The sequence below is a fragment of the Zalophus californianus genome, chromosome 16 (assembly GCF_009762305.2).
Source record: "Zalophus californianus isolate mZalCal1 chromosome 16, mZalCal1.pri.v2, whole genome shotgun sequence".
Taxonomy (NCBI): domain Eukaryota; kingdom Metazoa; phylum Chordata; class Mammalia; order Carnivora; family Otariidae; genus Zalophus; species Zalophus californianus.
This window is the reverse complement of record NC_045610.1, coordinates 2,965,060-3,236,325: the sequence shown is the minus strand read 5'-3', so window position 1 is coordinate 3,236,325 and position 271,266 is coordinate 2,965,060. Positions and strand designations below refer to the sequence as shown.

At 53.5% G+C, this 271,266-nt stretch overlaps 16 protein-coding genes and 19 non-coding genes across 61 annotated transcripts; 22 read left to right on the top strand and 13 right to left on the bottom strand.

The window, feature by feature from the left end:
- Positions 1-5,137: 5,137 nt before the first annotated feature.
- On the top strand, positions 5,138-10,516 carry RPL26 (ribosomal protein L26). Its single transcript, XM_027567599.2, has 4 exons — positions 5,138-5,272; positions 6,176-6,348; positions 7,499-7,639; positions 10,345-10,516. Exons 2-4 carry the CDS (start codon positions 6,181-6,183, stop codon positions 10,471-10,473), a joined length of 438 nt encoding a protein of 145 aa, XP_027423400.1. The 5' UTR covers positions 5,138-5,272; positions 6,176-6,180; the 3' UTR covers positions 10,474-10,516.
- A 1,094-nt stretch (positions 10,517-11,610) lies between these two features.
- On the top strand, positions 11,611-21,096 carry KRBA2 (KRAB-A domain containing 2). 2 transcript variants are annotated; one of them, XM_027567919.2, is made up of 3 exons: positions 11,611-12,377; positions 13,708-14,462; positions 15,291-21,096. In XM_027567919.2, the coding sequence occupies exons 2-3, from the start codon at positions 14,442-14,444 to the stop codon at positions 16,524-16,526; spliced, it is 1,257 nt and encodes a 418-aa protein (XP_027423720.1). In that variant the 5' UTR covers positions 11,611-12,377; positions 13,708-14,441; the 3' UTR covers positions 16,527-21,096. The 2 variants fall into 2 exon arrangements, with proteins under 2 accessions (XP_027423720.1, XP_027423719.1); XM_027567918.2 differs by having other exon boundaries at positions 11,611-12,706.
- Positions 21,097-35,443: 14,347 nt separating this feature from the next.
- On the bottom strand, positions 35,444-41,564 carry ODF4 (outer dense fiber of sperm tails 4). Its single transcript, XM_027567656.1, has 5 exons — positions 41,525-41,564; positions 40,627-40,837; positions 36,403-36,576; positions 35,988-36,122; positions 35,444-35,796 (listed from the first exon to the last, which is right to left on the bottom strand). The coding sequence occupies exons 2-5, from the start codon at positions 40,787-40,789 to the stop codon at positions 35,612-35,614; spliced, it is 657 nt and encodes a 218-aa protein (XP_027423457.1). The 5' UTR covers positions 40,790-40,837; positions 41,525-41,564; the 3' UTR covers positions 35,444-35,611.
- A 5,691-nt stretch (positions 41,565-47,255) lies between these two features.
- ARHGEF15 (Rho guanine nucleotide exchange factor 15) lies at positions 47,256-58,920 on the bottom strand. Of its 4 annotated transcripts, XR_003515397.2 has the most exons (17): positions 58,809-58,920; positions 56,294-56,946; positions 55,443-55,775; positions 55,179-55,233; positions 54,361-54,419; positions 54,045-54,256; positions 53,762-53,922; positions 53,475-53,627; positions 53,255-53,384; positions 51,908-51,982; positions 51,696-51,788; positions 51,440-51,600; positions 51,188-51,340; positions 50,946-51,028; positions 50,730-50,834; positions 49,644-49,861; positions 47,256-48,986 (listed from the first exon to the last, which is right to left on the bottom strand). XR_003515397.2 is itself a non-coding variant. In XM_027568454.2 (16 exons), the coding sequence occupies exons 2-16, from the start codon at positions 56,895-56,897 to the stop codon at positions 49,710-49,712; spliced, it is 2,529 nt and encodes an 842-aa protein (XP_027424255.2). In that variant the 5' UTR covers positions 56,898-56,946; positions 58,809-58,920; the 3' UTR covers positions 47,257-49,709. The 4 variants fall into 4 exon arrangements, 3 of the variants coding, with proteins under 3 accessions (XP_027424255.2, XP_027424256.2, XP_027424257.2); XM_027568454.2 differs by having other exon boundaries at positions 47,257-49,861; XM_027568455.2 differs by lacking the exon at positions 58,809-58,920 and adding an exon at positions 58,284-58,329 and having other exon boundaries at positions 47,257-49,861.
- Positions 58,921-71,219: 12,299 nt separating this feature from the next.
- SLC25A35 (solute carrier family 25 member 35) lies at positions 71,220-87,958 on the top strand. Of its 4 annotated transcripts, none has more exons than XM_035724613.1 (6): positions 71,220-72,173; positions 72,992-73,057; positions 73,370-73,522; positions 73,861-73,995; positions 74,166-74,263; positions 74,410-74,585. In XM_035724613.1, the coding sequence occupies exons 1-6, from the start codon at positions 71,799-71,801 to the stop codon at positions 74,549-74,551; spliced, it is 969 nt and encodes a 322-aa protein (XP_035580506.1). In that variant the 5' UTR covers positions 71,220-71,798; the 3' UTR covers positions 74,552-74,585. The 4 variants fall into 4 exon arrangements, with proteins under 4 accessions (XP_035580506.1, XP_027480548.1, XP_027480546.1 ...); XM_027624746.2 differs by lacking the exon at positions 74,410-74,585 and having other exon boundaries at positions 71,227-71,370; positions 71,592-72,173; positions 74,166-74,374; XM_027624747.2 differs by lacking the exons at positions 74,166-74,263; positions 74,410-74,585 and adding an exon at positions 86,949-87,958.
- On the bottom strand, positions 74,361-76,225 carry RANGRF (RAN guanine nucleotide release factor). Of its 2 annotated transcripts, none has more exons than XM_027624749.2 (5): positions 76,052-76,225; positions 75,849-75,965; positions 75,461-75,596; positions 75,258-75,343; positions 74,361-75,032 (listed from the first exon to the last, which is right to left on the bottom strand). In XM_027624749.2, the coding sequence occupies exons 1-5, from the start codon at positions 76,150-76,152 to the stop codon at positions 74,909-74,911; spliced, it is 564 nt and encodes a 187-aa protein (XP_027480550.1). In that variant the 5' UTR covers positions 76,153-76,225; the 3' UTR covers positions 74,361-74,908. The 2 variants fall into 2 exon arrangements, with proteins under 2 accessions (XP_027480550.1, XP_027480549.1); XM_027624748.2 differs by having other exon boundaries at positions 74,747-75,032; positions 75,440-75,596; positions 76,052-76,219.
- PFAS (phosphoribosylformylglycinamidine synthase) lies at positions 87,943-105,025 on the bottom strand. The gene is made up of 28 exons (XM_027624742.2): positions 104,951-105,025; positions 102,207-102,385; positions 101,993-102,128; positions 101,230-101,335; positions 100,673-100,862; positions 100,456-100,561; positions 99,956-100,096; positions 99,737-99,861; positions 99,282-99,410; positions 98,470-98,601; positions 98,210-98,338; positions 94,605-94,678; positions 94,337-94,493; positions 93,992-94,053; positions 93,694-93,855; positions 93,293-93,418; positions 93,016-93,147; positions 92,582-92,812; positions 92,258-92,438; positions 91,826-91,909; positions 91,479-91,634; positions 91,141-91,260; positions 90,715-90,860; positions 90,376-90,583; positions 90,124-90,215; positions 89,925-90,039; positions 88,769-89,092; positions 87,943-88,660 (listed from the first exon to the last, which is right to left on the bottom strand). Exons 2-28 carry the CDS (start codon positions 102,346-102,348, stop codon positions 88,350-88,352), a joined length of 4,017 nt encoding a protein of 1,338 aa, XP_027480543.2. The 5' UTR covers positions 102,349-102,385; positions 104,951-105,025; the 3' UTR covers positions 87,943-88,349.
- A 5,238-nt stretch (positions 105,026-110,263) lies between these two features.
- CTC1 (CST telomere replication complex component 1) lies at positions 110,264-130,443 on the top strand. The gene is made up of 23 exons (XM_027624744.1): positions 110,264-110,380; positions 113,893-114,056; positions 118,798-119,035; positions 119,178-119,389; positions 119,722-119,869; positions 122,330-122,614; positions 122,728-122,856; positions 123,400-123,632; positions 123,754-123,931; positions 124,021-124,221; positions 124,725-124,851; positions 125,404-125,518; positions 125,658-125,982; positions 126,084-126,173; positions 126,413-126,606; positions 127,676-127,764; positions 127,862-128,036; positions 128,320-128,397; positions 128,839-128,983; positions 129,074-129,138; positions 129,376-129,541; positions 129,672-129,798; positions 129,960-130,443. The coding sequence occupies exons 1-23, from the start codon at positions 110,348-110,350 to the stop codon at positions 130,094-130,096; spliced, it is 3,654 nt and encodes a 1,217-aa protein (XP_027480545.1). The 5' UTR covers positions 110,264-110,347; the 3' UTR covers positions 130,097-130,443.
- Positions 130,444-131,096: 653 nt separating this feature from the next.
- TRNAI-AAU lies at positions 131,097-131,170 on the top strand. The gene has a single exon. It is a non-coding gene; the product is annotated as a tRNA-Ile (tRNA).
- A 403-nt stretch (positions 131,171-131,573) lies between these two features.
- TRNAS-AGA lies at positions 131,574-131,655 on the top strand. The gene has a single exon. It is a non-coding gene; the product is annotated as a tRNA-Ser (tRNA).
- Positions 131,656-131,952: 297 nt separating this feature from the next.
- On the top strand, positions 131,953-132,026 carry TRNAT-AGU. The gene has a single exon. It is a non-coding gene; the product is annotated as a tRNA-Thr (tRNA).
- Positions 132,027-135,280: 3,254 nt separating this feature from the next.
- Positions 135,281-135,352, top strand: TRNAP-CGG. Its single transcript has one exon. It is a non-coding gene; the product is annotated as a tRNA-Pro (tRNA).
- Positions 135,353-135,855: 503 nt separating this feature from the next.
- TRNAD-GUC lies at positions 135,856-135,927 on the top strand. The gene has a single exon. It is a non-coding gene; the product is annotated as a tRNA-Asp (tRNA).
- Positions 135,928-136,432: 505 nt separating this feature from the next.
- On the bottom strand, positions 136,433-136,504 carry TRNAG-UCC. Its single transcript has one exon. It is a non-coding gene; the product is annotated as a tRNA-Gly (tRNA).
- A 563-nt stretch (positions 136,505-137,067) lies between these two features.
- On the top strand, positions 137,068-137,139 carry TRNAW-CCA. Its single transcript has one exon. It is a non-coding gene; the product is annotated as a tRNA-Trp (tRNA).
- A 7,792-nt stretch (positions 137,140-144,931) lies between these two features.
- Positions 144,932-150,528, top strand: AURKB (aurora kinase B). 6 transcript variants are annotated; one of them, XM_035724647.1, is made up of 9 exons: positions 144,932-145,009; positions 145,310-145,405; positions 146,998-147,100; positions 147,215-147,269; positions 147,494-147,685; positions 147,974-148,112; positions 148,223-148,371; positions 149,147-149,321; positions 149,446-150,528. In XM_035724647.1, the coding sequence occupies exons 2-9, from the start codon at positions 145,358-145,360 to the stop codon at positions 149,617-149,619; spliced, it is 1,035 nt and encodes a 344-aa protein (XP_035580540.1). In that variant the 5' UTR covers positions 144,932-145,009; positions 145,310-145,357; the 3' UTR covers positions 149,620-150,528. The 6 variants fall into 6 exon arrangements, with proteins under 6 accessions (XP_035580540.1, XP_035580543.1, XP_035580541.1 ...); XM_035724650.1 differs by having other exon boundaries at positions 146,933-147,100; XM_035724648.1 differs by having other exon boundaries at positions 144,956-145,009; positions 145,333-145,405.
- An 8,780-nt stretch (positions 150,529-159,308) lies between these two features.
- On the top strand, positions 159,309-162,018 carry BORCS6 (BLOC-1 related complex subunit 6). The gene has a single exon (XM_027626071.2). The coding sequence runs from the start codon at positions 160,241-160,243 to the stop codon at positions 161,306-161,308; it is 1,068 nt and encodes a 355-aa protein (XP_027481872.1). The 5' UTR covers positions 159,309-160,240; the 3' UTR covers positions 161,309-162,018.
- Positions 162,019-162,711: 693 nt separating this feature from the next.
- TRNAI-AAU lies at positions 162,712-162,785 on the bottom strand. Its single transcript has one exon. It is a non-coding gene; the product is annotated as a tRNA-Ile (tRNA).
- Positions 162,786-163,165: 380 nt separating this feature from the next.
- Positions 163,166-163,239, bottom strand: TRNAT-AGU. The gene has a single exon. It is a non-coding gene; the product is annotated as a tRNA-Thr (tRNA).
- A 238-nt stretch (positions 163,240-163,477) lies between these two features.
- TRNAS-GCU lies at positions 163,478-163,559 on the bottom strand. The gene has a single exon. It is a non-coding gene; the product is annotated as a tRNA-Ser (tRNA).
- A 404-nt stretch (positions 163,560-163,963) lies between these two features.
- TRNAW-CCA lies at positions 163,964-164,035 on the bottom strand. Its single transcript has one exon. It is a non-coding gene; the product is annotated as a tRNA-Trp (tRNA).
- Positions 164,036-171,485: 7,450 nt separating this feature from the next.
- On the top strand, positions 171,486-178,381 carry TMEM107 (transmembrane protein 107). Of its 3 annotated transcripts, XR_004819670.1 has the most exons (7): positions 171,486-171,717; positions 171,901-171,968; positions 172,074-172,174; positions 172,913-173,009; positions 173,263-173,465; positions 175,126-175,256; positions 178,058-178,381. XR_004819670.1 is itself a non-coding variant. In XM_027624768.2 (5 exons), exons 1-5 carry the CDS (start codon positions 171,631-171,633, stop codon positions 173,330-173,332), a joined length of 423 nt encoding a protein of 140 aa, XP_027480569.1. In that variant the 5' UTR covers positions 171,486-171,630; the 3' UTR covers positions 173,333-174,310. The 3 variants fall into 3 exon arrangements, 1 of the variants encoding a protein (XP_027480569.1); XR_003525142.1 differs by lacking the exon at positions 175,126-175,256; XM_027624768.2 differs by lacking the exons at positions 175,126-175,256; positions 178,058-178,381 and having other exon boundaries at positions 173,263-174,310.
- LOC113908352 lies at positions 174,170-174,306 on the top strand. The gene has a single exon (XR_003515429.2). It is a non-coding gene; the product is annotated as a U8 small nucleolar RNA (small nucleolar RNA).
- Positions 178,382-186,419: 8,038 nt separating the features above from the next.
- VAMP2 (vesicle associated membrane protein 2) lies at positions 186,420-190,250 on the top strand. The gene is made up of 5 exons (XM_027624769.2): positions 186,420-186,541; positions 187,039-187,159; positions 187,626-187,784; positions 187,889-187,940; positions 188,533-190,250. Coding segments are annotated over exons 1-5 (351 nt in total). The 5' UTR covers positions 186,420-186,539; the 3' UTR covers positions 188,550-190,250.
- Positions 190,251-191,849: 1,599 nt separating this feature from the next.
- PER1 (period circadian regulator 1) lies at positions 191,850-206,962 on the top strand. 9 transcript variants are annotated; one of them, XM_027624764.2, is made up of 24 exons: positions 195,831-195,984; positions 197,395-197,814; positions 197,931-198,029; positions 198,128-198,282; positions 198,376-198,497; positions 198,591-198,792; positions 198,930-198,981; positions 199,118-199,260; positions 199,706-199,784; positions 199,864-199,970; positions 200,152-200,305; positions 200,395-200,503; positions 200,588-200,719; positions 200,922-201,027; positions 201,130-201,301; positions 201,390-201,517; positions 201,710-201,886; positions 202,454-202,696; positions 203,154-203,336; positions 203,610-204,220; positions 204,662-204,848; positions 205,069-205,258; positions 205,546-205,696; positions 206,095-206,962. In XM_027624764.2, exons 2-24 carry the CDS (start codon positions 197,540-197,542, stop codon positions 206,362-206,364), a joined length of 4,047 nt encoding a protein of 1,348 aa, XP_027480565.1. In that variant the 5' UTR covers positions 195,831-195,984; positions 197,395-197,539; the 3' UTR covers positions 206,365-206,962. The 9 variants fall into 9 exon arrangements, 8 of the variants coding, with proteins under 8 accessions (XP_027480562.1, XP_027480564.1, XP_027480563.1 ...); XM_027624761.2 differs by lacking the exon at positions 195,831-195,984 and adding an exon at positions 191,850-191,972 and having other exon boundaries at positions 200,922-201,301; XM_027624763.2 differs by lacking the exon at positions 195,831-195,984 and adding an exon at positions 193,319-193,340 and having other exon boundaries at positions 200,922-201,301.
- A 582-nt stretch (positions 206,963-207,544) lies between these two features.
- On the top strand, positions 207,545-207,618 carry TRNAT-AGU. The gene has a single exon. It is a non-coding gene; the product is annotated as a tRNA-Thr (tRNA).
- Positions 207,619-208,062: 444 nt separating this feature from the next.
- TRNAS-CGA lies at positions 208,063-208,144 on the top strand. Its single transcript has one exon. It is a non-coding gene; the product is annotated as a tRNA-Ser (tRNA).
- A 6,559-nt stretch (positions 208,145-214,703) lies between these two features.
- On the top strand, positions 214,704-219,231 carry HES7 (hes family bHLH transcription factor 7). 2 transcript variants are annotated; one of them, XM_027626561.2, is made up of 5 exons: positions 214,704-215,206; positions 215,574-215,640; positions 217,659-217,754; positions 218,344-218,431; positions 218,753-219,231. In XM_027626561.2, the coding sequence occupies exons 1-5, from the start codon at positions 215,145-215,147 to the stop codon at positions 219,229-219,231; spliced, it is 792 nt and encodes a 263-aa protein (XP_027482362.1). In that variant the 5' UTR covers positions 214,704-215,144. The 2 variants fall into 2 exon arrangements, with proteins under 2 accessions (XP_027482362.1, XP_027482363.1); XM_027626562.1 differs by lacking the exons at positions 214,704-215,206; positions 215,574-215,640 and adding an exon at positions 216,674-216,715.
- Positions 214,890-214,960, bottom strand: TRNAG-GCC. Its single transcript has one exon. It is a non-coding gene; the product is annotated as a tRNA-Gly (tRNA).
- A 585-nt stretch (positions 219,232-219,816) lies between the features above and the next one.
- TRNAR-UCU lies at positions 219,817-219,903 on the bottom strand. The gene is given in 2 exon segments: positions 219,817-219,852; positions 219,867-219,903. It is a non-coding gene; the product is annotated as a tRNA-Arg (tRNA).
- A 489-nt stretch (positions 219,904-220,392) lies between these two features.
- On the top strand, positions 220,393-220,474 carry TRNAL-UAG. The gene has a single exon. It is a non-coding gene; the product is annotated as a tRNA-Leu (tRNA).
- A 441-nt stretch (positions 220,475-220,915) lies between these two features.
- TRNAQ-CUG lies at positions 220,916-220,987 on the bottom strand. Its single transcript has one exon. It is a non-coding gene; the product is annotated as a tRNA-Gln (tRNA).
- Positions 220,988-221,553: 566 nt separating this feature from the next.
- TRNAK-UUU lies at positions 221,554-221,626 on the bottom strand. Its single transcript has one exon. It is a non-coding gene; the product is annotated as a tRNA-Lys (tRNA).
- Positions 221,627-221,881: 255 nt separating this feature from the next.
- On the top strand, positions 221,882-241,616 carry ALOXE3 (arachidonate lipoxygenase 3). 3 transcript variants are annotated; one of them, XM_027626040.2, is made up of 15 exons: positions 221,882-222,963; positions 223,580-223,784; positions 224,655-224,736; positions 225,031-225,150; positions 225,319-225,444; positions 227,955-228,058; positions 228,370-228,542; positions 229,258-229,401; positions 229,479-229,682; positions 229,780-229,866; positions 230,330-230,499; positions 231,067-231,188; positions 234,944-235,044; positions 235,632-235,802; positions 240,757-241,616. In XM_027626040.2, exons 1-15 carry the CDS (start codon positions 222,817-222,819, stop codon positions 240,934-240,936), a joined length of 2,136 nt encoding a protein of 711 aa, XP_027481841.1. In that variant the 5' UTR covers positions 221,882-222,816; the 3' UTR covers positions 240,937-241,616. The 3 variants fall into 3 exon arrangements, with proteins under 3 accessions (XP_027481841.1, XP_027481840.1, XP_027481842.1); XM_027626039.2 differs by having other exon boundaries at positions 235,542-235,802; XM_027626041.2 differs by lacking the exons at positions 231,067-231,188; positions 240,757-241,616 and having other exon boundaries at positions 235,542-235,724.
- Positions 241,617-247,277: 5,661 nt separating this feature from the next.
- On the top strand, positions 247,278-259,013 carry ALOX12B (arachidonate 12-lipoxygenase, 12R type). Its single transcript, XM_027567680.1, has 15 exons — positions 247,278-247,424; positions 249,400-249,604; positions 252,315-252,396; positions 252,509-252,595; positions 252,694-252,816; positions 253,048-253,151; positions 253,460-253,632; positions 253,864-254,007; positions 255,047-255,250; positions 255,473-255,559; positions 255,856-256,025; positions 256,249-256,370; positions 258,209-258,309; positions 258,466-258,636; positions 258,834-259,013. Exons 1-15 carry the CDS (start codon positions 247,278-247,280, stop codon positions 259,011-259,013), a joined length of 2,100 nt encoding a protein of 699 aa, XP_027423481.1.
- The last annotated feature ends 12,253 nt before the right edge of the window (positions 259,014-271,266 follow it).

Below are 271,266 nucleotides of genomic sequence, written 5' to 3'. Positions count from 1 at the left end.
GAAGGGAAATTTGACCTTTGCTATCAAAATTTCCACTTTGACTCAGCAAGTCCTGTCCCAGAAATGTATCCTGTGGAGAGATTCGCTTATACCCCCGTAGAACGTCTCCAGTGGCCAATGGGATCAACGTGGTGCGGAACAGTGTTGAAGGGGGGGCGGATAAGAATTCACATTCCTATGTGCTTATTTATGCATCAAGAAATTGGGAAGTTCATGCAAAAGACTAATAACAGCGATTAACTGGGCAAGGGGATGAGAAGCTGATGGAACAGGAAGGCGGTGATTTTCCCTTTCCCTTTGATACTTTTTTTAAAATTCATCTGAGAGAGAGAGAGAGTGCTAGAGCATTAGTGGGGAGGTCAGAGAGGGAGGGAGAAGCAGGTTCTCCACTGAGCAGGGAGCCCAACATGGAGCTCGATCCCAGGACCCCGGGATCATGACCCGAGCTGAAGGCAGGTGCTTAACCCACTGAGCCACCCAGAAGCCCCTCCTTTCGATACTTTTTGAAACAAGCAAACGTACTACTTATTCAAAAATTAAATTGAAGGGGCTCCTGGGTGGCTCAGGCGATTAAGTGTCTGCCTTCGACTCAGGTGATGATCTCAGGGTCCTTGGATTGAGTCCCACATCGGGCTCCCCGCTCAGCAGGGTGTCTTCCTTTCACTCTCCCTCTGCGCTCTCTCGCTCTCTCTCAAATAAATAAATAAAATCTTTTTAAAAAATCAAACTGAAAAATGCTATTAGATGCTAAAGATATCTTCGGTGTAATACCTGTTGCCCCGTGAGGCCCTGGCCCCAAGAACATTCTAGAGCTGCCTGACTACCTGTCCTGCAGCCTGAGAGTGTCAGCTCCTGGCTCAGTGGGGCTGGTTTGTCTGGTTAGAGGTGTGACATCTTCTGCTGAACAGGCACACCAGGAAGGAAGGTAAAAAGCCTAATATTTGACTCAGTGTTTCTTAGTTCCTCTGGACTTCTTTGGGCCGGATCATTCGGTGTGCTTGTTTTGATTTTTCTCTACCCTTCCTTTCCTTCGTCAAGTAAAAGCTTTTGCTGTAAGCAACCCCCCTGAGGTCAGGGCACCACAGGAAGATACCATTAGATAAAGAGAGAGATAGACAGATGGATGGATGCCTGGGATTAAACATAAACTGTTCCTCTTCTCTTCCTCCCCTTGTCCAAGGGCATCCCCCTACACACACACACACACACACACTTTGCTACCTCCCCTCACAGTAACATTTTTTTTAAAAAGATTTATTTATTTATTTGTCAGAGAGAGAGAGCACAAGCAGGGGGAGTGGCAGGCAGAGGCAGAGGGAGAAGCAGATTTCCTGCTGAGCAGGGAGCCCGATGCGGGACTCGATCCCAGGATCCTGGGATCATGACCCGAGCCGAAGGCAGATGTCCAACCAAGTGAGCCACCCAGGCGCCCCACTGTGGCGCAAAACAATCTGGTGCCATCTTCACTTTCCCTCCTCCTTTTACCGGGTACAAACTAATTCTCAACACAAACTCTTGGTAGATCCAGCAGGTGGTGCTGGTGCAGACCTCTGGGCCTTTGGGTGGCTCTCTGCCTGGAAAACTAACTCCTCCCTAGCTTTCCAGAAGCAGTTCAAGGGGTACCCATGAAGATTTCCTCACGCCCAACCTCAGTCAGAACTGACCCATCCCATCATCTTCCCAGGGACGCTCTGTTATGCCTATTTGTTCACAGGGCCATTTCTTCCTTCTGGACACTGCGCTCCTTGAGGGGAGGCTAGATCTGACTGATCTTTGTGTCGCAGTGCCTGGCTTAGGATTTGGTAAAGAGTTAAGAGTTGGAGAAATATTTGAAGAATGCCTGAGTGAAGGCAAGCAAGCAGGAAGGAAGGAAGGAATAAATGGGGTGGTTTGGTGTCTAGGAAAAAAAGGTGAGTGCAAGGGACTTAGGTGTGGAATCTGGATAGGTGGCTTTTCTTAGGGCTTCACAAAGACCAGCCTCGAAACAACCCCAAAGAGTCCGTTTAAAAGGACCTTTTTCAAATCATGTAAGAGGCATGTCAGGAAGAGACATGGAGCGGCCAGGCTAGGTGGCCAGAGGGTCACATGGGGCGGAGCCAAGACATTTTATGCAGGTAAACAGACTCCACAATGAGGCTACCCGTAATTTGCATCTGTGTGTACAGTTTGTACCCTGGCAATCTTCACACCATATAAAGTGGTTGCGCTATCCAAATGGTGGCCTGGAGGTTTAATTTCAGTGACTCAGTGTTGCATGGGGGGGGGGGCGGGGTGTGGAGCTAAGGAGGCCTCCTGAGGGAAGGGCGACAGCAGAGAATGATGGGCAGGATAGGGAACAGAGAAGGCCTTTGTGGGAAGAGGGGAGGGTTGGGGAGCCCTGAAGAAGAGGGGGTTAATAGGTGCCTGGCTGGCTCAGTCGGGAGAGCACTTGACACTCGATCTCAGGGTTGTGAGTTCGAGCCCCACGTTGGGTGTAGAGATTACTTAAATAAATAAAACTTTAAAAAAAGAAAAAGAAGGGCACCTGCGTGGCTCAGTCGTTAGGCGTCTGCCTTCGGCCCAGGTCATGATCCCAGGGTCCCGGGATCGAGCCCCGCATCAGGCTCCCTGCTCGGCGGGAAGCCTGCTTCTCCCTCTCCCATTCCCCCTGCTTGTGTTCCCTCTCTCGCTGTGTCTCTCTCTGTCAAATAAATAAATAAAATCTTTAAAAAAATTTTAAAAATAAAATAAAAAATAAAAAAAGAGAGAAAAGAGGAGGTTGGGGGAACCCAAGAACAAGAAGAGAGAAGACCAGAGAGGAAGCCAAGGTAGGAAGGCAGGAGTGTTCAGCGGCTCCCTGTAACTTTCAGCAACCCAGTCAGATTCAGCTCATCCCAGATCCCCGTGGGCTTTTCCCTGGAGGCTCCTCTCTCCGGCCACAAGGACCTGGCTCCTGCTGCCACCACATCAAGCTGCTTCACACCTCCAAGACTCCCCTCCAGCGATTCCCACTGCCGCCTCATGGAGCTAATTTTAATCTTCTTCCAAAGTCGGCCAATGTTGATCTCACCCCAGAAGTCTTCCCTGACCCCAGAGCTCTCTCTTATTCCTACAGCACAGAAGCACCAAGGGTGGGGCGCCTGGGTGGCTTGGTTGGTTGAGCGGCCACCTCTTGGTTTTGGCTCAGGTCATGATCTCAGGGTGATGAGATGGAGCCCAGCAATGGGCTCAGCATGGAGCCTGCTTAAAATTCTCTCCCTCCCTCTTCCTCTGCCTCTCCCTCTGAGCTCTCTCTCTAAAAGAAAAAAGAAAGAAAGAAAGAAAGAAAGAAAGAAAGAAAGAAAGAAAGAAAGAAAGAAAGAAAGAAAGAAAGAAAGAAAGAAAGAAAGAAAGAAAGAAGGAAGGAAGGAAGGAAGGAAGGAAGGAAGGAAGGAAGGAAGGAAGGAAGGAAGGAAGGAAGGAAGGAAGGAAGGAAGGAAAAGAAAGAAAGAAGAAGCACCAAGGGCAAGGCTCATCAAGCACTTTTCCTGGGGGTCCCCTGATTGTCAGTTTCGCTGCTTATCTCTCCTCTTAGACAATGAGCTTCCTGGAGGCAGAAGCTTTGACTAATTTCACTTTGCAACTCCAGTGTCCAGATTGGGGATGGCTTGCAAAAGATGCTGCATAAACATTTATTGGAAAGAATTACAGGGGAGCCAGGGCCACTCAGTCCTAGAGCATGTGGCTCTTGATCTCAGGGTTGTTAGTCTGAGCCCCACGTTGGGTGTAGAGTTTACTTAAAAAAAAAAAAATTAAAAAAAAAAGAATTGCAGTAGAGGTACTCTCACTGAATTTTTTTTAGATTTTATTTATTTATTTGAGAGAGAGAGAGCACGAGCAGGGTGAGGGGCAGAGGGAGAAGCCGACTCCCCCTTGAGCAGGGAGCCCCATGTGGGGCTTGATTCTGGGACTCAGGATCATGACCTGAGCCAAACGCAGACGCTTAACCAACTGAACCACGCAGGTGCCCCTCACTGAATTTTTCAATTAAGAATAAAATCTAGGGCTCTTTACAGCATATTTAAAACACAACTTTTTTAAATCATGAAAACCCATTATGATCTACTGGCTCTACTCTGGCTCCTCAAGGACATGGTTTCTCACTCTTTGACTTGACCCAATGGAGACCTAGAAATTGGGACCATATACAGAAGGGACTGGGAAAAGCCTGCATGGGTCCATCTATAACCTAAGGGTTCTACATAACTTGCACGAGTTCTTCTCACTTCTCTGTGGCTCAATAACCCCATCTGTATAATGGGAACAATAATACTGTACCAGCATCACAAGGCTATTTGGAGTAAAGGAGTAAACAACCGTAAAGTGGGTAGAAGAGTGTCCCCAGGACTCAGCAAGCTCACTACATCTTACGAATTATCATGAAATGTGTCTTCCGTTAGTATGACACCGCATCATTCATTCAATGACAATGCATTTATTCATTCGACAGAAAAGGATCCCCCACCAGGTGCGCGGCCGGGCAAACTGCAGGAGCTCCCCCCCCTCCCCCGCAGCCTGCCCCAGCATCCGTTTGCAGGGGAGCGCACCCCGTCCCCCGCCCCGCTTCCATCAGACCCTGAACCGAAGGACAGCGGGCAGTCACATTCAGAAAGGGGCACAGCTCTCCGCTTGCAAAGGCCTCCTTCCCAGTGTGGTCTCGGGCCGGCACCCTGGGCATCACCTGCGAGCTCGTTAGAAACGCAGGTGCGGACCTCCTGACGCGGGGCAGGGACTGATCGCGGGGCGGGGCGGCAGCCGGCGCCCGGCTGAAGCTCATCGAAAGACCGGCGCCCTCGATACGCCAGCGCCACGAGCCGTGTCTGCCGAGCCGAGGTGACCGGCGGCCGCAGGCCCGGCGTCACCTGGCGGCCGCTAGTAAAACCTGCCCTTTCCCGGCGAATGGGGCACCCGCTCCCTCGCCACGCCCTCACCACCGGGACAGTCACATCCTGAACAGACCCCGCCACCAGCCCAGGAACAACCCCTCCCGGAGCACCCAGCGGCGGAACCCAGATCTCCCAAGGGAGGCACCAGGCCCTAGAAAAGGCAGTTTTGCAGTTCCTTGCAGTTCCCCTCCATGCCGCGAGGGGACACTAGTCATCAATTTCTTTCCCAGTTTCCTCTTCTCGTTCAAACCCCGCGCCTCTCTCGCGCCAAGAGATGATCGGTCTCGCGAGATCTCTAGTCAACTTACAGAACCGGAAGTAGCGTGTGGCCCTCTTCCTTCTTGCGGCCATCGCTGAAGCGGCGCCGGGTGAGTTTTGGCCGTGCCGGCGCGAGAAATCCACGGCCATCCGTTCGGGGGCGCGATGTCTTTTGACCCCAGGGGCCCGATACTCTCCCGGTGGACGAATAGCACCCAGGGAGAGGGGCCAGGATGGTCTCGACCTGTTATCCCGCAAGCTTGAGGGCCGCCGAGCCCGGGAAGGGAGGAGGAAAGGGGGTTTGGGAACTCGGCATCGGCTTCTGGAGGGGAAGGGTTCTGTGGGGATGGAGACAAGTCTGTCTAGACGGCGTAGTTTCTTAAAGAATGGCCTCGAAATAACTTCCTGGTAAAGCCAGGGAACTTGGAGGCCGTGGTCGCCGGGAGAAGGCAGCCCTTCCCAGGCTTGGGGACGAAGGAGCCGATGCATTTTGTAGGGAGCTGAATGTGCTCACACCCGAGTCCGTAGCGTCTTGACGTTGGTTGGTCTTTGCAAAGCGTGATGTTCTGAGTAACAGTTGTGGGTCTGTTTTGCTTTCACGCATCGGAATTGAGAGCGCCGTTTTTCTTATTTCAAGAGTTTGGAGGGTGTGAACTGAAGCAAGTGTGTTACTGATGGAGAATTTTTTTTTTAAAGATTTTTTATTTATTAGCGCAAGCAGTGGGGGCGGCAGGCAGAGAGGGAGAGGGAGAAGCAGACTCCCCGCTGAGCAGGGAGCCCTACGCAGGACCCTGGGATCATGCCCTGAGCCGAAGCCTGACTCTTGAGGGACTGAGCCACCCCGGGGCCCGGGAATTCTTTATTCCATAAATAACAGAAAACATCCCGGTAGAACATGACCGTGTCCGTGGGCTTTCCAACCTCTCAAGGTGAAAGTTGCTGTTACCTGTTTGGAAACCGGACGAGATTGTGATCATTTAAGGGTTGACATGTCTTTTTACATTTATCTTTAGCCAAAATGAAGTTTAATCCCTTTGTGACTTCGGACCGGAGCAAGAACCGAAAACGGCATTTCAATGCACCTTCCCACATTCGCAGGAAGATCATGTCTTCCCCTCTTTCTAAAGAGCTGAGACAGAAGTACAACGTTCGATCCATGCCCATCCGAAAGGATGATGAAGTGCAGGTCGGTACCATGTTCGGGTCATCTTGGCGGATGTCCCGCCCACCGGACCTGGAAGAGGGATTTCATTCTGGGAATGATGCACCTGAGACGTTGCTCCCAGAACAGGAGTGCAAAAAGGGAACTAAAGAATCAAACAGGAAAAAAGTATCGATTGTCCCAAGCATCGGAATGGGGACCTAATAACCAGAAGAAGAGAGATGGTTCAGAACCAGCACGTTACTTTGTGATGAGCTTTTTCTCGGTGTGGTTGGTCACCAAAGATGTATTTGAGGACAAAGTCACTGAGTTCTGTCTGAATCAAAATCCAGATACGGAAGCCCTAACCGAACCATCATTTTATATGGTGGTTTTATGTTTACCAGTAAATAACTTGTCATATTAAGTGAAAATCTCTGTATGTGTTTTCCTAGCTGTAGCCCGCAGCTGTTGATTCCAAGATTGAGGCAAGTCTCTAAAGCAGCTTGCCTGGCCCTAGTATTATTTGATGAGGTTAACACCCATTTAAATAGAAAACCAGTCCCCAGATAGTGGTGTGGCTTGGCAACAACCATTGGTTGCCATTGTACTGGTGGCAGATTTGCCAGTGGATTTGGGAGGTGGTCTCCTCTTGTTGTCAAGATCTCTTAATGTGAGAAAATCTGCAGCTGGAAAGAGGCATCCATGCAGAAGCACTTTTGGTTGCTTCCCGACAAACGGAGGATCACTAGCACTCTGGGGTAGGAAACTTAGACTTTGGGAAAGAATGGTTCCCGTACATACTTGCTATTGCCCTCTCTGGCACTGGGTTGGACACGTTAACGGGTTGTGGATTTAATCTTGGGGCCTCTTGCTTCCTTTGAGATGGAGTAAAGTTCCTTGTTGTCAACCTGCTACAAAAAGCCAAAGTGGGCTCTTGACCTTTTTTACCAAGCCCACAGCTGCTTGTGGGCCGTGAGTTGATGGATGCGCTGTCCATCACTGGATTTATACGGGGACATGGTTAATTTGCAGGTTAAAGCTAGAGGGAATTATTGGCATGTTTCCATTAGCCATTAAGTCTTTCAAAATTGAAAGGACTTCTGTATCTGATAGAGGGAAGGATGTGATTTGTAGCTTTCCAGGTTCCCAAGGCTAATCTTAATATTTCTGTTATTTTTGAACTTATATTTAGGTTGTGCGAGGACACTACAAAGGTCAGCAGATTGGCAAAGTAGTCCAGGTTTACAGGAAGAAGTACGTCATCTACATCGAACGAGTGCAGCGAGAGAAGGCAAACGGCACAACCGTCCACGTGGGCATTCACCCGAGCAAGGTAGGTGTTTTGAGAATGCTCGCGAAAAGAGAAGGCTATTACAGGAAGTGTTGGCAAATGGGATTGCTTGTTTGCAGGGCCATGTTACCTTTTTCTCAAAAGCTACCGTGAACAAATCTTAACATCCAGGAAATAGGGTGATTTTTCTATTAAATAGAGCCGATAGCCTTTTCACTTTTAGTATTAAAGCCAAGTAAGCAGGGCGTCTGGGTGGCTCAGTCAGTTAAGTGTCCGACTCTTGGTTTTGGCTCAGGTCATGAGATCGAGCCCTCCTTTGGGGCTCCCCACTCAGCACAGTATGATTGAGATTCACTTTCCCTCTGCCCCCTCCCACTGGTGTCTCGCTTCTGCCCTCTTTCTGGCTCTTCCCCCCCCCCCCCCGCCAAATAAATAAGTAAATCTTAAAAAGATAAAGCCAAGTAATCAGTGTGGCAGCTTTACAACCCTGCAAAGTATTAATGGGGAAAAACACTAAAGCCCAGAAACTAAGATCTTCTCATGGATAGTGGTAGTGTTTGAACCAGGATAGAAAAATCTGGTCTGTTTCCCATAGTACCTACCTGTTTGGGACTTGGATATGAATTCTCTGATACTTCAGTCTCTAATTTCTCTCTTCCAATTTTTAAAAGATCTTATGCTGCCATAAATCTGTTTTTTCCAAAGTATGGGAAAGCTGAAGGATTGGTGTGGCAAAATTCCTGCCTCTCTCTCACCTGGAATTCACTAGTAATATTTTCCCTACCCCCAGTGGATTACAAGCATCATGACACTTCCCTCTAATTCCTTTAGTATGTGTCTCCTGAGAGCAAGGACTTTGCCGATTTCCAGCCTTCGCCAGTCCTATGTGTGAAACACCGGTAGATCAGCTGTTGTCCGGGTCACCAATCCGGTGATAGATGCTTAGTCTTTCCAAGGTAGCTCAGCATAGGACGTAACAGTTTTCTTCGCTGTGGCTCAATGATCGTCTTCATCTCTTTATTTCAGTCTAGGGACTTCAGGCCTCTAAAGGCAGAGGACTCCAACCCAGACCTCAAAACCCAGTTGCCTGTTTTGGATTTCTGATTGATAACCTCAAACCTAATGTGTTCAGACTTCTGATTTTGTCCACGGTTTGCCACCATCACGGTGTATGGCAGCTCTATCCTCCCATTTGCTCAGGACAAAAATGCCATTTATTGTTTTTATCTCCACCCCCCATTGGCTGGTGCACGTTATACCCAGAATCCCATCTGTTCCCATCAGTGTGGCCTACAAGGCCTTCCTTGACCCCCTCACCAGCCACTTGTAGACGGCCCCACTTTGTGACCTAGTCTGCTGGCCATTTCACGCCTCCCACAGCCATGCGGCTACTCACTGTGTCTGCTGTTAGCGTCACCTGGCCACTTGACAGAATTCCAGATTCTGTTCCCAGCTGTACTGGGGGCAGGATCCAGGGATCTGTTTTTAACAAGCTCTCCGGTTGATTCTTAGACTCAACTTGAAAAACACACACCTATAAAGCTTTTTTTTTTTTTTTTTTTTTTTAAGTTCTCCTGCCTCTGGACCTTTGTGCTTGCTGTACCTTTACCAAAACAATTCTTCACTTTCTTCAGATGTTCACCTTTTCAGGTGTTTGTCTTTTTTGTTTTCTGTTAATGAAATATATTTGACCTAATGTGTAAATTCAAGGTGTGTAAGATGTTAGTTTTGTAGATTTGTATATAAAAGGATTGGCATTGTAGCGATAATTAGCGCTTCTAACATACTACGTAACTATTTTTAGTAGTTGGAGTAACGAAGTTCTAGTCTCAGCAAGTTTGATGATTACGATACAATATTGTGTATGACTGCTGCACATTATATCTGTAGGACTCAACTTAGGATTTGTAAGTTTATACCCTTAACATCTGTCCTGTCCCCCATCCGTTACTGACCATTTTATTCTTGTCACAAGTTCGACTTTTTACAGTTCCACACGTCCCCAACATCATACAGTACTGACGTCTGATGTCTCTCACTATAACATGCTCAAGGTTTCAGGTGTCCGCATGTGGCCTTGTCTGTAGGGCCTTTTTTAGTCACCCTGTAGGACTTAGCCCCTGCTCGCCAGCTCTCCTCCCCCGTGTTGCCCTGTTTTTCTGTGTATCAGAGCCTGATGTATATCCAGTTACTTTGTTTTCTCTGTCCCCATACTGAAGTACAGGCTTGGCAGTGGGTTGGCTCCCTCTCCCTGGGTGGCTCAGTCATTGAGCGTCTGCCTTCGGCTCAGGTCATGATCCCAGGGTCCTGGGATCAAGCCCCGCATCGGGCTCCCTGCTCCGCGGGAAGCCTGCTTCTCCCTCTCCCACTCCCCCTGCTTCTGTTCCCTCTCTTGCTGTGTCTCTCTTTGCCAAACAAATAAAATCTTTAAAAATAAGTACAGGCTCCATGATGGCAGAGATTTTCTCTTTTGGTCGTTATGCTGTGTTCTCAGACCTGGTTTAGTGCCCTTTTCCCCTGTTCCTCACCTTCCTTCGTAAGACGTAAATCTACCATCATCTGGAGACCTTTGACAATTAAATTGGTCACAACAAGATCTGTACTGTGGTTTTGTGGGTCGAAGCTACATTTACATTACAACTTGATTCTCAAGTAATAGTAGAAACAATGTGTATGACTTGGTTAGCTTGTGAAGCTAACCAAGCTGGTAACTGTATAAAGCTTAGAAGTGTTTTGTTTTTCTGCAGGTGGTTATCACCAGACTAAAACTGGACAAAGACCGCAAAAAGATCCTTGAACGTAAAGCCAAATCTCGCCAAGTAGGAAAGGAAAAGGGCAAATATAAGGAAGAAACAATTGAGAAGATGCAGGAGTAAAATAATCTTATATGTGACTTGAAATAAAAACTGTTAAAATGAAGAGCCTTTGCTTTCTGTGCAGTGCTTGGGGAATACCACCTCCCTTACAGTGGATGGGTTTTCGGGGAGGTAGGTGGCATTTGCTCCCTGGAGGCAGGCTGCCCGGTCCTGTGGCTTGATTCTGCTAAAGAAAAATCCTGTTTAAGTAGAGTGGGTTTTTCCATTTGGGCACCAGCTCTTTAATCATCGAAAGTAACAAAATTCTGACACTGGGACAGATAGTGGGGTTTTCCTCATTTTTACAGCAGGCGGTATTAGGGGGACACACGGCTCACTGAGAAGGCCCAGATAAAAAGCCCTGTGGGCTACTGCCTTGAACCTGCTGTGTTGGGCGACGACTATGTAGGTGTGCATATGGCGTACTCCCACGGTTTTTTGCGTCAAAGGGACATTGTGTAGAAGCGAGGAGCTGCTGTGATTGGCAGTAGCGCCTGGACCACTGTCCCCAGCTGTTCTGCACCGTCTTGCGTGCGCTGATGCTGCTCGGAGGGGTGCCATCACGCCAAAATCTCAGAGCGGAAATGCTTAGGTTGCAGTTTGAAGTAGGAAACGTTCATCTGAAACGTAGTTCTCGGGGCTCCCGGGACTCCGTAAAGAGGTGGCCGTAGTTGGGACTCGTTTTGGGTGAGGCTTCCATTTTTTTTTTTTTTTTAAAGATTCTATTTATAGGGAGAGAGAGCACAAGCAGGGGGAGCGGCAGGCAGAGGGAGAAGAAGGCTCCTCGTTGAGCAGGGAGCCCGATGTGTGGGACTCGATCCCAGGACCCCGAGATCACGAGCCAAAGGCAGACGCTTAACGGACTGAGCCACCCAGGCGTTCCAGAGGCAGAGAGACGCCCGCAGCTTACTTTCCTGACCTTCCAGGCTGCAGGCTTTGCAACAACGTGGGGAAAGTCACCGGTTCCGCCGCGGGGGGCCGGGGTCAGTGGCTCCCTCTGCGCAGGCCTGCCGCAGGTACCCCCAGCCCCAGCGACCGCCAAACGACAGGCGGCGCAGGACTCTCGCGGGACCCCGTCCGGAGCGTGGAAAGGATGCCGGGAGGCCCGCGGCGTCGGGGGCGGGGCTTCCGGCCGGCGCAGAGCGGCTTCCGGTGCGAGCGCCGGCGCCGGCGGGACGTGTGGCGGCGGCTGGGTGCGGGCCAGCGGGCCAGCGGAGGGGTGGGAGGGGAAGGCCCCCGACGCATCCCCCTCACCGCCCGGGCCTCCCTCGTCCCTCTGCCGACCGGCCTGGGTTCGAGGACCGCCGGCCCTCCCCGCCTCTCCCCGGCCTCGCTCATTGGTTCAGCCCCGAACTGGGCGCCCTCGCGGAGGGGTGGGGGCGCACCGAGCCCGCGGGGGTGCAGGGAGGAAGGCCACGCACGCGGGGAAGGCGGCTCCCGCAGCAGGTCTCCAGGAGCGGGCGAGGTGTCTGCCGGGAGGTGCGGGGAAGCTCTGCTAAGTGCTTCATCTGTGTTATCCCCGCGTCTGCATCAGGAAACCAGTTCCTCGCCCGGTTGTGGCTGAGGAAGCTGACGCCCTAGTAATTCTGCCCTCCCCGTGCGCGGCCTCGCTGCTGCACCTGTGCGCGAAGTGTCTGCCTAACGTCCTCTGAGCATCTCTTGCCTCGGCTCTGAATCCCTTGGCCCTCTGAGGGAATCCCGCCCGGTAGATGGCTCAGCCCCTACCTGCTAGGTTGTGTACACCTGAACCAGTCGACTACAAATGCAAAATAAAGTGCTCCAGAGCCTGGGCTTTCCAGAGGACGGAGAGGTGGCAATTGGAGTCGCTGAATGCATCAGGAAGGCGGCTGAGTTGAGCTGGGCGGGACTCGCAAGATCGATGAAAGGACCTTCCAGGTCTGGGATGCCAAAGCAAAGACTCCCAGGTGGGTGAGGAAGGGAGATGGCTCCAGTTTGCTCTAACCAAGGTCGTTTATCAGTTACCCCACCGTCACAGATCGCACCAGGAAGTTCAACACAGTTCTTTCATGCTGCTCTGGAACAGGTGTTGAAAACCTAGATAACCGCAGGGATGGGCAGATAAGGCGGACAAGTTAGGGCGCTTGGGGACGCTGGGAAACAGGAGAGTGCAAGCTCTTCTAACCAGAGCTGCAACCTGCCAAGCAGCAAAGCTCCCAGGGTGGCCAGATGGTCCCAAAATCCAAGAAGATCGGTCAAGATTCTTCTATGAAATCCCCGCCATCTGAACATATAGGTAAATCATTCTCATTCTTCAAAAAACGAACACTGATGGACTAACCAAAATAGGTCTGTTAGCTAACTGTGGCTTTACCCGGCACAGTATAAGGACCGTATCTCATATTAAAGACTGAGATTTTGCATCTTTTGATAATAAATTATTTCCAGCCTGTCTTCATTCTTTTATAGGATGGAGATGAAGCTTTTCCTTCCTTTGCAGTCCCTCTCTCTCTCTCTCTCTCTCTCATAAGTCTTAAAAAATCAATAAATAATTGTGACTAGGAGATGAAACAATTTACTGCAGAACTTCTCAGAGCCTTTATTTTTTAAAATATTTTTATTTATTTGACAGCATACAAGCAGGGGGAGTGGCAGGCAGAGGGAGAAGCAGGCTTCCCGCTGAGCACGGAGCCCAGTGTGGGGCTCAATCCCAGGACCCTGGGATCATGATCTGAGCCGAAGGCAGTTGCTTAACCAACTGAGCCACCCGGGTGCCCTCAGAGCCTTTATTTTTTTTAAAGATTTCTTTATTTGAGAGACAGAAGGCACTCACGAGCAGAGGGAGAGAATCTCAAGCAGACTCTGTGCTGATGTGGAGCCACACGTGGGGCTCCATCCCCAGGACCCTGAGATCATGACCTGAGCTCAAAACCAGAGTCAGACACTTAACCAGCTGAGCCACCCAGGTACCCCCTCAGAGCCTTTAAAATGTCTGTTTACACTGAGGATCCTGAGCTCAGACTTAAACATTGCAAACGTTCTGTTTCTTCAACACTAAAATGTATGTTTTCCAAGATAGTTAATTTGGATGTGTTCATTTAATGTAGGTTCTCTGCTTTTTCCCCTCAAAAGAAAGTCATCAGAAAGTCAGTGGTTTTATAGTCAGCAGGTCTTAGAATCCAGTGATGCTGAGCACAGGTGTTTGAAGCCTTTTTAATGGAGAACCTTCAGGACCTCAGCTTAACCAAGACTCTTGCTCAGAGCTTTGAAACCTTCTCATCTTTCTCTGCTTTTCAGGATTCTGCCCTGCCCCTCGGCTCTGCATCTGATGGCTGGGATTCCAGGGATCTTGTTTTCCCCCGATTGTTGTTATTCCTGTTGTCATCATGTGAACTCTTTCCCCGGCCGCATCACCATCCTACAACCTGGAGTGGTCCTAAGGAATCTCAAGATTGGAATTCTCCAGTCTTGGTGGAGTGTGGACCATCTAGCATACCTCTTTTTTGGCATGATAATCTCCTGACAAATCTCTCTGCACATAGGTGCAGTTTTTCCATTTCTGGAAACAGACCCTGCTATCTCTATTCAGGGCCATCAAGCCTGTGCTGGAAGGTTTCTCCCAGTCTTGGAATACTCAAGTTCACTTGGACTCTCTGCTTTGTTCTGGAAGTGTGTGGGCCTCAGCTCAGGCCGTGTCAAAACAGACCTCCCAGGAGGGCAGAACTTGTTTTTCTCACCCACAAAGCTGGACTCATCTGTTTGGATAGGAGACCATTTCCTTACTTCTCTTACCTTCTTTGTAATATTCACATGACTCACATTCCAAGTCATTTATGCTGGCATGCCTTCATTCCTGGTACTCTCCACTGTCTCTCCCCCCGACCTGCTGCGGCCGCTCCTTAGCCCACGCCCCAGGAATGGTCCCTGTGGTAGCAGCTGGTGTCATTTCAAGAGGTAGCGACATTTGAGGAGATGACCAAAGATTGGAAGTGTTTGAAAGGTCTGCTGCAGGGACACAATGCTGGACAGTTATGAGAACGTGGTCCCTCAGGGTAAGGACTCAGAATCTTCATTCACTAACCCTGTGTACTGTCAAAAGGAGAAAACTATCATTCAAAAATTTCCCACTACTTTCTCCTTGATTCTCCTAAAATGAGGGCAGACTCTTCAACCACAAGAAATTAATTATGTTGGGGGCTCCTGGGTGGCTCAGTAAGTTAAGCAGCTGCCTTCGGCTTGGGTCATGACCTCAGGGTCCTGGGATCGAGTCCCGTATCAGGCTCCCTGCTCAGTGGGGAGCCTGCTTCTCCCTCTCCCCCTGCTCATGAGCTCTCTCTCTCACTCACTCTTTCTCTCAAATAAATAAAATCTTTAAAAAAAATTTTTTTTAATTATGTTGGCTTTTTAGGCTTCCTAACTTCAAGTTCAGAGTTTGCTCTTATCATGTGGTGCCTTCCAGCAACATTCTCCCATTTATATTATTTTAAAAGTTACTGAGGGAGGATATTTGTCTACTGCCTTAAGCATTTCCATGTATCCTCTCTCCTGTTCAATTAATAAATAAAGACCAGTTAATTAGGTTTCACTTTATGAGCTAACAGTTTCATTTATTCTGTTTGCCTGAAGTCTAAAATTACTACATATTTCTATATATGTCTTACTTAAAATTCTTTTGACCTGCTCTGGTTTTGAGCGATCTTAGTTGGCTTTCTAGTTGCTTTATTCTGTTATTGCTTTATACTATGTTATCTTTCTTCTGTGTGGGAGTCTTCAAAAATCAGATGGAAGAATGAGGAACTTCGGAGGGAAAGTCTCCTAGAGGGAATATCGGCGATTTTAACTCTGTTTTCTCTCTCCCTTTCCTTGGCTCCTTCTTACAGTTCTCCTTGATGCCCCAGAAAGCTGGAAATAACCCCCCTGGTGTTTCCACTACAAGTGATCTGGAAATGGAGATACATAACATGAGAGAAAAGTTTCTTAAAAGCGTGACAAAGTTAGTAGAAAGCAAAAGTTACAATAGCAAGGTATTTTCCAAAGAAAAGTACTTTCAAACAATAAAGGAAGTCAAAGAAGCTAAGGAAAAGGGGAAGAAGTCCTCGCGTGACTACCGCCGTGCAGCAAAATATGACGTGATCTCTGTGCAAGGCACAGAGAAACTAATAGAGGCGACCCATGGAGAACGGGATCGAATTCGGTATTATGTGCATAAGGAAGAGTTGTTTGATATTCTCCATGATACGCATCTCAATATTGGGCATGGCGGGCGGACACGCATGCTCAAGGAGCTACAAGGAAAATATGGGAATGTCACCAAAGAGGTCATTGTCTTGTATCTGACGCTCTGTGAACAGTGCCACCAGAAGAACCCGGTACCCAAGAAAGGTCTTGCCCCCAGGCCCATGGCTTTTAAGGACACTGACTCCAGATGCCAAGTTGAAGTACTTGACATGCAGTCAAATGCCGATGGTGAGTTCAAGTTTATTTTATATTACCAGGACCACTTGACCAAGTTTATTATTTTACGGCCGTTAAAAACAAAGCAGGCCCATGAGGTGGTCAGTGTCCTATTGGACGTTTTCACGATTCTTGGTACACCTAGTGTGTTAGACTCTGGCAGTGGCGTGGAGTTCACAAACCAGGTTGTTCATGAGCTTAATGAGGTATGGCCGGACCTAAAGATTGTCCGTGGTAAGCAGCAGCCTGGCCAGGGCCCAGGCTCCCTGGAGCAAGCCAGCCGTGACGTCAAGAACATGATAAATGCCTGGATGCAGAGTAACTGCTCACGTCGCTGGGCCGAAGGCCTGAGATTCATGCAGATGGTGAGGAATCAGCTGTTTGACATGTCCTTGCAGCGAAGTCCATACGAAGCAATGTTTGGTTTTAAGGCTAAACTCGGGCTGTATTCCTCAGACTTACCCCAGGAAACCGTGGCTGTCTTACAAACAGAGGAGGACCTGGAAATTGCCGAAGAACAGCTAGAAAGTAGCCTTTGGATCAGGCAGGAAGAAAGGGCTGAGGTTGGAGCAGACAAATCTGATATGGATGAGGACCTCAATCCCACCGCTCCGGAAGCTGCAGAGCCCAGCACCTCACAGGGGGCCCTCTTCTGCTGGTGACCAGGCCATCTGGGAAATGCTGCCAGATTCCCTGGGGAAAGGAACATGAAGGCTGGACTCTCCCATCGGTCAAATTGTCCATGGCAGTCCTTGCTCAAAGGGGAGAAACGGGTCGGGTCCTTGACCTGGGGCCACCATGACAAACGACCACAACCTTGGCAGCCTAGAGCAACAGGAATTTATGGGGCCAAAAGTTCAGAATCAGTGCTCCTTCTGGGGGCCCTGAGGAAGAATCCATTCCATGCCTCTCTCCTTTCTCTGGTGGTTGCTGGCAATCCTTGGCTTGTACAAGTCCAGTCTCTGCCTCGTCTTTCTGTGGGTCTCCACCTGGCCTTCTCCCCTCTGTCTCAGTGTGTGTTCTCCTTTTCCATCTCTTAGAGGACACCATTGGATACCAAATCCATCTCATTGAGTTTAAGGCCCACCCCAGTCAAGGATGATCTCATCTTGAGAGCTTCCCCTTAACTATATTTGCAGACCCTTTTTCCAAGTGAGGTCAGATTCGCAGGTATTGGGGGTTTGGCCCTGGGCATATCTTTCTGAGGGACAGAGTTCTACCAACTACAGTCAGAAGAGGAGTATATTTGCCTGCAGAACATGAACTGATGGGGTCTCAAGTGTATAGAGCTGGTGGTGGTGCCCTCCATATATGCATTCCTTCTCCTGCCAAATCCTGCTCCTCAGGCAATATCCCAAAAATTGGGAGCATCAGAGGAAAAGATGTAGATGAAGGACAAGTAACAAGAAAAGAGATTGGTCCAGCATACCCTGGAGACTGGCCACCTCGGCACCTGCACTCTGTTTCCCGCTTCAAGAAAAACCATAGGTGCCATCCCTGCTCTCAGAATGGCATGCTTAGGGAATGGTGTGACCTGCCTGGAACATATTTTAAAAGTTGGCCAGAATTAAGACATGGCTGGGATTTAGGTCTGAGTCTGCCAGTTGTCTCTGCCTCAAGAATAGAAAAGCATGTCTTTCTGGAAGAGGTCAGTACATTCCAGGAAATGACCAGTCACCAGGGACTCTGGAGCAAGGGGCAAACATGGGCCAGAGGTCCCTGCTCCGGCCAGAGAAGACTAGAGCAAGGGCCAGTCTGGGTCATGGTTCAGGGTAAGGAGAACTGACCTGGCTGAGGAGAAGGATAATGCCCTGGATCTGTGTACTCCTGTGTTCCCACGGCCTAGACGAATGCCTAGCCCGTCGGAGGTGTTCAGTAAGGATTTGTCATGGGAACGAATGGTTCTGCAGAGATGGGCACAGGAAGGAGAGGGGTCTGGTCTTTTTTCCCCCATGCACCCTTCCCGCATATCCTGGAGCCATCCAAAGCTCATACTGATGGCCCCTCAAGCCGGTTTCCTCCTCCATAAGGGGCAGGACCTACCCCTACCTACAGAGGGGGAGACACTGCCTGCTTCACAGGGTTATGAAGGGCTTTGTCTAAACACTGAAGTTCTACCACGTGAGTTGTCCTTGCTACCAGTGGGGCCCGTCCCCCACGTGAAAGTTGAAGGCCTCTGCCCTTCCTTTGCTGGTTAAACTGTGTTACAGGGAGGCTACATGATTATTATTAGGAAGGAGGTGATCGCACCTTCCACCTTGTTCTGGGGGCCACGATCTTGCTCCATCCTTGGCCGGGACCTCACTCTGCATTGCTCCTTTGTCACCTGGCAGGGTCTCTCGGAGGCCTGGCTCGACTGTTGTTACCCACCCTCATGCTGACCTCCCACCTCATGGTTGCCGGGCAAACCAGGAACTGCATCATGGACCATGCGGGTGAGCGGTGAGATGAAGCACAGCATCTCCGCCTTCCCCGGGGAGGGGCTACAGATAACCCAGGTTTCCTGAGCTGCTGCATCGCCACTCTTCCTTCCCCTTTTATTTCGTAATATTGGTGGTGGGAGAGAGTTAGAGGTGGACACCGAGACCTGGCGTGGCCTTACTCTGCGTTTCAGTATCTGGAACAGAGGCTACTGGGGCACCACCAGATGCTCTCAGGGTGCAGATGTGGTTTGTGTGTGAAACTTAAAACAGTCACCACCATCACTCTCAAAACGAGATTGCATATACACCTCTTGAAAACTTGGAAAACCTGGCCACACCAGGCCCACGTCTTTGCATCGCAACGAAGGCCTGGAGCTCACTGGTAGCCCCCAGGGGGCAGTCTGCGCATGTCCTCCAGGCGGCCACCTTCTGGCCACGCAGAATCCGTGCAAGTGCATTTCTGTGGCCCGTTGCTGAAGAAAGGCACCGTGAGGGCACCTGGGTGGCTCAGTTGGTTGGGCGACTGCCTTCGGCTCAGGTCATGATCCTGGAGTCCCGGGATCGAGTCCCACATCAGGCTCCCTGCTCGGCAGGGAGTCTGCTTCTCCCTGTGACCCTCTTCCCTCTCGAGCTCTCTATCTCTCATTCTCTCTCTCTCAAGTAAATAAATAAATAAAACCTTTAAAAAAAAAAAAAAAAAAGGCACCGTGAAGTCATAATATGAACCAAGGCCAGAAACTGACCTCTGTTACCTTTAAGAATTTATGATGAGGGTGCCTGGGTGGCTCAGTTGGTTAAGCGACTGCCTTCGGCTCAGGTCATGGTCCTGGAGTCCCGGGATCGAGTCCCGCATCGGGCTCCTTGCTCAGCAGGGAGTCTGCTTCTCCCTCTGACCCTCTTCCCTCTCGTGCTATCTCTCATTCTCTCTCTCTCAAATAAATAAAATCTTTAAAAAAAAATTTATGATGAAAGTGGCATTCCACATCAGCAGGAGGGGTGGTATTAGTCAGTTAATGGTGCTAGATCAGTTAGCTGTCCATCAGGGAACACGAAGTCTGATTCCTAAAGAAGAAATGGAACTATAAAAATATTGGGGGAAAATGGGGGGATTGTCATGATCTTGGAATGGAGAAAGACTTCCTAAGCACCACATGAAATTCAAAAGCCATAAAAGAAAAGGCTGATATACTTGCCCTCGTGAAAATTTTCAAATATCTATGGGAAATACTGCTGTTTAAAAAGTGAACAAAGATAAGTAACATTGGGAGAAAATATTTTCAACATCTAAAACATCCTAGTTTTTAAAAAGGATGCTTACGAATGAATAATGAGAAGAACAGCCAATAGAGAGCAAACAGAGGCTAACCACAGAAGAAAAACGGGTAGTCAATGCTTCACGTGCCTGCGTGCAGCTGTGGGTGATCGAAGAACCCTGGGCTTGTCATCAGAGCAGGGCTCTCTGTGTCAATGAAGCCGACTCAAGTTAGAAAATCTTAATGTTCTCCATTGTGCATGTAGGAGAAGAGACACGGGCCTTGTAGTCCTGTCTTGATTGAACAAACCTTCCTGATAAGGAGGTACAGTGATTGCTACGTTATTTTCAAAAGACAGCTGTATTAGTTTCCTGGGGCTGCCCCCAATAAACTGGGGGTCCGAAAGAACAGAAATGTATTGTGTCACAGTCTGGAAGCCAGAAGTCTGAGATCAAGGTGTCTGCAGGGTTGGCTCCTTGCCAGGGCACTGGGGAGACTTCCATGCCTCTCATAGCTTCTGGTAGCCTCAGGTGTCCGTGGGCTTGCAGATGACATTCTCTCCATGCATTTGCATCTGTGTGTGTGTGTGTATGTGTGTGTGTGTGTGTGTGTGTGTGTGTGTGTGTGTCTGTTTGTCTGTCTGTCTGAATCCGTGTCCAAGGGCCTCCTTCTAAGAAGGACCCCATCATGTTGGATTAGGGCCCACCCTAGTGATGTCATTTCAGCTTGATCGTCTGCATCCTCATTTGGCAATAAGGTCACATTCAGAAGTACTGGGAGGTATGCCTTCAACATCTTTTTTGGGGGGGTGGAGGTGGGGGATACAGTTCAACCCAGAGCAGCAAGCAATCAGAACGACAGTTTATTTTCAGAGGTAATTTTTATGCTGTGTAGCAACAATTTCTAAAGTCTTGGGAGACTTAACAAAATCCCAAATAACACTTGCAAGAGCAGATTATATTAACAGAAAACAAAAAAAAAAAAAATTGGTAGCAGTTACAAACGTTCGTGCAAATCTTCGTTTTACTCAGAAGCAAACTGATGTTAAGGAAGATCTTAATACCTTGTCCTACTGGATCATTTGGCTTAGTTTTTTGATGTGGAATGACATCTACCCCCACATCTGTCAGAGCGGGAGTGTTGCCACATCTATCCGAGACTCCCTTTGTGACTTATTGAAGACTTGTATTTTTAGGGCTAATCTCTAGAATTCTGTTAGGAGGCCCATGGAGTTCAATTTTACTAGAATACAATGGAGAGCGGGCTAACAAAGACTTTGCTCAACAGTGAGGGAAGGAGTCTGTAGACTCTTCCACGGACCTCAAGCACTGCCTCTTGCATGCGCACACCTGTAACCTTGACCATCCCCTGAACTCCAAGCTCATCTTCGAGAGGGAGCTGATGATAACTCCAACTTCAGGTGGTGACTGTACCTGGTACTACCATGGTGACCACCGAGTAAGGTATAGAATTGTTGAATCCATATGTCGTACACCCGAAACTAATGTAGCATTGTATGTTGATGATGCTTCGATTAAAAACATTTGTTGAGTAATAATCCCCACCTCCCAGAGCTGTGATGAGGTTTATGGGAGGGGGGGCGTATGTATGGGTGCTGATCAGTGCCCGGCCCTTGCACCCCAGTCCCTCTGCCTATTCTCACACACAGCATTGTGCTCAGCCACAGCCGGCCCCGGTGTGCTGGGTCAGGACATGCTTAAGCCCTTCAAGGTTGAATGCACCGCTGCCATTCGCCTACCCTCGGAGTTCAGAAGTGCAGTGGAAAGAGCTACTCTGGTCCTCAAATACACTTCTGCTTTTTTGTGTGGGTTTATAGGGGATTTTGGGGGGTGGTTTTCTTGTTTGTTTTTGGCGGTAAGAACATCTGACATGAGATCTACCCTCTTATCAAATTTTTAAGTATACAATACAGTATTGTTAACTATAGGCAAAAATGTACAGATGTCTAGAATTTAGTCATCTTGCATAACTGAAACTTTACACCCACTGAATAGCAGTCCCCCATTTCCCCTCCCTCTGATCCCTGGCAACCACCATTCCACTTTCTGCTTCTCTGTGTTTGGGTATTTTGGATTCCTCATAGGAGCAGAATCCTGCAGTATTTGTCCCATGTGAATGGTTTATTCACATAATGCCCTCAAGGTTCATCCACATGGTCACATGTAGCAGGGTTTCCTTCTTTTTTGAGGCTGAATAAACCATTGTGGGCACATAGTACATTTTCTTTATCCACCCATCTATCAATGGGGTATGTGAGTAGCTTCCACGCCTTGGCTCTTGTGAATAATGCTGCAGTGAACATAGGAGTGCAAATATCTTTTCGAGATCCTGATTTCAACTTGGGTAAATGTGTAGGAGTGGGGTTGTTGGATTATATGATATATCTATATTGAATTTTTTTTTAGGAACCTCCATACTAGTTTCCATAGTGGCTGCACAATATTGCATTTCCCCCAACAGTATGCCAGAGTTCCTGTTTCCCCACATCCTCACCAACACTTGTTACCTTTTGGGTCTTATTGATAACATTCCTAACAGGTGTGACGTGGTATCTCACTGTGGTTTTCATTTACATTTCCCTGATGACTAATGATGTTGAACATCTTGTCATGTACCTGTTGACCATTTGTATGTCTTCTTTGGAGAAATGTCTATTCAAGTCCTTGGCCTATTTTTAAATTGGGCTATTTGGGTTTTTTGGTGGTGGTGGGGGTTGTTTTTGTTTGTTTGTTTGTTTGCATTGAGTTGAAGGAACTCCTTATATTTTTTGGATATCAACCCTTTATCACTTAAATGGTTTGCAAATATTTCCTCCCATTCTATAGTTTGCCTTTTCACTGTGTCCTTCACTGTGCAGACCCTTTTTAGTTTGATGTAGTCCCACTTGTCTCTTTTTGCTTTTGTTATCTGTGCTTTTGGTGTCATACCCAAGAAATCACTGCCAAGACCAATGTCATGAAGCTTTTCTCCTGTGTGTTCTTCTAGGAGCGTTAGAGTTCCAGGTCTGAACATTTATGTATTTAATCTATTTACTTCTGCTGTTAACAGAGGGGGGAGAAGCTTATTTTCTAGCAAGGTATTCCAATCCTCATGTGACAGTGCTTGAAACACTAGAAAGAGCTACACAGATGCTAATGGTACATGCTATGAGTTACCCTCCCAAAGGTCACCAGGGTACCCCCACTTCCTAGCCCATGGCTCCTGCTCAATCCTAATCCATCTTGACTTCTTTGGGATGTTAAATCCACATCAACTCTCATCCCATCTTCTTTTTTGTTTCCATGAAATGGAAATCTAGTGGGTTTTGTCCTACTTAGGACCACTCATTCTTTCCTCCCTCGCTGCTACTCTCCCCCACTCCACTGAGATGCTGTGTTCTGAGAACCTGGTTTTATTGTTCCCCTTTTCCTCATCCTCAACCATTTTTTTCTAGTCTGTGTCAAATGAAAGACTTGCATGTGTAGAACTCCCTCAACCCCTTCCCCAGCTCCAGTCTTCACACTACTTATGGTCTTCTCAGGGCCAGTAATCATCCCAGACATGCTGGAAAAGATGAACTGAGGCACATTAGCATTTGGAAGAGCCTGTTGGCACAAACATCGATTTGAATTGAGCAATGTCGACCCCAAAGTGGTTAGGAGTGCTCACCTGACAGGAGCTGGGGCGAGGTTTTTGCAGGAAGTCACTGAAGCAAAGCAAGGCAATTATTTGATTGGTTATCACTTAAGCAGTCACCTTATTTAAGAAAGCCTAGTTGGCTGCTTGTGATGGATTGTTCTTAAGTTTCACTTGCTTTGTACATCCGAAGTCTGGCCTAAGTTTTGGTTTGCTTATGTAGACTACCACAGTGTTAGTGCCTCCCCAGTCTAATGGCCTCCTTGTTTGAATACTTTAATGATACCCTCTGTGTTCCCAAATTCTATTAATGGCACCACGGGGTCACCTAAGGCACTAACCTCAGTCATCCTCAATAACTCATTCTTCCTCACTGGCTGCAGGCAATCATTGGCAGATGATGTCATTCCCTACCAGCGGCAGGTTATGTTTTCCAAGCATGGATGTGACCTCTATCTATAATGCATGCCCTTTTAGACCTTCATCAAGAGATGGGTTTTGTCATCTCGAACCTAGATAGACCTGCATTCCTGCCTTGACCAACAGAGTACAGAAGGAGCCGTGATATTTGTCTTTGGAGATTAAGTCACAAAAATACCACCTCACTGTTTTTGGAATGCTCATTCTTGGAACCCAACTACCATGCTGTCAGGAAACCTAAGTTTTCCCTGGAGCAACTCACTTGGAAAGGAACCAATGCCTCCAGCCCTCAGCTCTTCACCAACAGCCAGAACCAACTTGCCAACCATGTGAGTAAGCCATCTTGGAAAGCGCACCCTCCAGCTCCCAGTTGATCTTCCCCAGATGATGCTGTATACAACAGAGATAAGCCCTGGCCAAATCACAGATTCATGTGAAAAATACATGGTTGTAGTTTTAAGCTATTAAGTTTGCGGGTGGTTTGTTATGCAATAACAGATAACTGATACCCTAACTCTGAAATGTCTCTTATATCTATTACCATGTCTCCATTTCCCTAAGTCAGGCTCCCGTTATCTTGCTTAAATTGGGAGACAATCTGCCTCATGAATCTGTGGAAGCAAAGCTCTGCTCACAATAATAGTAAGCACCACTGAATGCCGATTTATCTTCAATGCTAAGGTGCTTTGAATTTATTCTGTTATTTATTCCTTACAATCCTATAAAGTGGTTTGAAGCTGAAGAAATAAGTTTAAGTAACAAAGCAACTTGACTTAATTTCTCTCTTTTACAGAGGAGGAAATGTTGCTTGGAAAGGGCATCTAGCCCAAGATTCAAACCCAAGTCTTTCTAAGTCCAAGGTCAGCTCTTAACAACCACCTTTCTTGCCCACGAATTTCTAGTGGTGCCTGTTGCTCATGGGAAAATGCATTAACCCTGACTCCAAACTTGATATGCAAGTTGGCACACAGTGTGGTACTGACTCGTGCACGATGAGCAGCTTCAGTTCTGTGTGTGGCCTCAGGACTCGGCATGTGAATTTTTCCATTGCACTTGCATTAGGGAGAGAGTCAGGCCATCAGCCAATCTAGGCTCTCTTGCCAGAGTCACTTATACTTGCCAAGACTTGGTTCCCTCAACCAAAACCAGATGATTGAACCAGCCCATCTGAGAGTGCTCTTCCTGCTCTCTGTGTAATGTGGAAACTGTCCTCTTGTACTTTCGCACTTCCTAGGACCCCCACGCCGAAACTCCCCATCAGGGCTCATGTCCCCGCTTCCAAGAAGGTGAGAGAAGATGGGAGACTCAGAGAATGATGCTTTAGTGAAAGTTCTCCATCTACCACTTTATCAGAACTAGCTTTATGTTCTGGAATAAAATCTGCTTTTCTGCAGCTCTAGGAGAAGAAGGGACATTTTTCTTCTGATATTTCTGAGATGCTGTTCCCAGTGGTTTTGTGAAGCTAAGCATTGGAGTGCTCTTGAGTTAGCACCAAGAGGAGCAAGGGAAGGTGCTCGAGAACCTGACTTACACACTTGCTTCCCAGTTATGTTACATGCCTTTTAGACATGAGAGCAACAGACCATTAAAGCACGGTTTGCCAACGCCAGGTTCAGTCACCATGCAGGCTAATTACCTCGACCCAGTTACCTTAACCTTTTCCAGTTCCGTGGCTTTGGGTTGTAGTATTTGAAGGGGGTGTTGAGGAGTTTGTTTTTAAATGCTATTTATACATCTTTCTGCTTGACTTGTGGGCATCTTACAGAAATTGATTTAAAACCTGAGGTACTTTTAAATAGGAAAGAGCAAGAGTCCTCCCCAGGACTCTTGTTCAAAAAGTTAACCAATGGCAGAATCGGTTTGTCCCTGGAATCTTCTTCTGAATTTTGTCCAGAATTCTATCCCTTTGAATTTATTGAAACGTGGTTTCTCTTTTAGTTCCTGGTTCCTTTTATTGTTTTTATCTTGGCGCTAATCTTTGTTTACCCAGGTTCTGACATTTTTACCCCAGAATTAATTACCCCAGATGGTCTGCTCTCCTGTGTTTTCCAAGCAAACAAAGTGGGCAGGAAATAAGAGTTTCCTGAGCAAATTGGCCTTCCGTTTTAGTATGAGACTTTGCCTTTCAGAAGCTTGCTTATTTTATGTCTACTTTTTCTATTTATAATTGATTACCGATTTTTTTCATTTGGATCTAATTAGATTTTACCTTTTCCCATCTAAAATGTAGTCCTAATATTTTGCCTTTCACTTCCCTGAGTCTCCTTCGTAGAATCCACTGTTCTGTTTCATTTGAACTGTGACATCCTTTTTGTTGACCAGCTCCTTGCTCAGAATAGCTTCTCCACATCTGGAACTTTGGCCTCGGATTTCTTCTCACTTTTAGGCACTTCCCTTGACAGGACCATGTGCGTGAGCAGCAGATGAGCTCTTGTGAGCCTTGCCTCTTGGCATTTTGCACAGATAGGTCCCTCCTAACTTTGGTGAGTCATCCAACAACCAGATGTTTGCTTCTCTTCCCGCTCCGCTCCACCTCAGCCCCGAGCGTACTGTTCCCTGAAGGACAGCTCCTCTCTTTCTGCCATTCTGCAAGGCAGGAATCCTGGAAATGGCCACCTTAAGTGCAGGGACCAGTAGGATCTTCCCTCCGCACATAACCCAGGTTACCAGTAATAACCCAGTCCCAGAACACTGCCCCTCCACCTGAACCGGGGTTGGGCCAGGCTAGACACCTGAGAGCTGCCCCTCCCGTTGCAGTCACTTTCTGTGTCCGGATGAGAGCCTCCCCGAAATCTGTCATCAGGCTTGGCTTTTCCTCTTCCATCTCTCCTCACACCCCCGCTTCTCTGACCCCTCACTTCCATCCATTCATTCAATGTCCATAGACACCAGCTGTGTGCCAGGCGTGCTGGTCTGCGGAGGCACCACCAAGCCACCGATCATGGTAGTGTGCTATTTACTGACACAGGGACAAAGCAAAGACTTCTCAGTCAGTACCGGGGGGGCTCCGTGAAGGCCCCGCACAAAGGCCACTGAAGCTGAGTGTTGAAAGAGGATTTGCGGCTCACCCGTGGACATTCTCCATTCTGCCTACTTTGTATCAGAGGACTTCTTGCAAGGGAGATAAGCTTGGCAGGATCATTGGCAGAAAACCCTAGCAGACACCACCTTAACCCAGTGATCAAATTAACATCCCCAGCATTTGTACGACCCAACGTTTCTGTGACGTTTCTACCCAAAATGCGTTACGTGAATCTAATTATGAAGAAACAAGAGATAAACCCAGATTGAGGGCCACCCTACCAAACTGCTAGCCTGCGCTCTTCAAAAAGGTCCAAGGTGTGAAAGACAAAGACTGAAGGAAATAAAAGAAAGACGAAGGAACTGTCCCAGTTAAAGTAGGCTAAAAAGACATGACAACTGAATGCAGTGCATGATCCATAACTTTCTCTTGTCATATTGGACATCGCTAGGACAATTGGCAAAATCTGATTATTGCCTGCAGATTACAGTGTTGTTTTATTCAATGTTAATTTCCTGATCTTGAGAATTATACTGTGGGACTGACCCAGCCAGGTGCCCCAGCAGTTAAGTCAATTTAGAAAATGATAATAAAACTGCAGAGAATTAAGATATTAGATCAAAGATACAAAGAATGTAAATTCTTTGGGGAATTTCTTTCTTTTCTTTTCTTTCTGTGAAAGAATACATTTCTTTCACAGGGCGCCTGGCTGGCTCAGTCGGTGGAGCCCACAACTCTTGATCTCAGGGGTCGTGGGTTCAAGCTCCACCTTGGGCATAGAGATTACTTAAAAATAAAACCTTTGTTCAAAAGTTTCTTTAGTTATTCTGACATCATACATGAATTGATATCTCTTGTGCAATATCAGCAGTTTCTTCAAGCCTTGCCATCCGATCGTCATTTGAACCGAGGTGTGAAATCCCAGCTCTGTGGGATTTGCAGTTGTCTTTGTGAGGGGAGCAGCTTTGGCTTCACTGTGTCTTTCTTTTTTTTTTTTTTTTTAAGATTTTATTTATTTGACGCAGAGAGACACAGTGAGAGAGGGAACACAAGCAGGGGGAGTGGGAGAGGGAGAAGTAGGCTTCCCGCTGAGCAGGGAGCCCGATGCGGGGCTTGATCCCAGGACCCCGGGATCATGACCTGAGCCGAAGGCAGATGCCCAACCGACTGAGCCACTAGGCTCTGTGTCTTTCTCTTTCCCTTCAGCCAAAGGGGTTGTGCCAATGAAGAACCCTAAAATCTTAAAATCCAACAGTCTTGTAACAACCAAGCTAAACTCTCACTCAAACCACATCGCGTAGTCTTCACGGGCCACCGTAACAAAATCCCGCAGACTGGGGGCTTAAACAGCAGACATTTATTTACTCACAGTGCTGGAGGCTGGACGTCCAAGGTCAAGGCACCCACCAGTTGGGTTTCTGGTGGAAGCTGTCTTCCTGGCCATCAGGCAACTGCCGTCTGGCCCTGCCCTTCCAAGGCCTTTCCTTGGTGCGTGTGTGCAGCGATGGAAAGAGGAAGCAGCTCTTTGGCATCTCTTCTTATAAAGACAATAATTCTATCCGCTCAGTCCCCACTGGTATGGGGACATTTAACCTTAATTACTTCCCCAAAGCCCCATATCCAGATACAGCCACACTGGGGTGAGGGCTTCAATATGTGAATTTGGACAGGGGGGGACACAATTCAGTCCATAGCACTACATATCCATCAAGGGTCAGCAATGGGCTCAGCTCCACGTCTCCTCATTCTAGCGTCCAGGGTGACAGATCAGCCACCATCTTGACTGAGGCAGAGGCAATGAGATCGCTAGAGGGTTTCCCACTGGCAGTTAAAGGCTCTGGTCCAGAAGTAGAAGTGTGTCTTGCAATCTGTTGGCCAGAACGAGTCACATGACCCCATCCCATCACAGGGGAGCCAGAAGGTGCCATCTTAGCATATCCCCAGAAGGCAAAGAGCTAGAGATATTTGGTGAACAGCATTAATGGCCACCATAGGAAAATAAGTGGCTACTACTGAATCCAGCAGACTCTTTGGCTTAAAGTCACATATATGAGATTGATTCACAGCAACAGTATTCATAATAGCCAAAAGGTGGAAACAACCCACTCTCCATCAATGGATGAATGGATAAACAAAATGAGATATACCCATACAATGGAATGTTATTCGGCCTCTAGAAAAATGGAGTTCTTGTGGTGCCTGGGTGGCGTAGCCGGTTAAACATCTCACTCTTGATTTCAGCTCGTCATGATCTCAGGGTCATGATCTCAGTGTCATGAGCCCCAGGTCAGGCTGTGCGCTCAGCTTGGAGTCTGCTTGTCCCTCTCCCTCCCCGTTCTGCCCCACCCCCCGCTTGCTCTCTCTTCCTCCCTCTCTCTCCCTCCCTCTCTCTCCCTCCCTCTCGCTCTCCCTCTCTAATAAATAAAATCTTTTTTAAAAATGTGTATATACACACTAAATTCTACCCCTGAAACTAATAATACACTATATTGAAGTAAATTAAATTTAAATTTAAAAAATTTTTAAATGTGTATATACATAACAACAGAGCTTCAAAATGCTTAAGGCAAAAATTGACAGAACCGAAGGGAGAAGCAAATAAATCTACAATAATAATAAATTAATAAATAATAAATCTAGAGATCTTAACTCCCTTCTCAAAAATTGATAGAACAAGTAGCCTCCCCCAAAAAATCAGTACAGATATAGATTTAAATAACACCATCAACCAACTTGGCTTAATTGACACTTAACCAACACTGTATCCAGCAACAGCAGAATACACATTCTTTCTAAATGCACATAAAGCAAGTCTCAATTAATTTAAAAAGATGATCATACAAAGTATATTATTTGACCATGACGGTTATTAAAATAGAAATCAATAGTAAGACGTCGAGAAAATCCCCCAGTATTTGAAAATCAAACAACACACTTCTAAATAACCCATGGATCAAAGGGAAAAAAAAAATCACAAGGGAAATTAGAAAATATTTTGTACTGAGTAATATAAACACAATATATCAAAATTTGTGGGATGCAGGGAAACCAGGGCTTAAAGAGAATTATTGATTAGTTCTTATAAGAAATTCATATTTATATATTTTTAACAAAAAAAGATGTAAAATCAATAATCTATGCTTCTATTTTAAGAGACTAGAAAAAGTAAGTAGTAAAAAGTGGGGAAAAAAATAGCAGAACGTCTGGCCCAGGCCAGGATGGAATAGACGATTTCTTATACGGCTTAAACACTGATCATTAAATATAAAGCAAATACAAGAAGACTCTGAAAGGTGGAGTCAAGAAAGTCTGGCTAGGGATCTTGGATCCTAAGAACAACACTGCAATGAACTTGGCAGGTTTTCTTTTTGCCTCAGAGTATCACAGACTGGGTGGTGGCCAAACCAGCAACTTGGAAATGCCAATGGGAGCAAACCAAAAAAGAGAGAGATAGAGAGAAGGTCTGCTCTCTTTAGCCAAAGGACCAGGAAAGAGGCAACCTAGCAAGACAGAAAACTTGTAGAAAATGCCTGCCTTATTCCAGCCAAACACTACGGGGAAAACCATGGCCCCTCTGCCATCCTCCTCAGCAGAGGCTGAGTTGGGGAGCCTGGACTTCCACCCTTAACAGGCTCTCCTACCACCCCCCTCCCCCACCTCTAGCCGGGGTGGTAGCAGACAAGACCTAGTGGGCAACCGAGACTTAAATTCTAACCAGGTGGTAACAACCCCCCATACACATACACACAGTAAGAGTGGAGGCTGCATGGGAATCCTGGACTTCCACCCTATCCCCTGGTAATGGGGTAGCTCTTCTCCTCCTGATGTATAACTTTTGACACCAGATCATTGAAGATTGTAGCTCTCTCCTCTTTCTTGTAGATTTTTTGCTCTTGAACGTTCCAATTGCTATGTCATGAGGACCCTTAAGCAGTCCTTTGGTCCACATGACTAGAAATTTAGGCCTCCAGCAAACAGTCATATAGAGTGAGTCTCCTAGGAAGGAGACAAGAGTAGCTCTTGCCGACAATTTGACTGCAAATTCATGAGGGATGCTGAGCTGGAACTAACCAGCTATGCAGCTCTCACATTTTTGACCTTAATCAGCCATGATTAAGCCATGTTTGTCTAGTGGAGTGAACCTGAGTAAGAGTCTCGAGAGGCCACAGAGTGTTTCACAGAATACGACTGGCAGAGACACCACCAGCATGGTCTGCAAATGATAGAAACAATACAAAAAGAAAAGAAAGGCCTTTGGACCCCAAAATTCTACTAGGAAGATGTAGGCTGGGAAAGTCATACAGCTGCAAACAGAGGCTGTCTTTTGTGGAAATGAAGGATGATTCAGAAGGTAGTACCAAAGGCCTCGCAGGTGGAGCTGTGGAGAATATAAAAATGCCAATAGGCACAGGAGATGCATCTTGGGGAAATGTGTTAGGAAAATCCAAATCAAAACCACAACGAGATACCATTTCACATCTACCAAGATGGCAAGAATCAAAAAGATGGACAATAAAAGTGTTAGCCAGGCTGTGGAGAGAGTGGAACCCTCACACATTACTGGTGGGAAGGTAAAGTGGTACATCTGCTTTGAGAAACATTCTGGAAGTTCCTCAAGAAGTTTAACAGAGAGTTACCATGTGACCCAGTGACTCCACTCCTAGTTATATACCCTGGAGAGCTGAAAACATATGTATGAAAACTTGGACAGAAATCTTCATAACAGGAGTGCCTGGGTGGTTCAGTCGTAAAGCATCTGCGTTTGGCTCAGGTCATGGTCCCAGGGTCCTGGGATCGAGCCCCATGTCAGGTTCCCTGCTCAGCAGGAAGCCTGCTTCTCCCTGTCCCTCTGCCTGCTCCCCCAACTTGTGCTCTCTCTCTCTCTCTCTCTGGCAAATAAATAAATAAAAATCTTTAAAAAAAGAGAGAGAGATCTTCATAACAGCATTATTCATAATAGCCCAAAGGTGGAAGAAACCCAAATGTCCATGCACTTACAAATGGATTGTTAAAATATGGCATATCCATACAATGAGATATTATTCAGCCATAAAATGGAATGAAGTACCAATACATTTTACAACATGAATGAACCTTGAAAACATGATGCTAAGAAAAGAAGCCAGACACAAAAAGCTGTATTTGTATGATTCCATTTATATGAAATGGCCAGAATAAGCAAATGCATAGAAACAGAAAGTAGACTAGTAGTGTCCAAAGACTGAAGGGAATGGGGAATGGAGAATAATTAGAGCACTGAAGTGTTCCAGAATTGGAGAGTGGTGATGGTTGTACATTGTGAATATACTAAAATCACTGGATTAGGTACTCTAAAATGGTAAATTTTATGGCATGCGTGTTATATCAAAAACAAACAAACAAAAAACAACAACAACCATGGAGACTTACACCTGGACAGAAATAGGACTGAGTCTTAATCAAGGAAATTTCAACATTTTCCCAGGTGGATTTCAAAACTGCTATGGACCAGTGACTCCTGTGTCCCTCTCATTCCTCCCCCACCCCAGCTGTCGTTATTGAATTATAATTAACATACAGTGTGATATCAGTTTAAAGTGTACAACATCATGATTCAACAATTCTATACATTGCTCAGTGTTCATTATACATCATTGTCGCCCTTTTTAAGCAGTAACGTCTGTAATGATTATCCCTTGACTGTCCCGCCATTGTTTTCTGGATATGTCGGGGATGGTCACGAGTCTCTGTAGTTCACAGGTATTCAGATTGAGAGCAACTGTATTTAAAGCACTACATCCAAAGAGCCTCATCTGCACCTGGATCTAATTTAGGTGGTGTATTACTTTGCTAAGGTTGCCATAACAAAGTACCATAGACTAGGCGGTTTAAACAACAGAAATTTATTTTCTCACATTTCTAGAGGCTAGAAGTCCAAGATCAAGTGTAATAGGTTTGGTTTCTTTTGAAACCTCTCTTACCTCGCTTGCAGATGAGCATCTTCTCTCGTGGTTTTCCTGTGTGCATGCACATACCTGGTGCTTTTTGTGTTCCTAATCTTTTCTCATAAGGACACCACTCAGGTTAGACAAAGGCCCATCACCCATCTTAACGTAATCACCTCTTAAAGACCCTATCTCCAAATAGTTACATTCTGGGGTACTAAGGGTTAGATCCTCAACATATCAATTTGGGGGAGACAAAATTCAGCCCATAACAGATGGCAAGTGTATCATAAATCCTTAAAACTTCATATTTGCCTGATGTGTCAACATCCCCACAACTAGGCTGTGAGCACTTCACCAGGTGAGCAGGTGCACCAGTGTGATGAGGCTGGTTCCTGCCACAAGTTCTCCTTCTTGCCCTCCCCTGACTATAACCTAGTAACATTCAAACGCACTAATGAAATTCCCTCATACGTTTTGTTTGTTTGGTTGGTTGGTTAAATATTTTTATTTATTCATTTGACAGAGAGAGACACAGCGAGAGAGGAACACAAGCAGGGGGAGTGGGAAAGGGAAAAGCAGGCTTCCCGCCGAGGAGGGAGCCCCACTTGGGGCTCGATCCCAGGACCCTGGGATCATGACCTGAGCCGAAGGCAGATGCTCAATGACTGAGCCACCCAGGTGCCCCGAAATTTCCTCATACGTTTGCTTGTGTGCCCCACCCTGACCCCAATAAAGGCACTTGGCCGTGAGTCCTCACTCTCTCAGCGCCCCGTCTGCGGGGTTGAGGCTGCTCTCTGGGCACTCGTCCTATGTGGTCTCCATGTGGAATATCATGCCTCCCTCTTCTAGGACTTGTGGATATAATGAATCCTCACTTTTGTATACCTCTCTGAATGCAATTTCCACAGCTTTATTGGAATAACCCTTAACGACCCCACGGGGACTTAGTTCCTCACAACACAGTAGAATTTTGAGCTTTTAGCTGATTGATGCTCTACTGGGATGAGGATTTTCAGGGCCTTGAGAGAGGTGTATATTGTATGTGTGAAGAATGTAAATAATTTGTGACCAGAAGGTAGAATGTGGTGGTTTTAAAATAAATCCACAGGGCACCTGGGTGGCTCAGTTGGTTAAGCAACTGCCTTCTGCTCAGGTCATGATCCTGGAGTCCCAGAATCGAGTGCATCGGGCTCCCTGCTCAGCAGGGAGTCTGCTTCTCCCTCTGACCCTCCCCCCTCTCATGTTCTCTATCTCCTTCTCTCTCTCAAATAAATAAAAAAAATCTTTAAAAAAATTTAAAAAATAAAATATATCCACAGAGTCTTGATATTCTTCCCCTCAAGAAGTGAAACTTAATTCCCCTCCTGCCTAGCCCCTGTAGGCATTTGAGTTTATGACTTACTCTAAATTACAAAATCTCTTTCTCCGGTTATATGTATATATATAGTAGAGGTCATGACATCCCTCTGTTTGATGTCCCTTCCCCAAGGATGATTAATTCAATAGGTTCTTCAATAGATCCTTGCTACCAGGGGGAAGGAGTCCAAGGGGGACCATGAGCAGGGATTTGTGGAATGCCTGTTCTGCCCAAATTTCAAGCCTATGTATTCGATTCTTTGCTCAGAATATCTGCTTGGAACTAAGTTAGGAATCCCACTACTGCTGGTCAGGTATGATAAAAATAAGAATCTTAAAAGAGCTTCAAAACCAAATAGAAATCAGTCATATATATTAGGTTGAACCATATGAAATCACCAGCATTTAACTGCTAAAAAGGCAGTATCATATGTTTCAACCTAATAATATATATAGTTTAACTTATCCAATCCGCTCATAATTTGTCCCTTCCCTCCTCTAGCTGGCTGGCATGATGGCTCCATCTGCAGAGATATGACAAAGAGCAGTCACAGCTGCTCTCTTGGGTGGCCAGCCTTTCTGTGCAGGATGTCTGAATCCCGATAGTCATTGCCGGTGCTACCCAAGGCAGGTGCTGCACGTGTTCATTGAACTTGGGTTATAACCCAAAGGTGCAATCTGTCTCTTGAGCTTAGGGCCCGACTCTAAGGTTTTCCTCCTTGTCATATTTTCTTCCTGCTGTTACAGGATGGAGAACATGGGAGGCTTGGGTGGAGAGCAATAGCAACCAGGGAGTAGAGGTGGTGGTAGTGGAGGTGGTAGTGATAGTGTAAGGCAGATGTGCTAACCACTACACCATGGAACCGGTGGTAGTGATGGTGGAGGTGAAGATGGTGGTGGAGGTGTGATGGAGGTGGAGGTGGTGCTGGGGGTACCCAGGCACAGGGCTCTAGGACTTCTCAGTCACCTGCTCTGGACACAGAAAGTAGGACTGCTGCCCAATGCACACAGGACAGCCGCACCCCAGGTAACCTGCCTCTTACCTTGGGCCTGTTTGCTCTTGGGCTGTTCACTCTGAATAAACCAACTCACTCCTAAGTGATCTCTCTCCCCTGATCACTTCCCTTTACCTACTAACAACTGTTGGGATCGTAACACACGTGGGCACACCTACTACGGTCTGGTTGCACCTGCTGTACCTACCTGGTCTTCAGAGACTGCCTTTCTTTAGCTGGGTTGGGACTATCATGAGCTCCTTTGAAGGTACCCCCTGGCTCTAGAAAATGGTCCTTAGTTTCTCCCCAAACATATCTTCCTGGGTACTTCTCCCTCTTCCTTTCTTTGGGGGTGGGGTAAGGGTTTGGTGGGTGGTGGGTGAACAAAACTCCCATGTGCTATGGGAGAGATTGGGCACTTCTGGGAACCAAAGGGTGCCAAAAGTCTCCTGAGGAGGAACAATTGGGAAACAAAGTTGTTCTTTGTCCCTCCCTCTCCTCCTTCAAGTTGTTGTCTTGTCTCAACAACAGCCAGACATGATAAACAAGAGACCATTTATTCCCCATCACCCAAACAGTAAGCAAGCAGGAACAGGAGGAGAAGTAATATCCTCCCTCTCTAACTCCTTGCAGTGATGAAGGCCACCCGCCCCCCAAGGCTGTGAGAAAGGATGAGGACAGGGATGCAGATGAATGGGCAGGATTTCCGACAAGGTTACGGAGATGCCTTCTTTTGCTCAGGATCCGGGACTTCCCTCTGGGTGACAGAGGCATGTGAGACAAGCGGCTTCTTCAGCAAGTTTGGTAGCAGGCTGGAGCGGTTGCTGCAGAACTCGGTGCCACAGGAACGGTTCATAATCACCCTCCAGAAGTGTTGGTGGTTGAAGTAGCAGAGGGCTGCTGGAAAAGCACAAAGGGATGGGGCAGAGGAAATTTGGAGAACCAGAAGAAAGTGGCCAGCGAGGTGAGGCCAAAGGGAAGATAAATCCCTAAGAACATGTCCTTGGGGGTTACCAGCCCCCCTCCCTGCACACTTCCTCTGCCCCGAGCCACCCATGTCCCCTCCTGCCCAGGACCCTCAGGCCACTCACCACAGGTGACATAGAGGACAAACACCAGCCAGCCTGTGAAATAGCTCCAGCCGATGGGGACTGATAAATTCTTCTTCAACTCAAAGATCCAGAGGTTAATAGGGAACAACATCAGGGTGAAGAAAATAAGGATGACTAGGAGACAGGGACGGGAGAGATCTTATTCTTACCTGAGGACCCCACAGAGATTCTCCCTCATCTGCTGGGATACAGCCACAAACCACGATCAACCCCTCCAACCCCACCTCTCCAGGGAAGAGGAAACGGTGGAGCTCAGTTCTCAAGGACCACCAGTTTCGTTCAGCCACCACCCACCAAACCCCTACCCCACCCCCAAGGAAAGGAAGAGGAAAAAGTACCCAAGAAGATGTGTTTTGGGAGAAACTTAGGACCATTTTCTAGAGCCAGGGGGTACCTTCAAAGAAGCTCATGATAGTCCCAACCCAGCTAAAGAAGGGCAGGCTCTGAAGACCAGGTAGGTACGGCAGGTGCAACCAGATGGTGAAGATAAGGCCCAGCACCAGCGCCAGCCAGAAAGTTATCATGGCCACCCCGAAGATTGGGTGATTTGTCCACAGCTTAAAACTATCTGGAGAAAATGAGAAAACGGGACGAACTTAGGATTCACAAAGGAGAAAAAGTATATCATAGAATGACATGAGAAAAGGTTAACTAAAGAAATGCACATTTCTAAAAAAGATTTATCTATTTGAGAGAGAGAGAGAGAACTTGCAGGGGGAGGGGCAGAGGGACTGAGAGAGAAAAACCAGCAGACTCCTCACTGAGCACGGGGGACCCAATGCAGGGCTCGATCTCACGACCCTGAGATCAGGACCCGAGCCGAGATCAAGAGCCAGACGCTTAACCGACTGAGCCATCCAAGTGCCCCAGAAGTGCACCTGTGAGATTACAATGAAGTATCACTTTCACTCATTAAATAAGCAAGGATTGATATGGAGATTGTTTGATAATCCCAACCATACGAAAATGAAAAACAGAGGACTTGGAGTGTGATTCTCAAAAGAAGAAATACAGAAGTCCCATATACACATGAAGCTCAATACAAAGAATTGCCAAGTAAATGTGATTTGTTAACCTATCAAATCAGCAAAGATCAAGACAAAATTGATGACACCTGGTATAGGAAAGGATTTAGAGAGAAGAGGTGCTCTCACACATTACCACAGGTCAGCATTTCCGATGAGTGACCTGGCACAAAATATCAGAAATAATGTAAAAGGTTAAGACCCTTTGACTTGGCAATGCTTCTTGGAATTTATGGTAAGGAAATAATCCAAGAGCAGCACTAAGTCTGTGTGCAGGGATCTTCTCTGCACAGACACCTATATGTCCAAGGAGAGATTTGTTAAATGTATTGGACCCATTCGTTGGATTATTATGTGTTCATTAAAAAATGACATGGGAGGGGGACGCCTGGGTGGCTCATTCGTTAAGCGTCTCCCTTAGGCTCAGGTCATGATCCCGGGGTCCTGGGATCGAGGCCTGCGTCGGGCTCCTTGCTCAGCAGGGGAGTCTGCTTCTCCCTCTCTCACTCCCCCTGCTTGTGTTCCCTCTCTCACTGTCTCTCTCTCTCTCTGTCAAACAAGTAAAATCTTTTTTAAAAAAAATGATATGGGGCACCTGCGGGGCACAGTCGATTAAGCATCCGACGCTTGGTTTTGGCTCAGGTCATGATCTCAGGGTTGTGAGATTGAGCCTCGTGTCAGGCTCCGCACTCAGCAGGGAGTCTACTTGAGATTCTCTCTCCCTCTCCCTCTGCCCCGCCCCCTGACTCTCTCTCTCTCAAATAAGTAAATCTCTTTTATTTATTTGAGAGAGAGAGAGACAGCGAGAGAGGAAACACAAGCAGGGGGAGTGGGAGAGGGAGAAGCAGAGTCCCCGCTTAGCAGGGAGCCTGATGTGGAGCTCGATCCCAGGACCCCGGGATCATGACCTGAGCCACAAGCAGATGCTTAACAACTGAACCACCAGGCACCTCTAAATAAACCTTTTTTAAAAATGATATGATAGATGTTTCTCTCCAAACAGAAGATGTCACGAAAGAAACGAGGAACCAGGATTAGGGGGCTCCCTTCGCTGTGTCATCTTTTTTTTATTTTATTTTATTTTATTTATTTATCTATTTATTTATTTATTTATTTGACAAAGAGAGACACAGTGAACGAGGGAACACAAGCAGGGGGAGTGGGAGAGGGAGAAGCAGACTCCCCTGCTGAGCAAGGAGCCCGACGCGGGGCTCGATCCCAGGACCCCGGGATCATGACCTGAGCTGAAGGCAGACGCTTAACGACTGAGCCACCCAGGCGTCCCCCATGTCACCTTTCATTTTGCTTCCATTTCCACTCCATTCACATACTACCTAATCAAATAAATCTTAAATATTCATGATATTATAGAAATATTAAGGACAGGAATAAATACCTAGAACTGCAGAGGGGAGTTTGCAACACAGAGCATGGAGAATTGTGGTTTTAAAAATATAAATATATACATTTATCAAAATACAAATAAATATGTTTATTTGTATATGTGTATTTGTATTTATAGATATCTCATACACACACACACCCACCCACCCACACACACACACACAAGAGACTGGAAGTAAATCCATTGGCAATGCCAACTGTGATTATATCTATATAAGCAAATTTTAGGTCAGTTTTATTTTCTTTCTTAAACGTTCCGCATTTCCCACAGTAACTAACTATGCAACTAACTTTTTTTATCAGAAAAAATTATCTATTTATATATTTAGAATTAACAGTTGTTGCCAACAAAGATACAATAAAACCAGCCTTCTTGTGCATTGTTAGTGGAAAGGTAAATTGCTCTCACACTTTTTGAAAGCAACATGGAACATTTTATGAAGAACCTTAAAATATTTAACTCCTCCATCCAGTAAAGCCACTTTGGGAAATCAATACCAAAGAATTAATACTAAACACAGAAAAAAAAAAGTCATTAACAAATTTTGTTTCTCCTTCTTTTTGCAAATATGACATTGAAAAATAAATTTTACCAAGAATAGAAAAATAGAATTCAAGTAAAAGATGACAATCTATTTAGTTGATATATATATCTATTAACTTATAATAGGGAAACAGTTACTGCATCTCATAAAGATAAATTTCCTTAGAGATTTTTAAATTTTTTATAAGATTTTATTTATTTATTTATTTGAGAGAGTGAGCAAGAGAGAGAACATGAGTGGGGAGAGGAGCAGAGGGAAGAGGGAGAAGCACGCTCCCCGCTGAGCAGGGAGCCCAACGTGGGGCTCATGGGGCTCGATCCCAGGACCCTGGGAACATGACCCGAGCCAAGGCAGACCCCTAACCGGCTGAGCCACCCAGGCGCCCCTAAATTGTTTTTAAATAATCTCTACAACCAGCATGGGGCTCAAACTCACAACCCCGAGATCAAGAGTCACACCCTCTGCCTTACTAAGCTGGCCTGGCACCCCAAAGATAAATTTTTAAACAATATAAATTGAATACTTAAAATATTTTAAAAGATATAAGGTTATTTATGAAGAATAAGTACAGCTGTGTAAAAACCGTTCAAAACTTGTTAAAAAAAATTTTTTTTTAAAGCCTAGCAGAAACTTGAGTGCTTGGGGCTGGTCTTTGAGGAGCTCCGTTAGAGCAAGGCAGGTGCCTCCGTGAGTCTTGGAGCTAGACACGCCTGTATTAGAATTCTAAACCTGCTCTCTTTGTAGGTGAAAAACAGTCAAATGTTGACCCTCAGCAAGGTACTTTATCTGAGTCTCAACGTTGTCATCTGTACAGGAAGGGTGATCACCCCTATTCCTTAGGGTTGGTTGAGGATCTATTGAGCAAATAGAATAAGTATGCAATAAATGATAGCTTTTTTTCCCCAAATTTATTGCGAGAAAGATGCATTTCTCTCATAATGGAAGAAACAAGAGCCGCGTAACTTTTATTTTTATTATTATCTTTTTACTGTTAACCAGAGTGAAGACACGGAATGGGGATCACGGAGATAGAAGGTTCTGGTTTCGCACAAGAGCTGAGCAAGGAGGCCCGACGCTGGGAGGTGCGGGAGAGCATGGAGTACTGAGTTCAGGAACTGGCCATGAAGGGGCCGTGAGAGGCTGGGAAAGAAGGAAGGAGGAAACCAGACCCGAAAACCCAGAGCGGGCCCAGAAAAGCAAGGCCTGAGGCAGAAGGGAGGAGAAGGGGCTGGGACCAGGGCCGGGGAGGGAGAGCGACCTGGGGGCTCCTCCTGAAACTGGAAGCTTGAGGTACACAAGCCTAGAGGAAGACAATCCCCACCTCGCTGGGGCTCTTCTCCCCATAGAACAGGGGGAGTTGTGTGATTAAGGAGTGATTCACCGGCACTGAGAGTCCTCGCCCCTCGCAGCCTTGTTATAGCCACAGACCAGGCCCTGAGTCTTCGCAAAAGCAATGGTCTGAGTCAGGCAAAGCAGTTTGGACAGAATGGATGGGGGCAGGAAGACCGGTCCTCGGTGGTCTCCTCCAGTGAAGCCCTCCTGCAGACCAGATCACTGGGGATGACCCGAAGGAGGGGACAAGGGCACGGAGTGACCAAGGCAGACTGGAGCCCTGGGGTGGGAGGGGGGCGGGGAGGGTCTCACCATTCCAATTTTCTGAGTTGGAACAGCTCTTGGATTTGCAGATCCGCAGGGGCCCCATGGACATGATGTGAGTGGCCGTGTAGATTCTGGTGCTGACATTGGTGGGCCAGCGCTGGTAGAAGCGGCTTCGAGAGAGGCACAGCCATTTCTTGGAGAAGACCATGACCAGCAGCAGGGCAAAGGCAACCAGGCTGAGCTCTGAGGCCAGGACCTGCGCTATCCAGCGGGAGCTGTGTGTAATTCTCCACCACAGGGGCAACATGGAGACCTTCCGGGGCTCTGAGCTGTAATCCCTGAGCGCCTCACGGCTACTTCTGGGCTCAGACAGTGAGTTCTTTACCCACTCTTCTTGTTCCAGACTTCCCTCTGGCCCATCCTGCTTCTCAGCACCCGACTTCCTTTCCAAGTGTCTGGTGCTCATCCCTTCCTCCCCCTGACCCCGGGAACTCATCCCTAAAGTCCCCTGCCCCCATCTTGAGCACCCCCTGCCTCCCCCTCTCCCCTCCACCCCATCTCCCCCTTCTCTTGCTGGGCTCAGTCGTCCCTCATCTTCTAAATATTTCTATCCAGCAGAGCACCTGGCGCCACAGCAGGGCCTGGGGTCTGGGAAAGAACAACCCATTCAGTAGGACAGGGCCCCTAACTGCCACGGAATATTCCTGAGGGGTGGGGGAGGGGCCCACCGTGGCAGCCCCACTCCTAAGAGCTGTGGTTTCTGAGGGTGTCCCCTTCTCTTCCTAGGTCCTCTCCCCTGACCTCACCCCCAAATGCTGACAGATGGAGCAGGAGGGAGAAGATGCTTGTCCCCAGGGAAACAGCCTCCCTCTGTTGTGCTTTGGAAATGTCTTCTTCTCACGGCTTCGCCTACCCGCTTCCCCTCCCTCCCACCTCCACTCACTTCCGGTGGACAGTTGCCATTCCCTTCCCTCTTCTCTGTACTTCCCTTCTTTTTCCCCTCAGCACCGGAAGGGGAAGGACATAGGATAAGGCGGGGGGGGGGGGGGGGGGGGGCGGGGGAGGCGGGTGTCACACAACCTGAAATCTTTCTTTTTTTTAAGATTTTATTTTTTTGAGTAATCTCTATACCCAACGTGGGGCTTGAACCCACACAGTGCCGAGATCAAGAGTCGTGTGCTCTACCGACTGAGCCAGCCAGGTGCCCCACAAGCTGAATTTTTTTTTTCTAACCTCCCTTTTAAGTTACAGGAAAATAGATCTGAGTCACCTGGGGCAGCCTGATTATAGCGGCTTCTGGGAGGAGAGACCCTGGGAATTCTCCTGAGGAAAAAGCCTCTCGGATTTGGGATGTGAGTTTGAATCCCACCAGAGTTGGTTTACTCTGTGGAGGCGGTGATACGTGTGGTTAAGGACACAGGCTTTCAGGGCGCCTGGGTGGCTCAGTCGGTTAAGTGTCTGCCTTCGGCTCAGGTCATGGTCCCAGGGTCCTGGGATCGAGCCCCGCATCGGGCTCCCTGCTCGGCGGGAAACCTGCTTCTCCCTCTCCCACTCCCCCTGCTTGTGTTCCCTCTCTCGCTCTGTCTCTGTCAAATAAATAAAATCTTAAAAAAAATTCTTATGATCCCATGAATGTATCAGATATGGTTTTTCAAAAGGTAATCAAAAATCATCTAAGAAAGGAAATGCAATCTTAGTGATTCCTAGGTCTGCAATGAGGGCTATTTATGTAGTCACAATATACAAGGTAAACACTGTTAATTGAGTTTCAACTTTTAGAGTCAACAGATGGACAACGCATGGAAGACTTAACTATGTCTACAAGAGTAAACATAGCTGTTATCAGCCTATATGCTGTCCACGTAAACGTTTAGAAGAGGTAAACGGGCAGATGGAAGGAGAAGAGGGCTGAAGGAAGGGTGGCGGGGGGGGGGGTACCTGACAACAGGGTCTCCACAGAAGGCTGTGCAGGATGTGCACTGCACAAGAGCCCACGGCCGGGGGGTGGGGTGAGTGAGTGAGAACTGAGGTCCAGTCTGCATTCTGCTCAATAAGGGACACCCCTCTAAGGGGTGGAAGAGGCGCTTTGTTCGATATCTCATAAAGGTGCAAGCGCCCCCCAAGACAACCACCCCAACATCTATTCAGAGGGGCTGCCTTTTAACCACAAGTTCGGAGGCACCAGGGTGCCTTACAGGCTAGCCGCGGTCCCGGCCAACAACGTGACTGCATATCAGTGGAAGTTCTCTGGTTGCAAGCACCAACGCAGACTGACTAAGTTAGGCAAAAAGGAATGTCTTGGGGCAATAGTGAGTGAACGCAGACTCAGACAGGAAGCCGAACGTCCACTCCAGGAGCCAGGGGAGCACGGGGGAATCCTCTGCAGGAACTGGCCCCCCTGCTCACTGCTTCCCCACAGTGTACCCCACCAACCTCCTGCATCCTTGTCTATTCGCGATCGGGATTCCAAATCTCAGAGTCTGCCTGGCCTCAACTGGGTCACCTGTCCACCTCTGGGTGGGAAGGTGGATGCCCTGACCGACAGCCCACCAGAGCCACACGGACTTGGAGAGGGACAGTTCCCCAAAAGAAAGGAAGCTGAGCAGTCAAAAAAAAATGATAATGTGGGGGCACCTGGCTGGCTCAGTCAGGGGAGTTCTCAACTCTTGATCTTGGGGTTGTGAGTTTGAGCCCCGCATTGGGTATAGAGATTACTTATTTTAAGATTTTATTTATTCATGAGAGACCGGGGAGGGGGGGAAGGCAGAGGCAGAGGGAGAAGCAAGCTCCCCACTGAGCAGGGAGCCCAACGTGAGGCTCGATCCCAGGACCCTGGGATCACCACCTGAGCCCAAGGCAGACGTTTAGCCAATTGAGCCACCCAGGTGCCCTGGGCATAGAGATTACTTAAAAAAATAAAATAAAAAATAAAAATAGTGGTAACTCGCCGGCACATGGACAGAGTGGAAGCCAGAATGGAGTGCAAGGCTGGGAGCTTTCCGAAAAGGAAAGTGCTCACTGTCCCACCTGACGGCGTGGACGCCTGGACATCCCTATGGGACAATAGCCTCTCAGTGACCAAGGGCAGGGCCGACCTGGAGAATGTGGACCCAGACTCAACAAAGGCTTATTTGTCACTCCTCAACGGTCCACAGGGACTTGCTCTGCTGCCTGCACAACACCCAGAAACAGCCCTACCCCAGGCGGGCTCACCCTGTTACACACACACCAGTGCGCATCTCCTTTGCAGTGAGCTCCCAGGCCCCTGACGTTGCCAGAATATGTCAACGGCCAAAGTCCATGAGCAGCTGCGAGATGGCTTCCCTTTTGTGCCTGTGAAAGTCATTGTTGGTTATTCTTCAAACTCTAGTGTGTACTAAGGACCCGGGCATCCCATTACAACGCAGAGGTCACACTTCTAACAAGTTTCTAGCTGGTGCCTGTGCGATGGTCTGATGATAACATGCTGAGGAAATCTGGGTTGCCGGGCTGCCTTCCCCAAAATGTCCCTTGACCTGCAGAGTTTGGATACATGGGGAAACAATGGTGTCCCACTTGCTTGGTTCTGCCTCTACCGAAACTCCATTGCCTTGTATATACCAACTGAACAAATAGAAAAACACTGTGCTTAAAACAAACCAAGATGTAACTGCAAAATTAAGAATTCCTGCTCTTTGAAAAAAACACAGTTACCAGAATGAAAAGGCAAGCCACTGAATGGGAGAAAATATTTTCAAATCACATATCTGATAAAGGACATATATCCAGAATATATAAAGAACTCTCAAAATGCAGTAATGAGAAAATAAACCACCCAGTTTTTTCAAAAGCTGAGAGTTTTGAAGAGAAACATCACCAAAGAAGATATGCAAATGGCCAATAAACATTTGAAAATATACTGAGAATCATTAGTTATGAGAGAATCAGAAATTAAAACCACAAGGAGGGGTTCCTGGGTGGCTCAGCTGGTTAAGCGCCTGCCTTTGGCTCAGGTTATAATCCCAGAGTCCTAGGATTGAGCCTTGCATGAGGTCCCCTGCTCAAAGGGGAGTCTGCTCGGGATTTTCTTTCTCCCTTCCCCTCTGCCGCTCCCCCTGCTTGTGCGCTCTCTCTCTCTCTCTCAAATAAATAAATAAAATCTTAAAAAAAAAATTAGAAACAACCCAAATGTCCCTCCACTAAGAAATGGACAAACTCTGATATATCCATACAACGAAATATTACTCAACAATAAAAAATAATTAAGTACATGGATGAATCCCAAATACATTAAGCTAAGTGAAAGAAGCCAGATTTGAAAGGCTACCTATTGTACGATTCCATTTATATGACATTATAGAAAAGGCAAAACTACAGGGGACAGAAAACAGATAAGGGGTTGCCAGAGGCTGGAATTGAGGAAGAGGTTCACCACAAAGGGGCACAGGGGAATTTACAGGGGTGATGGAAGTCTTTCATTTCTCAGTTGTGGTGGTAGTTACATGACTATATACATTTGTCAAAAATCTCTGAACTTTACACTGAAAAGGGTGAATTTCTCTGTATGTAATCTGCACCTTAAAAATATACACTAATGGGGCGCCTGGGTGGCTCAGTCGTTAGGCATCTGCCTTCGGCTCAGGTCATGATCCCAGGGTCCTGAGATCGAGCCCCGCATCAGGCTCCCCGCTCGGTGGGAAGCCTGCTTCTCCCTCTCCCACTCCCGCTGCTTGTGTTTCCCTCTCTCCTGCCTCTTTCTCTGTCAAATGAATAAATATGCCTGGGTGGCTCAGATGGTTAAGCGTCTGCCTTCAGCTCAGGTCATGATCCCAGGGTCCTGGGATGGAGCCCCGCATCGGGCTCCCTGCCCCTTGGGGAGCCTGCTTCTCCCTCTGCCTCCCTCACTCTCTCTGTCTGTCTCTCATGAATAAATAAATTTTAAAAATCTTAAAAAAATAAAACATAAATATATATATACTTTAATAATGTATAGAAGTGTTGAATCACTGTCTTGTACACCTGAAACTCTGTATGTTAACTAAAATGGAATTAAAATTTAAATAAATAAGAAAACTGCAATATATATTTTATATATTGTACTTTACATATTATACATTTACATATATACGTATATAAAATATAGTTTTTAAAAGGAGGAGAAAAAAAGATTATATTTTACAAATAGAAAAAAGGTGACTTCTGTGTTCTCCGGAGGGCGAGTTGCATAATTCCCATCAAGATTTATGTTGGTTCTTCGCAGAAGGAAGAGTGGGGCAGAGAGTCGTGCCCAAGAGCTCCATCGTGATGAAGGAGGGGCTGATATGTCGAGCTTCTGCCAAGGCCCGGAACCACAGTGGGAGATGGAGACAGAGCGGGGGCGCGAGCGGGGCGGTCGGTGGCGACGGCCCGGGAGCCCGGGGAGCAGGTGCCCCGCACGCGCCCGCAGCCTGCGCCTCAACCTCTCAGGGGCTCCTCGGCGGGGGCGGGCGCCGCGAACCCCGAGCCGGAACCCGGCCGCAGGATGCTACAGGGCCCAGAGGCGGGAAGCCGTCCTAGCGCCGCAGGTGCGGGTCCGCGCGGAGAGCGGGGCGGAGCCGGGCGCGGAGGGGGCGGGGCCGCGATGGGGCGGGGCCCGGACTGGGGGCGGGGCCAATCACTGAGCTCGAAGGCCCGAGGGGCCCGGCCACGCCCCTGAGGGTGCGGGCCTTCCGGGCGCAGGCGAAGGGCGAGTTCGGGCCCCTCTGCGCTCCCTAGGCCTGGCCAGAGGCGCTCTGAGGCCGCTGGGTGGGGAGTCCCAATCCAAACTGGGCGTGCTGGGGGGCGAGGTCATGGGCTCGCCAGACCGGCGGAGGAGCGGTCGGAGGACACGGCGTCCTGCACCGGATGGGGGTGCCTGCCTGGTGCACTGGCCAACCCTGATAGCAGGAACCATCACCATCACATACCCCTGTACCTGAAGAGAGGGAGCCCTGCGAAGAAGAAGGGAGGAGAGAGAGACAAGCTTTCGGGGGTGCACAGCCAGCCAGGCTGAAGGGCTCTGGAAAGGATCCCAGGGAGGTGGGAGGGCCCAGCGGCGCTAGGAGAGAGGGGAGAGCTAGCGAGCAGGCTGTGGGGAGAAAGGGGGACAGCTCCTCTCATCCACCTGTTGCTTGTGGTCATGGCTGTACCCCCGTCCGCCACGACCGTGTTGACCCGGAGGCCATAGAAGGGCCAGCCCAAAGCCCCGTCAGTGCCCTGTTCTGTCTTCCTGATCGGTCCACTTCCCAAACATGGAGGTCACAAATATGAGGGGCAGGGCTGTAGGTGGAGAAAGGGCTTACTGACTCACGGAGAGAGACTCCCAGCAGGGGCCCATCTTCCCCCACTCTGTCCTCTCCTGCACCTTTCCTACACCTGTGACAATATTTGTTTCTTCCATCCCCCCGGCATGACAGAATGTGAAGGAATGGGGGACATTTGTACCTACTACCCTCACCGCCGCGGGTACCACCTCTACCACCTCCCCGCTATTCTGCCCCCTCTGTCTTCCTTCCCCCGGCCCCATTCCTTCCCCCATCCACTCTCTCTGCGTGCTCGTGCACGGTGGTCCTCATTCCTGCCTTCACCCCTTCCCCCTGTGGCGGTGCCGCGTGCCCCGCCGCCCCCTCCCCCAGCCTGCGGAAGGCAGACCCCTCCAGGACTGCACAGACACGCCCAGGTCACCCCCGAATGGAAAGAAGTCTCTAAGGTAACAGAAACATAACAGCCCCCTTCCCTCCCTGCCTTTTCTGTCCCTTTGGGGACATGTGGCTGCATTTTATGTGTCTTTATGTCCCCAGAACGACTCTTGTCTGCTCTCCATCTCCCCATTATCCTGGCCTCAGGACTTCTGAACTGAAGACTGGAGGCATCCTTAGGGGCAGGAACGGGGGAGGGGGTGAGGAGCCGGGAGGGAATGTATAGAGGGCACCTGTGTAGCTTTGGGGCGGCCTCTGCACCTGTCTGTCTCTCGCAGGATCTCAGAGGAAGAGGGGAGCATAGTGGGGGCCGGGAGGGGCTCTCGCACCACCAGGAAACTTGAAGGGAGCTCCAGCTCCCTCCCATGACCACTACCTCCTCTTCCTGGACTTCAGTCCCCCTGTTGCCACCCCTAGAAGGCTTTGCCCAGACCTCCCCAGGGTTGCTTCCTTCTCGTCATTCCCGGAATGAAGGCTACTTGAGGGCAAGACCCTTGTCTTTTCCAGCTCGGCATCCCCGTGTCCTAGAACAGGGCCTGGCGCCTGGAAGGCACTCGATAAACAGGTGTAGAATTGAATTGCACTGAACAGAGATGCTTGGCTGGTCAATAAAGGACATTTACTGCTGCCTGTCTGTCCTCTCAGTCCTTCTCGCTCGGAGCTTCGTCCCCCGCTGGAGCCCCAGCCCTACCTGGCCCTGGCCCTGCCCTCCTCCCCAGCCCACAGGAACACTCTGCTCCAGCCTCTGCAGACCCACCACCACCTAGACCCCTAGATCCCTCGGGAACTAGGAATGGGCCAACACACTCGGGCCATGCTCCCGGTCTCCAGGCCCCAGTCCCAGCTCAGCTGAACCCAGCTCTCAAAGAACCTCTTTCCAAGCAGCCCCACCACCTTACAAAGCCACATTTGGAAACTACTCTTCCTTGAAGCACGCACTCCCCTCAGTACAGGTCCACCAACATTTATTGAGGGTTTCTCATATGCCAGGCACTGTGCAAAGTCCTGGGTGGCCAAAGGCCAGTCTCTTTCTCCCTCCCGGCCTCCCAGAGTCCTTGCACCTCCCGTGGCCAGTGTGCAGTTGCTTTTCTGGGCCAACTGCCATACGTGAGCTGAAGGGACAGTGTGACGGGCCCAGCTCAGGGAAGGCCTGGTGCCGGGCCTAGGCCCTCGGTCACCACCAACTGTCTGCTCTGCCCTGGCTCCATCCCTCACCCCCTTCTGGTATCCCACCGGGCACTTTCTTCTCTGGAAGGAGATGCTCTGGAGGGCACACACTGGGCCGCCACACTGGCTCTTTGTTCCCTCCCCACCGGTTGGCCCAGTGTTGCCGTGGGAGGTCCAGGATGAAGCCCGGAAAGCCAGAGAGGCTCCCCGGCCGGCCGCGATCCACAGCTCCTGTTTCTTCCCCCAAACCTAGGGCCCAGAGCCAGTGTGAAGCCCGAAGCTGAGGCTGGATGAATGACCAGTTACAGTTCAGATTGGAGGCCAAGGTTGGGGCAAGGAAGCTTCAGGGGGCTTCAGGCCACGGCCACTGGCCATCTTCAGTCCCTCGGGCTCCTCTACCAGGCTGTCTGGCCGATCCCCAGCAGCACCCTCCAGCTGCCATGGACCCCTGGCCCAGAACTCAGGCTTCTCATCCCCCACTCGGGCCTCTGGCTGCCAAGCCACACTGAGGACATCATGTCCGCTGGAGCTCAGATCTCCTGTCTTCTTGGAGAGAATAATAGGAAAAGCAAGGGGTGAGGGAAGAAATGGAGTGCTCAGTCACCTGGGAGGGGGCAGGACCACACACACAGCACGTTCAGCAGGACCCCCTTCCCTGATACCTACAGAGACCTAGGGACACACGCACCGATTCTCTGAGACACACCCTCTGGATTCTTCTAGAAGAGAGGAAGGGGCTTGAGAGGGCACAGGAGGCACCCCAGGAATGGAATCTACCGCTTCCCACCCTCAAAGGGCAGGACGGTCATTGCTATAGAACCAAACAGGGGCCCCACGGGTCTCGGGGGCCCAGACCACCATCTTCTGTGGCTGGATGTCCCTGCTCACTGCTGTTGGCTCTTTTACCCTGGGACTTTATCTCCAGCGCAGCCCTTTTTAAAACTTTATTGACCTAGCTTCTTAGACTTCCTTGGCTGTGAGCGGAGCAGGGATACTCATTGGCCAGCGGCTCAGCCAGCTCAGGACCCATTGGCTGCCCTGCACCAGGCCTCTGTCTCTATTGGCCACCCACTCAAGCCATCCTCATTCTCCTTCGCGGGGGGGGGGGGGGGGAGGGCTCCGACGGCCTTTTCTCATTGGCTGCCTTCTCCTGAAGCTCGGTCCCTATTGGTTGCCAGTAGAGGTAGCGTTTCCACTGACAGCGAATCCAATGGACGGATGAGTTTTGTCCTCTCCGTGCTGAGCTGCCCGACGTCCCAGCCTGCGCTAGGGTGGGGGGGCACTGGGGGGGCCTGAAGAGGGCCCAACAGCCTCGAGGAGCCTCTGGTGCTGGCGAAGGTGCCTCCTCCTTTCGTGTTCCCCTGTGACTTCGCACACCAACTGGGCCGGGAAGGCCCCAGGAAACCCCTTCAGCCAGCCTGGGAAAGAGAGACAGGGGCCCAAGTGGAACCAAGGCAGGGGAGAGGTCAGGAAGGAAAGGAGGTCCCATGGGGTCTAATGCCCGAGGGTCCCAGTGAGTGTGGGGATTAGTGGAGAAGCCTGCAGCGTCAGGAGAAACGACATCAGAGGCGGAGGCCACAGCAGCAACAGAGGATGGGCGTGCCTGCAACGGCCGCTCATCTCCCTCAGAGGGAGAGCCGGAGTTCCTACGGGAACCTAGGAGGACCCCCATGGTCTGGTCCCCATTACCTCTGGGACCTCATCTGCCCCTCTCCCCTTCTTTCATGCCCTCTACCACACTGGCTTCCTTACCATTCCTCAAACACACTGGCCACAGGGCCTTTGCACTGACTCCTGTCTGCGCTCTCGGACACTCTTCCCCCAGACACCACGTGCCTAAGTTCTTCACCTCTGTCAAGTCACTGCTCACACGGTGCCTCCTCACTGAGGGGCACCTCGACCTCCCGATTTTAAATTGTCATCCTACCCAACCCTGGGACTCCTGACCTCCTTGACTCCGTTCCACTTCTGTTTGTCCACAGCACTTAAAACCCTCAGACACGCTGTAGCATTTACTTTTTTTTTTTTTTAAGTGTTCTCTGCACCCAAAGTGGGACTCGAACCCATGACCCTGAGATCAAGGGTCAGATGCTCCAGTCAGGCGCCCCCATATCATTTACTTATTTATATCTTGTTAATTCTTTATTATTTCTCCTCCACTGGATCGCGCGCTCCAGCAGGGCAGGAATCTTTGTGTGTTTGGTTCACAAGGCCTAGGATGGCGAGCAGCCCCTCGGAGGTGCTTAATAAAAATTCACTGAATGAATAACTACAAGAATCTCTCACCTTCGGGGCTCTTGTGTGGGTGCTTGCGGGGAGCCCTGGACTCCAGACTTCGTCCCTCCGTCCTGGCCAGTGCAGAAGGCTCTGAACACAGTTCCTGGGAACAGTCTGGTTGGGGGTGAGTGACATGCGGTGGGATCAAGACTCTTTGTAGCTTCTCCCCCATCTGCCCCTGAAGCCTCGCGTTTCCTTCCCTCCTCCCCTCTGGGGGACACTCACCACAGTCCTCATAGATGGTATCCGGGGAGCAGGGGAGGGGGCCCGGGGTCGGGAAGGCTCCCAGCCAGCGCTGCATGTCTGATCTGGTGGGGACAGAGGGAGGGGTCACGTTTGAACCAGGAGGGTCTTCTGAGGGACAGACAGGGGCTACAGAGGAGCGAGATTGAGGAGGAGGAGGGTGCTGGGCTCTGAGAAGCCGAGTGAGGGTCCCAGGGGTGTTTTCTGAAGGAGACGCAACTCACAGGGACGAAGCTTGCAGGAGCCGGTGGGTGGGGCGGCCCTGGTGGTTGCTCAGAAGGGAGAGGCGGAAAGTCGGGGGTCCAGATGGGTCCGGAACCTGTTGGGCCTGGACCAGGGAGCGATGGGCATAGTCCAGAACTTGTAGCCGCTGCCCGCTGCCCAGGGAAGAGGCAGTTCAGAGGGAGGACAGGGATCCAGCTGGACCCCTCCTCCCTACCCCAGCCTGGGTGCCCTCCCCCGCCCCTGGGACCCACCTCTTGGGCTGAGTGATGAGCAACAGGTCACTGAAGAGCAGCAGACAGAGGGGGGTGAAGCGGGGGCGTGAGGTGAAGAGCACACCCCCCCTCCGGCACCCTAACTCGGTCAGCTCCCCCTGCAACTCCAGGCGCCTGGACCAGGACACCAGGGGCAGGGCCTGTGAGGGAGCAGGGGGAGGTTCCGGCTTGTTGCAGCATGGGGGGGGGGTAGGGGCGGGGGAAGGGAAGGTGGGGGGCAGGACAGGGGGCCAACCTTGACTTTGTGAAAGCGCAGCCTCTGGGTGAGCCGGATCAGCTCCTCGGTCTGCTTCATGCGCCCCACCTCAGCGCTGCAACGCTCAATGATCTGGGGTCAGGGGAGCCATGTCACCCACCCCTACTCCCTTGCACCCCTACCGCTTCTCCCTACCGCCCAGGCCCGCTCTCTCCCCCCCACCCCAACACCACAGCATCCCTCCTGCCCACCTTGCTGACAGCACCCAGGGCTTTCTGCGCATTCTCCTGGCGGCTGGACCCCTCCTCAGTCTGGCGCAGGATATTCTGGGGACAAGGAGGGGCTTCACTTAAGAGGACCCCACCTGGCTTGACAACATGCTTAGTCTGGGTTCACAGGGCTGGGGGACCAACCTCAACGAGGCAGAGAGACGTCACCACTCACTGCACAACCCTGAGCACCTCAAGTGACCTCCCTGAGCCTCAGTTTTCCCCATCTGTCAAATGGGGATAATACCCACCTAGCTTACCAATAGCACTGTCGTGAGGATTCAATGGGGTAAGTAGACATAAAGTGCTCCGCATAGTCCTTGGCACATGGTAAATGCAAATAAGAGGGTTGCTATTGTTTTAACCACTATCAACCACAACTCTTAGCACCAACAATATAGCAGAGTGGTGAAGAGTGCCCGGATTCACATTTTGCCTCTCTCAGTTATTATCCGCATGACCTGGGGCAAGATACGTATCCTCTCCGTGCCTCGGTTTCCCCATCTATAAAGTGGGGCCAATAATAGTTCCTACCCACAGTTGTTGGCAAGGTTCAACAGGTACAAAGCACTTAGAACCATGCCGAGGACGGGGCACTCAGGAGCCCTTTAGCTGCTAAGATTAGTGTTATGACTATTAGGTTGTCTACACTGGGGATACACGAAGCTGAATAGGATATGAAAATGCTGATAACCTAGATGGGGACTCCTCACACCGAGTCACCTGCATTGGGTCACCTGGTTTAGGGAGCAGTTTCTACTTTGCCACAGAAGAGTCTTTCTCAACCTGACCCCACCCCCCACTCCCCACTCTGCCTATCGGTCTGCCGAAGAGCCTTTTTAGACACGTTTTCCCTAAGTGTCCCACCCACCATGACATTTTAATAACACAGATATGTTGCGTGTCTATCGACGAGCCCTCTGGAGTACCACGAAGTACTACTACCATAGCGAAGATTTCTGTATCGCCAAAGAACTAATTTTTGCCTCTTTGGGAGTGACATCACCGCCGCCACCGGGAAGGCACGCAGTGGGGGAGCCCAAAGACCACTCCCCACGTTCCCCCTGAGATTGAGGGAGAGGAGGGGACCTGCCCAAGGTCACTCAGCCAGGTCGTGGCAGAGCTAAGTCTAGAGCTTGTCTCTTTAGCCAGGGGGCGCTTTCCACTGCCCCCAGACTGCTCCCTGAGACACTGCTTAGCTCCACGTAGCTTGGATTGAGAAGCCGGGGCAGGCGGCCCCCGGGAGGAGGGGAGAGTTCCCCAACGGGGCGGGGCGGGGGCAGAGGGGCAGAGAACACCCCTCCCGTGCCCCCCGCCCAGCACAGGCACCTGCAGCAGCATGCGGAGCCGGGTGATGCGCTGAAAAGGCAGCAGCAAGAAGGACGGCAGGGGCAGCCGCTCGCACTTCGGGAGGCTCTGCAGGCGCCGAAGCTCCGCCGAGAAGCGCACGTTCGTGTCCCTGCGGAAGCCGTCCACCTCGAGGCCCTGGACCCCAGCCCTGCTCCCCAGCTTCCTCCCCGACGCGCGGCCCCGCCTCCCGCACACTCACATAAGGCGACTGTAGGTCTCCTCCTGGTATTGCTGGTTCCGCACGTAATCCACATACACCGAGAAGGGCCCCACGGCGTGGTCGTGCACCACGTCACACAGGTCGCTGATGTGGGGGGAAGAGCGCACGCGGGACAGGAGCGTCCCTAGAAACCTGAAAGGGGGTGCAGAGAGCCAGGTCTCCCAGGTGTTCCTGCGAAGAGCTGGACGCTAACTGGGCGCGAGGAAGGGAAGACCTGGGACAAGCAAAAAGCTAAGGATGTGCTGCGAGGACAGGGCCCCACTGACCGCTCGCTGACTCCCTGAACTCGCTGCACATTAGAAAAGAGGGTGTGGTGGTCCCGGGGGGTCAGCGTGTCCCGGAGAGCCTGGCTCAGCACGAAGGTGTCCGTCAGCAGCCGCAGGGAGCGCAGGTAGGAGGCCTCGGATGTCACCACCTCGAACAGGCTCTGAGGAGGAAGAGCTGCGCCGTAGTGGAAAGCCCAGCTCCCCGACCGGCGCAGAACCCAGGTCCCACGCCCCCTCCCCTGTGCCAGCCCTGCCCGAACGCCCCGCCCCACCGCGTGCCCACCTCCTGCATGCGCCTCTCCTGGGGGCTGAGCGTGTCCAGGAGTCCACTGGCTCGCACGGCCGGAAGCTCCTGCCACAGTGTGTTGCGAGGCCCAGGGGGCCGTGCGAAGGTGGGAGCTTCGCCGGGATTCGTGGGGGAGGGACACCCATCCTCGCTGACACCCCAGAGCTCCTCAGACAGCACGGCTGCTCGATAGTTCTGGTACAGGGGCTCTGGGGAGCAGACGGAGCACATCAGGGAAGGCCAGCGCCCCGGGACCCTTCCCCTGGGGCTTGCTGGTCACAGCAGGGAGCCCCCCACATCCAGAGGCCCTCACCATCCTGCAGGGGCAGCTCCCAGTTCTGCTCCTTCAGCTCCTCCAGCCCCTCCTTGTCCCTGTGGAAAGGGATGGAGTGCCCCAGAGCCACCACTGTGACACACCTGGGGGGGGGGGTTGCTATTCACACACTCGTGTAAAGGAGTGCACAACCCGGAGGCAGGTTGTATGCGGGGACCCTGACCAAAGCACACAGACAAAATGACTCAGGCGCCTGCTCCTGGGTGGCTCCCGTCCACTCCTGTGATCTCAAGCCTCTCCCGTTGTCTCACGGACGAGCCATTGTCTGCCATGCCCTGTTTGTGCCTCGGGGACACTCGGGCGTGATCAAGCCCAAGCTCGCTCCTCCCTCTCTGTCCTGTTCAACCAAGCTACACACCCAGGAGAATTCACACCAGCGATAAGCGAATGGGCCTGCCCTTGCTCCTCTCGGGGTGCTGAATCTAAAATGATTGACAAGCCCAGATGACACAGAAGAGGTGTTCCCGGTGCCAAATGGATTTGCGGGCAGTGGCTGCAGAGGGAGGCTCGAGCTGGGGGAAGTCAAAGGGAGCACCTGCCGTGCGCCGGGCTCTTTACCAAGATCACACTCAACAACTCGGTGAGGTAGTTGGCGTGCTTACCCCCACCCACAGATGAGGACACTGAGACCCAGAAAGCCCAAGTGACTCGTCTAAGGTCACGCAGCTGGCAAGAGACAGAGCTGCCTGTGTCTGGAGCCCTAGCCGTTTTTCACCCCACGTTCGGGAAGGTGGGGTTGAGCTGGGCTGATGCTTCGTCTGCTCTGGGGTAGGAGTAAGGGTGCGGGGCTTTGGTACCTGCCCTCCATTGTTGCCGGACGAGTGTTCTGAGGAGCTTCATCAGGATTGTCCCCTGGAGAGAGATTGCCCAGAGTGAAGAGAACAGACCTCCAGAATCCCCAGCCCAGGACTCCTGACTCCAGCCCCAGCAGAGACGCTTACTGGTGGAGGAAACCAAAGCCCCCGGGGCCTGTTGGGGGTGGTAGTCTGTTGGCTTTTAGTCCTCTCTACCTCCACCCCTCCCCTCCCCAGCCCAGAAGCCCGCTCCCCCAGGCCCAGTACCTGCTTGGATGCCATCTTCGGAGGGAGGATCGAGATCTGGCTGGGGGGGGTCCCCGGAGATGGTGGTGTCCTGCCTGACCCAAGTTGGTTTGGGGGCTTTGAGGGGCGGCAGGAGTTTGCGCTCGGCTGTGGAGCGGTAGGATGTAAGGACCACTGGGGGGAGACTGATGCTTGGAGGGCTGGGGCGGGAGCGGGAGGCCCTCAGTGGGGAGGCGCGGCAGAAAACCCTGGGGCCATCCTCATAGCCGCCCACGGGCACCCAGCGGAGCTCGAGGCCAGGCCGGCCTATGTGGCAGACACAAGGGCAGCAAGGAGGGCAGGCCAGGGCAGCATCTGTGGGAGACACGGGAGTCCTAAGGAGGAGGCCCTTGGGGCCTGGCCCCACCCTGCCCAGGCCCCCTCCCTCCCCTGAACCCTTCCAGCAGGGGGACATGGCAGTTCAGCCCCAAGCATCTATCTCCTCCACCTGCCTGTCTTCAGACCCCAACAAATAGGGAAACCAGATTTTCCAAACATGAAATCCATTTTTAAGAACACAGCCTCTGAGGGGCGCCTGGGTGGCTCAGTTGTTAAGCGTCTGCCCTCGGCTCAGGTCAGGATCCCAGGGTCCTGGAATCGAGCCCCGCATCAGGCTCCCTGCTCAGCGGGAAGCCTGCTTCTCCCTCTCCCACTCCCCCTGCTTGTGTTCCCTCTCTAGCTGTCTCTCTCTCTCTGTGTCAAATAAATAAATAAAATCTTAAAAAAAAAAAAAAAAAGAACACAGCCTCTGAAAGCACCCAGTCTTAAAGCACTGAGAACAAAGAAAATGAGTGAGATGGAGCCCACCCCCCGGGGCTTCCCGACGCACTTACCCGGAGTGCCGTTCTCCTGGGACCCACTCCCAGCAAGGTTGCCCTGTGGAGCCTCTCTCTCCCCGTTCACATCCACTGCCCCTTGGGGACTCGGCTCCAGGGCCTCCGCAGCCTGGACCCTGCTTTCAGTCCCCCATTCAAACCTGCCAGCCAGTCTCCGCACAGTGCCTGGGGCCGAGGCAGAACCACCCTGGGCGGGGACCCCAGGTGTGGGGAGCAGGGGCAGAGTGTGTGACCCAGAGGGTTTGGGTGGGGGGACTGGAGACCGGGGAGCAGGTTCTGGGGAGACGGAGCGCCTGGACGCGGGACTGGGGGTGCTGGAAGGCGAGTCTGGGGAAGTTTGGGAGTCGAGGCTGGCTTTAGAAGCTGATGGAGGCAGGAGGGCAGGGGGTTTGAGGGAGGAGGCAGGGGGGTCGCAGTGGATGGGGGTGCACATTGGGGTTGGTGCATCATTGGAGGTGAGGGCAGGTTCTTGTGGAGAAGAGCCATTGTGGTGGGGTCCTGGGGACTGGGCGGCCCGGGGGCGAGAAGGGGGGCGGGGGCGGATGATCCGAGGGGGTTTCTGGGTAGGAGGTGTTGCTGCAGGAAGAGACTGGGCTGACATCTCCCTCTGGGCTCTTCAAAGGAGTGGGGTACTCTGCTGGAGTCATCCCCTGAGGAAGAGGGAGGGAGAAAGAGACCCTTAGTGCCCCCCAGCCCCGTAGGTAGACTGAGGCCTCTGAGCAGAAACTGTTGGCCAGCAAAAGGGGCAGGATGTCAGGGCCAGGAGGGAAGCCTGGTGCCCTCCCTCGGCTTCTTTCTCATCTCCGCTGTCTCCGGTCCTCACCACTCACCCCTCCTCGCCTCCCGGCCTGCATTTCTGTCTTTCGGCTTCTGCTGCCAGAGTCAGGCCAGAGGAGACCGTGAGCTCGGCTTGGGGGCGGCGCCCCGCTGGAGACCCAGGTGTCGGGGGGCGGGTACATGAGAACTGGAAATGTAAGGGACATCGGGCTTGCCCTGTGGTCAGATGCGTCCAGCTGCGGAGCTCTGTGTGCGTGCATGTGTGTGCGTGTGTGCGTGTGTGCGCGTGTGCGTGTGCCATTTGCAGGGCTGCCGTGAGACGTGCTGAGAGCGTCGCGCTCTGAGCAGACAAGCGCGGGCGAGCAGAGGCTGCTGGGCGGGTGCGGGGCGCGAGGTGGGGTGCGCGGGGGCGCGTGTGCGGGGCGCCGTCTGCCGGGGCGGGGGGCGCCTGGGCCGCCGTGTGCGCAGGCGCGCCGCGCGAGCCTGGGGTAGCGAGGGATGCATCACTATTTCCCTGCTCCAGCCGGCCCTCCGCCCCCCATTTCCCAGTTCCTCTCTCCGGACTCTCCCTTTCCGGATTATTTTTAGTCTCCTTTTCCTGCCCTGAGGAGTCCTGGAGCCTCTGACCCCAAGAGACCAGGAGGCCCCGGGCATGGTCTGTCCTGCCCCGTCTCCATCCCTGCCTGCCCGCCCCCCACCTCCAATCTGGTCCCAGAGGCCCCAGGGGCGGCCTGGGTCCCGCCAGGAGGCCCGGTCGGTGGTCGGGAGCCCAGCCTGAAGGTGAGGACCAGTGGGGCCCGGACACCCGCCTCTGGGCTTCACCTCCTCCTGCGGGCAGGCGGCGGCAATCCTGAGCAGGCTGCGGGGCCAGGGCGGTGCCCCCAGACTCCGTACAGGAGTCGGCAGGAGGGAGACTGAGAGCCCTCCAGGCCCCAGACTGGATTCTGGAGAAATGATGCCGGGTGGGGGCTGGGGGCAGTAGCCTGCGAGTCTTAGAGCTCAATGGCCTCTGTGTTCTGGCAGGAAGTTCCTTAGGTGGCCCGGCCTGTGGCCTCACTCGCCCCCCCCCCCGCCCCCCGCCGGCTCCTCCCCAGCCTTGCCCCGCTCAGGGATCCCTTCCCCCTACCCCCAGGTACCTGCGTTTACTTCCTTTCCCCCCACCCACTCGGGCCTCTCGCAGGGACCCAGGTGCTCGGCCCCACGCACTCACCCTTCAGTCCTCTCCCTCTGTCACCTCCCAGGGCTGAGTGAGTAGGGGCAGGAAACAGGAATCGGGATCCTCCTCCCAACCGGACACCCCCCCCCAAACCACACCACACTCCACATGCGCACACTAGGGCTCTGGAAGATGTGAGGGACCCAGGATCCCAAGGGTCCGGAGAAAGGCTGAACCTCAGGCCCCGAGCGTGGGCTGTGCTGTATGCGCACGTTCTGTTTGCACCGCTGTGTAGACTGGGGTCTGGCGGGAGCTGCGGTGACCACGGGGTAGCAGGAGCACAGGGCTGGGGTGGCAGAAGGCCCCCCGGGTCTAGACACCTCTCTGTCAGCTGGGGGATGGTGTGTGTGTCCCCCCACGGCGTGTCTGACCTGCTGTCCCATACCTCACACCATAGCCTGTCCCTTTAGCAGCTAACCTGTCCCCCTGGGTGCGAGCCAGTCCATTATTTCACACCAAGGCACCCCCCCCTCCAGGATTCTGCCCCCCTAACTCTGCGATAGTGCCTCCTGAACTTACCTTTTCTTTCTGGAAGCAGTTTCTACTTTCAGCTGGTCCTGCCGACCCCTTGGAGCGAGGAGTGTGGGGCCAGGTCTCCGAATGTCTGTTCCTGTGTTTCTGGGGCGGGAACCGAGGGCCCAGATTGAGATCTCCACAGAGGAAGCCAGTTCCTCAGCCCCACCCGGCCATTGTGTCAGGCGTCTGTGCATGTGTGTTTGTCGGGGGGAGGGCAGCAGGGCGAGAGGGCCCCGGACCGGGACGGAGATCTGAGACCCGGCTCCTCCAGGTGGGTGCGTGACATTTGTTGGGACCCCCCCTCCTGCTCCTGGTTCTCAGTCCCCCTCTCTCTGGGTCCCAGCCCCTGACTCTCCCTCTCCCACTGGGAGGCTTTGATTTCCATTCAAGATGGATAGTCAGCACCCCTGGGGCTGGGGGGGCAGGGGACCCTCTCACCCCTAATTTGCTCTGTGCTTGAGGAGCTGAGTCCCCAGGGCTGGGGGTGTGCCATAAAAGCAACTGAGGGGGTGAAACGAGCCACACCCCAGCCTGGATGCAGGTTAGTGGGAGGAAGATACAGGGCAGTTTTGAAATCTGGGGGCCTCTGCCCACGCCCAGGTGCCACTCTTTCTAGATCTTCAGGTGCGCGCGCGCGCGCACACACACACACACACACACACACACACACACACACACACACCCAAACAAGACACTGGAAAGAAAAGTCAGAAAACTGGGATAGAAATGTTTGAACCCCTTTCTCCTCCAAGCGAAAGGCAAAATTTTCCCAATGACCAACCTGGCACTACCCGGTCTACCCTCCGCCCTACCCTCTGCTCGCAAGCGCCTTTGCCCTGGCTGCCCGCCGCCTGGAAGCCCACCTCCTGGACGTCCCCATCGGGGAGTCCTTCGTCTCTTCAAGCCCCTGCTCAGAGACCACCTTCTCGTGAGACCTGTCCCACCACTGGAAAATTCCCGGCCGCAGCCCCACACCTCATTCCAGCCCTGTCTTCTTCCCCACGGCAATCATTCCTCATAACATACCAAAATGTTAGGGCGCCAGGGTGGCTCAGTCGGTTAAGTGTCTGACTCTTGGTTTCAACTGGAGTGGTGATCCCAGGGTCATGATGTCAGGGTCGTGATCTCAGGTTCACGGGATTGAGCCCCAGGTAGGGGCTCTGCGCTCAGTGGGGAATCTGCTTCTCTCCCTCTCCCTCTGTCCACCAGCCCCGCCCCCCGCTGCCCGCTCTCTTTCTCACTCTTTCTCAAATGAGTAAAGAAATCTTTTTAAAAAATACCAAAATGCTTACTATTAAATTGATAAATTATGTTTATAGTTCATTAAGTTTTCATGGAAGCTTCTGGGACACCTGTGTGGCTCAGTCGATTAAACGTCTGCCTTGGGCTCAGGTCATGATTCCAGGGTCTCGGGATCGAGTCCTGCATCAGGCTCCTTGCTTGTGCTCTCTCTCCCTCTGACAAAAATAAAAAAAAGTAAGTGTCCTGGTGGCAGGATCCTTATGTTTTGTCCACTGACGTATCCTAAAGTTCTGGAACAGGGTCAGGCATATAATAGGTGCTTAATATTTTAGAAACTGAACCAAATTGCACCGAATTCCCCCTATAGTCCACTAGTCCCGTGACTCTCCTTCCCTACAGACCATTTCCACAACTCTCTTGATCCCGCTGGTTTCACACACACACACACACACACACACACACACACACACACACACACCAGGACCAGAAACCCACCCTCCCAGCCCTCACCTCTAGATCCTTTTGGGATACAATATCTTATTCATTTTGATACTTATAAAAATAACATTAGGGGCGCCTGGGTGGCCCAGTCGGTTGAGCTTCTGCCTTCAGCCCAGGTCATGATTCCGGGGTCCTGGGATCAAGCCCCGTGTCAGGCTCCCTGTTCAGTGGAGAGCCTGCTTCTCCCTCTCCCTCCGACCCTCACCCCTGCCCGTGCTCTCTGTCTCTCAAATAAATAATCTTTTTTATTTTTTTAAAGATTTTATTTATTTATTTGATAGAGAGAGACACAGCGAGAGAGGGAACACAAGCAGGGGGAGCGGGAGAGGGAGCAGCAGGCTTCCCGCGGAGCAGGGAGCCCGACGCAGGCCTCGATCCCAGGACCCCGGGATCATGACCCGAGCCGAAGGCAGACGCTTAACGACTGAGCCACCCAGGAGCCTCACAAATAAATAACCTTTTTTAAAAAATCACAATAAAAAAGATAACCCAAGAGGCACTTGGCTGGCTCAGTCAGTACAGCCTGTGACTCTTGAACTTGGGGTCATGAGTTCAAGTCCCACATTGGGTTTAGAGATTACTTTAAAAACTTTTTCAAAAAAAAAAAAAAGATATCCCCAAAGTGCTGGTTATTAGCTGCAAACATGAGTGGCATTTGGCACCGCGTGACCCTCTGCAGAGGACCGGGGTGAACTGGACCACCCTGGGCTCCCTGTCTTTCCCTTTTCCTCTCTCGGTCCCGGCGGACCCACCTGGAGCCTTCTCATCTGGCTGACTGTTGCTGAGACGTGTCCCCCACTCCCAGAAGCAGGACAGCATGTTTTGGGGGAACGGAAGCTCCCTGGAACTACACTCCAAATGTTCCAACTTTCCCGACAAAGGGGTTCTACTGGGCCCACTGCTCAAAGCAACCGCAAAGACCAAAATCTCGACTTCCCAGAGCTGTAACAATCACCATCTGTTTATTTATATGTATGCCCCATCTCATTCCAAAAGGAAACTGAGCTCTGAAAATCAGATCGTGCGATATACACCAGATTATTTTCACACCACATATTGTATTGTACAAATGCTTTTGCAAAGGTAGCAGGGTTTTAAGTGTAGTCATACAGTCTCCCACCACCCTTGCGAGGCAAAGGCTTTCTATGTTTCCATATTCCAAAGGTACTGGCATAGTTTCAAGTCTGTATTCTGCCACCTTCTCCTAGCATTGCCTTATGACCATTGGTCATGTTGCTTCATAGTCTGTGTCACTCTACCTTTTCCTGGACTATAATATCACATCAGCTAGGTTTTACCATCTTGGTAAGAGCAGTAACAGTCTTCTAGAAAAGGCTTCAACCCCCCAACCCCTCCCCCCCACTGTATCTAGTTCCAGTGGGACAACCAACCACCGCAGCCTCCTTGCGGCCATGGTTTGGTCAATCGCGGGACCCCATTCCTCTGGCCACAGCGACAGGCCCAGGAATGCACGGGTCACCCCAGCCAAGACAGCCTCCTTCCCTGGGCCCCTGGGAAAGAGCCGCTTTCTCTTTCCTCCAAGGTCACAAAGCAGGAACAATGTAAGTCCAGAGCAATCAGACTTGGCCTCCCTTTCACCCCCTGCCCCCCTGCAATGGAGGAAACTAGTCAATAGTGGGAGAAAATGAGCCCCATACCCAAGGGAAGCACAGCCAAGGGACAGAGGGGGCCTGACAACTCATGGGAGTCCCTTGGACGGCCGCATTTCTTGAGCCACTGAATTCCCTTTTGTGCTTGGGCTAGTTTGGAGCTGGGTTTCTGTCAGTTATTGCTGAAAGAATCTTGATGATTACAACCCATTCCCTCATGCAGGAATTGTGGGTAGCTTTCAGGTTTTGCCATTATGATGAAGGCTCCAATGAACATTTTTTTTTTGGTCCAAAACAAAACAAAACGCTTTCAATCTGAAATATGATTAACTAAGTAATCAAGGAGCTTCGATGTGATCGGTTTTGATTCTGCTTGGAGATTCTTTTCTGGAAGGACGCGAGAGCCCTCGGGTCTTATCTCCCAGCTCTTTACCTCCACATCCGGCAGCCGCAACTATTCCTTGAAAATCAGGTAGGGGCTTGGCCAGGCCAAGAGACAAGACATGTGTGCCCATCTGGGAAGACCACAGAAGCACAGATATAGTGGAGAGGAAAGTGGGCCCATCTGGAGAACAGTGAAGGGAAATCGTAGGGGTGCCTACGTGGCTCAGTTGGTTAAGCATCCAACTCTTGACTTGGGCTCAGGTCATGACCTCAGGGTCCTGCGATCGAGCCCCGCGTTTGACTCCCCACTGGGCGTGGACGCTGCTTAAGGTTGGTTTGGGGGTGAGCGTGTGATGCAAGCAGGGCCAAAGCATAATCCAAGCAGGACTTGGGGCCCAACTCACTGAAGAAGGGACTCGACTCTTGCTGGCAGCTTATTTCCAAAGATGACTGCCACAATCCCTCCCATCCCAAATGCCCTTTCGCAGCGTGACTGCCACTCCTCTCATCAAGAGGAAGAGTTTATGTTCCCTCCAATTCCATCTGGGCTGGCCCCCACGACTTGCTTGATCCAGAGAATTGGGGACGAACCGATGCTGTGCGTGTTTGGAGCCTGAAGAGGACTGGCAGCTTCTGCTTTATTCTCTTAGAAGCCAGCTATGGGATGCAGAAATGTGGGTAGACTCCTGGGTGGTGGGAGGCTGTGGAGGGAGAAGCCACTCAGAGAACCAGGATACCAGGATGGCCTAGCCACCAGCCAGGAGGGAGGTCTTAGGACACCTGACAAGGCCATCTTGGCTCCTCCAGCCCATCTGATACCACCCCCGGGGCATCCGCGCCAACTTCTTTCTCTCTCTCTCTCTTTTTTTTTTTTTTTGCTCAAATTCTTGATCCACAGATTCAAGAGCAATGAAATTGTTTGTGTCTCAAGCCGCTCAGTTTGGGGTTAATTCATTATGCAGCCATGGACAAGCAAAGCACGGTCTTTCCGCTGGGGCTGCGAGGCTGGGGGGACACAGGCCCAGAGCTGCTGGTGGCCATCAGTGAGGTGGCCTCAGAATAACACCGGCACAAGGGAGAGGCGGAGAGACACAGATTTGAGTCCCTGATTCCGCTGCCCTGAAATCATAGCTGTGTTTGCACTTCTCAGTTCTGTGAGTCAATAAATTCCCATCTGTAAGCTGCTTTTGGATTGGGTTTCTGTCACTTGTAACCCAAAAAAGGCTCTTACGAGGGGAGAAGAGTTGACAATGAAAGAAATGTTGAGTCCGACTGGTCTCTGAGAGGGCCAAGACCTTGACCTCCAGTGGAATCCTGGGAGGACAAACCCTCCCCGGTATGGGATGAAATCAGAAGCGGGCCCTGAGGGAAGGATTGTCGGCTCTGGGAATCTACACGGGCTCTGATCTCAGTGAGGACCAAGGATTCTGTCCTCACTGCCACCAGGTGGAGTCTGAGACCTTTGGGTACAGGACCTGGCTGCCAAAATGAACCCATCAGCGTCCAGGGCCCCGCCAGCAGAGGTGCAGCAAGAGGAAGAGCCCAGGGCCCTCCACCCCCAGCATCCTCCCTCCCTCCCCTCTCCTTCCACCCCTTCTCTCGTGCACCTGGGGCCCACCTTTGGGTTCTCCCTCCACTCCTCTCAAATTCATCTCAGGACATTTGTACCCAAAAAAGATGATAACAGTTGACAGTAGTCAAGATGACATGGTATTAGCAAAAGAAAAGACCTAAAGAGGGGCGCAGTTGGTTGAGCGTCTGACTCTTGGTTTCGGCCCAGGTTGTGGTCTCAGGGTCCTGGGATCGAGCCCCAAGTCCGCTGAGCGTGGAGCCTGCTTCAGACTGTCTCTCCCTCTCCCTCTGCCCCTCTCACCTCATGTTCTCTCTCTCTCTCTCTCTCTCTCAAATAAGTGAATCTTTAAAAAAAAAAATAGACACAAAGATCAATCAGAGAGAATAGAGAGTCCAGAGATATATTTAACTGATGTTTACCAAAAGAGCAAAGGCAATTTAATGGAGAAACGATAGTCTTCTCAACAAAAGTTGCTGGCACATTTGGACATCCATGTGTAAAAAAAAAAAAAAAAAATCGAGACACAGACCTTACACCATTCACACTCAAAAAAGATCATGGGGGGGAGCCTGGGTGGCTCAGTCATTAAGTATCTGCCTTCGGCTCAGGTCATGATCGCAGGGTTCTGGGATCGAGCCCCGCATCAGGCTCCCTGCCCTGTGGGAAGCCTGCTTCTCCCTCTCCCACTGCCCCTGCTTGTGTTCCCTCTCTCTGGCTGTCTTTCTCTCTGTCAAATAGATGAAATCTTTAAAAAAAAAAAAAAAAAAAAAGATCATGGGGGCGCCTGGGTGGCTCAGTAAGTTAAGCGTCTGCCTTCAGCTCAGGTCATGATCCCAGGGTCCTGGGATAGAGCCCTGCATTGGGCTCCCTGCTTGGTGGGGAGTCTGCTTCTCCCTCTCCCTCTGTTCCTCCCCCCTGCTCATTCTCTCTCTCTCTCTCTCTCTCAAATAAATAAAGTCTTAAAAAAAAAAGACCATTGACCTATAAGTATAATACAAAATGACAAAATTTCTAGAAGAAAATAAAGGACCTAAGCTAGGTGACCTTGGGTTTGGCAATATGTTTTTAGATACAACACCAAAAGCATGGTCCATGAAAGGAAAACAATTGACGTTAAACTTTATTATAATTTAAAACTTCTGCTCTGCGTAAGACACTGTAGGAAAATGGAAAGACAAGTCATAGGCTAGGAGTAAACATTTGCAAGACACATATCTGGTAAAGGGTGATTATCCAAGGTACACAAATAGCTCGTAAGCTCAACAAACCAAAAAAAACCCCAATTTAAAAATGGGGAAAAGATCCAACACCTCACTAAAGAAGATATACGATAGTATAAATTTCCAGCTTGAAGATGAATAAGTTCTGAGGATCTAATGTATAGAATGACAACTATAATTAACCATAATATCGAAAGTTGTTAAGAGGGTAGATCTTAAAGTTATCATCACCACACCCACACGTATACACACACACAAGGTCATTATATGAGGGGATGGAGGTGTTAATGTTATTGTGGTGATCATTTCACAATATATACACATACCAAATCATTAAGTTGTATACCTTAAACGTACATACGTTATATGTCAATAACATTTCAATAAAGCTGAGGGAGGAGATAAACAGATGGCAAGAAGCATATGAAAAGATGCTTGGCAGGATGCCTAAGTGGCTCAGTTGGTTTAGCAACTGCCTTTGGCTCAGATCATGATCCCAGAGTCCTGGGATCAAGTCCCACATCCGCATTGGGCTCCTTGCTCAGCGGGGAGCCTGCTTCTCCCTCTGCCTGCCACTCCCACTGCTCCTGCTCTCTCCCTCACTTGCTCTCTCTCTCTCTGACAAGTAAATAAAATCTTTAGAAAAGAAAAGATGCTTGGCATCATTTGTCATTAGGAAAGTACACATTAAAACAAAAAGAGAGACCACTACACACCCATTAGAATGGCTAGAACCTAAAACACTCACCCTACCAAATGCTGATAAGCTTGTAGAACAACAACTCGCATTCATTGCTGGTGGGAGCGCAAAACAGTACAGCCACTCTGGGAGAGAGTTTGGTGGCTTCTTGCAAAGCTAAACATGGTCTTACCATTTGATGTGGCAATAGTACTCATAAGTATTAACTCAGCTGGGGTTCCTGGGTGGCTCAGTCGCTAAGTGTCTGCCTTTGGCTCCGGTCATGACCCCAGGGTCCTGGGATCGGGCCCCGCATCGGGCCCCGCATCGGGCTCCCTGCTCTGCGGGAAGCCTGCTTCTCCCTCTCCCACTCCCCCTGCTTGTGTTCCCTCTCTCGCTGTGTCTCTCTCTGTCAAATAAATAAATAAAATCTTCAAAAAAAAGTATTAACTCAGCTGCTTTGAAAACCTATGTCTATATAAAAACCTGCACACAAATATTTATAGCAAATATATTTATAATAAATATATTTATTTATCATCAGCAAGCACTGGAAGCAACCAACTTGTCCTTCAGTACATAAATGGATAAACAGATTGGGGCACAACCGCAAAGTGGAAAGTTATTCAGTGACAAAAAGACATGGATGAAGCTTAAATGCACATTGCTAAGTGAAAGAAGCCAGTCTGAAAAGGCCACATACCTATAGGATATTCTAGAAAGGCAAAAATAGCAAGTAGAAAGATGAGATGTTGCCAGGGCGGGTGGAAGAGGTAAAATACAGGGGACTTCTTTAGAATGGGGTGAGACTCCTCTGTGTAATACTGTCCTGCATTTGTCAAAACCCTTACAGCTTTACAGCACAGCCAGTGAACCTTAAATTCTTTTTATTTTATTTTATTTATTTATTTGAGAGAGAGAGAGAGCATGAGAGGGGGGAGGGTCAGAGGGAGAAGCAGACTCCCCGCCCAGCAGGGAGCCCGATGCGGGACTCGATCCCGGGACTCCAGGATCACCTGAGCCGAAGGCGGTCGCCTAACCAACTGAGCCACCCAGGTGCCCCCAGCCAGTGAACCTTAATATGTGCAAGTTTTAAAAAATCATTTAGGATGGCGGGGTTTCGGCTCAGGTCAAAGGTTGTGGGATCGAGCCCCACGTCGGGCTCTGCTCTCAGCAGGGAATCTGCTTGAGGTTCTCTCCCTCTGCTCCTCTCCCCTTTCCTTTCTCTCTCTCTCAAATAAATAAATATTTAACAAGAAAATTTTTTAAAAAATCCCTTAGGAAACCAAGGTCTCCCAGGAAGGAATGCAGAATGTAACCAAATCTAACTGTATTATAAATGTATGATACAACTTTACCAAAGAGGGTGGGCTGGGTGAGGGGGGGAGGTGCTGACCTAAGTAACTTCAGAAATGAGTGGACTCTCTAAGATGACAGACAAAAGGATACTGCAGTTAAGCGTCGTACTGGAGTCTATCAGGTGGATTCCCATGGGGTTATGGGTTCACAGTTCTGAGAAGTCCTACACATGTACACTGGAAGTGAATAATTAAGTAAGTGGGTGGTGATAAGAAGCGTCAGGTTGCTCACTGTTGGAGTAAGAGTTTACAGAGAAGCACAGAGAGGAGGTAAAATGACCCACGTAGCAATGGATTAGAGCTGGAGACATCAGTCTGAACTCATGTTCAGCTTAATGAAGATACAGATGGTTACACACAGAAATACATACACGGGTTACTATACACACATATATTTACTTGCTCTCCCAGCTAAAAGGGTCTCAAAACATTGATATCCCAATGGCGACAAGCACGTCCAGGGTCCAGATTTTGGGTTTTTTTCCCTTTTTTTCTTTTTCTTTTAAAGATTTTTTTTTTTAAGCAATCTCTACAACCAATGTGGGGCCCAGATTTTGGTTTCTAATACCATTCTTCCATAAAAGGAACTAGAGATTCTTGGAGAAATGGCTGATTCTAGCACTGGGGCAGGGAATATACAAAAGAGCCTGGAGCATCTTGTTTTGCCAGAAAATAGGGAAACGCTTTAAAAAAATGTTTTAATTAAAAAAAATTTTTGGGGGTGCCTGGGTGGCTCAGTCGTTAGGCGTCTGCCTTCGGCTCAGGTCATGATCCCAGGGTCCTGGGATCCCCTGGGATCACATCGGGATCCCCGCGCCTGCTTCTCCCTCTCCCACTCCCCCTGCTTGTGTTCCCCCTCTCTCTGTGTCTCTCTCTGTCAAATAAACAAAATCTTAAAAAAAAAATTTTTTTTGATGGCGATGTGTCAAAGAAATACATGAAGCAAGTAAAAGAGCTCCCAGGGCTAAAGCTAGAACACTTGGGGCAACAAAATAAGGTGTGTGTGTATATATATAAAGTATATTGAATTACAACCCATAATATAAAATAAAAATCCATGAGTCCATACTGATAGAAATCAATAGTTGAATAAGCAAATAACCGAGGGAGACAAACTTCCCATAAAGAATTCCAAATAAGTTGTGTAGATACTTCTCCCTCAAGGAGGCGGAGTCTAACTCTCCATTCCCTAAGTGTGGGCTGAGCATAGTGACTTCCTTCCAAAGAGGAGGGTATGGGGGGGCGCCTGGGTGGCTTGAGTTGGCACACATCTGACTCTTGGTTTTGGCTCAGGTCATGATCTCAGGGTCATGAGATGGAGTCCCCCCCCAACTTTGGGCTCCGTGCTCAGTGGGGAATCTGCTTGAGATTCTCTCTCTCCCTCTCCCTTGGACCCTCCCCCCCTCAAATAAATAAATCTTTAAAATACTACTTTAAAAGTAGTCTGTCCGGGCGCTTGGGTGACTCAGTCAGTTGGGCGTCTGCCTTCTGTTCAGGTCATGGAATCGAGCCCCATATCAGGCTGCCTGCTCAGTGGGGAACTTGCTTCTCCCTCTTCTTCTGCCTGCCGCTCTGCCTACTTGTGATCTCTCTCTCTGTCAAATAAATAAAATCTTTAAAAATAAATAAATAAAAGTAGTCTATCTTTAGGACATATAGATATTAAAGATAAAAGTCTCAAGCCAGGGCGCCTGAGTGGCTCAGTTGTTGGGCATCTGCCTTCGGCTCAGGTCATGATCCCAGGGTCCTGGGATGAGCCACGCAGCCGGCTCCCTGCTGGCGGGGGGGTGGGGGGGGGTGGGGGGCCTTCTTCTCCCTCTCCCACTTCCCCTGCTTGTGTTCCCTCTCTTGCTGTCTCTGTCAAATAAATCAAATTAAAAGAAGAAAAAAAAAAGGCTTAAGCCAGGGGTAAGCGGCTGACTCTTGATTTCAGCTCAAGATCCCGGGGTCCTGGGATGGAACCCCGCGTGGGGCTCCCGGCTCAGCCGGGAGTCTGCTTCTCCCTCTCCCTCGACCCCTCCCCCCACTTGTGCTCTTCCAGTGGTTCCAAAACCTAAGCATACACCATAATAACCTGGCGGGTTTGTTAAAACAGTCTGTCACCTCCTGTTTACCTCCTGATTCAGGAAGGCTGGGACAAGACTAGAGAATTTGTATTTCTTCCCCAGGTACTCATGGTGCAGCTGATGCGGCTCCAAGGACCACACTTTGAGAACAACTGCTGTAAACTCTAGGATTAAAATGATTAAAATACTGAGTAAGTGTCATCCCATCCACAAGGTGGAGAAATCTGGGAGCATTCACTGGAAATTTTCAGGGGACTCTTTCAGAGCCCCTCTTGAGAATCTGGGGAGAAACCCCATTGTCTGCTCTACTTTACCCTCCACCCCTCCTGTCTCCGTAATGCTCAATGAGGTAGCAGCAGGAGGAGGGAGAGAGAGAGAGATGACTCAGACCCAGTCCCCGGGGGGAGGGGGGCAACCAAGAACTCCCAGGATAGTGAAAGGAGTCAGAGAGTAAACGATTGCTGATTAAAATGAGAAATGTGGGTAACTGCTTGAGGAGCAAAGCAGGATGGAGATGGCTGAAAGTGGAGAACTTGAGAAAGCTTCAAGGGTCGGGAGAGATAAAGCTCAAGGTGAGGAATGATTTGGGAATCACCAAAAGAAGGGGAAGGGCCATTCCCAGCAGTGGGAACAGGATACACGAGGGCACAGGGGTCTGGCAGCTCTTGACTTTTCTGGAACCCTGATAACTGGGCTCTTGGTATGAGTCCAACACTTTCCCTCAGGTAAGTGCAATAGGTAATTAGCATTCCATTGACAAAGGAAGCTCTGAAACGTTAAGTAACTTGCCTAAGTTCATCCAGCTGGTAAGCAAGTAAACACACACTGGAGCTCCAAAGGCGCTCTGAGTCTAAATCTGGAGCCTGCCTCACACGCAGGCAGGCAGCCTCTGCCTCCTCCTCCCCCCCCCCCCAACCCCCGCCCCAGCTGACATCCCACATCCTGCTTTCTTTCTCCAAGCCTTCTTTCTCCTTCAACCCCTTCCCGGGGTTGCTAGCTTCCCCAGTCTGTTTTCTCAGCTCTCCCGTGATTAACCGTTACTAGACTCATGAGCAAAGACAGCAGTCCAGACTCACAGCGCTCTCTCACCACTAGCTGACAGTGGAAAGCTAAACCCGGGGATCCACCTCCCTGCCTCGCCCCGTCCGCCCTTCTCCTCTGGATTGCCGCGAGGATCAAGAGCTCAGGGCTGTGGCTGAACTCCCACGCCATCCTTCGGGGCCCGCAGCAGCCACACCCCGGCGCTGGGACCTACGAATCCTGCCCCCAGCCTCAGGAGATCCGTCCGGTCCAGCAGGTGTGTGCCCTCCGCACCTGCGGGCGGAGCCGCAGCTTCTGGGCTCACCTGGCGCCAGGGCCGCGGGGGAGCGGATCTGCTGTTTGGCAGTCCCCGTCCGCCGCGAACCCAGACAGGAGGTGAAGGGACGGGCGCCCTCTGCCCGCACCAGGAGCAGCGCCAACCCCGCTCCCTCCTCCGCCCCGTAGGGGACCGCGACCTCCGCCCTCCGCCTCTGCGCCCGTCCCGTAGCCCCGGGCCCAAGCTCTCCTCCCCGCGAGAGATACAAGCTCCGCTCCCGGGGCGCCCCTCCCCGAGCCCCGAGTCTGGGGCGCCGGCGCCGGCGCGCGGAGAGTTAATTCCAACCGCCTCCCGGCGGATTCCGGGGGCCGGGTCGCCGAGAGCACCTCCCATTGGCCGCGGAGCCGGCTCGGCGCTGATTGGCTGGGGCTGCGGGCCCCGGCTCGCCTCGGCTCCCGATTGGGCGCCGCGCTCCGGTGGCTGGAGTGTGGCGGTCCGGCCTCCGCAGGCTGCCCCCGGCGAAGCTGCTGCGGGCTTCGGCGGCCAGCTACCCGGGGACGCTCATCCCTGGCCGGAGTTCCGACTTCCTTCCCCGATACAGACGCCACCGATCTTCTCCCGGATCCTCTTCCTCCGTAACCCGCTGCCTTTCTTTTTCCTTCCTCCCGGCTCCCATCTCCCGAATCCGCGCTTCCCTCCCCTGCTCCGGGGCCCCGGAGCCGACCATCCCCATCATCCACCTGCCATCCTCCTGGCTTCTTGCCCCTCCTTGACCTCAGATCCCGTGACCGACGGAGCCCTGGCATAACCTTCTCACCAGACTCTCCTAAACTTCTTTTCCTTCTCTTTTTGCCAGCTCCTGACTCCCAAATTCCAGCTAACCCTTGACCTCTTGACCTCTGACCCTAACATTCTGGACTCCAGACCTCTAAATTCCTATCTCCTGCAGCGGAAGGCGGGGGGACTGCTGACACGGAGGCCTCCCCCTGAGTTCTGACCCCGTTTCTGAAGCTTGTTTTTACTTTCTTACTCCTGGGCCACTTCCTGTTACTGCTACCCCACCATGGACTTCTTGATGAGTGGCCTGGCAGCCTGCGGGGCCTGTTTGTTCACCAACCCCCTGGAAGTGGTAAAGACCAGGATGCAGTTGCAGGGAGAACTGCAGGCCCCGGGCACCTACCAGCGGCACTACCGAAACGTCTTCCATGCCTTCATCACCATCGGCAAGGTGGATGGCCTGGCTGCCCTGCAGAAGGGACTGGCCCCTGCTCTCTTATACCAGTTCCTGATGAATGGCATCCGCTTGGGCACCTACGGGCTGGCTGAGGCTGGGGGCTACCTGCACACGGCCGAAGGCACCCTCAGCCAACCCCGCAGCGCTGCAGCTGGGGCCCTGGCTGGGGTCATGGGAGCCTACCTGGGGAGCCCCATCTACATGGTGAGAAGAAGGGTCTTGCCTGGGGCCTTCAAGCAGACCCTTGGTGCAGGGTGGGGCCTGGGCCTTCACAACCTGACACTGAGATTGGAAGTAGGTTTGTGTCGGGGACAATGCGGAGTTTGAGTGCCATACATCCGCGGGTGTAGGGTTCAGGAAAAGTCCTGGGCACCACAAAATTAGAATCCCACAGTCTCCTCCTTTGAGTTTTCTGGAATAGGTGAAGGGTCAATAGCCTGAGGCCCAGAGAAGGGAAGGGACCAGCTCAAGGTCACACAGCTTGTTGCTAGGACTAGGTCCCGCTTAGTGCTCCTCCTGGAAGACACTGGGAGGCAGGCAGTTCTAGAAGAGAGGCAGTCTGGTCTCACTCCCAGGGTGCTACATTCAGGGACAGTGACCCCTCCAGAGTCAACCGGCCCCAGGGTTGGTTGGGGAGCCTGGTCACGGTGTTGGCTAGAGATCCAGTCTGGGAATAGGAGCTGATATGAGAGGCTGGACCCCCAAGTGTTGCCTAACGGGGAACGCTCTTAGGAAATGTTGCCATTCTCTAACCTCTCCATCCCCCACCCAACCCCCAAAGGAAGGAGGATATAGGGAGGGTGGGGTGTCTTGCAGTGCTAGGAGATCCATCCCCTGGGACTGGAGCCAAGGGACACAGAGTCCCATGACCAATGTGTTAATGGGAACAACAATAATTATCAGATTAAGAGGATAGTCCTTGCTGAACACCCTAGAGGAAGTATGACGGGGTCAGGCGTTTGGGTCTTTGAGGTAGGAGGCTGGTCACTGGGCCATAGGCTGTGATACTTTCTTGTTCCCAGGTGAAGACACACCTACAGGCACAGGCGGCCTCAGAAATTGCTGTAGGGCATCAGTATAAGCACCAGGTGAGAGTTTTCCAACCCTGCTGGGGTCCCTGCCCATTCTTTCCCATTGCCCCCACCACCTCCCCACCCCAGCTCTCTGCCTGCCCCCGACAGCTGCAACCGAGCCCATCGATCCAGCCCCACCCTGCCCCTTTTCTGGAGCAGTGAGGAAGGGAGCAATGGCGGGTGGTAGACACATTCTGATTCTAAGTCCACACGGAACCAATTGCCCAGACGTGGGTGCCCGTGAAGGACCCATCCCTGGCAGTGTGAGGTGGCAGCCCCGGATGCTGGGGGGACTGAAGCCCACCCCTGTGGTCTTCCCCCTATCAGGGCATGTTTCAGGCGCTAAGCGAGATTGGCCAGAAACATGGTCTGGTGGGGTTGTGGCGTGGGGCCCTGGGCGGCCTGCCCCGAGTTATCATCGGTTCCTCCACCCAGCTGTGCACCTTCTCATCCACCAAGGACTTCATCACGCAGTGGGAGGTACTGCCCCAGGGGAAGGGGTGGGGCCACCCCGGGACTGCGGGCAGGGGGCGGGCAAGCTGTGCTCATGGTCAATGTCAGGGAATGGCAGGAGGGCTTGGGGGTTGCTGACTCTACACCCTCCCCACTCATCCTCCTGTCACTTCCTCCCAGATGGTGCATCTGAGTTCTTGAGCATCCTGCCCTTCCTACTTCACAGTGTTCCCACCCCGTGTCCTAACTGGTGGCATGGAGGCTCCCTGAGTTACCAGCCCTCTCCTCTCTCCCCAGGGCGGGGCCCGTCCTTTCCTAGGGGTCGAATGACTGGCTGACAAACCTCTTCCTCCTTCCACCCTTAGATATTTCCTCCCCAGAGCTGGAAGGTGGCCCTGGTGGCTGCCATGGTGAGTGGCATCGCAGTGGTCCTGGCCATGACACCCTTTGATGTGGTCAGCACGAGGCTCTACAACCAGCCCACCGACGCTCGGGGCAAGGTAAGGGAAGGCTCTGGAGGGCCGGCAGGCAGGGCAGGCCAGGCGGTGGGTGCAAGCGCATGGTGGGCGCAGGTGGGACAGCCTGAAGTGCAGCCCGCTGAGATGAGGCCCCTGGTGGGCTCTGACAAACGCCTTCCCTGTGCTCTCCCTCCCTCTCAACCTGCTCTCAGGGCCTCATGTACCGGGGGATGCTGGACGCTCTGCTGCAGACTGCTCGGACAGAGGGCATTTTTGGCATGTACAAGGGTATAGGCGCCTCCTACTTCCGCCTTGGCCCCCACACCATCCTTTCCCTTTTCTTCTGGGACCGGTTACGCACCCTTTACTACACATACACCAAATGACCACAGCCATTCTTTCACACACCACCGGCTCAGCACTCCTTGGACACTTCTGCCTCCACTCCCATGCCCTGGTGACTTCTGACCAGGTGACCTTTCGTCCCTCCAAGGGGGACAGCCAACTCCACTCCCCGTCTATTTTCTCAGGGTTGAATCACTACAAGGGACAATCTCCCTCCCTTCCTGGGGTGTCACTCTTAAACTTTCCCTTTTAATCCGTCCTCCTGGACACATCACACACACACACACACACACCCCCTCAGGGCTGAACCAGTCACTCCAAAGTATTCCCTCCTTTTATCTGGACCGCCTTGGGTCCCTTCTGATCCTATGCACAAACTTTTAACTCCCCACTCCACGACCAAAGGGAACTGGGGGGACCCAGATGTCTTGTTAGATGCAAAGGCACAGAGATATTATCTTGGTTATAAAGCAAGTTTATTTCTGCAGACAGGAGGTGTCTTATGTTTATGCACAGGGGAGGAATTAGGGGCATATATCCAACCCTTGGTTCCCCTTGAAGAACGGGGTCCCCATGCACTTGAGCAGCTTCACGCAGTGTTTCAGCATCTTTACGGGGGACCAAAGATGTTGGGGTCGTGCAGGGTCAGACTGGTCACCAGCTGTTCAAAGTCACCCAGGCTCCAGGGCGGAAGTGACAGATTTTCAGGGCCAAGAGATAACCTATTGTCAGGGCTTGGGGGTGGGGGGAACAGACGGAGAGAGAACATCATCCAGGCTGCGGGTGGGGAAGTTCCCACTTCCTGTGCCCCTTAGGACCTGAGTATCTGTGACCCCAAACCTCTGGCCCTCTCCCTCTTCCTTGGAGGACCCCACCAGCCAGTCTCCCAGCTCTGCCCCTCCCAGCAGATCCTCCTGGGGACCCAGTCATGAGCCACGCATCCTTTCTGTCCTCCTTACGGGGGATCATTGAAGGTGAGCAGGAGATCAGTCTGGTACCGGGGCAGCCGCAGCAAAGCCTGGTGTGCGGTCACATCCTTTGCTACCTAAAGGGATCAGAGTTGAGATGCTTACCAGACAGCCCCCCCTCCCCCGGCCACTCCCTTCACCCCTCCAGGAATCTCACACTCCCCTGCCCTCACCTGCTGGTTTTCTTTAGCTACCTGCTGCTTGCCAGAGAGGACCCAGGCTTCTTGACAGAAGCTCCTCAGAGCCAGGTTCTCCAAAGGGAGGGGCTGCACACTGTCCACTTGCATGGCCCTAGCCCCCTGCACCCCGCCCACGTCCTCAAAGTGGTACCTAGAGTAGGGGGGGCGGGGTCAGGGAGGGACGTCTCTCACTCCCCCAACACCCCCCCCCCCCCCCCCCCCCCCCCCCCCCCCCCCCGCTCCCCAGCATCTTTGAGTCTCTTAAGCTTCGTTCACTTCCGGTGATAAGGTGTTGCCCTGGGAGTTCTCATGGCCCTGATTAACCGTCCAGCCGCAGGCCCCGCCCACCTCTTCGGCTCCGGCCCTCCCATTGGCCAGCCGCGCGGGCGGCCACCTCCCTCACCGCGCAGCGTCCTCGCCCTGCACGTGGGCCTGCAGCTCCAGAAGTTCCACGACCAGGCTCTGGTCCGTCAGGCGGTGGCAGAAAACTTCCTGATTGTCCGGGACCGGTCGGAGGTCGCTGGAGAGAGGCGAGGCCGACCCCGGCTGAGCCCCGCTTCTGCCCGCATCCCCCCCGGCCGGCCCGCGGCGCCCGCGCCTTCTCACCTCACGTCAAGGGCTCCGGGAGGGAGACTGGCGGAGAAGGCGCCCCCGAACAGCGGGTAGTGTCGCGTGGGCTCCATGGACCTGGCACTAGGTGCGGGCATTAGAGGGAAGTAGAAGAAACCCACGTGTGGCGCGCGGCATCACCTCCGCCGCCTTCGGTCCATCTTAGCTCCCGCCCCTTCAGGCATGGGCCCCGCCCTTGCGGCCGCGCTGGCCAATCGGCGCCTGCGCCGTGGGGGCGGTGCCCAGCGGGGCGGCTCCCGGAAGCCCGGCTCTCCCCGGGGGCGGGACCTGGGGGGCGTCGGCTGCGAGCTCAGATGTCGGGCCTGGGGTTTGGGACGCCCTCTTGCCCGCTAGGTCGCGCCCCCCCAGTCTCCTGTCTTTCAAGGGGCCGCATCTTCTAACACTGTCTCCTGAGACCCTCCCTGGGGGCCCTTGCTCGCGCAAGGAACAGACGCCTAGGTGGGGTCTCCTGAGTCCGGGGAGAATAGTTGGAGGGTCTTGCAGCTCCCTCCTTGGGGCGCCTGGATGGCAGCTAGCTGCAAACCGGACCGCTAATTCCCGGATGCGGGGAATTAGGGGAAGAGTGGGGCCAGGTGTGGGGCCCCGGTTAGGATTCAGGCCTCGTCGCCTTCCTGCATGCGAGACCCAACCCGGGGATTAGGTATTTTTAATCCCTCTCAAATCTTGCCTTGAGAACGCGGTGGGGGGCTGGGGATGGGGACGGGGGGCCGCCGCCACACGCACCTGGAGGAAAAGACGGATTAAACCCTCTGTTGTTTCTCTTTCATAGATTTTTAGAATGTTCTTAAACTTTCTGCTCAGTTATATCCCTCCCAGCTAATTTCTCCATTCATGTTTGATCCCCAGCGCCCAGCAGAGTTAGAACATAACAGACCTATTGTGTATTGTTGAACGATTGAATAAACCCCACCCACGGGGTTCCAAGTGCTGACCCTACTTATAGAATCCAATAATTTCATGACCCTGGGGCCGGGGGACACCTCTAATTTTCGGCCCCTTACCAAAGCTGGAGATACAAAGGCAATTGGGACAAGATCCCTGCCTCACCGGATCCGCTGAGCACACTTTGAGTCTTAAAGGTTGACCCAAAACTCACCAGGGCATCCTAGGGCTGTGTTAGGAGAACATCAGGAGAAAGACTGGGAGCCGAAAGGGCGCGTTTTGGGAGATGCAAGTGTATCCGCTTGGCAAGGGCGCAGTGGGGGTCGGGGTGGGAGCTCCGAACAGTGGCGCTGGGGAGATGTGGTCTTGTGCAGGGTTTTTGTAGAGCATCCCATGTAGCTTGGACTGTTCCCTTCTGACTACCAGCCTCAGACTTCTCTCGCCCTTATGTCCTCATCTCTAAAACGTTGTTGGGATGAAAGGAGCTATGGATGTAGCTGCATCTGAATCTGTTTCTGGGCCAAGAGAGTGGACTAGGTTTGATCCAGGAGGAATTCTAGAGAGGAGGGGAGTGTTGCAGACCCTAGAGGGAGAGAAGGAGCCTGGACGAGGGAAACCAAGGGAGCTAGAACGGAGAGGTCTACTCCACACTGCCTCTCTCGTGTGGGGAGTGGCAGACCTCTCTGTCCCTCCCTCCTGGTTTCTGCTGGTCGGCTGTCTGTCTGCTCCCACCCCCAACCCAACCCCACAGGGCATTCCTGGCTCTAGCTGCTTTGTGAGCAGTCAAGCAGATAGGGAACCTTTGGAAAGGGACCTTCGAGGACAAAGAAGTTGACAGGGCCCTGGCACTGGGCACGAGGGGTGGGGGCCTACTGAGCCAGGAGGAGGTCGCACAGGATTAGGGAGACTGAGGAGAAAGCCCCCCACTTCCTGATTTGGGGTCTCTGGCATGCCAGGAGCCATGCTCTTGGATCAGCCTTGTACAGCCGGGGACTCCTGGCCCGCTATAGCTCTTGAGCTCTTCCAAGTGGTAAGAAGCAGATCTCCCCGAGGTGACACGGGCACAGGGCCAGAGCTCCTCCAGGAGAGTCGGGTGGAAGGTCGCCCTAACCTGGCAAGTTCCGACTTGGACTTCACTTCCGTCCGTCTCATATTTCACATCTGTCTTGGTGTCTGTCACTTCGCCGGGTCCTCCCAACCACTGACTGTCTTGTACCTTCAAATTCAGACTCCCAAGAGACAGAATCTAAGGACCTGTTTGGCAAGCTCTCCTGCCTGGCCACTTCCCGGGCCACTAGCCAGATCTGAGTGAGATCCTTGGTCCAGCTGGCTGTGGCTAGGATAACGGGTGTCATGGGACAAATCTCAGTAGGCCAAAGTGGCCCAAGCCATTTTTCTCAAGGGAGTGTGAGGGTTTGTCCCCCTCTCAGCTCACTGGTTGAAATAGACCTACAACTGATGGGATTCCATCCCCCTGGGACATTCCCTTATCCAATGCCCTGCATGCCGTTGACGCTGCTGGTTTCTCTGGGGACAGGTGTCCCAGAGCACCTGTGATAGCACCAGGAGGTAGAAGGGATGGACTTGCACCAGGGAGATGGCTCAATACACCCAAACTCAAGCATCAATTTGGGAAGAATTGGGACGACACATACTTCTATTAAGCAGAGGTTTTGAAACTTTTTTCTACCATGCATCCCCTTGGCAGCTTGGCAAGGCCCACAGACCCCTACTCGGAATAATGTTTTCAAATTCATAAAATAAAATATGCAGGGATACAAAGGAAATGAAAAAAATTTTTTAAGATTTGATTTATTTTTTTTTAGAGAGAGCGAGAGAGCACAAGCAGGGGGAACAGCAGAGGGAGAGGGAGAAGCAGGCTCCCCGCAGAGCAGGGAGCCCAATGCAGGGCTCAGTCCCAGGACCCTGGGATCATGACCTGAACTGAAGGCAGACGCTTAACGACTGAGCCACCCAGGAGCCCCAGGAAGTGAAAATATTTAAAAACAATAATCAAAATTAAAACCCCAGATTTTTGTTTGAACACAAATGTACTCCTTTGTTATCACATCAACGAGGTCTAGTGGCAGGTCTGATAAGTATAAAGTAACACAGAGTCTCTGGTACTGCTATCTACAGTGCTCTGGTATCTACAGTCGCAATAACAAGAGATGCTAAATTTCAAATAAGAGGTCATTGGAAATAAGCGTAACTTTTTCCCATCCAAGCTGATTGATTGGAGCTTAAGAAACCCGGCTATGAATTATGTGTCCTGGCCCTACACCAGGCCCTAGGGGAAGCTCAGTGGTAGCCACAGTGGGTTTCTAAACAAAGGCCTGGTATCATGAATGCAGTATTTGAGGAAGAACAGTGTGTCCTCGTATTGGGGATGATTCTATAGCTGTCACCCAGCACCCCCCCCATGGAACTTTCCAGCCCCGTATCTCCCCATTCTCCCCTCTAGATGCAAGGTACTCTGAACTTCCCTCAGCCCCTTGACTGGATCACCCTCCTTTATGCCTCTCAGATTTTACACCTGTGCCATCCACCTAGAACTTTCTTGCTCCCCCTCTTCCCTGGCTAACTCATTGCCAGGGTTCACCGCTCCTTCTGAGAGTGCCTGGGGCTCTTGGCCTTCCTGACCCAACCACAGGCACCCCACTGTGTTGTAATGCTCTAATCTCCGGTGGATTCTAAGCACCAGGAGGGCAAGGACCATACCCATCATTCACCTTCAGCTTACCCCTGAGTTGTGCGGTGGGGGCGGGGGGGGAGGGGCTGGCCTATAAATATTTATTGAATGGATATTACTTAAGAGACAGAGGTTATTTACCAGTCAAGACCAGTCAAGAGATGTGCTACCATAAAGAATTTGACTGGCCCCCGTTCCTGGTTCCTAAGAGGGAAACTCTAAATCCTTGGGATTTTCCAAGTGACAGGTGCTCTTTGCTGCTCTTGGTGGGCCCTGAGAGTTTACACTAATGAGATGACTAGTTGACAGTTGATGTAAAGAGAAGAATCCGGATGAAGGTAGGGCACACCACAGAGACCAGCCGTGTGACTGAGAGGGTTGGTGCTTTGAGCCCCTTGACATCAACCCTTTACCCCAAACCCCAATAAAAATGCTGGACATTGAGGCTCAGGGGAACTTCTTGGATCGTAAATACACTGATATGAGGTGACACACCTGTCTACTGGGGGCCTGCGCTTGGAAGCTCTGCTTCTAGGACCCTTCCAGAACTTAACGTTTGTCTGTCCTTACAGCGAAACAGCAATCCTAAGTCTAGCACTTTCCTGAGTTCTACGAGTTGTTCCAGTGACTTATTGAACCTCTGGGCATTGCAGGAACCCTGGAATCTAGAGCCAGTTGGCCAGAAATGTGGGTGACTTGGGGACCCATGAGATTTATGGCTGGCATCTGAAATGAGGGTGGTCTTGTGGAAAACACCCGGTAACCCGTGGCATCCAATGCTTCCCCCAGTTGGCGTTAGACCAGTTAGGGTGAAACAGAAGTCTGTGATATCCTGCGTTCAGGGGGATGAGGGTCTGGGCGAAGCTGGTAGAGACAGGAGAGGAAGAGATGAAGCCAGAAAAGCAATAAAGAAGAGAAGCCATAATCTGGGTGATCCGGGAAGTGTAGCATCCCAGATGGAGGCCGGGCCAAGAACAATGGCGAAGCCAATGACAGAAATGGGGCGGAGAAGCGCTTGGTTGTGGGTGGGGCAGAGAGGAGAGAGGGCCTCTGTTCTTGCACCTACATCACCAGACTGGGTGCTTCACTCCCCCCACTTCCCAGCGGTGGAGTCCAGCACCTCTGCTCCTGCCATTCCTCCTTCTGGGTGTGGGATTATCCAAGCCAGGGACCCAGAGACAACCGTGCCACGGGACCGTGCTAGGTCACATTCCTTCCTGAGGACCCTCTGCCTGGAGCTGCCAAAGGGCACGCGGCCTCAGAATGCTCGGTCCTGGCGAAACCCTCACTTTTGATCTCTCGAGGGACCCTTGCCCTCCTGCACCTCACATCGTGTATTCCAGAAGTGGGAGGAGGAGGCCCTTTGGATGCGGTGAATTGGGAGAGGTGGCAGACATCCCCCTGGTGGCCTGGCCTGCATCTGAGGGAGGGGGAGTGGGGAGGGGTCCCGCTGTCGCAGCTCTCAGAATCTGATGGAGCCTCATGGGGAGGGTGAGGTACATCACATTCTCCTAGGAGGTGCCCTTGGGAGTCCGCGGGGCCCCAGCCCCCGCCAAAGTGCCGCATAACTTGGTTCTTTTCGTCTGTCTGCTTTATTTGGCTGAGGTCATGTCCTTGTAACCGGCCATAGGGGAAGTGTTTGGGAGTGGGGAGGGCTGCATGCACTCTGTGGGGAAAGGATCCTGATGCCGAAGAGTTTGTCTCGGGGTGAAGACGGGGGTCAGCAGAGCTAGGGCTCGGTGGTGAAGGACTTGGGCTGGCTCCTTCTCAGGGGTGTCCCAGGATACTCCACTGACTCAGGCCCTGGGAAGCCAGCCACTCAGCCTCCTGTTTTCCGCCCACCCCTTAAACACCAGTTAGCAGGACCCTAACCTCCTAGATGACCTTTTCCGTACATACACCCAGGGACTCCCCAGTCATCTCCATCCCAGATCTCTCCTGCCTGCCGGCTGGATACCTCCTTTCGCGCATCCCACTAATGCCTCAGACTCGGCGCCTCCGGAGCAGAGCAGGTCATCCCCCTCCCAAATGTGCGCCATTCCCTGTGTTCCAACCACAGCCAATGAGATCATCGTCTACCTGGTGGTCCAAGCAGCACGTCTGGGCGTCACCATTGGCTCCGCTGTCTCCTCGTCCCCCCGCCCCCCACATCCAGTTCCCGGCGATTCTGTCCCCTAGCGTCTCTGGCATCATCCCATTTCTCTCTGTCTACGTTTCCACCACCCCAGTCCAGGCCAGCATTTCCTGCCTGGAGAGTGCTTGTGCCTTCTTACTGGGCTCCCCACATCCTCTTCTGTGGGCCCCAGTGGTCGTGTCTCCATTCCTATGTAGAGCCCTTCTAGAGAGATTCCCCATTGCTCTTGGGATGGGGCCCAGATTCCCTAACATGCTTTGTTAGGTCTTTCACTGTGCCCGTCCTCTCTCCCCCCTGTAGGTAATGTTCCAGGCTCTCACCTTCGTTCAGGTCCTTAAGCCACCATGGTGCTCGCCTGGGAGGCTTTGCAAGGACAGTTTTCCTCAGCTGTCCTCCCCCACTTCCCTGTAACAAGCTGCTCCTCCCCCCTCCCTCAGGCCTCAGTTTCTCCTGGGACCCCCTCCCTGAGCCTGAAAGCTGGGGCCCCATTCCCTGTGGAGAGTTCCCACGGTACCTTAGCCTCCCCTGAAAGATCCTTCATGGAGATGGCTCATTTTGACTCTGTCTCCCTCCCTCCTAGGAGCAGGCCCATGACCATTCTCTTACCTGAATGAGAGATCCAATAGGGCTGTTTCAATGGCTCGTGGATCACCACATCAAAAACTAATGATGTAGGGGCGCCTGGGTGGCTCAGATGGTTGAGCGACTGCCTTTGGCTCAGGCCATGATCCTGGAGTCCCGGGATCAAGTCCTGCATCGGGCTTCCTGCTCAGCGGGGAGTCTGCTTCTCCCTCTGACCCTCTTCCCTCTCGTGCTCTCTATCTCTCATTCTCTCTCTCTCAAATAAATAAATAAAATCTTAAAAAACAAACAAACAAACAAAACAAAAACTAATGATGTATTGTATGGTGACTAACATAATAAAATTTAAAAAAGGGGGGGGGTACCGACCGGGCAGACAAAGCTGCACAGACCCACCCCTTCTCAGGGGGAAATGACTCACCATCTCAGGCACTCCTAGTGGGCTGCTCACACAGGAAGGTCTTTCCTGAAGCCTGAGACAGGATTCCAACCCAAGGCCCACCCCAGCAGTACACGGGGCTCCACCGTCTGGGTGCTGCCCCCACGTGTCCAAGGACAGGCTGAAATTTCTTTGATCCCCCCCCCCCCACCGCCCCGGGGTCTTGAATAGAGCAGGAGGTAGGGAAACAGGCTTGCCCCGCCCCCGGGAACCTGCTGGCCGCCAGGCAGGTGTTAAACTGAGAAAAAAGTAAGACTTACTGTTCTCGTGTTCCTCCACTCACACCTCAACACACACACACAGTGTCCCTCATTTGATGTGATGACAAGAGCTTGTAACCTTGAACCACTAGAGAAGGGAAGTAAAAGGAAGAAATGCTTGAGAGGGCCTGCAAAGCTGAGCCACTGTAAACCAGACCAAGTTCACGCTTCTATTAGAGGAAAAAAAAACAACAACAACCCTTAGTGTATCGATCTTTACTAATGTTAACATGCATATTTATTCACGTGTTCCTAGGGGGTGACAGGTGCCGTGCCAGGTGGGAGGTTACAGGGGAGGGCAGAGATGAGTCCCCTTCCCACAGAGCTTACGCTCCACTGGGGAGACAGGCTGCTGATCAGAGGAACACACAGCTCAATATAAGATTTCGATGCAGAGAATCCATCGCAGCAGTGAGCTGGGCCGGAAAGGGTGTGCGGAACTTCCAGTATCGAGCTGTTGGCTGATGAAACCCCGAAAAGAGGACAGGACCTGATTATTAGCTTTAGATGTTGCATAGAAGTTTTGTTTTGTTTTGTCTTTGAGAGAGCAAGCCTGAGCACCAGGGGTGGGGGCAGAGGGTGAGAGAGAAAGAATCCCAAGCAGGTTCCACGCACGCTCAGCGTGAGCCCGACACAGGGCTCCATCTCATGACCCTGAGATCATGACCTGAGCAGAAATTAAGAGTCAGATGCTCAACTGGCTGAGCCAGCCAGGCGCCTCTAGGTGGCTTTTTTTTTTAGAGCTCAGGTGTAGAGAGATCAGGTCCCGCTTACTGCCTTTGATGTCTAATTCCCATTCCACGTTTCCCCCATGGGCGGGTCAGGATGAATTCATGAGACAGTCTGCCCTGTTCTCTGGCTTTCTCAGAGAAAGCTGATGGGTTGGATTTTGTCACATGGGAATGATGAAAGGATATGTGGTCAACTTAAAGGGCATTGGATAAGTTATGCCTGGCAGTCAGATGAGTGGGGAAGAAAGAAGTGGACTGGGGGGAAGGTGTTACTGAGCGGGAGGTCCGGATGACTTTGAGATCTCAGAGTACTGAAGATGAAGAAAGAAGATGCAAGGAAGGGAGGTTATGGTCGCAGGTAGGGTGCTCGGGTCAGTGAGCTTGGAGGTGCAGCGGATCTGGGGGATGACAAAACCCAAGGGAGGTGGTTGGCCAAGGTGGAATGCAGGAAGTCACTGGAGAAAGGTCCAGAGTGTGAAATGGTCACTGACGTGAATCCAGGACAATGGGAGAGATTGAGGTGGACAGCAAGACTATGAGCCAGGAACCAATGCCCTTGAAGAATGAGGGGGAGTTAGGGAGGGTGGCTACAAGCTAAGTAAAGCTAAACACGACAGAAGTTTGTCTCTCACACGTGAGACCTCCAGAGCTCCACACGTAGTCTTCAGTGTCGAGAGACCCAGTCTCCTCCTACCTTGTTACTTTGTACCACATGACGCCAATTTCAAAATCTACCTCATGATCCAATATGGGTGCTGGAGTTCCAGCCATCATGTCTTCAATCCAGACAGCAGGAAGCAAGAAAAGCTGAAGAGAAGCATTCACCCTTCGTTTAAGAACACTTGGAAGTTGTAACACATTGTTTTCTCTCCTGTCGGTCAGAATATAATCCCACCTGTTAAGGGCAGCTGGGAGACGGCATCTTTACTTTGAGCACACCACAACCCCTGCTAAAATACTTGAGAGTTATATTTGTAGAGGGGGAATCAGATATTGGGGAACGACTGGCCGTCTCTTTCACAGGGGATGATTGAGAAGCCAGCAGAATACCAAGTAGGGGGTGAAGGCGGTTTACTAGGATGCCATGAGCCTACAATGGGGCAAGCTTTTCTTCAAAGGGGGTGGAGAATAATCTGGAAGTGGTCCAGGGAGGACCCAAACCCCAAATCCCTGAGAGGTGTGTGAAGTTTGAGAATGAAAGCCGCTCCTTGGAAGGGTTGCGGAGGGGCTTTTGGAGTAGCTGGTCTCCTGTGAAGAAAATAAGGACGGGCAGCCTGTCAGGGGTTTGCTAGGCGGTCCTTGCAAGGGGTGGGCAGAGGCAAGAGCTGGGTGTGGGACCGGCGAAGAGAGTGCTGTGAACCTGCATGGCCTCAGCGCGGTCATGGTTGAGGGTGGGTCTTGCTTGGCCAGCGTGCTCCGAACCAGAAGCCCCTCCATCTCCAGATGCACGCATGTACCGACCACAGCCAATCGGCGGCCACCTCACACACCACCCTCCTTCTGCATCGAGCCCTAGGTAAACTTGACATCTAAGTCTTGGTATCAGTCCCAACGTTCTACATTTGGGATTATCTATACATTTAAAAGATAATGGTTAAAAAATTCAACTGAGTACATGTGAAGATCTAATTGGCCTTATTGGATGATTCGTTAATCGGGCAGTAACCCATCTAGCAAGTGGAGTGAGGGGGGCTCTGAGCAGTGGTACAAGTGGAAGGAGGATGGGGGCAAGAAAGTGAATAGTAGGGGCGCCTGGGTGGCTCAGTCGTTAAGCGTCTGCCTTCGGCTCAGGTCGTGATCCCAGGGTCCTGGGATCAAGCCCCGCGTCGGGCTCCCTGCTCCAAGGGAAGCCTGCTTCTCCTTCTCCCACTCCCCCTGCTTGTGTTCCTTCTCTGTCTCTGTGAAATAAATAAATACATGAAAGAAGAAAGAAAGAAAGAAAAAGAAAGAAAGAAAGAAAAAGAAAAGGGACTGTTCCTGACAAGATCTTTCCCTTAGTGGGGAGAACAGGGGGTCTCACCGTGCGTATTAGAGCTCCCTCTGGGAGATGGAGAGGGCCATGTGGCGGACTCATTGGTGCCCATCGGAAAACTCCACTGACCAGTTAAGACTACATTTTGGGGGGTGCATGGGTGGTGCAGTCAGTTAAGCGTTCAATTCTTGGTTTTGGCTCAGGTCATAATCTTGGTCGGGGTCATAAGACGGAGCCCCGCACTGGGCTCTGATCTGAGCACGGAGTCTGCCTGAGATTCGCTCTCCCTGTCCATCCAGCTTGTGCTCTCTAAAATAAATAAAGCTTAAAAAATGAGACATTTTAGGGGGAGGTCGACAATGCAAATTAGGTATTAAGCCCCCTTTGGGGGACTTGGCCTAAGTGGTATCATTTGGGGCCTATTGTTTTAAGAGAGGGAGAGAGAGAAAGGTGGGGGGAGGGGCAAAGGAAGAGGGAAAGCATTTTTTTTATTTGAGAGAGCACAAGCAGAGAGAGGGACAGAGGGGGAGGGAAGCAGACTCCCCTTTGAGCAGGGAGCACAATGTGGGAGCTCGATCCCGGGACCCCAGGATCATGACCCGAGCTGAAGGCAGATGCTTAACCAACTGAACCACCCAGGTGCCCCAAGAATTTTTTTTAAAGGCATCTCAGCGTGGAAGCTATTTTTCCACTCAACGTTTGTTTGTTTAAAGATTTTATTTGAAAGAGAGAGCATGAGCAGGGGAGGGGCTGGGGGTAGAGAGAGAGAGAACCCTAAGCAGACTCCCCACCTAGCTTGGAGCCCAACGTGGGGCTCAATCCCACGACCCTGAGATCATGACCTGAGCCGAAATCGAGTCGAAAGCCCAACTGACTGAGCTACCCAGGCATGCCCGTTTTCTTTTTAATTATACATATGGTTTCCCAACATCAGGGAAGAATATTCAAATGCCAAAAATGACCCCTAAGAGCCCCCCCATCCGCACCCCACCCCCACCCAGACGCTCAGGGTAGGTCAGTTTGCAAAGCAGTAAGAAGCCTGAAACAGTTTTCTTCATGGAGATCATTTAACATTGTATCATCACTATGATATACTCCATCTTGCGGCTGTCCCACTAGAAGACTGTGCTCAGCAACCCCTGCCCTCCCACCCACCAGCGCCCCCCCCCCCCGCCCTCTAGGATCTGACTCCAGTCTCCATTCTTGGGGAAATGTCTTTAATGAAGATGTTGAACTACTTCGGGACAAACGGACTCTGCGTACAAGTTTCATACACACGCCTGTGAGCAAAGGAAGCGATGGACGGCTGTCAGCAAGTCTGGACGGCCTCCAAAACCTGTGACTGCAGGATGCCAGGGTGCAGCAGCAGGGGTGAGTGGGCCTCCGGGCTCTGCCCTTACAAGCTGTGTGACCCTAGGCCATTTATATAATCCTTACCCTTAATTCCCCCTTTGTAAAAAAAAAAGGGGGGGTGGGAAGGGGCACCTATCAAGTACCTTGCGGAATTCCTGTGAAAAATACTTTAGATACAGACACACTTGGTTCATGGCACGTGCCATATATAGCCATGGTTTGATTTTTTTAAGTTTATTTATTTAGGTAATCTCCATACCCAATGTGGGGCTCGAACTCACGACCCTGAGATCAAGAGTCACATGCTCTTTGGACTGAGACAGCCAAGTGCCCTAGAGCTATTATTTTAAAATTCTATCAGATCATAAAACCCCTGGGGGCAGTGACAGTGCTTGGCACTGTAGCTAATCACCAAACATTAATGGAATGAATGAATGAACGGAGGGAGGGAGGAGAGAAGGAAGGAAACGGATGGATGGATGGATGGAGGCAGGAAGAAATGAATGGAATGGGATGGGATGAAGGCAGGCAGGCAGGCAGGCAGGCAGGCTAAAGGCTAAAGGCTTAATTCTAGGGAAGCAGGTGCTGACCATTTCTTTCAGGAAGGGAGCTGCTACATTGAGGAGCAAACACTTGAGTTCAGAGGCCTGCACTGGGGTAGCCCTAGGACACAGCTGGAGACCCGCTCAGAGAAACTTCTGCAAACTGCTTACACAGCACAGCGCAACATTTTAAAAAGCGGAATCCAGAATCCAGAAAACTTCTGTTTTTCTGATGAGAACATGCAGGTCCTGACTTGCATGCTTTCATACACCCACAAGCCCCTCAACCCCCGTTGCGAGGAAGGGGCACATAAAACATCCCACCGAGCCCAGAGGAGTGACGGCAGGCACAGCGTGGCGATCACTGGGTAGAGTGTGGGGGGGGGGGAGGGGGGCGGGCAATGGAACATTCTCCCGGCCGCGCATCCTCACTTTCCAGTGTGGGCTCTTTCCTCTTTCTGGCCCACAGACAACCCTGTCAGAGCAAAAGCAAAGACAGATCCCATGGCATAAGGCAAAAGCAGGCAGATTAACAAAACCAGCAGAGTTGTTTTTTTTGGCATTTTGGCCCTTGTCTGTCCAAGACGTATTTGGAGAGAAGGTGGGGTGCTTCTGAGTCTGAGGATGAGGAGGACAGCAGACCCCCAGGCACAAACCATCAGGCCCAGGGGAGCCTCCCCGGCCTGCTCAGTGGCCTCCTTCCTGGGTCCAGTTTCGGGCATTGATGAAGAGCTGCAGCCAGGGGGAGGCAGTCAGGGTGTCAAATGGGGGAGGTCGCCAAGCCCACTGCCACGGCCTCACAGCCCGCTCAGGGTGAGGCATGAGAGCCAGGTGGCGGCCATCAAGGGAGCAGACGCCTGCCACCCCCCCGGGGGACCCGTTGGGATTCATGGGGTACTGTTCCGTGGGCTGACCAGCATCATCCGCCCAGTGCAATGGAGCCAAGCCCCTGGCCTCAATCTGGGCTTGGAGTTCCGGAGAAGAAAATGCCATGTACCCTGCGGGGGAGGGGGGAAGTGAGGGCAAAGCTCCCTCAGGCCCTCCACCCACGTCTGCCCCCAGACCCCCCCAGACCCTCCCCCGGCCTTCCGGAGCCGGAGCCTGACCTTCCCCGTGAGCGCTCCACACGGGCAGTACGGCGCCCTCCATGCCTCGCAGCATCAGGGCGGGCCCGGGCCCCACCCGCACGCTGGCCCAGCGGGACTCGAAGCGCCCGGACAGATTGTGGCGCAGCACGAGGCCAGGCGGGGCGGGCCAGGAGTCTGGGTCCGGCTCCTCGGCCTCCTCGCTAGGGCTGCCTCCCACCCAGCCCAGCAGAGCCAGCAGCTGACAGCCGTTACACACGCCCAGGCTGAAGGTGTCGGGCCGCTTCCGGAAGCGCCTCAGCTCGGCCCCGGCCAGGGGGTGGAAGGTCACGGCAGCTGCCCACCCTAGGAGGAAACAGGGATGTCAGGGTGGGGCTGGCATGGAGGGGGACGGCCGCTTTCCTGTGCCAGCCAGCCCCCAACACATGTGCATACACACACGCGCGTGTGCACACACATGCACACATACACACATGTGCACACACATACACCCTACAGGGCAAATACAAAGAGAAGAAACAGGTTTATCTGCTTAAATATTGCCATTCCTGGACCAGAGATGGCCCATAAGTTTTTTGGCCTGGCCAGCAGAGCATTTTCAACACTTTTTATTTAACTGCCTGATGTTTAAAAATAAGATTTCATATAAAAATCTGGATCTGGCGGCGCCCCAGTCTGTCAAGCATCTGCCTTCAGCTCAGGGCATGATCTCAGAGTCCTGGGATCTAGCCCCGTGTCAGGCTCCCTGCTCAGCGGGAGCTTGCTTCTCCCTCTGCCCCTCCCCCTGCTTGCGTTCCTCTCGCTTGCTCGCTCTCAAACAAGTTCTTAAAAAAAGAAAAAAAGAACCATTAAAAAAAAAACCAATCTGGATTCTTGGCTTCTCTTAGAAACCAGAAAGATCTGGCCACGCTGAACCCGCCTTCCGAGAGCACAATGTGCTGGCGCTGCGTAGCTGCCGCCCCTTTAGACGGGCTCCTTGCCACCCAGTGCCACCCAGCCACCCGGCCTCACGTCAGTTACCCACGGGCCTGCTGCCAGCACCCGGCCCAGAATGAATATCCTCCCCACCCATGGCCCTGCGGAGGTGAGAGGCCAACTTGCGGTCAGGAGGAGGGGGGACCGAGGCAGCTCCGCAGGAATGCGCAGGGGAGGGAGTGAGCAGATGCCCGACACCTACCTTTGGCAGAGCCCAGGACATCTGCATAGCTGAAGCCGCCCACGAAGGCCACACCACGGAATGTGTCCAGACCGATTGCCCCAGAGCACAGGTCCTGCATGGTCACGTCCCACACCTGGCAGGACAGGCAGGAGAAGTATAGGACGACACACAGCCCAAGGCCCAGCCCTGGCCCCAGCTCTGCCAGCCACCTGCTCACCTCAAACCCGGCCAAGTGGAAGGCATCTGCCATCTCGCGGTCTCCATTACTTCCCTCCTCTCGCAAGATGGCAACACGGGGCACAGGACCACCTGCGGGGAGGGAGAGTGTCTCTGGGCCAGAGGGCTCCTTCCCTACCACAAACCACGCCCCCCCCCACACCTTTTCCTGGGCAGGCCCCGGCATCCAGGCCTTGGGTTCCAGCCCCCAGGCTGAGGGCTGGGGAAGCCCAGACGGCACAGAGTCCCTCACCAGGCTCGTGGGGCACAGATGCTTTGGGGAAGGTTGGGGGCAGGCAGTAGCTGGGCCCCGTCCGCTCCCTCAGCCCCTGTTCTTCCTCGGCCACACAGTGTGGCTCTGCCTGCAGCCGGTCCAGCTGGAAACTCGTCTCCTCCCAGATGGCTCGTAGCTGCCCAACAGGCTCCTCCAGGACCACGGTCCCGTTCACGGACACTCGCACCTTGAGGGAGGGGCGCGTCAATCAGGGCCAAGAGCAAGGGTGTCCCGCCTGGGCCCCCCGCCCCCCCCGCCCCCGGGCTGGCACAGGTGAGCCATGGCCTCCCCGCTGTGCACCGCTCTGCCCTTCCTCACCAGGGCGTGGGGCCCGGCGTCGCCCGTGGGGCCCAGCTCCAGGCAGCGGAGGCCGGCAGCCCGGAAGCGCTCCAGCACCTGGGCCAGGTCTGGCTCCTGCACCTCCAGCACCAGGCCCGGCTCCTCGGCGAACAGCACAGACAGCGCTGGGAGAACAAGGGGGGCACGAGGGTGACGAGGGTGCCGCCAGGGGGCTGTGGGGGATCAGAGGTGAGGGGAGGCCTGGGAGACAGGGACCAAGGATGTGGCCTCAGGGTCTGGGGGCTGGCGGGGGGGGGGCCCGGATGGGTGAGTCACCAGGCTCAGTGGTCAGACAGCCAAGGACTTGGGAACGGGGTTGGGGACACTCCATTTTTTTCACAGGATGTGGGGTCTACAGGGTGGGGCAGGCAGCCCAGGCCCGAGTCTAGACCCCAGGCTCCTCACCGTCGACCCCAGGGGCAGGCACATCCACCTCTATCCCACAATTCCCAGCAAAGGCCATCTCTAGCAGGCAGGTGATGAGACCCCCGTCACTGACGTCATGGCCTGAGCAGAGGAGGCGGTCTGGAGGAAGGAGAAAAATGCTCAGCAGCCTCAGGGCCCAAACCTGGTGGGCCTGCACCCCCTTCTGCAGAGTAGGTCACAGGGGAGAATGTGGGCACACTCCGAGAACCAGAGACCAGGGCGACGGACCCCTCTTGCCCACCCCCCTTACTTGCTCAGCCGGTGAGTGTCTGCCATGCGTCAGTCACGTGCACCATCTCCCCCAAGGCCTCACTCACCTCTCAGCAGCCCCTGGGTGACGTTAAAGGCACGCACCAAGTTCTCGGGGAGGTCCAGGTTGGGAGGATGCTCGCCCAGCTGCGAGAAGCATTGGGCCAGAGCCGTGCCCCCCAGCCGGTGCTGCCCGGGGCTCAGAGGCACATACAGCAGAAGGCCTGGGGAGACGGGGCGGGGGTGAGGGAGCTGGACGGCTTAGAATGCCCTGCCCTGCTCACGAGTACTAAGGTTCCCGGCATGTGGACAGACCCACAGACCCCCAGTCCCAGAACCAAGACAAGGGGCCCGGACCTCCCAGAGGACCCAGCTCTGAATACACAGTGCAGTGAGGAGCGGGGAGGGCCCGTACCTCCCCCTCCAGGATGCTTGAGGTCTGGGGTCACAGTGGCTGTAATGTCTGGACAGACGGCATAGGCTGAGATGACCAGCGATCCTGCAGAGCAAGGAGTAAGAGAGTAGGGGTGCCTGGAGGGTGCAGGCGGTGGAGCATCTGACTCCTGGCTTCGGCTCAGGTCGTGATCTCAGAGTCGTGAGACCAAGCCCCGTGTCCGGACAGCTCAGGGAGTCGGCTTCCCCTCTCGCTCTCCCTCTGCCCCCTCCCTGCTCTCGCCCACAATCTCTAAAATAACTTAAAAAAAAAAAGGTAATCACAGACCCGTATCTCTGAAACAAACATTATATGTTAATAAAAAATTTAAAAAAAAAAAAAAAAGGAGTAACAGTGAGGTGCCAGCCCAGCCCCGCAAGTCTGCCCCTCTCCCCGTGACCCCCAGGACCATACCAGGAGCCCGCACTGTCTCAGAGCCGACCCGGGCGGCCATGCTGAGAGAGTCCTTGCCACCATCCACCGCCACACCCAAGGCCGCCATCACCGCCACCATAGCCTCACAGGCGTCAGCCAGAGCCGCGCCCTCCCCCGGGAGCTTGGCCGCCCACATCCAGTTCCCGCTGCACTTCACGTCCTGGGAAGCGGCGGAACAGCGGCCGTCAGAGACAAGAGAGGTGGGGAGTCTGGGCTGGGGGCGGAGGGGCTGGGAAGTCACGAGCAGGAAGGACGAGAGTGGAAGGTGGAGGGTGGACGCAGATGCGTCCCAGCGGGACTCACCCGGAGGTTGGTGACCAGAGCGAACACTAGGTTGGTGAGGGCTTCGGCCACAGCCAGCCGGGCGGCCGCCTTGGGCTCCAGCAGGCTTTTCACGGGCTGCTCTCCCAGAGCTGTGGCGGCCCCGACGAGCTCCTGGTGACTCAGTGCCACGACGGCCACGTCTGCCAGGGGAGTCTGCAGGGCTCCCACACACTGCTGCTGGGCCACCAGGCCACCCACAGAGCGGTCTACCTGCAGAACCAGCTGGGGTTGGCAAGGGGCCAGGGACGCTGGGGCGGGGAGGGGGGGACCCCCACACCCAGGCCCGAGGTGGCGGGAGCAGGGGAGCCGGCCTTCAGGGCCGCTTCTCCCTTGGGCCTGCTGAGTCCCCACAGTCACGGGGAGGGGGAGCAGAGGGAAGGGTACAGGGGCGGAGCAGGGGGTGTGGGGAGCACCTTGTTGGTGAGGTAGCGCTTGCTGGCCACGGCGGGCAGCCTCAGAACGCGCTCCAGAGCCTGGCGCACACGCAGACCCGGGGGCAAGGCCAGAGGCTTCAGCACGGGGAGACTCCTCTGGAGGAAGAACTCCTACGACACAGAAGGTGACAGGGGTGTGAGCAGCTGCGGGAGCACCAGGCATATAGGGGACAAAGCACGCGTCGGGCAAAGGGCGGTCGCAAGAGCTGGAGCAGAGAAGGTAGGAAAACCGGCCTTCCCTCCCACCGCCACATACCTTCCGAGGCATCTTGCCCAGCACCCAGTCCAGCTCCAGGTCCACAGGGGTTGGGGAAGACAAGGGGGGGCCGTCCTTCTGGCCATTTCTTCCAACGGGGCACTCCCGATCGTCCACCAGCACTATCTATGGCCACACAGCCCAGAGGGCTGACTGGGAACCCCAGCAGGGAATACTTCCAGAAAGCCTGGCAGAAGCACGCTTTCCACCCTCTGTCTGGCTTCCCCGTTGAGTGCCTGCCCCTGGCCGCCTCCTACACGCTGTCCGCCAGTTTGCGTGTCACCGACTCCCATCCTCCCCTCATCTCTTCCCCCTGAACAGCTCTCCCTCCCTCCGGCCCGGGAGGAAGCAGCTCCGAGCCCATCCACCGCGGCCGCCACCGACTCCCTGGGCCAACTCACTCTCCTGTCCCCCGTGATGGTGCCCACAAAGCTGGCTGGGCAGCGTTCCCGAGCGCTGACGCGATCGAGGAAGTCCCGGTCAAGGGGCCTCAGCAGAAGGGCATTTGACTCCTGGTACTCAGCCCCCCAGATTTCCAGGGCGTTCAGGGTCGGATCCCCGAGCTGCATCCAGGACGGAGGAGGAAAGGGAAGGGTCAGTGAGCACTCCTCAGTCTCGCGTCTCTGCTAGGAGTCTCGGGGAGCAGGCTGGGGCCGGCGGGGACGGAGGCACGGCCAGACCTCAGGGGACAAGGCCCACCTGGAAGCGGCTGGTGTAAATGACGGCCCCGGCGGGGTCACTCAGCTCCTTCAGGACGTTGCCTGGCGAGAGGGCGTAGGGGAGAGGTGGGGACCCGGCCATGGTCAGGCCCCGGCGTCCAAAGGAGCCCCTAATTCTGTGTGTCCTGCTGCACCCCCACCACCAACCATCCCGCGACAGCAGGCTCCCACGCCCCCCAATGCCAAGTCTCTCCAGAAGGTACTGGGGGTGGAGAATGGGACCCAGGGCCGGGCGGCCGCTTGCAGACCCCCAATGCCCCTGCCTCAGCCGAGTCCGGCAAGAGGCCAGGGAGGCCAAGTGCCTCAGCCGAATCCCTTTCCTCACCATTGCCACCAGCACCCTGGTCGTGGAGGCTGCAGATGGGGTTCCCCCGGGCGGCCTCCACACAAGCCCGGATCACACGGTTCATCTTCTGTTCCATCTCTGGGTCCCCGCGCTGCACGGCCCCGAAGTCCAGCTCGCTGGTGTTGTCTCCCTGCACCTGGGGGAAGGGACGGCAGAGCACGGCTGGAGGGGTCTGGGGGCTCACACCCCACCGATGCCCAGGGCCTGACAACGTCACGGAGCGCGCCCCTGAGCTGGTCCCACTCACCTGCACAGACGACGCAGCTCCGCCCCCAACTCCGATCCTATAGACAGGACCCCCAACCTTCACCACATCCATGCCTGAGAGGAAGGAAGGCAGAGTCAGGATGCTGGGGAAGCCAACAGAAGAAGCGGGAGCAGGAACAAGTGTAAGGATAAAGGGAAGCGTGCAAAAGGGGAGAGCAATCAATATTACAAACGTACGTATTCTTTGGGTAAATACACGCGGCGGAATTTACGCCGCACCTTTGACAACATAGGCACAAAATCACCTATGCACAAAATTAAACACTGCAGCATCATTTGTAATACCAAAGATAGGAAATACAGTTGACCCTTGAACACCACTGTGGTTAGGGGGTGCTGACCTGCACAGTAAAAAATGTGCACAGAACAATCAACTCCCCCAAAAGTCAACTACTAATAACCTACTATTGACCGGAAGCTCTCCCAATAACAGCTGATTAATAAGTAATAAAAACTAATAAACTAATAAATAAGTAAAAAAACTACCGAACAATTAACACATATTCCATATGTTACAATACACCGTATTCTTACGGTATACGTTGTACTGTGTTCTCACAATAAAGTAAGCTGGAGAAAAAAGAATATTCAGAAAAGCAGAAGGAAAATACGTTTACAGGACTGTACCGTCTTTATTGAATAAAATCCAGGCACAAGCGGCCCTGCAGGGCTCAAACCCGTGTTGTTCAAAGGGTCAACTGTGATGTAAATGCCAACAAGAGGTAGCTGATTCATAAATTACGGTACATCCATACACTGAAACACTATTCCCCCCCCCGCAAAAGAGGATCACACGAATGATTTTTATGATATTTATCGATATGACATGATCTCCAAGATATATATATTGCTAAGTAAAAAGAGCAAGGTACAGAATTATGCGTGCCCCTTTACAATTGCATCAGAAAGAAAATAACAATAATTAACGTAACAACAGAAGTGCAAGACTTACACACTGAAACTACAACATCTGTCAGTAGACCTAAACAAATGGAAACAGATCCCACGCTGACAGAGTAAAAGGCTTAACTTTGTTATGATGGCCACGTTCCCAAATGATCTGCAGTCAACCCAATCCCTGTCATAATCTAGCTGTCTTTTTCACAGAAATGGAGCAGCTGATCCTAAAATGTGCACTGAAATGTAAAGGACCTAGAATAACCAAAACAATCTTGAAAAAGAACAAAGCTGGAGGACCCATACCGCCTGCTTTTAAAACCTACTACAAAGCTGTAGTAATCCAGACGGTGTGCTTCTAGCACAAGGACAGAAAGATACATCAATCGATCTGTGGACCATGGAATACAACTGTGAATCCATTATGAACTCTACGTTCGTGGCCAGTTGATTTTTGTTTCTTTTCTTCTTTTAAGTTGGCTCGGCACCCAACATGGAGCGTGAACTCACAACCCCAAGATCAAGAGCCACATGTTCTACTGACTGAGCCAGCCAGGAACCCCCGGGACAACTGATTTTTGAAAAGTCCCAAGACCATTCGGTAAGGTCCAAATAGTCTTTTCAAAACACGGCATTAGAACAACTGGACATCCATGCGTAAAAGAGAGAAGTTAAGACTCCTACCTCACACCATATTAAGAAATTCATTCAAAATGTATCAGACGGGCGTCTGGGTGGCTGAGTCGGTTAAGTGTCTGCCTTCGGCTCAGGTCATGATCTCAGGGTCCTGGGATCAAGCCCCTCATCAGGCTCCTTGCTCAGAGGGGAGCCTGCTCCTCCCCCTGCCCCACCCCCTGCTCGTGCTCTCTCTCTCCTTTTCCCTCTCTCGAATAAATAAAAAAATCTTAAAAGAAAAAACAAAAAACAAAAATGTATCAGAAACCTAAATGTAAAAACTATAATAATATGACAAGAAAACACAGCTGTGAGTCTTTATGACCGTGGCTTAGGCAATGGTTTGGTTAGCCATGACATCAAAACCATAAGCAGCAGAAAAAAATATAGATAAACCTGACTTGACCAAAACTAAAAACATTGTTTTCTTCACAAGGCACCATGAAAAAAGTAAAAAGACAATCCACAGAACAGGAAAAAATACTTGCAAATCATGTATCTATCTGGTAAGCATTTAGCATCCTGAATACATAAAACTCCTATTAACTCCACCAAAAAAGAAAGACAACCCAATTTAAAAATGGACAGAGAATCCAAAAAAAAAAAAAAAAAAAGGACAAAGAATCCAGACAGACGTTTCTCCAAGGAAGATCTCTAAACACACGTGAAAAGATGCTCAACATCATTAGTCATTAGGGAAACGCAAACCCAAACCACAATGAGATACGACTTCATGCCATAGGGTGGCTAGAATCAAGAGAGACATAACAGGAGTTGGTGAGGATGTGGAGAATTCAGAACCTCTTACGCTGCTGGGGGGAGTGCAAAATGGTACTTTGGAAACCAGTCTGGGAGTTTTTCAAAAAGCTGGACACAGTTACTGTGCGAGCCCCCAATTCCACTCATAGTTACATAGCCTAGAGGCATGAGAACATACAGGCCCAGAAAACATGTACACGTGTGTTTATAGCAGCATTATCTACACTAGTGGAAGAACCCAGATGTCTACCAACTGATGCACAGATAGACACACGAGAGGTCTGTCCCGAAAAAGGAATAAGGGTCTGGTTCATGCTACCATACAGATAATTCTTGAAAATATTGTGCAAAGTGAAAGGTGCCAGGCACAAAAGGCTACATTCTGTGTGAGTCCCTTCACATGAAATGTCCGGAATAGGCAAAACCCCCAGAGACAGAAAGGAGATGAGCCGTTGCCAGAGGCTGAGGGAGGAAGACACTGCTAATGGGTATGGCGGTGACAAGAATGTTCTGGAATTAGTGGTGCTCGAGGCACAGCTTTGTGCCTATCCTAAAAAACCGCTGACTTGTACACTTTAAAAGGGTGAACTTTACGGTACCCGGATTACATCTCAATAAAGTGGTGATAAAAAAAAAAAAGTAGTGTACGCCTATGTTATTTGTTCTAAAAAAAAAAAAAAGGACAAATACGCAGACAGGTCTGTTCACAGATGCAGGGAAAAAACCTCTGGTCAGATACACAAGTCACTGGTTTACACCGGTTATCTCTAGGGAGGGAAATTGGGAGGTCAAGGGAAGGGCAGTTTTCACTGTATGACCTTTTCTGCCTTTTAAGTTCTGAACCACGTGACTGGGTCACCTCTTCCATAAACTTGACCTGGCTCTTATCTTGACTCCAGCACACGATGCAGCACACGATGGGGCCTAATGGATGTTTGCCCCCCCCCCCCCCGCGAACTGACCGGGCAGATAAAAGCCCCTGGCGCACGGCAGGCACTGAACACACATGGGTTGGCCTGACTTAGCAGGGTGGGTCCCTGCCGTGCGGGAGGAAACCGGGGCGCACACAGAGGCGATGCAGACCGAGCACCCCACTGGCGTAAAGCCCTATCCTACCTTGGAAACCTGTACCGGGAGGAGAGACACACGCTGGGAGATGAAAAACCAACCTAGGAAGTGGTCTCTAAACTCCCCTCCGGCAGTGCTGGGGACAAAGCTGGCTGGATATGAAGAAAAGGGGCGGCGGGCTCTTACCTGGCTCCGGGGGCTCCTTGCTCACATGCTCAGCTTCCATGGACCCGATGCCCCCGCTAAACATGATGGGCTTGATCCACTCACGCCGCTGGCCGTCAGGGAGCTGGAGACCCAAGGAGCGGGCGAAGCCTGGAGCATGGACACCCCAGGGAGAGGGGGCAGAGTCCGGTCACCCAGTATCCCCCAGCACCCACTCAGTCATACACCCCACCCCCCTCTGGTACTCGGTGTCCGTTGTCCTCGACACCCCCCAGCCTCACCGGCCAGCACTGGCTCCCCAAACTTGTTGCCGTAATCAGAAGCCCCATTACTGGCCTCAATGGCGACCTCCAGGGGCAGGGCGAAGTTTCCAGGATACTGGAAACTTGGATCCTCCCAGGGCAGATTATAACCTGGAAGGAAAGCAGAAAGTTGGCTGGACCGTTAAGACAGGACACAGAGGAGCCAGAGTCCTTCAGGAAGAGTCTAACTAAGCCACCAAGGACCACCCATGCGTGTAGAATATCCCATTTTAGGAAATCCCATTTCAGGAGGAGGTAGGGCGTACAACAAAGCACCAATCTTTCTCCCTAGGTCCCACGCCAATCTTCCCTCTGAGTCTTAGGATCAGGGTTCTTAGGACTTTGGGGGCGCCTGGGTGGCTCAGGTGCTTAAGCTTCTGCCTTCAGCTCAAGTCATGATCTCAGGGTCCTGGGATCGAGCCCTGCATTGGGCTCCCTGCTCAGTGGGGAGTCTGCTGTTCCCTCGCTCTCCCTCTCTGTCCATCACAAATAAATAAATAAAATCTTTAAAAAAAAAAGGAAAAGAAATAGGACTTGGGGGACAGGTGGTCATGAGACTGACCCAGTGTCATGTTTCCTTGCTGAGCAGGTGCTAGCTTATAAAGAAAATGGCGGTTCTGCAAAGCCTGTCTGGTGACTTGGGTTTCCCCTGGCCTAGAGTCCTCACGGTGACAGGCCAGCTACTCTAGGGCCTGCCTCCCAAGAAAAGGCACCCGGGATGACGTAAGAGATAGAAGTACTCCATGGCCGCCAGGACAAGGAAGAGATGGTAGGGAGGAAGGAGGGGGGACCTGGGATGTGCAGGTTTCCAAAGCAATAGCCAGCCGTGCCAGCCACCACGTGGGCCCCGCGGCCCGTGCACTGGACATCTCGGATCCGGCCCCCTGTGCCTGTGGTCGCACCGCTGAAGGGGGCCACTCCTGTAAAGAGATGGGGGAGAAGTGTGGGTACCAAAGAGACAAACCTCAGTTCTGACCACCCCATTAAAAATCAGGACGGGACGCCTAGGTAGCTCAGTCGGTTAAGCATCCGACTCTTATCTCCACTCAAGGTCTTGATCTCAGGGTGGTGAGTTCAAGCCCCGCGTTGGGCTCCATGTCAGGCATGGAGCCTACTTAAAAAAAAAAAAAAAAAGAAAAATCACGACAACCAGCCTCCCTGATTGTTTTTCCCAGGCCCGGACCGGAGGACCTTCACTCTACCCTACACTCTTATCTCACCGATCCATACCCAGGACCCAGCTCACCTGTGGGGAAGTTGTGGGTCTCTGCTGTGAAGACGACATGTCTCAGGGCCTGCTGTTGCCGGAAGCAGCTTGGCTGTGTGGGGTCCTCGGGCCGTAGGAATCGGACTTCCTTCCCCTGGATTGCGCTGTGGACACAGTGGTTCTGGACCTTGCTTCCTTCCTGGGGCCTCCCCTCCCCTGAGCCTGCCACCGCCCCCCCCGACCTCAGGCACAGCCCACCTGCTGTTGTCACAGAACTTGAGGACATTGTTGGGGTTCGAGGACGCCTGGGTGCTCATGATGGACTCAAAGAGGGAGTGTGCCAGTTCCTGCCCGTCCATGTGGAGAAGGCCCTTGAAGAACCAATGTCGACTGTGTTCGCTGCAGGGGTGACGTGGGGAGGGAAGGAAAGGCAGAAAGCTGGGTCACTTCTCACAGCATGCCGTGCCTTCTCAGCAATCAGCAACAGTTAACGGCCAACTCTTACATAGAGAACAAGTCAGAATAGATTCCAAAAAGCCAAAACCTTCAAATGTCCTGTCACTGTGGATTGCTGAGATCCAAAGTGAATATGAAATCGAGACCTGGGTATAGACTACCAGATGGAGGAGGAGCCCGGGCCCTCAAACAGACTCAGGGACACCCCCGAGCCAGAGGAGAGCCACGAAGGCAAGTCCCTGTGCCCTTCCCTTCCAACCTCCACGGGCTCAGCCTTCAGAACGTCCCCATTGCCCCACCACCTATTGGACTGAGCCAAGTCAAAGGCCTCCACGGTGCTGGGGTTCCGCTGTAGCTCCTGGAAGCGTTTGGTGTAGAAATCCAGGTCCCAGGAGTCTAGGGCCAGGCCTAGGAGACAACCCGGGAAAGCTGACTGTAAGACGCAGGGCACCAGGTCCCGGGGCCCGGCACCCGCTGACTGGCCTCGCCTGGGCCTCCCTCCCAGGCACCCCGGCTCACCCAGCTCCCGGTTGGCCTTCTCCAGGGCACACCGGCCCTCAGCCAGGATGTTGATAGAGCCGTTGAGAGGTGTGGAAATGCTCCCAAGGGAGAAGCTCTGGATGGGATGGGGGAAGTGCTGCTCGGTCATGCGGTCATGCAGGGTGGCCAGAGCGATGGTCTTCATCTCAGCCGATGGAGGGTGGGCGAACTAGGGGCAAACACACACAAGGCGTCAGGAGGTGGAGGGCTGAAGTCTGGACAGAGTGGTGCACCCCGGCTCCTCCCAGTCATCCAGCCCATGGCTAATCTGCGTGGTGCCCGAGTGCCGATTAGAAAGACATGCCCCGTCCAGGCACGAGCCCATGTAAGGATGCACAGATTAGCAAGGGGACCACAGGCTGGACTTCCTTCCCATTCAGCCCTCGACCAGGAAGTCTCAGGCAGTGAACAACCTGGGAACAGGACAGGCCTAAAGCCAAGAGCTCCTCCCCGTTTCTCCCGAGTTCAGGACCTCATCTCTTTTATTTCTGGCCCAGCTCCTCCTCCCCCTCACCACGGATAGCCCAACATCTCACCGAGAGCAAGTAGCGCCGGGTGGTCTCCACACGATCCACAGCCCCCAGCCCAGCAGCCCAGCACACTGACACGATGTTGGTGGATGCTGGGGTCGAGAAGTTCAGCCTGAGAAGTGGGCTGGATGGTTAGGACCTGAGAGCGCCAGCCGAGAAGGTGGATCCCGCCCACAGCTGTCCCGCTGATTGCGACCTGGCCTCTAGCCTCAGACCCGGGCACCAAGAAACCTGCTTTCGAAGGTCACTCAAATCAAACCGGACCTGTCCTTCCAGCATAAAATGCTTTGACTTCGTACTTCTCAGAATGCAATCTGTTTTACTTACAGAACGTGCCTGGTAGCTGGCTCGGTCTTTTTTTTTTTTTCCCAAAGATTTTATTGATTTATTGGAGAGAAAGACAATGAGAGATAGGAGCACGAGAAGGAAGAGGGTCAGAGGGAGAAGCAGACTCCCCGCTGAGCAGGGAGCCCGATGCGGGACTCGATCCCGGGACTCCAGGATCATGACCTGAGCCGAAGGCAGTCGCCTAGCCAACTGAGCCACCCAGGCGCCCTGGCTCGGTCTTTCAAAGACGTCTTCCCATATGGGGAAGGCAGGTGCATGGCCTTCTAAGCAGGGAGCAGGATGGAGTGAAGGAAAAACAGACCCGTCAAGGGTCACAGGAGAAGGAAGAAGAGGAATGGGAGTGGAAGGGGTGGGCAGTGCGTCTGGAAGGGAGCTCGGCCTGAGAACACGGAATGCATCTACCCTGGGCTGAGACACTCGCCTGGGCCCAACTTCCACCAGCAGGTCGTTGGAGTCAGGATGGAGCCAGGACTCCTGAGCAACATCACCCAGTAACAAGGGGCAGCCAAACAGCCATGTCAGCTTCTTCATCTCCTCAGCGCTCGGCAGGGACTTGGCTGTGGGGCGACAGGCCGGGCATATGCTGAGACCCTGTCCGGCCTGGCACCCACCCCCCATCCAATACTTGGCCCAACCTGTCCAGTTCACATTGTAGCACAGCTCTGTCTTGACACCCTGCAGCGCTGACAGCTTCCCTTGGAGCTTCCTCTGAGTGTGTCCAGAAGCTGCCCTCTCATGGCCAGAGGGATGGACGTAGAAGTGAAGAACGGAGGCCATCGCTGGAGTTGTCCGTTGTGGGAAAGGATGTAGATCCCTGAAAGGTAATCAGCTATTCCCTGTCAAACAGATTTCAGATTTCCAAGACAGCTGAGGCTCTGGAGGCATTAGGGATGGGGTGGGGAAAACAGGGGCATTCGGAGAGACGAGATACTATGAAAAACGGAAGCTCGGGGGGCTTCATCCTGCAAAATGTGGGAACAGGGAATACGGGTACATCCTTGGCACACGATCCTTGAGCACCTGCACTTTGCTGGGCCCCAGGCAAGGTCTTAGGAACACCGCTCTGAAGACAAAAACCATTTCCGCCCTCACAGACCTTACATTTTATTGAGGGAGACAGGCAAGCGCCCCCACGTTTCCAGCCCAGTGTGGTTAAGGCTGAGAGACTGTGGCTACCGGCCTAGCAGCTGAGGAGTTAGGGGAAACTTTCTGGAAAAAATAGCATCTAAATGTAAACCCACAGGATGAGCTGGACTGGGCCCAGTTGGTGGAGTCAGATGACACCATTCTTCTGGTATGCCTCTACCTTCCGGCTGCTCCGGCTCAGGCACCTGTCCTTCACTCTCTTCTGTCTACATGCTCTTCCCAAGTGACTTCATCCAGACCCGTGGCCTTAAATACCATCTAGTAGACTGAGCCAGTGAAACCGCCAGGACTCAACCATTTTTGACCAAAAACAGCAATTTCATCTCATTCAAGTCGCTATCTGCCAACAGATTCCATAAATTAATTCAATCCTGACTTGCCCGGACATGCCAAACCGGTACATTAAAATGCTCACGTGACATCTCCACATGGATGTCTCATAAGCACCGATGGTAGTCTGTTTGGGCCAAAACAGAAATTCTGATCTCTCCCTTCTCCAGACCTCCTGTTCTCCCAGTCTTCCCCATCCAATCAGCACTCTTAAATCAGTTGCTCAGGCCAAAAATACAGTAAACTTCACTTATTCCTGAGCCCTCTCTATATCTGATGGATTCATCAGCAAATCTATTTCCAAACATATCCCAAATCTGTCCACGTCCTTTTTTTTTTTTTTTTAACTTATTTACTTGACAGAGAGAGGGGAAATACAAGCAAGGGGAGAGGAAGAAGCAGGCTCCCCACTGAGCAGGGAGCCCGATGCGGGGCTCGATCCCAGGACCCTGGGATCATGAGCTGAGCCAAAGGCAGATGCTTAACCAACTGAGCCACCCAGGTGCCCCTGTACGCATCCTTTCATCTTTGCTACCATCACTCTTTTTCAAGCCATCACCGTCACTCACCTGGGGCCTCCTGAATAGCACCCGATTCCACTCCTGCCCCAACCACAAACCATTTGCCATATTTCAACATAAGTGAGATCATGGCTTCTCATCACACACGGTATAAGCTTCTAACTCAGGACCTTGGCCCACCTAGCCTGGCCCCCTGCCCACTTCTCCAACCCTATCTCACACCATGATCTTTTTTCACCTGCAACGCCCCCACCACACTTGTTTCTTTTGTATTCTAACTTGCCAACCTCTGTTTTGGAAGGCCATTTTCTCACCCTGATATTTGCATGGCTTTTTTTTTTTTTTTTTAAGATTTTATTTAACACAGAGAAAGAAGCAGGCAGAGGGAGGGAGAGAGAAGCAGGCTCCCCGCTGAGCAGAGAGCTCCATGATGCAGGGCTCAATCCCAGGACCCTGAATCATGACCCGAGCCTAAGGCAGAGCCACCCAGGCATCCCATGTCTAACTAGCACTTTCTTATTTAGATTCCTGGCCTCTAGCCAGGGACCTCCTCAACCCACTCCTATCAGATGACCCTATCTTATTTTCCTATATAGTATTTAGCAGTACTTGAAATTTTATTTTATCTATTTAGTACCTCATGTTTCATTTTATTTTTACTTATTTACTTTTAATACCTGACATTTTAACTTATTTAAAGCTCTACCTTCCCCACTAGAACAAAATCTGCACGTGGGCACGGACTGTAGCTGTTTTATCTCCACTGGATTGCCAAGGCTTGGAAAAATAGGTGGGGCTTTTAAAAAGGAAAAAAAAAATCTAGTATTTGCAGACTGACTGAAGGGCCTCTTGATCTACATCCCTCAGCAGCCCCTCCCGCCCTTTCAGGCCAAGCCTCATTTCAGAGAAGGATGCTGGATTTCGGTTTCTCAGCGCTCCCCACCCCATTCTGATCACCTTTCTAAAGTTAGGTGCCTCACAGTTGTTCTTTATACCGTAACTGCCACAGGATTTATCACATAGAAACCATTTGCCTTAGATCTACCAGTCACGCTCCAAGAGCGCAGGGGCAGGGCTGTCTCTATCAGGGTTGCATGCCCAACGACTAGGAGGACATAAGCGAGGCAGTCGGCAGGGAGGCTTTCTGTTGGTGGAAGGAACTGGGCAAGAGGGGATGGCTTTACGTGGGGCGGGGTGGGGGGGGTCCTCCCCTGACTCGCGTCTACGGACCGCGCACAAGGTCGCAGGAAAGGGCCCCATCTGGACGCAGCTCTGCCTGTTGGGGACACGGAAGTGGCCCGCATCAATCAGGCCTGGGGTGAGTGCAGAAAGAGATGGCAGCAAGCAAGGTAGCAAGGATGGCCCAGGAGAGCGATACCCACGTGAGAGATGGCCCGGACAGACTCGTGCACCGATGGCGCCCGGATGAGTCATCCAAGTGCGCGGGGAAAGACACGGGCCCCGACGGCGCCCCGCCCACTTCCGCGTGCCACCGTAAGCGTAGCGGCGCGGGGGGGTGTGGCTAAGGAATCTCGCCTGCAGGGCGCCTGGCTGGCTCGGACTGCCTTCTGCTCTGGTCTTGGTCTCGGGCTGCAGAGATCGGCCAGCTCGGGGCTCCCTGCTCAGCGGGGCATGTGCTTCTCCCTCTCACTCTTCCTCTGTGCGCGCGCGCTCTGTCTCTCAAAAGGATTAAGGGAACAAAGTACGGGGGGGGACACCCAGAGGATAGCAACAGCAGAAAGTGCTTCCCCCCTGTAGGCTTAAAGGGACAAAGGAGGGAATGGTGCTCTCCAGCTGCTAGAGAGGTGGAGCTGATGTGGGAAACAAAGGGAAAAGAAAAATTAAATTTCCTTACTACCTACAGCCCACGGACAAGTCCTTGAAACAAGCGGAGTGACATTCCTCTAGAAAGTCAGCTGCTTCCATGTTGACACTTTACCAAGGGCAAAAGGTAATCTTAGCCCAACTCCCCAGGATCCTGTAAGTCTACTTTAACATATAAAAATTCCTTGGCGGGGTGGCGCCTGGGTGGCTCAGTCAGTTAAGGGTCTGCCTTCCGCTCAGGTCATGATCTCAGGGTCCTAGGATTGAGCCCCGCATTGGGCTCCCTGCTCAGCGGGGTGTTTGCTTCTCCCTCTCTCTCCCTCTGCACACACACTCTCTCTCAAATAGATAAAATCTTTAAAAATTGTAAAAAATAATGAAAATTCCTTTGGAAACTTCCTTTATCCCTACCCCCAAGATACAGGTTGGCAATCATCCCCCAAGCATATGACCCACCAATATACATCTGAAGGGTCTCACGACTAAGGTTTTATTAGATAGTAATAAATGACCCCTTCCCAACAATAGCTAGCCCCCTCAAGGTCTAAGCAACCTTGCTTCCAAAACGCTGTCCCTAACCTCCTTCCAACTTGAAATATATAATGGGCCACTCTTCATGACCCCAGTATAGCTCTTTCTGCCCACAGGTCCTGTCCCGTGCTTTAATAAAACCACCTTTTTGCACCAAAAACGTCTCAAGAATTCTTGGTTGTCAGCTTTGAACCTTAACATCTTTTCTACATCATAGCCATGAAAGAAAGGCATCCAACAGGGCAAAGGAGGCCACAAGTACAGTGTTCAGGGAGAAAGGGAATAACACTGCGTCCTCTCTCCTGTCCAAGTTCCCACATAAACTGTTTCTGTCTCTCATTAGCCAAACCTAATCTGAAGCCTGAGGGCAAGGAACCTGGAGTGGCATGGCGTGCCAGGGCAAACACAATACCTTGTGCAGTGGCCTTTTAATGAGTCAGACAACAAAGGAATGGTCAGAGTAAAAAGTGAAAGTCTTTATCTTCATCTCTCTCCTTATTCATTCCCCTCTGCAGTACAGGTTCAAGACAAGGATAAGGCAAGTGAGGCACCTAGGGTGCAAAACTTAGAGAAGTACTTAAAATGTTCCCCTGGGCGCCTGGGTGGCTCAGATGGTTAGGCGTCTGCCTTCGGCTCAGGTCATGGTCCCAGGGTCCTGGGATCGAGTCCCGCATCAGGCTCCCTGCTCCTTGGGAGCCTGCTTCTCCCTCTGCTTCTCTCTCTCTCTCTCTCCCTCTGTCTCTCATGAATAAATAAATAAAAAAAAATCTAAAAAAAAAAAATTAAAATGTTCCCCTAATTCCAACCCTGCCCCAGACATAAAAGTTACTACCTGTTTGGTGTATAAAGTTCCAGGCTATTGAAATGAGTACTCTCAGGCTCACTTCTGACAGAGGCCATATGTTATCTTTGACATCTGAGCACTTCTTGGTCTCTTTCCCTTTAGGCACTCCTTGGCTCCATCCAGTACCTACCTTCCAGAACCTTCCAGAATCTTCCAGGAGCCTTAGTTTGCTCAGCTCTCTAGTCCTATTTCCTTCACATTTTCTTTCTCTCTCTCTCTCTCTCTCTCTCTCTCTCTCTCTGTGTGTGTGTGTGTGTGTGTGTGTGTTTTAAGAAGGCTCCATTCCCAACATGAGGATTGAACTCACAACCCTGGGATAAAGAGTCACCTGCTCTACCAACTGAGCCAGCCAGATGCCCCTCCTCCATATTTTAGTAGTCTCAGGGCACCATAAATTTTCAGTTTTCACCTCCAGAGGGTGACTTCCAGATTTATCCTTTTGGCCCTAAACCCTCTCCTGACTTGGGTCCCATATATCCAGCTGCCCCTTGGACGAGTACAAACTGTTCAAATCACCAGGTCTGGAGACAACACACTTCCTTCCCTGTGTATGACAGGCCAGCCACTCTTCAGGCTTCCCTAATATCTCCCCCTCTCCCACCACATTCCTTGAAGATGCTTATTAAATCAAGCTGGATCTACTTCAGTGGCTTGCTATTCTCTTGTGCCCCTCTCATTTGGTCTTGCATGCTGCCACCAGATTAACCTACATTTAAATCACACCAACAAGGGACGCCTGGGTGGCTCAGCCGGTTAAGCGTCTGCCTTTGGCTCAGGTCATGATCCCAGGGTCCTGGTATCGAGTCCTGCATCAGGCTCATTGCTCAGGGAGAGCCTGCTCTCCCTAACAAGTAAATAAAACTTAAAAAATAAATAAATCACACCAATGGGGGGTTGGTGAGGGGGTAGATTCAGTACAACGCTCTCTGATCACTGTAGCTTAAATTCAACACTCCCTCCTAGGAACTATCAAAAGTAAATCCAAATCTCCGTGGATTTGGTAAATAGAAGGAGTCTTCTGAGTTGAGAAAATATTGGAAGCAAAAGGAATGATCAGGTTTGGGACTTTAGGCTTTGACACCACAGTATCCTGCATAACTAGTTTATGCAGTAAGGAACAGAGAGCTTGCATCAAATGTGCGGTTGAATCAGGGAATACCATAACTTGTAGAATTAAAGTCTTTAGGGGCGCCTGGGTGACTCAGTTCTTGAGGGTCTGCCTTCAACTCAGGTCGTGATCTCAGGGTCCTGGGATTGAGCCCCGCATCCGGTTCCCTGCTCAGTGAGGAGCCTGCTTCTCCCTCTCTCACTCCCCCTGCTTGTGTTCCCTCTCTTGCTTTGTCTTTCTCTGTCAAATAAATAAAATCTTAAAAAAAAAAAGAATTGAAGTCTTTATTTCCTGTCAAATGATGACAAGAGCATTCTTTTTGTCTACAATGTTTATACTATCTTGTTCCAAAAATTTGAAGCTGCTATAAGTTTAAAATAACTTAAAAACTCCCCTTTACCTTAAGATTTTTATTGATTTTTTGACAGAGAGAGAGACAGTGAGAGAGGGAACACACGCGGGGGAGTGGGAGAGGGAGAAGCAGGCCTCCCTGCCGAGCAGGGAGCCCGATACGGGGCTTGATCCCAGGATCCGGGGATCATGACCTGAGCCGAAGACAGACGCTAAAGGACTGAGCCACCCAGGCGCCCAACCTTATTTTATTTTTAAACAAATTTTAAATTTTATATTATTTTTTTAAAGATTTTATTTATTTATTTGACAGAGAGAGACACAGTGAGAGAGGGAACACAAGCAGGGGGAGTGGGAGAGGGAGAAGCAGGCTTCCCGCAGAGCAGGGAGCCCGATGCGGGGCTCTATCCCAGGATCCCGGGATCATGACCTGAGCCGAAGGCAGACGCTTAAAGACAGAGCCACCCAGGTGCCCTCAAATTTTAAATTTTAAATTGAAGTATAGTTGACATACAATACCGTATTAGTTTCAAATGAACAGCATTGTGAGCCAACAATTATATACATCATGAAAGGCCCACCACGATAAGTGTAGTTGCCATGTGTCACCACACACACTTATTACAGTATTATTGACCATATTCCCTATGCCGTACTTTTCATCCCTGTGGCTTATAACTGGAAGTTTGTATCTTTTAATCCCCTTCGCCTCCTTCACCTATCTCCCCATCCCCCTCACTTTACCTTTTTAGATTTTCTTTCTTTTTTTTTTTTTAAAGATTTTATTCATTTATTTATGAGAGACAGAGAGAGAGAGAGAGAGAGAAGCAGAGGGAGAAGCAGGCTCCCAAGGAGCAGGGAGCCCGATGTGGGACTCGATCCCAGGACCCTGGGATCATGACCTGAGCTGAAGGCAGACGCTTAACCATCTGAGCCACCCAGGCGCCCTTCTTTTTTTTTTTAAGATTTATATTTATTTGAGAGAGAGTGAGAGAGACAGAGAGAGCATGAGGGGGGTTGGGGGCAGAGGGAGAAGCAGCTCTCTGCTGAACAGGGAGCCCAACGTGGGGCTCAATCCTGGAACTCCGGGATCACGACCTGAGTGGAAGGCAGTTGCCCAACCACCGACTGAGCCACTGAGGCGCCCCTCACTTTACCTTTTTAATCTCCTGTCTTCCCCTCCCACCGCACTGACTTCCTTCCATTTCTTTTCACCATAGCGCCTTTGTGCTTGTGGTTGCCCCCATCCATCATTTCTCTTTGGTCCCCACCATCTGAATCCTTCATCTCTTCCAATTCTTTACTATAATGTCACCTTTACAGTAAAGCCTTCTGCATACAAAAGGGTCACACTACCCCCTGCGTTCCCTGTTTCTCTTTCAATAGTACCTATTACTAATTGTCAACACTCTTTTTTTCCTTTTAACTGTCCGTCTCTGTGTCCTAGGATGTAAGCTTCATGACAGCAGGGATTTTTATCTTTGCTCACTGCTGTATCTCCAGAACCTGGAACAGTGCCGGGCACAGAGTTGCGTGAATTCTGTTCACTCACTGCCTACTAAGCCACGGAAGGATTAGTTGGTTGACTGAATTAGAAAGAGCAAGAGGCTTTCATTAGCTGATCCACAAACATTTAGCAACAAGCTCTGTTCTAGGTACCAGACTGCAAAGATAAATAGAATGAATAGGATGGCACTTCTAGGTACTCGTGGTCTAGCGGGGAAATAGTTACAGCAAGGAGTCAAGGGCAGAACACAAGCACGAATGACGCGCTCAGGTCGCGTTGAGGAGGCACGTCTCTGTGCTTGGCAACATCAGGGAGACGGAACGATGCTTAGGAGCGACCAACCAGGCCGCCTGCGTTCGAGCTCCGGAGCCGCCCCCCGCTCCCCTTCCCGTGCCAGGGACGCCACACGGGAAGTCATCCCGGAAGGAAGCGGGCGGGCGGGAGCCGGGGGGCTGCCGCGGCAGCTGCGCACTGGGGGCCTGAGGCCGCGGGTGGGAGGAGCCGGAGGCGCAGCCGCCGCCGCGCCCACCGATGCCGTCACCGAGCGGCCTTCCCGTGAGCCCTGGCGCGGCGGCTGTTCGCGGGCTCTCCCAGGGCGTAGCCTCGGGCGCATCATGGAGGCCAACCCGGCTCCGGCTCCCGACTCCGTGAGTGCGCTTCTCCGTCCTTCGTCCCCGTTTTTCCTTCTGGTCCTGTTCCCTCCACGTTGCTTCTCAGCCTCCCTCCCGTCGCTGGGCGAGGGGAGGGAGCTGCGAGGCTGATCGTCCTTCCACCGTCGCGGGTTCTGCGAACGCAATTGTGGGCGCCTGCGGCGCTAGCTGGGAGGCTTGGACACGTCTCCGCCCCCTCTCCAGGCTCCCAGCAGGGTGGGAAGCCGCGGGCGGGCTATTAATGGCGAACGGTGGGGCCCCTGACGCAGCTGGGGGGAAAGGGGTAACGGGAAACAAGGAAAGCGTCTGAGAGCCGAAGTGCACGTAGGGGTTATCCAGGCAGAAAAGCGCTGAAAGAGGTTTCCAGGCAGAGGCAAAAACACGTTCAAAGGCAAGAGAGAGAACAGGTATCTTTGGAAAACCCAAGTTCAGTTGGGTGGTGGTTGGAGGGGTGACGGCTGACAGTCTCGTGCGTCTTGCTAAACAGCGACTTTAACCTGAGGCTAATTGGGAGTTACTGAGGGGTTTTAAGCAGAAGAGCGATTGGATGAGATTTGAGATTTCGTTTCCTGAGGTAGCAGGGTAGAGAGTACCGGTTAGAAGGCTGGGACTGGAAAGCAGTGAGAGATGATGGTGACCTCGACCACGGCAGCAGTGTTGAGGTTCCAGAAGTGAAAACAGTAAAAAAAAAAAAAAAAAAAAAAAAAAAAATATATATATATATATATATATATATATATATATGTTGAGGAGGTAGAATCTAAAGGACTTGGGTATGGAATGGAAGGCGTTATAGGAGGACCGCGGGTTTCAGGGTAGAATTACTTGGTTGAGGTTGCTGTTTGCTGATTGGTGAACGTTGGCAGAGGAGTGGGTTTTTTTGTTTTTTCGGTTTTTTTTTAAAGGTCAGTGTTGGGATGTGTGGTGCCTGTAGGTTGGCCAGGTGGAGAATCTGGTAGGCAGATGGAGGTCACGAGAGAGCTCAACTAAAGTAGCCTCTGTGGATGGCTAGTAAGGAAATACAATGGCAGAGGTCACCGAGGGGAAAATGTATAGTGTTCTCAAACTTCAGTTTATATTAGTATGATCTGGGGAGTTTATTTAAAACACAGACTCCTGGGGCACCTGGGTGGCTCAGCAGGTTAAGCATCTGCCTTCAGCTAGGATCATGATCTTGGGGTTCTGGGATCGAGCCCCACATCTGGCTCCCTGGTCAGTGGGGAGTCTGCTTCTCCCTCTCTCTCACCACCCCCTGCTTGTGCTCTCTGTCACTCTCTCTCAAATAAATAGAAAATCTTATTTTAAAATAAATGAAATACTCCTGGAGCACCTGGGTAGCCCAGTCAGTTAAGCATCCCACTCTTGGTTTCTGCTCAGGTCATGATCTCACGGTCCTGGGATCAAGCCCCAAGTCGGGCTCTGTGTCAGCCGGGAGTCGGCCTGAGATTCTCTCCCTGCCCCCTCTGCCCCTCCCCCTGCTTGTGCGCGTGCTCACTCCAAATAAATAAATAAATTTTTTAAAGTTCCGATTCCTGGGTCCCCCACTCCTGCCAGGATTCTGTTTCAGTAGATGAGATCCATGAATTCACATTTTTAACAGAATTTAGGGGATTCTGAGGCAGTGGCACAACTTTGAAAAACAGTAGTATTCCATGTGCCGAGTGGTGGACAGGCCCTCAGGAGCTAGAGAGGAAGACAGAATGTAGGAGTCCGGGTGAGGCGCTCGTTATGTCGCTGAGGCAGTGCTGAATGATGATGTGGTCCAATCTTTTTTTTTTTAAGATTTTATTTTTAAGCAATCTCAACACCCAATGTGGGGCTTGAACTCACAACCCTGAGATCAAGAGTCATGTGCTGTACTGACTGAACCAGCCAGGTGCTCTGACCTAGTCCAGTTTTGACAACCATGATCACGGGTGACAGTGTTTGGCTAAGGTGGGGTAAAGGTGAAGTTTAGTGGTAGAGCTGTTCACAAGGACACTGAAGTCAATAGAACCTGAAGACAGGTCCCTTGAGCTGCTAATGATTGAGTGACTGTGGAGGATTGACCAGAAGGCTAATAGAAGGGCATTGGAGGAACAGGGATGGAGCTGTAATGGTTTAGCATTATCACTGGGGATCAAGAAGGATAAAGGTTGTACCCCTCAGTACTGTTGAACGCTGTCAGAATTTTATTATTATCTTAAAGATTATTTATGTATATGAGAGAGAGAGGGATAGAGTGCACGTGCCATGACGGGGTGGGGGGGGTGGGGGGGTGACAGAGGGAGAGGGAAAGAGAGTCTCAAGCTGATACGGGGGTGGCGGGGGACTCGATCTCAGGACCCTGAGATCAGGACCTGAGCCAAAACCAAGAGTTGGACACCTAACCAACTGAGCCACTCAGGCACCCCTGTCAGAATTTTAAAATAAAGCAGCCTAGGGGCACCTGGGTGGCTCAGTCGTTAAGCGTCTGCCTTCGGCTCAGGTCATGATCCCAGGGTCCTGGGATCGAACCCCGCGTCCGGCTCCCTGCTCAGCAGGAAGCCTGCTTCTCCCTCTCCCACTCCCCCTGCTTGTGTTCCCTGTCTCGCTGTGTCTCTCTCTGTCAAATAAATAAATAAAACCTTAAAAAAAATAAATAAAAACAAAAATAAGCCATTTAAAAAAAAATAAAGCAGCCTAACATTGGAAGTAGGCCAAGCTGGTCCCCTTCTCTAGAACTAACTATAGAAAGACAACTATGTCTCCAGACTGTGTGGTAAGCATACAAAGGTGGCTCATGTCCTGCTTAAGAAGTCTGCATCTCAGCCGAAAAGACAGAAAACAGATCTGGTGGGATTGCACTTACATTGATTTAGCTCATGGGAACTCAAATGTATATACTTGAGTAGAAAAACGAACAATTAAAAATCGTACTCCACCTATGTCCTTTTTACATACTGTTTGTAATTACGCATATTTACATTTATATTACATATTACTATGTAGTATTGTGTCCTATTTATGAGCAACTTAAAGGATTTTTTCCAAGAGTGATTTTGACTATTTTTCAACTTGTTGGCCTTAGGACCACATCCCACGTAAGATGGGACACCACGATACTGTGCGTGATGATCGTTGCTCTCTATAGAATTATGTGCATGGTGCTGTGGGAGCTCCAGGAAGGGAGCAGCATTCTGCCTGGGACCGTCAGAGAAGGTTTCCCAGGGCGATGTATATTCCAGTTGAGCATGTTAAGGACTGGTGTGGGTCTGTTGGGGAAAGAGATAGGACCACCCGCACAGTTCCAGTGGTGCAGCCGGTTATCACACGGTACTTAGAAGAGAAACAGGTGAGACCAAAGCCGGAGGGCCAGCGGTCTGAGGAGGGACCGGACTAAGGCTTCTCAGGTTTCCTCCAAGTTCTAAACTCCAGTACTTGTTTATTTACATGCCCTCCGAATTTCTTTTTCTTTTACTTTATTCCCAAAATTTCATTGGTGGGCAGGATGGTTAGGAAGATGTTTTAACTAGTTTCCCTTTCCTCAGGAGCAAGCCTGGCTTGAGGCTGCCCAGACCTTCATCCAAGAGACCCTGTGTCTGCCTGGCAGCGAGCCCGATGTCCAGTTGACTCAGTCGGTGATTGACTGTGTGAAGACCACCTGGTTGTCCCAGGGAAAGAACCAAGGTTTTCCCCTGCCCCTCAGCTACAGGTAAGGAGAGGAGGGGTTCAGAAGGGGGTTAACTTTGGTACTAAAAAAGGACCCAGAGTTAACCAGGGGGAAACGAGAAGCACAAGGGGAAACAAGCTAAGGGGAGGAAAATGTGCTTGAACACAACCCCCTCTGCCAGGCTTTTCCATCCTCCGTCAAGCTGCTTTCCCTGTCTGATGGCTCTCCTAGATTGGCTGAAGCCAAGTTAGGGACAAGGAGAAGAGAGAGGAAGGTGGGGGAAGATGGAAAATTCGTAAAAAGAACTCTCAGGGTGGAGAGAGAGGCCAATGTTCTTTCGTGTGTGTGAGGAAACTAAGGCACCGAGTTAAGACATCAGCAAGTGCAGATAGTTGTGTTTAAGACCAGAGTTTAAAGTCTTCTGAGGGTGTTGCGTTTTTTGTTTTTAACAACACTTCCGTTTCTGAAACTGTTCAAAGCAGTGTTGATAAAGTACTGCAAGAAAAGGGTTCCATGGCCAAATAAGTTTGCGAGACACTGCATATGGTGTGATAAGCTTCTCTAGGAAAGTCACAAGGCTCATTAATGGATTAAAGGCTCTGAAAGTCCTGTGGAAAGAGCCCCGTTTACCTCCTCATAGAAGTGACCACGACTTCAAATGTGGGTGTATTTGTTTTAAGTTTTTATTTTTATTTTTTATCATAATCTTTTTCTAGGGAGGGAGAGAGAGGGCAGGGAAGGGCAGAGGGAGAGGGACAGAGAATCCTTAGCAGGCTCCATGACCCGAGCCATAATTAAGAGTCCATGCTTGGGACACCTGGGTGGCTCAGTCCGTGAAATGACTGCCTTCGGCTCAGGTCATGATCCCGGGGTCCTGGGATTGAGTCCTGCATCGGGCTCCCTGCTCGGCAGGGAGTCTGTTTCTCTCTCTGCCTGCCGCTCCCCCTGCTTGTGCCCTCTCTCTGTCTCTCTGTCTCTGACAAATAAATAAATAAAATCTTAAAAAAAAAAAAAGTTGATGCTTAACTGACTGAGCCACCCAGGCGCCCCTTAAGTTTTTATTTTAATTCCAATTAGTTAACACATAGTGTTTTGGCTTAATGTTTTATTTTATTTATTTTTTCTTTTCAAATATTTGAATTCTAGTTAGTTAACAGGCCGTGCAATGTTGGTTTCAGGAGTAGAATTCAGTGATTCATCACTTACATATAACACCCAGTACTCATCACAACAAGTGCCCTCCTTAATCCCCATCCCCCAGCTAGCCCATCCCACCCCTGCCTCTATTTCTGCCTCTGTCACGCCTCAGTTTGTTCTCTGTTGTTAAGAGTCTCTTATGGTTTATTTCCCTCTCTTTTTCCCCCTTTCCCATACGTTCATCTGTTTTCTTTCTTAAATTCCACATATGAGTGAGATCATATGGTACTTGTCTTTCTCTGTCTTATTTCACTTAGCGTAATATACTCTGGCTCCATCCAGATCATTGCAAATGGCAAGATTTCATTCTTTTTGATGGCTGAGTCATATTCCATTGTGTGTGTGTGTACGTGTGTACGTACACACACACACCATCTCTTTATCCATTCATCTGTCAATGGACATCTGGGCTCTCTCTGCAGTTTGGCTATTGTTGATAATACCGCTATAAACATTGGGTGGCACGTGCCCCTTTGAATCTGTATTTTTGTATCCTTTGGGTAAATACCTAGTATACTTGCTGAGTCATAGAGTAGTTACCTCGAACGTGGGATGAATTAGTCCCTTATCTTTGTGTTTTTATTGCATGTGCGTCCATCCCCAAGCCATGTACCATAGAGTTTCGTGTACCTTTTGTACATATTTTATATAGTCTCTGCAGTTTGCTTTTTGTGCTTCACCTGCTCCTGAGATTTACTCCTGTCAGGAGCTCTAGCTCATTTATTTCAACCGCTGTGTGGCATTCTGTGAGTGTACGTGTTACCGTTTATCCTTTAAAAAATAAAAAAGGCGCAAGTCTGTTTAGTTTTGCTTAATTAGGCATTTCCCAGCCTTGCGCAAGCATAGGGTACTTTTCCCCTGGACTTAACACTGCTTATGGCAGTGTGGCGTTCACTCGGCCCCGCAGTCCATCTCCATCAGTAAAGGCAAGGGATCTTTGGTGAGAAGACAGCTTAATCGTACTGTGTTATCCAAAACATCATCTTCAAAATCCTATGCTTTTCTCATCCGAGGACGTTGTTATAAACCAATGGTAACTAAATATGCCGCTCCACCAGACTGTGAACCAATTCAACTGCTGCCTTCATTGCAAAGGTGAAGCCCTCCAAATTCAGCAGTGGGCTTACTGACCCCGTGTGTAGTCCGACTCAGTGCTCAGCTCGTAAAAACCGTAGCATTTGCCATATTATTTGCTCCAGGTCTTTTTTTCATAAGAAATGAAACGTTACAGGTTTAGTGGAGTCTCCTCTATGCTCTCTCCTGATCCAGTTGGTGGTTCTCTCCCCTTGTCCGGCAGCACCCAGTGTCCTGAAGGGAGGTGCGGGCTCATCGGGCATGCACGTGCCGTTCCAACAGGTGGACGTGTGCCAAAGGACACACGGGGCCATGTACCTCCATGTCCTGAACCATTCCCAAATCTGCTGTTTATCTTGTTGGAAAAATGGTTTTTGTGTGTAGTTGCTGGGTAGTAAATGATACCTTATTTTAATCCCAAAGTAATTTCTTAGGACACACTTACTTGGGGGCTTTTTTCTTTTCCTCCCGTGTAACTCTTCTCAATCTACTCCACTGGCTTTAGGTTTTCCTTCATTTCCTACAGCCCTCGTCCACGTCCTAACTGTAACTATTACGGTTAAATGCATTGTTTGTGTAAACACAGAAACAGATCTCATTAGAAAACTGACCTGTTAGCATGGGACAGAGAGCTACCTATCAATTAGTCTTGGTTGAAGAAGTTGTCATTGCTGTGAAGCCTCGTGCAGCGGGGTTCGAGTCTCCCACAGGTAACCGAGTATGTGCCTAGTGGCCTCCATGATCACAGTCTAATCAAAGAAAGATCCGGATCTCTCAAGATTCTGGCATTACTGGGATAGTGGAAAAGTGGTAAGTTGGAATCTGTTAGGAAAGCTTCCTAAAAGGAACCTTTTTAAAGTTTCTTGTTCTTCAAGATAAATGTAAACTAGGTGGCACGATGTGTTGAAGTGAGGAGTCTGTAAAGAATGGTGGGCGAGGCTAGGATAGGAATTATTCCTCGGGTGTAAAGATTTTATTCATACGTATTTCCCTTCTTCATGGAGTGCCTGCTGTGTGCCAGGCATTGTGCTAGGCATTGAAAGTTGGAGATCAGTGACAAATGGAAGGATTCGAGCTTCTCACCTTCAAGTTTCCTGACCTAGACCCTGAAGAATCTGGGACAAATGACTACGTCCTTACTGTTTTCTGTCCTGAAGGTGCCTAGGGGAAAGAAACCGCTATTTCCAGCTTTGTCCTGGGCCTTTAGAAAAGTGGAGAAACACAGGGAAAGAACATGGTCTTTTGAGTGAGGCACTCCTGGCTTTGCCACCCACACCATTGTGTACTGACCTCTCCCAAGTTTCTTCACTGGTGGTGGTTACAGGGTTTTTGTGTGTGTGTGTGTTTTTTTAAGATTTTGTTTATTATTTATTTGACAGAGAGAGACACAGCGAGAGAGGGAACACAAGCAGGGGGAGTGGCAGAGGGAGAAGCAGGCTTCCCGCTGAGCAGGGAGCCCGATGTTGGTCTCGATCCCAGGACCCCGGGATCATGAGCCGAGCCGAAGGCAGACGCTTAACGACTGAGCCACCCAGGCGCCCCGTTCACAGGGGTTTTTGGTGAAGCTTCGGTGCATTCCTGAGCATGAATGGTCCCAATATAGCGTGTGCATAGCAGGGACTCAACACATGCTAGTCACCATTTTTGCCTTTTATATCGTCCAAAGCCTTTGGGGAAAGAATGAAACAGATGTGGAAGGGGAGTGCGCCCCTCAGGATAGTGTTCCCAGCTGTTAGTGCTCTCACGGGGGTGGTGTTCATGAGTATAACGAGGAGGGTGAGATGTGCCACTTCATACCTTTATTCTTTCTCTTCTCGGAAGACCATGAGAAGGCGGGTGTGTGGAATAACGGGATTACAGATGTGAATCCGTCACAACTTCGATAAATTCGCTGTTCACGTTCTGAGTGCCGCACCTCATCGTTGGTAGTGACAAACAGTGTTGAGACACTTGCCTGGAGAATGGCTGATCTCAAGCCTCTTTTGAGATTTGGGGGCTCTAGATGTGGACCCCCACCTCAGCCTCTGCTTCCCCGCCGGTCTCGAGTTCTGTGATACCCCAGCTTGGGAAGGAAGCCTGGCTGGGGCCCCTGAGGTTGGGCCATTGGCACGTGCCCTAGCGGCCCCATCGGCGTTCTCTGTGGAGCTGAGAGCCGAGATGCTGTCAGAGGAGCTGAGTGTGGTCAGGTGTTGTCCCCACGCTCACCCCCCAGGCTGCTGGTGTACTCCCTCATTTCTCTGGTCCTCTCCGTGGCGCCGTCTTGTGTAGAGTATCACTCAGCACTGACTTTCCCCCTCCCATCCTGAGGCACTCCCCAGTCCTCGGGCCCAGGCCGCATCCTCATTTCCTTAGGCTCTGAGCCCTGAAGTTCTTGCCGTTCAGCCAAACTCCTTTCTTAGTCTGTGGCGTCCATTGACGTTTCCTCAGGATCTTGGGGGACTTGTTGGGGTTGAGGGTAGTTTCCTAGGCTTGGATGCAGCTTTGCAGGACCTCTGCTCCGTTTCCTCTGCAGCTTTGTCTCAGTACAGGACCTCAAGACCCACCAGAACCTGCCATGCTGCAGCCACCTGTCCTGGAGCTCTAGTGCGTACCAGGCTTGGGCCCAAGAGGCTGGACCAAATGGGACCCCACTACCCCGGGAACGGCTCTTACTCTTAGGGACGCTCACAGACCTGTTGGGGGACTTGGAACAAGAGTGCAGGAAAGGAGACCTCTATGTGAAAGATAACACTGGTGTCCTGACCTGTGAGGTAAGTAGGAAGGCGGAGGTCAGGTGCCTCAGAGCCTCACAAGGACGGTCTAGGGAGCGAGGCAGTTAAGTCTCTAAGGGAAAAAAGGAGGGTGGGTGGGATGCTGGGGTCCGGGTTGACCCTTGCTCTTGGTCTTTTCCAGCTCATAGATCTGGACCTGTCTTGGTTGGGCCATCTCTTCCTGTTCCCCAGTTGGAGTTACCTCCCTCCTGCCAGGTGGAATTCTTCAGGGGAAGGACACTTGGAGCTCTTGAGTGCCCCAGTGCCAGTGTGCCCCTCGACCGCCAGTCCTGGCCCTCCCACCCCTCTCCCTGTTCTCTACCCAGAGACCGCTTCCCGCTTGCTCAGACACAGGTAGTCCTTCCCTGTCTCCAGGAGGATGGAGCCAGGTGAAACGGGGAGGAGGGAGGGAAAGGTCCTGAGAGCAGTCCGGGGCGGGGGTGGGGGGTGTTCCCACCTGAGTCAGGGCAACGATGGGATGGGGCCTCTCCCAGATGTTGAGTACGAGTCTTCAGGGGAAGTTTGCCTTGTCCAAGGTCAGGGAGAGTTTGAAGGACATCCTCGGAATAACAGCTTTGGGCTAGGGACATTTTAAATTCCTGCTAGGTTATTTACAGCAATAGGGAAGGCATGTGTGGGGGGAAAAGAAATAAAAATTCCTCTTTCCTCTCGTCTTCCTTCATTAGAGGCAAGCTCAGAGGCGTGCAGCCGAACCTGGCTGGGAAGCTGGTTCGAGTGAGTGCTCTGGTGAGGAGTCAGAAGAAAGCTCACTTTGTCTTGTCTCTTGGTGGCGGCTCCTCCCCAGCTGGCAGCCATGTGTCCATTGTCGTGCAGGTGAGGATTGGGGTCAGTTCAGGGTCGTGGAGGTGTGCAGGAGTTGTCAGGACTCTTAGTAGCAAAGGTGAACATCAGAGCAGGGGCCAGCTTAGGGGGGAAGGGGCGCTGTTTCCTGGGACATCGCTGTTGCCAGAGGGGTCCAGGTAGCATCACTCCCGCACGCAGAAGGAGGAAACACACTTTTCTGCTGTGCGCTTCGTATGCATAGACAACTTTCGTATCGTGTGTGACTATTTCAAAACCTGTCGGAATCACTTGTTTTTCCCGTGCATTAGCAGGATGACCATGAAAATTATCCAGCTCAGCACCATTAAGGCATCGAGTATGTGCCCTTTTTTTTTTTTTTTTTTTTTGGCCAGGTGCACTTTTTAAAACACTTGGTACTTTATTATTTACTTTCTTTCTACATCAACTGGTACAATTTTAGAATCATTAATTTTTACGCTATTGTCTAATGACTCATATAATTATCTGAATGATGTTTCAAAGGCATTCAAAACAAAGGATAAAAAGACTTTCTCAGATGCATATCAAAAAAGGGAACTGTGACATTTATTAGCGCTGTTAGAATTCTTGTGTCGTATGCGTCATAAGCTTGAGTGACGGTGATTAGCGGGTACAGGAACTGAAAATGCTAAAACTAAAAATGCTTAGGAGCTGCCCCAATTTCTGGTCTTGTTTCTCCTCCCAGCCTAGAGAGGAGCTTCTGTATTTTCTTTACATTAGACTGTTTCACGTCTCCTCGAGCCCAGTGGAAATGCTGCTCTGGGCAGAGTTGGCTCAGGGGAGAAGTGATCTTGCTGTGTTTGTAGGCTGCTGCAGACATACTGGAGACACACTTGTCACCCTAGATGAGCCCAGGGAATCTCTTCTGTGATGGAGGAGCTGAGATCATCATCTCTTGAAAAGGAAGGACTGGACTCTGAAAAGAGGAGAAAAGATTCAGGGTAACTGCCGTGCTAGGCAGTCGGGGATGAGAGGTTGCTGCTGAGCAATGACTGTGGCCCTGCGGAGGGGGCTTGGCACTGGGGTGACGGGAGTCTGACCTCCGCAGGTAGGGCTCTTGTCTTCGAAGAGGAGCGGAGGACACTGAGCGGTGGCGACCCGCTGCGGTGGCCTCGGGGCGCGGGGGGCCAGACGGGCAGGGCTCGGGGTCTGCGTTCGGATGCTGGCATTCCGACAGAGGAAGGGAAGGGGCATCTGAATACAGGCGGCAGGGCCGCGATGCCGGCGGTCCTGCTGAGGGCAGAGGGCAGTGCAAATGAGCAGAAGCACTGCTCCACGCTGGCTGCCTCCTTGACTCAGACCACCAGGGACCCCGGCTGTGCGCCAGCAGGCACCAGCAGGCAGGGCTCAGCAGCACAGTGACGAGGGGTGGCGGCCGAGGTCTGACGGCGGTACTCACCTGCTTCCAGGGTAGAAGTGGAAGTCTGTGAGGCTCGGGTGTCCTGAGTCAGTGCGTTCGCCCCTGCGGACGGCAGCGTGCTGCGTGGGACCTGTGGAAGGAGCGTGCCCCAGACGGTTGTTGGGTTTGGGAGCCGTGTTTCTTCCCCTTGTGCTTAAGTTTCTCAACAAGCACCTTCTGCAGCCCCTATGACACCCTGCTGTGTGCGGTTGGTTTTATTTCCATACTTCGGGCGGTTCTCATTTTGCTGTAAAATCACGTCCTCAGCAGGTCATTGCTGGGTTTTCCCTCCTCTCGGCTCTCCCATCTTGTGTCTTGCGCCTCCCAGGAACGCTCCCTCTCCATCCCGGCCAATGTCCTCACCGCCTCACTCGTCCTGAGTTCTGAACGCTTTTATGTTGCTGCCTCCTGCTGGAGTCGCCCCTCCCTCCCCCTCTCCTCCAGTTTGGTGAAGCAGAGACGCGCCCTTCGGGACCCTGTGTGGACTCCGCTTCTTCCACGGGGTCTTCCCGCTCATTCCCACCCGCCCTGACCTGTCTGGCCCCGAAACCTTGCCCACTGTAGTTTTTGGTACTTGATCATATACGGTTCCACATCGTTACTTGAGTTTGCGTCTGTGTTCCCCAGGGGGTTGAGATATGTTGGGAGAGAGGGACCGGTCTGTTGTATTCCCTTCACGTCTGTCCCAATACCGAATACGTATATACCCTCTATCTGTAGCTTAAATAAACGAAGGTGGTTTGTGTGTTACGGGGTGGGATGGGGAAAAGCAAAAGCCATGGAGTCTTGGGTGGAATGTTTCTGTATTTTGGAGGAAGTTTTAGGGATAGTTTGCATCTTAAGGGAGGGATTGGGAAATACCTGGCATCTCCCGTGAGAAGGAGGCAATCCAGGAGGTTAAGATTGAATTGTCAGAGCGCAGGGAGAGGCCAGGCAGAACTCACGAGGAGCGGGTCGCTGAGGTCAGATCATGATGGGGGGAGACTCTGGCAGAGGGGCAGTGTCGTGGGAAGCGTCTCATGTGCCGTGTTGCCTGCCCCCGCACAAGCCAGATCCCTGCCCAGCTGGTGTGGCACCGAGCCCTTTGGCCTGGTAGGTCCTATGTGCTGACAGCACTGCGAGTAGTCAGGATCCGCGGGCACTGCTACCGCGTGTGGACGACCAGTCCCTCCTCCCACCTGCTGCCACTGAAACCAGAATGCGTGCGAGAGCTGGAACTGGAGCTGGATGGGCCCCTCTTGGAGGCTGACCCCGCACCGCTCCCCGTGCCCAGCAGCTCCCAAGATGGGGACAGGGAACCTGCTCTTGTCCGCCACTCAACACTCTTATCCTACACGGTGAGCGAGATGGAGAGATCCGAGAGGGGGGTGGGGGCGGGGGGCGGGCAGGAAATGCGGGACTCCAGAGAGGGAGGAAAGAGGGACCACCCGGACCTTTGGCCTCTCCGCAGGGAAAGGTCACCGGCGTGCTGAGTCAGCCGGCCGGCCTCTATGAGGTAGACGGGCAGCTGGCACTCTGCCTCGCCTACCAGCAGTTCCACAGCCTCAGGAAGGTGGTGCGGCCAGGAGTCTCCCTGGAGGTACGTGTGGCGTCGGCCCTCTCGGCAGCTTCTTCCTTCCTTTCTGGGCTGGTACTCACCAGCAGCAGCAGGGCAGAAACTTCTGCGGCAGAAATGTAAAAGAACACGTGTGTGTCGGAGGGTGGAGGTTGCATACTTAATGCCAGGAATGATTTGGACAGGAGCTCAGATCAGGAAGGAGGAGAGGCTGGGACACGGGAGTATCTCCTTTACGGAGGGGCTTCCAACTGGAGGGGGAGAGGCCGGAGCCGAATCTCAGGTGTGGGGCCAGGAGGTCTCTGACAGCCTGGTGAGTAGCGGCGCCTCGCCCACCAGGAGCCTCCCGGCCCGCAGCAAAGCCGAGGGGAGCGCGTGGGAGATGAGGGCTCCCCACAGTGGGAGCGCATTGTGCAGAAAGGGGCCTGGGGCCTGGAAGAACATGCCCTGCGTGGGAGAAACGGTATTTCTTGGGCGCCGGGCAGTGGGACACCACAGTAACTCTCCCAGCTTTCCTTGAGCTGAGGGCTTCACCCCGGCTTTACAATTTTTTCTGCTTTTCTCCAGCTCCAGGATGTTCACCTCCTGCAGTCGGTGGGTGGAGGGACGAGAAGGCCAGTGCTCGCCCCCTGTCTCCACGGCGCCATTCTCCTTCGGGGCTTCTCTTGTCAGAAGCCTGAGACTCAGTCTTTCTACCAGGCCCAGGGGGCCTCCCTGTTTGAGCAGCTGGTATGGGAACGCCAGTTGGGCCTTCCCCTGTACCTGTGGGCTGCCAGGGCGCTGGAGGAGCTGGCCTGCAAGTGAGGAGGACGGGGGGCTGGGCCGGGCGTGGAGGGCTGGCGCGGCTAGGGACCAGGGGCGCAAGATCCTGCAAGAGGCACCCCCCTCGGGGGGCCTCGAGCGCTTCTCTTCCTGGCCCAGGCTGTGTCCCCACATGCTGAGACACCACCAGCTCCTGCAGCACTCGTCTCCGGGGAACCCCAGCCCGGGACTGCAGCTCCTGGCTCCTGTCCTGGACGTTCTGGCTCCGCCGGGCAGCACGCGTCGGAATGCACACAAGGAAATCCTGGAGGAGCCGCATCACTGTCCCCTGCAGAAGGTGCGAGCGTGCGCGGGACGCGTGCGTGGCCGAGCTCATGCCGTGGGGGACCCGCAGCCGCACACTGATTGCTCTTCCTTCCCCCACAGTACACGCGGCTGCAGACGCCCTGTTCTTTCCCTACTCTGGCCACCCTGAAGGAGGAGGGGCGGTGCCGGGCCTGGGCTGCCTTTGACCCTAAGAGCCTCCTGCCCCTGCCCGAGTCGTCACACCTGACCAGTTGTCAGCTCAATCAGCGCGTGTCTTGGTCCTGGCTGTCGCTGCTGCCTGCCACCTCCCACCCAGCCCAGGTAGGGGGCGCCGGGGGCGCGCAGGCCTCCTCCCTTGGCGGCCCTCACCGCCGCTCCCGTAGTCCTCCCCCACCCCTGCGGCTGCACCAGCCTCTAACCAGACCTTCCCGCCTCTTCTCGCCCTAGCCGCTTTCTCCGCAGCGGATGGAAAGCGGGGTACAGCCTCACTGGGCTCACAGAGCTGTCTTGTGCGAAATCCTTTTGTGCTTCCTCCCAGAGCACATGAGATAAAACGCAAAGTCCTCGCAGTAGCCTGTGAGGTCCCGTACTGGCTCCTAGTTCTACCCTCAGTGTGTATACTCCCCCCCCCCCCCACTAAACGTGGGGACGCACGGGTCTTCTTTTCAAACCCGTCTTCACCACTGCAGCGTAAGCCCTTTGAGGTCGGAGACTGGATCTTTTGTCCACTCTGTAGCTAACATTTAACGTGGCACCTGACACAGAGTGGCTGCGGAGTATTTGTTGAACAAATATTCGATACCTTGTTCTTCGTCTCCCTGCAGATTTTAATTGGGGTTCTGGCGGCTTCGTCTCATAAAGGCTGTCTGCAGCTTCGGGACAAAAGTGGTTCCCTCCCTTGCCTAATCCTGGCCAAGCACTCTCAGCCCATCACTGACTCCCGGTTCATAGGTTTGGAGTTCAGAAGTGGACAGAAGGGGGCGGATGGGGAGGGTCTCAGAACAGTAGGGTTGGGGCGGAGGCACCTGCTGGGATGTCCTTGAGATGCTGAAGCGGCCTGTGTTGATCTGCAGGTTGGGGACAAGGCCGGGACCCCGGTGTTGGCACAGCAAAGGAGCGAGGGTCTCTCTAGCCAGAACTCCAACCCCCAATGTTCATTTCTCCCACCATAGCTTCGGACGTGCACACCAGCAGGACACTTCTAAGATTGGGCTTACTGAGCCGTATTGACAGGAGGTGTCCTGTAAAGGAAGGCTTCTTAGATCAAGGAACAGGTGTTCTGGGATTTGTGAGAAAGGCGAACTGAGCCTTGCCACCTAGGAGGCCGGGGCAGGATTGGACGCCTGGCTGGGGTGGTTTCTCCCTTGGAGATACCAGCCCTTTGAGGCGGGGCTCGGGTCTGGGCCCTCACCTCGTGTTAGGGGAGCAGCTCAGGCCTGGGACAGGCGGTGAGACCTGCAGGGTGGTCTCCTCTTGCCAAACTAGAAAACTTTCTCTCTCCAGGCTGCTTGGTACGGACAGAGAAGTTCCAGTTGGTCATAGAGCGGAATGTCAGAAGCAACTTTCCTTCCTATAAGGAGCTGAACATGACAGGCTTCATCCAGAAGCAGCAGGCCAGGTTGGCTCCCTGGGGTTGTGGCCGCACCCTGAGTCTCTTGAGGGGTAGGGCAGGGCCTGGTGCCGGTGGTGGAATGCGGGGGCCCACGACGCCCAGCGCGCACGTTGCTAAGAAAACTACTCCTTGTCTCTCCCAACAGAGTCTATATCCAGTTCTTCCTGGCCGATGCCCTGATCCTGCCTGTGCCCAGACCCTTGCTTCACTCAGCCACCTCCCTCACACCTCAGGCAGAGCCCGTCTTCCCCGACGGTCCCCACATAGAACAGAGCCGACTGTTCTTGCTGTCCCACAAGGAGGCACTGATGAAGAGGAACTTTTGTGTCCCCCCAGGAGCTAATCCAGAGGTGCCCAAGCCCATCCTCAGTTTCCACGTATCGGGGAGCTGGCTTGGGGGCACCCAGAGGAAGGAGGGGACTGCATGGGGCCCACCTGAGCCCAAAGGAGATGAGAACAAGGATCAGAAGGTAAACGGGGACCGCGGGGGCCTGGGGCCTGTCGTCCTGTGCCCCTAGATCCTGCGTGGGAGCCCATCACCTGCCTCCCGCCATCCCCCCCTCCCTCCCAGGTTCTCTTAATCTTCCGTGGTCCCTCAGTCCGCTGGTTCGAGTTCCTGCACCCAGGTTATGTGTACCGACTCGTGGCTTCCGGCCCTCCTGTGAGTGCCCCACTTGATCCTTCATCCACCCTGCCCCGGAAAGCTTTTCTGGCTTAGGGACTGGAGAGGGAGTGCCGGTGCCTGGCTACTGTCTAGGTCTCCTGGGAGAAGGGCGGATTTAGATCAAATGCAAGGCCCTCTCACCAGCCTCTGGGAAGAAAACAAAACCGGTCCTAGTATTTTGTGAACTGCCTCTGGAGCAGGACGCACTCAGAGAGTTGTCTTCCTGTTCTCGGCAGACCCCGCTGCTGTTTGAGCAGGGCGGGCCATCCTGCATCCCACAGCATCCCCTGGAGTTGGCTGGCTGTGCGTCCTGCCTCACTGTGCAGGACGAGTGGACTCTGGAACTCGAGAGCGGCCCGGACTTCCCGGCCGTGCTGGACACCAGCAAGGCCCTGCCTAAGACCTCGCTGGACGACCTGCTCAGTGGCAAGTAAATGTCCGCCAGCTTCTTCAGCTCCCGTGGCCACACTCTCCTGCCGGGGTGGGGCTTGGTGAACAGTCTGTTCCCCGGCACGGCGCATGTGTCTTTGACGGGACTCAGCTCCTAGAGGAGAGATGTCCCCGTGACCGGGAAGCTGGATTTCATGCCTGAGTTTCTCCCTAGCGCCTTAGCGTTCACTAAAGATCACGAGCGAGCTTCCTCACAGTTAAGGAAAAGCTGTAGCCACGAAAGGAAATCTAAGAAGGGGAAAAAAAAAAAAAAAACATAAAGAAAAAAGAACAAAGCTGGAAGCTCTAGGCAGGGCCTTCCTCTTCAGTGCGAGCAGCACTGGCTTCAGGAACAGCTGTTCTGTCCCTCCCAGGCAGCTGCTGGTGCAGACGACGAAGCCACAGATTTCCCCTGGGGTTTAAGGGGAAAAACAAAAAGCCCTGCTGGATTGTATGTGTAATTGTGTAATTCTTACAAACCAGTCTCTAGTAGAAAGGATCGTTTCCACGGACCCATGAGTGGCGGGCGTGGGCACGAGCGCCGGCATATAAAGCCGCCAGGGGTGGGCCACCTGAGCTCCTTAGGCACGCACGCAAATGCAGCTTTAACATCTGCCGTACTTCCTGGTAAGGCCGCTGCTTACGGTGTCGTGTGGGTCCTGAGTGATCTGCCACAGCTCTGTTTTTCCCATAAGCCCTGTTACTTTTTTTTTCTTTTTAAGATTTATTAGAGCGGGCGTGTTGCCCACGAGCAGGGCGCGGGGCAGAGGGAGAGAGAGAATCTCGAGCCACCTCCCCGCTGAGCCCAGAGCCCCCTGTGGGGCTCCATCTCAGGACCCTGAGATCATGACCTGAGCCAAAAATCGAGAGTGGGACGCTTAAAGTGACTGCACCACCCAGGCGCCCACCCTGTTCCTTTTAGTGCGTGACTTGACCCAGGGCAAGGCTTTTTTAGGACCTTACAGATGATGTTCTTGCATTTACTTTAGCTCTTTTTCTTGTCCTCAGATCCCTCTCCAATCTCTGTTTTCTCATGCCTCTGTTATCACTGTATTTCTGTGACCCTCCAGCTTCACCGATACCCTGGTGTCTTTCTCAGCTGAGATTTTGTCACGGACCTTGTGTGAGCCATTCCCGGCCCCTTTCTGGGCAAAGCCTGGTAATGACGCCTCCTTTGCGGGGAAAGGGGTGAAGTCGCGTGATGGGACTCTGAGGTCCCGGCAGATGCCCTTGACCCCTCCCCTTGGCTTCTGCAGGCGGCACTCGGACCTCGAGAGCGTCTGTGAAGCTGACCGTGGCCGTGGAGGCTGCCGACTGCCTGTCCCGCCCGCACTTAGACATCTATATCAAAGAGCCACACTTGCCTCCCCCACTAGGACTCCTCCCAGGAGCCCGAGTCTACTTCGGCCAGCTGGAGAAGAAGATGTCCAGGTGAAGATCTGCGAGGCCACTTGGCCTCCCCCCCCCCCCCCCCCCCCCCCCGCAACACCTTCTCTTTGATGTGACTTCGCCGTGTAGTCTGGTGTGTATGCCCTCGGCCCTCATGAGACGCTCCACGCCGCTCCTTCCCTCATGCTTCCCTCTGCTTAGGCCACGGTGCAGCCTGCTGGGGGGGTGGGGGGAGGGGTATGTGTCTAACTTGTGATCTGGTACCAGCTCCTGCCTCAAATTGATTTCTTTCCCCTCCTCTTCATTCTGCCGCCTGCCCCTGCAGATCCCACAACATTTACTGTTGTTTCCAGCCATCCACTTATCTGCAGGTCCTGAGTTTCCCCCCTGAGACCACAATCAGGTCAGTGCCCCAGGCCCTGCTCCCCAGACTTCACAGCCTTGCATCCACATCCTACACATGGTCCCGGCTCTGGGAGTTTTGCCATAACTAGTGTTCTCCACTCCTAGTAGAACATGTTGAGTCAGAAGGATTTCCTCTGCCCCAAATAAAAATGCCCGATGCCAGTTATTTTACCCAGAAAGATGTAGTGTTCCAGGTTTTTCAGCCCAGTGTTAAAGGCTTTTCAGTCTAAAATGCAGACCTCTTTCTGGGCTGCCACCTTGGTTCAAGCCTGGGAAATAATGGACGGCAGAGGCGAGGACTCAGAATGAGCCGCGAGGCTTCTGGGAGAGTACAGTACCCTCTCCCGTCCCCGACCCTGTGCCTGCCCGGTCCTTCCAGACATAGCCCGCTTTCAGAATGCTGTCGGCTCTTCCTGGACTCCGGTCTCTCTCTCTCTAGTGCTCCCCTGCCCCACATCTTCCTGGCTGAACTTCTGCAAGGTGGCCGAGCCCCCTTCCAGGCCAGTGCCTCTTGCCATATCGTTTCTGTCTTCAGCCTTCAGCTCCTGTGGGTGTGTGCTCACTGTACCAGCCTCTGTCCCCAGGTATGGGAGGGCACAGGCTGAGTGGGGTGCAGGGTGCCAGGTGGGTGTGAGGGGACTCAGCATTTTTCCAACCCCCTCCCTCCACCCCAGGGAAGGTGTACTCGTCAGGGCTCCACCTGTCCCACACAGACCTCTGTAAGCCAGGCCAGCATCAGGTGAGAGCACAAGGTGGGCACCCGTTGCGCCCCGTATTTCCCTGTCACGTGACTTGCTCTGTCTGCTGGCCTGTTGGCATGATTCCTGGCTTGTGCGAATGGCTTCGGAAGTCGTTAAGGATGAATGGGTTAAAGTCAAATGAGTGAGGCGGGAAGTGGAGGGGAGGGAGGCACGTTGGGGCCACCCGGCCACTGCCGTGGGAGTTTCTGTTTCTCCGTGGCCCCTCCTTTCCCCAGGCTCCTGGTGGAGGATGGGACCGCCGAAGCCGTGGTGACCTGTAGGAATCATCATGTGGCAACAGCACTAGGGCTGTGTCCCAGTGAGTGGGCCTCCCTCCTAGAGTCTGTCCGAGGGCCGGGGAAAGTGGCCTTGCAATTTACAGGTCCTGGAGCCCAGCCTGAGGTGAGACGTGGCTGGGAGGTGGGGGCTCGAAACCCAGATTGCCGAGGGTTTGGTAGAGGGTTTAAGAATCTGAGTTCTGAAGAAAAAAGAAAAAAAGGAATTCTGATTAATCCTCAGTTTCCCCTTTTAGTCTTCAGCCAAGGTGGATGAGCCCTTGACCCTCTTTCTCCGGACACTGTGTACCAGCTTTTCTGTCCTCCGCCCTGTCGTGCTTTCTTTTGAGCTTGAGAGGAAACCTTCCATGGTCACCCGGTTAGGTATGGGAGAGGGAGGGGGTACGTGGGTAGAGGGGCCCCTGAAGGAGGAGGGACGAGCGATCAATCGATGGGAGGGTTGTTGGGAGCTGGGGAGGAGGGTGGTGGGTGGGGGCGACAAACCACAAGCCTAGGACAGCCGGGTTCCTCTCTTCTGGTCTCAGAGCCTCGGCTACAGCGGTTCCAGTGCGGGGAGCTGACTCTTCTGACTCGTGTGAATCCCAAGATCCGACTGTCCTGCCTTTCTATCCAGGAGCCCAAGCACCCCAGCTCCCTGGGAGCCTTTTCTTTGTCCTGCTGAGCTGGAGGGCGGTGGGGGCCTGCCGGAAGCCTTGGGGCCCCAGGCCTATCATCTCCTCCCCCCTCGTTGTACCTCACCTGTTCTGTGATGGCACCAGGACCCCAGATCCCCGAATTCACAAACTGCTACCCTTCTGTGACGTGTCCTTCCCGTTCTGGTGCCAGCCTGCCTGGAAGTTGTTGAAATGGGCAGATGACGGAGCCGTTGATACTCCCTCTCTAGTCGGGGTCAAGGCATTGGCCCCAAGAGGGGGCCCCGCGCGCCTGGGTTCTGCCTTTGGGGGGGTATCTGTGGCAGGCCCCTTGGCCCGCAATAAAGCTCTGGTGATGTATCCCGCCTGTGCGTCTCTCCGGGTCCCAGGCCTCCTGACCTCCTGGCGGCCAGCCCATCACTTCGCTCTTGTTTGTTGCTAGAGCCAAATTCGGTTTGGAGAGGGGCTTCTGGTCGGACAATGATACCAAGAGTCAGGCCTTAAAGGGAGGAAATTGGGGAGTGGAGGGCAGGGTGGACAACATGGCCAGATGGTGTCGCTCAGCAACGCCGGGCCCCGGGGAAGTCCAGCGTGCCAGCCTGGGGTGTCGGGAAGAAGCGGACGGGTATCGGGGGAGGGGAGCACCAAGCACGGAGAGGGGCCTGGGAGGAAGCCGGGGCGCATGTGCCGGAGAACCCGAGTCAGTGCTGTGGGCCCGGGCCTGGCCCGAGGCCGATCCGGCAGGAATTCCGGAATCCGAACCCACAGAATCGGGAGTTGCAGGAGCATTTGTGGGCGATGATGCGTCTGGCTGGTGTTCTGTTTCTTTCCCGGGAGCTGCTCGCTAGCTGGAGAGGTACAGCCGAGTCACACCTCTTCGAGACGCTCAGAGGGCATTGCTTCCTGGCCAGTAGGGATCAGTTCTAGTTTGTATTTGGGAAGCCTTTGGGTCACGCTCTTGTGGTCTTCAAAATGGTCTTGCTTGTACTGATCCATATGTAGAGATTGAGAAAAACAGCTTAAGCAGCCGGCCGGTTAGCTCAGTTGGTTAGAGCGTGGTGCTAATAACGCCAAGGTCGCGGGTTCGATCCCCGTACGGGCCACGTGCGGCTTTTTTTGTTGTAGTTCTTTTGTTTTAGCGCGCACCTGCTCTTTACAACCCAGAACTTTCTGCGGGGAGCCATTTGACTTTTGATCACAGACGACATCAGACCCACCGCTTCTCAAAACCTAAACTGGTAGCACACTCCATGGCTTGGGAGGGAGGTCCCCGGGCTGGGGCTGAGGGAAGCTTCCCCGGGAACGCGTTGTTGGAGGCGGTGGGAGACAGGGCAAGCTCCGGGACTAGGGGCGGGCGCTGCGCGGGGGCGGATCGGCCCCGAGTCTCCCCGGCGCTGCCGGCGCCCGCCGCTCTCCCGGCCCTGGGACCCCGAGTAATTTAGGAGGCGTGTCTGCCGGGCATGAGATCTAAGAAAGGCTAAGGACAAATCCTCCCGTTTCAACGGGGTAGTCGTGGCCGAGTGGTTAAGGCGATGGACTAGAAATCCATTGGGGTCTCCCCGCGCAGGTTCGAATCCTGCCGACTACGTGTGTTTCTTTTTCCTTCTCCGACGTTCTGTCCGCTTACCTCCTGTCCAGGGCCGGAAACTGATCCCGCAGAAACCCTGGGTCTCAGGAATCCTGCCCCGCCCTGGGGCTTCCCCAACCCAGCACTTCTGTCTTTGGTTTATTCCTTTAGACAATGTGGGGACACCAGGGGTGGGTGTGTGATGCCAAATCCAGCTGCTTTGCAAAACTGAATTTTAGAGAAGTCGGCAGTGGCTGTGGCTGAGCTCCGAGCGCTCTATTCCTGTAGTGCAGCCCCGGAAGGGTCCCGGTTGTCCTTGGCGCCGTGGCTTAGTTGGTTAAAGCGCCTGTCTAGTAAACAGGAGATCCTGGGTTCGAATCCCAGCGGTGCCTTTTATTCAATCCTGCGAGGGGATTCCTAGCATTTTGTCGCTAAATCTATATTCCTTAATGGACTTATCAAGTGTTTTTATACTGGAGGAGCAAGGGTCCCCGTTCCGCCCTCGGAGCGCCCAGGTTTCCTGCAGACACGAACTGCCAGTCCTTGGAGACCACCGCTGCAAAAGCTGCCCCCACCCCCCCGCCCGCCGGGCCCACGTCTTTGAACACCTGCTTCTGCCCTGGAGCCGGGAGGGTGGGCTAACCCAAAACCCCGCGGGAGGACGTCCCCGCGCGCCTGAGTCGGTTTGTTTTGTTTGGTTCTTCATTATATTTCTTTGTTTTGGGACCTCAAAATTGTATATGTATATATAATATGTTTTTAAATTTTTTTTATTAAAAAGAATTTGGAGGGGGTGGTGCAGTTCCTTCACGTATAGTCACCTTCATCGGGCTCTATCAGCTGGCAGTCGGGGTTAGGAGTTAGCAGAGAAACCCGTCCGTCTGGTTTCCTCCGAGAGGGTGCTGAAGGGCTGGGGCCACGAACGTGGACAGGGCGGGAGCAGAAGAGACCTCATTCCCCGTGGGGTCTCCCGAGAGTCGGGGGTGGAAGGGAGCACTGAAGCCGGGCTGGTGAGGGTGCAGGAAATGCTGTGGAGGGAGGCGGCAAGGAGGACGTACAGGCAACTTGGCAGGGCCTAAACCTTCCCGGAAGATAGGCAGAAAGATCTAGATACGATCCTTTGGCGGGGCAACCATCCTAAGATGTCTGAACGGAAGTGTTGTCTTGAAGGAACTGCGGTCTCGAGATGGCAGGTCAAGAATGCCCACCACGGAGACTGGGTTTGTGCCACGCCCTGGGCTGCCCGCTGTGCCTGCACAGCCCCCTTTTCTCCAAGAGCTCGTGGAAAGGAAGAGGAAATCACAACCCAATGCACAAAGGGCAGGAACAGGGAGCTTGACAACATGGAGAAGGGGTCTCTCATGGGGCCTGAGAGTAGAGAGTGGTCAGGGGTGGCTCTCTGGAGGAGGTGAGCTAATTCTGGAAGATCACGTGGAAATGTGCCCTATGTTCTAGTAAACAACTATTACTGTGTCCAGGCCGTTGATCTAGATCCTGGGAATATAGCAGGGAGCAACAAACACAATGAAATTGTCTTAAAGATTAAATTATATCATATGCTAGATCAATGCTACATAAAAGAATAATAGCACAAGGGATCAGAGAGTCTGTGTGTGTGTGTGTGTGTGTGTGTGTGTGTGTGTGTGTGTGTGTGTGTGTGTGTGTGTGTGTGTGTGTGTGTGTGTGTGTGGAGACAGGGGGTGGTTCTGGAAATGTCAAAGGCTTGCACCGGGGCAGTTGTGGAAGAGATGGAAAGGAGGGGTTGAATTCAAGGCATTTTAAGATTAAAAACAAAACAAAAACAAAAATGGGAGGACTCAGTAAATGATAGGATGTAGAGTCTGAAAAAGAGGGAGAAATTCAGGACGATGCCTGGGTTCTACTTTAGGGAAGGGCTGGGGGCAAGGGGTGCCACCGACTCAAATTCCCCAAGAATATTTTTTTCGCTCTTTCCCACCCAAACTTTTTCAAACAACTGGGACTACCCAAAGTTATACCTTAGAACGCAATCTTGCCGTGTAAAGCTTTGACTCTTGTTGAAATGTAAAATACACCAAACTTAAATAGTGATCAGTTTACACCTTTGTTCTTGGATTCTAAAAGTGGGGTCGGAGGCCGGGGCTTCAGGGTATCTGTGAACTCTCTGACATCTCAGGTGCGTTTCTCTAGGGAAAAGGAGGACAGCTTTCATCGCGTTCTGTAAGGGAGGTCGGGCTCCACCTCTGTGCAGATTAGGTGCCTGAGCCCAGAGAAGAGAGTGGTTGGTAACTAGAGACTTGGGGGAAACGCTGGGGCCCAAGCGGAGGAGACAGAAGTTGCAGAAGAGTAAGGAGGAGGGAGATGCCAGAAGACCAGCCCTGAGCGCTTGAGCCCCCTGAAAAGGCTTGGGACACAGACAGGAAAGGATGATGGGCGCCTCTCTACTGTCCTCCCCCACCGTCTGGCCAAGGACACCTGGGAAAGAAAAGGCAACGTGTTAAACCCTTCATTGAAGTCTCCCCACCACAACATCTGTGGTTTGGATATTAGGAAGGACCGGCCCCCCACAAATCACCCGATTGGGAGGTGGGACAAAATGGCTCAGCCCAGAGATGCTACCGGGAGGTCGAGGGCCGTGGCTGGTCAGACCCTGCTGGGAGAACTCCCCAGAGCAGGCACTGAGCAGAGGGAAGGCAGAGCAGGTGGCCGAGGCCGCTGACTCCACCATGTCCTGCCAGGACCCTGGGCAGCCCCAAAGTGGGAGCGGGGTGAGTGTATTAAGAGCTTAGAGGCTCACCGAGCCCGGGAAACTCCGGTGGCCTGGCCTTAGACCACACTCAGGCGGGCGTTTGCCTCGGAGCCCCTTACCTTCTGGGGGGTCTTAGGCGGCAGGGAGGAGGGTCTCCTTCCCGGCCATCCTAGGCGGTAAGTGGAGAGCGGAGGGTAGACGGGAGGGTAGGGGTAACCTCATCGTACAGGCGGGAGGTCCTGGAACCAGTGCTGATAGGGGCGTTAGGCATCAGGGACGGTCCTGGCCGCCAGACCTCGCCCCAATCGCGCAGGTTGGAAAGTCTGTCCCCTACCCCGCCCCGCCCCCCATTCATCTCAATGACTCCTCCTCCGGGGTCCTCTTGGCCCCGGGAGTTATTCCCTTGCCTGGGTACTGGACCTGCTCGTCGCTCCAGGAGGATGGACAGGTGCAGGGACAGATAGAGGGGCAGATGTTCACCTAGGAACCTCAGGACTCATTCATTGTCCCCAACCATGCAACTCCACCGCCTATCTTCAAAGCTCTGCGCCAGAGGACTGGGTCCGAGGACGGCGGGCGCAGGCGGGAAGAGCCGGGACCCCAGGTTATGCAGTGGCCCCGAGACAGTGACCACAGGGAGTGGAACAACCCGGGTGCTCAGGGTAGTCCTGGAGGGCTGCGCGGGGTGCGGAGGAGGCCGAGACCACTCCCTCCTACTTCCCCGACGTTATTTCCTGGGAGGAGCCGGAGTTCGCGGGCGGGAGCGGAGATTCCCAGACCCGGCTCAGGAGTGCGCGGCGTTGGGGCCGGTGGTCCCCGCGCGCGCGCGCCGGACCGGCTCCGCCGCGAGCCGTGGCCCTAGGGCCGCAGGAGGCCTAGTACGACCTCTAAAGGCGTCCGCGAGCGTACTTTCACGTCGGCTCGTTGGTCTAGGGGTATGATTCTCGCTTCGGGTGCGAGAGGTCCCGGGTTCAAATCCCGGACGAGCCCGGCTTTAGTTTTGGCGGAGACCGGAGTGCCCCAGGCGCCGGTGGAAGGAACGGCGCGGCGCGCAGGCCGCCCTGCAAAGCGCGTGCAGCCGGCCGAGAGCCCGGAGCCGGGGAGCTGGCAGCTCTTTTGTCCCGAGCGCACAGCCCGGTGACCGGAGGGAGCTCGCGGCGCGCAGCCCGGCCCGGGGAGCCGGCGGGGAGAGCGCAGGCACGTGCGGACGCGGGGCCAGCCCCTCGCGTTCCCGCCCGGCTTCTGAGCGCTCTGCAGCGGTCCCCGCCGGCCGGCTGGAGCTGTGGGGGACTGGGATGGAACGGGGCGGGACCTATCACAGCCGCGTTTCGCCGCGCCTCGGGGTCGCTCAGGGGCGGTCCAGAGCGTGCGCGGGTCTCCGGCTGGCCCTTCCCAGTGGTCGGCGGGCTGGAAACCGGGGGGTGGGGGCGGTGGGTGGGGAGCGCGGCCAAGATGCCACATCTCCGAGCCAGAAAGCACCTTTGTCAGCTCCTTCCTCGTTAGTATAGTGGTGAGTATCCCCGCCTGTCACGCGGGAGACCGGGGTTCGATTCCCCGACGGGGAGAAGCAAGGTATCTTTTGCTTTTTTTTCTATCATCCTGTGATAAATCCTACTCACAGCGAAGTACCCGGCCCCGGGCGTGGGACGGAGGTTTTCCTTAAAAAGAAGGGGGGGGGGGGGGGGGGGAAGGAAGAAAGGGAAAGGAGAAAGTAAAGGGTAGTTAGTCCCGACTCTCGGGCTCACATTCCAAAAGTTCGAGTTTGTGTTTCGCCTCAAGCAACTTGCATTTTAAATGTGCGGCGGAATGAGCCATTTGTCCCCTCCGTTCAGTGAATGTGCTGATGAGACGCGTTCGCCGGCCATGACAGGCGCACAGCCGGACAGGAGCGCTCGAAGCCGGCGCATTGCTCTCTCCGCGACGGGGACGCGCGCTCGTGGGCTCCGGTGGGCGCGCAGCCCTCGGTGCTGGTTGTGCATCGGCAACGGACTCCGGGTAGAGGGGCGGATCCCGGAGCGAGTGAAAAGTTGGTTTGTTGTTTTTTTTTTTAAAAGGAAAAGTGAGAACCACTGCGTTGGCCGGGAATCGAACCCGGGTCAACTGCTTGGAAGGCAGCTATGCTCACCACTATACCACCAACGCCTGCTGCGAAGTCTCGTTCCCGATGCTGGAACTTCAATACATGCGCAGGCGCGTGGCCCGAATGACACGAGTCTGGGCGAGCGGCGGGTGGGCGTGAACGAGGCGGCGTGAACGAGATGACCCCGGTCACCCCGCGAGAGACTGCGCTTGACCACGCGCAGCCGACACAGGAGAAAGCGAGGTTCAGAGGACCGAAGTGAAGGGGCTTTCTGAGTCACTGGCAGAGCCGGGGTTACATCTATTTGTCGGGGTCGGGGGGCGGAAGAATCAGGACTGCAGTGACACCGCGATGGCTTTGTCATCCCTAGAAATAAGTCCCAAACACACCAGTTGCTCCTCTGCTGAGCGAGCGCCGTGTGTCCCAAGGTTAAAGAGTTGGGCTTTACGCCAAGTGCCCTTAAGCACATTTGCCCACAGAGGGAGGGTCCATTCCTACATGTCCACGCACGGCTCTGAAAGCGACGCGGGCGGAACCTTAGGGGAGGGGCCTGAGGATTTAGCTCCGCCCCTCGTCGCTGACGATAGCTCTGTTCACGAGATCCCGCCCGCCGCGGACTCGGGGAGGCCTCGTGGCGCAACGGTAGCGCGTCTGACTCCAGATCAGAAGGTTGCGTGTTCAAATCACGTCGGGGTCACAAAGATATGCAATTTTCGATGTCTAGACCTGCGTTGATATTTTTCGGGCAAAGGTGGGGGGGGGGAAATTCGTTTCTTTATGTTAGCAAAATACAAAAAACCTCAGTGCCCCTGGTGTTTTGCTTTTCCCAAAGTGTATAAATTTTCTCCTAAAATACAAATTTAGGAATTTGTTTTTCAAATTTAGGAATTTCTCTTGCATCTTTATTGTTTCTGTCAAATCAACCAATAGTGACACCTTTAATCTCATAGATATTTTAGGTATCCTAGCGCAAATCGTTCACGAGCAGCGCCGAGTTCTTGTTCAGAAAATGTATTTGGAGCAATAAAGATTGTTTATTGGAAAGAGTGTGGCAAGAATTAATCATTATTATACGTAGCAACTGATTAATTAATTAAACACAAATGTTCTCCAGACTTCTCAAATGTCACTAAGAAGCCTGGAGCCACGTGCATTTTTGCTGCTTTCAGATTATTGGGTGGGGGGCGGGGGGGACAAAGAAATACAGGCCAGCCACTCCATAGGTCTTGTCCTTCCCCTTCCCAGCGGGAAATTTCTTCCTAGACATCTCTTTCCTAACAGTGCCTCTGTTTGAGGGTACCAGGCCTGGGCTGCGCAAGAGGAATTTGGGCGGGCTCAGCACCACGCGCACGCAAGCAGGCTGGACGCTGTGCCTCGCCCTCCCTGTCTGCTCCGCTCCCCTGCCGCTGTCCGGCTTTCTGTTGGAGCGGTCACTGTGTCGCGCGTGTGCCAAGACGGAGGCAGACAATCTGCCCTTCCTTGCACAGGCTGTGCGTGCTCGAATTGGGAATTGCTGATGACTTAGGAAGGCGACAGCAGCCCAGGAGCTCTGGCCACCTGACTCGGCGGAAGGCATGTGATGGGGACAGCAGGCAGCCCACCTCCCCATCACAGCCCCACCCTAAGCAGAGCACCTTTTAGGAGATACAAAATGGTGATTTTTTTTTTTTTTTTTGTCAATTCTGTCTTGCATTCGACATTTATTAGCTGGCATTAATTCATAAAGAAGATCCTTCTCTCATCCACTGGGACCAGGTGATGTGGTAGTCATGGTGATAGCTAACATGGGGGGCTTGCTGTGTACCAGGCCTCGTGCTGAGTGCTATTCTCATTTTAGAGCTGATACTCAGAAAGATTGAACCGATTGCCAAGTAATACAGATTGCAAGGGGTAGGCTCAGACGTGCACCCGCAACACCCAAGTGCAGGAGCTTTCTGCTGCCTGGTGTTCCCTAAAAGCCCACCTGAGGGGTGACCAGGTAAGCTTGGTGGCCCCGGGGAGAGAAGGATGCTTGCAAAGTGCGGTTTCTGGTCTGGAAGAGCCCTGGTATTACGGATGGGATATTTCTAGTCTATAGACCAAATCCAGTCCACAGACATGTTTGGTGACTAATTATTTGCTGACATTTATGGCTCAGTAAATTTCAGTAAATTTCGTAAATCTAGATTTCTAGCTTCTCTAAAAAAAAAATGGAAAGATCTGTCCATACCTGGGCTACACTTTCACACAGTAACAAGCCGCTAGAACTGAGTCTTGCCTCTTTCAGACATGCACTCCCCATTTGCCACGCTCCCCGCCACTGAAGCTGAGCTCCTTCATACACCAACTTAGGGTCCATCCAGAAAACCTGGTCTTCGAAAAAAGCCTGGATTTTTTGGCAGAAACAGCCAAGATGAAGTTACAAACCCAAATCCCAAAACAGATGAAGAAATTTCACGGTGAGAGCATAACTGGAACAGAGACAATCATGGGAACATAAAGGAAAAGAAGTCTATGGAGTGGTCTGACAAAGAATTTTACGTAAGTATGATTATAAGTAACAAAATCAAATCATGAGACAAAAAGACAAAAATTCAATAAAAAAGATAAGTAACAAAATCAAATCATGAGACAAAAAGACAAAAATTCAATAAAAGCATATGGATATGCAATTGACCAATTAGAAATCTTACACATGAATGACAGATGTAACCAAATAAGTCTGTCTTACATTCCAAACTGGGCACAACAGGAGATAGAGTTCGCTATTTTAAAAAGAGAACTGAGGAATTTACCCAAGACACAGAACAGAGGGACAAGAAATTTTAAAAGCACAGAAAAGAGGGACGCCTGGCTCAGTCACTGGAGCATGTGACTCTTGATCTCAGGTTTGTGAGTTCCAGCCCCACCTTGGGTGTAGAGATCACTTAAAAATAAAATCTTTAAAATAAATAAACAAGGGGCGCCTGGGTGGCTCAGTCGATGAAGCGTCTGCCTTCGGCTCAGGTCATGATCTAGGGGTCCTGGGATTGAGTCCTGCATCGGGCTCCCTGCTCATGGGGAGCCTGCTTCTCGCTCCCCCTGCTCGTGCTCTCTCTCTCTCTCTGAAATAAATAAATAAAATCTTTTAAAAATAATAAAATTAATTAATTAAAGCATGAAAAAGGAAGCTAAATGATGTGGAGGAGAGAATTAGAAGCTCTGATTACCTCAAAGAGGAATTTTTTTAAAAAAGACAATAGAAAATGGTACAGAAACTGTACACGTAGACTTAATTCTTAAAATTTTACCCTGGAGCTTCACCTGTTTGCCTTTTATTTCACTAAAAAAGAAAAAAAAATCAGAAGCAAATAGGGCCAAGTTTGTTAAGATTTAAATAATTGAATAGTAGTTACACAAGTGCTTTTAAAAATTATTCTTGATATTTGAAATATTTCATCATGTTTTTGTGGTAAGATACACTTAACATACAATTTACCATTAATCATTTTAATGTATACAATGCGGGGGTCTGTACTATATTCACACAGTTGTGCATCAATCACCACGATCTGATTCCAGAACATTTTCATCACTCTGAAAACCCTGTGACCACTGGCAGTCACTTCCCACTCTCCCCAACCCCAATCCTTGGGGGTATTGGCCAGGCCTCCCTGCCCCCCAACCAGCCACTTCCAGACCCTCCCCATTCCTGAAAGAGGCTTATTGGCTGATGATGAGAATTCATGTCTTGAAACTTCTTTGGGGGATATCCCATGATCAGAAATTAAAGGGACTAACATCTGTTCCTCCCGAACATTATAATATCCTACCATCCTGCCCTGACCTTCAGATCACAATCCAATTCTAACCCTTCCTAGTCTTGGGAAAATTCCGCCGTAGCAAGAACAGTGACAACTCCCCCCTCATGACACCTCGAGAGTCACTGGGGTAAACAACAGAGATTTTGTTCCCGAACTTCAACAGGCAGCTGATGGTTGCCTAGCCGATAGAACAGACAGCTTTTGTTTTGTTTTGTTTTGTTTTGTTGTTTATGAATAATGCAAATCCCGATCCTATGCTAGCCCATCAAATATTCCTGAAAGGCCAAATATCTTCTGGCATAACAGGCAAGTGGGAATTTAAAGACTGTGGGGGACAGGGACACTGTATTGGATCTATCAGGGCATATCCCACCCATGCACTGTGTCCCCTGACAGATTCCAGAAAAATCTCCCTTCACTAGGTCATGAGGAATAAAGTACTCGGCAGGTGATAGAATTTTTACAAAGCTTTTCATTAGCTGGTCTCTCCATGCCAAGTACGTTGATGAAGGCGCTGCAGTTGTGATGGGCTCCCTGATCTTGGGAAGCGGGGTTGGGCTCACCCTAAGACACTTTACCAGTCTCCTTTGCAGTAGTCATGGGACACATTTCTGGCCAATGAGAAATCTATTGGGTACTTCTAGAAAGGTTTCTACTCATCCTAATAAAGGGGGCAGAGACCATTGGTGGCCATCTTGCAATCCTAAGGGACACCTCAAGAGAATCACAGCAAGGCCAATCCACATCTCTAACAAAACAACGGCCTACCTGCTGACTTCTTGCTAAGAGAAAACAGATCCCTATTGTTCGTGCCACTGCTGACTGGGTTTTCTGTAACTTGCAGCCAAAGGTGTTACGAAGCGACGGAGAAACCCATAAGGACTTCTTGGATCTACATTTGGCTGAATCATATGAAAATGGTATTTTTGTAGATCAAGTGATTGACTCTCAGCAGTTTTGCATCATTCACTCACACTCTATGGCTAAGAACCCTCTAGGTCTGTAGATGTGTGTCAGTTAGTATGCTTTTGACAGCGAATAACTAAACTCTTGAGTCAATGCATTAGGGAAGAGACCTACCGGTCCCTATAAGCAAAGTGCAAAATAGGCGTTGAGAGGCTGAACAACACCATCAAGGTCTTGGGTTCTTCCCAGACCTTCTACAAAGCTAGGCTCGTTCTCAGGCTGCTCCCTTCCGGAGCACCACCAGCAGCAGCAAGGTGGGCTTTGTGGAGAAAAGGAGTTTCTGCCCAGCATTCTTGACAAGAACCCTAAAATTCCCATTCATGGGGTCACTTGGGTCACATGCTAATCCCTGAACCACGACCACGATCCCGTAATAAAAAGTGTTGTCTGGTGTCGATCAGTTAGCATCCAATCCTGGACCTGAGATGGGGTCAGCTTCCCTCTCAGACCCAGAAAATTCTAGGTGCCTGCAGAAACAGAAACAGACTACAATGGAAACTGACTACCCAGAAGGGGGGGCGGTGCAGGTGGTTCCCTAAAGCAAAGTTGGGGTGTTGTTTGAAGAAAGAGGAAGGGTGCTAGGCAGGTGATACTTACAGATACCCACTACTTACTCCATAGAAGGCCCCCAAATGTATTTATTAACCCAATTATGACATGTGTGTTTGGAAAGAGCAGAGAAGGGAGCATGGCAGGAAGGAGAAGAGTTAGGGTCAGTCCAAACAATGCAGCCACCGTCGGGAGATCTGCAGAGAAAGGTCCACTGGTGGAAAATTCCTGCTACGGATGTGAGTGCAAGACTTTAAAGAATAAAATAGTAATGACACAAAAATAAACACACGCAGACAGTGGAATAAAGAGTCCAGAAATATGGAGATCCAAGTATCTACTCTGACAATATATCAAGAGTAGTTTTTTTAATTTAATTTGATTTTATGCTGTTATGTTCGTCACCATACATCATTAGCTTTTCATGTAGTGATCCACGATTCATTGTTTTCGTATAATACCCGGTGCTTCATGCAGTATGTGCCCTCCTTAATACCCATCACCTGGCTAACCCATCCCCCCACCCCCTCCCCTTGTTTGTTGTTTTTTTTAAGATTTTATTTATTTATTTGACAGAGAGAGAGAGAGACAGAGGATGAGCGGGGGAGGGCCAGAGGGAGAGAGAGAATCCCAAGCAGACTCCCCACTGAGTGCAGAGCCCGATGCGGGTCTTGATCCCACCACTTAAGATCCTGACCCGAGCGGAAGTCATGAGTCATATGCTCAACTGACTGGGCCACTCAGGTGCCCCAAGAGTAGTTTTTTCCCTCCATTTTTTCCCTGCTAATATATTAGAAGAAATAATGCCACACACATGTTTCAGCTTACATTTTTCAACAATATAATTGTAATCAACTAACATTTACATCTGTATCATAATGTTGCATTTCTTTCTTTTTTTTTTTTTAACATTTTGACCCCCTTTCACTCATTTCTTCCATCCCCACCCCCACCACCTCTGGCAACCCCTAATCTGTTCTCTGTATCCATGAGTTTTTCTTTGTTGTTTTTAGATTCCACATATAAGAAAAATCATACAGTGTTTGTCTTTCTCTGTCTGACTTACTTCACTTAGCATAATACCCTCCCGGTCCATCTATGTTGTCACAAATGACAAGATTTCATTCTTTTTCATAGCAGAATAATATAATATTCCAGTACACACACACACACACACACACACACACACACACACACCTCATTTTCTTTATCCTTTCATCCATCTGTAGACACTTGGTTGTTTCTATATCCTGGCTGTTGTAAATAATGCTGCAGTGAACATGGGGATGCAGATACCTTTTTGAATCTTGCTTTCCTTTCCTTTGGATAAATACTCAGAAGTGAAATTGCTGGATCCTTTGGTAGTTCTGTCCTTAAGTTTTTTTTTTTTTTTAAGATTTTATTTATCTATTAGAGAGCGAGCGAGAGAGAAACAGCATGAGAGGGGAGAGGGTCAGAGGCAGAAGCAGACTCCCTGCTGAGCCAGGAGCCTGATGTGGGACTCGATCCTAGGACTCCGGGATCATGACCTGAGCCGAAGGCAGACACTTAACAGATAGAGCCACCCAGGCACCCTGTCTTTAAGTTTTTGTTGGCCCTCCATACTGTTTGCCATGGTGGCTGCACCAATTTGCATTCCCACCACAGTGCACGAGGGCTCCCTTTTCTCTACCTCCTGACCCAAACTTGTTATTTCTTGTCTTTTTGGTGACAACCATTCTAACAGGTGTGAGGCTAAATCTCATTCTGGTTTCGATTTGCATTTCCCTGATGACTGATGATGGTAAGTATCTTTCATGTACATGTTGGCCATCTGTAGGTCTTCTTTGGAAACATGTCTATTCCAATCTTCAGCCCATTTTTAAATCAGATTGTTTTTTGCCATTAAGTTGTAGGAGTTCATCAGATATTTTGGATATTAGCCCCTTATCAGGTATATGATTTGCAAATATTTCTTCCATTCACTAGGTTGCCTTTTCATTTTGTTGATGGTTTTCTTTGCTGTGTAGAAGCTTTTAGTTTGGGGGTGCCTGGGTGGCTCAGATGGGTCTGTCTTCGGCTCAGGTCATGATCCCAGGATTCTGGGATCGAGCCCGATGCTGAGCCCCACGCCAAGCCCCACGCCAAGCAGGCCCCTCAACCCCGCCGTGCTCCTGGCTCAGTGGGGAGCCTACTTCTCCCTTTGCCTCTTCCCCAGCTTATGCTCTCTCTCTGTGTGTATCTCTCTGCCTCAAATGAATAAATAAAAATTTAAAAAAAGTTTTTAGTTTGATGTAGCCCCACTTGTTTATTTTTGGTCTTGCTTTTGCTTTTGGTGTCAGGTTTTTAAAAATATTGTGAAGACCTATGTCAAGGAATCTACAGCCTGTGATTTCTTCTAGGAGTTTTATGGTTTCAGGTCTTACGTTCAAGTCTTTAATCCATTTTGAGTTAATTTTTGTGTATAGTGTAAGATAGTGGTCCAGATTCATTCTTTTGCAGGTGTGGCTGTCCAGTTCTCCTAGCACCATTTTTTGAAGAGACTACCCTCTCGCCCTTGCGTGTTTTTGGCTCCTTTTCCATAAATTGGTTGACCATATATGTGTGGATTTATTTCTGGGCTCTCTATTCAGCTCCATTGATCTATGTGGCAGTTTTTATGTCAACACCGGGCTGTTTTAATTACTACAGCTTTGTAATGTGGTTTGAAACCAGGGTGGGTGATACCCGTGGCTTTGTTCTTTCTCAAGATTGCTTTGGCTATTTGCGTCCTTTTGTGACTCCATACAAATTTGCTATTGTTTTTTTCTATCTCTGTAAAAACTGCCATTGGAATTTTGATAGAGATTGCGTGGAATCTGTGGATTGCTTTGGGTAAGGGTAGCATTTAAATTCCGCTGGGAACTAGGTGGTGTGTTTAACGAACGGTGCTGGCATAATGAACTCTCCATCCGTCGAGAACAAAACCCTGGTGCATACACACAGAAGGATAAATTCCTGATAGATGGAAATTTTAAATTAATGAAAGAAGATGTGAGAACATTGGACTCGGGGATGCCCGAAACTTTCCTAACCCCGAATCTCCAGTGGGCGGTGTCTGGCATTCCGCCTCCGGCATTGGGTCCCACGGGCTACGTCACGGGGAGTCCAGCCAATGAGGACTGGGCATGGACAGCGCGCTCAGCCAATGGGGCCAGGGCGGGAGATTTGAAAGGGTCTCAGAGGGGGGCCGGCCCGGCAGGTTCAGTCGTTTGCCCGCGGCCCGGGGGGTGGCTGTGCCACGGGCTCCAGGTGAGCTGGCTTCCTTTCGCGGGTCTTGCGCTGGGAGAGGGCAGGTGATCAGGCAGGTCGGGGGTCCGTTGGGCGGCCCGCGCGCACCCCCCGGGCTACTGGGAGCTCAAGGGTAGAGGGAGGGTCCTGAAAGGGGGGTGTGCAAGAGTAGGGCGGGGGCGGCGACACGAGCGCCCGGGTGCGCCCCGATGAGCCAGCGACTTGATCAGCCCCCTTTCAGCAGCCCCAGATCCGTGCTTCCGGCTCGATCGGTCCGACCTTCTCCTCTCTCGCTCTCTCTTTTTTTCCTGCTTCTTACAGCCCTGTTTCCCTTGTGTGCCCAGCTCTCCTCCCCCTTTCCCTCTAAGGATGGCCCAGAAGGAGAACGCCTACCCCTGGCCCTACGGCCGGCAGACGGTAAGGGCTTTCCCACTTCCCCTCCCCCCACCCGCATGGAGAATTCTTACCTGGGGATTTAAGGTCGTGCGGAGGGCGACCCTCCGAGTCTGCCCTGCTTTGCTCCAACGAATGGGTCCCAAGAGTTTGCTGGCGGCACCCGGTCTGGGCATTTGCAAATACATCCTATCAGGTGCTGCCAAGTTGAATCTGATCAGCCTATGAGGACCCCTGCAGGGTTGAGCCTACTTGTCACATATACAAATGATACCTGGGACTGAGCAAGCAGGTTTGCCCTTTGGGCCATGATTCCCAACCCTTGTCCTGAACAAACAGGCTAGACAGGAAGTAGAGAGAGACTCTGAACAGGGTTTTTATAAGTTTAAAAGATTCAGGACATGTTAAATTTGTAATTTGGAATTTGTTTTAGTGACTGGTGTGTGATCAAGATCTAAATAGATTTATTTTCCAGTTGTCCTAAGACCTTTTAGTGGACAGTCTACTCTCTGATTTGAAATGCCACCTTTATTATATAAAATGCCCACCTCTATGTGCGTCTATTTCTGGACTCTTATTTTGTCCAACTTGCTTGCTTATAAATTCTGTAGTGATATCACTGCTTGGGAATGGGTTTTTAGGGCATGAGGCTTTCTTCTCTAGGCTAAGAAGAAGGAAGGGGCTCTCACAGGCTTTGCTCCCTGTTGGTGGGACTTGGGTATCCTGAAGTGTCCATCTGTCCCCTTGTCCACCAGCTCCTGCCCTCACGGAGCACTTAGTGAGGCTGGCAAGAACAGAGGCTGAAAGAGAAACCATTGTGGTCACTCCTGAAAGGAAGTTGTGTATATTGCTCTGAGAAGCTGCAAGAGAGAAATGGTCCGGGGCCATCAGAGTAGCGCTCGGTGTCTCCAAAGCCTCTTGTTGCAAAGGGGTGAACACTGGAATTTGTTGCAACATTCAAGACCTCCGGGACCTTATCTAAACCTTAATAGACTGAGTTTTTAATTTTTTTTCTAATTTTTTCAAAATTTTTTTTTTCGAAGATTTTAAAGTAATCTCTACACCCAACACGGGGCTCGAACTCACAGCCCTGGGTTCAAGAGTTGCGTGTTCTACTGACTGAGCCAGCCAGGTGCCCCTAGACTAAGTTTTTAGGGCACTGTGAGAATGTTTCTGCTAAAACCCCTTGAATTGTGGGCATTTTTTTTTTCCCTTTTTAACCTGGCGCTCTACTCCCCACTGGGGTGAGGGAGGGCAGAGTGAATGAGTGTGGGGTTGTGGACGGTACCATAGAGGTTAGACAGTTATGTGCCTGAAAATGTGATGTGGGCCATGGCCAAGGAGGTGAAATGTTCGGTATTGGGGTGAGTCCTTTGCTCCTTATCTTAGGCCAACCTAGGTCGCTTATGAAGAACCCATTTTAATATGGAGCAAGGAGCGGAGCCTTGGGCTGAGTAGCAAAACTGTGGTCTCAGTGTTCCTCTTTGAACAGGGGGTGGGTGGCTGGCTGGCTGGGTGGGCTGACAGCAAGTATTGAAATGCTGCTTGCAGCACATTCCAACTCGCTCCCTGGGACAAAGGCACCCTCAGAGCTCCCCACTGCTGCTCCTTCTCAGACTCAGCCTGGCCTGAACACCCTGCCCCAGAGAGTCCTCCGGAAGGACCCCGCCACCCCATCGGCGCTTGTCCTCATGAGCCGCTCCAATGCCCAGCCCACAGGTAACTGGGACACGGGAGGGGATTGAGCTGAGGGACCTAGCGTCTATGGCGAGGGTGCCAGGATGAAAATGTCAGAGTTGGAGGGGGGGCTCAGTTCCCATGTTGTTTCCTCAGCTGCCCCTGGCCAGAAGGTGGTGGAGAACAGCAGCAGGACACCCAACTTCTCAACGTGAGCACCCCAAGCCTTGGGGTGGCAAGAGGGTGGGGGAGAGCAAACACGGAGGACACGGGGGAGGCGGCCACTCAGGGCAGGAGCAGCGGTGCAGGCAAGAAAGCCTGATCCGTCCTCAACTCCCCTGGGGGAGAAGCAGGGCTGAGGGAGAGGAGGGAATGCGGCCCCCTGGGATGACCCACAGGCTGGCGCTCGCCTGCCTGCCCCCCACCTCTCCTCAGGCGCTCCTTCACCATTGACGACTTTGAGATCGGGCGTCCTCTGGGCAAAGGCAAGTTTGGAAACGTGTACTTGGCTCGGGAGAAGAAAAGCCATTTCATTGTTGCTCTCAAGGTCCTCTTCAAGTCTCAGATAGAAAAGGAGGGCGTGGAGCACCAGCTGCGCAGGGAGATCGAAATCCAGGCCCATCTGCAGTATGAGTCCTGCCCTCCGCTCACCCCAGCCCCTCTGCTCCTTCCCCGGCTCCTCTTTTACCCCCTGCCCATCCAGACTGCCCTGCTGCGGTCCCTTGGCCCACTGAGCTCCCAGCCCCGGCCAGAACCTTGAATCCAGAGGGCCGCCCCCAGTTCCCCTTCACCACTGCCAGCCCCACTGTCCCCGGCCTGGTCCAAATGTGACCCCACTTTGCCCCACCTGGCACTGTCATCCTTCCCTTTTCCTTCGGCCAGGATGCAACCTGAGTCCTCCCCTGTCCCCTCCAGACATCCCAACATCCTGCGTCTCTACAACTATTTCTATGACCGGCGAAGGATCTACTTGATTCTGGAGTACGCCCCCCGCGGGGAGCTCTACAAGGAACTGCAGAAGAGCCGCACTTTTGACGAGCAGCGAACAGCCACGGTCCGGGCGGATGGGCGCTTTGGGGCACCAGCAGGGGCCCGAGGCTGGGGGTCTGCCGCTTGGAGCTGGAGGTCCAGCCTTGCCTGACCCACTGTCGTTGGCCCTCCCAGATCATGGAAGAACTGGCAGATGCTCTGATGTACTGCCATGGGAAGAAGGTGATTCACAGAGACATCAAGCCGGAGAATCTGCTCTTGGGGCTCCAGGGAGAGCTGAAGATCGCTGACTTTGGCTGGTCTGTGCATGCCCCATCCCTGAGGTACGGTGGGCCAGGGGACCGGGCCTGGGTGTGAATGGCAGGCACGTTCAGGGTAACAGGACTCCAGATCTTGGTCCCCAGACACGTGTGGGTTTGTCCTCAAGTGCCTAGAGACACGGCAATCTCTTTACAAAAATAGGAGACCCCCAATTCTCTTGCCCAGATTTCCTACCGAATATACTGGGACCCACTCATCGCGTCACTGAGAATACTCCCACCTCATTTGTAATGGCTTCATAGTATTGTACATAGATAGAACCTGATCCATTTTTTTCCCCAAGATTTTATTTATGTGAGAGAGAGATGAGCAGATGGGAAGGGCAGAGGGAAAGGGAGAAGCAGACTCCCCACTGAGCAGGGAGCCCAATACGGGACTCGACCCAGGACCCTGAGATCATGACCTGAGCCGAAGGCAGATGCTCAACCGACTGAGCCAACACAGGCGCCCAACCTGATCCATTTCAGTGGGACCTGCCGGATGGACTTTTGAGAGGGCCCCAGTTTTCCCGTTAATTCTAAGATGAGCATTGCCCTTAGATCTGATTATTTTAAGATACATCCCTCCGGGTGGAAAGGCTGGGGCAGTGTGTGATTCTACTCCCGGGGCTTTGGGCTCTATCTTTACCCAACTCCTGCCCCAAAGGGCCCTGTCAGAGCCTGGTTGAAATACTCCCCTGGCTCATCCTGGGGTTGCTCAGCTCCCTGTCGGGCAGCAGGGAAAAGACAGGTGGTCTTTACCTGGGATCCCTGCCCTTTCCCCCGCCATCCCACCCAGGAGGAAGACGATGTGTGGTACCTTGGACTACCTGCCCCCAGAAATGATTGAAGGGCGCACGCACAACGAGAAGGTGGATCTGTGGTGCATCGGAGTCCTCTGCTATGAGCTGCTGGTGGGAAATCCGCCCTTCGAGAGCGCTTCCCACAATGAGACGTATCGGCGCATCGTCAAGGTGGGAGCGCGGGCCTCGGTGCCTGGCCGCAGAGGCCAGGCGGGCCCTGTGGAATTCTCCAGATGGAATGGGGGTGGTCAAGGATAAAACTAAGGGGGCCCTTGTCCTTCCTTGACTTCTGCAGGTGGACCTGAAGTTCCCCGCCTCTGTGCCCATGGGAGCCCAGGACCTCATCTCCAAGCTGCTCAAGCATAACCCCTCAGAACGGCTGCCCCTGGCCCAGGTCTCTGCGCACCCTTGGGTCCAGGCCCACTCCCGGAGGGTGCTGCCTCCCTCCGCCCTTCAGTCTGTCCCCTGACTTGTCCCTGTCAGTTGTGTCTGTTTGTATGCCCGTGTATGTGGGGTTGGAAGGAGGAGTAACTGGCCTGTTTCCTTTACTTGTCTTCTACCTCCTTTTTATTTAATAAAGTCTGAAGCTTTTTATACGGATGAATTTAGGTGCTTTACAGACAGGTGGAGACTGCTGAGGGGTGGGGGCGCTGGTGGGTGAGGATTGCCCCTGCTCAGCTCTCCCTGGCCACACCCACCCTTGCCCTGGTCTGCTTCCTGCTCTCCCCCCCCCCCGTCTCCCGTTGTTTCTTCCCCTGCTCTGGCTGCTGGAGCCTCGGCTCCCCTTGGCTGCTGCTGAACCCCAGCTGCACCTCTAGTCTTTCTTTCTGGTTCAGCCCCTGCTAACCTAGGGGCCACTGAACATGGCCTTCCCCTAGAAGCTGTCTTTGTTTTACTGCTCTGCTCAGGATCTAGCACAGGACACAGAGAGGTTGCAGAGTCCACCAAAAGTCACAGAGCTAGTAAGTGGGGAGAGCCCAGTTTTAAAGTCCATATTCCTTAATGCTGTGCTAGGATGGTGTATTGATTACTTTTGGGCAGCACCCACATTTATTTTATGTGCCTATGGATCACAGACCTGGAACAGGAATTGCAGTTTTTACCGTTACTGTGTAGTCCAGGAAAAAAAGGTGCCTTACCAGATTAAGAAAGGGTTTGGTTTTTGGTGTCCTGACTAGATGTTGACTTTCATCAAAGGCTTTCTCTTCGTCTGCTGGTTACTTACTCTTTTAATCACTCTTTTAATCACAATCATGTGAGGTAGGGGAATAAATTTTCTTTTTTAGACTTCATGCAGTTTTGTTATTTTTTTTTATAAACGTTCTTATTTTGGGGGACGCCTGGTGGCTCAGTCGTTAAGGGTCTGCCTTTGGCTCAGGTCATGATCCCACAGTCCTGGGATCGAGCCCCACATCGGGCTCCCCGCTCAGCAAGGAGCCTGCTTCTCCCTCTCCCTCTGCCCGCTCCCCCTACTTGTGCTCACTCTCTGTCAAATAAATAAATAAATAAATAAAGTCTTTAAAAAAAAAGTTCTTATTTTTATTTGATCTTTGTTAACTGATGCGCCACCAGCCATTCCTAGAGCTGCCGTAACAAATGACCACCAAGGAGGTGGTTTAAAACAGAAAATTGGTCCAAAATCAGATTGGCCACAGTGCCCCACCCCCATCAAGGGCTCTGGGGGGGCAGTGGGGGGGGAATCCTCCCTCCCCTCTTCCAGCTTCGGGTGGCTCCACGCATTTCTGGGTGTGAGGCTTCCCTACTCCCAGCTCTGCTTTTTCATGCTCTTTCCCTCTCCTCTCTCTTCTGTGACTTATAAGAACTCTAGTCATTTTCATTTAGGGCCCACCCAGATAATCCGGGATGATCTTGCCTTAAGATCCTAAATTACAGGGCGCCTGGGTGGCTCAGTTGGTTGAGCGACTGCCTTCTGCTCGGGTCATGATCCTGGAGTTCTGGGATTGAGTCCCGCATCGGGCTCCCTGCTCAGCGGGGAGTCTGCCTCTCCCTCTGACCCTCCCCCCTCTCATGTGCTCTCTCTCTCATTCTCTCTCTCAAATAAAATAAATAAAATCTTTAAAAAAAAAAGATCCTAAATTACATCTGTAAAGACTCTTTTCCAGATGGGGTAAAAAGACTCTTTTACCCATGGGGTAAAACAATTGAATGATGTTATAAAGATTTTTTTTAAAGATTTTATTTATTTGACAGAGAGAGAGACAGCGAGAGAGGGAACACAAGCAGGGGGGAGTGGGAAAGGGAGAAGCAGACTCCCCGCTGAGCGGGGAGCCCGATGCGGGACTTGATCCCAGGATTCTGGGATCGTGACCTGAGCCGAAAGCAGACACTTAAACAACTGAGCCACCCAAGCGCTTCAAGGTTTTTTTTTTTAAACCCTGGTTTCTCTCCCTTTTCTCTGCCAACCCCCTCCTTCCTTCTGCCAATGAAATCCACAGGGTCTCAGCCCCACCTCCCTTACTCACAAACTGCACTGCTCTCACCCTGATTCAAGCCACCAGCCTCTTAACTGTTCTCCCTGTTCCTATTCCTGGCCTGTCCTCCACATGGGAAGTTAGAGTTCTTGGAATAAAATCCAAACTCATTCTGTGGCAAGGTCCTCTACCCGTTTTCAACCCTGGCTGCACATCATAATCACCTGGAGGGCTTATGGAGAAAACAGAACTCTTGGACTATCAGCCTGAGAAATTCAGATTTAATCAGCCTAGGCTGAGACCCAGGCATCCATCTGAGTTAAAAGTCCCTGCCCGAAGAGATTCTGCTCCTCCCTACTTGGAGATCAGCTCCCAGCTGCTCTAACCCCTTCCATCACTAAAGCACTGGCCTCCTTGCTGTTCCTTGAACATTGCCAAATTTGTTTCTACCTCCGGCCCTTTGCACTTGCTCTTCCTTCTGTCTAGAATGGCACCTGCAGCCTCCTTTGAGTCATGGGAAGAATCCGCGGTCTGTATCATGATCTTTGGTCAGTGACCTGTGCTTGACCCCTCAGAGACTTTTCTAAGGGGCATCATCTCCTTGCTCATGAAAATTCCACATATTCTAGCAAGAGCCACCCCCTTAATTAAATAATGTGACGATATGACATAATTCCATATCCCACATAAACCCTACATTCCACCCCACAACCCACACAACAAATATCCTACTTGACAAATCCTACAGAGAACAGAAGGGCTTGTGTCCTGGGGTGTGGGGGAAAGGCTAGCCTGGTTGACATTTTTTTTTTAAGATTTTATTTATTTATTTGACAGAGAGAGAGAGAGACAGCGAGAGAGGGAACACAAGCAGGGGAGTAGGAGAGGGAGAAGCAGGCTCCCAGCCGAGCAGGGACCCCAATGCGGTGCTTGATCCCAGGACCCTGGGATCATGACCTGAGCCGAAGGTAGATGCTTAATGACTGAGCCACCCAGGCGCCCCTGGTTGACATTTTTTTTAAGTAAAGATACCATTACGCTGAGTCCAGCTGACTTGGAATGTTTGTTCACTCTGGGGGCTTGATGGTCACCTTACCTTCCCACTGAACAGACGATGACAGGAAAAAGAAACAAAAAGCCACTTCTCTTCTTCCTTGGGCGTCTGGTTGTGTCCTCCTGGTAGGTTGGCTGATATTTTGCTCTCGAAAGCCTGTCTGCATTTCTGTGGGTGGTGTGGGCACTGGTAAGACGCAAGAGGTGGTCTGCTGCCCTCATTGTGACCTGATTGCTGGCGGGGGGAGGGGCTCTGCGGAGGAACGAGCTTTAGCTTCTGGCTGGCACCCCTGAGTTCTAGTCCTTTCTCCAATGTTCATTAGCCATGTGACCTTGGCCAAGTGGTTTAATCTTTATGAGCCCTTTAAGATGGAAATAACAATCCTATCTTGCCCTATAACACAGTCTGTTCTCAAGTGCAGTAATGTGCATGGTATAAATAGCATTAAAAAATGTAGTCTCAGGGCGCCTGGGTGGCTCAGTTGGTTAAACGACTGCCTTCGGCTCAGGTCATGATCCTGGAGTCCCTGGATCGAGTCCCACATCGGGCTCCCTGCTCGGCAGGGAGTCTGCTTCTCCCTCTGACCCTCTTCCCTCTTGTGCTCTCTGTCTCTCATTCTCTCTCTCTCTCTCAAATAAATAAATAAAATCTTAAAAAAAAAAATGTAGTCTCAGGCGCCTGGGTGGCTCAGTCGGTTAAGTGTCTGCCTTCGGCTCAGGTCATGATCCTGGGGTCCTAGGATCGAGCCCCACGTCCGGCTCCCTGCTCAGCAGAGAGCCTGCTTCTCCCTCTCCCTCTGCCTGCCACTCTGCCTACTTGTGCTCTCTCTCTATCTCTCTGTCAAATAAATAAATAAAATCTTTTAAAAAAAAAAGGAGAGAGAGAAGAAATAAAAAGCATTGGCGAGGATGTGGAGTAAGAGGAAGGAACCCTGGTGCACTGTTGGTGGGAATGTATGTTGGTGCAGCCACTATGGAAAGCAGCATGGAGAGTACCCCAAAAACTGAAAGGTAGAACTACCATAGGATCCAGCGATCCCATTTCTGGGTATTTATCCAAAGAAAACAAAAACACTAACTTGAAAATATATATGCATCTCTATATTTGTTGCAGCATTATTTACAAGAGCCAAGATGTGGAAGCAACCAAGTGTCCATCGATGGATGAACGGATAAAGAAGATGTGGTATATATACGTATATATAATAAATATATATATTTTAAATGAATATTTATAAATAACTATAAATAGTCTTATCCTAGAAAGGATTTAAAGTAGTTTACAAGCTATGTAAAACAAAATAGAAAAGTGGGGATGCATTCCTCAAAGAACATATATAGATGGCAAATAAGCACGTGAAAAGATGCTCAACATTGTTAGTTATTAGGGAACGCAAATTAAAACCATGCTGAGACATTAGCACACACTTACTAAAACGTCTAAAAGAAGGAAGACAGACAGGACCTAGGAGCTTGACTGTGGGTTTTCCAAAGGAATAGAAAATGGAATTCCCAACCAGGAGACAAATTCCCACACACGGGCTGCAATCTCGAGGAAGTCGCTTTCTAAATGTGAAGTAGGTTGAAAGGAGAGAGGGTGGAGTAGCACCCTAAAGGAAGCTACATTCCCACCACGGTCCCTATACCTACCAAGCTTTGCAGCCTTACAAACCCTCTCTGGTCTGGTCCGTGGCAAGATTCTTTCTTACTAGATTTATATTTTGTGCGCCCAGCTGATCATGGGAATGAACGAGTCTAATAGAAGAGCCCTGCTAGTTTCACACACTGTCTCCTCATGACTTGAAACACAACGGGGTGGTATTGATCTCACTGACCGACCTACTGACCGCTAATGCCACATGAAGCTGGTTCCTGAGATGGCTGGATGTGTGGCAGACATTCTGTGCCCACGGGGACAGCTGAGGTCAAGACAGATTGTCAGTAAACTGTTTCAAAGCGCAGAGTGAGAAGTTTTCTCTGGGCTACCTGGGTAGGGAATTGGCTGGTTGGGATTTGGAGGGATTTTCAGTGGACCCCCAAAAGGATGTTCAGCCCCCAAAGCAGCCGCCAATGATATATATCTGCAGAGAACGTCACACAGAAAAATGGAATAAAATCCAGGGATCCAATCAGAGGCAGAGGATGTGGATACAGAATAAAGTACGAGAGAAGGACAAAAAGATCGGTGGCTCGGGTCGCCTGGGTGGCTCAGTTGGTTCAGCATCAGACTTTTGATTTCGGCTTGAGTCATGATCTCAGGGTCCTGGGATGGAGCCCTGTGTGGGGCTCTGTGCTCCGAGGGGAGTCGGCTGAAGATTCTCTCTCCTTCTTCCTCTGCCCCTTGCCCTGCTCATGCACTCATGCTCTCTCGCTCTGTAAAATAATAAATAAATAAATCTTTTAAAGAAAAGATGAGTGGCTTTTGATGCCCGGTGAAACACAGAATTCAGGGCGCCTGGGTGGTTCAGTCATTTAGTGTCTGCCTTTGGCTCAGGTCATGATCCCAGAGTCCTGGGATTGAGCCCTGCTCCGCGCGGAGCCTGCTTCTCCCTCTCCCACTCCCCCTGCTTGTGTTCCCTCTCTCGCTGTGTCTCTCTCTGTCGAATAAGTAAATAAAAATCTATTTAAAAATTAAAAAAAAAGAAACACAGAATTCAGAGCACTATCTTTGTATTTGCAGTTGCTGTAAATGTGGTATAGCTTTTGATTAGTGTTCTTATCTTAATGAATAGAACTACATACACATGATTTCATTATTTTTTTTACATGATTAAATTTTTTTTTTTTAAAGACAGATTGGCAGACTGAGGGTAATTGGTAGAGCGTAAAGATGGAAAGAACCAGGGTCCTTGGTGATTTTGTTGAGCTAGTGAATTTACCAACCCTGGAGTCCTTGGCCATCTTCGGCAGATTTACGAGTAAGATCAAGGGATATTAATGGTTTGTCATATACTGGGCCAATATTTTCTTTCCCTCTCTGCAATTTGTCTTTTAACATAGTTTTATCAGATTTTTGGTTTTACTTTAAGAAGCCTTTGTCACCCCAAGCTTATAAAACAAACAAACCAACAAAACATGCACTTCTGTTTTCTTTCATAACTGTTTTTCTTTTTTTTTAAGATTTTATTTATTTGAGAGAGAGAGAATGAGAGATAGAGAGCACAAGAGGGAAGAGGATCCGAGGGAGAAGCCAACTCCCTGCTGAGCAGGGAGTCCGATGTGGAACTCGATCCCGGGACTCCAGGATCATGACCTGGGCCAAAGGCAGTCGCTTAACCAACTGAGCCACCCAGGCACCCAACTGTCTGTTTTTCATTTAAAAATGTGATCAAGGGGCGCCTGGGTGGTTCACTCGGTTAAGGGTCTGCCTTCAGCTCAGGTAATGATCTCAGGGTCCTGGAATCAAGGCCCGCATTGGGCTCCCTGCTCAACGGAAAGCCTGCTTCTCCCTCTCCCACTCCCCCTGCTTGTGTTCCCTCTCTTGCTCTCTCTCTGTCAAATAAATAAATAAAATCTTAAAAAATAATAAAAAATAAAAATGTGATCAAAATTATTTTTTTAACGTAAGAGTTGAAATCTTTTTTTTTCATTTTTGTTTTGGTCCAACTCGCTGATCTCTTATAATTGCACCATTTATATAAATTGACCCCAAATACCACCATCTTCTTCATATACCAAATTTCCATATACAGGCGTTGCATAATTTGGAACAAAAAAAATATGTGTATTCATGGAGCAGCGGGGAAAACATGGGCCTTTAAAAACAATTTGCCTATGGGCACCTGGTTGACTCAGTTGGACAGGTGACTGACTTGATTTTGGCTCAGGTCATGATCTCAGGGTTGGGAGATCGAGCCCCACGTCAGGCTCCTTGCTGGGCATGGAGACTGCTTGGGGTCCTCTCTCTCTCCCTCTGCCCCTACTCCCCAAACCCCTGCTTGCACTCTCTCTCTCTAAAAAAATAAATAAAAAAATATATAAACACATGTGTTTAAATAAATAAATATAAAAAGATATTTGCCCGCTTGCAGCAAAACTCATCCTTCTCTATCTCCCTACTACTGGGTAGTACAAGCCTCTTTGACCCAAATCTGCTCTTATAAAGTTCTAAAAAGAGTATTGCAAAGTCTCATGAACAGAGTGTGCATATGCATGAAAATATGAGTCATGTCAGACCACCAGCAGTTACCTATGGCCGCTGACAGCGACAGGCAAACAGGAGTAATGAGCCCGTCCTGGGGTGGGTTCCCACTTCCAGCAGCTTGGAGTGAAAGACATAGGGAACTATCCGGGAAAATCCGGGAGGTAAATCCTGAAATCTCTACAGGCCATCTGGCTTCTATTGAAACTACTCAGCTTTGCCATTGCAGCACGAAAGCGACCAGAGACAGTTCATCGATGCATGGACATGGCCGTATTCCAAAAATACTTATGGACACTGAAATTTAAATTTCATATAATTATATGAATTTTCATATCCTTTCTTTTTCAACCATTTAAATCTGTAAAAACCATTCTCAGCTCACAAGCCGTATAAAAAGCAGTAGTGAGGGGCGCCTAGGTGGCCCAGATGGTTGGGCCTTTGCCTTCAGCTCAGGTCATGATCCCGGGGTCATGGGATAGAGCCCCACATTGGGCTCCTGGCTCAGCGAGGAGCCTGCTTCTCCCTCTGCCTCTCTCCCTGCTCATGCTTTCTCTCTCTGTATCTCTGTGTCTCAAATGAGTAAATAAAATCTTTAAAAATAAATAAATAAAAAATAAAAGCGGTAGTGAGCTGAATCTGGTCCATGGGCCATACTTGGCTGACCCCTAACATAGGACACACTGTGGTTGCTCCCCGACAGCCCCTGCCCCCCTCCCCCACTGAGTTGCAGCTACTGGGGTTTGGAGGGGACTGACCCACCCGTAGCTCCAGAAGGAGCATAATTGTTTTAACCTAATAAGTTGATTCTCGTCACCTTGCCAGAGTGATTGCTTCTGGATACTCAGTCCTTTTTTTTTTCTTTTAAGATTTTATTTATTTATTTGAGAGAGAGAGTGAGTGAGTGGGCACAAGTGGGGGAGGGGCAGAGGCAGAGTGAGAAGCAGACTACCCACCAAGCAGGGAGCCCCGCCCACGCCGGAGATCCCAGGACCTTGAGATCATGACCCAGGACCCTGGGATCATGACCTGAGCCAAAGGCAGACGCTTACCTGAGCGACCCAGTCATCCCTGGATACTCAGTCAGACATGGTATTAACCCCGCCAATGTGACTAAATTGTACCTTGTGACTAAATTGTACATTGAACCAGTTTAGGCCAATAAGATGTAAAGGGAAATTAACTGGGCCTTTGGTGGAAGCGATTCCTTTCTCCCCTTCTGGAAGGTGTGGGAGCATATCATTCAGGGGTCCTGGTTGCATGAAACAGAATAATTTGGGCTCATTGAAGCATAAGTGGACTTTATTATGAGCATCCTGGGTGATTCACAGCCTCTGGAGGAGCACCAGGAATCTCTAGAAGGACCAGGCGTGGAGTCCGCCCAGCCAGGGAAAATTCCACTGCAGAAGCGCTCCATGGTGGAGCCAGAGCCATGTGCCTGGGAAACTAGGAGAGGGGCTGCTTGATATTTCAGCTTCCTGATGATGTGGGAGTGTCCTTAAACATTGAGTCAGATCTCAAGAGACCAAAAAGGATGACGAGTGACCCCCGTTATGGACTGAAGGTGCTTGTCCTTCCGAAAATCGTCTCTTGACGTGTTAGTCTCCAGTGTGATGGTATTTGGAGGTGAGGCCTTTGGACATAATTAGGTTTAGACAAGGTCATGAGGGTGGGGTCCTTACAATAGGATTTAGTCCCTTCTAAGAAGAGGCTGAGAGCTAGCTTTCTCTCTTCACCATGTGAGGGCACATGGAGAAGACAGGAAGAGGGGTCTCACCAGGGACCACATCAGCTGGCATCTTGGGCTTCCCAGACTCTAGAAGTGTGAGACATAAATGTCTGTTGTTTAAGACACCCAGTTTATGGTGTTTTGTCATAGCAGCCCAAGGAGACCAATACAACCCCCGAAGAATGACAAAGAGCGGCCATCTTGCCACCATGAGGAAGCCACTTGGGATAAGGCTGCCCCTGCAGACAGAAGCCAGTTCCTTTGTGACAGTCCTAGGGCACTGGACCCAAGCTTCTCTGAGCACACTCTCTCTCGTCTTGAGACCATTATCGCAAGACACAATGCAGTCTCCTTGTTTTAACGTTAGTGTTGGTCCAACTTGTGTTTTCTATCACTTGCTGAATAAAGAATGTCTGCCTGCTGAGGGGTAAAGGGAAGACGGGGTTGGGGGGCCAGCCCCAGAGAGGGGGGACCTCATGGTTTATTAGTCAGGACTCTGGGTACAAGTGACAGAAACACATCTTGAATGTGTTCAAGTCACAAAGAGGAAATCAATGGTTTGTGGTCATTTAATACATATTTACGCAGCGCCTACTATATGCTACGCACCCTAAACACTGCAGATACGGATCAAAACAGACCAAAAAAAAAGCCCTACGGAAAACCATTACCCTCAAGGAGCTTACATGAGCAAGTAAGCAAGTATATAGTATATGCCACGCACAAAAGGAAGGGAAGGGAAAGCGGGGATTGCTGGGGAAAGCGGCTGCAATTTTAAACAGGTTATCAGGGGAGGCCGCACTGAAAAGGTGATATTTGAATAAATAAGGAACTGAAGTTGAAATTTTCCTTGGTAGACTCAGACTTAAAAAAAAAAAAAAAGGAAGAGCAAGGGTAAATCCCTGAGGCAGAAGAACAGCGAGGGGGCCGGCAGTGTGGCTCCAGCGAGACCAACGAAGGGAAGAGAAGGAAGAGTTGGGATCAGAAGAATGGTACCAGGGCTCCGATCTCCGTGCAGAGCCATTCGTTTATTGAATATTTTATCTCGTGGCAAAATCACACACCATCCTCCAAGCGGAGAGATCCTCCAACGTGGAGGGGGCCGGGGACAGAGGACAGAGTGGCAAAAGCACAGGAAAGCCCTTAAGCCGACTTGATTGACCATCGTGAGTCGCTCAGGGCAGTTCTTCTGCAGGTCGGTGAGCCGAGGATGGTGGACCCAACCATTCGTGCTCTGCTGGGGATTCCGGTTGCATCCCTCCCGATGGACTAAATTGGTTCAATCCCGATGGTCCAAGCAGGAAAGACTCTTTTCATCCCCACAAACTCTCTAGGAGCCGCAACTCTGGTGCCCACTGGGTGTGTTGGCTAAGCAACAACTGTGGGCGTGACAATTGTGGGTGGAAGGAGTCTGAGCCCCGCCCCGGAGGACTCGGGTATTTCAGGACCTTGATCTTTAAGACTTGCCCCGCCTCATCCTGAGGGGGCAGAGCAACGAGGGCAGCTGTCACCTCCTTCGCACCGCACGGCCGGCTCTCACGTGTGTTCGGCTGCCTAATAACAGCTCTTCTTCCGAGACTTCCTGGTCACAGCGACCAATCAGAGTGTTCTTCCTGTCCTGACCATTGTCAGCCGGCTGCCAATCGCGCGCCTCTACCAACGCCCCTTAAAGGCGCCGCCAACGCCGCCCGAGTCGGGGCGAATCAGTTCCTCGGTTCCTGCCCCGAACTGCGGCATGGAGTCGTCCCGGGGGCGGCCTGGGCCCGAGGCGGACCTTCTGGCTCTGGGGGAACAGCAAGCCGCGATCTTCGGCGGCGGGCTGGGCCGAGCACCCTCTGCGCCGCCCTCAGGCCTCCCGGTGTCCGGGCAGGAAGAGGCCGAGAACGTTGGGGGCGCGAGTCACCACCCCGCGGCGTCCCCGAAGACTTCGAGCCGCGGCGCCGTCCACCGGGCCGAGCGGGAGGCTCGGGACTACGAGCCGGGCCGCGGAGGGACGCCGTCCGCGCCGGGGAGCCGCCGGGGGGCGCCGGGTCCGGAGCCCGACCCGCACGGGTCCTCTGGGTGCCAGGACCCTGAGCCGCCGGAGGACGAGCCTGCATCCGAGAGGGGCTGCCGTCGAGGGAGCCCGGGAGGCAGCGGGATGGAGGCTGAGCGGCGGGAGGAAGACGAGGAGGAGGAGGCGGCGGCGGCCGGCAGGGCTGGCCGCTCGTTCTCCAGCCGCCTTCAGGACAGCCGCAGCCTGGACGGGCTAAGTGGGGCGTGCGGCGGCGCCGGGTCGGCAGGGGGTGCCGAGCCTGGCGCGGGCGGCGGGCGCCGCGCCACCATCTCCAGCCCCCTGGAGCTCGAGGGCACGGTGAGCCGCCATGGCGACCTCACCCACTTCGTGGCCAACAACCTGCAACTCAAGATTCGTCTGAGCGGCGCCCCTCAACCCCCGCCCCCTGCCCCGGCGCGGCCCTGTGCAAAGCCCGCGCCCACTCCGGCCATCCCCCCCATCGACCCCGACGTGCTGCGGGACCTGGAGCGGCTGAGTCGGGAGCTGGGCGGCAGGGTGGACCGTCTGCTGCGCGGGCTGGGTGGCGCGGTGCAGGAGCTGACCGCGCTGAGCGTGGGCTGCATCCAGACCTACCGCGACGCCGTGGACTCCCTAGGCGAAGCGGTGGACATGAGCATCAAGGGCATGTACACCCTGCTGGCGCGCTGTGAAGAGCTGGAGCGGGCTCTGCAGCCAGTTCAGGGGCTGGCGCGCCAAGTCCGGGATATCCGACGCACCCTGGAGGTGTTGGAGGCCTTGTGCAAGTGACCGGGAGGGCAGGAGTGGCCAAGCCAGGGCCCAGCAGGATCCTAAGGACTCTTCAAGGAGCCCTGGTGGGAACTGCCCGCTGAGGGGAGGCCTATGTATTGGAGGCTCTTCCAGACGCATTTAGCAGGTCTGCGACCACTCGCTGGGCCTTATTCAGGTGTATATGGGGGAAGTTCTGAAGCCTCTCCTGGTGGGAGGGGATGATGCTCTGCTTCTATTAAGTTGGCCATCTGTAGCGACCTTGTTCTCAACGCTCTTCTCCAGCGAGAGCACCATCTCTGGGAACCCAGGGCTTTAGGTCTCGGCTTGGGAGACATGACTGCCATATGCGGTCAAGAAAGGAGAACAGAAGAGGCTCCAGCCCCGACTGTGGCCACCCTGACTCCATTGGCCACATCTCAGGTGCCAGGGGCTGTGGGAGCTTGAGTGGTCCTTGGCCACAGGCCATGCAGAGAAGGATGCACACCTGCAGATGGATAACTCCCTGCTTCTTGCCCTCTGGCCCCCTACCATCCCCCCTTCCCCAGCCAGAACTGGGGTGGAACTAGAAGGAATGCATTGCATGGTAGAGGGGGTGAGGTGGGAGGGGTCTCACTGCTCTCAGGGTTCAGGCAGAATTGTTGCTGGTTTTGAAGCCCACCTGTTGTGGAGTGTTCTAATCAGTTTTGGCTTTCTGAGTTTTTGTGGAATTAAAGTGCTGCTGCTAAGGCTGAGGTGTGTCTGTGTGGGGTTCCAGGGATTGATGAGCTGAAGGAGCGGGGATGAGGGTCGGTCTCTTTCGTGGAGCTCTCTTGACCGATGCTGGGTGCCGGGCGGGAGTACATGGGCAAGGGTATATGGTTCCTGCTGTCAGGCAGCACTGTGATGGGGGAGGGGGGCAGACGCGGGAGGTGGGGCACGTGAGAGACACGGATCTGGGCTCCGGGATCCAGTAAAAGCAGAAACACAAGCAGGGTGTTCCGGTACCGAAAGGGAAGGGGCTGTCTTAGATCTGGAAGGGGACAGGCAGGGGCTGGGTGAACTGGACATCTTGACTCAGGAGGAAGACTGGAAACGATTGTTACCGCCATTCCTGACCACATTTCCCACCCTCCGCCGATCAGTGTCATGTTCATTCCAACGTCTCCAAGCTTCCTGTCCACATAGTAAGTTCCAGGAGCTCCACGTTATGGCCGGGAGCGTTATAAATAGAGATCACAGAAGGAACTCTAGTTTTATTAAACCTTCCTCCTCCTCCCCCAAGGCAGTGCCATCTTGGACTGAATTTCAACATGATTCTATTTTGGGTGTGAAAAGTTCTGGAATTGGAAATGTTGCTCCACAAACCTTCCCCGGTAACAAACTATAGCGGTGAAAAGTTAAAAAAAAAAAAAAAAAAAAAAAAAGAACACATCACATGTTTCTGGCCCGTACGGGGATCGAACCCGCGACCTTGGCGTTATTAGCACCACGCTCTAACCAACTGAGCTAACCGGCCAGTTATCGTCTGGTTTTCCGTCTGGAGCTATATAGAATTTATATTACTGATCGGTCTTGTCTTCAGAAAAAATTGGAAATGGACAGGACCGTTCCGAGAGATGCAAAAAAGACATGCAGGCGGAATCACTGAGCGTCTGGGAAAGTAACAGCAAGGCAACATCCGGGCAAGCACAGATGCTACTCTGGTGCTCGGCGGCATGGGTCAGCAGGGCGCAAATAGGGATCCCCAGCTTGGCAACAAGCACGCGGCTTCCGCTCACGCAACCACAAAACGCCAGGAATGGAAAGCGCCACCCAAAGGCTCCTGGTAGATGCCGGGAGGGACGGTGATGGATCTGTGGATGCCCACAGGCTCTTCGCAAAAGCAGTAGAACGCGGAGGCACCGCTGGGATTCGAACCCAGGATCTCCTGTTTACTAGACAGGCGCTTTAACCAACTAAGCCACGGCACCCACTGTTGGGGGTTTACGTGCCCTCTTTCCCTGGCCAGGTTAGCTCTCCTGCAGGTGAGTGGATGCCCAGGTGCCCCCTGGTAACCAAGCTTTGGCCGTCCTGGAAAACGGAGTAGAAGGGACGAAAACCACGGTTGGTGGGGTACCGCGGAAATGGAACCGGGGCAGGTGGGAGGTAACAAGAGAAATTCTTGCTTTGGGATGACAAAACTGAACCCCGGCTGCGACAATCGCACGCCGACGAGGATGGGATTCGAACCCACGCGTGCAGAGCACAATGGATTAGCAGTCCATCGCCTTAACCACTCGGCCACCTCGTCCGCCGAGAAGCGGCTTCCGCTCTTCTCTCTGGGGCCTGAACTCGTCCTCCCGCCCGCCGGACCCGCCCACGTGGCGGACCGCGCGCTCGTCTCCGTCGCCGAGCGACCTTCCCGCCCGCGCGCGCTCCACCCTCTCCCCTCCGGACCCAGCGACCCGCCGCGCGCGTCAGTCCTCCGGAGCCCTGCCCCCAGCCCGCGCTTGCGGGACCTGGATCCGCGCGCACCAGCCGGCGAGATCTGGGCTCCCCCGACGGGGCGGCTCGGGACGTGGCGCCAGGGGCGCTCGCCGTCCCGGCCCTGCGAGGCGCGGCTCCGACCTGGGCGCCGGCGCTCGAGGGTAGGTGGACACGCCGGGGAGGGGAATAAATAAAAGTGACGGAAGCCCTAGCGGGAAAAAGCAGAGCTGACCCCGACGTGATTTGAACACGCAACCTTCTGATCTGGAGTCAGACGCGCTACCGTTGCGCCACGAGGTCGGCCGGCCGGAGGGCTGGACAGGTCTCCCCATGGCCACTTGGCGGCCGGCCGGGGTCCCGGCGACCGAGGCTGAGAGCCGAGGGCCTTCCGGAGTTCCTAAGCTCCCGCGGCGTGAGGGGTGCGCGGTCCCTCCCGCCTCGTGCGTCCCGCGGGGCCCCCGCCCCCGGAGTCCTGCCCCCGAGCACCTGGCCCCGGGCTGTCCCCCGGGGTCCCCGGAGCGCACAGCCCGGCGGGGACGGGCGGAGGGAGCGTGTGGGAGCGCTGCCGGAGCCCCCGGCACCTGCGGGGCGCGAGCCCAGCTCCTGCAGCCACGCGTCTCCTCCCGGCTGCGCGTTCCCGGCGTCCGCGGGGCCTGCCTGCCCCGGCACCCGCCCCCGGCTCGGAGACTGATTTCAAAGGCCAGCGGGTAATTTCGTCGCTCGTTACGGTTCTGGGGAATCATTTACATGCAGTAACATACACAGACCTGACGTGTGTGTTTTGGTAAATTTTTACAAAAGCAACCCACAACGCATTCAAGGTATAGGACATTTCCTGCACCCCCCAGAAAGTTCCTCCCTGCCCCCTCCCAGAGGCAACCACTGTTCTGATTTCGATCACGACAGATGTCAGCATGTTTTAGAGCTCCCCAGGTGAGATGAAGCTGGCAGCTTCCAGAGAGGGGTACTGGAAGCTAGCAGAGACCCCCATTTGCCTCTCGAGCCGTTCAACAGGCCAACACGAGGAAAGAGGTCATGCTGTGTCTCCCTCCTTCCCTTCCAAGTCAAATGTCTGTGCATTCGGTACAGTGCCTCCCAAAGTCCTCAGAGACCACAGAGATGACACCCCCCACACACACACACACACAACGTCTCTCCGACGTGACTTTCATTGACTCGGGCATCCTTCCTTCCCACTCCCTCTACACTCCCAGCCTGTCTCCTCTTGACTCCTCCCTCTCCCTCCCCATTCCCAGTCCTCAAGTCTTGTCAATTCCATTTTCCTTCATAATTCTCCCGCCGGCTCTCATTCCCCACCCTCTCTTGCTGGATTATTGTAATAGACTCCTCTCTGATGTCTCTACCTCCAGAACAGCCAAAGAGGATCATCTTTTTAAAATGCGAACATAAAACCAGTGCCCCATCCCCTTCGAGATTAGGTCTTAACTTATTGGCTGGGTCCCCAAGGCCACAAACTTATTAAGTGGGCCCTGGAAGGGGGTTGCCAATATTCACATAAAGGCTTTCCTACTTACTGGTCGTGTGATTTGAGCTCGTTGTTGAACCTCCTTGCGTGTCCATGTCCCCATCCGGAAAATGGTAAAGACTGTGATGGATCACTAGTAGTTTATTTGCCAAGATAAAGTGCTCAGAACCTCACTGGTCATAAATCAGTTATTATGGTTGTTATTAATATGTGGTCCTTGCCTGACTCTTCAACCACTGCCACCTCACCTCCCAGGAGACAGCTACGGTGACTCATTTATAGTTCCTTAAACTCATTTTTGTGCCCCGTGTCTCTGTGCCACTGTCCTTCATCTGGATGACCCTTAACATACCCTTCAAGACTCAATTCAAAAGCTCCCTGCTCCCTACTTCTCCCCCCATCTGGGGGAGGAGGCCTGTGATGTGTCTCCTCCAGGATAACACTTTAAAGCACTATTTTTAACTGTTTCCCTCACCACACTCTAAGTTACTCAGGAGAAGGAAATATGTATTCCTAGCACCCCATACAATACCTGGAGTATCATGTGTATTCAATAAACATTTGTGAAATTAAGGACGGATAGATTTGGCAAAAGCACTAGGTGGGCAAGAGCCTGCTTTATAGAGGAAGGAGACGTGTCTGAGTAGCTGAAGAGCATGGGGTGAGGTGGAAATTTTTGCTAGAAGGGGAAGTTGGGTCAGCGAATATGGTACCAGGGACTGTGGACTTGAGTTCTAGGCTCAGAAACGTTCTGTAGCAGGTGTGAGGAATTATCAGTCCAGGGTCACCATCCAGAGTATTCTCGGATGTTTAAATCTCCATTTATCCCACCAGCTTCCAAGTTTTAGAAACCAATAGATTACTCTGTCCAGAGCTGCACTGCTCAATATGGTAGCCACTAGGGTGGCTATTCAATATGCGGCTTTTCAAATTAAGCTGAAATTTAAAAATTCAGTTCCTTAGTCCCGCTAGCTGCATTCCAAGTGTTCATTAGCCCCATGGAGCTAGCTGGCTACCACATTGGACAGAGACAATATGAAATATTTCTGTCATAGAAAGTTCTCTCAGACAGTGCTGATCCAGAGGCTGAAAGCTGGTGACTTGAGGCTGTTGCATGCTGTTGTCATCAGGGGTATTTTTCTCCCTCTTCATTTTTTTCACCGTTAAGCTGGATACTAACATTTATAACTGGAGTAAGAATCTGGATTTCTGGCCTCTCTTAAAAAAAAAAACACAAAAACAAAACAAAACAAAAAACCCCAGAAAACAACAACCACAACAAAACTCCCAGAAACCTGGCAACACTGGATTTCTATCTCCTTAAAACAATTGCCTGAAGCCGAGTAGGTGCTGCCCCACAAAACCCACAAACGATGTTAAATCTACCCGTTCACAATGATCCTAAAAACAACTAATTGATCCCTTTTGGAAGATGGTAGGGAATCGACTTATTATTCTGAAAACCGGTAAATGAATGGGGAAAAAGAAATCACACATGTATCCAGCTTTTCCTGTATGACCTGTATCTCAAGGTAAACGGGTGGATGAAGGCACATTCTTATTTATAGAAGAATAACAGGCGACAAATGCAGAAGGGAGCAATGCAATTAAGACATCCCTGTTTTGCAACTCCTCCTGAAATAATGAAGCTAGGCAGCCGTGATCAATTAAACCAGTAGGTGAAAAACTGATGGGAACTTTATAATGCTTGCCTCAGTCTGACTACACCTGAATCCACCGCTCACATCTAACATGGGAAAAAAGAGAGACAAGCAGTCAGGAGGCGCCTCCTGATGTGATAGAATAAGAAATACAGGCCAACTCCCGTGATGTCTATTTACCAGAAAATCGAATGTGAGATTCATCAACCACTAGATCTAGCAACCAGTTTACAGAAAACACAGGACATAGAGGAACATATGAAATGACAGGACCAGAGCACTGCCCACAAACGGCCCAGTGTCTTCATCAGAGAAATTGCAAGGAAGGAGAACAAGGCAGAAGAACCTACGATTAAAAAAAAAAAAAAAAAAAAAAATTTAAGAGACACATCAACCAAGTGTAATATGTGGACTTCGTCATATGTCTATATGATGGATATTGGGCAGTCTGAGCTATTTGGTGATGCCTGGGATTTGCTTGGCAATAACCTAGCGGGGCTGGGAGGGAGCTGGGAATCTAGCTGAAACAAGGTTGGCAATGTGTTGGTGATTTTTGGAGAAGAATGGCAGGCTTCGAAGGGGTTCATCCTTCTATTTTCTTTATTTTTACATATGTTTGAGTTTTTCCATGATAAAAAACATTTCCCTGAGCTTTTCTGACCAGATCAAATGTTAGGACAGGTGGGTTCCGGCCGTGGAGCCCTTGGATCCCGCTTAGGGAAGGACGTGCCAGGTCACCAGCAGTACCTTCTGTGGCCACAAGGTGGCTCTAACACTTACTTTTGTGTGACCTCTGTGGGACAGGCTTCTGGGAACCAAGATCATAGAGAGTGACAGGACAGACCTGAATGCCTGCTCACTGTTCATTAATTCATAGTGTGAAAAGTGACTACCCAGTTCTTACTGTCTAGTAGGTTCCCTAGGCAGGAAGCCTATTATAAACAGAATGCCCCACACTTCCAGCTATGGGAGCCCAATCTGTCCTCCTTGACCCCTTCCTTTTCTCATCCACTCATAGCCCCAAGTTTAGACCTTCTTATCTTTTAATGATCTCTTGATTCCTTACACTTTGCTCCACTTTCTTTATTCCACCCTGGTCCAATCTCATTCTGTCTGTCCTGGGATCACTATGCAGCTTCTTCGCAAGCCTGCTACTTAACATCTTAAAATCGATGCTCCACATTGCATCCAAAGTCATCTTCTAGAATACAGACCTGACCAGGTCCCTCCCCCTGGCTGCAAGGCCATGCACCGTGTCTGTCCACCCCACCCCACCCCACCCCACCCCACCCTCTTCTCTTCTACCCCCCGCTGTTACTAGCCTTCAGACATACTAGCTTCCCTTCTGTTAAATGAACGTACTGGCCTCGTTCCCACCTAAGGACCTTTGCCCTTGCTGTGCCTCTGTCTGGAAAGTTCTTTCCCCACATCTTCACACGGCTGGCTGACTCCTCTTCATTCTATTTGTTCTGGGACCTTGGAAAATCTTGCAAAAACAGGTCCTGGGTTTTGCTCACTTCCGACGGATGACAGTGTTTCTTTCATCTGTGAATAGTCACACTTGATCAACTGTCACTGGGGGAGGTTGGTTCTGACAGCCTGGGCTTCCCGTTCCCAGGAGCAAAGTCTTAGGAGTTATAGGCAGAGGGGGGAGCCCTTCAGTCCTTGCATCTTATCTGCGTGCTCAGAATGTTTTCACACGTGCTATGCTGTGCTTTCCATGCTGGAGAGCACATGGAGCCCACCTCTCATTGTATTTAGGATGTCAACACTGTCACTTGTTTTGAGGGTCTCATACTGATGAGGGTCACCTCCAGGGAGAGAAGCAGTGGGGTCCACTGTACTTTGCCTGTCCTCCTGAGGTAGCAGAGGTTTGAAAACATTTTCAGAACTTTAAAAAGGTTCAACAGTTAAAGAGAGAACCTCCCTACACACCTGAGAACTCAGAAACCCGTGAGGGTATATTTGATTACCATCCAATATTTCTGAAGTAAAAAAAGTCAGAGACTTTGGCTGAATCTCACTCTTTATACAAGTAATTCCTCTGAAAAGTCTAAATGATTGCATTTTTTATTTTATGGGTTTTGGGACCACATTGTCTCCATTATGAGATTAAGGCTGTACTGCCCTCTAAAGAGGTGGTTTTATAGGAAAATGTCACTGTATAGTTTCAGTATATAGGAGTTTAACATGTAGGGACCACCAATCCAGAAATCATCCCTTCTTTTTATAAAGCAATTTAATGTCTCAATGATATTATAGAAGACCCAGAAGGAAACCTTAGAAAAGGGTTATCATTTAAAACTTTTTATTTTAAATAATCTGGTTTACCAAAAAGTTGCAAAAATAATACAGAGAGGGGCACCTGGCTGGCTCAGTCCATAGAAAACCTGACTGTTGATCAGGGGTCGGGAGTTCAAGCTCTAGGTTGGGTGTAGAGCTTACTTAAAAAATAAATATAAGGGGCGCCTGGTTGGCTCAGTTGGTTAAGCGTCTGACTCTTGGTTTCAGCTCCCGTCATGATCTCATGGGTAATGATCTCTGGGTTGTGAGATCCGGCCCCTGTTGGGCTCCACGCTCAGCAGAGAGTCGGCTTGAGGTTCTCTCTCTTCCTCCCAGTCTGGCCCTCACCCCTTCAAATAAACAAATCTTTTTTTTTAAATGAAGATTTTATTTATTTATTTGACACAGAGAGAGACACAGCGAGAGAGGGAACACAAGCAGGGGGAGTGGGAGAGGGAGAAGCAGGCTTCCCGCTGAGCAGGGAGCCCAAAGTGGGGCTCTATGTGGGGCTCAATCCCAGGACCCTGGGATCATGACCTGAGCTGAAGGTAGACGCTTAATGACTGAGCTACGCAGGTGCCCCTCAGATAAATAAATTTTTAAAATATATATATATATATATATATATATATATATAAAATACAGAGAATTCCCATGTGCCTTCGAGACCATGTTCGCTCTAACATTGCCTCTCTGTCTCTATAGACACATATTTTTCCAAACCATTTGAGAGTAAATTGCAGACATAATGCTCCTTTACCCCTAAAATAGTGTGTATTTTCTAGCAAGGACATTCTCTTCCATAAAGGCAGTAGAATTATCAAAAATCAGGAGATTAACATGGATAATACTGATATCTAAACTAGAGATCTTATTCCAATTTGCCAATTGTTCCACTGGTGTCCTTTGCAGTGAAAGAAAGTGGGGTTTTTTTGTTTTTGTTTTTTTCTGGTCCAAGATCCATGATATTTCTCAAGTCAAATTTGTCACATCCCTGAGTTCTTCAGTCTTTGTCTTTCATGACCTTGAACAAACACCTCCTTGCTATCTCTTTGAGTTCTGAATTTTTTTACCCACTGGTTTAGAAAAAGGAAATCTGCTTATTATATTGGGGTCCTCAAACAGAGAAATGCGTTTCCTCTCAATCTGACATTTACTACAACAAAGTTGAAGATTAAATGACTCATTTTTCGGAGGGTCTTTCCTCGATCTGTTATTCTAGCGTGTCCCTTTTAAAAATATGTTTATAGCACCTCTTACCCTGCGAATTTATTATTTGTTCGCATGTTTGCTGTCCATGTCAATCTCCCTGACTAAATATAAACTCCAGGAAGGTAGAGCCTTCTGTCTTGTCAAGAACAGGAGCTCAGCACTTGCTAGCTGGTCAACGGATATTTGTCGAATGGATTTAGAAATCAGAAGTGCCCCCTGGGCGTGCGTGTGCGTGTTTAGCTTAGACCGGCCTGAAAGCACTGGGGTGGAGAGGAGGAAGAGAGATGATCTGGTAAATGGGCCGGGGAGGTCCCGGGGACGCTGTGACCTGACCCGGGAGCAGGGAGCTCGGGCGAGAACTTTGCCTTCTGCAAGGATCCCAGCTGAGGACCCAAGGTCAGTGAGGACGCTGATAGAGGTTCTTGGACCGCAGCTGGGCCAAGTCGGGGGCCCACACCTCGGAGAGATGAAATCAGAGCTGAGTCTGCGTCGCCGCCCGCTCCTTGCCTCCCAGGGGAGCAGGGCTCCCTGCCCTTCCGCCCGGTCACCCACTCCCTTCTCCAAACGCGCCTCTCATCCACGTAGAGAGCTGGCCATTTTCTGCCCTCTGCGATTCCCTCGCCAATCCGAGCAAAGTCGTCTGGGGACTCGGTGGGGGGCGGGGGAGGTGGTGTCAGAGAATCAAGGAAGGTTCCGGTCCGGGGTCCTCGGATAATCAGGGACCCCGTGACCATGTAATAAGGGACAGCCGTGCAATGCAGGGGCATCCACGTCTCCGCGTTTCGTTCCCGCGTCTGCTCGGGCCCAGGGCAGTGGGGGAGCCACAAGGAGGCGGAGGAGGGAGAGAGTGTCCCTGCCTCAGGCCCGCCGGCGCCTTAAGACCGGCGTGGCGGGGGCGTTGGTCTCCGGCGAGCACCTCGGGCGGAGGGCCCTCCCGGGCCACGCGGCGGCGACCGAGGGCTGCACGACGCCCCTCGCGGCCGACCCCCGACTGGCGCGGCACCCTAGAGACCAAGGCCGCCGCCGCTCGAGAATTGACTGCCCTCGCGAGATTTTCCGAGATCCGGCCGCTCCCCCCGCTGACGCGGTTGCCAAGGCAACTGGGCGGCGCCGGCGCCGGCGCGAGCCGGAAGGAGGCGTCCGTCGAATTTTTGCTTGCCAGCCCGCGAGACTTGAGGAGTGGCCCTTCTTGAGCTTGCAGCCCCACAGAGCGCGGCCTCCGCTGCAGTCGGCACCCCTGCCCCCGGGGGGCCATGGGCCGCATCTCGGGGCTCGTGCCCTCTCGCTTCCTGACGCTCCTGGCACATCTGGTGGTCGTCATCACCTTGTTCTGGTCCCGGGTAAGACCCACGGCCGCCCCCCTGCCGCCGCCCACCCCAATCCCACCTTAGGGGTGCTCCCAGCCCCTCCGCGCCCCTTCCCCACGACCTCACGGGGGCGAGCCCTCCCATCCCCCGCTGGCCCCAGTGCTGCCCCGCAGCCCGCCCCTCTTTCACTTTCTTCCTCTCTGCCCTGCTCCCCAGGACAGCAACATCCAGGCCTGCCTGCCTCTCACGTTCACCCAGGAGGAGTATGAGAAGCAGGACATTCAGTGAGCACTTGGGGGGCAGGGTGGTCAGACTTCAGCAGTAGCGGGAGTGGGGGGGGTCTTTGAAGAAGTCCCGGAGGCCCGAGCCAGCCCCTTTCCTCTCTTCAGGCTGGTGGTAGCGCTCTCCGTCACCCTGGGCCTCTTTGCTGTGGAGCTGGCGGGTTTCTTCTCCGGAGTTTCCATGTTCAACAGCACTCAGAGCCTCATCTGTATCCTTTGACGCACGGCCCGTTTCCATTTCGACTCCCTCCAGCCACCTAACTCGGCTTTTCTGGCACGACGGTGTGCGCTCTGGCGGGGGCAAACGGTCTCTCCAGTTGATAGATCTTCTTAGGCAATGTGGAAGTTTTAATACGATCTTCAGTAGTTTGTGAAGCTCCCGCCATGCAGCAGGCACTGGAGATCCCAAATGGGAGTAAAACACAGTTTTCCACCTTGAGGAAGAGGCAGATACTCAGACAGACATCTGTAACTCAGTGTGAGCATGTAAAGTATGAAGAAGCACTATGGAAACTCAGAAGAGACAGCAAGATAAATAAATAAACGAGAAAGACAGAAATGAGGAAGATGGATCAGGGAAGGCCCTTGACGCTCGAGTTGTAGACTGGGAGGCCCGGGGCGCTGCCTATGATTCCAGCAGTGTATCCGGTCACTGCGAGCCTTCTTGTGTGCCTGGGGTAGAAGGGGAGCCTGCTCCTGGATCTGAAGGGTCCAGGCTAGCCCCTAGATACCGGCTCTCTGGCTGTCTGGCCCAGCTCTGTCTGGTCTCTACTCATATGGCTGTCCTAAAACGCAGAGAAGTCAGGGCTGCGGGCTCTTGCCGTTGCAGGATGGTGAGGGAGCTAGGGGTGAACCTGAGTGCAGACGCCCGTCCCAGCAACGGCCTTTTCTGGCTTATCACCACCTATCGAACCAAAGGCTTTCCTTGACTCTGGTGCATTCCCAAGCCATTGGGGCTCACTGTAGTGCATCTGTGGCCCTGTCCTTTTTCATATTCGAGCGTTGGGAGTGCACCACGTACTGGTACATTTTTGTCTTCTGCAGGTATGGTAGCATCCAATGTTTGGGGATGGGGGAGGAAGGTTTATTCAGTCTGAAGGTTCCCCCCATCCAAGGCATATCCAGGATATCCTCCATGTGCGATATAGCAGATCCACTCAGCATGCCTCTCAGCATAGTCTCTTGAAGTCCCCCTCTCCTACACTTTTGGGGTGGAGTCTCTGGTTTGGGGATTTGGGTTTCTTTTTTTTTTTTTTTTTTTGGAAGGATCCTTGAACTCACCACCTACTGTCCACAGTGCCCTCCCAGCTATCACTGAAATGGCATTATTCGTCAGCGTCTTTGGGCTGAAAAAGAAACCTTTCTGATACCTTCATGACGGGAGCATAGGATTGAAGGTTGGAGGATCAAGGGACCACTCACCATTCACGGAACAAGAAAGGCCGTCTGCAGTCCTCCGCCTTCCTGCATTTGGTGGAGGATGTCAGTGTTCCTGTTAGGGTAATTATCACTCGAGTCTGGGATGATCAGCGTTTTATTTAGTACTATGTAATAAAATATACTTTAGAGTAAGATCAAGACTTACAAAACGTTTAGGGGAGAATTGGGGTGGACAAACTACTAAAGAAATGGAAGGCTGGGGCGCCTGGGTGGCTCAGTCTTTAAGAATCTGCCTTCGGCTCAAGTCATGATCCCAGAGTCCTGGGATCGGGCCCGCATCGAGCTCCCTGCTCCGTGGGAGGCCTGCTTCTCCCTCTCCCACTCCCCCTGCTTGTGTTCCCTCTCTCGCTGTGTCTCTCTGTCAAATAAATAAATAAATAATTTAAAAAAGAAGAAGAAAGAAAGAAAGAAACGGAAGGCTGTTTTACAGCCTTGCAGACTGTAAGATCCTGGGTTTCGCTTTTATTTTGGTCATTACGGTAGCGTCTGGCGGCAGGAAGTAGGCGGGGATATGTAAATACAAGTGGTGTCTGCCGTTAGGGTGCCAAGCTCGTGAGTGGGGCATTCTGGGAAGGATTAGTTTATGGGTTTTTTTGGCAGCCAGTTGTGGGGGGGAATGTTTTTTAATATCTGTAAATACATATAGCAATAAAATGGAAGACCCTCGATAACTTCGGTTGCTGGGGCTAGCGCGTTATTTACTCACCCTAGCCGTAAGCGGCATCGTTCGCCCTGAGTAAGGAATACGCAGGGTGGCGGTTTTATCGTCAGGTAGGATAATCCTTACCTGTTCCTCCTCCGGGAGGGCAGATCGGAATATGATGATTGGAGCTTGCATGATACGTGATTAGCGTCTCCTGCGTGGCCGGGGCTTGCAACACCCCGGTCGCTCCTGTCTGATTCTGCCTGATGATCCACCTTTATTTTGTGTGTATAGAAGTTGGGAGTTTTTTTGTGTTTTTTGTGCTGTTAAGGTCTGTTAGTAATTGTGTGTGTATTTTGGAGTCCACGTGTGGTTTCTCAGCTTAAAGTGTGTTTGGGTTTTAGTGGGGAAGGTGTTTTTCCGCGGGAGGTCTGGTCCCGGTGTTATTGGTTAGCAGTGGCCCGTGTTACGAAGGTTCAGGCTCACGGACGCGGGGTCTTTATCTTTCCGGAAGCGTACACCACTGCTCGGTGTCAGGTGTGTGTTACCTCTGAGCTTCCACCGTCCCAGTTAACTCTGGAGAATAGACGTGTGTCTTAACTCCCTGAGCTTCCACGGTCCCAGTTAACTCTGGAGAACGGATGTATCTCAACTCCCTGTTCGTGTTTTTTCGTGCTTGGTGTTACGGACTTTTTTTTTCTCCATGGCAGGAAAGACCACCTGCTCAGAAACCGGGGTTCAGCTTACCTGCGGGGGCATCAGGGGTTTGGTGGGAACCCCCCAGCTCTGTTTGTACGCACACGGGGGGTAGTTTCTGAAATACCCTGTTGGGCGTTGTGCAGACGCACCAGTCGTCGGAGGGGTTGCCCTGTCCCAGGATGAGTGTTTTCAAGGTCCTATTTCCTAGCGAATCGGGAAGGTTCTCTATATTTTTCAGCCCTGAATAGTGGAACCCACGCCATCCTAAACAAGCAGAAGGCATCCAAGGTGGTGTCTCACACACACACAGCCTTTCCCGACACTCTTGTCCCCCCAGCCCTTCATCCTGAGCGTGTGTTCAGTAAATACTTATTGCAGAGCACTGTGATGGGTGCGGAGGGAGTCGTGGTGACGAGGACCCATGCTCGGCCTCAGCCATCTCAGATACTGGGGCTCACGAAGACAAACACTTGCCCCCTACTCCCAGAGTAACTGCCTAGCACATTGTGGTAAGTGCCCCAGGGGAGGATTGCAGAGGCTTGGGAGTAGAGACTACTTTGCCCAAGGTGGGGGAGTGAGGTCCCAGAGTGTGGCTGGAGCAGAGGTAGAGGGGCAGATTGCCGAGGCCAAGGAAGGTGGACATGGCCGGCCGGGCTTACAGGCCGCTCAGGAAGGTCACATCCCACTGCAATCTGGCTGTCACCCGCACCCACTGGTGTGGTTCGATGATTTGTGAAAGCCGACTTTTTGTTTTTCAGAAACATGTGTGGGCTCTTGCACCACAGCTATTATCAGAAATTATGCAAACTCACAAATTATATTTAGAAACAGAGGTAATACTCATTTAAATAAAATAAAATTTAAAAAAAAGGTACGACTCAAAACTCATTACTTCCTGGTTATTTTTTTTCTTCTTTTTTTTAAAGGATTGTATTTATTTATTTGAGAGAGAGAGAGAATGAGAGATAGGAAGCACGAGAGGGGAGAGGGTCAGAGGGAGAAGCAGACTCCCTGCCGAGCAGGGAGCCCGATGCGGGACTCGATCCCCGGACTCCAGGATCATGACCTGAGCCGAAGGCAGCCGCTTACCCAACTGAGCCACCCAGGCGCCCTCTGCTTCTTTTTTTAGTTTGTAAGAATTTTATTTTTATTGAGTACAGTTGACACACATGTTCCATTAGTTTCAGGTTCCTATTTTCTACATTTTACTATTATGTGCTCTCGAGCTTATTTACATTTATTGTATTTGTATGGTGGGAGTGCTATTTAAGGATTGGCTACTACTTGTGTTTCTCTTCCCAACTCCTATAGATATCAAGTTGGTATTTTGAATTTGGCCTTGGTAGGAGGATTTATACCACAGAAATTGGCAAACACTACATATCAGGCTTTGTTGATTGTCTAGATTTCAGAAGATGATGGAGAAAATGCTAATAACGCAGATTAAATTTAAAAATGTCACGTCTGTTACATTGTGAATAGCACACAAAATGGAGGAAATATCCCCCCAGATGTTGAAAACTATTGTCAGATTCAGCAAAGAAGTTTGTCAAGTCATTGAGGAATGAGTGAAGTCTCAACATATTCTCAATGTTTCATTTTTGTCTTACTCAAAAATGTAAATAAAAATATCAACCAACATTCATACTGGAGATACCCCTGGAGTTGGGACACAACTCCATCTATGAAGTCATGAATGCAAGAGTGGAATTTACAATAAATAATATTGTATGTTTTATTATTATTTGTAACTCCTCTGTTACACATCCTTTGACTCAGTAAGATTTATAATAACCATTTATAAATGCATACTATTTTTGGAGAACTGGTGGTGGGTTTTTTGTTTTTTGTTTTTAAGATTTTATTTGTCAGAGAAAGTGTGTGCACAAGAGCACAAGCAGGGGAGGGGCAGAGGGAGAGGGAGAAGCAGGCTCCCTGCTGAGGGCTCAGAGCTCAATCCCAGGACCCCAGGATCATGACCTGAGCCAAAGGCAGGTCTAACCACCTAACCGACTGAGCCACCCAGGCGCTCCTGGATAGCTGGTTAAACATTCATCAGCAGTTCCTTGGACAGCTTCACCCACCTCTTGTCCTCAAACAAATCTAGACGCTGCTGGTTTCCAAGTGTAGGCTCTCTTATGTGAGCCCTAGTCCAGGGCAAAGACCATGGGAGCAAGCTGTGGAGCCCATCCAGGGTTCAAAGTGTCCCTCCCCTTCTTGGCTGTGTGATTGGCAACAGGTCGCTTAACCTCTCTGTGCCTAACTTCCTTCACCCAAACTCCAGAAGTAGGTACTACAAGCATTTCAACTTTCCGTCTCTTAGTCCACCCCAGAGGCTTTGCCAGTTAGCATCAGAAATAGGTTTTCAGGGCACCTGGGTGGCTCAGTCGTTAAGCGTCTGCCTTCGGCTCAGGTCATGATCCTAGGGTCCTGGGATCGAGTCCCACATCAGGCTCCCTGCTCAGCAGGAGACCTGCTTCTCCCTCTCCCACTCCCCCTGCTTGTGTTCCTGCTCTCGCTGTGTCTCTCTCTGTCAAATAAATAAATAAAATCTTTAAAAAAAAAAAAAACTTTTTAAAAAGAAAAAATAGGTTTTCATTTTTATTTTGAAGTTAGCTCGTCAACCAGGATAAGCCAGTCACAGAAGACAAATACTGCTTGATTCTACTTCTCTGAGGTACCGAGGGTAGTCAGAGTCATAGAGACAGAAAGTAGAATGGTGGATGCCAGGGGCTGAGGGGATGGGGGTGAGGAATTGTTGACGGGGTAGAGAGTTGCAGTTTTGCAAGATGAAAAGAATTCTGGGGATTGGTTGTAAAATAGCATGAATGTACTTAACAGTACTGAATTGTATGCTTAAAAATGGTCAAGATGGTAAATTTTATGTATTTCTGACAGTTTAAAAATTAAATAGATGATTTGGGGCATCTGGGTGGCTCATTCGGTTAAGTGTCGGCTCAGGTCATGAACTCAGGGTCCTGGGATCAAGTCCTGCGTCGGGCTCCTTGCTCAGCGGGGAGTTTGCTTCTTCTGTCTGCTCCCCCTGCTTGTTCTCTCTCTCTCTGACAAATAAATAAAATTTTTGGAAAAAAAAGTTAAATAAATTTAAAAATAAAAGGCCAGTGGGGGAAAGAAAAATTAGTCAATAAAGGTTATTAGAAAATTGAGTCGCCATCTGGGGGGAAAATATGGATCGATACCTTACACCACTATTACCAGTAGATCAAAGGTGACAGTGTAAAAAAATACAAGCATAGAAGGACTGAAAGAAAACTTGACATTTTAAACCTTTTATCTTGACTAATTTCAGACCTACTGAAAAGTCGCAAAATGGTACAGATCTCCTGTATAGCCTTCACCCAGCTCTTCCAGATGTTAACATCTTGCGTGGCTGCGTCATGATTATGGAAACCGGGAAATTAGCATTGTGGCCATACTATGACCTCATCGACAGCTCTGATGTGAATTTTGCCAACTTTCCCACTAATTACCCTTTTCTGCCTCAGCCTCTAAATCAGCCTTTGGCTCAGGTCATGATCCCAGGGTCCTGGGATCGAGCCCCGCATGGGGCTCCCTGCTCAGCGGGGAGCCTGTTTCTCCCTCTCCTTCTGCTGCTCCCCCTGCTAATGTTCTCTCTCTCTCTCTCTCTGTCAAATAAATAAAATCTTTTAAAAAAATAAATAATAAATAAATCAGGATTTCACATTGCATTTACTCGTCACTCTTAGGCTTTGAACCTGAGATGGTCCCTCGGTTCCTATTTTTCTGCCTTTCACCATCTTGACACATTTGGAAAGTCCTGGTGAGTGGTTTTGCCGAATGTCTCTCCATTTGGATTGAGGGTATGCATCTTTGGCAAGAATACCACGGCAGTAAATAGTTTGGAATGAAGAGGACTTTTCTGAGTATGAAAACAAAACGCAGAAGTCCTAAAAGAAAAGCCTGATGCATTTAAATATGGATTAAAAACGTAAAAAGTATGCATGGTAAAAAATCATAAGCAAAAGCTAACAGATAAATGACAGTCTAGGGAAAATATAATTCATATTGCAGAGAAAGAGCTAATTTTGAAACATGAAAATCTACAAATCTATAATATACCAATAGGGCGCCTGGGTGGCTCAGAAGGTTAAGCGTCTGCCTTCAGTTCAGGTCATGATCTCCAGGTCCTGGGATCGAGCCCCATGTCAGGGGCTCCCAGCTCGGCGGGGAGTCTGCTTCTCCCTCTCCCTCTGCCTCTCCCCCCCTCTTGTGCTCTCTCTCTCTCTCTCTCTCTCTCAAATAAATAAAATCTTTAAAAAAAAGAAATACACCAATAGTTCAATAATAAAGGACAGAAAAATTATACGGATATTTCGCAGGAGAGGAAATATAAAGAACTCTCAAATATATGAAAAGATGCCTAAACTCATTTACCATAAGAGAAATGCAAATCGTGTTTAACTTAATTTGTAATGCCCAAAAAGTTTCATTAAGAGGTAAAGAGGGGGGCGCCTGGGTGGCTCAGTTGGTTAAGCCACTGCCTTCGGCTCAGGTCATGATCCTGGAGTCCTGGGTTCGAGTCCCACATCGGGCTCCCCACTCGGCAGGGAGCCCGCCCCTCCCCCCGCCCCCCCATGTGCCCCCTCCCGCTCCCCCTCTCCCTCTGTCTCAAATAAATAAATAAAATCTTAAAAAAAGAGTTGAAGAGGGTATGGGTTTAAGGAAACAGGCCTCTCCTCTTTGTTGGTGGGAGCAAAAATGGGTAACACACTCACAGAGCCCAATTTGGCAATAGTCAACAGAAATCAAAAGTAATCAAAATCACAAATACTCATACCCTTTTGACCTAGGATTTTCACTCCTAGGAATTAGCCCTGCACATTTGCACGTAGGTGAAATGGGAACATGCAGATTATTCTTTGCAGCTTTGCTTGAGTTGGCAAACTATGCCTGTCAACAGATTGGTGGAATTATGTTACAGTGTAATACTAGGCAGCCAGGAAGGAAACCACCTCCAAGAGGGGTCCTGTCCCTCCCCGGCTCAGTGGGAGGAGCGTGGAACTCCGGATCTCAGGGTCATGACTTTGAGACCCACATGGGGTGCGGAGTTTATTTAAATAAATAAAAACCTTAAAAAAAAAAACCAATCTCCATATGTTAAGTGACAAAAGGACCTTGTGGAATGGTTCCTATGGTTTGCTTCCATTTGGGTAAAAAGAGGAAACTATGGGCCCTGCACGTGTCTGGAAGGTCTGGAAGGAGGCCACGGAAACTGGGAAGATTGGTGTTGAGGACAGAAGCTGGAGGGCAGGGAGACAGGGCAGGAGGTTAGATTTTCTCCAGGAGCTCTTCTGAACTTGCGGAATCTTGAAGCACACACATTATTTAAGAAGACAAAACTATAACGTTTTTAAAGAATGTGAGCCCGCAGCCGCTGATGTTTTCTGCCTGGAAATGAAGCTAAGTCAAGAGTCCAGCAAAGCTTAGAAAGGGAGAAGCAGATCCCCGATGACATCACATGAGTGCCTGTTTCCTGCTATTTCCAGTGAAGTTGCATAACAGGAGAGCGCTCAGATTCTCCTTCTTGGCTGAAATCTGTTTGAGCCGTGTTGGCAAGTCTCTTGATTGTTACTTCCATCAAAGATCTTGATGTTTTGGGTTATTGTCTTTTTTTTTTTCAGCTTTATTGAGGTCTAACTGACAAACACATTGTGTTTTGATGATCTTTCCTGTGTATTATTGTAGCTCCCGGTGCCCGCACAGTGCCTGGCGCAGTGGAATGAAAGAGGCCTCATCCCACCAATGAGGAACATGAGGCCGAAGGAGAAGGCCATTAACTTCACGCAGAGACGGAGAGCTGGGGCTAGAACCCAAGTCTCCTGGCTGTCAGGCCAACTCATTTCACTCAGTCTTCATTGAGGGGCGCCTGGCAGCCTCAGTCCATAGAGCCTGCAATGCTTGATCTGGGGTTGTGAGTTCGAGCCCCATGTTGGGTGTGAGATTACTTAAAAAAAAAAAAAAAAAGCCAACAAGTCTTCACTGAGCATCTTCTACCTGCCAGGCTCTGGACATGGTGTGTGAGATGGAGGGGAAGTAAGGATGTGGCCCCTTCCCCCACAGTCTGGAGACCCCTCCACTCCCCCCAACACACACAGAGGAACCTGTAAACGTCAGTGAGTCTCTAATGAATAGAGGATTGCAGAGTCAGGATTTGGGACCAGGAGGCCTCCCAGGTCCAGAAGACTGTGATCTGCCTGTGTCCTGTCTTACCCACACCCGGGCTCGGGCACCTGGCTTTCCCACCACCCATGGTCCCAAATGCCCACCAGCCCAGACAGGGCTGTCCTCACGGGGAACAGTAGGCACACAGGTCCTGCCCGAACCCATTCTCCCCAAACGGGTGCCTAGGCACTCACCATTAGCAATCCGTTTGCCTGCTCTGCTGAATTGGCGTTTACAACACTCCTAGCCGAAACCTTAGTCCACTGTCATTCATTATTCATTCGCCAGCCTTGTTTCTGGCACTGTGTTGTGGCACCTGGGCAGGGAGAACAGGGTAAAATGGTACCACTTTATATATGTAAGTTTCATACAAAAAAACTTTTTATTTTTTTTAATTTTTTTAATTTTTATTTTTTTTTAAAGATTTTATTTATTTATTTGAGAGAGAGAGAAAAAACATGAGAAGGGGGAGGGTCAGAGGGAGAAGCAGACTCCCTGATGAGCAGGGAGCCCGATGTGAGAGTCGATCCTGGGACTCCGCAATCACGACCTGAGCCAAAGGCAGTAGCTTAACGAACTGAACCACCCAGGCACTCCTAAAAAAAACTTTTTAAAGAGACATTCCAAATGTGAAAGAAAATTGACGAACCAACTTACAAAGACTCCATCAAGGCATTTCTCTGTGCCTAGTTTCCCCCAAATGTAAAATCAAGACAGTACCCACCTCCGAGGATTGTCCTGAGAGCTGGTTGATCATGGGGACTATTTACAACAGCATTCTTAAGAGCATTGTTATAGGAGCAAAAGAATGAGAAACAACCTAAAAGCCAGTCCCTTCGGGGACTAAACTGTGGTGAGCTTTCTGGCTAAATATGGAAGATTGGCCACGAGTGTTGTCTTCCCTTTCTTCGGAAACGGAAGTGAATAACAGGAGGGGAGTCGAAGATGGATACATCAAAAAGGGCCAAGAGACCCGAGAGACAGCAGTGGACAGGAGATTTCAACAGTGGCTGAAAGGGGGTGGTGGGCAAGCAAGGGCAGGGGGAGTCAGGACGTGACATCTGGAGATCCTGGAGGTCCTGGAGGTCACTGGATCCCCGGGTCAAGGCCTGGCTGAACCCAGGGGGTGGCTGAGAACCCAGATTCAAAGTGTTGAGACCCTTGGCGTTCCCTCACCTCTTACACCTGAGTCGCACGCACCATCCCCCACATCCCGATTTTCAGGGAGGCTTTGGACTTGGGGACAGCAGGAGCATTAGAGACGTGAGGCTTGGGGCTACAAGCAGGAGCCCCCACCCTACTCCAGATTCTGCTCCCTCCACACGCAGTGAGGGTGGGGATGGAGAATGGAGGATAGGCATCTCTCATAAAAACTGAACGGTCCCAGAGAAAGCCTGCCACCCATCAACATTTCGGAGTCCCCGTGAAGAGGCTTCCACTGTCCTACGGGAAAGCCTAGGGTCAATGAATGCTCCCCGCTACACACACATCTTCCAATCAGCCTCTTGGCGGCTCCCTGTTAAAGCCAAGGACCAGCAGACGTTTGAGGGAGGCCGGCAAAATGAGAAAGAGAATCCTCCCACATGTTAAAAACAAAAATTAAAGGGGCGCCTGGGGGGCTCAGTTGTTAGGCGTCTGCCTTCGGCTCAGATCGTGGTCCCAGGGTCCTGGGATCGAGCCCCACATCGGGCTCCCTGTTCCACGGGAAGCCTGCTTCTCCCTCTCCCACTCCCCCTGCTTGTGTTCCCTCTCTCGCTGTGTCTCTCTCTGTCAAATAAATAAATAAAATCTTTAAAAAAGCAATTAAAAAAAAAAGACAACTGGAAGGGGGTCACCTGGGTGGCTCAGTCGGTTAAGTGTCCAACTCTTGATTTCGACTCAGGTCATGATCTCAGGGTCTTGAGATCAAGCCCTGATTTGGGTTTCATGCTGGGTGTAGAGCCTGCATAAGATTCTGACCCTCTCCCTCCACCCCCGCAGGCACTCTCTCTCTCCCCACCTCTCTCTCAAAAACAATAAAAATAAAAACAAACTGTAAGAGACAGAGATAAATACAGGGTGGGGGGGGGGCACAAGAAAAAAATAGCCTATAATAGGAAAGCTAAAAAAAAAAAAAAAGGAAGGGGCTTAATGCATATAGTCTGCAAGCATTTGTGTTTTTAAAAAGAAAAAAGAAGCATCTATCTCTTTTTGTGTCCCCCCCAACCATTCTGGAGGATTTACAATCAGCTCAGAAGGAGGGTTGGCTATGTTTTCATTCTTTTGTACCTTTGAATTCTGATTTTTGGTTGTTTTACCTATTACCGAGTTTAAACTCTAATACCGAATAATAAAAATATAATTATTATTGTCAGAGAGATGAGAGAAGAAACTGCATTTTGGGGAATGAAAAAAATAAATATCACAAAAACCTTCCCCCCCCCCCAAAAGGAGAGTACACAAAACCTTCCAGGGTATAAAACAAAAAGACTGATGAGTTGGGGGGTGGCCAAGGGAACCTCAGCTTTATGTCTAATGTTTTAATATTTTGCAAGGAGAATACAGTCACATTAGTGTGTAATTAAAAAACGGAGCTCAGGTGGAAATCCATGTGAAGCGCCTAGCTCTGAGGAGGTAGGCTCCTGGGAGTTTCCTGTCCCTCCAGGAGCCCAGGGCTGCAAGCCTTCCAGGACTGGAGGGCTCAGCCAGAGATCACAGAGGTCACAGGCCTTGATAGCTGTTTGAGATAGAGGTGGGGCAAGCCCCTGGGTCCCTGTTCCAGGCAGCATTCCCGAGGGCGTGCCCCTTCTGCTCCTAATTAGAAGGCCTTGTCCTTACGAGCATTGAGGAACACACAAGGTTTCTGAAATTAATTACTATGTGGTCAGGTTTGACTCATGGATGGAACGAGTTCATAAGTCAGTGTGGGAATGACCCGGCCCCGTTCCACCCCAACGTCTAAATCCGTTGTCGTTTGAAGAGGAAAACATAAGAGAAAACATTTATTAAAGTTTTTCTCCTGGGCCTCCTATATCAGAGTCACCAGGGGTGCTTGTTAGAAATGAACCCGGGCCCCCTCCCACATCTTTTGAATGAGCCTTAGCAGTGGGGCCCAGAGATTTGGCCGCCGAACCCCGAAGCAGGCAAATGCAGAAGCCACCGTCTCAGTCTGCAAAGATATTACTCTATTTTTCTTTAGTTCAACTTCTATTTTGCATCTTCATCCTATTGCTTGCAGAAAACATTCCCTTATCCATTTCCAGGTGAACTCTGTCATCCCACGCCATCCCCTTCTCTTGCCTCCACCATTGATCTCAATTTGGGGAGTCCCTCCACCATTGATCTAAATTTGGAGTCCCTTAGTCCCTGGCATAGGGGGGTTGGCAGGGAGAGTCCTCTCTCTGAGATAAATCCTCCTGGGTCCCCACCTCCATGGATCAGACATGCCCTCATTTCTACCCTCCTGCTGCTGCCCCCAGGACCCAATAGCCATGTACCAGCTTGCCAAGCCACGCTCCGTGGCCCTGACTCCCCAAATGTACTCTGGGTTGTGTCCCTTCCAAGTCCTCTGGACTTGGCCATTGGGGAAAATGAAGATCACTCAGAAAACAATGTCTAACATCTCGTCTGGTCCTCCACTAGCTTCTCTCCAGCTAGTGTGGGGTAGCAGGGCCGGTGGGCGTGGGGGCTCTGCCTGTTTGTACCTCCTTCCCCATCTTAGACCCAGACACTGCAGCTTTTGAACTTAAAAGCCTGGAATTTGGCATCTTTGTTCTCTGGCTAGATAATAGAGTAGTCTCAGGACCAAAAAGCAAAAGCTAGCACCGCACAGTGCCTTCTGGGCCCCCAGATGAGAGCTCCCTTTTCACATAGGCTGAGCCATCCAGACATTTGGTGCCTGTGCACAAGAACCAGGGACGTGGCTGCCCCTCTGAGGAGGGAGGGAGCTGAGAGTATCTTATCTTAGATCTGCTGAGTCCCCACACCCAACACATGCTCCCTGTTCACTCACCTCCCCCAGACAGCTGGGAAATGACACCTCTGGTGGCAGAGCCAGTCCCCAGGCTTCTGCTGGGAGGGGGTGGGGCGCTGCATGGGGGAGGCTCTCACACCCTGGGAAGCCTGGGTGGGGGAAGGGAAGAAGCTGGCTCCTGTTTGTCTCAGATACCAAGGCCACCAGCCTCCCTCTGCTCCCCTTCCAGGGATGCAATGAGCACCCCTGGCCCAGGACCATGATCCCTCCCCTAAGACACCTCCTCCTTCACTTTTGAGGCTTGCCTTGACCCACCCCACAAGATAGGCAGCTCATCTGGTCCCATCTTGTCTCCGAAGTGCCAGGCCTAATGGGGATGAGCGGACTGAGTGTGTGCAGCTGATGTTTAGAGGATCTAAGAGAGACGAGCCGGGGATGGAGGGGGACGTGGGTAATCTCTTTCTACCATGTTCCAGATCAAGCCATTTAACATGTATGTAGTGCCTACAAATGTAATATATGTGCGGCCCAGAAATAGGACAGGAACTGGCCAAGGTCACACCTATGAGGTTAATCCACATGTATAGTAGTACCTTGTACCTGGGTACTGCAGGGGCAGCCCCTGCCTACTCTCTTTCCCCTAAAGAAAAACAGAACGAACAAACAGAAAGCCCCCAAAGCCCCTTTCCGTCGAAGCCTGGGATGAGAGGCTGAGCCCTCCTTCTGTTGCCTGGGAGCTGACCCAACTCTGGGGCAGAGCTGGGTTTTGGCCGGTCTGCGGCCACCACGGGAAGCAGCCCCACGGGACAGCCTCGGGCCCTCCTCCCTGGGCCTTAACCTTGCCCTATGTCAGTCAAGCACCCCTGGTCTGAGCCCCAGTTGTGAGGAGCGGCAGCTTACACACTTTGTAGTGACTTGCTTGCGGTGAGGGGAAGAGCCTGCCTCTTCTCCTTTCCTTCACACCCCGCTCCTCCGCGGCCAGGGGCCCCAGGCCTCCCCTGAGCCGCCCACCCGCGGGGCGGATCGAGGGCACCAGCACCCACCGCTCTGTCCACTTCGGCAGCTGGGTCCCAGCTACCCGCATTGCCCCGGCGACCCGCACTTGCCCCTTCCCGTGTCCCCCCCCCCCCCCGCCCACCCCGGCCACTGCAAACGCTGCAGCTGGTCGCCGGCCTTGGGGCCCGCGCGCAGACCGAGGCCTTGGCGGGGGATGTGGGGTGCGGACTGGTTTACGGGTTTCGCGGGTGCGGGAGGACGTGGCCTGGGGCTCAGGGGCGCCGTCAGGGCCAGGAGCAGAGGCGTGGAGCGACTGTGAGGGCTGCGGCCCGACCGGGCGGGTCGGCGGAGGGTGCGGGGAGCCGCAGCGCCGGGGCTCGGGGCTCACGGAGCTGCGGCAGGCGCGAGGCCCCCCGAGGTCCAGCGCCCGGCCGGCCGCGCCCCGCCCCCACCGCCCCGCTCGCGACGCGCCGCCCGCGGCGCCCCGCCCCCGCCCGCAGTGCCCGGATGTCGGTGACGTGCGGCCGCCATCTTCCCGTCCCGGGCAGCCAGCGCCAGTCGGAGCCAGCGCGAGCCTCCGCCGCCGCCGTCGCCGTTGCCGCCGCCGCCGCTGCCGAGTCGCCCGCCCGCCTCCCCCGCCATGTGAGTCGGCCGCCCGCGCTCGCACCGGGCCTGCCTGCACCGGCCGCCGCCCTTGGGAGCCGGTCCGGGGAGCGCCCGGGGTTCGGTCGGCGCCCCGAGGCCAGGCCGGCGCCCGTGACTGCGCGCGGGCGGCTGGAGAGCGCCGCGTCCCCGGGCTGGCCGCGCGGGCGGTGGCCGCGGGAGGGAGCGGGCCCCGCGTCCGGCCGCCCCTGGTCTCGCCGCCGCCTGTCATTTCGGGTCGACCCCGGACCTTGTCTTTGAGGTCGCCCTTTTTTGACGGGCGGGGAAACTGAGGCCCGGAGGGGGGAGGGGTCTGACTCAAGGTCACGCAGCTAAGCGGCGGCGGGGCCGGACGGAGTCCAGGGCTCCCATCGGGTGGCCTTCCTCCGGGGAAGGAGAAAGGGAGGGACGGATGGATGGACAGGAGGATGGGCGGAGCCCTGGCCGCGGGGCCGGTGGCTCCAGGCCTCGGGTCTTAATCCGACCCTGCTCCTCAGGTCGGCTACCGCTGCCACCGCCCCCCCTGCCGCCCCGGCTGGGGAGGGGGGCCCCCCCGCGCCCCCTCCAAACCTCACCAGTAACAGGAGACTGCAGCAGACCCAGGCCCAGGTGGATGAGGTGAGTGGGGGGGGGTGGCCGAGGCAGTGGGAAGGACCCTGAGGGTTGGCAAACCGGTGGGGGGGCCCATCGTGGGTTGGAGGGGATGAGTCTATGAGTTTGCGGACAAAGACATACCCTGCCCCTTCCCTGTTCAGCTTGCGTTTGGAACGGCCCTGGGGTGTTAGTCAGCCTTGATAGCCTGGGGCAGTTCAGTCCGGGCAGGTGTGGTCGGGTGATGGACAGGCTGCTTGAGGCTCAGTACATAGAGCGTGCTGCTCTGACATCCGAGATGTCTGACGGTCAGCATGCCTCTGATGTGTGCTCCTTGCATGTCCCCAGGTGTGTTAGGCATGTTCTCTGTGTGTCCTTGGCATGTTAGCCTGGCAACATCGGGGTGCATGTTCCCTCTGTGGGTGCATGATTGAGGAGTGCCCTCATTGAGGCGGCCTTGGCACACCCCCTGCCTCGTGGGCCCCTCCCCCAGGTGGTGGACATCATGAGGGTGAACGTGGACAAGGTCCTGGAGCGGGACCAGAAGCTGTCAGAGCTGGACGACCGTGCAGATGCACTCCAGGCAGGGGCCTCCCAGTTTGAAACAAGTGCAGCCAAGCTCAAGCGCAAATACTGGTGGAAAAACCTCAAGGTAAGGGTGGAGGCACGCAAGTGGGCTGGTGTGAGAACTAACTGATGGGTGAACGGGAGTGTCATGGTCTGTGTCACTGACCCCCCTCCCCCTCTCGCCCCCAGATGATGATCATCTTGGGAGTGATTTGCGCCATCATCCTCATCATCATCATCGGTGAGTAGGGCAGGAGTGGCTAGGGCCCTTTCTCTGGAGAGGTTTCCCCTTCTAGGTTTTGAAGGTCGTTAACCTAGTTTTTACTAGTCAGCAAAAAGCATATATGGCTGCCAATGCAGCTCTGATTCATCTGGAGCCCCAAATCTTGCTGTTGTTTAGCCTGCACTTTGCCTGGTTGTGGGCAACTCTTGTTAAGATTTTTGGAAACAGGAAAGCTGGTGGATCCCCACTGGTCCCTTGAGGATCCTTTTTGGGCCTAAACCTACTCTGGGAACCCTGGAATTGGGGAGTGGGAGACCAGGCAAGGCCCAGGGGCTTCAGACATGGCTAGGAAGCCAAACACCTTGCTATTTGAGAACTTGAGGGCCCAGAGAGCCCAGAGGATTAGGAGTCTGTGGCCCCAAGGCCATACCGTGGAGTTGTAGAGACTTTGGAACCTACCAGTCCAGCCCCTTGCTTTACAGATGGAGAACCTAAGGCTGAGAGGGCTGGGGAGTGGGGAGGATGGGAGCAGGGCCAGGCCTGACACACTGCTTTCTCTCTCTTTCTTTCTCCCCCCTCTCTCTTCGTCCTTCTCTTTCCCTCTCTACAGTTTACTTCAGCTCTTAAACCCCCGAGGAGCCCGCCCTGCCCAGAGAAGGGCCTCTCCCCACCTCCCCCCCCAATCCCCAGCCGCTCCTCCACCTCTCAGCCATATCTTCCAGCCCCCCTCCCCTGGATCCGTGTGTGTGTGTCCCCGTGTGTGTGCCCTCCTGTAAATAGCCAGCTGTTATTTATACATATATAATATTATATATATTTGGTCTGTTTGTAGTTTTATTACTAGAAGATTTTTCCGGTTGTCCTTAACACCCCTTCCTGAGGTTCTCATCTCTTTTCTCTTTCCCTCCTTCCCCTTTCCTCTCTTCCTAATCAGCCCCGAACCCCTTCATTTGCATCTGCTATGCAATAGTCCCTCTTCCTCTCTTCCTTCCCTTGGATTTAGCTGATCCTTCCTCCCACCCTGGCCTTCCCTGTACCTCCACTCCCTATTAAAAAAAAAAACAACAAAAAACCCACAAAAAAAAACACAAAAAGCAACTGTCCAGGCCTCCCACGGTGCATCATCTTTGCATCTTTGGGAGGCCCTGAGACTGGCCCCACTTGGTCCTAAGAATCCCAAGGTCTTCTGGGAGCTTCCAGCATGTTAATTAGCATTTATTTACATACTGACATCCCTTTTGGTTTCCTCCTTTTTTGTTCCATCGCTCTTCATTCTTTCAACCCATGTTTCTTTTTTACTGAGGAGTTAGTCCCCATGGTCCTTGTATCAGTCTTTCATTTGCATGACATTACTTGCAGGTGGTGGGAGCCTGGGCTTTTGGGGAGCCAGGCTCTTCTGGCCCCCAGAATCACCCCCTCCTAGCCCCTCTAGTCTGGTTTGCCTTCCTACCCCCATTTTCCAAACCTCTGGTCCCCTCCTCCCCCTCCCCCCAGCTGGTGTGTAAGTGTCTTGGAGTTCAGTGTGTCATGATGGACCAATAGTTTTGCCCCTTGGAGTCTCTCCCCACATTCCTGCTCCCCAGTTTTCATGTGGGGCACTCAACCGACATTCCCATGGGGTCTCCCTCCCTCCCATCCCCCTGATCTGCCTCCTCCTCCTCCCACCAGGAGAGTTTGGGGGTTGGCCACAATCTGACTCTTGGGAGAGATGGCTGCCAGTGTGTGGGGGGTCATCACTGCCTTGGGGAGGAGTGGGGCAGGGCAGAGAATCCCCCCAATTCCTGCCTGAAATCTGGCCCCACCCTTGCTGGGGTTTGGACCTAAAACTCCCCTTCCCGGTTTGGGGGGGTGTTGCTCCCATCACTGCCCAGCTCCTTTTGACTGCCCCCCTGAATTCAGGGCGGGGGTACTAGTCACTGCCAATGTGTGTATGGGACTTGCTGGAAGATGGGGATTCTCGCCCCTCTCCAGGGCAGTTGAGCCCAGAGAGTTGTCTCCTCCTTAGGTGAAGTGATAGAGGAAGGGTCTAATGTCTTTTTAAATGGCACAATTTTAGGGGTCTGAGGGTGCAGTCCCTTAACCTGCTGGAGGGGACCCCCCCGAACTCTTTCTTCCCCCCACACTCAAGGTTTCTGTGTGGAGGGGGAGCAGGGAGATCTAAGCTGTGGTGTGAAAGGGTAGGGAGAGATGCTGGGGGTGGGGGTGCTGTGTTCTAGACCCCCCCATATTATCCCAGTGTCCCCTGCCCCCCTCCCCTCCCCCCATGCCCCCAATTCTGTGACGCATCCAGATTGTGAAAATGTACAATAAATGTGTAATGAGTAACCAGCTGGTGTGTGTTCTAAGACCTTTTCTTAACCAGTGGGAAGGGTATAGGATCTGCAGGTGAAACGGGAAAGTTGAGAAGGTACATTTGGAATGGACTGAGCTTTGCCGGAGGGCCTGACCTTGGGCAGAGCAAAGTGTGATTCCCAAAGTGGCCACGGGTGGGCGCCCGGCGCTGATAAGAGGAAGTGTTCTTGATCCCTGTGTCAGCCTGGTGAGCCTCGAGGCTTGGGCCTGGAGGCATGCTCCTGCTCTTTTTTGGATCCCTCTCCAACCCTTGATTTAATTCCCAGATGCTCTGCAGTCGCTCCGGTGGTCATTTATTCCTAGGCCTGAAGTAGATGGCCGACTTGTGCGAAACGTCTCTTCCCCTGGGTTCCTCTCGCAGTGCCAGCATCCCGAAGGGGTTAATAAATACAGAGCAGATGGGCTCAGGGAGACCCGGCCATAGGCTGGCCTGCTAGGCCTGCACCCTGTTGTAGGACTGGTGACTCTCGACCCCACGCTGAACTCCCTTGGCCTCCAGGCCGGTGACGACCCCGACGTGGCACCCCTAGCACCCCCGACCCCAGGTGCTGCAGCCGTGAGTGGAGTGCTGGATGAGCCCTGGAAGCCCGACTTCCCGGGCTGCGGCATGAGGTGAATCCTCCGTAGTGTTTCCCAAACTGTCAAGGGTGCTTTTACAAAAGGGTACGCCGTCCTCAACAATGTCCCCCATTTACCGAGGGCTCACTACGTGCCTCGTGCTTCGTCTACTGAGGTTCCCGAACGCCCTCGGACCCGCCCTCTTTATCATCGTGTCAGGGACCTGGGTTTAAATCTTGGCCCCATTACTGACTGGAGTGTTAATCCAGACAAGATTATGTAACCTCTCTCGAGCCCAGTCTCCTCTGTGGGGCGGAGTAGTAGTGAGACGGCCTCCGGGCTTGGGAGAAGCGCCTGGCTTGGTCCACAGAGAACCACCCGGAGGCAGCCATCATCACCGTGATCATCGTCGTCCTCGCGCGGCGCTGAGATCTGAAGACCGCTCCGCCGTTAATGCCGGCCCCTTCCAGCTTCGCGGGGCTTTAGGGACCGGGGCCGGAGACTCAGTCCGGGGGGCGCTCTGGTCACGCCCAGGACAGCTTGCCAGGGTCTCGGCACAAAACTCCCCCAACCAACGCCACCGCCGCTCACATCTGTGCCTGCGTGCAGGTCACACTCGCTGCGCCTGCGCAGACTCCGCAGTCTCTGGTAAGAGTGTCGTCAAGGAAAATCCCCAGCTTCCAGGTAAACAAGTTGCCGCGTGAGACCGCCGGCACGTGTCCTCTACAGCTCCGAGACCTCCCAGCCTATGAGAAACTTGGAAGGGCTGGACTGGTATTTGCATCCCAGATAAGGGCCGGTGGAAGGCTGGTGCCACAGCCAATAAGAACCTCCGAAGTGGGTGGGGGCGTGACTTTCGGCCAGCTCCCAATCAACGCGCCGGGGCGGCCCCTCTCTCACGTGGAGCTGTCACTGCGGGTGGGCAAACTGACCAATGAGAAGATGATGGTGGCCGCCGGCGCCAATGGCGGCGGCGCGGGGACAGGGCGGCCGCACGCGGCGCGGGGCATGGGTCGGGGCCCCCGGGCCAATAAGCTTGAGGGGCGTGGCCGCGCGGCGGGTGGGCGAGCCTGGAGGAACTCTTCCGGGCGCCGCCGTCCCGCTGGGGCAGAAGCTGTGGTCGGTGCGTGCGCGCCGAGGGTGAGTGTTCGCGGGTGGGCGGAGACCAGCGGAGACCCGTGTGCGCTTCTCCGGAGCGTTGTGTCCTGTCCGGGGCGGTGTTAATGGAGTAGGGCGGGGGGATCGTGCGAATGCGAGATCGCCGCGGTGGGAGCTCTGAGGGTCGTGGGAAATGGGACCCAGAGGGACGAGGGCGGGAGTCTCCGACATCTGACAGATTCCTCGCTTCCCTAGGTTCCTGGACCCCCACCCCCGTGACTGGCCCAGGGGGTCCTGGGAGGGTGGGGCTCGGAAGTCGTCAGCTCCCCGAGGGAGCTGAGACCCCTGCTCCCGGGGCGGTGTGGGGACGGGGTCCCTGAGAGTGGGTGGGGGACGTTCCAGTGCTTGGCTACTGTTTGGGTAGGCTCCTTAAGCGCTTAAAAGATTCAGGGGTTCTGAGGCTGGAGGGAGCCCTGATAGGGCAGGTGGGAGAGTACGAAAGGGTTGACATGGTGATTCGAGAAAGGGTGGTTAGATGATGTGTGTGACCCTGAGCCCGTCGCATCACGGCTCTGGATGTCTTTCTCTAGGGTGTAAAGGGGAGGGGTTGAGCCTCGGAGCCATCCCTGGGAGTAAAGGTGGAGTAGCCACTGTCCTGAGAGGGACCGAAGGGTTGTGCGGACTGTGCATGTGTCTTCCTGAGCCCCTGGACGCCAGGAGGTACCAACCTCTCGGTAGAGCTCTGCTCTCTGTATAGACACCCGGGCCTATGACAAAGTGACCCGGGGTACGGTGAAGAGTGAGCAGGTGGGGCCCCTAGGAAGCCCCTGGGGCTGGTGGCTGCTGGGGTGATCTCAAGGACTTTGTGAGCCTGTGAAAACTGAGGCTGAGATGATTCGCGGCGAGCGTGTGGGGAGTGCAGACTGGATGTCAGAGTCCAGGCCCAGGCAGAGGAGGGGCTGGATGGATCTGTGTTCCGGGCACCAAACTTAGAATCGGCTGGATATTTGAGAGGCGCCGATCCTCCAGTGCTGGGAATCACCGCACAGGTGCCCGACCGAATGGTAAGGCGCGGGAATGACAAGCCATGATCAGCGCTCAGATTTGAACCCTGGGCTCCACTTGTTAAGAGCGGAGAACACATTGTGAGGTAGTGACTTCTGAGCCTTAGTTGGTTCTGTGGAATTGGGGTAATACCCATCTCCCAGGGTTGTTCTGGGGATTAAATAAGATAAAATATATATATATATATATGTGGTGCTTAGCGCAATGCCTGGGTTATGGTTTAATGTTTTTTGTTTTGTTTTGCTTTTAGCTAAAAAAAATGGCTACAGGATCTCAAAACAATAGTGACAGGAGTGCTGTCGTTGGGAACTGTTCTCACGTTCTCAAGTGTTTCTGCAAGTTTCGGTGACTCCCTCCTCATTTCCCTCTTCCTGGGCCTTCTGGTCGTCAGGCACCAGCCCAAACCCTCATCCCACCCTTTCATTCCTCTCCCTGGACCCAGGCCCCGGGCTGTGCCACTTGCTCTGTCCCAGTTCGATTTCCTCATCCTACACCCATTCCTCTCCCTGCCCCTCCTCCATTTCTCTGCTGCCATAGTAACGGGAGATTCCAGCTCCGAGGGGGCCTCTGGGAAGGAGCAAAGGTGCGTGTTCTCTCGCAGAACCTGGGCCTCCAGCGTCCCCGCCCCAGATCTTTGGGATTGGGCCAGCAGATGTGTACAGTTTGGGAGAGAGGGGAAGCCAGTGCCAGGAGCTGCAGGAACAAGCCGAGGGGAGGGCGGATGCGAATCTGGAGAAGAGGGCCAGGCGCGGGGGCGGGGGACCCCTTCCTCCTAATCCTCTCTCCAGGAATCCCTGGCTTTTGGACAGGACGGCTGTCTTTGGTTGGGGGTGGAGCCCAGTCTGGGTGCATGTCCTGGGCCACCAGCCAAGAGTACATGATGTTCCCAAGTGCGCTGGCCGCCGCCCTCTCCGGCTGGCCGCCTCCCAAACCGCTGCCTCTCCAGCCTCCCTGTCCCACATTCCCCGGCTGCCTTGCTCCGCCCTCTTCCTCCGCTTTGACGTCACCGCTCCCTCCCGCCCCCTCGCCTCCATTGACGGCAGCCGGGCCTGGTTACTGTGGGGACTGTGAGGCAGGACAGCCGGGGCCTTGAGAGCAGGTGGGCGCTGCAGGAGCGCTCGACCCCTTTGTCTATGCAAAGCACGGACCTAGAGGTGGGGGGTGAGAGAGCACGGACTGCCTGTGTCCGCGGAGATCACACCTAGACCCCAGAGAAGAACCCGGGAGGAAGAGAAACCCTGTTTCCAGAGGAGAGGGGTCTGAAAATGAGACAAGGGACGGGGCCACAGTCTATGAGTTGGGGGGCCATTTCCAAGGAGATGAGACTGAGAATCCAGGCTCCTGAATCCTTTGTTTCCTGGGTTTTCTTGCTTTGGTTTTTTTTCTGGGTTATTTTATGACATCCCTGTGCCCCAGCTTTTCCACAGAGCCCTCCCCCGGCCCCCTCCCCAGGGAACACCATTGTTAAGGAAAGCTTAGGCCACGTGACAGTGAGGGAGTGCACCCACAGCTGATTATGTCAGCATCAGCTTGGGGGCCTCTTCACTCGCCACCCACGTTATTGGGGAGCCCTGAGAGGAACTGCTCACAGCCCTCTTCGATGGAGGGGTCTGTGTCACTGCAGTTTCCCCCCAGCTCAGCCCGGCACTGTATTTCCCCCAATTAGGACTCAGAGTTCTGCTCCCCTCCCCTTTACAAAAAGCATAATTTCCAGCACCTTCTCCGTGGCTAAGGCCCCTTCCCCCCCCTTATCTATCCGTGTTAACAACAAAATCACCATATTTACTGATCACCCACGGTGTGTCAGGTTGTGTCCTGGGGACTGAGAAATGCAGTGAGGTGACAGATGAGGTGCTCTGCTTTCTCTTGTCCTAGGGCTGGGGACCTGAAGCCACCCCACCTGTCCCTCCAGGGCCCCAGTTGGTCTATTCCCTCAGCTACCCCCTAGGTTTCCCCTGTAGTCCTGGCTTTCTGGCCCCCACTTGGAGGCGGCCCTCAGTGTGGGCGGCCGCATCTTCAGGAGCAAAGCAGCACTAGTCACCACGTAGGCTGCCCGGAGACCTTTCCTCTGATTGGGTACAGAAGCACCTAGCATTGTTTCCCTTCACAGCCCTTATTGGCCCTGGCTGCCCCTTCTGTTGTCTGCATCCTCCCCTGCACTCCACCCCCTGTCACGCGGGGACCCTTAATTGCCATCCTCCTGGCTGTCCACAGGATTTGAAGTGTCAGAGGAAGGGGCTGGATAAAATGGCTTTATTGTAATGACAAGGCTGGGGCGAGGAACCCAGGAGAGGCCACGCTGGGTTTCTGTGTGTGCGTGTGCGTGTGCGTGTGTGTGTGTGTGTGTGTGTGTGTCCCCGTTCTCCCAAGGGACCAGCCATCTCATCTAGCCTGGCCCACACCCCAAGGGTCAGCATTCCTTTCCCCCACCTCTGGCAAGGCCAAGGTGTTCTGTTCTGTAGGGCTATACAGTCCAGGAAGTAGACCTCTCTTAAGCACCTACCGTGGCGCAGGCATTTTGCCCGAAGAAGGGCAGCTTATCTCCCGTCTCCGCCCTCCCATTATTCACTGTGCAAGGCGTCCTGCGTCCGTTGGCTGCGTGGTGGTGTCTGGGGCCCTTCAGCCCAGCGCCAGCACCCAGGTCCACGTGCGCCCGTGTGTGTGACACAGCCCTGACCTCAGTAGGGGCCAGTAGCCAATCAGGGGCCGGCCCGGGATCCCCAGCCAATCGGGGGCGGGGCCTGCGGCTCCGCCGGCAGGAGGCCAATGAGGGGCAGTGCCTGGCATTATGCAACCCGCCTCCTGGCCCCGCGAAGCTTCCACTCGGCTGAGGGCTGCAACGGCGGCGGGCAGGCGGCCGGAAGGCGCTCGCGCGGCCAGGTAGGCATCTCCAGGGCCACCCGGGGACCGGTCTCCCGCCCCAAGTCGGACCGCCGCCACTTCCAGCCTGAGGCGCCGCTCTGGGCCCTGGCGCTCAGACTGCACACCGGTAATCCGCCTTCCTTGCAGCTGTCCACCACCCCCCCCCGCCCCCGCCCCCGCCGTCGGGAACGTAGGTGTTGCTCGCGACCCTGCACCGGCTGTCCGCACTCCTGATCCGCTTACCTTACCTCCAGCCTTGACCTCTCCTCCCAGCTACCCCGGCCCCACGCCCGACCCTCGGCAGGCAGGCCCCCGCCGCCTTTCTTGTCACTCGGGGGTCCCTGGTTTTGCCCCGGCACCAGGACCCCTTCGGGCTTTCCGCGCTCCCCGCGCTCCCCCCTCCAATGCCTGGCCCCGCGCCGGCCGTGATGTAAGCCTGGTTCAGGGTGGAACATCCCGTTCCCGGCGCTAGTTCCTGCTGTTGGCCACAGCCTTCCTTTTTCTACTAGCGCTCAGAAAATGCTCCGGGGGCTGGGGGGGGGGGGTGTGGTTGGACGAGGAGTAGGGGAAGAACTATCCGCTGGCGGTTGTGTGTCCCTTGCTCACAGCTGAGTGTGTCCGCTTCGGATGGGGGTGGGGTGGGATCTAGAAAAGTAGAGGACTGAGGAAAGAGGATTCCCGAGTCCCTGACAATGGCAGGTGCCGGCTTGGCACCTGGGGGTCGGGAGAGGGTGCAGGGGCCGCAGAAGGACAGGCTGTGTCGTCTTGACCAGAATGACTGGGATCCAGGCGAGCGCCAGGCTGGGGAGCTTTTGCGCGGAGGGCGGTGGCGGTTGTGTTTTGCCCTGGGGAGCGAGGCCAGCCCCTGGAAACCCGATGGGTCGCCCTTCTTCATACGGCCACCGGGCCCTCCAGGGCCGGAGGGTGTATTAGAGGTGGGCGACTCGCGGCCGCGCCCGCCAGTGTGGGAGTGGGTCGATCCCCGGCTCCGTCGGGAAATGGGGGAGGGGTCGCCCTTCCCGGCCTCCTGTGGTCCCTCCAGCCACCGCTGAGCTCAGCTGCTGACGTCGGTTTCCCTGGCGACCGCGGCGGCGGCGGAAGCGCGTGGTGGGGCCGCGCTTGTCTGTGCGCATGTGCAGCGGGGGTGGCACCGCCCCCGGACAAAATTAGCCCGAAGACCTAAATATAGGCCGCGCCGGGCATACCCCCTGCTCCGCGGCCTTGGAGTCCCGGGCGGAGTGGGGGCCTGATGGGAATTTGGGGGTGGGAAGCGCCCGGGCTCTGGTTCTCATCTACTCAGTCTCTGTTTTCCCAGGCAACGTTGGCAGGGGACGTGGAGGAAGGCCCAAGAGAGGCCCCTTCCCACCTGCAGCCCCTCTCCCGGGATAGGAAACAGAATCTGCCCAGGCTCGCTGTGGGAAGCCTGGGTCCTAGGCGCGTGGGGTCAGACAGGGGAGGTGTGAGTGAAGCCGGCCGGTGCTGTAAAGTTAACAGCTCACCCTTCTCCAAGCCCTCCTTTTTTGGTCTCCCCATCCAGATACTGCCCGTGATCGAACTTCTCAATCCTCAGAGGCTTGGATCTCCCACCTCACTCCCCCGACCAGGCCGCCCGGCCCCTGTGTGCACTCGTGGTGGCCTCTCCGCCTTCCGTGTTTCCCTCCTCCCCGCCCCATGGCTCAGACATGAGTGGCCCTCTAGAAGGGGCTGATGGGGGAGGGGACCCCGGGCCTGGGGAAACCTTTTGCCCGGGAGGAGCCCCATCCCCTGGGCCTCCGCAGCGCCGGTCTTGCCCTGGCCCCAGCCTGGCTGATGACACAGATGCCAACAGCAACGGCTCCAGTGGCAATGAATCCAATGGGCCCGAGTCCCGGGGCGCCTCTCAGAGGAGCTCACACAGCTCTTCCTCAGGCAACGGCAAGGACTCAGCCCTGCTGGAGACCACTGAGAGCAGCAAGAGGTGCGTGTGGATGTGTGGTGCAGTGTCCGGGAGCAGTCTTGGGAGCAGGCTGAGCTACCCGACAGGCCCGTGCTGTTGGCCGCTTTCTCATCTTGGGCCCGTTGCTTCTCCCCTAGCACGAACTCTCAGAGTCCGTCCCCACCCAGCAGTTCCATTGCCTACAGCCTCCTGAGTGCTAGCTCCGAACAGGACAACCCGTCTACCAGTGGCTGCAGGTTCGTGGGGTCCAGGGCCAGAGGACAACGCTGGGGGGCCTGGGCCATGATCTGGGGCTCATGGCTCTCTACCCCCTTCCTCTCTATGGGCGCTGCAGCAGCGAACAGTCAGCCCGGGCAAGGACCCAGAAGGAGCTCATGACGGCTCTGCGGGAGCTCAAGCTTCGGCTGCCGCCCGAGCGCCGGGGCAAGGGCCGCTCTGGGACCCTGGCCACGCTCCAGTACGCTCTGGCCTGTGTCAAGCAGGTGCAGGGTGAGTGGTGCTTCCGGGGACGGCCCGGCCGGTCCTGGGCTGCGGCGGTGGGGCAGGCTCCTCCCCAGACACCTCACCGCCTTCACCCTGCAGCCAACCAGGAGTACTACCAGCAGTGGAGCCTGGAGGAGGGCGAGCCTTGTGCCATGGACATGTCCACCTACACCCTGGAGGAGCTGGAGCACATCACGTCCGAGTATACGCTGCGCAACCAGGTCAGCCGCAGCCCGGTCTCCTGGTCCTGATGCACCCCCACCCCCCACGCGCACAGCTCCTGATTCGACTTTTGTCCCCGCTTCCCTGCCTAGGATACCTTCTCCGTGGCTGTCTCCTTCCTGACAGGCCGCATCGTCTACATTTCGGAGCAGGCGGGTGTCCTCCTCCGCTGCAAACGGGATGTGTTCCGCGGGGCCCGCTTCTCAGAGCTGCTGGCTCCCCAGGATGTGGGCGTCTTCTATGGTTCCACTGCCCCGTCTCGCCTGCCCACCTGGGGCGCTGGGACCTCAGCAGGTGAGGTCCCCAAGCAGTCCCCGGAAGCTGCTGCCCTGAGGGACCAGGGGACCCCAGCTTTTCCTCGCCGGGTTCTTTTTAGCCCAGGGTGGGGTGGGGGGGCTGTTTGTTCTTAGTGCCTTTCTGGTCTGTTCCAGGTTCAGGCCTCAAGGACTTCACCCAGGAGAAGTCTGTCTTCTGCCGTATCAGGTAGGTGGGGGACGTGGGAGCAGATGCCCTCCTACCTTTCACTCTCCTGCTTCTTTGCTGTGTGGGTTGTGACCTTGAGGTGCAGGGTGGGTGGCTGTCTACCGAGTCACTAATGCCTCTTTCTCTCCCTTGCTAGAGGAGGTCCTGACCGGGATTCCGGGCCTCGGTACCAGCCATTCCGCCTCACGCCATACGTAACCAAGATCCGGGTCTCAGATGGGGCCCCAGCACAGCCGTGCTGCCTGCTCATTGCAGAGCGCATCCACTCGGGTTACGAAGGTGTGTGGGCATCGGGCCTGGCCCGGCAGAGGGTAGGAGGAAGGGTGATTTCTCTAGGCTAGGGGAGAGGCAGGACCTGAGTCTGGGAGGCATATCTCAGCCCTTCAGAATTTTGGAACAGAGAAGGTATGGTAAGGATGAAGGTTTGAGCCCGTTTTTAGAGGGAGTATTGGATAAGCACCCTGAACTAGGAGCGGAGAAAGGAGACTGCTTTGGTTCTCAGTTTCACGCTTGGTGTGGGGTAGGAGAATGGTCCAGACCATCTCTGTAGGCTAGACGGCCCTGGGCAGAGCCATGGGGAGGATTGCCAGCCCACTTGGGCCCGAGACGGTGGGGGGGTGGCGGCGGGCAGAGAAGCTGGACCATTCTGGATAAAACCCAATGCCCCCCCCCAAAAAAAACCAACAAAAACCAAAAAACCAACGGCCACACTTGCTGTGCTCAGCTCCCCGGATCCCCCCTGACAAGAGGATCTTCACCACTCGGCACACACCCAGCTGCCTCTTCCAGGATGTGGACGAAAGGTGAGCTCAGGACCTGGAGGAAAAATGGGGGTGGCTGGGGCCGAGGCCTTGGCTACTCTGATGCCACCTCCCCTTTCAGGGCCGCCCCGCTGCTGGGCTACCTCCCCCAGGACCTCCTAGGGGCCCCAGTGCTCCTGTTCTTGCATCCTGAGGACCGACCCCTCATGCTGGCCATTCACAAGAAGAGTGAGTCGTCTTTTTCCTGCTCTCCCTTCTTGGCTGTCCGTGGGGCTTCTCCATGGCCGTGCTTGGGGTTGTATCTCTCGGGGCCTTGGTCTCTTGGATCCTCAGGGGTGGCCCTCTGCTTTCCCCGGCTCTCCCTCCTGCTGACCCTCCCCTCGTCTCCCCTCGTTTCCCACTCCTTCAGTCCTGCAGTTGGCGGGCCAGCCCTTTGACCACTCCCCTATCCGCTTCTGTGCCCGGAATGGCGAGTATGTCACCATGGACACCAGCTGGGCCGGCTTCGTGCACCCTTGGAGCCGCAAGGTGGCCTTTGTTTTGGGCCGCCACAAAGTCCGCACGTAAGTGGGCCCTGCCCCAGAGCTGGCTTTGTGGGCTGGGTCTGTGCGGCAGGGTGTCAGGTCTCAGCTTCCCCTTCCCCACCCCGCAGGGCACCCCTGAACGAGGACGTGTTTACTCCCCCGGCCCCCAGCCCAGCTCTGTCTCTGGACTCTGACGTCCAGGAACTCTCGGAGCAGATCCACCGGCTGTTGTTACAGGTGACTATGGAGGGGTGGGGCTTGGCGAGGAGGCAGGGCTGGGAGCAGGACTGAGACATCTAACCCCTTCTCCTCCTGCCTCAGCCCGTGCACAGCCCCAGTCCCACGGGGCTCTGTGGAGTGGGCGCCGTCGCTTCCCCGGGCCCTCTCCTCAGCCCTGGCTCCTCCAGTGACAGCAACGGGGGTGATGCCGAGGGGCCTGGGCCTCCTGCGCCGGTGAGTGTCCGTCTTCCGCTGCGCCCCCTAGGCCGGCATTCCCCTGGTGCTGTCAGAATCAGCTTGGGCAGGTGCCTTTTCCGTCTCCTCCTGCTCTCACCGTGCCCTGCATGCCTGCCCACTGGGTACCTGTCGTTGCTCTGCGCCCTGGGCCTCTGACACTGGCCACACGCCCCCAGTGCTGGCCTGCTCTGTCCCACAGGTGACATTCCAGCAGATCTGTAAGGACGTGCATCTGGTGAAGCATCAGGGGCAGCAGGTTTTCATTGAGTCCCGCGCCCGGCCTCTACCCCGGCCCCGCCTCCCTGGTCAGTGGGTGAGGGTGCGGGTGAGGAATGAGACCTGGGGGTCCCATGACTTTCGCCCCAACCCAGAGGAGCTCGTCTCTCCCTTTTCTCTCCTTGGCCCAGCTACAGGCACATTCAAGGCCAAGACCATTTCCTGCCAGTCCCCAGACCCAGAACTGGAAGTGGTCCCTGCTCCCGTCCAGGCCCCACTCACCTTGACCCCTGATGAGGCGGAGAGGAAAGAGGCCTCCAGTTGTTCCTACCAGCAGATCAACTGCCTGGACAGCATCCTCAGGTAAGGCCACCCGGGAACCGTCTCTCACTTGGGCCCCGGCCCCATCCCACCCCAGGCCCCGCCCTCATGACCTCTGGTCCCCCGCCAGGTACCTGGAGAGCTGCAACATCCCCAGCACGACCAAGCGGAAGTGTGCCTCTTCCTCCTGCACCACCTCCTCGGCCTCGGACGAGGACAAGCAGAGGACGGGTCCAGTCCCTTTGGGGGCCAAGAAGGGTAAAGACCCCGCGGGTCCCGTCCTGGCCCCCTGGCCCGGTCTCCACACTTCTGCCTTTGGGGCCCCCACCTTACTCTGCCCTGTTCCCCTCCGGGCCTTCTGATTTGCAGACTCCTGGCAGCCCCCCCCCCCACCCCCACCCCCACCCCCAGGGACCTCCTGGTGGTAACTGGTGCCGTGTCTCTGCACAGATCCATCAGCAGTGCTGCGCGGGGAGGGGGCCGCCCCTCAGAAGGAGCCAGTGGTGGCAGGCACCCTGAGCCCGCTCGCCCTGGCCAATAAGGCAGAGAGCGTGGTGTCCGTCACCAGCCAGTGTAGCTTCAGCTCTACCATTGTCCATGTGGGAGACAAGAAGCCCCCGGAGTCAGGTATGGGCGTGCAGTGAGGGGGTTCCGTTTGGTGCCACAGCCACAGCTCCCTCCCCCTGCCTTTTCCTTCCCGTCTGGCTCCTGAGGGAGAGAAAGAGGCCTCCATCCTAGCTTGGGGCTGTTGCCTCTGGCTGTCCATTCCTCCAGCCTCTGCCGCCTTGTTTTTCCTGTCCTTCCTGTTAGTGAGCACACAGAGCCTCGGGTGGGGGGTTCAAGCCTGAGGTGCGGACCACAGAGTGTCGGAAACCGCCCCCCTGCGAAGGGGCTTTGGGCATTGTCCCGGAGAGTGTGTGAGGGGAGGGCAACAGCTGAGCTTGCCTTCCCAGGAGAGTCCTAGGGGGTCATCCTGGGGTACTGTCGCTGGAGGGGACTCAGCATCCTCCCTCACCTGGGGCATGGGAAGAGGGCCCAGAACCAGGCCTCAGCGGGGAGGAGGCCCGGCGGAGATGCACCTGGGGCCCAGGCTGGGCTGCTGGAGGGGCAGGGTGTGGTGTGGCTGTGGGAACCCCTGAGGGGATCCCAGTGACCGCCCCCCCCCCCCCATGCCCCTGGTCTTCCCTTTCTCAGACATCATCATGATGGAGGACCTGCCTGGCCTGGCTCCAGGCCCAGCTGCCAGTCCAGCCCCCAGCCCCACGGTAGCCCCCGACCCCGCCCCAGACGCCTACCGCCCGGTGGGCCTGACCAAGGCCGTGCTGTCCCTGCACACACAGAAGGAGGAGCAGGCCTTCCTCAGCCGCTTCCGAGACCTCAGCCGACTGCGAGCGCTTGACGGCTCCTCCCCGGGCCCCCTGGCCCCTGGCGAGCGAGGTAGCCACCCGGGACGTCTCTGAGCCTTGTCTTCTGCCCAGTCCAGGACCAGACTGTCGGGGGAGGGGGCAGGGGGTGCTTGAGGGAGAGGTTCCTGCTGCAGGGACCCAGGCTGGGGAGGCTTCCACCACGAGGGCCGTGCGTAGGGACAGGCCCCTGGCTAGACTCTTCCCCAGTAGGCTGGGGTTCCTGGCTGCAGCCAGAGGAGGGCAGCCTGGGGGGCTGGCACTGAGACAGGCAGGCGGAGGTGCTCGGTTCCAGGTAAGCTGTTCCAAGCCCAGCTTGGGGGCCAGGGCTCAAGTACGGCCACTTCTGACCGAGGTGTCGCCAGTTAAGAGACCCGTATAGACTCCTGGCCGAACAGGGGCCAGGCGAGCTGGGACAACTCTCTCGCTGGGGTCGGGGCTTCAAGGGCAGGATGTCTGCCCTCCAGGTGCCTGAGAGAGGCTCCCTGCAGGACGCAGGACTCAGGACTGGGCTCTCCCACCCACCTCGTCGCTCGAGCTAGGCCGAGCGCGGCCTCGACCTGCAGGAGGAGCGCCCAGGCTGTGGGAGCCTGGTGGAGGGACCGGAGCCGCCTGCCCGCTCGTCCACGGACCCACCCTGCTTCCTCCCATCGGCTACCGTGCCTCCGCCTTCTGTGCGCCCCCAGCTCTGCCCCACTTGTAACTTTGCCTGTCCTGGCTCCTTTTGCAATAAACCCCCCTGACCCTGCCTCCTGTGATTCTTCCCTGAAGGTTCTCTCTCCTCCTAAGAGGCCCCCCCTTGATCTGGGCAGCCTGGAGTTCCAGTTCTTTCCGGGGCCTTCTCCTGCCCTGTCCTGGGTCAAGAGTGGCAGGGCAGCGTGGGGGGGCGGGGCAGGGATGCTCACCCCCAGGTTGAGGCCCTCGCTAACCCTCGTCTCTCCCCACAGGCTGCCACCACGGCCCCACACCCCCTGGTCGCCGACACCACTGCCGCTCTAAAGCCAAGCGCTCCCGCCACCACCAGACCCCCCGGGCCGAAGCCCCCTGCTATGGCTCCCACCCGTCGCCTGTGTCACCCTCGTCCCCCTGGCCTCCCCCACCAGCCACTACTCCCTTCCCAGCTGTGGTCCAGTCCTACCCTCTCCCGGTGTTCTCCCCGCGAGGAGGCCCGCAGCCTCTCCCCGCTGCCCCCACAGCTGGGCCCCCTGCAGCTTTCCCTGCCCCGCTGGTGACCCCCATGGTAGCCTTGGTGCTCCCTAACTATCTGTTCCCCGCCCCACCCAGCTATTCCTATGGGGTAGCCCAGACCCCTGCCGAAGGGCCTCCTACCCCCGCCTCCCACTCCCCTTCTCCGTCACTGCCCCCGCCGCCCCCCAGCCCTCCCCGTGGGCCGGACTCTCCACTCTTCAACTCGCGATGCAGCTCCCCGCTCCAGCTGAATCTGCTGCAGCTTGAGGAGCCCCCCCGTGTTGAAGGGGGTGCTGTTGCAGGAGGCGCTGGAAGCAGTGCTGGGCCCCCGCCTCCCAATGAGGAGGCCGCTGAGCCAGAGGCCAGACTGGTGAGCACGGACCCCCTGCATCCTGTTAGCAGCCCCCGCGCAAGCCCCCTTCCCCTTGCTCCTCTTCCTGCTCACGCTCCTCCCTGCCCTGTGCCCGCCCGGTGCCTCGGTCTCCGGAAGATGGTGTCGCAGGGTGGGGGGCCCCAGCTGAATGTCTGAATGAGGCAGAAACCCGCCGCCTCATCTGTGGCATGGGGACAATCCTGTCTGTCTGACAGGTGGTGAGGACACATCCCCAGAACTTCGGAGAGCACGTCGGCCTCCTGGGACGGGCCCGGCGTCCTGCCCCTCCTCTACTCCCCTCTCTCGTCCTGGCCCCCACTGTCGAGTGGGGGCAGAGACCACTGGGGTTGGGTGGGTCCCCCCAGCCGGCGGAAGCAGTTGACACGAAGCCTGGCTGTTGATCTCCTAATCCCGTCCTCTTTCCCTCACCCCACGCAGGTGGATGTGACAGAGTCCTCCAACCAGGACGCGCTGTCGGGCTCCAGCGACCTGCTGGAGTTGCTGCTACAGGAGGACTCTCGGTCCGGCACAGGCTCCGCCGCCTCAGGCTCCCTGGGCTCCGGCCTGGGCTCCGGGTCTGGTTCGGGCTCCCATGAGGGAGGCAGCACCTCAGCCAGCATCACACGTGAGCGCCCCCCCCCGACCCCGGGCCCCCAAACACCTTCCCCTGCAGGGTACGACCCTGACGGGGCGCGCTGGGGGGGCCAGCCCCCCCCACCCTGCTTAGCTGAGCAGCCTGGGCCCAGTGGGCTGCAGACATGGCCTTGAGGGAGGGTGTGGGAGGTCCCGGGGGTGGGGGGGCAGCGGCCTGACTCTGGGGTCCCCCTGCCCCCCCTGCTTCGCAGGCAGCAGTCAGAGCAGCCACACGAGCAAGTACTTCGGCAGCATCGACTCTTCCGAGGCCGAAGCCGGGGCTGCCCAGGCCGGGGCTGAGCCCGGGGACCAGGTCATTAAGTACGTGCTCCAGGATCCCATCTGGCTGCTCATGGCCAATGCCGACCAGCGTGTCATGATGACCTACCAGGTGCCGTCCAGGTGAGCAGGTTCGGAGGCCCCCCTGCCGCTCCTCCGTTGGAGGGAGGTGTGCTGGTCCACCCACACTTCCCACCGAGCTTGGGGTTTTCCTTTGGGGGTGTGGGGGGCGCGGCTGGCTCTGCCCTGGCACAGCCAGGCCGGGCACAAGCTTTCCTGGTCTCGGAAGCCCCAAACCCCCAGAGACCTGGTTGAGAGGAGGAGCGGAGGCCGTGTGTGGGGAGGACCGTAGTCGCTGGGCTCTGGCCCCGGCTCCCAGCCTCTGCCATCGGAACCCCTTCCCCGGGCAGGGACATGGCCTCTGTGCTGAAGCAGGACCGGGAGCGGCTCCGGGCCATGCAGAAGCAGCAGCCTCGGTTTTCAGAGGACCAGCGCAGGGAACTGGGTGCCGTGCACTCCTGGGTCCGGAAGGGTCAGCTGCCTCGGGCCCTCGATGTGATGGTGAGAGACGTCTGGGCCCGGAGGGAGAAGAGAGGATCGGGGTGCGGGGCGGTGATCCCCTCCTTGTCCGCGGGTGGCTCATTCTGAAGGATGGTGATTGCCCCAAGTTTGCTGCTGGGTTGGATAGCATTTAACCACACGAGTCTTTGTAGACACCTTCTGGGCCCATCCTCTGTGACGGACATCGGGACCGTGTCCTAGTGGGGTCTAGACACAGGGACAGGGTATGGTGCACTTTCCAATCTTGTTGGCCTGCGTGCATCTGTGTGGACGAGTATTTCTTTGGGAGGATGTTTTGGGAAGTAATCCTGGGGGGGGGCGGGGGAGACACAAGCGGAGCTAGTGTGGCAGGTTAGCAGGGAGGACCTCGCCTGACTCGTCCTCTTCCTCCCTCCAAGGCCTGTGTGGATTGCGGTAGTAGCGCCCAAGACCCTGGCAACCCGGATGATCCCCTCTTCTCGGAACTCGATGGACTGGGACTGGAGCCTATGGAGGAGGGCGGAGGCGAGGGTGGGGGCGGGGGTGCTGAGGGTGAGGGCGGAGGAGAGGCGCAGGCTCAGGCTGGGGCCAGGGTCTCCAGCTCTCAGGACCTGGCCATGGAGGAGGAGGAGCAAGGTGGGAGCTCATCCGGTCCAGACTTACCCACCACAGAAAATGGCACCAGCTAGACCACGTTTGGGGGCCCCCTCCGGCAGTGCATGAGAAGCTTCCTTCTCCCGTGTTCCACCTCTCAGAGCTCCGATGTGGCTGGACCGACCAATAGGAAACTGCTCCAGCTTCTCCCACTTAGGGGGCGGGACCCCCACCAGCAGCCCAGGATCCAGGGTTGCCTCCTGCTTCTGAGGGTACAGACGGGCGGGGGGGGGGGGGTGGTGGTGCGGGGATTCGTCAGCCCAGCCCAGAGAAGCCGCGTCTCCCAGCTCTGGTGAGGAGCTCTTCCTTCCCCTGGACAAGGTTGCTGACAAGCTGCTCAAGTGGTCTCGTCCCGGCTGAGCCCGAGTCCCGGTCCCTGAGGGTTTGGGGCTGCACTTATTTATTGGGGGAGACAGCCCTTCTCCCACCTCCTCCCTAGAGGGGAGGGGGAGGGCCAGCGGTCCAAACCCCTAGCTGCTCCGGGGTGGGGGAGGTTGGTGGACCATGGAGTCCCTGGTGCTGCCCCTCAGGTGGGACCCAGGTGTTCTCAGCTGTACCCTCTACCGATGGCATTTGTGTTTTTGATATTGTGTCTGTTGTTATTTTTTAATACAAAGAGGAAAAAAAAAACCACCCAGGACTTTGTGGACTGAAATGTGTCGGTTGGGGTTAGGGAGCTCTTGTGGGGAGGTGTGGCCCCGCTTCCAGGGAGGCTGTAGTGAGCCTGAGGACCACTCCCCTGGCGCGCCCCCCAGCCGTCTGCTCCGCACACCCTTTCCGGCGGAAAGGCCTTGCCGGGCCCGTAAAATCTCCACCTAACTCGGCCGGGGCGGGGGAGACTGTCACCTTGCGTCAGCGGGGTATGTCGTGGGAAGCAGGGCGGGGGGCGGCTGGAGAGCCGGCCCAGCCTGCGGGGACCCCGAAGCCGGTGAGGGTGTTCAGCTGCTCCGTCACCGTGTCACCACGCAGGAGAGGGCCCAGTCCGGGGGGCTGCGGGACGTGAGGTCAAGCACCCACTCGTGGTCGAGTTGGGCCCCCGAGGTGTGGGAGACGGGAGGGGCGGAGAGTTAACCCTCCGGCTCGGGACCTGGGAAGGGAGGGGAAAACCTTGGAACCGAGGTGGCAGAGGACCCGCGGCGACCGTTGTCTTGCGGTGCTCACTTACTGACTCCCTGGAGTGGCTGATCTATCTCCAGAAGCGAGGGGTTTTCCGGCGGCGCCGTGGCTTAGCTGGTTAAAGCGCCTGTCTAGTAAACAGGAGATCCTGGGTTCGAATCCCAGCGGTGCCTCGGTCCGCAAAAGGCGGAATATTATTGCTGCAAGGGCAACGCGCTTCCAACCCTCCCCAAGGCTTTCTTCGTGAGGCATCTTCCGGAAGATTCTTATTCTTCCCCCGCCTATCCCACCTGGAGCTTCCGCTCCCGCGCACTTTTAGTGGAAATTCGGAGGCTGACTCTCGCTTCGCTTTCACGAACGGGGGTGACGCGGGCATCCCTTGCATTCGAGGACGTGGGACCCTGGGCTGGGGCTCGGGCTCATTTTGCTGGGGCCGTACTGAGTCGTGCGCGGGGGGGGAAAGCGGGAGGACCGCGGCTTCCGCAAGGCCGCGGCCCGCAACCCCCGCCTCCATCGAGACGCACGCGCACACACGTTCCGAGGCGGAGGGGCGGGGCCGGCGGGAGGCGGGTCCGTTGATAGGCAGCTATAGTTGCGCAGGCCCGAAGCCGCACGCGGCTGTGATGGCCGAGTGGTTAAGGCGTTGGACTCGAAATCCAATGGGGTCTCCCCGCGCAGGTTCGAATCCTGCTCACAGCGTGTGTACTTTTGGGAACACGCGTTACTGCCCTCGGGGAGAGAGAAAGCCATTTGTTTTCCCAGTGCTTCCTTGCCTTGGAGAAGATACCGCATTTATTCTCGGGGCCTCCGCCACCCGCTATCAGCCCGCGAGCGCCCCCTTGCGGGCCTTACGCTCCGGCCTGCGCTTCCTCCCATGGGTGTGTCCTGTAAAAGTCACTTAACTACTAATTTGAATTCTTCACGTCCCCAAACCCGGGTGGCTTCTCAGGGTTCTTCGGCAGTCGTCTTACATCCCCCTTATCCCTACCGCCCTGCAAGTCTTCCATACGACTGTTTCATCCCTTTTGTCACCCCAAACCACGAGTCCCTTCTTCCTCCCTCGGCCTTCCTGGTTCACTGAGAAAATAAGGCATTCTGGAGAGATTTCCCCATCGATATCTGCAATCGCACCTGCCTACCTACCTGACTGCCTACCTGTCTGTGGTTACATGCTCCATGCTCTTCCCTTCCCTCGGTGGTGTAGACGAACCTTCCACCTAACCAAGGCCAACCCCTGCACTTACTAGATCTCCCATTCCCCTGGCTCACAAGGACTCAAGGACCCTGCTCTCCTTCCTGTACCATCCGTTTTCCTCTCTAGCTGGATCACTCCCACCAGCCTGCATGCGTACTGAAACCTATTCCAGTTTGGAACAAGCAGGGCAACAAAAGCTATCCTGACACCACACACACCCCCTTCAGCTCCCACTCCTCTCTCTGTTCCCCTCTTCTGCAAAACATATATCATATACCTACTCTCCCCCAATTCCATCTTCCCGTTCTCCTTTGAGCCCTCTCTAATCAAGTGCCCCTCCCACCCCATTCTTCAAGGTGCTCTTGTTAACAGGTTCCCAAAGGACCATGCATTGCTAAACCCATTGATCACTACTTATGGATGCTTACCCTCCCCTTACCCACAGACTTCTTTGCTTGTTGATCACCTCCTGGATCTCTGCATGTCAAAGTGTTCCCACCGTTCAGTTTTCCAGCCTCTTTATCTATACTCACTCCCTCAGTGATCTCTTTAAATACCAACTAATAATACATTAATACATCCAAAATGTTCATCTCCAGCTCCACAACTCTTTCCTGAATTACAGATGCATATATACTATTATCTCCTTATCATTTCTGCTTGGATATCTAATATCATTTCTGTTTGTGATATCTAATCACAAACAAAATGACCAAACCAACTCCTGGCTTCCCCCCAAAATGAGCTTCACCTGTAGATCTTCTATCTCAGTAAAGAAAAATTCCATTTCTTCAGTTGGTCAGACTAAAAGCTTTAGGATCATCACCGATTTTCTCTCTCTCACGCACACGCAGTCAGCAGTTTTTTATTTAAAACATGTTAAAAACTTGGCTACTTATCACCATGTCACCACTACACCCTGGTCCAAGCCACCCACATCTCTCACTGAGATTATTACAACAGCCCCTAGATTATTTCCTTGCTTCCTTTCTTTTCCTTGTTCCTTTGCAGTCTGCTCTGAACACATTGGGCATAGTGATCCTTTCAAAACATAAATCAGAATCTGTCATTCCTCTCTTCAAAATCTTCCAATGGGATAGCAATATGAATTCATGGTTTTTAACTAGTGACATATAAACATACATACATAAACAAACATACATATATACATATGTATTTCCCTCCTCTTTCCACGGAGAAAGCCTACAAGGAATGATACACAAATAGCAATAAGCACACAAGTGACCAGATCTTGGTTACTAAATACCATTCTCCTCTAAAATGAACCAGGGCTCCTAGGGAAAAAAGGCTGATTCCAGGGCTTCAGTTAGGGAATTATAAGATGCTCTTGGAACATTTTGTTGCACAGAAAAGTAATGTTCAAAGAATTTTGGGTATCTATAAAAAAAAAAAAAAGACGTAACAGCTAGGGGTTACAGCTAAAGGAGCTCCCGTTGGCTAAATCTGGGACAAATCGAGCATTAAAATAAGTAGTGATTGTGATGGATTATGATTCCTTAAATCAGATAAGACTCCAAAGTTCATATCAATATAAATAAATAAAATGGGAAGGAAGGGGACGGCTCTTTTTACGGTAAACTGCCAACTAATAAATATAGAGTTAGAAATCATCAATGAATACTAAAGTAGAGGGTGAACCTTAATGGGGCTGTAAGTAGCAAAGAGTCTCAAAGTATCTTCCCACAAATTACATTAATTACTCCTCGGGAGGGGGCCAATAATAACGTTCCGGTGGACAGCCCTGGCCAACACCATCTAACCACGTGACCAAAGACAGTATCAGTATTGAGGCAAGCTGACCTGTGTCTTCTGACGTGACAACACGGAGGACCGAGAAGGACCTGGTGTCACTTCCGTGGTGATGTCCCTGCCAAAAAGACATGATCTGAATAACTTGATTCTAACCGTGAAGAAACATCTGACAAGCCAAACAGAAGGACACTCTACAAAATTACAGTCCTGAACTCTTCAGAACCGTGAAGATCAACAGCGAAGATTCTTCCAGATTAAATGAGACTGAAAGGACCTAGCAGTGAAACACAACCACGTGATCCTAGACTGGCTCTTGAATCAGGACAAAAGAGCTATAAGGACATCCCTGAAACACTTTAGGAAATTTGAATATGGACCGGAGGATTAAGTAATGGTATTATATTAATTTTGATACTGATAACTGTACTATGTAGTGTTAAAAGTGCTAGAAACAGAACAAAACAAAAAAAGCTAGTTGTGGGGGTGGGGGGCGGAAGAGCCCTCCAATGGGCTCTCATCTCCTTCAGAAATGGGTGAAGCCTGACAAAGTCCATGGAACCTCCTAGAAGGCCCCAGGTGATCAGGCCCCGCCCCCCCTTTATCGCTCTGATCTCAACTCTGGTGCTACCTTCACCCCGGCCGACCAGGCCAGCCTCGTCCGGTGCCGCCATCTCCTCCTTGACAAGCCAGGCATGTCGTCCCTCAAGATTTTTCCTGCCTGGTCTCTGCCTGGAGAGCTCTTCCCCGAGGCACTCCTGTGTAGTTCTCACCTCTTAAATTTCACCTTCTCGGTGAGTCCTCTGATCATACCCTCTGAAATTACAATTCCCGCTCTCTGCTCCTTTTCTGGCTTTTCCCCAAAGCACTTAACCACCACCTGACAAATACGTTTTGTATAATGTTCCTGTGACTGTTTCCCCTGCAAGACCGTCTGGCCAGTGAGGGTGGGGATTATCCTGTTTTGTTTTGGGTTTTTTGGGGTCTTCTATCCTGATTCATCCCTTGCCCCCCCCCAGGGGGCGGCCTGGTCCTCCTACTTCCCAACCCCCAAGCCCCCAAGACCCAACCCTCCAGGAACTCCCCCTACCCAGGACCCAGGGGGTCCCAGGAAGCCAGCCTCCCCTTTGAAGAACAAAGAGGGAGGAGCTGAGCCTTGGAACCCAGGCCTGGGGAGACGTCCCAGCGGGGGAGGGGAAGCTCGGGACCCTCCGCCAGCTGTGCTGTCTCAGTTCCTGGCGGTGCCTCCCGCCTCCCTAGGGGCCCAGCGCGTGTGGGACACGAGCTCCCCTCCCCCAAGCCCAGATGTGGTCGCTGTTGATGGCGGTGGCCAGGAAGAGGCCCAGACACCCATACACACACCATGTGCCCGGGACCCACACCCAGGCCCACACTGACAGAGACCTGCAGTCCACACAGAGACCCCCCCCCCCCTGCCACCAAACCCTCAGAAACACTGGGCATCTGCCTGGAGGGTGGTCTCTCAGCCTCATATCTGCACAGGAAACCCTGCTGGAGAAAATCGTGCAGCCAGGACAACTGGCCTCAGGTTTTGGGGGCTTGATGTGTCTACAATTTGGGAGGGGGGCTTTTAAAGAAAATAATACAAAGGTGGGTTTTGTAGAGAGATCACAACAACTCACAAATTGGAAACGCTGACCAATGCCACCCATGTCACCAAGTCCAGAAAAACAACTTCTTTGCCTTAATGAGCAGCCTGCACATCTCTGTAATACTTTCTACAGACTAGCTACCGGTTCTATCTCCAATCTGGCTTCTCCTCCACCATCCACGTCCTTATAGTGACAAGAGCCACTGGACCCATTCAAATGGTGTGTGCCCGCCCTGGCTTTGCGCCTTCATGGCACAAGGCCTGGTGACAGACACAGGTGATGGCAGCTTCCTGGAACTCATTCCCACACCAGGGTAGCCAGGCTAACCCATTATAGGTGGAAGTAACTGGGAACCACCTCAACATATCCCACGAAACCATACATTGTATGTCTCTCCAGCTCACCTTTCCCGGAACTGGATCCCAAAATGGCGCAGCCACTCCAACCCCAGAGGGAAAGAGTGACAGGCAGGCAGAGTGGGAAGAGACAGCGGTCTTCACCGTTTACAGTTAAAATACCTTACTTTTGCCAATCTTATAGAAGCACATGGCCATGTGAGCATATCTGCTAGCCCCCGCCCCCCGCCAGGAGCCTGTGCAAGCGAGGGGGTCCTGAAGCATAAACTGAATTACCGTCGTGGTGAATTGGCCTCTGCACTTGAAACTTTTGATCCCACATCTCAAATGGACTCTCAACCTGCCTAGAAATCCTAATCCTCTAGCCTACGGGGCTTTTCCTACTCTCCAAAACGAACGTTTCACACCTTCTTTCTCCGCAAACGACCTGAGCTCTCTCCCTTCCAGCAATGAGCTGGACTCTTTCTTCTTTGAGGAAATGAGAGCAACCAGGAGAACCTGGCTTATTCTCCCTGCACCCCAACTGACCTGCACCCTCTGTCTCCCCCCATCTGCCTGTGGGTGAGGAGCCTTCCCTACTACCGGAGGCTGATTTCTCTACCTGGCACAGGAGTCTGCTGCCCCGCCCCCACCCTCCTCCCTGGCCTACTCCCTTCGGCCTCCAGGACGGTCTGTGCCCCTATGTGCCACACACTGTTCTGCTCACCATTCATGGCAGAACTTGCTGGAGATGTCTACAGCTGCTGTCCGCATGCCTTCACTCCCATTCTCCCATCAACCCACCCTAGTGGGACTGCACTCAGGCACCCCTCCGCTCAGGTCATCTGCAATGTCCAAGATGCTAAGCTGATGGTCGCTTTGCTCTCTTGTCCTTACCTGACCTCCCAGCAGCTTAGCTAGACCCGGTGGCTCCCTCCTTCACAGACTTGCTGTTATCCTGGTTTCCCAAATTCTCTGTCCCAGGGACACTGGCCCTCTTTCTCTAGCTCCCACCAGCAAAGTACATTCCTGCCTCAGAGCCTTTGCACTTGCCCTGTCACCTGCTTTCAGCAGGCTCTGCTGGGCTGAAATATCACCTCTTCCTAAAGGATGTCTCTGACCACCCAGAGTAAAGAAAGCGGGACTTCGCTCTCAAGCCATTGCCCCGGCAGGTTGCCCGCCCCCCGCCCCACCCGCACCAGCCTAATAACCATGTTGTATTATTTTCTGCTTTCTTAGTTATTTTCTGTACTCCCCTCCTCCCATAATGTAGCTTCAGCAGAGCCCAGACTCAGTGCACTCTGAGTGCCTACCCATACTTGGCACCCAAGAGGCACCCCATAAATAATCGACTGAGTGAGTAACATCCGCAGACAGATGCCCAGATTGTTGTACAGTTTCCTGCTGGGAGCCACGGTCGCGGCTGCGAGTAGCGAAGAGAGCATTCCGCGTCACTGACACAATCCAGAGACAGGAAACCCCCAGATGAAATAGACAGGCTGAAACAAACCCGAGGCAGAAAGTGGAGGCCGAGCAGGCCCAGGGCGAGCTCCGGAGAGCGACCCAGATTCAGCGAACCACAGACCCGGGCTCGCAGGAGGCCGGGCAGTCGGCGGAGCCCAGCAGGCAGCGGCGCGGCGAGGCGGGGGTGGGGGTGGGGGTCGGGGTCGCCCCCGCCCCAAGGCCCCCCCGCTCCCCGCCGGCTCACAAGTGGCCGCGGCAGCTGGCGAGGGCGCCCGGCCGCCCGCCGGCCCGACGCGTGCGGGATCAAAGCGGCCGGGAAGCGGCGGGCGGGGAGGAGGCGGGGGGCTCGGAGGTGTGAGCGAGCTTCCCAGGGGCTGGCAGGAGCGTGGGAGCGCAGAGTGCAGGGCGGCGACAGAGACCCGGAGAGACCGCGAGAGATCAGAGACCCAGGCCCGCCGGAGACGAGCCGCGCGGGCGGGAGAGGCCCGGAGCTAGAGACGCACGGACACAGGTGCAGACCCAGCGAGACCACGCGGGCGCTGCTAAGACACCTGGAGAGAGACAGAGCCCCCGAGGGGGCCGCGGGGGGCGCAGGAAGACGGCGGCACCAAAAGGCCGGGACCCACGGACTTAAAAAAAGCAGGCGTGCTTCAGAGAGAACAGAAACTAGGAGAGAGCGAGCGAGGAAGAGAAAGGGCCAGAAGAGCCCGGGACTCGGGGAGCTTAGGGCGGAAAGGCCCCGCCCCTCCCCTGCGGAGGGTGGGAGGACCCCCGGGGCAGGGATCCGAGCAGCGTGTCCTTTCTCAGGGTCACGCCTGCGGAGGTGCTGGGGGGGGGGCGGAGGGAGGGGTGTGGAAGGCAGCAGGACCCCCGGGCTGGGCGGACGAGAGTGGGAGGATCTTGCGAATCCGGATCTGGATCCAGAGCCTCCAACTCTGCCATAGGATAAAAAAGTTGAGTATTAATATTTGCTAGGAATGTTAAACAGAGATGCTTCTTAGACATTTCATCAGACTTCTCCCCATTTGGGGACAAGGAAAAAAAAAAAAAAAGAAGCGAAGGAACACTGCATTGGCCGGGAATCGAACCCGGGCCTCCCGCGTGGCAGGCGAGAATTCTACCACTGAACCACCAATGCAACCGACAACCGCTCTTTAGTGGCCCTACCTGAGCTTGTAAGAGGTGGAGACGGCAGTGGTCAGGCAGAAAGTGTAGGCCCGGGGCTCTGGGAAGGAGTGGCCCCGAGTAGCTGACGTGGGTGGAGCGCCAGACCATCCTTCCTCCCGCCCGGATCCGGCCACCCGGCCATAAAGTCGCCCCATATGGCCAGGGGCGGCCCCACACTCGGGTGCGAACAGCCCGGGGCCCCGAGCCTCGCGTGCAGGTGAGAAAAACTCAGCCCGAGCGCAGTTTCCCAAGGAGGGGGGCGAGGGGGGCTTTGGGGCCACACATCTGCGCTCCCATTTGGCCCAGGTAGGGGGAGGTGGGATGTGCTGGCGGCCCTGATCCCAAATGGGAGCGCCCTCCCCAAGGTCTGTGTGTCTCCGGGCTCGGGCTTTGGCAAGGCAGGCTCCGTGAAACAAAACAAAACAAAACCCCAAGGTGTGGAGAGGCCCTGGGAGGGCTCGGAGAGCCTCGTCGGCCCCTGACTCCGCAGCTTATCTTCCGACTCGGTCTGCAACCTTGTCTTTCCGTGTCCTTGTCCCGGGCGGTCTGGCTGTCCCGTGAAATCTCTGATTTTATCTTCTCAGACACTTTATCTGGAAGCCTCCGAGTGTTCACGCACCATTCTGCAGAGGGTCATGTTCTTGGTTTGAGGTGGGTGTTGATCCCTTTTTGTATCTCTTTCTTGTCCCTTTAAGAAAACTGCCTGTTCCCTGCTCCCCGATGGGGTGGAGGGGTCCCCAGGAGCAAGCAGCAGGAGCACGACTTAGGTCAGGTATCCTGGAAACCATGCACCGACCGGAACCTCCTATAATTAGTTTTGAATCAAATACTTCTAAGTGGGAAGGTTTCTCCACCTCCTGCCCATGCTTCAAAGCCTTGCTTCCTCTTCCTTGAGGGTCCCGCTCCTTCCCAGTCCAGCCACCCGTCAGTATGACCCTCTCCCCAGCACCTGCTTCACTCTGCTCTGTAATAGCTACTTGATAACACACGTCTTTCCCCCTCGATCCTGTAAGGGTAAGCTGGGCCTGTAGTGCTTATGTAGTATGAACGACCCAAGCCTACACCAGTGTGCGTAGTGCTCGGGGAATGGAGTAAGATTCACTAAGATCGCACAGAGCGGCTCCTTCACCCCAGGTGAATTAGACAGATTCACCCAGCACACTCAGGTGGCTCCCTTACCCAATTAGGAGGTGGATTTTGAGGGAAGGTGTATAAGATCCAGTCTGGGGGTTGAGGGATGCTATCTTTTATTTCAAAGTCGGTGGGGGAACAGAGAGCTCCCAAGAAGCTGCGAATGGTGGTTGGCGGGGGGCGGGGGGGGGGACGGGGGACTCTGAACTTCATTCCTGAGTCCTCTCCCAGATCACCTCAACTCCCCCTCCCCCTAATAACCTCCTCCCTTCAGCTGGGTTCCACCTCATTATACAGCCTTAGGGGCCTTAAACCAGCCAGTGCTGCATTGGCCCCTCATTTCCCACACTCCCAGGCCAGTTCCACTCCTTCCCCTCCCCCTTGCGCTCCTCCCCTTTCCGGGAGCCTCGTGCCCCGGGCCGCACCGGGAGGGATCCGGGTGCCGAAGGGGGCGGGTCCGGGTCCTACACACCCCCCCCCCAACCCAGGAGCCTGCGGGATATAAGGCGCCAGGCGGGCAGGGGCTCGGTCCACACCAGGGTCCGGAGGAGCGATGGTCACTCGGGATCGAGCCGAGAATAGGGACGGCCCCAAGGTGAGAGGCGGGAGGGGAGGGAGCAGAGGTCCTTGGTCCGGTCAGGGGACCGGGTCCCTGAGACCCTGGGGGAAGGGAAGAGCCTGGAGGCGCAGAGTTGGAAGGGGGAGAGGTGCGTGGGGGGACCCAAGGAGCCAGGAGCTGGAAAGGAAGCTGCAAAGTATGAAGAAGGGGACAGGGTCAGGGCAGGAGCTGCGTGGGCGGCAGAAGTAGAGGTCTTGGGTTTGGGTAATGGGATGTGGCACCTTGCGGCTTGGAGGGCGTGGCAGGGGGCACGGATTTGAGTGAAATAAGCAAGGGGAGCACAGAGCTAAGGGAGGCGGGTGGAAACTAAGTGCCAAGAGGCTAGGCACTTGCTCCACGCGCTCCGTGAGCCAGAGCTGGCCCAGGGCAGCCTTATAGAGAAGGCCCGGAATGCACTGGTTCCAGAGGCCTGAGACCGGGTGGAAGCTTTTAGAACCAGTGGAGTAATGTGACTGCATAGACGGCTTAGAGGGAGAAGAGGAAGCGCGGTCGCGCTGGGTATCTCCCTTTCTACACTCAGGGCCGCCAACTCAGAGCCCGGCACCTTGCGGGCCACGTGTCTGGGCGCAAAGAGAGCCCCCAAAGCTCTCCACTGAGACAGAGAGACTGCACGAGACGGAGACGTAGAGAGAAAAGAGGAGGAGAAGGAGAGACACAGAGAGGGGAGGAGGGAGGACGAGACTGAGAGAGGAGAATGCAGAAGACCCGGGAGAGAGAGGAGGCGAGCTACAGACATTGACCCTAGGGGCGTTGGGAGCGGGAGCGGAGAGGGACCCAATGGGCCCGGCCCTAGGCCCTCGTTGGGGGTGTCCGGGAAGGGGTGGGGGCGGGACTGTCCCAGCCGCGGGATCCGAACGCCGGCGCGGCCGCGCTGAGTCTCGGTCCGGTCGGCCCGCTCTCCCTTTCCTGCTGGTCGCAGATGCTGAAGCCGCTGGTGGAGAAGCGGCGCCGGGATCGCATCAACCGCAGCCTGGAAGAGCTGAGGCTGCTGCTGCTGGAGCGGACCCGGGACCAGGTCAGTCCTTCCACCGCCCCCGGAGCGTCCCCAGCATCCCGTCCTCGCGACCCAGGGCCTCCTACTGGGGTGGGGACACACGCTGCACTGGCGACCCAGGCGCCAAGGCATCCTGACCCGAGTCCCGCCCTTGGAATCCCATCCCAGAGCCCCCTCTCGCTCTCAGAACGGGATCTTCATGGCCACCCCTCGGGTCTGTAAGTTTCACACCCGGCTCTGTAAATTTCACTCCCAGGGTCGGTCAGTGTTCAACCTCGGGGTCTGTAAACGCTCGCTCCTCCTCCCCCACACCCCCTCGAAACAGCCTGCAGGGTGGTTCATTTCAAGTCCCTGGGTTTGCTGTTTCAAACCCCCTCCTCACCCTGTGGGTTGGTTTCATCCCCTCGGGTTGGACGGTGTAGTCTCAAGGTTTCCCAGGGCCATTCTTGGTCATCGCCACTCCGCATTCGGTCGCGCGCTCCGTGGGCAGCGCGCACACGCGATCGGGGGCACCCCCAGCTCCCGCATCCGCCCTCCCTTCTTCCCCCTGCCACTTCCCCCTCTCTCCCCACCCCTCTCTGTCTTTGCGCCCTCCCCCTCCCGTCTGTAGAACCTCCGCAACCCGAAGCTGGAGAAAGCAGAGATACTGGAGTTCGCCGTGGGCTACTTGAGGGAGCGAAGCCGGGTGGAGCCCCCGGGTACAGCGCGGGGGTGGGGCAGCGGAGGGCGGGAGGGGGGATTCACGGAGGCCCGGGGCCGGGGTAGCTGGGGCGGACCCTGCGATGGACGGTGGGCTTGGGGAGTGGTAGGCTCTGCTCCGAGGCGAGGTTAATAACACCCGCGCGTGTCTGTCTCTGTGTCTCCCTCATTTTCTCCCTCTGTCCGTCCATCTGGCTTCCTGTCTCTGTGCGTCTGTCGGGCCTCGGTATCTCTGCGCCCCGCCCCTTCCCTCACCCCTGCTGGGCCCCTGCCCTGCCCGCCGGTGCTCCCGCCGGCCGCACCCGCCGCCGCGGCTCCAGGGGTTCCCCGGTCCCCAGCCCAGGACGCCGAGGCGCTCGCCAGCTGCTACTTGTCCGGCTTCCGCGAGTGCCTGCTTCGCCTGGCGGCCTTCGCGCACGACGCCAGCCCGGCCGCCCGCGCCCAGCTCTTCTCCGCGCTGCATGGCTACCTGCGCCCCAAGCCGCCCCGGCCGGAACCGGTAGATGCGAGGCCCCAAGCGCCGCGCCCACCGCTGGACCCCGCCGCCCCGGCGCCCGGCCCTGCGCTGCACCAGCGCCCCCCAGTGCACCAGGGCCCCCGTAGCCCGCGCTGCGCCTGGTCCCCGTCCCCCTGCTCGCCCCGCGCCGGGGATTCCGGCGCGCCGGCGCCCCTCACCGGACTGCTGCCGCCGCCGCCGCCGCCGCCGCCGCCGCCGCCGCCGCCGCCGCCGCACAGACAAGACGGGGCGCCCAAGGCCCCGCCGCCCCCGCCGCCCGCTTTCTGGAGACCTTGGCCCTGAGCTTTGGGGGGTGGGGCGGGGGCAGGGGCTGGGGGTGAGGTAGAGACTCCAGCCCGAGGGCAGCAGAGGGACCCGGGCGTCGGGGCTAGCAGGTGTTGGGGAGGGCGGCGGGGCGCGCGGGCGCAGCGCGCGGGTGAGATGTGGTCTATATTAGAGTATCTATATAAATATATATTTCCCTGGTTCCTGTCCCTTTTCCCTGCCCCTCCCCCCCTTGCGTCTAGGATTGTACCCTCTCTGCCCCCGGCCCAGCCCCAGTCCCCTCCCGAGTCCCTAGTGCATGGAATAAAGTGGTTATTAAATCCCCGTGTGTCCCCGAGCCAGGGGCCTGCCTTTATGTCGGCGTCCACGCCCACTTTCCTTCTGTCTCCCTTTCCTTCTGTCTCCCGCCCCTCCCAGTCCTGCTCTCCATGGCCCAAGCCCCGGGGCAGACAGGTAAGTAAAGAAGAGAGCAGAGCGGAGACTGAGGTTGAAGCTGAAACCAGGTGGAAAACACTGAAATAGGGTAGGGGGAGAAGGGATGGGAACCTTTACGGAAAAGCCGGATAAAGAGGAAGGGGAAAAAAAAAAAAATTGAAATAAAATCGACTCTGGTGGGATTCGAACCCACAACCTTTGAATCGCTCTTTCGTCACTAGAAGTCCAATGCGCTATCCATTGCGCCACAGAGCCACCTGGCGGGCGGCGGCGTCTGACGGCTTACGGGTACTAGCATGCGCAAGGGGCGGGGAGGGAGAGGGGTGTGAGGGAATTGGGCGGGGCGGGCCAGGAGCGCGTGGTTGGGACCTCGCAGGCCTGCCGGGGAGAGGTAGCGGGCCAAAGGCACGAGAGCCAGGTGGGAGTGCGGGCGCGCACGGGTGGAAGAGACAAGGAGAGAGAGCAACCGAGCAGGAGCGAGCCAGTACAGAGCTCCGGCTGCCCGCTTGGGGGATGCTTCCAGCCCAGGCGCACCCCACTCCCAGATGTGGCCCCACCCATGAAAATAAACTTGTTTCGTTGCAAATATCGGTGTATCTCTATTTCCTCCGCCCTGTTTCGCCGTTCGCTGCTCCTGGGTCTGGGGTTTCCAAAGAAGGCCCGCTGACTTAGAACAGTCATCGCGAGCCTGTCTCGCCCCTCTAGTCTCTTAGGAGGACTACGGGGAGGACTTGCTTCCACGCAGGTAGCGTGGCCGAGCGGTCTAAGGCGCTGGATTTAGGCTCCAGTCTCTTCGGAGGCGTGGGTTCGAATCCCACCGCTGCCAGGATGGAGTTTTTCTGGTGGCCTCTGCATCCTAGAACTCCTAGAACTCCTAAACCCCCTACCCTGGCTGGGATGTATGCCTCTTGTTTTTACAAGGACTGCTTGCAGTGATGGCACCATCCCCTCCATGCTACTGGGGACAGCCTGGGTGGTGTCAGCCAGAACCTGGCGGGAACCGCCAGAGAGACCTTCGATTCTTCGTAACTGATGTCCGCAGTAAGGCGTCCTGAAATTGCGTTCTCTCTCAAAACTGGTGCACCTTGCTCTTATCTTTTAAGTGCTGACTGCGTGTTTGGATGGTGTGCCGGAGGCTCCGATTACCCGGTCTGAGAAGCCCAAAGGACAGCGTCTTCGTTTGCTTTCCTTCTCAGACCCTCTTGGGGAACGAGAAACGCTCATACACGAAGCTGAGAAATAACGGTACGAATTGAGGCAAAATTCAAGGTTCCACCGAGATTTGAACTCGGATCGCTGGATTCAGAGTCCAGAGTGCTAACCATTACACCATGGAACCCACTTCTGGGTGGTTTCTTCTGGGAGTGTACATAATACTGAAGTTCTTGCCCCTCCCATTCTCCCATTCACAGAAAAGAAAACAAAAAACACCTACCTGAAGCGGTGGGCGCCTCTATGGAGCTCCTGAGATACGAACTGAGATGCGCTGTGACGTGTAAAATACACACCACACTTAGAAGACACGGTACTTACTGCAAAGAAGATTGTTAAAATTTCATTAATAATTTAAAAATATTGATCACGGGTTGAGATAAGATTTCATTGGGTTAAATAAAATGTTATTAAAATTAATCTCACCTGGTTCTGTTTACTCTTTAATGTGCCCACCAGAACATTTAAGTTCGCAGGAAACATCTCTACTTTCCCTCCACTCTCACTCGTTCTACTTTCTGAAAACTAAAAATCCTTGCCGGGGTTACTATCAGTTCTTTTTTAAAGTCATGTAACAGCACTTTTGTTATTCTTTTTTTTTTTTTCCTTGCTTTTGTTTAAAGGAATACGGATATTACGCGTACTCAAGAAGAGATATATACTCCTGGGGAAAAAAAAAAAAGCAAAAGCAAACGCCCGAACAGGGACTTGAACCCTGGACCCTCAGATTAAAAGTCTGATGCTCTACCGACTGAGCTATCCGGGCTCTTGCTAAGCATGTGCACTACTGCCTATAAGAGCTGTTCGCCCGCTGAAGTCCAGGTTCCCGGAAACCGAGGGTGAGCGCACGCACGAGCGCAGCGCCCCGGGCGCGCACCAGGAGCGAGCAGGGGCGGCCCCGCGGCTCCCGCCTGCGCTCTGCCAGCCTCGCTCGAGCACCGTCCCCGCCGGGGTCCGGCTGCTGGGATCGGAGCGCCGCCGAGGCTGGGCAGCTGCGGTGCCGGGACTGGCCGCGCGGGGCCGCTGCCGGCTGCGGGCCTCCCCGGCCGAGCTGTTTGTCAGCAGCCCGGGTGACCCAGATCCCCGGCACCCCCGCGCTTGGCCCCCGCCTTGCAGGCCACGGGCGGGCCCGGAGCGGAACGAAGGCCACGCGGGGCGTTCAGACGTGAGCCCTGGGTCCACTTTGGTCCGCTGGCCGACCCCATCCCGAGGGAGGGACCGAGATCGGACGTGCCGCGGAGCGGCGATCCGGGGAAGCCGGCGTGGGGACCGTGGTGCGCAGTGGGGAGCGACAGGAGAGTTGGGCCTGACTCCTCTGCAGGGGCGACTCGCCTGCGTGTGGCCGCGGTCACGTGTGATTTATGTCGAGTATGGCTCACTTGCGAAGACTGATTCACATGGATGATTCACAAGTAGGGAATGCGGGTGCCCCGTGCCCAGGCCTGGCTGAGAGGAGGAAAGGGTTTCGGGGCAAGTTGGGGGGTGGGCGGACCAGGGCCCCAGGGTCTCAGCGGCCCCTAACCGGGAGCAGGGCAGTGTCCCAGTCACACAGGTGTCACCTGCTCCTCGTCTCCCTCTCAGCCCCTGGTCCCTCCCTTCCCGCTGGGACTCGGACTCCTGATATCCATCTGGGTGAGCCCTGTCCTGCCAGCCAGAGAGACCGGCTGTGCCAGAGGCAAGCAAACAACTATTAGGGTGGGGAGAGGGAGCCCGCAGTGAGCCGGGACAGAGACCGGGAGCTTCGCGGGAGAGAGGCGGGCGAGCCCCAGAGCATCCCAGAGAGAGCGGGGCCTTCCCTGGGAGGCCTACCTGCCCGGGCCGAGCCCCCCCACTCAGGAGCTCCGCAGGCCGACAGCTCAGCCCCGCCCCGCCCCCGCCCCTCCCCCCGGCCCCCTGCGCCAAGGCGGGCTGCTGCTGTGGTCACCGCTGCCGGGGCATCCCTCTTTCCTTCCCGCCATGGCCGTGTACCGCGTGTGTGTGACCACGGGTCCCTACCTGAGGGCCGGCACGCTGGACAACATCTCTGTCACTCTGGTGGGCACCTGTGGTGAGAGCCCCAAGCAGCTGCTGGATCGCTTGGGCAGGGACTTCGCCCCTGGGTCTGTAAGTACCGAGGAGAGGGAGGAGGGACCCCTGAGGGCCTGGGGACCCTGAAGGAGGGGAGGGTCATTCCCCCAGGTCATTCCTCCAACCCTGCAGAACTCAGGGAGCCGGCCTTGACCTCCTCACCATCCTATTCTGGTCTCTGTCTTTCCTGGGGAGAGGATACTTTCTACCCAGGCAGGGCTGTGAAGAAGGAGCCAGGGGCTGGGGGTCAGGAGAATTCCACCGGCTTCCTAGCTCCTCTCATAATTGAAGGTGGGCTTTGGGCAAGTCACTTGCCCTCTGTGAGTCGGGGTTTCCTCTTCTCTGGAGGGGATCCGCTTGCCTCCGCCAAGCCCCACGATTGTTTGCTGGTGGCCTACACAAGGGTGCGGGGGCCAAGGAGGCTGGTGAGATCCAGAATCCACTCTGCTCACTCACCGTGCCTCTGGGGGCTGTGGCCGCTTCTGCTGGGATGGAGGGGTGCCTTTTCCTAATTCATACAAAGGCCCCGCGTGGGTTAGCGGCTCTCAGCTTTATATCCCAGAACAGATGTAGGCATAGAGGCGCCTCGCCAGGTGTAAGGATGCCCCTGCCGTTCCTCGCCTCTCACCTGCTTGCTTTTTGGTCCCCTCAGGTGCAGAAGTACAAGGTGCGCTGCTCAGCGGAGCTGGGCGAGGTCTTGCTGCTGCGTCTACACAAGGAGCGCTACGCTTTCTTCCCCAAGGACTCTTGGTACTGCAGCTGCATCTGCGTCACGGCCCCCGATGGCACCCGTTCCCACTTCCCCTGCTATCAGTGGATTGAGGGCTACTGCACCATAGAGCTGCGACCAGGAACAGGTGGGCCAGAGGCCGGGGGCTGGCCTGGGTTGCAGAAGGCATCTGTTGGGGCCGGGGGGGGGGGGGGCGGTGTCTCACGGGGCCCAGGCCGCAGGGAACGGGGGTGGGGTTAGGGTAACTGGAACTCAGACCTTTCGGCCCACTCCCTCTGCACTCCCCCAGAGTGAATTTCTCCTGCGCCCAGAGCGGACTTGAGCTGTAAGCCGAATAACTGGGTGTCGGCAGGTGCGGAAGCTGAGAGAATTTAGCAGGAAAGGCCCTGCCGACAACTACTACTGGCTTTTCTGGTGGGGACGAAGTCCCTGTGACGTGCTGTTAGGATTCCCTCTTGCATCTGGGGGGCCTTTCAAAGATGCCGAGCTCGAGCTCCTTCAGCCTCTGGACCCCCACCCACGTCTCCTGAGCCGTCTGATCCCAAGAGGCATGACCAGGGCTGGTCCGAGTGTTGACATGAGTCTTAGGGGTGAGAGGTGATATCTCGGCCCCCTAGCGAGTTCTTCAGAGACCCCCCCCATCATCCTAGCATTTCCATCTGTCCACCACTTCCCAAAATATACTCATTCATCAGTCATTTGTCAAGTACACATTATGAGCACAGTGTCGGGCACCACACCAGGTGCCAGGAATACACAAAATGACTACAATGTAATTTCTGCCCCAAAAGAGTCCTGGGAAGGAGACAAAAGTACAATTAGGACGATCGTTACAATTTGGGGGTGAGGTTGTCTTGAGTCCGTTCTGCTGATGAATGCACGAAGAACATGGGGTATCCTTGTCAACTGAGGGATTGGGTTCAAGGGTTAGGGCGTTCAGGCAAGCTTCACCTTTTGAAAAGAGACGTATATGATGAGTACTTTTCATTCCCCACAGCAAAAACTATTTGTCAGGACTCCCTTCCCCTTCTTCTGGACCACAGGAAACGGGAGCTCCAGGGCCGACAGGAATGTTACCGGTGAGGACGGGCTAATTTGACTTCTTCCCCCACCTTTATGCCGACCTCAGCCTCAATCAGACTGTCACTAAATCTGACCTCAGATCCAACCTTGGGGCCTCGGCTCTGGTCAGGACCCTCATGTAACCCTAACTTCCTTCTGAGGTTGACCCCAAGTCTAGATCCAGAACGCGAGTACCGACAATTGTCCCAAGAACATCAGTGAATCCACACTCAACCCCTCCCTCAGCTGTCCTTGATGGGTCTTTTTACCCTAAGTTTGACTAGCCACCCCTGACCTCTCTCCCCCGGAAGCTGGAAAGTTTACGCCCCCGGCTTCCCCGGCATGATAGACGTCAGCAGCTTTGAGGAGATGGAGACAGACAAGAAGTTTGCCTTGACCAAGATGACGCCTCGGGCAGACCCAGGGGACAGGTGAGGGGGTGACCCCGAGGGTCTGGCAGGGAGGTGGCTTCAGGTCGGGTGGGAGGCCGGAGGCAGGGGAGGATCCGGGGAAGGATCCAGGGAAGGAATGAAGGGGAGTGGGCTGCAAGTCCGTCTGACTGGTGTCTGTCTTTCTGCCTCCCCCACCGCCCTCCACAGCAGTGGGAATCGGTACTTGCCTGGCTTCCCCATGAAGATTGACTTCCCGTCCCTGATGCACATGGAACCCAACATTCGCTACTCAGCCACCAAGACGGCCTCTCTGCTCTTCAACGCCATCCCCGCGTGAGGCCACTACCCTCCCCGCGCTCCTGTCACTCTCCCGTCTGCCCCCACCCTGCCAGGCATATCCACACCTCTGGCCCCGGTCTCCCCCCTCTGTCCCCGGTCTCCCCCTCTCTGGCCCTGGTCTCCCCCCTCTGGCCCCGATCTCCCCCCTCTGGCCCCTGTCTCCCCCTCTCTAGCCCCGGTCTCCCCCCTCTGGCCCCGATCTCCCCCCTCTGTCCCTGTCTCCCCCCTCTGGCCCCGGTCTCCCCCTCTCTAGCCCCGGTCTCCCCCCTCTGGCCCCGATCTCCCCCCTCTGGCCCCTGTCTCCCCCTCTCTGTCCCCGGTCTCCCCCCTCTGGCCCCTGTCTCCCCCTCTCTGGCCCCGGTCTCCCCCCTCTGTCTCCGGTCTCCCCCCTCTGGCCCTGTCTCCCCCCTCTGGCCCCGGTCTCCCCCTCTCTAGCCCCGGTCTCCCCCCTCTGGCCCAGTCTCCCCCTCTCTGGCCCCGGTCTCCCCCTTCTCTCTCCATTCTCTGTCTCCCTATCATCTCCTCTTGCTCCTTTGCCATCCCTTTTATTTCCAGTCCTCAAATCTATGCAATGAACAGAGCACCTTCTCGGTGTAGAATTTGGTGCTGTCTTGAGTAAGACAGGGAGGCCTGGCCCTAAAGCTTTAAGGAAGTGAAGTCAGACCACCTCACATTCAGATCCTAGAACCAACACCTTCCAGTTGTGTGACCTTGATCTTCACATAGTCTCTAAACAGTTTCCTCATTTGTAAAATGACAGTAACATCCATGCCTACCTCATAGGTCGGCGGAGAGGAAGCGAGATGGCATCTAGTGCAAAACAATCTCTCAGTGGATGTGACCGAGTGTTAGGATGTCGTCTTCCACCATGAGGAGCTCAGTGTCCCTAGGGAGATGTCTGGCATAGTTAATTAGGAACCAGGGGGGCCATGAGCAGCTCGAGTCCACAGCTGAGGCTCTGAGTGTGACTGATGGAGGGGGTACTGTCGACACTCATGACCAGAGTCAGCCAGGGTGGGCAGGGGCCAGCCCGTGGCTCCCGGGAAGGCAGGTAGGACTGAAGCAGGCTTGGGGCCGTGGAGAGGAGAGTGAGCAGAGAGGGGGTGGGTCCTGGGCAAAGCCAGGTTCGTTTGGGGAGGACAGAGAGGCTCAGCTGGCCATCTGTGCAGGGGCTGTATTAGAAGGCACAGAGGAGTCCGGGCCAAGGGGCTGGATCCTCATCCTCAGGGCTTCTGTGCCCAGCTGAATCTTTGGGAGAAGGGCTAGTGGGAGAGGGGCAGAGGTGGGGCAAGCGGGGAGCTGGGGAGTGTCCTGGCTGGAGCGCAAGGTGGTCGCAGGTGGCTCGGGCCTCAGGGCAAGGACCCGTGAGAGGCCCTGGCAGGGCTGAGGGACCAGGGTCGCCTGAGCTGGTCCCCAGATGGACATGTGGGTCTAAACAAAGGAAGGCCCGGAAGACCCCCTAGGACAGAGCTCGATCCCAGGAACCCCGGGATCACGACCTGAGCCGAAGGCAGAGGCTTCACCAACTGAGCCTCCCAGGCGCCCCTCCTTGCTCTCTGCTTTAACACAGAGCTCCCGCCCGGTGTTTCCCCTCTCTGGGGCCTTATGGGGCAGGTACCCGGCAAATGCTATGGACCGAGGGGCGGGCAGCTCAGGGGACACTCAGGAAGTTGTCCCCGGGCTTGTGAGGTCATGGCACCCACACCCTTTGGGGCATCTGAGCACACTTGCACAGCCTCCCTCACCCACCACTTGCCACAAACCCACCTGGTAGGCGTTGCGGTCCCTTCCATTTAAATTGGCGCAGGCAGTAAGTGGTTATTACGAACTGGTATGTCCGGGCATCCACGGCCAGTCCTGGCCCTAAGGGGCCCATAGTGTCATGTGTAATAAAGGGCATCAGGAGGACATTGGATTTACCATGCAACGCAGGGAGGGCGGAGCATTTTGTGGAAGATACACACCAGGTGTGTGTTTGCGGGGTGTCAGGCCGTGCTCCCTGGTGGACTGTGTGTCTTAGATAGGTTTGATAGTAGGTGGAGATGTAGGATACAGCTCACCATGAGAGGCACAGCTTCAAAAAATTCAAACAGTACAGACACCCACAAAGTGAAAAGTGCATGGCGCCCCCAGGCTGCCGCCCCCCCACCTTTTACCAGTCTGGTGTACAAAGTACACCTCCGGTTGCGTGTCGCAAGAAGGCCGTGGTTGGTCGGGACCGGCTGGTGGCAGACGTCCCAGCCACACAGGGGCCGGCGAAGGTCCGTGACTAGTTGGAGAAAGGCCAAGGCACCAGTGAAGATTGGCAATGTGCACCACTGGGCGTGCACATATGGAGTCACCCTTACAAAGCCTCAGCTGGTCACTAGACTTTTCTAACGGGCACACTGTTAGGCACCTCTGCTCTGGACGTTGACCTGGTCGGGTCCCTCCAGGCCTCTAGGCTGGGGGCACAGTGCCCTGGGGCAGCCCCAGGCCCCACCCTCGCTTCCCCTCCCCCTCAGGTCTGTGGGCATGAAGCTCCGTGGGCTGCTGGACCGCAAGGGCTCCTGGAAGAAGCTGGACGACATCCGGAATATCTTCTGGTGCCACAAGACGGTGATTTCAGGTGTGCAGAGCCAGGCAGATGTCTGTCCCCCACCCTACTCCGTGCTCTGCACCCTCCGCCCCATCCTGGGAAGGGGCCTTTTTTCAGCCCTCTCAGGGAGACCGTGGGACCCCCGAGAGAGGGGCTCCTGGGTTCATGGGTGGCCACCGCACAGATTCCCCTTAGGAGCTCACGCCACCTCCCCTTTCTCTGGGAGGGGACAGGGACAGGGGAGTGAGGACAGAGAGATACCCTGCTTGCCTGGGAGACTGTCAGGGCTGGATCTCGGGAAGCAGTTTCCGGACGAAGCAGCCCCCTCTCTTGCCCCCTAGAGTACGTTATGGAGCACTGGTGCGAGGACCCCTTCTTCGGGTACCAGTACCTGAACGGCGTCAATCCCGTCATGCTCCACTGCCTCTCCAGCTTGCCCAACAAGCTGCCCATCACCAATGACATGGTGGCCCCTTTGCTGGGACCTGACACCTGCCTGCAGACGGAACTAGAGGTGGGTGAGGTGCCATTATGGACAAGGGATGGGCGTGGAGGGCAGGGATGGGACGACTGGGGCTGCAGCCAGCCTTGCACCTTTGAATTGGAGCGAATGGGGATAAGGGCCGGCTGGGGCTGGGCATGGCTGGAAGCCTGGGGTGAGGCTTGGTGGATCGTAGGAGGGAGCAGGACAGCATGGAAGAGAAGGTCCTGCCCGTGTTCTGGGGCCTCCAAGATCCCCAGTGCTGAGGCCCAAAGAAAGCGATCTTAGGACAGGTGGAAGGCAGTGCCGCCGCATACAAGGGGGACAGTCACGGAGACTAGGAGCTCCGAGGAGGGCGTGGGAGAAGATGCTGATCAGTCTCTCTGGGGCAGCCAAGCCCTCGGGCATCCTCCAGAAGGCTGGAGATGGGGCAGTCAGTTTTGAGTGTGTGGTCATTTTCCTATTGTTGGGTATACTGACAGGGTCACTGAGTTGAGAGAGCAGGAAGGACCAGGTATGGGGGGGCCGGGGAGAGGACGCCAGCGTATCCAGGTGGGAGGTGGCGCACCAGGGACCCAGCTGGACCTCATTCCGGACATTCTGGGGAGGGTGGGTTTCCTCACTCTGGCCATGAGCGCAGGCACCAAGCATTACTGAGGCCCCGGCTGGGGTGGGAGTGGGCGGGGAACAGAGAGGGCAGCGCAGCGCGGGTTGGAGGGCTCTGTGAGCCTCTGTGTGCCTTCCGCAGAGGGGCAACATCTTCCTAGCGGACTACTGGATCCTGGCGGAGGCCCCGGTCCACTGCCTCAACGGCCGCCCCCAGTACGTGGCCGCCCCGCTCTGCCTGCTATGGCTCAACCCGCAGGGGGCGCTGGTGCCCCTGGCCATCCAGGTGAGACCTGGGGCGGGATTTCGGGGGCGGCACACTAGCAATTTTGAGACTCACCCCTTTATTATTCTTGGGCGCAGCTCAGCCAGACCCCCGGGCCGGAAAGCCCCATCTTTCTGCCCACTGACTCTTACTGGGACTGGCTGCTGGCCAAGACGTGGGTGCGCAACTCCGAGTTCCTGGTGCACGAGAACAACACACACTTTTTGTGCACGCATTTGCTGTGCGAGGCCTTCGCCATGGCCACGCTGCGTCAGCTGCCGCTCTGCCATCCTATCTACAAGGTCTGTGTGGCCCCCGGGCGGGGGCCAGGGGAGGGGGGGGGCGCAGCTCGGCCTGCTCCCCTGACCCTCGGCTCCTGGGCCCTCATCCCGCCCGCAGCTCCTGCTCCCGCACACTCGCTACACGCTGCAAGTGAACACCATCGCGCGGGCCACGCTGCTCAACCCCGAGGGCCTTGTGGACAAGGTGCGGCCTCCGGCCCCCGCCCGCCGCCTCTCTGAAGCCCCGCCCCCAGGAAGCTTTGCCCCGCCCACAAGCCTCCTCGGCCTCCAATCCTACTTCACCGTCCCTGCCAGACCCATCCCTCAAGCCCCGCCTCTCCCCACCGGTTTCCCCTACTTGCCCCGCCCACAAGCCCGGGCCCCGCCCCCTCGGGCCCGGCTTCCGAAGTCTCCTGCAGGTGGGCAGGGCAGCGCCCCTCGATCTCATCCCCTGTCCGACCCTGCGCCGGCGTCACTGCTTTCTTTCAGTTACCAAATACCGAGGGAGTTCCTCCTATGCACGTAGCAGGACCGCAACTTCTGCAGCCCGCGTCAGTCCCTGCGGGGGTTTGACCCGTGGTCTTGGACTCCTTGATTAACTGGAACATCCCCGTGGCTGAGTCACTGGCCTCGTCCCGTCCCCAAGCCGAGCTGTGTTGTGTTCTCAGGTCACCTCGGTCGGGAGGCAAGGCCTCCTCTACCTCATGAGCACCGCTCTGGCCCACTTCACCTACACCGATTTCTGCCTTCCGGACAGCTTGCGGGCCCGCGGCGTCCTGGCCATCCCCAACTACCATTACCGGGACGACGGCCTGAGGATCTGGGCGGCCATTGAGAGGTGCGGGGTGCGGGCCCAGGACCCTGCAACCAGTCTGGCCCCACCAGGGCCTCCTGGCCCAGGGTCAGTGTGGACCCCTGTTCTCATGCACGCTGGGGAGCTTGGGGCTGGGGGTCGCAGGTGCTTCAGGCCCCACCAGGGAGCACCCCCAGGGTGAGAGTTAGGATTGGGGTCCTCAATGAAATGACAGGTAGCTGCAGGCTGGGGAGGGGCTGGGCTGTGTATGAACACAGGGGAGGAAGGAGAGGACAGGGTGTCCAGAGGAATGGAGGGGGGTGGCAGGTGCAACAGTGAGGTGTGGGCTAGGGCCCCCAGGCTCTCCACAGTGCCCTCCCCACCCCCAGACCCCTGGGTGGGAAGGAGACTCAGAGCACCCATGACTCAGGAGCGGCCAAACCTGGGCCCTTGGGCTCCCTCTGGATCTGGAGGTTCCCACCGGCCCGTGGTGGGCTCTCGGTGGACACTGGCTGTCTGGCTCTCCCCAGCCTGAGTGGCACTGGGCCTTGGATTTTTGGCCAGGCCCGAGTCCCAGGTCACCCCCGTGGCACGAGCATCTCTTTCCTGCAGCTTCGTCTCCGAAATCGTGGGCTACTATTATCTCAGTGATGCATCTGTGCAGCAGGACTCGGAGCTGCAGGCCTGGGTCGGCGAGATTTTTGCTTGGGCGTTCCTGGGCCGGGAAAGCTCAGGTATCCCATCCCCCAACCACAAGCTCCCAATGACCTGGTGTTCCCTCTGGCCTCACTTGTTCCTTAGTTCTTATTTATGGACAAGCCTTTGAAGTACATCCTATTATTAGCCCTGCTGAACAGATGAGGAACAGGCACAGAGAAGGCTTTGCAGATAGTGGCAGAGGCGGGATCCAGAGCCGGCTCTCACGGTCTCCAAAGTCCTTGCCTGCAGGCACTACACTGTGACCCTCTGATTCTTCCTCGACTTTTACTCGAGCCTGTCCGTCCACCACTGCTTGCTGAGCTCTGTGGATGTGTCCCATCATGTGGTAGGAGCATCTCCAGCCTCAAAGGTTGAGGATTCTGGAACCTTCTCTCATACTTCCTCATGCTTGTCCCACCAGGTGGCCCCTCTAGCCACCAACCTCTCTCATTTCTTTGGGCCTCTTGGAGAGACGTGATCCTGCTGCCGCCCGGTTCTTCCTTATTAATACCTGTCACCTGGCACTAACGTCCCCCCTTCTGACACTGCCCGAGAGGATTTTGAGACCCATGGACCCCAGTGGCCCCCTCTCCCTCTCCCTTTGCTTAACTTCAGCAGACCACCCTCCCTTCCTTAAAGTCTTCCCTTAGCCCCAGGGAGGAAACATCCTCTGCGCCTCCCACTTCCTCCCGGGCCTCTGCCATGTCCCTGTCCCAGCGGTTGGCTTGTCCCGCCTGGGTCTCTGTCTCCTCTCTACCCTCCCGTGATGGACTGATCCTTTCTCCCGTTTCTCCTCTGGAGCTGACTCCAGACTTGGAAATCCCTCTGCCCCACATTCCCTGAAGAACTTTCCATTTCCGCTGCTGTCTCATTGTCACCCTTGAGACCAGCACACAAAAACTACCAGCTACAGGTTCTGAGACTTTTTTTTTCTTTAGACAACAAATTTTAAACATACAGAAAAGTAGAGAGTATAACGTAACGTACACCCATTCACCCACTGCCCAGATTCCACAAGCATTCATTTGATTAATCTGTCGCTTTTATTTATTGCTGAAGTCTTTTAAATTACATCTATCTCATATTTTACTCCCAATCAATATGCAACTCAAAAAACCCCCCATTTTTCTACACAATCACAATACTGTCATCACACTTGATGAAACTGACAATAAACTCCAATATGGCGCATGTAGAGGGAGAAGCAGACTCCCCACTGAGCAGGGTGCCCGATGTGGGGCTCGATCCCAGGACCCCAGGATCATTTCCTGAGCTGAAGGCAGATGCTTCACCAACTGAGCCACCCAGGAGCCCCTCTTTTGGATCTTTAAAGGATGACCCGTCCCCTGCTTAGCAAGCCCACTGTTAATCCTGGGCTGACCTGATCCTGACTGCTTCCTCCCCCAAGGGCAGTTGTTTTTTTTTTTCCCTCTTTGGGGTTGTTTTTTATTTAAGACCTGGGGCAGCAGGGGGTCTAATTACTGTTGGCTGATTCTCCTATCTCACTTTATTCAACCTGTCTCTGACTCAGTACATCAGAGCATTCTTCAGATGGACAAACATCTCTGACATTGCAAGCTTATCGCAGATTCCTGGTTTGAGACAAGGCACACTCATTCATTAACTTCAGTCAGTGTGACTTTTGCTTACATATTTCACAGGGAACAAATTAACAATGGGAACTACAGAAAAATCCCCAGAGGGCCTGACTTCTTTTGCCTTTTAATCTTGGCCCTTCCAGGTTAGACTATCTACCCCAAAGGGAACATCCCAGGAAATTCCCACAGGCTCCCAAGTCAGACGCCCGGTCCTTCCTCCAACCCTCTGCATCCTCACTGCAAACTCTGAAACCATCTGCATCCTCACTGCAAACTCTGAAACCATCTTTGGCTCCCACTCTGTCTTCCTGTTTCCCTAAATCCAGTTGGGTGGCCAATTCCTCTTGTCGCCATCATGTCCCACTGTCACCACCCAGTCCCGGTCCTCATACTGTGACAGTTTCTTCCCTACCGGCCTCACCGTTCCTAGCCTCTTGCTGCCCACCCATCAGGTTGTCGGGCCACCGCCCTGACAATCCTCCGGAATTGTGCCCAGAAACTGCGTGGCCTGGCACACGCTTTGGCCTCACCTCCAATAAGTACCTCCCTGCCCCTTTGCCTTGCTGATGCTTCATTCCTTCCCAATCTGCCTTCTTACCTTCTTAGGCATTCACTCCAGTCAACCAATAATTACCGGGCTCTTAATATTAAGTATTGTTCCAGCGGCTGGGGTTTAGCAGTGAACATGACGGACGAAACTCCTGGCCTTCACGGAGCTTCCCATTCTAGCGGGGAGATTCAGATAATCACCAGACAAATATGTCAGGGGGTGGGCTAGGGGTGCTCAGGAAAAGGAAACAGCATGTTGAGGTAGGGGGGTTATTTCAGCTTGGCAGTCCAGGAAGGCCTCTCGGAGGAGGTGACATTTGAGTAGAGAGCTAGTTCTGCGGATAACTGGTTTTAGCAAGGGGGTGACGTGATCAGATTTATGATTCTAAAGTCTCAGCATCTCTGGCCTGCAGGGACAGGGGTGGAAGCAGGTGGGTTCATGCAGGAAGTATTTGCCGATATGCGCGGCATGAGATAAAAGGGGGAAAGAGCTCACAGACTGTGGTCTGAGCGACTGGACAAAGCGACCAGAATGGGACCACCGTGGGAGGGACAGATCTGGGGAGTGAGCGGGGGAGGAGGGCCAAGCGTCAGGGTTTGCAGGGCTGACGTCTGAGAGGCCGCGTAGACACCCACCTTGGAGTGTCAGATGGCAGCCGCAGAGTTATGCCCGCGGCCGTGTCTAGAATTCAGGGGCCAGATGGAGCAGGAGGTGTGAATTTGGGAGTCGTCGGCCAGTGGGAAGCGGTTAAAGCCATCGATGTGGAGGAGAGCAATGATGTACAGAGAGGGGAGGACCCGGGGCTGAGCCTGAAAATGCCTTCTTCCTCTGTCATCTTTCTCCCATTCAGAGCTCACCCACCCTTGGCTTCCTGCAGGGAGGTCTCCCCTAAGCGCCTCAGCCCCAGTGTCTGTCTCTGCCCTGCCTGTGCTCCCCTCAGAGAGCCCAGCCCTGGTCTTGGAGCCCCCTTCTGCTTCCATCACTGCGAACTTATGAGTAACACACTCTGGTCCCCTGCCTTTGTTGCTAAGCCCAGCTGTGGACGATCCGCCACTGGGTGCTTGGGCAAATCTTGGCAAACTGGGTAGAATTAAATCATTAAGGGCTGGGGCGCCTGGGTGGCTCAGTCTGTCGGGCACCCGGCTCTTGGTTTCGGCTCGGGTCCTGATCTCAGTGTTCCTGGGGTCGAGCCCTGTGTCAGGCTCCGCGCTTGGCTGGAAGATTCTCTCTCTCCCCCTCTCCCTCCCCCTCTGCCCCTACCCCCATTCTCATTCTCTCAAATAAATAAATAAATCTTTTAAAAAAATCATTAAGTGCTATCAGGGGTTGCAGATAGAAGTGGGGAGAAGACCCAACTTGGCTGTCAACTTGAACTTGGCTCCTCTCTTGTGAGCTCTGCCGGCCGGGCGTTTTCTGGTCCAATCCCAGTGGCCAGCTCCTATCCCGACCCCCTTCAGAGACCGCAAACCTTGGTCATGTCCCTAACCTCAGCCCAGCCCTAATCTTAGTGAAAAGACAGTGGTGGCCAAATGCTCAGCCCTCTCATCCTCACTCTCCCCTTGCGGTGAGCCCTAGCCCTGAGCTGCCCCCCAGGAATCCGGTCCTCTCCCTCCACACCCTTTTCCCTTCCTCCCACACCCAGGCTTCCCACGCCGGCTGTGCACTCCAGGAGAGCTGGTGAAGTTCCTCACTGCAATCATCTTCAACTGCTCCGCCCAGCACGCCGCTGTCAACAGTGGGCAGGTGAGGTGGCAGGGGGCAGGCCTGGGGGCACTGGGCTATGCAAGGTTAGGCTCAGCACTGGACGTGAGGCCAGAGTTGGGGTTGAGAGCATGGGTGGGTCAGAGTTGAGGTGGGTTTACGTTTGGGGCTGAGGTTGGGTGGTGACTGGGTGGAGTGAAGGAGTGAAGGGCCAGTGTTGGATGAGGACTGGGGTGGAGTGGGGCTCAGGATTGTAATGGTGACTCCAGCTAGTGTTCTGTGGGGAGTAAAACCTATGGGGCCTGTCACGGTGAGGACGCAGCCAAGGGGAGTATCAGGCTGTGCTGGGTGGCATGCCAGCCCTTTGACTAGAGCCCTCTTTGGGTTCTGCTCCTTCCTTGGTGATTCACTCCACCTAGTCCTGGAACACTGGGTGGGGAGTGACAAGGGGTGAGCCCCCTACCCCACTTCTGGAACTTTTTACCCTACACCCCTCCCTCTCTTCTCTTTCCGCCATCCCTTCATTTCTCAACTGCAAGTACTGGGATGGCAGGGCGAGATCAGGGATGAGGAAGGAGCTGGTTCTCCCACTCTGGCCAGCTGACTCAACTGGGGTGGGGTCTCTACAGCATGACTTTGGGGCCTGGATGCCCAACACCCCGTCATCCATGAGGCAGCCCCCACCACAGACCAAGGGGACCGCCACCCTGAAGAGTTACCTAGACACCCTCCCAGAAGTGAATGTCACCTGTAACAACCTTCTCCTCTTCTGGTTGGTCAGCCAGGAGCCCAAAGACCAGGTGTGTATGGGGTGTAGGGTGGGTGGGGGTGGGGGTTTACAGGGCCTAGGCAGTGGCCGTGGTGGTAGTTGTTCCAGGGGGGCTTAGGGACTGAGTGCTGCCATTTATGCCCACTGCTGAGCTTGTCTTGGGTTCCTCAGTTTCTTTAGGAAATGATAATTGATCCCCAAAGACATACATGGAAGCAAATACCAGTTTAGTGGCTGGGGCACAATGTCTATCAAATTCACCAGTTTACCAATCCACCCATCCATCCATCCATCCATCTATCTATCCATAGGTCCATCCAACCACCCACCTATCCATCCATCCATCCCTCCATCCACCCACCCATCCACCCATCCACCCATCTGTCCATCCATCCATTCATCCATCCACTTATTCCTCCATCAACCATTCATCCATTAACTGCTCATCCATTCATCTAAACATTCAACACACATTATTTTGGATACCTCGCACATGTCAAGATGGCACTGGGCACGTAAAGCTGAATGAGACCTTCCTGCCTTCAGGAATCCTATGGTCTAGTTGAGGAGACACACAGGGACATGAAAAAGGCCATCACAGTGTTGTAGGAATCATTTATGTACAAACACATACTTCATGAGCATTTGCAATGTGCCAGACGTTGGGGGGCAGATCTGAACCCTATCCTCATGAGCTTAGTCTCGTAATAGAGGTGAGAATGGGGACTTGTGGAACGTGACCAAGTCTGGGCGAACCCAGGAAGGCTTCTTGGAGGAAGTGACATCAAAGCTGAAACCTGTAGGACAAGTAGGAGCTCGGCAGACAAAGGAAGGGCAGGGTTAGTTTCTAGACAAGAGGAAGGACACAACCAAGTGAAACGAAGTGAAGGTGAGTCCGTTGGTGTGTTGGTAGGATTGTAAATGTTTCGTGAGGGCACAGTGTTCATTCAGAGGAGGATGGGGAGCCACTGAAGAGCTTTAAGCCCGGGGTGACATGGCTGAATTTGTGTTTTAGCAAGGGCGTGTGGATGGTTGGAAGGGGCAGTTCTAGGCAGGAACAGGTGAGGAGGCTGTCAGGTCGGCTTGGCCAGGGGAACAGCCCCTTGATCCCTAATTACCAATATTTTCATTCACGTGTGGGATCATCAATCCCACCTCTGCCCTCCTGGTCTTGTTCACAAGCCCTCTGACGTCACAGGAATGTCCTCATTTCTCATGCTTGACTCCATTTGGTGCAGGTGCATGTCATCTTCCTAACAAGTTTTAATTACCATCTCATGGCCTGGGAATGCCAGGAACTCATCCCTGGATCCTGTTCCTTTCTGGTCCCATTTCCCAAGGACTTGGAGACATTCTTTTTCTTTTCTTTTCTTTTCTTTTTCATTATAAAGGAAAACACTCTGGGGTTCTTTTTGTCTACTCACAGAATACTCTATTACTATTCCCAATACTCTCATTCAATACTTCTAGCCACTGAATGTGTGTGGGACCAGTGGGGTGTCAGATAATTTAACTCAGTTCTGACACTCTCCTTGCAGATAGTGGCAGGTCCTACGGGTTCAGACTCAGTCCCAAAAGACTGCCGTGCCCCCCCATGCCAACCTCAAGCCCAGGTTGTCACCTGGGCTTCTGACCCACCAGCTAAAAATCAGAGGTTTCTACAACACCCCCCCACGCCCCTGCCACCCCAGGTTTGGTCATTTGCTGAACTGAACTCAGGGAAAACAGTTTACTTATTAGATTACTGGTTTATTTATTATAAAAGGACATAACTCAGGAACAGCCAGAGATGTGCTGGGCAAGGTGTGTGGGAGGGGGTGCAGGGCTGACTTGCTCTCTCTGGCTGCCCTGCTCTACCCATACCTCCATGTGTTCACCAGCCTGGAAGCTCTCCAAACCCCTGCTGCTAGGGTTTTCCTGTCTCATTATTACCTAAGTGTGATTAATTGAATCATTGGCCACTGAGGATTAAGTCAACCTCCAGCCCCTCTCTCCTCCCCAGAGATTGGGGGCTGGAACTGCAAATTCCAACCCTCTAATCACGTGGTTGCCTCTCCTGGCAACCACCCCCATCCTTAGGGGCTTTCCAGAAGTCACTGCATGAACTGTAAACTCAGGTGTGGTTGAAAGGGTCTTATTATAACAATTATAACAAGACACCTTTAACACTTGAACGCTTACAAAATTATAAGGGTTTCAGGAGCTCTGTGCCAGGAAAGGGAGGAAGCCCAAATGTATATTCTTTACTGTAAATTGCAATATCACTGTGGTGAGGGATGACAAGCAAGAGAAGAGGATGGGGGTGGAGGGCTCCCTCTGAGAAGCCAGTGGTGGGGTCTACCTTAGAAAATTATTAACAACAGTGGGGCACCTGGGTGGCTCAGTTGTTAAGCCTCTGCCTTCAGCTCAGGTCATGATCCCAGGGTCCTGGGATCGAGCCCCGCATCAGGCTCCCCGCTCAGCGGGAAGTCTGCTTCTCCCTCTCCCACTCCCCCTGCTTGTGTTCCCTCTCTCGCTGTGTCTCTCTCTGTCAAATAAATAAATAAATAAAATCTTTAAAAAAATTATTAACAACAGTAGCTATAGCTTCTTGGGGATCTCTCATGTCTCAGTCATTAAATCAGATACCTTATGTATGCTATGTATGCTATTTTAAAATACAAAGTAGGTAAGGATCTTTATTTAAAATGCTTAATACAGTGCCTGGCATATAAGTGTTCAATAGATGGTAGTTCCATTTTTAAAAAATATTTTAAAAAAATTTTAAGTAATCTCTACCCCCCACGTGGGGCTCGAACTCACAACCCCGAGATCAAGAGTCGCACGTTCCACCAATGGAACTGGCCAGGCACCCCAAACGGTAGTTGCATTTTACAGGGGGGAAAACTAAAGCAAGTTGGTTCAGAGACACTAAGCAAGTTGCCCAAGGTCACAGAGCTAGTACGTAGGCTTTGAACCCAGCCTGTCCTGTTCCTGTGTTCTGCGTTTTGGACAGCTACACTATAGTTTTAGAAATTAGATGTCAATCTGGTAAATAAGACATAAAACTGATTCTTTGAAAATACCAATAAAATAAAGAAACCAGAGACAATCCCAATCAAAAGAGTTGAGAGAACATCAATGTACATTTGGTAGGAGTGGAAAAGCAAACAGCCAATAATTGAGAAGGTTGAAGAAATCACAAGAAAGCATGACTTGCAGTTTTATGAAAACACATTTGGAAATCAAGGTGAAAGAGATGATTTTCTAGGAAAACAATAAAGAAAAATTGACACCCGAAGAGATGAAAACCACACATAAGTGGAAAGGAGTATAAAAGATCTGATCCCCCTCCTTGCAAAGGGAGATTCTACTAAACCTTCAAGGACCAAGTCATTCTTAAATCACTCAAACTGCTTGAAAGTATAGAAAAAAAAGTAGACACTCCCAAATCATGTTACTAGGAACCTCGATTCCAGCACCTGGCCAAGGTGATGCTCTTAAGAAGGGAAGTGGGTCTCCAGTAGAAAGTTCTAGTCCCAGATCCACACTTCCCTGGGTGTGACCCTGGATATGTAATTGGGCCTCTCCAAGCCTCAGTTTCTTTATCTATGAAGTGGGAATGATAAGAGCACCTGTCTTACAGGATTGTTGTGCCGTCATGATAGTTCATGTCAAGTGCTTGCAACGTGTCAGCTGTAATTAAGAAAATGAAATTATAAATGTGTTCCACTTAGCTACAACAATCTTAAAAATACATCATTAGCCAATGAAGGCCAATACTGCATAGTAAGACAATAATACGCTGTGCTGAGGTCTAGTTTATTCTAGGAATGAGAGGTCGGTTCACCCTGATGAAATCTAACGATGTAATTTATTGCATCCATAAAGTAACACCATATAATCATCTCAATACGTGAAAGAAGCGTTTGCTAAGTGTGGACAGTCATTACTAACGAAAACTCAGTGTGAAAATGAAACTCCCATACCACGTTTTATTTTTAAAGATTTTATTTATTTGTTAGAGAGAGAGAGAGAGAGAGAGCGCACAGAAGCAGGGGAAGTGGGAGAGGGAGAAGCAGGCTCCCCGCTGAGCAGGGAGCCCAACTCAGGGCTCGAACTCATGATCTGAGTCAGATCCGTGATCTGAGCCGAAACCAAGAGCTGGACATTTTAACTGACTGAGCCACCCAGGCACCCCAAGACCAAGAATTTTGAAGCATCAGGATTATTGGCAACAATTAGATTGTATGCGGGTTATACTGGACAGGAGGTGCAGGCTGGTTAGGAGGCTAGGCCCCCGGAACTGAGGAGCTGAGCTGCTTCTGCAGACTGATCACGGAGAGAGGGGCCATCCCGTCCTGCCACAGGACGGCACCCACTAGAAGCTCACTGCGATGCTTGCCGATTGTGGTTGGCCGGGCTCTAAAGTGAGCCCGGGCATGGTGATTGTGTTGGGTGGATTGGTGAGATGCCTTCAGAACTAGTTGTCATCTTCAGGGGTTGGATTTTGTGAAATGGCGGAGTGACAGGTGTATCCTGGGTCCTATTTGCTGGAGCATGTTTATGTTGATTTCATAACATGTTGGGTTGATTTGTGTTATGAACATGCTTGTACTTCTTCGGTTCACAGAGCAGCAGACCAGGCGTTTAAAGTGGACCTTTAAAAAGGTGTTCTGGTCCAATGCATCCACTTTCAGGTGCAGAAACGGTCTCCGAGCGATAGTATCAGGCAGAGGGCTACCAGCAGAGGGAGCACTAACCTCAGGCTAACCATTCCAGCCCCCACACTCCCTGGGTTGTGAGTGTCTCCCCACCCCACCCCCCACCCCCTCTCTGGGCAGGCTCCCTGGAGTGGGGAGTGGTGGTTTGGCGGGCTCACGTTTGCAGTAACTATGGCTGGGTCAAGCCCTTGGAGCTACCCTGACTCTGTGTTGGCAAACGTGGTCCTTCACTCTTCATCCCATCCTGACCGTCGGCCTGACCGCCTCCTGGTTTTCTCCCAGCGGCCCCTGGGCACCTACCCGGATGAGCACTTCACGGAGGAGGCCCCTCAGCGAAGCATCGCCGCCTTCCAGAACCGCCTGGCCCAGATTTCACGGGAGATCCGGGAGCGGAACCAGGGTCTGGAGCTGCCCTACGCCTACCTGGACCCTCCCCTCATCGAGAACAGTGTCTCCATTTGACCCACTCCTCCTACTGCCCTGGAAAAAGGCTCCAGCTCAAGGACATGAGGAGGGCCGGCATGTCAGGGTCCCCTCTGTTCCCACTCAGCTGGAGCCTTCTCTGCACCTGGGGACCTCCCCCCCCAGGGTGGCTCTAGCCTCCTACGGGTGGGCCCTGAGCAGTGGGGGACCCGTAGAGCAGCGTCCAGGGTGAGAAGCCGCTGCCTAACATCAAACGCACAGCAGGTCCTTCAAGAGGAAGGAACCCCATCACCCCTTTCTCTACTTGGGCAGCCTCCTAATTTCCCTCTCCTGTGAAAACCTACCTCCTCCCATTGGGAAACCCACAAGGACTCTGAGCTCCCCTTTCCCGTCCTCCCCTGTCCCCAAACCCTTCCTCTTGCCTTGTTGCTTTGTTTCCGCTTTCCTCCAAGCCTAGGACCACCCAGTCTAACTTCCCTCTTTGGCAGAGCCTGGAAAATGGGCAAGAAAAGATGTGTGGCCTGGGTCTGCCCCATGGTCCCCGTTGACATCAGCATCTTTAAAGGGAGGGTTAGGATTACAGCCCAGCTTCCTTGGACCTCTAGCTGCAGGCCTCCGGGAGCTTGGGTGTATGGGGGGACCCTCTCCAGCCCTTGTCCTGTCTCCTCCCTCCTGTTTTCCTGTTCTTGAGCCCAATGAATTCAATAAAATCCAACATATTTGGCTCCCATTTCATTTTTGATTTGGGGTGTGTGTATGTGTGTATTGTGTGTGTTGTGTATTTGTGTGTGTGTGTGTGCGCGCGCGTGTGTGTAGGTGGCTGGGGTGGCAGGGGATGGGAGAAGGAGCGAGCAGTAGGGAGTCCCTGGATCATCTGCTCTGGAGACAGGGAGCCTCCCAGCTCAACCCATCACCTAGCCAGGCCCCACCTTCCTGCCTTCACCCCGCTGAGTGTGTCACCCATCAGGAGATGAAGGAATAGCCAGACTCAAGGGGCTGATAGGAAAAAAGCAGGCGCTTTGCAAAGAATCCAGCTTCTGGGTGTGGGAGTTACTAGTGCTGCCCCTGGGATTCTGTTACTCTGCTGGATACAGGAAAGACTCAGTCTCCGGGCCTCTGGTGGATGCGAGGAGTCAGGCTGAGCTCTGGGCAACCAGCTCCGTGCAGAAGGGATGCAGGAGGCAGGTCCTCTCCAGGTTGGGGCATTTAGTCACTGGTGCGAGCCCCTCCAGAGATCCCCCCGCTCTCTGCCTCTGCTGTTCTGGAAGCCCACGTGGAGACAGCATAGCCATCAGCTTCTGTCTCAGAGGGACCAGGACAGAGCCCCTTGTTAACCTGGGCTGGACGAGGAGCTGAGGGAGAAATACGCTTTCGTTGGGTCCCACCACTGAGATTTTGGGATGGTTTGTCATTGCAGGATTACCAACACAGATAGTAATCTGGGGAGTCTGATGTTCTCCCTTGCAGTCCCAAAGCCCTTAGAAATAGAGACACGGTGCGCCTGGATGGCTCAGTTGGTGAAGTGTCTGCCTTCAGCTCAGGTCATGAATCCGGGGTCCTGGGATCGGGCTCCCTGCTCAGTGCGGAGTCCGCTTCTCCCTCTTCCTCTGCCCTTCCCCCCTCAAATAAATAAATAAAACCTTAAAAAAAAAAAAAAGAACAAGATCAAAGGACTGGGAACTAGCCAGAGGCACCCCTGTGTGGCCAGGACTGTGGCAGAGGCTGGACACTTGGGCCCCTTATAGCACTGGGCTTTGACTTAGAACAGCAAGACCAGGATATAGAACACACACACACGTACACGCACATGCACACACAGCCTGTCCCTCCAGACGCACCTTGGCCACCACCGAAGTTAGCATTAGAAGGCATGCCCATGCTAAAAATGGCCCCAAGCCAGAGAGGGAGGGATGCAGTGGATCACTGGAATCAGCCGGCTTGGAGGGAGATGTACTGCAGAGACACACCCGGCCGTGCATAGGGTTCTGCTTATGCTCTGGGCCCCTTCCGGGGACAGGATGTGGGGAAGGGGCTTGAGCCCCGTCCGATTGGGGGCTTCCTCCAGCCGGCACTCTGGACCCCTGTGTGCTTTCTGGTCTGGAAGGAGACTGGCAGAGTGGGAAGAACACCAGCCTCTTTTCCCAGCTGGTGTTGAGCAAGTGCCTCAGGCTCAGTGGCCCCAATGTGTCAGATACATGGGAGGGACACGAAGACCTGGGAAGTCCCTTCCAGCGTTGACATTCTAGGATCCACTTGCCTCAAGGCTCCTGTGTCCCTAGATGCTGTTCGCTGTTGGGGAAGCAGCTGTGAACTCCCTGGGCACCACCCCAACTACCACCGGTTCACAGGGAGACAGACAGCAAGCACACGAACAAATAGATCCTTTGAGATGGCTGTGGGTGGGGCTGGGGGATGCAACAGGGCGGTGTGTTAGCAGGACCTGGGGTGAGGTGACTTGAGGTCTGGTGGTCAGGGAAGGCCACTCCAGCTAGATGAGACCAGGATCAGAACAAACCACTAGAAACAGCCTGGTGGGGGGGTGGGGGCTGGGGTGGGACAGTGTTACAGACCATGTGTTCAAGGAACAGAGAGAGGGCCAGAGTTGCTGGGATAAGGTGACGGAGGGGTGGACGGAAGATGGTCACGCACAGTCCTGAGGTCCACAGTGCGTCCTTGGATTTGATTCTAAGGGCAACGCCGTGTTATGCTCTGGCAAGCTTTAAGCAGGAGAGTGACCCCATTTGATTTTTCTCCTGTGTCCTGGGGTGTGGGGCCGCAGGGTTGCTCCCCGCCTTGCAGGGCTTGGGGTGGGGTAAGCAGGGTTGCCCCAGCAGTGAGGACTCAGCTTCCTGTGTGGGTGGCCATTGCGGCCAAACCAGTGAGCTCGCATCCTTCCCAGGGACCTGCTCTCCGGTCCACCCCTGGTCCAGGAGAACCAGTTTTTCAGCCCAGTGAGCACCTACCCAGAGGCACGCATCCACGTTTGGGCCGTAAGTGGGGAGCACCCCATCTTCATTCTCATGCCTAGTCCCATCCACATCCCCAGCCATGTTTGAGTCCCCACCGTCCTCATCTCTGTCTGTTTCCTTCAGGGACCTAATTCCCACTCCAGACTCTTGCCCTGATCAAACCCAGAGCCACCATTCCTGCTTTTCGGGGGGGACAAATGGATTGGCTGAGGGGACACCTATTGATCACAAGTTATGATTTGAGGAGGCAGCTTTTGGGGGATGGAGGTAGATCCCCACCATTTGGGGGTGACACCTAAACACTTCTATACCATCAGCTCCCTGCCCTGCTCCCCCAAATTCCCCCTTTTGCTTTACCTTGCAGGCCCCCTGCCTCCTCCCCACACCCCACTATGTGATTTTACCACTGGATTAGAAGGTTCAGGAGGGACCTCTCACACCCACTGACTTGGACTCTGTTCCAACGGGGCCTGGAAATGCCACTTCCCAAACCCCTGAGCTTCAATCCCCAAGCCACCCCCGCCCTGCTCCGCACCAGAGATTAGCAGCCCCCTGGGGGCACAGTCTCCAGGAAAGGGGAGTGGCTACAAGGTCGGAGGCTGGGAGAGCTTGCATGGAATTTGCATCTTATGATGCAAATTTGCACCATCAGGCTGCTAGCATCCCCCAAGAGTCATCTGGGTGGCTGAGCAGAGTCCAGGAGGGCAGGCCTGACCTGCCTAACAGCTCCTGTCCTCAGCCCAGGGCAGCACTGTACCACGCAGATGAGATAGCCCTGCCAATCCCCCATAGTCATACACAGGCATGACTACCCCCAGCCTTCTCCCCCATCCTGCCCCATCCCCTTAACCCATTCTTCTCCCTCCCATCACCAACCCGGCGCCCTGCCCCTGGCCTGGCGTTTACCCCAGTCTAGCTCTCCTCTCCCCCTAATCAAGCCCCATCCCTGATGCACTTCCCAGCCCCGGCCTTGTCCTCATCCCACCAGCCCACCTGACCATTAAGAACCATGTTTCGAGAGTGTCCCAGGTGCCAGGTACTGTGCCAGGAGGTGGGGAGAAAACCCAACCAAATGATGGACAGTCTAATCTAGTGGGGAAGATGGGCATCAAAGATGTTAGCTGCAGTGCTGTGAGAACCATTAGTAGTGAAATTTGGCCTTCCTTGATGAGGCCCTTATCAAGCTAAGATCAGAAGGAAGAGGAAACTTAACCAGGTCCAAGAGGTAGAGTGGGACAGCATGTGCAAAAGTCCTGTGGTTGGAAGGGGGGATTGACCTTACTTCCTTCATGCTTTTATTCAAAAGTCCCCCTGTCAAAGGGCACTTCCCTGACCCCTCTCTATCTAAAGTTTGCTCCTTTATACTTTATAATTTCTTTCCCTGCTTCTCTTCAGTACTTGATCACTAACATAATATTTTATTTACTTCATTAGTAGGTTGTATTGTCTGTTTCCTCCACTAGAAGGTAAGCTACAGGAGGAAGGGTGGTGATTTGCTTTGGGACAAGACCTAGGAGACAAGCCACAGGAGGTATGTGAATGGATGAAGTCATTATCTGGAAGGTCAGAAAGAGCCACTGCCAGGCCTGAGCTGGGGTTGGACGGGGTGGGGGTGACAGGAGCACATTTGGGTCTTAAAAAGGTCATCTCACTCCTTACCTCCGACCACAGCCTTATCCCTAAGCTCAGCCTGAATCACAACCTCATCCCCATTCCTCACCCAATCCGGAACCTACTGGCATCTTCTCTGCATCTTAGAATCCCAGCCCTCTTTGGCCCTAACTTGGCCCCGGGCATTGTGTGACCTTCCCTCAATGGTGACAGTAGGGTGATACCTTAGAGGGAACCTGGGCTGGTGCTTCCTGGTTGGCGGGAGCTGCTCCTGGCAGGCAGGAGCAAAGAGGGCAAGACAGAATGATTGTTTCCTTCTCTCCCACCTTCAGTAAGCTCTGTGAGTATTTCATTTCTTCTCTGCATCTGCGGTGCCTAGAACAGTGCCTGAAACATGTGTGCTCCACGAACATCTCCTGAAGGAACGAGGGCAAGAAAGAACCAGGGCAAGAAGGAATGAACTATTTGGTTCCGGACAAACCCAATTCTATTGGAGCCCAACCTTGATCCCAAAACTCTTCCTAGAGCTTCATTGTTTTTTGAGGGGGGGATGGGATGGGGTGAGGATATTGAGGGATATCATATAGTAAAATGCATCAAGTTCCTTCTGTACCTCCCAGATCAAGATACAGAAGATTCTAGCTCTCCACGCGGCTCCCCCCTTGCAGGTGCTCCTCAGCGCCTCATCATGGATCTACCCGCTCCTCTGACTTCCGTAAGAATTGCTTAGTTTCGTCTGTTCTCAAACTTCGAATCGATGGAATGATAGAGCGTGTACTGTTTTCTGTCTGCCTTCTTTCATTCAGTATAATCTTTGTGAGATTCGTCCACATCGCCCACCTTGTTGTTTGTGCTTTTTTTTTTTTTTTTTTTAATTGCTGGGTAGAATTCTGTTAGGATTATACCACAAAGTACATGTCCACCCCTTGGCTTATTTCTCATGCCCCCAGCTTCACTGCAATTGTTATCTACTCTTGTATGCAACCCCGTCCCTCGGCTCGGCTCAGGTGATCCTGGTCTTGCAGGAAGGCACAGACATCCTCTCTCCCTCCCTGATCCTCTCTCCTTGGAGCCTCTCTGTGCCCTAGCACCCCAGCTCAGCTTCAGCAACTACTACTCTTCCTCTCAAGGGCGCCGGGCCCTGGGGCAGGAGGATGGGCCAGCCTTCCTGCAGCGGCCACAGCCTGCCCCATTGCCCAGAGAGGAATGGCCCTGCAGCCGGCCAGCCAGACAGAGTTTGCGCTGTGCCCCATCCCCTGGCCCCCACCCACTGTTGAGGGGGTGACCCGCTGCCCCTGGATCGGCTCAGCAGGGGTGTCCAGTGCTGCAGCCCATGGGGGCGGGCAGAAGGAAGGCGCTTATTAGGCTGATAATGATCTGGGGGCCCCACCCAGCCCTGTCCCCCCACTTCCCTGGGGCCCGGGCTCAGGCTGGACTGGCTCCCCCACCCTGAAGACTCCTTCATCCAAGGCATGTTCCATCCACCCTCTCAGAAGCCAGCCCAGCGCCCTGTCTGCTCTCCCTGCTGGTACTGGAGGGCTGGCCGCCCAGACGCTGGCTCACCCGCCTGACTCGCCCCGCCCCAGCCTACCCGGCTCCCTGCCCGCCCTCCAAGGGTAGCAGCCTCTCCAGGCTCTGGGCTGCCCGTGGGCCAGACGTCCCTGCCTCACCTCTCCCTCTCGGGAGGCTGGCCCTGTCCCCATCTCCGTGTGTCTGACTTCCCCTGCCTGGCCTGGACCCCCGTGCAGCCCCCACGGTGTCTGGACTTGAGCCCTCCCTCCTGCCTCCTCAGGAACAACCATGGCCGCCTACAAAGTCAAGGTGGCCACGGGTACCGATCTCTTGTCGGGAACCATGGACTCCATCTCGCTGACCATTGTGGGGACCCAAGGAGAGAGCCATAAGCAGCTGCTGAACCATTTTGGGAGAGACTTTGCGACTGGGGCGGTGAGTAGGTGCATGTGTGGTGTGTGAGCATGTGTGGGATGTGTGTGCGTGCATGTGTGTGAATAGGGTGTGTGGTGCACGTATATGTGGAGTGTGTGAATATGCACATGTGTCTGTGTGGTACATGTGGTCTCTGTGTATGTAGTGTGTGTGGTGTGCATGAGTCTGTGTGTGGTGTGTGTATGTGTGTGTATATACATGAGTGTGTATGGTATGTGGCATGAATGTGATGTGTGTGAGTGTATGTGGTATATGTGGTCTGTATATGTACGGATGAGTGTGTGGTGTGTGTGTGTGAGTGTGTGTGAGTGATGTGTGTGTGGTGTGTGCCACGTGAGTGTGAGTGTGTGGAGTGTGAGTGTGCAGTGTGTGCTGTATGAGTGTGTGCCGTGTGAGTGTGTATGTGTGAGTGTGTGCCGTGTGAATGAGTGTAGTGTGTGTGGTGTGTGAGTGATATGTGAATGAGCGTGTGCTGTGTGAGCTGTGTGTGTGGTGTGTGTGCCATGTGAGTGTGTATGTGTGTGCGCGTGCTGTATGTGTATGTGTGTGTGAATGTGTGTGGTGTGTGAGTGTGTGTGTGCCATGTGTGTGGTGTGAGCTGTGTATGCATGAGTGTGTGTTGTGTGTGTGCTGTGTGAGTGTGTATGTGTGAGTGTGTGTGTGGTGTGTGAGTGTGTATGTGTGTGCGAGTGTGTGCGGTGTGTGTGCGCCATGTGAGTGTGTGTTGTGTGTGTGCTGTGTGAGTGTGTATGTGTGGTGTGTGAGTGTGTGTGGTGTGTGTGTGTGGTGTGTGAGTGTGTGTCCAGGGAGCATGAGGAGGGATGGAGGTGTGCAGGGGAGGGAGACAATGGGCAGGGAGAGACGGGGCACTGTGGGGGAGCTCTGAAAGCAGTGGGCTCCAAGGGGGCTTTGGATGCCCTCCCAGTAGACCTGGCTCCCAGCGGTCCCTGCTCTCTGGGCCATCCTGCCTCATCCCTGCTCTGTTACTTCTCACCCCTTTGTGCTCATTTCTCATCTCTCCCTGCCCTTTCTCACCTCTTCTCTCTTCCTCTCTCATCACTCACCCACATCCCTCATCTCTCAGCCTCTCCCTCATTCCTGCCCATGGCCTCTCCCTCTCCCTCATCCCTCCCCATTTCCTCTCCCCTCCCTCATCCCTCCCCATTTCCTCTCCCCCTCCTTCATCTTTCCCCATGATCTTTCCCCCTCCCTCATCCCTCCCCATGATCTCTCCCCCTCCCTCATCTTTCTCCATTTCCTCTCCCCTCCCTCATCCTTCCCCATGGCCTCTCTTCCCTCAACCCTCCCCATTTCCTCTCCCCCTCCCTCATCCCTCTCCCTCCCATCCTTACTCTTCCTAAGTTAAATTGTATCATAACTGGCTTAAAAGCACACTGGATTATCTGTGATTTAAAACGGCATCGGACCAGCCTGTCCAGTGGGGCCTGCCTGCTCCATGATGGAAGGTGCCCTTTGCTGGTCCCTCAGCCCTGATTCTGAGTCAGGTCTGGCCACCTACTGCTATGTCATCTTGTAGGTCACTCTGTCTAGATGGCCATTTCTGTATCTCCACGTCTTCATTGATAAGTAGGAGAAGAGGGGGCTGGCAGGACCACCTCTGCCCACTCTAAGACTGCAGGAGGTCTAGGGGGGCGCTGGACCCCACTTGGACCCCTTTGTAGACCAGCCCCTGGGGGGCTGCATGGCTCCCACAGCCTCAGGTGGCTGAGGAGGGGGTGGGAGGATGGAACCTGGGGCGGGTGGCCGGGAATGGGGCAGAGGGACAGGTGTGCTGTGACCCTGGGTTGATGGGCCCAGGAGGGGACAGCCCAGTAGGAGTGGGTGAGGAGAGCCCCGTGATCGGGTCACCCCAGCCCAGGGAGGTGAGCAGCGCCCCCCTCACATGAGCAGAGTGTGGAGGAGGGGCCGGGCCGGTGGGAGTCCTGCCACTCACCTAGCCCCATGCCCTGCTCAGGTGGACGAGTACACTGTCCGGTGTCAGCAGGATCTGGGGGAGCTCATCATCATCCGCCTGCACAAGGAGCGCTATTCCTTCTTCCCCAAGAACTCCTGGTATTGCAACTACGTGCAGATCTGTGCGCCCGACGGCCGCATCTATCACTTCCCTGCCTATCAGTGGATGGATGGCTACGAGACCCTGGCCCTCAGGGAGGCTACAGGCAAGCCCTCAGCACCCCACCCCTGCTGCCAGGCCCCTGGCTTCGCCCAGCTGTCATCTGCTGGGCTGTCCCCACAGGGACTCCTGGGCCTGCCTGCCACCCTCACGCAGCCCCCTCAGTCACTGGTGCTGCAGGGCCCAGCTCAGGGCTGCACCCTGCAGGGACACAGATGGGGGTGGCTTGGATCTCAGGCTCCCAGGTCTTGCCCGCTAGCTCCACTCTGACAGGACACCCCACCATCCCACCTGCTGCCTGTTGTGTTAAGAGCCCTGTGAGCTCAAGAGTTGTCCGTGCTCCCTAACAGCAGGGTTTGTACCTTATAAGAGCCCTGGGTCTCCAACGGGGCAGATTTCAGACAGATGGGATGCTCTAAGCTCCCAAGGCCTCCCTGCTACTCCAACAGGACTACTCCTTTACTTCTGTAACAGGACTCACTGCTGCTCCAAAAGCCCCCTCTTCATCCAGTTAGGCTCCATCACAGCCCAGTAGATTGACCGGGTGTTCTCTGGTGCCTGGTCGAGGCTGCAGGCTATTTTCCTGGTCACTTGGTTGCTCCCCTGGAAGAGGGACAGGGAGCCCACGCCTGCCACAGCCCTAGCCTGGTGGGCTTGGCTCAGCTGTCTAGTAGGTGGCTGCTACATGGGGACTGCAGGTTTGTCCTCTGTTGCCTTGGCTCCACCGCCCCAGCCTCTGTGGCCTCCCTCAAGGTGCACAGGAGGGAGGGGGTTGGAGCTCCATCCGGCCGGCAGCTAACCACCCTGTTCCACCTCTCATTTCCCTGTGAGCAGGGAAACAGAGCCCGAGCTGGGGAAAGAGGCAGAGGCAGAGGGAGGCAGGCCTGGGGGAGGGTGGGGAGGCCAAGGGGAGAGTCCCCCTCCCGGAGATGTGGAGCATCTTCCCACAGCCATAGGCCTGAGTGGCCGGGAAGCAGGGGAGGGCAAGATGAGGCCGGGCGCCGTGCAGGAATGGCGCTGGGTGGGGCAGCTCCCTGCAACACCAGGGCAAGAGGCTTGCATCACCTGCCCGGCCCTTGGAGGAGTCCAGCCCCCACCCAGGGGGTGAAGCCGAGCTGGGTCCCCGGGGTTGCACAACTCCAGGGGGCACTGTTCACCTGGAACACAACATAAGCTGCAGCAGATGGAGGAAGGAGAGGTGGTGAAGGGGGCCTCAGGGAAGGTGACGGGGCTGTGGTGATAGGCACATGGCAGCCCAGGGCCGCCAGCCAGGACACTGGACAGAGACAACCCTGGGTGTGGATCTCAGCTCCACCACCTACTAGCTGAACATCTGGGTCTCCTTCTGAATTCTGAGCCCCAGTGTTCTCCTCTGTAAAATGGGGCTAACAGCAGAACCTACTTTATAAGGCTGATGAGAGAATCCAGGGACCCCGCCTCTAAAAGAAATTTTAAAAGGCTGAACAACTCTTGGTGGTGGTTCATGGTTGGGGGGGGGGTGAGTGGTCAGAAGAAGACTGCCTTCGTTCAAATCCCAGCTCATGCTTTCTCTCTGTGTAACATGGGCTGTTTTCTCCTTGTAAAACGAGCATGATATTGTCCCTTAGCTGAAACTTTTGGGGTCAGGGGTGTCTTGAAATTCAGATTTCAGGGGCACCTGGGTGGCGGGGTCGGTTAAGTGTCTGACTCTTGGTTTTGGCTCAGGTCTTGCTCTCAGGGTCTTGGGATCAAGCCCTGAATTGGGCTCCCTGCTGAGTGGGGAGTCTGCTTGAGATTCTCCCTCTCCCTCTACCCCTCCCTCCATGCACACACTCTCTCTTTCATAAATAAATCTTTAAAAAAAGATATTCAAATTTCATTTAGAATATGTATGTATATGTACATCTATATCTATGTATTCCACTCACATGGTCCATATGTTATATTATATATCCACCAGGGCACCCCCTAGTCAAATATTCTATTTCTGCAGCAAAAACTACAAATAGTTACGCCAAGTGAGTTCAATAAAGACTGTGTATAGCCTCCAGTAAATTCAGAGCAGGTTTTGCTGACCAAGGAATTTGTGCCTAACTTGTGAAAAAGACAAGGTTGATTTCTATAGTCTTCTGGGTTTTGGAATTGTGGAGACAGGATTGCAAGCCTATAATAGTCACCTGCCTAGTAAGGTTGCTCTTGTGTGGATTAAGTTATTAATATAAGTAGAATGGGGGCGCCTGGGTGGCTCAGTCGGTGAAGTGTCTGCCTTTGGCTCAGGGTCCTGGGATCGAGGCCCACATTGGGCTCTCTGCTCAGCGGGGAGCCTGCTTCTCCCTCTCCCTCTGTGCTCTTTCTCAAATAAACAAATAAAATCTAAATAAATAAATAAATAAAAGTTAAATAAATAATTAAAATAAATAAATAAAATCTCAATACATATATATGAGAAAGTGTTAGAAAGTGTCTGGTTCCTAGTAAGCGCTACATAACTGTCCTTCATTAATGTTTTAGCGGGTCCAGAAGACGGACTTCCTCCCAACAGCAAGCCCAGCTCCAGGGGTAGAGGGAGGGGGAAGAGGGTGGTCCCTGATCCTTCCCTCTGAGTTTTTGGGAGGACACATGCCTGCCCACCCAGGGTAAGCCTACCCCATGCCATCTTTGTCTGTGGGCCCGCAAAGCCAATCTAGAGGGCAGGAGCTGAACTGTGATCCTTGAAGTGTTCAGGGGTAGACAGGCCTGGGGTCAGACCTTGAGCCTCCCCTATGGTCTCCCTGCAGGAAAGACAACGGCAGAGGACACACTCCCGATCCTTCTGGAGCACCGACAGGAGGAGATCAGAGCCAAGCAAGACTTCTACCAGTGAGCGGAGGGCGCAGGGCCTGAGGGAGGCCAGGGGGCGGTGATGGCTTGGCTTTCCATCCCTGGGTTGGTACCTGGGCACCAGGGCCCACCGACTGCCTTCTCTTTGCAGCTGGAGGGTCTTCGTTCCGGGCCTGCCCAACTATGTGCATATCCCCAGTTACCGCCCTCCCGTCCGGAGGAATCCCAACCGGCCTGAGTGAGGACCTGGGGCTGCCCTGGGGCCCCTGCCGTGGTTGACCCCTTGGGTCTCCCCCTCCCGGGTGCCCGGCCCTAGCCCTGCGCTCCTTCCTACAGGTGGAACGGCTATATCCCCGGCTTCCCGATTCTCATCAACATTAAGGCCACCAAGTTCCTGAACTCAAATCTCCGCTTCTCCTTCATCAAGACGGCCTCCTTCTTCTTCCGCCTGGGGCCCACGTGAGTGTGCGCGAGCAGGGGCGTCCCTGTCCCCGCTCCATGCCGCCTCCACCGAAGCCCGGGGAGCTCGCAATGGCCAGACCGGCAGAGGGGGCTGGCCTAGGGAACCCGGGAGGTGGTCCCCAGGCCCCCGGGCACAGAAGGACCTGGAGCCGTGGGGCCAGACACCCAAGGGCCAGACCAGGGAAGGCTGCCTGTCTGAGCGCCTCCCCCTCGAACCCTGTCCGCTAGGGCACTGGGCTTCAAACTCCGCGGCCTGGTGGACTGCAAGCAATCGTGGAAGAGGCTGAAGGACATCAAGAAAATCTTCCCCACCAACAAGTCTATCGTCACCGGTATGGGGGGGAAACGCGAAGCGAGCCCAGGGTAGCCCGTGGTCTGCGGCGGGGGTTGGGGGGAGCTGCGGACGCAGGCCAGAGGCGAGACGCCCGGTCGCGGCAGCGGGATGGGAGGAGCGGGGCCAACTCCAGGCCTGAAAGGCCGACTGGGCGAGCGCGCCCTCTGGCGGCCTCGTAGAGAATGCCGCCCCGGGCGCCGCCGGCCGCTCAAGGGGAGGCTGGGGGCGCTTCTCGGTGGTAGTCCTCTGTCCCGGGCCTCAGGGGCTTCTGGCCGCGTCGTGACGCCCGCACGGTCTCCCACCCAGAGTACGTGGCCGAGCACTGGACAGAGGACAGCTTCTTTGGATATCAGTACCTGAATGGCATCAACCCAGGCCTGCTCCGCCGCTGCACTCAGATCCCGGACAAGTTCCCCGTGACAGATGATATGGTGGCCCCGTTCCTGGGCGAGGGAACGTGTCTGCAAGCGGAGCTGGAGGTGAGGCCCCATCCGGTGGAGATCCCTGGCCTCCCAGGCTCCCTCCCTCCCTGGCATCTCTGTCTCTCCACTCCTACCTTACTGTCCCGAGTCCCACTGGCCACTGTATACCCCACTTGGGTCCTTAGCTAACCCTGCACCCGGGGGACCAGGGCACTCGGCACCCAAGGCATGGCTCACAGGTGCCCCGTGTTGGTGTCTACCTGCCCTCCCATTGCGGCTCCCTTCCAGAAGGGGAACATTTACCTGGCTGACTACCGCATCTTGGAGGGCATCCCCACCATTGAGCTCAACGGAAGGAAGCAGCATCACTGTGCCCCCCTCTGCCTGCTGCACCTTGGGCCGGAAGGGAACATGATGCCCATCGCCATCCAGGTGCCTGGGATGCAGGCCTGGGGCCGCTGTGTGAGCACGTTGCCGATGCGAGGACTTATGTGCGTGTGCGCATGCGCGCGTGCACAAGTGGGCAGGTGCCCATTTATATGAGTGTGTGATCCCAGTGTGCGCGTCTGAGAACGCACGGATCTTTATGCATGTTCTTATCTGTGTGTGTGGCCCTGTGTGTAAGCCTCGGACTGAGTCCCTGCTTGTCCCTGCGTGTGTACAACTTTGTCCTGCCCGGTCCGCCTGTCTGCCCATGCGTGAACTTGGGTTCCTGTGGCTGTATTTGTGTGCAAGCCCCTGTGTGTAGAGTGTGCGTACTCTGTGCATATGTGCAGAGGTGACCAGATGGGAATGTGTTTGGTCGCTTGAGCTTGTCTCTTTGGGTCCATTCCCTCATTTACTTGTTAAGCCAACACCTGCTGTGGGCTAGGCCTCTGCTGGAAATACTGAGCTAATCAGACTTAGCCACTGCCTTGAGAGTGGCCTGGCAGGAAAGGGGACAGGAGGTGCTATGTTCCCAGAGGTCTCCACCAGCGTCATGTCCAAATTAGAAAAAGGCACCTCTCTTGCGGGGGCGATCAGCCAAGCCCCAATTCTCCTGGCTCATTAGTGGGACAGCATAGGCTGGATTTCAGTGACTCCCTTTGCCCCAGAGGGCTGGTATCCTTGTGCAGTGCACAACTTGTACGGCTGAATGGGACGGCCGTGGGGTTGAAATAAGGAGGGCTTCTCGGAAGAGGCAACTTGCAGGCTACTTCTTGAATGAATGGGAGCTGCCAGGAAGACGGAGGGAGGGGGGAAGGGACTACAGGCAGAGGGGAGAACAAGAGCAAATGTGAGGAGGGAGGAAGGGTCCTGGTGTGCTCAGGGGACCCAGAGGGCCTAGAGTGTACAGAGTGGCGTGTTTCCCTCCTCAGACTCTTCTCTGCCTCCTTCCTGCAAGTGGGGGCCCGTGTGTGTGTGTGTGTGTGTGTGTGTGTGTGTGTGTGTGTGTGTGTCTGCCCTCACCTCCCTCTTTCCCCATCCCCAGCTCAGCCAGGCCCCCGGGCCCGACTGCCCCATCTTCCTGCCCAGTGACTCTGAGTGGGACTGGCTGCTGGCCAAGACGTGGGTGCGCTATGCCGAGTTCTACTGCCACGAGGCCATCTCCCACCTGCTGGAGACGCACCTCATTGCAGAGGCCTTCTGCCTGTCCATGATGAGGCAGCTGCCCATGTGCCACCCCCTCTACAAGGTATGGGCTTGGCCCCAGGTGCCGCAGAAAGGCACCTGGCTCGCTCCACACTCAGGGGGACCCCCGGTAGTCCTGCGGAGGCAGCTGGGGACCCACAGACAGGGTTTGGGGTGGGGACTTCCCAAAGCAAGAGGGTTTGATGCTGCACAAAAGAAGGGCTGGTGCTGAGGTCCTTTGGGACTCACTGTGGTCCTCTCTCCTTGTCCTTGCTTCCTCCCACAGCTCCTCATCCCCCACACCCGGTACACCATCCAGATCAACAGCATCGGGCGGGCCCTCCTCCTCAACGAGGGGGGGCTGTCTGCCAGGGTAACACTTCTGCCCCAACCCCAACAAGACATCTGCTGCCCTTCCGGCCTTTGCCATCAGGCTAAAAGCAGGATTTCCCGCTTGCCTTCGGATCACGGGGGGGCATGGCGGGCGGGGACTGGTGGAAGGGGGTGCTTTGCCTTCAAGGGTGCAGAAAGGTTCTGGCCCGGAGTGTGGGGGCTCATGGGGCGGGCTGGAGGAGCACGCGCTGGGCTGTGTGCGAGGCGGGTGTGATCCTCAGAGGGGGATTTCTGCCGGGACCCTGCCAGCCTCAGCAGCTGCCTCCTCCCGAACAGGGCATGTCCCTGGGCCTGGAAGGCTTTGCTGAGGTGATGGTGCGGGCTCTGTCAGAGACAACCTACGACAGCCTCTACCTCCCCAATGACTTCGTGGAGCGCGGGGTCCAGGACCTGCCGAGATATTACTACCGTGACGACTCCCTGGCAGTGTGGGACGCGCTGGAGAGGTGTGGCTCCGCCGGCAGGGGGTGGCACGCAGGGTGGACGCCCTGGGATGTGGGAGCAGGCACGGGTGGCCTTAAGGGCCCGGGCTTGGGTCTGAGGCCGCCTCCGCCCCGCACGACGTGCCCGTCCCCAGGCCCCGGGCAGCTCTGGGGAGGAAGGCCTGGGCAGGGGGGGATGGCTGCTGGGAAGGGGGAGGGTCCAAACTGAGGCCTGTCCCCTGGTCAGGTACGTGACAGAGATCATCACCTACTATTACCCGTGTGACGCAGCTGTGGCGGGTGACCCGGAATTGCAGTCCTGGGTGCAGGAGATATTTAAGGAGTGCCTCCTAGGGCGTGAGAGCTCAGGTATGGGCCTGGGCGCCGGGCACCCACAGGGACCTGGGGCTAAGGGGTGGGCCCTTCCTGCTGGTAGTGGAGCACGTCTTGCTGGGTGCTGAGGGAGCCAAATCTCGGAGAGGTTGGGGAAGGAAACGGGGCTGCCCATTGGTCCCTATGTGAGCTCAGGGGCTGTGGGGCAGGGTCATCTCTGTGGAGCTCTGGGGGGCTCCCAGACCCCCCCCCGGAAATAAGCCATCATGGGCTGAGAAATGGGGCGTGAGGTCAAATAGGTAGAGCGTGCTGGAGGCCAGGGAGCTGGTAGGCTCCAGGAGGACAGCGGAGCATCCTGAGGTCATGACGCGTGGGCACCACTCAGCAAATATTTAGTGAGCATCTATGGTGTGACAAACGCTGTGCTGAGTACTGAGAGGCAAAGGGAATGAGACAGGTGAAGGTGCCTGCCCTCAAGTCTCAGGGGTGGTCCACTCAGTAGACGGACAGTCATGCTATTTAGGACTGCTGCAGTCCGGGGTGGGTGTGTGTGGGGTAGGGGTGCATAGAAGCCCTGGGGAGGCACCTAACCCAGCTGGAGGAGGGTGGTGGGTGGAGAGTGGGGGGTAGCAGCATGCTAAGATCTAGCTGAGCTCTAACATCTGGGCTAACATCTGGCTAAGGGACCTGCAGGATGGGGAGGTTAGCCGAGAGGTGTTAGAGGTCGGGTTGAAGAGCTCTGGGTGGGAAGCCCGAGCCGACAGAGGGAGCTCCGGGAGCGGCTCAGAGGTGCCTGCATCTGAGCTGAGGCTGGGAGTTGGCTGGGCTCTCTGTGCTTAGCTAAGGCTGAAGCCATGAGCAGGGCCTGGGGCAGGCCTGGTGAAGGAGGTTGGAATTGCCCTGACCACCAGAGGGCGCCGTCGAGGGCTCTGCAAGGAGATCAGATTGCACTTAAGAGGGTCAGGCTGCCAGGAGTCAGCAGACAGTTCTGGAACGTCCTGCGGTGTCCAGGACCGGGGTGACATGGGCCTGGCTAGGGTGGCAGTTGTGGGAAGCAAGAGAATTCCCGAGCTGGCTGGGAGAGAGAAATGGCAGGACTTGGTGACTGGTTGGGGTTTGATGGTGGGTTTAGAGGGAGGGGCGGAGGAAGACTCCCAGGTTTGGGGTTTTGGAACCTGGGTGGATGGTGTGTGTCATGCTGTGAGCTGGGGGCCTAGAAGGAGGAGTGGTTTGGGGAGGAAGATAATGGGTCCGGTTCAAATGTGTTAGGCTTTGGGAACCTGGGGACAATGGGAAGGAGAAGCGAGCAGCTTGGTTAAGTGTGAGACCAAGAGCCAGGCTACTGAGAAATCCGTCTGGTGTGAGTGCAGAGGCTCAAAAGAGTGTGTGTGTGTGTGTGTGTGTGCGCACGTGCGCGTGTATGTGCACGCATGTGTGGTGGTGGGGTGGGTGTGGATGAAGGACTGTGCTGACTCAGGGCAGGAAAGCTGGGATTCTTCCAAAGCCTGGTCCCCACTGAGTCCTGGGACCAGAGCGGCCCCTCTAAGGGAGCTGGAATAAAGATCTGAGGGCCCCACCTCAGGCAGGTGCCTGGAGCAGCCCTGGAGGACATGGCCAAGGCCATTTGGGTCTGCCTCCCAAGGCTTGTGGTCTGGATGGGGTGGGGTGGGAGGGTGGGGGGGTGGGGGCTGGGGGTTGTGGTCACAGGAGGGCCAAGCAGGCAGAATGAGCGCATGACCCCCCGAAGTGGCAGCTAGGAGTGTTGGTGGGACACGTGTCGGGGGCACGACGCCTGGGCTTGGGGTCCTGGGCCCTCTGCCAGCCTTCCAGGACCGGGGCAGGACTGACGCTGCCGGGCCTTTCCCTGCCCCCAGGCTTTCCTCAGTGCTTGCGAACAGTGCCTGAGCTGATCCGATATGTCACCATCGTCATCTACACCTGCTCGGCCAAGCACGCCGCTGTCAACACAGGGCAGGTACCTGTGCTCGCCAGCCCCAGCCGCAGCCCTCAAACCCAGCCTCAGCCATCAGCCCTACTCAGGCCTCCACCCAGCTCCCAGCTTCAGTCCCTAGCTCAGTGTAGACCCCAGAGTCCCGGGGTGCTGTCTGACCCAGAACCCCCCCCCCTCCAGCTGGAGTACACCGCCTGGATGCCCAACTTCCCATCGTCCATGAGGAACCCACCGATGCAGACCAAGGGGCTGACCACTCTGGAGACCTTCATGGACACGTTGCCGGATGTGAAGACCACGTGCATCACCCTGTTGGTGCTTTGGACACTCAGCCGGGAGCCCGACGACAAGGTGCCCTGGGGCCCCGGGGTGCAGACGGGGGAGGGTGGGTTGCTCCAAGTACAGGCAGGAAGAGGGCTGGGAGTGGGGGGCAGATGACAGGCGAGGGGGATGTCCAGGGTGGGAGGCAGGGGGAGAGGGGTTGCAGCAGGGGTGAGGCGGAGGGGCAGGGGCAGGTGGGTGGCAGCTGCTGCGTTGCGTGCCCGCAGCGGCCCCTGGGCCACTTCCCCGACATCCACTTCGTGGAGGAGGCCCCGCGGAGGAGCATGGAGACGCTGCGGAGGCGCCTGGCCCAGATCTCGCACAATATCCGCCAGCGCAACAAGTACCTCCCCATTCCCTACTACTACCTGGACCCGGTGCTGATAGAGAACAGCATTTCCATCTAGGCCAGCTCCCCCGCCTCGCCTCTTCCCGCCCGCGCCTGTTTTCAAAAAAAAAAAAATCACTTGCTACAGTGCTGGGTCTGTCGGTACACGCGGTCATTTACTGGGGGTGCGGTGGGGTGCGGGCTGGGACGAGATGCCGTTCATCACTGCGGGCTCCAGGTAGGCTCAGGGCCGCAGCTCCAGGCCCCGGGTCCGCCCCGCTGTCCCGTGAGATCCAGGCTAGGAGGCTGTGGAAGGTGGTGATGCTCCCACCCCTGGGTCCTTGGTGAAGTTCTGGGAGATGCCAAGGCGCTCCTGGGGATGGCAGGGGAGAAGGCTAAGACCCCAGCGCCCTGCCGTACCCAGCCCTGTCTTTCAACCCAAAGTGATTCTGGTTCCTCTTAGGTCCCCCTACCTAGGGACCCAGACCTCCAAGGATCCCAGTCCATCAGAAAATCTACCCAAAGAGGATCATCACCTGAGCCCTGCCCACCTAGGCACTCAGACCACCCAAGACCAGTTCAACCTGAAACCTAAATTACCCGTCCACCCAGGCAAAAGACCACCCTGAGCCCAGCCTACCAGAAACCTAGACCACCCAAGCCAAGCTCACTTTGAAACCCAGCCACCTCTAAGCTCCACCTACTATGAACCTTATAGTACCCTACACCACACCTCATCACCTACCAAAACCTACATCACTCCAGGCTCTGCCCATGCAGGAGCCCAGCCTGCTAAGTGTACCCTCCAAGTAACCTGTCCCTAAAGGTCTCTTCCTCACCCCCACCCACTCTTCTGGAACCTGAGAATCGCCCCCTTTCAGCCCCCACCCTGGGCCTTGCTTATGGTTTCATCGCTGACACCCTGGAGCTACACAAGGGCTTGGCATGTGGACTGGACCTCAGGGCGTGAGTCCACCAGGTCTCTCTGGCCTTTGGCAGTAGGTCAGCGGGGGGGTTGGGGGGGACCTGCATGGTGGTGGGAATATTGGGCATCCGGGCACTGAATTCAAGCTGACCCCCCCAAACGCGGTAAGCATAGTTGCCAGTGCTTCTCTTAGGTCCATTCCTCTGGTGACCCTGCATATCCCCCCCAGGTTTGGCGCTGACTCACCTGGCCGCTGTCAGTGGCATCGTGTTGGGCTGAGCAGTGGACGATGATCATGGGGAGACATTCGATGAGCTCCCCAGGGCAACAGGGACCCGTACGTGGAGATGGGGTGGAGAGAACAGAGCTGAAACCCAAGGGCTGCTGCCCTGGGGAGGTGGGGTCTAGAGCAGGAGACAGGTGTGGACGCCTCACTGGAGCTCATGAAGCTTAGAAAACCTTCCTGCAAGACTTCCCTGAGCCAGGCCCGAGGTTCTGAGTCTTTGCTTACGACACTATTGTCCGGGCACAAAGCTAGGGATCCAGGAACACATGGTGACTTACAGCTGGTAGTCTAAGGCGCCCAGGGGTGTGGGTTGGAAGAGGCCACTGAGACCAGCTGCCCCAAGGGGGAATCTGAAGCCAGAGAAGGAAAATGGCCAACCCCGCATTACATGAACTGAGCTGATCTTCAGACCTGGAGGCTTTCATCACCATGTGTGCAAACCTAGGGCCTGAGAGCCGCAGTTGGTTTGCAGATGTGTTTTGATTGTCTGCCAAGGTTTCTTATTTGTTCTTTTTTCAAGATGAATCAATGACCAACGCTTAAATATTAGACAATGTCAGGTTTCTCTTGAAAAATCTAAAGATCTGGCTATAGTCATTGCTGGGTCGCCGTTTGTCCCCATCAGACAAATGTGAGTTCTCCATTGGCTGCAGTCCCCACCCACCCTCATCCTTTGCACTTGTTGCTCGCAAACGCTGTAGGCATTGTCTTCCAGCCTTTTGAGGTAGATCAAGCAACAGGGAAGGATCCCACGCCAGGGCCCCTCTGTGTTCAGACCGGTGGATTGGATCCGTCTGCGCCACTCGTTCCCAAGGGCCAGGGCTGATCTGCCTTGCTCACCATGGCATCCAGCACCAGCCATAGTTAGGGCTCATGAAGGACACGTGGATCCATTGCTCCAGCTGTGGGTGTTCATAGTGGGGGCGTCCCCGAGGATTCAAGGGGAGGTAGGGCATGAGCTGGGCTCAAAGGGGCAGTATGTGGTTAAGGAGAGAGGGAGAATTGGGGTTCCTAGCCTCCCCAGTCTTGGTCTCTGCTGAGGAAGAAGAACGGAGAAGGGGGGGAGGCAGTTTCCAGAGGGGCTAAGATACCACAGTGAACACTGCATTCCATGTGCCAAACACAGAGCCATGTGAGGGTCGTGAGCAGGGCTGTCCTAAATCCCAGTGCCTGAGGAAGGTGGTCATGCAGGTTAATGGCAGGAGATGGGGACTCATGGGGAGGCCAGACATCAAGAGCTCCTAACACTGGGGTGGAGGCCAGAGGTACACCCTAAAGAGGTCTTCTGTGAGGGAGATTCCGAAGGAAACCCCGGAGACTTTATCTATGGGGTGAATGCTCAGAAGGCACTTCCTATTCACCTGAGGTTTATTCTTAGGGCTTTAGATTTAATTCTAATAATAACCTGTAAGATAGGCGCTCTTCTCATCCCTGTTTTCAGATGAAGAAATAAACACAGAGAGGTTAAGTGACTTGCTCAAAGTCACACAGTGGGGAGAGAAGAAGAGACAGGAAAGGGGTGTGAAATAACAGTGTGTTTGGGCAGAAGGGGTAGGTGGAGTGGATGAACAAGGTAACAGAGATATAGATGAGGGGGAGGCGCAGAGCCCTCGGGCCCCTGGGGAGCCTCACCTCTCTGTGGCCACCTGGATCCAGAGCACATCGTCTGGGGAGTAGTAGTGGGCAAGATCCTGAGCCTCTGGGCCAGCCAGCTGGTGGGGCGGGAGGAGGGAGTGCAAGGCGCAAGCCTCTGGCCCTTTGGTGATCAGCACCAGGCAGCCTGCCTGTCCTCCCCAGCAACGTTGACTGACTGCTGGGCAGAGAGCCTCCGCTGCTCAGGGCCAAAGCTCAGCCGCTCCAGGGCCCCGAGCTGGCTGATGAGCTTTCCCGGTGCAAAGAGCCCAGTGTGGGCCTCAGTGTTGATGTCAGGTGTAGTAGACACAAGGACAGAGCAGTGAGGGACAACCAGAGTCAGAGGTTAGATGAGACAGCCCGAGGGGCCCCACGGCTCCGGGCACTGGGTGGGGGGGTCCTCCCTACCTAGAAGAAGGGGCGGCCCATGGGCAGCCACTGGGCACGGAGAGAAAAGAGGTCTCCATCATAAAGCGGGTTCAAAGCATATGAGTGACCATGTCACGCACTGGGAGCACTGAGTGCTGGACCCAGGTCTTGGCCAGGAGCCAGTCCTCAGCTGTGTCCCTGGGAAGGAAGACGGCACTGTCTGGGCCAGGTGTCTGAGTGAGCTGGAGTGGGGGCTGGTTCACGGGCAGGGTAGGCATCAGGCGGAATCTGGCTCTAGAAAGTGCAGCCTGTTACCCTGCCCATGGGGCCAAATCACATGGTCCTCTTCTTTACTAGCTGTATCTCTTCGGGAAAATTAACTAACCTCTCTGCGACTCGGGTTCTTCATCTATAAAGTGAGGTTGATGGGTGCGCCTGGGTGGCTCAGTGGGTTAAGCACCTGACTTGGGCTCAGGTCATGATCCCAGGGTCCTGGGATCGAGCCCCGAGTAGGGTTCCCAGCTGAACGGGGAGCCTGCTTCTCCCTCTGCCTCTCCCCCTCCCCTTCCTTGTGCTCTCATTCTCTCTCTCAAATAAATAAATAAATAAACTCTTAAAAAAAAACAACACAGTGAAGTTGATTGATAATCATCCCCTCTTCCTTGGGTTGCTCTGAAAGATTAACTGAGTTAAATCTGGCGAGGTACTTAATGCCAGCGATGGATGTGGTCGGCAAGGTATGAAGGTTTCCCCTTCTGATCACTTCTAGCACAACAGGAAACGGTCACTGGGAGGTGAGTCAACCTAAGGCCGCCTTGTCGGCACATGGGGCAGAGCCTGGTCAAGGGCTCCTGGTACCAGCCCAAAGTCACCCAGATCCTGAGTCGTGTGGTGCAGAGACTGGAAGGCTGGAAGGGAGGGCGTGGAGACGACTTCCAGAGGGGGTTCCGTGTTTAACTGCTGGGAACGTGGTCATACTGTCAAAGGAGCATGATTCAGGAGAGTCGATTTGGAAACCCATGTCAAGGTGGTTTGCTCTCTGACACTGAATATCACAATGTTCCCATCAAGCTAGAGATGAGGGCAGGGAGGGGCTGGTTGGGTTAGATGCGGTGTGGGGATTTGCAGCATGGTGGGGGGGCAACCTTGCGGTCATCCCGAGGGTAGGATGTGCCCCCTGGCACGCCCAGCCCTCCCAAGGTCCTGCTTTGCTGACCTGGATGGTGAGGGGCAGAAGGGGCCCACCGAACTGGGGGGGGGGGGCAGCCAGGAACTGGGGCAATTCGTTAATGGTGCTGGGGCAGCCCCCAAGAGGTTGGCATGGCTCATCAGTTACAGAGGGCCCCTCTAGGGGAGAAGAGGGGGAGGAAGTGGAGGGCTGAGGGAGGGGACAGCCCCGTGCCTGTCCTGCAGTTGGGGAACATCTCATCCCAGTTGGCCCACAGAGGGGAGGGAGAGTAGCTCTAGGGAGCCTCAGCAGACCAGCTGTAGGGCATCCTTAGTAACCATGACAACTGGCAGGGGCCCTACAAGTGCATGGGCCCTGGCAAAGAAGCAGGAGATAGCACTCCCCACTCAGCCCTCGCTCGCTGTCCCAGAGCAACACCCCTCCCTCCAGGGGCGAGCAGCAGGTGCTGGGTTAGAGAAGGCGCTGAGCTAGCTGAGAAAGGGGTCACTGCAGGGCTGCAGGGCTGGGTGGAAGAGACAGGTCGGGGGTGGGAGCTTGGGCTCTTGAAGGCACAGGGATGGGAGGGAAGACAGGCTGGACCCCTGGGCCCCTCACCTCTGGCTTAGCCTGCAGACCGGTCCCGGGCTGGTGCAGCACAGGGGTCCGTGGCTTCAGTGATGGGGAAGTTCCTTGGGATGCCGAGATGGTGCTGGACCAGGATGGGGATGAGGCCATTCAGGAACTGGGAGGTAAAGAAACACACACTCTGCAGAGAGAGTGGGTGTGGGGAGGGCCACTTTGGCCACCCAAGCCCCAGCCTCTCACACTTTACGGCTCTGGGGACCCAGATCTCCAGCTTCCCGCATCAGTCACTCCCTGATGTTCCCTTTCTCCTACTCCAGCTGGTTGGACGACTGGACTATTAAGTGGTTTCTCAGAACAAAGGGGGTTGGAGGCTTGGGTTCCACGCGAGGAGCCACTGATTCCGCAGCCCCACCCATTCCGGGGTACATCTCAGGTGCTCCCCGATGTGATGTGAGCCAAGACTGCATCTCGGATTTGAGTGGACTGTGAGAAAACCAGGCCGAGGAATGCTGGATACAGCAGAGCCCAGCTGGCTGGTTCATGCTTCCTAGGCCGCGGCTCTCCCGTGGTCCCCCAAATTCCCCGTTAAGACTCCCCGGGCCCGTGTGCTGGTCTCCTGCTCTCGCCTTCCCCGGGCTCACCAGGCTCACTGGTGCTCAGTCCCAGGTCCCCGAGCCCAGCAAGGTCCTCGCGCGCCTGCTGTCCAGGGGTCCAGAAGGCCCCAGGAGACAGGCGGCCTGCAGGCGGTTCTGGGGAGACCCTGAGGTGCCTGTCCCCCTGTGGGTGCGCACCTGCTCTCTGCTCCTGTCGCAGAACTGGGTCGGCTTTTGGCTCCAGGACACTTCCCGTCGTCCCCTCCTCCAAGGTGCACTGGGAGAGAGCTGTTGGTGCCTCCTCCTTTGTGGCTCTCTCCTGTCCCCTCCCAGCTCTGGGGACCCGTGTCCTGTAAACCACTCTGAGTCACCCTGTGTCCTCCCTCTCTCCATTCCTGCATCTTGTCTCTTGCCTCTTACCTTGGTCCCCTCCTCAGCTCTTCCGCAGGTTGGTGGGGGGTGGGACATGATCTGCTCCGGGTCCCCCCAGGGGAGTGAGCTGAGGCTCCAGGCACGCCCAGAGGCAGGGGGGAGGTGGGGAGGAAAAAAAAATTACAAACACGATTCATAAAATTAGAATGAACACAAGTCAAAGATTTAAGTCAACTCGGAAAGGTGGTAACGGCGGTTCCAAGAATAGTTAAGGAGCTGCGTGTTTAAAGGTATTCATAGGCATGCCTCCTTTAGTTGTGTTTCAGTTCATTGCGCTTTGCAGATATCGCTTGTTTTCCTTACAAACTGAAGGTTTGTGGTAATCCTGCATCGAGCAAATCTACGGGGGCCATTTGCTCACTTCTCATCTCTGTGTTTGGTAATTCTTGCAATATTTCAAACTTTCTTTTCATTACCTTTGTTACGGTGATCTGTGATCAGTGATCTCTGATGGTACTATTGCAATTGCTTTGGGGTGCCATGAACTGTGCCCATCTTTGGTGTGGGTGTTCTGACTACTACCCAACCGACGGGCCATTCCCCAGTCTCTCTCTCTCTCTCCTCTGACCTCCCTATTCCCTGAGACACAGCAAAATTGAAATGAGGCTAATTAATAATAACCCTACAGTGGCCTCTAAGTGTTCAAGGGAAAGGAAGAGTCATGTCTCTCACTTGAAATCAAAAGCTAGAAATGGTTATGCTTAGGAAGACACGTTGAAGGCCGAGATCAGCCAAAAACTTGGCCTCTTGTGCCAAAGCGAACCAAGTTGTGAACCCAGAGGAAAAGTTCTTGAAGAAAATCAAACTGCTACTCCGGTGAACACACGAATGATAAGAAAGAGAAACAGCAAGAAGGCTGATGTGGAGAGAGAGTCTCCGTGGTCTGGGTAGAAGACCAAGCTAGCCCCAACGTTCCCTTAAGCCAAAAGCCTAATCCAGAGCAAGACCCTAATGCTCATCAGTTCTGTGAAGGCCGAAAGAGGTGAGGAAGCTGCAGAAGAAAAGTCTGAAGCTAGCAGAGGTTGGTTCAGGAGGTTTAAGGAAAGAAGTCGTCTCCATGACATAAAAGGGCAAGGTTAAGCAGCAAGTGCTGATGTAGAGGCTGCAGCAAGTTCTCCAGAAGATGGAGCTAAGTAATGAAGGTGTCTACACTCAGCAACAGATCTTCAGTGTAGATGAAAGAGCCTTCTGTTGGAAGAAGACGCCATCTAGGACTTTCATAGCTGGAGAGGAGAAGTTAATGCCCAGCTTCGAAGCTTCAAAGGACAGGTTGACTCTCTTGCTAGGAGCTCATGCAGCTGGTGACTTTAAGTTGAAGCCAATGTTCATTTACCATTCTGAGAATCCCAGGGCCTTTCGGAATGATGCTAAGTCTACTCTGCCTTTGCTCTAACAATGGAACAACAAAGCCTGCTTGACAGCATATCTGTTTATGACATAGTTAACTGTAGGGACCCACTGCTCAGAAAAAAAGGATTCTTTTCAAAATATGACTGCTCATTGACCATGCACCTGGTCTCCCCAGAGCTCTGGTGGAGATGGGCAGTAAGATGCATGTTGTTTGCATGCCTGCCAGCGCAACAATCATCTGCAGCCCACGAGTCAAGGAGTCACTTTGACCTTCAAGTTTTATTATTTAAGAAATCTATTTTGTAAGGCTCTAGCTGCCATAGATAGTGATTCCTCTGATGGATCTGGGCAAAGTACATTGAAAACCTTCTGAAAAGGAGTTACCATTAAGGACATTTGTGATTCAAGGGAAGAAATCAAAATATCAACACGAACAGGAGTTTGGAAGAAGTTGATTCCAGCCCTCAAGGATGGCTCTGAGGGGGGTCAAGACTTTAGTGAACACGGTCACTGCAGATGTGGTGGAAACAGCAGGAGATCTAGAATCAGAAGTGGAGCCAAGAGATGAGACTGAATCACTGCAATCTCCTAACAGAGGAGGAGTTGCTTTTTTTTTTTCTTTTTCAAAAGTTTTTAGTTAAATTCTAGTTAGTTAACATACAGTGTAATATTAGTTTCAGGTGTACTATACAGTGACTCAACACTTCCATCCATCACCCGGTGCTCATCACGACAAAGGTGCTCCTTCACCCCCATCACCTATTTCCCCCAACCCCCCGACCCTCTGGTGATCATGAGTGTGTTCTTAAGAATTAAGAATGTTTTTTGGTTTGTCTATCTCTCTGTCTTTTTTTCCCTTTTGCTTGCTTGAGTGAAATCATATGGTATTTGTCATTCTCTGACGTATTTCGCTTAGCATAATACTCTGCGGTTCCAGCCATGTTGTTACAAATGGCAAGATTTCATTCTTTTTTATGGCTGAGTAGTATTCCATTGTATCTATATACCACATCCTCTTTATGCATTCATCTGCCCATGGACACTTGGGCTGGTTCCATAGTTTGGCTATTGTAGATAATGCTGCTATAAACATCGGGGTGCATGTATCCCTTTGAATTAGTATTTTTGTCCTCCTGGGGTAAATACCTAGTACTGCGATTGCTGGATCATAGAGTCGTTCTATTTTTAACTTTTTGAGGAACCTCCATACAGTTTTCCAGAGTGGCTGCACTAATTTAGAGGAGTTTCTTTTTACAGATAAACAAAGAACACGGTTTCTTAGATGGAATCTACTCCTGGGGAAGATTGTTGAAACAACAACAAAGGGTCGAGAATATTCTATGAACTTCGTTGATAAAGCAGCAGCAGGGTTTGAGAGGACCAACTCTGATTTTGAAGGAAGTTCTCCTGTGGGTCAAATGCTATCAAACAGCATCACCTGCTACAGAGAAATCGTTCGTGTAAGGAAGAGTCGATCGATGCAGCAAATTTCACTATTGTCTTATTTTAAGAAATTGCCAGTCACCCCAGCCTTCAGCAGCCACCACCCTGAACATCCAGCAGCCATCAACACTGAGGCAAGACCCTCCACCAGCAAAAAGATGAGGACTCGCTGAAAGCTCAGATGAGACTTAGCATTTTTTAACAATAAAGTATTTTTAATTTAAGGTATATACATTTTTTTTAGATTTTATTTATTTATTTGACAGAGAGAGAGAGAGGGGCAGGCAGAGGGAGAAGGAGAAGCAGACTCCCCACTGAGCAGGGAGCCCAATGCGGGGCTCGATCTCAGGACCCTGGGATCATGACCTGAGCTGAAAGCAGATGCTTCACTGTCTGAGCCACTCAGGCGCCCCGAGGTATGTACATTTTTTAAGACACAACGCTATTGCACTTTTTTTTTTTAATTTTTGAGATTTTATTTTTAAGCAATCCCTACACCCAGTGCGGGGGTTGACTTACAATTCTGGGATCAAGAGTTGCATCTTCCACTAACTGAGCCAGCCAGGCACCCCGCTATGACACACTTAATAGAGTATGGTGTAAACATAACTTTCACATGCACTGGGAAGCCAAAAAAATTCATTTGACTCGTTTTTACTGTGATGGTCTGGAACCCAACCCACAATATCTCTGAGGCGAGCCTGTATAGGCAATTTGAGAAAGTCAGGCGAGGATTTCTGGTTTAGACACAAAACTAGCCGATGTCCCTAAGGGAAATGAACTATAACCCTTGGGGTTATCTTTTTTTTACCAAACGGAAATCATTTGCATCTCTACCAGTCACAAGTTACGTGAACTTCTCATAGACCGAGGCCTTTATTAATAATAAATAGCAAAATCAAGGGATGGTACATGCTTCCAGAAAACTAAATATCCTTGAAAGGACAGGCAGTTGTCCTTTTGACTTTATCATTGTTGGATAGTTTTTCTTTTCTTTTCTTTTTTAGAGAGAGAGAGAGAACATGCACAGTGGGGGGAGAGAGAGGGAGAGGAAGAATCTCAAGCAGACTCCACAATGAGCATGGAGCCTGACGCGGGGCTTGATCTCACAACCCTGAGATCATGACCTGAGCTGAAACCAGGAGTTGGATGCTTAACCGACTGAGTCACTCAGGCGCCACCCCGCCTTTTTTTAGTAAGATACCTTTTATAAGTGGTTCGCTGGATTAAACTTCTTTTTTTCTTTTAGATTTTAAAGTCTGATTGAGACTTCTGGAAAGGTCTCCCCCAAAGGCACGCTTTTCCACCATTATACCAGGACTCGGGTGCTTCACACCCTTGACAACTCTGGGTATACTTTCCTAATGATCAGTGAGATTAAATATCTTTTCACAGGTTGGTTAGACATTGAGGTTTATTTTATGGACTGTCTTTTAAAAAAATTTCCTATTATGTGCCTTCTTTTCTGCTGGGTTATTCATTGGTAAAAGCTCTTTTTATACTTCAGATATTTGCTAAGGTTACACATCTTCCCCTCTTTGTTATGTGCCTGCAATTTTATGCCTGGCAATGCCCTGCCTCTGCATTGTTTCATTAGCCCTTTCCGTGCTAATGTCTTAGAGTCTTGCATCTCTGTTTCTACCCCTTTTGCTGCCACCTACCCACACCTTTGTCCCCCCTCCTTCCCTGGTGACTCACTCTACCCAGTGCTGGAACACTGGGCAGGGAGTGGCAGGGGTAAGGGATGCTCCCACCCCACTTTTAGGGCCCTGTGCCCTACACTCCCTCATTCCCTAACTGAAAGGCTGGAGTTGGGGTGGTTAAGAGGGAGCTGCTCCTCCCCCTCTGGCCAGCAAGCCCAAAGAGGGTAGGGGTCTCCACAGCATGACTCTGGGATCTGGGTGCCCAATGCCTTATTGTCCATGAGGAAGTCCCCACCCTAGGCCAAGGGGACCACGACTCTGAACTAGATTTCCCCTAGAGGTGAATGTCAGCTTAACAAACTTCTCTTCTTATGGCTCATCAGCCAAGAGTCCAAGGACTTGGGTATGTGGGTGAAAAACAGAGGAGAGACAGACAGAGACAGAGAGAAAGAGAGAGAGAAAGAGAGTCAGAGGGGTCACAGGCCTGGGTGGTGGAGGGGGTGGTGGCTTCTCCAAGGAGGACTGGAGACTGACTGCTTGGATTTTCACTGCTGAGCTGCCTTGGTTTCTCCATTTTCTCCAGATGATAGTTGCTCCCAAAAGACACACACTGAAGCAAATACTGGTTTACTGACTGGAGCACAATTGCCTTCCAACTCAGTAGTTCATCCCTCCATCCGTCCATGTTTCCGTCCATCCATCCATCCATCCATCCACACGTACGTACATTCAGTCATTCTCCCTTTTATCCATCATCAGACAAACATTTGTCAGCTCTCTCTTGTGTGTCAGCACAGTGCTGGGCACCAGGAATATAAACTGAATGAGACCCAGCTCCTGCCTTTAAGAAACTCATGGTCTAGTTGGGGAAACACACAGGTAACTGTGAAGGGGCACGGAAGGGTTTGAGGAATCATTTGGGTATGATGTCCTCCACTCAACACCTACTTACTGAGCTCCTGCTATGTGCCAGGCACTGTGGTGGGCAGTTATGAACCCTGTCCTCATGAGCATGCAGTCTAGTGATCAAGGGGAGGAGGGGGCTCATGTCTTCTGGAGCATGCCTCCAAGGTAGCCTCAAGGGCGAGGGAAGGAAGAAGGCATGCCGGCTCTTAACTGCCTCATCGTGGAAGTGACATACATTGCTTCCTCCACAATCCATTGGCTGGTATTGGTCATATGGCCCCACCCTGAGCTGTTTAGTGAGCACAAGCTTTCTGCCACAGCAACTAATGGCTTCTGCCCCTCCAAGTCAAGTCCGACAGACCTTTCCTCGTGGAATTTGCATACTGAAGCAAAGAATTCAAAGACAAATGTGGTAGGAGCTTGCTCATTCTGACAGCAGCGCCTGAGGAGGTTGTGCATTGGGTCCTGTGCCCAGAGCCTCCTTGGGTCCTTCCCGAGGGCGGTGTGCAATGCTTTTTTTTTTTTAATCCCTTGAGACACTCAGTTTCTTCTCCATTTTTATTGCTTTTATCGCTTAAGTTATCAGGAATTGTCTTCTGTTGCTTGAAGCCAAAGAGTTTAAGAGCTCTATATCTCTGACTCATTTGTGGCACACAATCTCAGCTGGGGAGCTGCCTGCTAGCACTTCCTAGAGCATCACTCTCTCTCTCAGTGGTCGTGTTTGTGTAGCGATTCAAATACCTATTGCATTCTGTCCACACTGTTTTATAAAACTTAGTGAACCTCAAAAACCAAACCTACAATATGAGGCAGAGGTGGAAACCATTAGGTGAATTCCAAAGAGAGCCATTTTGGCCTTAATGGATGACTCTTGATTTGGGACAAGAAGAACAGAAAGGAAGAATGTGTATGCAGTGCTGGAATTCCATCACTGAGGACTGAGTACTGAATCTGGAAGGCAACATAGGATTATTATGGCTCTGCTATTTTGTGATTCTCT

Coding starts and splice junctions, on each gene's coding strand:
- RPL26 (XM_027567599.2), top strand. CDS start 6,181: ATGAAGTTTAATCCCTTTGTGACTTCGGACCGGAGCAAGAACCGAAAA. Junction 6,349..7,498: donor GAAAGGATGATGAAGTGCAG/GTCGGTACCATG, acceptor ACTTATATTTAG/GTTGTGCGAGGACACTACAA. Junction 7,640..10,344: donor TGGGCATTCACCCGAGCAAG/GTAGGTGTTTTG, acceptor GTTTTTCTGCAG/GTGGTTATCACCAGACTAAA.
- KRBA2 (XM_027567919.2), top strand. CDS start 14,442: ATGAGAACGTGGTCCCTCAGG. Junction 14,463..15,290: donor TGAGAACGTGGTCCCTCAGG/GTAAGGACTCAG, acceptor TCCTTCTTACAG/TTCTCCTTGATGCCCCAGAA.
- ODF4 (XM_027567656.1), bottom strand. CDS start 40,789: ATGGTCTTCTCCAAGAAATGGCTGTGCCTCTCTCGAAGCCGCTTCTAC. Junction 36,577..40,626: donor CAACTCAGAAAATTGGAATG/GTGAGACCCTCC, acceptor CATTTTCTCCAG/ATAGTTTTAAGCTGTGGACA. Junction 36,123..36,402: donor TATCATGAGCTTCTTTGAAG/GTACCCCCTGGC, acceptor CCTGTCTCCTAG/TCATCCTTATTTTCTTCACC.
- ARHGEF15 (XM_027568454.2), bottom strand. CDS start 56,897: ATGTCAGCCCAGTCTCTTCCTGCAGCAACACCTCCTACCCAGAAACCC. Junction 53,923..54,044: donor AGGAGAGGCGCATGCAGGAG/GTGGGCACGCGG, acceptor CTTCCTCCTCAG/AGCCTGTTCGAGGTGGTGAC. Junction 51,601..51,695: donor TGCGCTTTCACAAAGTCAAG/GTTGGCCCCCTG, acceptor GCTCCCTCACAG/GCCCTGCCCCTGGTGTCCTG.
- SLC25A35 (XM_035724613.1), top strand. CDS start 71,799: ATGGACTTCTTGATGAGTGGCCTGGCAGCCTGCGGGGCCTGTTTGTTC. Junction 72,174..72,991: donor TGGGGAGCCCCATCTACATG/GTGAGAAGAAGG, acceptor TCTTGTTCCCAG/GTGAAGACACACCTACAGGC. Junction 73,523..73,860: donor ACTTCATCACGCAGTGGGAG/GTACTGCCCCAG, acceptor TTCCACCCTTAG/ATATTTCCTCCCCAGAGCTG.
- RANGRF (XM_027624748.2), bottom strand. CDS start 76,152: ATGCCCGCACCTAGTGCCAGGTCCATGGAGCCCACGCGACACTACCCG. Junction 75,966..76,051: donor CCCGGAGCCCTTGACGTGAG/GTGAGAAGGCGC, acceptor GCCTCTCTCCAG/CGACCTCCGACCGGTCCCGG. Junction 75,033..75,257: donor CTCACCTTCAATGATCCCCC/GTAAGGAGGACA, acceptor CCCACCCCCAAG/CCCTGACAATAGGTTATCTC.
- PFAS (XM_027624742.2), bottom strand. CDS start 102,348: ATGGCCTCCGTTCTTCACTTCTACGTCCATCCCTCTGGCCATGAGAGG. Junction 90,040..90,123: donor TCCACTTGGCCGGGTTTGAG/GTGAGCAGGTGG, acceptor CTGTCCTGCCAG/GTGTGGGACGTGACCATGCA. Junction 89,093..89,924: donor TGTCCTGGGCTCTGCCAAAG/GTAGGTGTCGGG, acceptor GTTTCCTCCTAG/GGTGGGCAGCTGCCGTGACC.
- CTC1 (XM_027624744.1), top strand. CDS start 110,348: ATGGAGGCCAACCCGGCTCCGGCTCCCGACTCC. Junction 119,390..119,721: donor TCCCGCTTGCTCAGACACAG/GTAGTCCTTCCC, acceptor TTCCTTCATTAG/AGGCAAGCTCAGAGGCGTGC. Junction 128,984..129,073: donor GTACCAGCCTCTGTCCCCAG/GTATGGGAGGGC, acceptor CCTCCACCCCAG/GGAAGGTGTACTCGTCAGGG.
- AURKB (XM_035724645.1), top strand. CDS start 145,198: ATGAGCCAGCGACTTGATCAGCCCCCTTTCAGCAGCCCCAGATCCGTG. Junction 147,101..147,214: donor CTCCAATGCCCAGCCCACAG/GTAACTGGGACA, acceptor TTGTTTCCTCAG/CTGCCCCTGGCCAGAAGGTG. Junction 147,270..147,493: donor AGGACACCCAACTTCTCAAC/GTGAGCACCCCA, acceptor ACCTCTCCTCAG/GCGCTCCTTCACCATTGACG.
- BORCS6 (XM_027626071.2), top strand. CDS start 160,241: ATGGAGTCGTCCCGGGGGCGGCCTGGGCCCGAGGCGGACCTTCTGGCT.
- TMEM107 (XM_027624768.2), top strand. CDS start 171,631: ATGGGCCGCATCTCGGGGCTCGTGCCCTCTCGCTTCCTGACGCTCCTG. Junction 172,175..172,912: donor CAGCACTCAGAGCCTCATCT/GTATCCTTTGAC, acceptor TGCATTCCCAAG/CCATTGGGGCTCACTGTAGT. Junction 173,010..173,262: donor TACATTTTTGTCTTCTGCAG/GTATGGTAGCAT, acceptor TACTGTCCACAG/TGCCCTCCCAGCTATCACTG.
- VAMP2 (XM_027624769.2), top strand. Junction 187,160..187,625: donor CCCAGGCCCAGGTGGATGAG/GTGAGTGGGGGG, acceptor CCCCTCCCCCAG/GTGGTGGACATCATGAGGGT. Junction 187,785..187,888: donor ACTGGTGGAAAAACCTCAAG/GTAAGGGTGGAG, acceptor TCTCGCCCCCAG/ATGATGATCATCTTGGGAGT.
- PER1 (XM_027624761.2), top strand. CDS start 197,540: ATGAGTGGCCCTCTAGAAGGGGCTGATGGGGGAGGGGACCCCGGGCCT. Junction 198,793..198,929: donor GGGCGCTGGGACCTCAGCAG/GTGAGGTCCCCA, acceptor GGTCTGTTCCAG/GTTCAGGCCTCAAGGACTTC. Junction 200,306..200,394: donor GGCCGCCACAAAGTCCGCAC/GTAAGTGGGCCC, acceptor CCCACCCCGCAG/GGCACCCCTGAACGAGGACG.
- HES7 (XM_027626561.2), top strand. CDS start 215,145: ATGGCCAGGGGCGGCCCCACACTCGGGTGCGAACAGCCCGGGGCCCCG. Junction 217,755..218,343: donor TGGAGCGGACCCGGGACCAG/GTCAGTCCTTCC, acceptor TCCCGTCTGTAG/AACCTCCGCAACCCGAAGCT. Junction 218,432..218,752: donor AAGCCGGGTGGAGCCCCCGG/GTACAGCGCGGG, acceptor CCGCGGCTCCAG/GGGTTCCCCGGTCCCCAGCC.
- ALOXE3 (XM_027626039.2), top strand. CDS start 222,817: ATGGCCGTGTACCGCGTGTGTGTGACCACGGGTCCCTACCTGAGGGCC. Junction 222,964..223,579: donor GGGACTTCGCCCCTGGGTCT/GTAAGTACCGAG, acceptor TGGTCCCCTCAG/GTGCAGAAGTACAAGGTGCG. Junction 229,867..230,329: donor CCGAGGGCCTTGTGGACAAG/GTGCGGCCTCCG, acceptor TTGTGTTCTCAG/GTCACCTCGGTCGGGAGGCA.
- ALOX12B (XM_027567680.1), top strand. CDS start 247,278: ATGGCCGCCTACAAAGTCAAGGTGGCCACGGGTACCGATCTCTTGTCG. Junction 252,817..253,047: donor TTCTTCCGCCTGGGGCCCAC/GTGAGTGTGCGC, acceptor CCTGTCCGCTAG/GGCACTGGGCTTCAAACTCC. Junction 256,371..258,208: donor CCTAGGGCGTGAGAGCTCAG/GTATGGGCCTGG, acceptor CCCTGCCCCCAG/GCTTTCCTCAGTGCTTGCGA.